The sequence below is a fragment of the Mauremys reevesii genome, linkage group 8, assembly GCF_016161935.1.
Source record: "Mauremys reevesii isolate NIE-2019 linkage group 8, ASM1616193v1, whole genome shotgun sequence".
Taxonomy (NCBI): domain Eukaryota; kingdom Metazoa; phylum Chordata; order Testudines; family Geoemydidae; genus Mauremys; species Mauremys reevesii.
This window is the reverse complement of record NC_052630.1, coordinates 84,595,986-84,833,109: the sequence shown is the minus strand read 5'-3', so window position 1 is coordinate 84,833,109 and position 237,124 is coordinate 84,595,986. Positions and strand designations below refer to the sequence as shown.

The 237,124-nt window shown below is 41.6% G+C and overlaps 4 protein-coding genes and 1 long non-coding RNA gene across 40 annotated transcripts; 4 read left to right on the top strand and 1 right to left on the bottom strand.

Annotated features, from left to right (window-relative positions):
• The first annotated feature begins 1,807 nt into the window (after window positions 1-1,807).
• NEXN (nexilin F-actin binding protein) lies at window positions 1,808-50,338 on the top strand. Of its 12 annotated transcripts, none has more exons than XM_039485925.1 (14): window positions 1,809-1,829; window positions 23,884-23,969; window positions 25,806-25,997; window positions 26,211-26,295; window positions 26,381-26,529; window positions 28,911-28,952; window positions 30,477-30,671; window positions 30,751-30,924; window positions 34,278-34,466; window positions 39,619-39,816; window positions 43,582-43,803; window positions 47,215-47,400; window positions 49,007-49,204; window positions 49,313-50,338. In XM_039485925.1, the coding sequence occupies exons 2-14, from the start codon at window positions 23,943-23,945 to the stop codon at window positions 49,409-49,411; spliced, it is 1,956 nt and encodes a 651-aa protein (XP_039341859.1). In that variant the 5' UTR covers window positions 1,809-1,829; window positions 23,884-23,942; the 3' UTR covers window positions 49,412-50,338. The 12 variants fall into 12 exon arrangements, with proteins under 12 accessions (XP_039341862.1, XP_039341864.1, XP_039341859.1 ...); XM_039485921.1 differs by having other exon boundaries at window positions 1,810-1,829; window positions 48,844-49,204; window positions 49,313-50,335; XM_039485927.1 differs by lacking the exon at window positions 1,809-1,829 and adding an exon at window positions 5,879-5,974 and having other exon boundaries at window positions 48,844-49,204; window positions 49,313-50,335.
• FUBP1 (far upstream element binding protein 1) lies at window positions 28,887-87,430 on the bottom strand. 16 transcript variants are annotated; one of them, XR_005583917.1, is made up of 24 exons: window positions 87,220-87,430; window positions 85,778-85,868; window positions 84,702-84,764; window positions 83,806-83,844; window positions 83,396-83,435; window positions 82,338-82,387; window positions 82,177-82,248; window positions 81,843-81,900; window positions 77,410-77,572; window positions 77,201-77,299; window positions 77,009-77,110; window positions 76,201-76,303; window positions 76,002-76,102; window positions 74,590-74,731; window positions 72,816-72,976; window positions 71,404-71,558; window positions 71,242-71,321; window positions 67,095-67,223; window positions 66,087-66,161; window positions 57,015-57,074; window positions 56,788-56,930; window positions 54,258-54,304; window positions 53,236-53,375; window positions 28,887-33,689 (listed from the first exon to the last, which is right to left on the bottom strand). XR_005583917.1 is itself a non-coding variant. In XM_039485937.1 (23 exons), the coding sequence occupies exons 1-23, from the start codon at window positions 87,331-87,333 to the stop codon at window positions 33,683-33,685; spliced, it is 2,094 nt and encodes a 697-aa protein (XP_039341871.1). In that variant the 5' UTR covers window positions 87,334-87,429; the 3' UTR covers window positions 28,887-33,682. The 16 variants fall into 16 exon arrangements, 12 of the variants coding, with proteins under 12 accessions (XP_039341871.1, XP_039341874.1, XP_039341870.1 ...); XR_005583919.1 differs by lacking the exon at window positions 53,236-53,375 and adding an exon at window positions 55,182-55,279 and having other exon boundaries at window positions 87,220-87,429; XR_005583918.1 differs by lacking the exon at window positions 28,887-33,689 and adding an exon at window positions 55,182-55,279 and having other exon boundaries at window positions 51,782-53,375; window positions 87,220-87,429.
• Window positions 87,431-87,592: 162 nt separating this feature from the next.
• On the top strand, window positions 87,593-130,034 carry DNAJB4 (DnaJ heat shock protein family (Hsp40) member B4). Of its 7 annotated transcripts, none has more exons than XM_039485960.1 (5): window positions 87,593-87,765; window positions 119,063-119,351; window positions 123,063-123,637; window positions 126,080-128,258; window positions 129,854-130,034. In XM_039485960.1, the coding sequence occupies exons 2-4, from the start codon at window positions 119,141-119,143 to the stop codon at window positions 126,311-126,313; spliced, it is 1,020 nt and encodes a 339-aa protein (XP_039341894.1). In that variant the 5' UTR covers window positions 87,593-87,765; window positions 119,063-119,140; the 3' UTR covers window positions 126,314-128,258; window positions 129,854-130,034. The 7 variants fall into 7 exon arrangements, with proteins under 7 accessions (XP_039341894.1, XP_039341889.1, XP_039341887.1 ...); XM_039485955.1 differs by having other exon boundaries at window positions 87,593-87,787; window positions 129,938-130,034; XM_039485953.1 differs by having other exon boundaries at window positions 87,593-87,787.
• Window positions 130,035-135,165: 5,131 nt separating this feature from the next.
• On the top strand, window positions 135,166-184,804 carry GIPC2 (GIPC PDZ domain containing family member 2). Of its 4 annotated transcripts, none has more exons than XM_039485963.1 (6): window positions 135,166-135,215; window positions 152,562-152,747; window positions 158,703-158,883; window positions 174,448-174,557; window positions 176,057-176,138; window positions 184,505-184,804. In XM_039485963.1, exons 1-6 carry the CDS (start codon window positions 135,177-135,179, stop codon window positions 184,654-184,656), a joined length of 750 nt encoding a protein of 249 aa, XP_039341897.1. In that variant the 5' UTR covers window positions 135,166-135,176; the 3' UTR covers window positions 184,657-184,804. The 4 variants fall into 4 exon arrangements, with proteins under 4 accessions (XP_039341897.1, XP_039341895.1, XP_039341899.1 ...); XM_039485961.1 differs by lacking the exon at window positions 135,166-135,215 and adding an exon at window positions 137,763-138,208; XM_039485965.1 differs by lacking the exon at window positions 135,166-135,215 and adding an exon at window positions 138,308-138,431.
• Window positions 184,805-225,258: 40,454 nt separating this feature from the next.
• LOC120370851 lies at window positions 225,259-229,397 on the top strand. Its single transcript, XR_005583992.1, has 2 exons — window positions 225,259-225,420; window positions 228,928-229,397. It is a non-coding gene; the product is annotated as an uncharacterized LOC120370851 (long non-coding RNA).
• The last annotated feature ends 7,727 nt before the right edge of the window (window positions 229,398-237,124 follow it).

The following is a 237,124-nucleotide window of genomic DNA, read 5'->3' as shown; positions in this document are numbered from 1 at the left end:
GTATTTCATTAAATATATTTCTGCTTCTATTGCAAAAACCAATCTCAAAATATTGGGTAAAATCCTGGATAAAGATAAAAATTCTGAATATAAGAAGGGTGTTGTTATTACTTGTGAATCTGTATGAAATGTCAACTGAAATATTGTTAAAACCAGAATTATATTTGATGTGTATATGTAATACAGATACCAAAAACTGTTGATGATCTGTCTTGTTTCAAGGCACATAAGCTGGCATCTCACAATATGTATTTTTTCCAAAGAGTATTTTCAGCTAGTGTGTGGAATCTTTCACCTTTCCTGTTTAGTTCAAAAGAAAGATGCTCATTTCCCTAGGCACACAGTTCCAGAAATTCACATTTTAACAATTTATTGTGATGTATAAAACTGAATTATACTGAATAATGAGATATTTAATTAAGAATCAAACTGGGAATGGAAGTATTAAGGAAACAGCATGCTCTACCCAGCAACCTCACCAGCTGGGATGATGTCAAAGGAAGCCCTGTCCATTTTCCTCCCTCCATTAGAACACTGCCACCTAACACTACTGATGGGGATGTGGAAATTAGTTTTTACAAAACCAAAGTTCAATAGAAATGTCTTCTTTTAAATTCTAATGGACCCAGTTTTTCCCACCCTACTAACAAATATGCCCCTATTGGTAGGTGCAACCCATTGTGCTTGTGCATAATATAAATGTAGAATTGACTGGAAACTGAATAGTCTATTTTATGAGAAAACTGCAGTTTGTATTTTAAAAAATGCAAAATAGAGAAAAATTAATGAAACAATTATTGTTAATATGCAGTGTTGCAGCCATGTTGGCCCCAGGATGAGAGGAAAAACAATATGAGTGAGATGAGACAAGCTTTTGAGCACCAGAGAGCTGAAGAAGACCTGAAGAGCTCCGTGGTACTCAAGAGCTTGTCTCTTTAACCAGCAGAAGTTTGTCCAATAAAAGATATTACTGCACCCACCTTGTTTCTCTCAATTATTTTTAAATCTAAAGTGGTGTAGAACAGGGGTTCTCAGGCTTCATTGCTCCATGACCCGCTTCTGACAACAAACATTACTACACGACCCCAGGATGGGGGAATGACGCCTGAGCCCTGTGGCCCTGTGGGGGCGGGGAGGAGGCAAAGCCAAAACCTGACCCTTCCCCCTCCCCCCCATGCAGAGGGCCCGTAACCTGAGCCCCGCCACACAGAGCTGAAGCCCTCAGACTTCAGCTTTGGCCCTGGGTGGCAGGGCTTCGGCCTTGGGACTCACAAAGTCTTAATGCCAGCCCTGGCAACCCCATTAAAAAGGGGTCCTGACCGACAGTTTGAGAACCACTGATGTAGAAAATAGATAAACATTAAATATATTAATTTTTAATCCTTTTAAACCTGTAGAAGCTGGTGGTAATCAGCATCCCGCAGAATTAGGATTAGGCTCTAAATCAGGTTCACATGTTTCCTGTTCTGATGTAGTCACCATCTTGTTTTTCAGCGAGATGGTCACCACTGTGTGCTTCAGATAGTATGTAGCAAGTAGTATTTATCATGTGACTTCCAATAAACTGTGCTGATGAAAATGGATACAAATTTGGAGAAAAGGAGTCAGTGTTCATGGATGCAGTTATTCTGGACTGTAATTTTTTTCTTTCTAGTTCATCCTGCAGCTGGCTGCTTCTATCACAGAAATTAAATCATTTGCATAGTTGCCTAGAAGAAAGTACATAAAGAAGATCGGTTGCTAACCAGCAACATATATCTGAAGTGCTTTCTACCTGTGCCTGCTATCCTGGGAAGCAGGAATGCCAAAGTTACACTTCAGCATTTATGGTATGTCTCCTACTTCACTACAGTAGTTTATATGTAGTGTTTCATAATGAAATATCAGAACTGAATATATTTGTTCAAACATGCTACTTTTGAATGCAACTTTCGATGCTAGTTGGAGCAAGTTACATGCAAAAGCCATATGGTACTGCTAAGGTCAGTCAAACATTAAACGATACAAGAATTATGATATTTATATTAGCTGTGATTTAGTTGAAATCTCACTTTTAATATGTTAATGATTATTCTACTTCACTTATGTAGTCTTTAGTTTTTACAAACTAAACATGTATCAACTCAAGTTGACTAATGGTAAGCATACTGGTGAACTGTCTACTGCCTAAATGAAATGGTTATATCAAATATAACAATTCAATGAAAACACTTTAGAAGAAAAATAATTCTCATTTTGAGTTATACAATGAATTTCCATATATAAAGCAAAACATTACTATATATTTGCTCTAACGCTCATTCATTATATGTAGTTGGACCAGCCTGATGCATATCTACTCCAATACTTCCTTACATATGTGTCTAAATTTTAATTAGGTTTTCCGGTAACGTGTGTACTTTAATATACCAATATTTTATTTGCAGCCAGCTTTGGCACCAATTAAACTTGTAGGTATGGGGGTTTTCTTCTCAAACTCTTTTTTAAATTTAAATATTTAAATGAAAAAGCAGGGAAGCAGAAACTATTAGGACATGTTTCATTTAGGTGCATTAATTTAAACTGAATTTTTTGTTTAATTCTACACATTAAACAATCCCCACACATGATTTTCAGCATGGTAAACTGATGATCTAGCAAAAGCCTAACAGAAAATTGGTGTCGTTTAGTCCCGTAGTTCAAAAGTTATTACTCCTTTTTCTATCAACCAAAACATAGGTGAAGAAAAGATCTAGACCTAGAATGACAAACATAGCCTGGAGGTAGGATCTAGACCATGTCATGAATGTAAGTGGCATGACAGACCTTCATAGACCTTGGAGTGTCTGATGGGGCTTAACCCCCAGCAGCTGCAAGGCAAGAGAAAGAACCCCAATTAGTCATGCTTTGCACCTGGGGGGTAATTAATAGGTCTGCTTCCTTTGGCCAGGAGGCAAGAAGAAGCTTGGTTGGAGAGTACCTGCAGAGGAGACAGGTCTCTCTAGCAGAGAGTAGCCCTGGTAAAGGGTTTAATAGCTAGGAAACAATGGAGGAAGAACGTAGGAGCAGGTTAGGTTCCTGCAGCGGAAGCCCTGAGGTAAAGTCAATAAGGGAACTACAATGAAGCTTCAGAGGGATGGAAGGATATTAGTTTGAAGACTTCTTTTGATTTTTATTTTATTTGTTTGTGGTAGCCTGGAAGAGGTTTAGACTTTTATGTGACATGGCTGGAGAGCCAAACCACTGAACATCAAGAGGGGATTTGGGGGAAGAAGTAGGCTGGGAGAAACCTCTGCAGGTCAAAGGAAGAGCTCAGTAGGGGGGCATTAGAGACGAGGCCACTTCAGTCAGAAATGAGATGGCACTTACGAGGTGAGGGTGCACTACTACAGAGTTCAGAGTAGCAGCCGTGGTAGTCTGTATCCGCAAAAAGAACAGGAGTACTTGTGGCACCTTAGACTACAGAGTGTAAGGCAATATCAGTGTATGGGCTTGGCTACACTTGCAAGTTGCAGCGCTGGTAGAGGCTTTCCAGCGCTGCAATTACACCCTGTCCACACTTGCAGGGCACAACCAGCGCTGCAACTCCCTGGCTGCAGCGCTGGCCGTACACCCAGGTCTGCTTGGGGTATAAGGGTTGCAGCGCTGGTTCTGCAGCGCTGGTCATCAACTGTGGACACTCACCAGCGCTGTTATTGGCCTCCAGGGTATAAGGAGTATCCCAGAATGCTTTTAACTAAATTATTCCCTTTGTTTTGTTATGCAGCCTCTCTTTGTTTTGTTGTCAATTCGGAGCTCCGAGCCCGGCACCGGCACCGGCACCGGGAGCTGCTTCAAACATAGCTCCTGTTTGCTGTCATTAATCTGTAACTACTGTCAACAATGAAATGAGATAACCCCTGCAGGGGTTGAGTGTTTGCTTTGCTTGAGAGAAACGGGGGAGGGGGCAGAGGGGGGAAAGAGTATGTTGGATGCAGGTTGTTTGCAGTTAACAGTAAGGGGGTGGGAAAATTTTCTGATTTTGCCCAGTGTCGGTTCCAAAAATCCACTCTCTCTCTCTCCCCCCCCCCCCGTCCCTGTCACACTGCCCCACACCCCCCTCTTTTGAAAAGCATGTTGCTGCCACTTGAATGCTGGGATAGCTGCCCATAATTCATCACTCCCAACAGCGCTGCAAATGCTACAAATGTGGCCACACTGCAGCGCTGGTAGCTGTGAGTGTGGCCACACACCAGCGCTGGCCCTGCACAGCTGGACGACCAGTGCTGCAACTACCAGCGCTGCAGATTTGTAAGTGTAGCCATACCCTATGTGAGAGTCTGAAGCAGTGACTGAGGTGTGAATGTTCCTGTCCTCTGTTAAGAGTTGACAACAATAAAATTAACAGCTAATGGGAAAAGGGATGGAAGTGAAGCCTTCAAGGGATGAGAATTGCAAGTTGCTGCAAGGAAAGAAAGCTGAAGGACAGAACAGAGAATGCATGCAAAGAAAAAGAGCAGAAACAGGTGGCCTAAAGGAAAGTGGGTTTTCTCACTGAATAATAACAGCACATGAATAAGTTATAAATAAGTGTAGTTACTACATAAACTATATTTTTCCCTTATACAAACCTTCCCTGACATTAGTGTCTAGATTGAGTAGTATATGAAGTTATGAATTTATATCCAGGACCATAAATTGATATGGAATCCAGTGATCTCCTCTCAGTTAGTTTGACACCCCCTCCTGCTCTAAGCCATCATACTTCAGGGGGAGGGATAGCTCAGTGGTTTGAGCATTGGCCTGCTAAACCCAGGGTTGCGAGTTCAAGCCTTGAGGGGGCCCCTTTAGGGATTTGGGGCAAAATCAGTACTTGGTCCTGTTACTGAAGGCAGGGGGGCTGGACTCAATGACCTTTCAAGGTCCCTTCCAGTTCTAGGAGATAGGATATCTCCATTAATTTAATTTAATTTGTTAGTAGAAAGGAGGAGCAAAGATGACTAATATTTTTTAAAGTTCTCAGATTCCACAGTGATGGGTACATTATAAATAGTTTTGTGGGGCAAAAAGCATCATTTTAACAACCTAAATAGATGGTACTTTCCCATCTAATTCTTGTAGACACCCAGACAGTACCCTATAACACAAGGTCACAGGACATTTTATTTTAACCCTCTCTTTCAAATTGCTCATAGCTATCTAAAAAGAAGTCAAGTTAAATCATCCCATCTTCATTTTAACCCAGAGACATTGGTTCAGCCACTTGAGTGAGGAAAGGATGAGGAATTTGTGTGTCCCTGCCTTGCTCACTTTTTTTTTCCTTTTTAAATCTCCAGAGAGTACAGTGATCATTGTGATCATTTAGTCTGACCTGTTATATAGCATAAGCTCTAGACCTTCCCCAAAATAATTCCTAGAGCAGATCTTCTAGAAAAACATCTGATCTTCATTTAAAATTCAATGATGGAGAATCCACCACAACCCTTGGTAAATTGTTCCACCAGTTAATTACTTTCAGTAATTAAAAAACTATGTCTTGTTTCCAGTCTGATGTTCAAACTGCCACCTGCACTATCATTTATTATTCCAAGGTGTATGCAACCAAGTCGAATCCACTGTACTAAGCCCAGTACAACAGATAACTCGTATTTAAGTTTTTAAGTTATATTTGTGTATCTAGCACAGAAACGTTCTTAATTTCCAGAGCAAGGAAGCTAGGGACCATCTGTTCCCTAAATGCCTGTTTTGGAATAATTTATATATACTTCATTAGGAAGCCAACTTAGTTCTATAGAGCTGGCACTGGCCGGACTCTTCCCCACTCCACCACAGTTAACTGTCACATACTATTATTAGCTGTCTGCTTTCATGGGCTCAATGCTATAAAATGCCCCAGGGCTTTAGGGCCTGAGGCCCAGAGCGCAGTTGCTCACAAAGCATACACCAGTGAGTGATCTCTGCGTGTCCTGGTGCAGAACTTTGTGTGGGAAGAGGCCCCTTGAAAGGCTTGCTGGGGGTGAGTATTTTCTGACTGCTTAGACGACACTAAGGTGATAGGTGCCTTCCAAATACCTGAGGCGCCCTGGGTATATCTACCTGCCACGGCCTCACCTCTGCCCAGCATGGCAGGTGCCACTTGGCCACGGCACGGTCTGTTTCGCTGCACTGGTCCCGTGCTTGTCTCACCTGCCAGGCTTCCTTGGGTCACCTCCCCTCCCCGCCTTCAAGAGGAGCCGGCCCGGGAACGCTTTGCTCCCGGGAGCCCCGGGTTATTTATAGCCGGTGGCGCTTCCAGCCCGAAATAACCGCCGCCGTGGCTGGGCGGGCTGGCCCCATGCGGCGCGGCCGGGGGCTTGGCTCTGCCCCAGGCGCGCTGAGTCGGACTGTGCCGGAGGGGAGGGGGCCGCGGCGGCAGCGGCAGCGTCGGGACAGCTGCAGCCGGGCCGGGCGCGCCTGGAATGCGGGCGCGGGCTGCGCACCAGGACTTTTATGGAAACTTGCAGAGCCGGAGGCAGCGGCGGCAGCCAAGGGGCGCTCAGCAGCAGCCACAGCCGCGCCGCCGCCGCTCTCCAGCCAGGCAGCCAGCCAGCCCTCGGGATTAGCGTGAGCCGGAGCCGCGGGCAGGACCCACAGGTAAGACGCTCCGCGGGGCGTAAAACTCCTCCAGAAAACTTCAGCGGGATCGGCGCGGCCCCCGCTCCGCGCAGCCAGGGCGCTGCTCTCCCAGCCCGGGCGCACGGCGCAGGGTTTTCCCCACCCAAACCATGCCCAGACCGACTCCTCTCCTCCCTGTGCCTCTGTCCCGTCCTGCGGCTCCCCCTTCTCCTCTCCGCCGCGGGGCCTGGCTCCGCTGCCCCCAGCCCGCCTCCCCTCCGCCGTGAGCCCCAGCTGGGGCTCCCCTTTCCCCTCTCCCGGGGCTCCCCCTGTCGCACCCTTGGCTGCGCCGTCCCCCAGTCCCCAGTAGAGCGTCAGCTATGGTGAGATATTAAGGCCAGAAGGCGGCACCCCGTCGTCCAGCCCGACTCCTGCGTATCACAGGCCACCCCCCGCACCCGCACCCTAAACGCAACACCTGAAACGCGGCCCAAGTGTTACACCCCCGCCTCGCGGGAGACCAGGTCCTTGCAGCCGCAGGCCCCCCGCAGCGGCAGGGAAATGAGTACATGCGATGCCTGTTTCGTTGTGGTTCAGGGGGACACCGCTGAGTTTTGTCATCTCGCTGCTGGGGCAGCCCCCAGCTTTCCCCTCTCCGGCTTTGAAGCCATTTCAGCTGCCCAGCAGCGCGCACACAGGGCTAGACAGCAGGAGAGCCTGTGTCAGACACTAGCTCAGCGTCGGGGGACGCCAGCTAGAACAGTGCAGGCCTGAGCTGTCGCTGTGACTGGACTGTTACCATACAGATGAGCGGCGCCTGGTCTGGGGGGGAGAAGTGAAGCAAATCTTATGCACTGGCCCATGTCTCCTCATCCACAGCTGTGTGTGGGGACCCTGGCCTTTCAGGAATTTAACCTATTCCTGTTGAATGACTTGGGTTAACCTGTGTTTTGGGGGTTGTTTTTTTTCTGACTCCCAGATGTCAGGCTAGAGTGAAAAGGAAATCTCTTAACACTTGCAGGTGTAGAACTGATTGGAGACTAGGGAGATGTCTACTGGAAATAAGATGCTGAGCTAAAAATAGTGCCAGGGTTAGTGGTGACAGAGTCCCTGGGTGAGGGGGTGGAAGAGCTGTCTACAGCCTATACCCCTAAATCTAACTCAGCAAACCAGCACTGCGCTTATTTGCTTATTTTTATAATTGTAGTCACTGCTGCTTGCGTCACTTTCACTAAATTTAATAAAAGGCACCTTTGGATAACATTACTATAGTCATAGCAAAAAAATGCTTTGCTGCCGTGCTCCAATAAAGCACTGTTTTAGCCACATGTCCCCTTCTCTATGCTTTATGCGCAGAAATAATTACTACCTATGTGACTTAACTCATTTTTTTAAAATAACAATAAATAATGAATGTGGGGAAATAGTTGGCCGGTGAAGAAGGGCTTTGTGATTAATAGCAAAATAACTTATGACATACAAATGAAGGATCAAGAGGGCCTACCTGGAAACAGTGATGAGTGAGACAGACAGACCAAAATGGTCTTTACTCCTTAAACCGTGACCCAGTTCAAATCAGCAGATAGTGTAACTTATTGGCCTGTAGAAAAAACTGACAAGTCATTTTAATGTTTTTTGTTAAATGCAATATGCCTGTTTAATAAAACTGTGATCTAGGCCAGTGTGAAGTGGTGGGGCATTTATAGCAACTTTTAACGTAAAATGATTACAGGTCTCAAACGCTGTAATGAGCTGTATTAGTATTAATTCAATAGTATTTCAAAATTTTCAGTTTTATGATGTTTGTCATCATAAAGGAGCCCAGGAAAGAAATATGAATGGAGTCAGTAATTTGGGCAGCTAATCTTTTTGCTAAAATTGTTATTTTGATTGAGTTGTTTAAAAATACTCTCTCTTTAGTAGAGCTGTGCGTGCGCAAGCCATTTCTTATGTCTGTCTCTCAGTAGTTGGAGTTCAATAAGGATGACAAAATAAATTCCTCCTTCCCTTCTGTTCTCATCCAAAATGTCTCTATAAGTTGCTTCCAAATGGTGCAATCTAATGTTAGATATATTTTCAGATAAAATAAATTTAATTATAGTTTTGTCTGCTTGGCTTTATTAAAAGTAATCTGAAAATGGAACATTTTATGAGTACATTTTACATTGCTTTCTTAAACGATCAGTGTCAAAATGTTTTTTTGTTGTAATTGAATTTTATGTTTGAGAATGTATTTTGCGGATGTCATTTGTTCAGACATTTCTTTTAATGGTAAGGGAGATCTCTTTTGCCAATTGAATAAATATATATTTGTAAGAAATACTGTTGATAAAAGGTAGAAGTATTTTGAAGATTTGACAATGAGGAATTGATCATTTACATCCTGGAAATTTACAAGTACATGGAAATATGTACTGGGCCCATAAAGTTTAAGATATCCATTTTCCTCAATGGAAGAAGCCACTATAGCCTACTGTGCTTAAACTCATCTCTAAGGATATCTTGCTGAACAGGAGAGAGTGCCATTTCCCAGCTGTTCCAATGTCTGAAGTAAATTGGAACCTAGGGCATGGTTACACTTACAGATGTAGAGTGCTGTGAGTTAAACCCACCATCATAGAGTGCAGTAGGGAAAGCCTTGCAGTCTGTCCACATTGACAGCTTCAAGTGCACTGCTGTGGCCACATTTGTGGTACTTGCAGCGGCATTAGGAACGGTGCATTATGGGCAGCTATCCCAGCATGCAAGTGACTGCAACGTGCTTTTCAAATGGGGGTGGAGTGTGACAGGGAGTGTGTTGTGTGTATGTGGGGGGGGGGGAGAGTGGGTTTTGTGGGGGCTGAGAGCATGTCAGCATGCTGTCTTGTAAGTTCTGACAGCAGCAGACCTCCCCCCCACTCCTGCCTCTCTCTCTCACTCACAGCATTCCACACTAATGGTTGCTTTGTCTCGGGGCAGATAAGCAGCCGGCTGTCAGAAATGGAGCTTTCAAAGGGCATATCCGCATTCTTGTTGCAATTGAAAACAAAGACAAGAGTGGCCACTTGACTTAAGAGGATTATGGGACATTTCCGGAGGCCGATCAGAGCGCAGTAATGCAACACCTCGTTCACACTGGCGCCATGCCGCTCCAGCCGGGGCACAGCAAATGTTATTCGACTCGCTGAGGTGGAGTACCAGCTGGTCTTTAGCCATGGAGTCAGAGCGCTGTACATGCCTTGCCAGTGTGGACGGGTAGTGAGCTATTGGGCCCGGGGCTCCTTTATTGCGCTGTAACTTCCAAGTGTAGCCAAGACCTTAGATGGGGAAAAAAAGATGGGTCAGATTCAGTCTAGGAAGACTGAAGTGATGGTTAGAAGCAGAGAAAAGCATTTCAAGGAAGTAGTAGGAGCTGCGACCTCAAGGTGTTATGCAGTCTCTCAGTCCTGTTGGCGTCAACTCTACTCCTGGACTATCCAACAGAAGCAGCAGCCAGAAATGCCTTTTATCTTTACTGAGGGTATGTCTACACTACGGGATTATTCCGATTGTACAGAAACCGGTTTTTTAAAACAGATTGTATAAAGTCGAGTGCACGCGGCCACACTAAGCACATTAATTCGGTGGTGTGCGTCCATGTACCGAGGCTAGCATCGATTTCCAGAGCGTTGCACTGTGGGTAGCTATCCCGTAGCTATCCCATAGTTCCCGCAGTCTCCCCCGCCCATTGGAATTCTGGGTTGAGATCCCAATGCATGATGGGGCAGAATCACGGGGTGATTCTGGGTAAATGTCGTCACTCAATCCTTCCTCCGTGAAAGCAACGGCAGACAATCATTTCGTGCCCTTTTTCACCTGGATTGCCCTGGCAGACGCCATAGCATGGCAACCATGGAGCCTGTTTTGCCTTTTGTCACTGTCACCGTATGTGTACTGGATGCTGCTGACAGAGGCGGTACTGCAGTGCTACACAGCAGCATTCATTTGCCTTTGCAAGGTAGCAGAGACAATTACCATCCCTATTGCACTGTCTGCCATGTAAATTGGCGATGAGATGATGGTTATCAGTCATTTTGCACCGTTTGCATTTGGAAATTGGCGATGACGGTTATCAATCCTTTTGTACCGTCTGCTGCTGTCATGGGTGCTCCTGGCTGGCCTCGCTGAGGTCGGCCGGAGGTGCATGGACAAAAATGGGAATGACTCCCTGGGTCATTCCCTTCTTTCTGTTTTGTCTAAAAATAGAGTCAGTCCTGCCTAGAATATGGGGCAAGTGTACTAGAGAACCAGAGAGCACAGCTGCTCCGTGTCAGAGCCCCAGAGATCCCGCAGAAATGATGAGCTGCATGCCATTCTAGGGGGTGTCCCTGCAACAACCCCACCCGTTGCTTCCCTCATCCCCCAATCCTCCTGGGCTACCGTGTCAGTGTCCCCCCATTTGTGTGATGAAGTAATAAAGAATGCAGGAATAAGAAACACTGACTTTTAGTGAGATAAAATGAGGGGGAGGCAGGCTCCAGCTGCTATGATAGTCCAGGCAGGACATTAAAGGGTGGGGGGGAGAGGAGCGCAGCCTCCCACTGCTATGATAGTCCAGGCAGTACAGAATCTTTTCTTTAGACATGAAAGGGGGGGGGGGGTGATGGAGCTCAGCCCCCAGTTGCTATGATGAGGACAGTTACCAATCCTTCTGTACCATCTGCCGGGAATGACCGGGAGTCATTCCTATTTTTACCCAGGCGCCCCCGGCCGACCTCACCGAGGCCAGCCAGGAGCACTCACGGGCTGATGATGACGATGGATAGCAGTCATATTGTACCGTCTGCCACCAGGAAGGGGATGCTGGTGTTCAGTGCTGCAGCACCCCATCTACCAGCAGCATGCAGTAGACATAGGGTGACATTGAAAAAAGGCGAGAAATGATTTTTTTCCCTTTTCTTTCGAGGGGGGCGAAGGGTGTAAATTGACAACATACACCCTGAAACACCCGGGAAAATGTTTTCGACCCTTCAGGCATTGGGAACTCAGCCAAGAATGCAAATGCTTTTCGGAGACTGCGGGGACTGTGGGATAGCTGGAGTCCTCAGTACCCCCTCCCTCCCTCCATGAGCATCCATTTGATTCTTTGGCTTTCCGTTACGCTTCTCACGCAGCACTGTGCTGAGTCCCTGCTGTGGCCTCTGTCTATCATAGCCTGGAGATTTTTTCAAATGCTTTGTCATTTTGTCTTCTGTAACGGAGCTCTGATAGAACAGATTTGTCTCCCCATACAGCAATCAGATCCAGTATCTCTCATACAGTCCATGCTGGAGCTCTTTTTGGATTTGGGACTGCATCGCCACCCGTGCTGATCAGAGCTCCACGCTGGGCAAACAGGAAACGAAATTCAAAAGTTCGCGGGGCTTTTCCTGTCTACCTGGCCAGTTCAGATTGCTTTCTAGATCGGTCACAATTGGTGCACTGTGGGATACCGCCCAGAGGCTAATACCATCGATTTGTGGCCACACTAACCCTAATCCGACATGGCAATACCGATTTCAGTGCTACTCCTCTCGTCGGGGAGGAGTACAGAAATCGGTTTAAAGAGCCCTTTATATCGATATAAAGGGCCTCATTGTGTGGACGGGTGCTGGGTTAAATCGGTTTAACGCTGCTAAATTCAGTTTAAATACGTAGTGTAGACCAGGCCTGAGCCAGGAGACTTCATCCTCTCCTTTCAAATGCAGGTGTAACTACAGAGATCTATCTATCATTTCCACCCTGGATTACTGCAGTGTGTTTTATCTGGACATGACCTTGGGGTCTATATGGAAACTGTATCTAGTTCAACAAGCAGTGCTCCACACTCTACCTTGGATCCTTGCCCTATATGATTCTGCATTTCAAGGTCCTAGTCTTTGTTTTTAAAACATCCTCTCAGCCTTCGTCAAACTGTCTCCATCACATCTGCTCCTCTATTCTGCTGCAGCATCTGTAATAATGTGGGATGTTGTAGTTTAGGGCTGAGCATGTTGCTTTCTCACTCAAGGAAATTTGCTACCACCAGAAATTAGGATGAGTCAGAGTCTTGCTACATAAGGCCCAGTGTAAGGTTACCCAAAGTATGCCTTTTCCCAGTAATATGGCAGATTCTCCCCCTCCCCCATACATTTTTCCTGGAACATAGACCTTAAGATCATTCCCCACTTTCTTAAACCCGGTGGGAACAAGAAGGCCGCTCTCTATCATACAGAAAAAAGATTATCCTAAGTTTGGACATAGTACTGAGATACTATGGTAATGGTGCTTATTCGAAATGTCTATCAGTATAAGCAAAGCAATTACAATAATCTAATTTACCATAATAATGTCTGCTAAGATTATTCCGCTATGATACTTTAGCTGTAACATAGTCGTGCATCTAACTTGGAGCTGTAATGTGAGCACCTTCACTTTATAAAACTGGATCTTTAAAGTTTAAAAGTTTGGGAAAAGAAGAATGAATATCATCTCTGTTCAGTGGTTTAATTACTGGTTGATATTCTAGACACACATCAATTTCATGTAATTTTGGGGGTAAATAGTTTCTCTTATGTAAAATATGCAAAAATATGAGTTGGTTTTGTGAACGAATGCAGAATAAGATTCTAGGGGCGAGATCCTAAGCTGATATCCAGTGTCAGCTCCATTGAAGTCAATGGAGCAATAGCAGTTTACACCAGCTGAGGTATGATGCTTTCAGTATCTGCTTTGTGCAGAGGCTAGTGGTAGTTTCAAACTAGGCCTTATTTTGCTATATTTTAAAAGATGTAGTTTGAGAAAGTTATAGTCAGGGTATAAGTAGGGCTCAAGTGATGAACAGTGAGCAGGGGAAATGCTCCTTTCTTTTGTCCTCTTCCCAGCTTCATTAAACTCAGTTTTTATTAAATATGTTAACTAGCTGTGCTTTCTTGTCCCTAAGAGCCTTGACCACAAGTAGTAAATTTCCAAGTCTCAAAAGATTGTTTTATAAGTAGGAAACCATCTTCTCTGTGGGTGGGTCATCAAAAGGAGACAGATGGTAAACGTAAGACTATGCTGTGAAAATACATGTTTATACTGTTGCCAGTAAGACAGTAGGTAAGCCTATTAGAAAGGGGAGTTATTGAGGAACTAGATACGTTGTTTTCAACCTAGCTTTCTATTCCTGTATCTGCTGAAAATAGCCCTTTATTTAGGGGTAGAGTAGAGGTGGACTAAGTCCCAAGTAGGTCTTCTCCATCTGTATCATCTATATGAGAATGTTCATTAGTCTATTGCTAAACATAAGTTTTCACAGTTTCAAACTAGTATAACTAAATTGCTTCAAAATAGGAAATAAGGACAGTTTTAATCTGCCTTAGGTCTTCTGTTAATGATAGACAACATATTTTAAAACAAAATCTAGAATAACTTTATTTGATGAAGGCTATGCAACAGCTTTTGTTCAGTTAAAGGACGGTGTAACTCTTACATAAGGGGATACATTATGTTTAAACAGACTTTTCAGCTTAAGAGTTGACAAGGAAGAATCAAATTTTTGCTGTCTTGTAACATCTTTCTGTATTTATTTTAATTTTGTCTGAATAGCAGTGATTTGTGTGTGTGTGTGTGTGTGTGAGAGAGAGAGAGAGAGAGAAGTGACCCAATTATAGCTGGTAAAGACATATCATATAGTCGGTTATTTCCCCTCCACCCCCATCTTAGAACCAGTAAGATAAGTAAATTGTGTTTTTTAAACAATCCTGCAGAGATTCAGATATTTTCCCATAGCAGCTAAACCAATAACATTACCTAACCTGTTTCCTAGTTTTACGTCTGTTACTGTTTTTGTAATAGTCATCAAGCACTATAGTTAAGATTTCATTTTTAGCCTATTGAGTAATAATTTTCTCCATTATATGCAGACAAGCCATTCTTATAATGGGGTTTCCTCTGCTCTGCAGCTCCAGGGTCCAGATCAGACCTGTCAATCACAGGATGGAGGTTTGGCTTCCCGTCCTGCAAAAACCCCTACGTAGACTGCTTATAAAGATTAAACATAATCTAAGAACTTTGATTAACAGTATTAAAACATTAGACTAATATTTCCTGAGATGTACCTTTACCCAGCTGAACTGAAATGTAACTTTAGATGTATATCAGTTAGAGAGGCGATGAGATGACAAGACTGACTAGTCCAAGAAGCAAAATAATCAGGTAACAAATTCATTTCTCCATCATATTCAGGTTTGTCATTCCAACTATGGGAATGCTATAGAAGGGAAACTCTATGGGAGGGCTCCAATAACCAAAAATATGTACAGAAAAGTTGGAACAGTATTGTGATATCAAGGAAGCAAACTTTCCCTGAAAACCTGAGATATGATTGTTATGCACAACCAAGTATACAATGAAGACACAGCACCCATTGATGGGGTAAAAATACACAATGCCTATGTACAGTAGGCCTCTGCCTTCCCAGAGAGTAAACCTTGCTTCTGTTACAAGGACTTGCTTTCACTGGGACAGGCTTCCTTCCAAAACTGGGATATATAACTGTGAGACTTTTAGAAGCAGTAATAGTTCCCCCTAGCCAAGGGAATTAGTGAAGGCACTCATAGCAAAATGCCCTCTTATTTAGAAGCAGCATAGCATACAGAGACTCTACTGGTCGATTCTTTCCTAGTGATAAGGCCAATCTGAAGGATCCTTCATCTAATATTGTTGCTCATGAAGGGTAGCTTACTTATGAGTAGGTCCAAGCAAAAACATATAAAGGGCTTGCTTATATAAACAGTTAGCATGCAGCAAGTTGGGGTGTAAATCTACCTCAAATTAGACCGGGGTCGGCAACCTTTCAGAAGTGCTGTGCCGAGTCTTCATTTATTCACTCTAATTTAAGATTTCGCGAGCCAGTAATACATTTTAACATTTTTAGAAGGTCTCTTTCTATAAGTCTATAATATATAACTAAACTATTGTTGTATGTAAAGTAAATAAGGTTTTTAAGACGTTTAAGAAGCTGCATTTAAAATTAAATTAAAATGCAGAGCCCCGCCGGACCGGTGGCCAGGACCCAGCCAGTGTGAGTGCCACTGAAAATCAGCTCGTGTGCTGCCTTTGGCACACATGCCATAGGTTGCCTATCCCTGGATTAGACTGTCACACATGGAGTGTCTGCATGGAGTCTGTTGCTGTGCATGAAAAGTTCCATAGTGCACTTTGATCTGCCCCACTTGGAAATGGTGAGGAAGTAGCTCTGTTCCTTCCTTTCTGAAAGATCCTAGAGGGTAGTATCAGACATCAAACAGTATTCAGTTTTGTCACTGTTTCTGTTCAAGGTATATAGGATGTTATTAGGAGTGCAACTGTGGGCTGAAATGTATTTAGCATGCAACAGATGTACTTCATACACCGCTACCTCAATATAACGCAACCCAATATAACACAAATTTGGATATAATGTGGTAAAGCAGTGCTCCGGGGGGGTGGGCTGCGCACTCCGGTGGATCAAAGCAAGTTCAATATAACACGGTTTCACCTATAACACGGTAAGATTTTTTGGCTCCCAAGGACAGCGTTATATCGAGGTAGAGGTGTATCTTCTGACATAGATGGTGGAGTATGATTTACCCAGCATCAAAAAGTAATTGCAGTAATTGGATTAGAGCCATCTAGCTGTGTGTGAAATTTAGATTAAGGGTAAAGTGATACTTATAGGTCAGGGAAGCAACTGGAAGAAATGGCACTAGAGTTGCTACCCATCTGGTTTTTACCTGGACAGTCCAGTTTTTGACTTCTGTGTCTGGGTGCCATTTAGGGTTGTCAGGTGCCCGGTTTACTGCTACTGCTACTTCAAGGGCACCTTACACTGCCTTCACAGACCGGGTCCTTGAGACAATCCAGCAAGTGAAGGGGGTGGGGCCCAAGGGAGAGGTGGAGCAGAGGCGGGATAAGGGGTGAGGCCTCAGGGTCTGATTCCCAGGAATTAGAAAGGTGGCAACCCTAAATGGTACTTATATCAGTGTCCCCACTTACAGAAGTATGCCTGCCATTTTTCAGGCTCACAACATGGAGTCTTATTGGATCTGCATCTGGATGGTCAAATAGTAGTAGTTGCCAACGGCGTTTTTCCAACATATTTTCTTAAGTAAGAAGATTGCAGACTTTCTGAATATGGACCTCACTGTGGTCAGCCATGCCTTTGTTAATGTAAAATTGAGGTGTTCAGCTAATGGTAGCTTCCCTAGACTCTCTCAAAATAGCCTTGAACATCTATAAGGCCCAAACTTAAAAGCATTTTTAAATATTAAAAAGCCTTAAATGGAGCTGAGGGTGGTACATAAATGTAATGTGCTACCTATGCCAAAATCTACATAGTAAGCAGTTGCATTCTGTACTAGCTGCAATTTCCAGAGTATTTTAAGGGGAAGTCACGTATAGAGTATATAACCAGTTACATGTATTAAGGCGGTGGGGAGTATGCAGTGATGAGCTGCCAAAATACTAACAACCGGTTCCCTCCTCCTCACCCCAGGAGGGGGGTCATGCCTCCCCCCCGCCGGGGGACTCCTGCCCCATCCAACCCCCCATGTTCCTTGACAGCCCCCGCCCCGAGATCCGTGCCCTATCCACCCCCTTCCCTGTCCCCTGACTGCCCCTTGCCACCCCATCCAACCCCTTCTCTCATTCTTGATGGCACCCAGGGACCCCTACCCCATCCAACCACCCCTTCTCTGTCCCCTGACTGTCCCTGGAATCCCTACCTCTAACTGCCCCCCACTGCCCTATCCAACCCCTGCTCCTTCCTGACTGCTCCCCCAGGACCCTTCCCCCGTTCAATCCCCCTGTTCCCTGCCCTCTGACTGCCCCAACACTAGTCCACCCACTGCAACTCCCCTGCCCTCTTCCAACACCCGCTCCCTGCTCCCTTACCCTGCTGCCTGGAGATGGGGGCCCAGCTGGGCTGGGGCTGGAGCCACCGGGCTGACGTCGGGCCGGACCCCGGGGGCCGGGGCAGGAACCGGAGCCGCGCCGGACCCGGGGCCAGACCCGGGCAGGAACCGAGCCGCCCGGCGGACCCGGGCCGACCCGGGGCCGGGCAGGAACCGGAGCCGCGCCGCCCGGCCGGACCCCGGGGCCGGACCCGGGGGCCGGGGGTGGAACCGGAGCCGCGCCGCGCGGCCGGCCCCGGGGGCCGGGGCAGGAACCGGAGCTGCGCCGCCCGGCGAGGTCGCGGCTGGACCCGGAGGCCAGGGCAGGAGCCGCGCCGCCCGGCCGAGCTCGCGGCAGGACCCGGGGGCCGGGGCAGGAGCCGCACTGCCCTGCCCGGCGATGTCGCAGCTGGACCCCGGGGGCCAGGAGCCCCGCCACGCCGCCCTGCCCCAGGGTCCCCCCGCGACCTCGCGGGGCGATGTGGCGCCTGGAGCCCTCCTCCCGCTGGTGCCCTCGCCCTCCGGCCTTGGCCCCAGCTCAAACTCACCTGCAGGAAGCCTCTGCTTTCTTCTCAGCCCTCCCAGGCTTCCTGAGCGAACAGCTGATTCGCGGGAAGCTGGGGAGGGGGAGGAGAAGCCAGAGGAGCGTTCAGAAGAGGAGGCGGAGTGAGGTGAGCTGGGGCCAGGGGAAGGGTAGGGAGCTGCTACAGCTTTTATTAAATTTAAAAGCCCTTTTGGAACTAGTTGTTCCTCCAGGAACAACCGGTTCTAAACGGGCTTCTAAATTTAATAACCGGTTCGTGCGAACCGCTGCGAACCGGCTGCAGCTCACCACTGGGAGTATGTCAGCTGACAGAAAAGTAGTGCCCTGTGCAAGGTCATCTTTGGAACCCTCTTCCTCCAGATCCTAGATTTGGTGACTTTCAGGATACACTGAAAGGTCCATCTGATTTCCAAAGATTTTGTAGGGCAAAGGAGAACAAAAGTTGAATAGTTTTGTCAATTTTTGAATCTTCTTAATGATTGTTTTACGTTTCTGTTAAATGCATGTGGTAAAACTGATTTAGCTGTATTTATTTATATTTTAAACATAACACATGAATGTGCTAGTTCCAAGGCTGCCAAATCAGAAACAAGGTTGGGGGCGGGGGTTTGATGTTTCTTTTCCTGACTTTCCCAGGTGGATCTTGGCTATCAAGATCCACCTGGAAAAATGGCTTTAACCAAACAGAACAGGCCATGCTTATCACAACAGGGTTGCTAGTTGAGGACACTAAGAAAACAGCATGAGATATACCCTAAAACAAATGCTCAAAGGGTAAACTGACACCTACTAAAGTTTGCAGGAATCCAGATACCACAAAAATGTTTGCAAGAAGCATCTAGAGTATTTCTAGACACAACAGAATTAGAACATGCTATCACCAACTTGCAGACAGGCAGTCCAAATGGAAACTACAGCTGATTTGAGTACTTTTTGTGTTTTTATTCAACAGTTCAAATAACTCTAACAAACTCATGCGCCTGCCTTTTATCAGTCCATGAGTAGGGTATTTGGTATTATTAATGTATCAACTTTCATTTGGGAAGGCTGATAAAAAATACTTGGTTTAAGATTGGTTACAGTTGGGTTCATTAGAGGTCGTGATCCTGTCAGAGGATATGTACCTAATGAACTGAAGTTGGTGGAAAGTTTTTTGCTTTTATAAACCACAGCAGAATCACTGTGCCTAATTACTCTCACACACTGTTGTTTCTTGCTGTTGTAACTACTGTGGTCTACAAGACCATCTGTTAGCATATCAGAATTCCATATTAGTCTAAGATATAGTAGCATCCGTAGGCATTTAAGGTTCCAGGATAATTTTTTTAAATGCTTTATATTGAAAACAAGTGGCTACTACTTTATGAAGCCATAAAGATCCACATTCATTATTAAAATAATTTATTAATGAGTAAAGAGATGAGTAGGGAGCTTACAGCCTACTTTAGTAGACCTTTGTTAATTAAAAGTCTTATTTCCATAGATTTTAAAATATCGATCACTGTAATAAATATATTTATATCCATCATCATCAAGAGCTGAGAAAGGACACTGGCCAGCTGAAACCAGCTGTTTCAAAAAACAGATTCAAGTGCCTGTGTTCCTAACACCATCTTCATTATTAAAAAAACACATTGAAGTCTAGATTGTTGTAGGAATTGTTCTACTTCTTGTTTTTCAGTCATTTCGGGCAATGAAAATAGACTAGCCAGGTTGACATTCTGCTTGCTTTAAATAGCATTGCAGTGTTATGTTGCTTACAAATACTGCAGAGAAATATTTACATTTATAAAACTATTTCCATTAATGATTTTAAGTTAAAAAGATAAAATATAGAATAATGTTTAAAAAATTTATATAACAAATTATAGCAGTTTCATGAAGAGAGGCTTCGGCCCCAATCCAGCAATGAGCTAAGCATAGGCAGACCCTTGGGCTGGAATTCATTGCAGGACTGAGGCCTTATTTTATAAGTCATTATATTGAAAAGCATGGTTTAAGAAAACAGCTAATGTGTAATGAAAAAATCAAATTGTACTATGCAATGATGAGTATTATGTGGCTTTAATCAAATAAACTTGACTTTCACAGATGCTACCCATAAGACCTAATGCTGCTTCAGGAAATAAGGAATTCACAAGAAAAAAAATTACTTCTGGTTATAGCCTCAACCGCCTATTTGGTCCCACATACAAAGTTTGAAAACTGTGATAACACATTCCTAGAGATATCTTTAAGTTTTTGCGGGAAAGGTAGTATTATTTGAAAACTCTGTAGATGAGGCCACTGATACAGAAAATGAATATGTATGAATGGTAGTCCTCAGAAACAGCCAAGCATGAGCAAATCACAGTTGGCACACGCACAGAGTAGTTTTACAGAATGTGACAACACAATTATAGATAGGAGCACTTAATGGTAAAACACCAGTCGAGATGCTTGATGTGGGTTTGAACAAAACTGAGCAAGGCTTATTGACTTTTAACCTTTATTCTACTACATATAATCACAGTTAGCTCATTCATAAACTACTTGGTTTGACCTCTAGATTAGGGACCACCACCATTTTTGGTCATGCCTTTTACTGGCATTGCACTTACGCTATCTTTAGCATTAGATTGTTTTGCTTGCTCCTGAGGTTTTTATCTCTGCTTATGTTAACTAGTGTGGCTTTTCATACTAGTAAAGAGTGCACAGATGTCAGTTTGCATTTCAACACCAAAGCTTTATATATGGTCTGTTGCAAAGGAAAAAAAAAACCCTCTCACTGAAGAGCCACAATGGAACAAATCTGTCTCTTTGTGTGTTTTTTTTTCTCACATTGACAAGTACAGTTGCTGTGGTCAGCAATTACACCTCACAGTTATGTGCACACTATATAAAAATGCTACAATTTGTTAGTGTGGTGGTGGGATATAGTCTTTTATATCTAGGTTATTGATTTATCCAGCCCAGATTGATAAGTACTTTTCTTCATTACCAAAAAGATTAGTGTGCTCTGTGGAAAAAAGGTAGCTTCATAGGTACTTGTTCATGTCCCTGAAACCATTACTACAGTTGGCAGTATCTGAAGAGAAATCAGTAATTGAAAGGACCCAGAGATAATCTTTCCTCCAAATACTATCTATACTTTTTAAATGCACCTGCCATAGAAGTTAGGCATCTTCCAGATAAAATCACTGTACTCCTTTCATTTGTGTGTGTTCCTAAGCCTCACTGACTATTCCAGAAATAACCATTCGGACTTCTTTCATCTTTGTCATTGTGGAAAGATTGTGTGAAAAATTGATCTGCTATCCGTTCTGGAGGTGTCTAGGTCAAGGACTGTACTGATTTCCAGCGGTAGCAAACTCTACAGATGAAGGTTGTTAACTTGGCAAGTCTTGGCCCTGGCCCCTGCGTGTTTCACTTCAGAAACCTCATTATTTTCATAATATACACTATTTATCTGTATGTGACCAATGATAATTAAATTGTCAGAATAAGGGAGATTAAGCACATTTTGTAATGTATTATCCATTATTTTTCATTTTGTTCACTTGAGCTAATTCACAATTTGAATGGAGTAACATATGAATATAGCTTGCTTTAAAATATGAAATGCTGTAATCTTTAAAGTGTGTTAGAGGTCTTAGCTCACACTCAGTTACCTGGTACAGCACTCTATCTTCCTAAGGTACTATTTCCAACCCTCTTTACGGTACTATATGAGCACCTCACTGTCTTTATCTTCACAACAGCCCTGGAAGACAGAAAGGTACTAATGTTCCCCTTTTACAGATGTGGAACTGAGACGCAAACCGACCGAGGCCCAGATCCTCAAAGTTACTTAAGCACCCAACTTCCATTTAAATCAGCAGTAGTTTGCCACCTAGGTACCTTTGAAAGATCTAGTCTGAAGTGACTTGCCCAGCGTCAAACAGTCAGGAAATCTATGCCAGAACAGGGAATTAAACCTGGGTGTCTCGAGATCCAGGCTAGCACCCTAACCACTGAACCATCCTTCTGTCCCATTAGTGATAATAATAAATACAATTATTAGGGCTGCCAAGTGATTAAACAAATTAACTGCATGATTGAACAGTAATTGAATACCATTTATTTAAATATTTTTGGATGTTTTCTACATTTTCAAATATATTGTATTCTGTGTTGTAATTGAAATCAAACTGTACAGTCCTCACTTTATATTTATTTTTATTACAAATTTATGCATGGTAAAAAACAAAATAAATAGTATTTTTCAATTCACCTAATACAAGTACTGTAGTGCAATCTCTTTATCATGAAAGTTGAACTTACAAATGTAGAATTATGTACAAAAAAAACTGCATTAAAAAATAAAACAAATTTTAGAGCCTGCAAGTCCACTCAGTCCTACTTCTTGTTCAGCCAATCGCTCAGACAAACAAGTTTGTTTACATTTGCAGGAGATAATGCTGCACATGTCTTGTTTACAGTGTCACCTGAAAGTGAGAACAGGCATTCTCATGGCACCGTTGTAGCCTGTGTCACAAGATATTTACATGCCAGATGCGCTAAAGATTCATATGTCCCTTCATTCTTCAGCGGCCATTCCAAGGGACACGCGTCCATGCTGATGATGGGTTCTGCTCAATAACAATCCAAAGCAGCTTTCTTTTTTGTTGGGTTGGGTTCTGTAGTTTCCGCATCAGAGTGTTGCTCTTTTAAGACTTCTGGGAGCATGCTCCACTCCTCATACCTCTCAGATTTTGAACAGCACTTCAGATTCTTAAACCTGGGGTTGAGTGCTGTAGCTATCTTTAGAAATTTCACATTGGTACCTTCTTTGTATTTTGTCAAATCTGCGGTGAAAGTGTTCTTAAAATGAACATGTGCTGAGTCATCATCCGAGACTGCTATAACATGAAATGTATGGCAGAATGCTGGTAAAACAGAGCAGGGGACATAGAATTCTCCCCGCTAGGAGTTCAATCACAAATTTAATAACAAATTTTTTTAACAAGCGTCATTAGCATGGAAGCATGTCCTCTGGAATGGTGGCCGAAGCATGATGGGGCATACGAATGTTTAGCATATCTGACACATAAATACCTTGCAATGCCAGCTACAAAAGTGCCATGCAAATGCCTGTTCTCACTTTCTGGTGACATTGTAAATAAGAAGAAGGCAGCATTATCTCCTGTAAATGTATACAAACTTGTTTGTCTTAATGATTGGCTGAATAAGAAGTAGGACTAAGTGGACTTGTAGGCTCTGAAGTTTTAAATTTTTTGTTTTTGAGTGTAGTTATGTAACAAAAAAAATTCTACATTTGTAAGTTACACTTTCACGACAGATTGCACCACAGTACTTGTATGAGGTGAATTGAAAAATACTATTTCTTTTATTTATAATTTTTACAGTGCAAATATTTATAATAAAAAATAATTTACAGTTTCATTTCAGTTACAACACAGAATATAATATATATGAAAATGTAGAAAAACATCCAAAATATTTAATAAATTTCAATTGGTATTCTAATGTTTAACAGTGCAATTAAAACTGCAATCAATCACGATTAATTTTTTATCGCAATTTTTTGTAGTTAATGTCAGTTAACTGTGATTAATCGACAGTTTATTTGTATTAATAATTGTCAGGGCTATCACATATAAGCTAAATATCATGATAATTTATGTAGGTGAATCCGTAACAAATGAAGTTCAAATAGTGAATTGTTGCCACTGCATTTCAGTACCATTGCATGCTCGGTACACATTCATATATCTTCACTCAGGAGGGCCAAATTAAGTTGTGGTGCACCAAGCTTAAATTTGGACTAATTTTTTTTCTACAAAGATAGTTGAAATTTTTACTAATGAGTGAGTCTTCTTAAGCTGGTAATAAATCTGCAGCAATTTCTTACAGGTAAAAATAGAAACCCAGATATCAGACGGGTCAGGTGCCAGATCACAGAACAACAAACCATGAATGACATTGTACAGAAGACTGAGGTATGTATCAAGTTTAAAATAATCAAAGTTCTGTAATAACTTACAAGTGATGCTGACAAAAGACAAGATTGATGCTTTATTTCAGACTGGTAAGCAGCAAATGGGTAAGAGCATAAGTTCTAGGGAAAGAATGGGAATGCACCCTGTATCTTAAGGCAACAGAGAAGCCCTTGAAAAGAACAGTTTGATTAAGGAATGTAAGATTATTATATTTACTGGAATATGTTAAAGGGGTTCTTGCTAGTATAGAAAAACTAGAATGCATTAAATATTAGCTTTTGTTGAAAGGCTGGAAGTGGATGTCTGAAGTGAGAATCACAAAATAGGAAACATAACATTGTTGAAAATTCAGAGGACAGAAAAAAAGGGAAAGAGGTGGGAGAACATAAGAATGGTCTGACCCAGAATGGCCAATCCTCCATCCATCCCAGTATCCTGTGTTCCAACAGTGTCTGGTGCCATATGCTTCAGAGGGAGTGAACAGAACAGGGGGATTTATTGAGTGATCCATCTCCTGTCCTCTTGTCCCAGGTTCTAACAGTCAAAGGTTTAGGGACACCTAGCCATTGATGGACCTATCCTCCATGAACATATCTAATTCTTTTTTGAACCCAGTTACACTTCTGGCCTTCACAACATCCAATGGCAATGAGTTCTATAGGTTGATGCTGCGTTGTGTGAACAAGTACTTCCTTATGCTTTTTTTAAACCTGATGCCTATTAATTGGATGATCCTTGGTTCATGTGTTATGTGAAGGAGTATATAACACTTCCTTATTCACTTTCCTACACCACTCATGATTCAAGATTAAGATTAAAATATTTTAATATCTTTAGAAAATGTTGGGATTAAGTTACTCAAACGATTTGTTTTAGCATCCTAGCTAGATAACTTAGTGATAGGAGTTAAAACAAGTATAACAGTGTGTGATGTACTCAAATAGGAAGCACATCAAATATGAAACAATGTTTTCAGTCAGTTTTTCAGCTGATTCAACCATACTCTGTTGGCAGTAAAGTGTAAAAGGAGACAGAACACTCAAATATTTGTAAGATGTGGGTATAATGTACTAACTGGAGCCAGCAGAAGCATACAGATGAGGAAAGTGTTAGCATAGAAACACCCATTAAAAATTCTTCAGCCATATAGACAATAGATCTCTGTTGGCCCAGGGAGCTTGGTCCTCAGCTGTCATGTGTAGCCACTGGATTGGTCAACCCCAATATTTAAGGAATCAGTTTTTGATGATGTGTTTAACTTTTAAATGGAAGAATTATATATATTTTTCTTTTAAAATGCCACCATGTGTAAAGATTCTACAGTGTATGGTGTAAAACATCTGTAACATAAGAAACCAAAGAAATATTAGACACTGTGATGCTAATACCCATGTCTTTGTACATACCTGAAATCTAAATCCCAGTCTTGCTTCTAGAGGCGGAATCAAGTATATATTTCTGTTTTCAGTGTGAGTATAATGCAACAATATAGAGATGTATATATATTTTTTTAAATTTCATATGTTATAAGAGTACATTCTCAAAATCCAGGGTTTAACTTCGTAGCCCTCCATTAAAATCAGTGGGATTCATACAGCTAAAGTCCAACAAAACTCAGTTTATTCCTTCATATGTATTACTTCATTACTTTAAAAAAAATGGTAAAGTATAGCTAAGATGCTTGGCAGACAGTAGCCAGTGGCACAAAAGTCATGATCACATATGTATTTTGTTTTAATAAATCTCATTCTGTCTAAACCAATCTATCATACAATTTCTCTCCATCTGTTTCAACTTTCTTTTCCTTATCTTTACTTCTTCTTTATCTTCACAAAGATTCTGCTTTCTTCATCTAAACCTGTACAAAAATCCTATGTGCCCAAACTTCACAAGGGTGATGTAAAGGATAAATTTGAAGCTATGCAGAAAGCAAGGGAAGAAAGAAATCAAAGGCGATCTAGAGATGAAAAGCAAAGAAGAAAAGAACAGTATGTTAGAGAGAGAGAATGGAACAGGAGAAAGCAGGAGGTTATTTTCTTTGCAAATATTTTTCATGTTTTGTAATATTCACTTGATCATAAGAATTAAAAATATTTTTGGAACTTTTCATTGTAATTCAAATAAGTGGACTCAACATCTAGTAGATAAACTATTTTTGAACCCTTTATATGATGATAATGAAATTTTGTCTTCAAATGCTTAAAGACAGTTCAATTCTAGTTTCTCTTTTTAATCAACTAGATGAAAGAACTGCTTGCTTCTGATGAAGAAGAAGAAGAAACAAAGTCTTCTAAAATAGAAAAAGCATATGTTCCAAAGCTGACAGGTAAGAGACTCAGTTTAAAAGTCCATGTAATTTGACAGTTGAAGATTTAGATCAAATTATTGAGTTTTGTATTGCACGTTCATAGGAACTGTTAAAGGCAAGTTTGCAGAAATGGAGAAGCAGAGACAAGAAGAAGAAAGAAAAAGAATGGAGGAGGAAAGAAAGCGCAGAATTGAACAAGATATGATTGAGAAAAAGAAAATTCAGAGAGAACTGGCAAAAAAAGCCCAGGAGGTATATTTATCTTGTTCTGAATATTAAGAAATAGAAAAAAAATCATACAAAATAAAAAAGGCTGACTAAGAGTTCAGCAGAGGATTTGGTCTTAGTTTCTTGAAGGTAGGTAGACTGTAGTCTAGGGGGGAAATGAGGAGTGTGGTGGGGGAGTTTTTAGGGTGTGTGGAGGGTTATTGCTCTTGTCAAACACTGAGCTTGAGTTACTAGCATTGATGAAAAAGATGAACAGAAAGTGGGAGAGAGAATGAACCAAACACAGATTTTGGTTTCATATGATTGGAAGTGATTCAAGGTTAAGTTGACTAAGTAAATTTTAAAACATTTGTTGTTACATACACACATTTTAGACAAGAGATGCTGATTTATGCTCAAGTTTATTACTGAAAATAGGTGTTTGTAAGATGCACAGTTGTAGACAAATTGTCCACTAAAGACTACTTAAAAGCGATGTTTCAATCAGTACCTTAGAGACTAACAAATTTATTTGAGCATAAGCTTTCGTGGGCTACAGCCCACTTCATCGGATGCATAGACTGAAACATATAGCAAGAAGATATTTATACATACAGAAAAAGTTGTGTTTTTTTTCCCCTCCCTCCTGCGGCTGATAGCTCATCTCAATTGATTGGACTCTTCAGGGCCAGCTCCAGACCCCAGCGCGCCAAGTGCGTGCTTGGGGTGGCATGCCGCGGGGGGCGCTCTGCCTGTCACCGGGAGGGCGGCAGGCGGCTCCGGTGGACCTCCCGCAGGCATGCCTGCGGCGGGTCCGCTGGTCCCACGGCTTCGGTGGACCTCCTGCAGACGTGCCTGCGGAGGGTCCGCTGGTCCCGCGGCTCCGGTGGACCTCCCGCAGGCATGCCTGCGGATACTCCACCGGAGCTGCGGGACCAGCGGACCCTCCGCAGGCACGTCTGCAGGAGGTCCACCGGAACCGCGGGACCGGCGACCGCCAGAGCGCCCCCCGCGGTGTGCCGCCGTGCTTGAGGCGGCGAAATTCCTAGAGCCGCCCCTGGGACTCTTACAGTTGGTATGGCTACTTCCACCTTTTCATGTTCTCTGTATGTATAAATATCTTCTTGCTGTATGTTCCAGTCTATGCATCCAATGAAGTGGGCTGTAGCCCATGAAAGCTTATGCTCAAATAAATTTGTTAGTCTCTAAGGTGCCAGCAGTACTCCTGTTCTTTTTGGGGATACAGACTAACATGGCTGCTACTCTGAAATACGCGTCTACCTCGATATAACACTGTCCTTGGGAGCCAAAAAATCTTACCGCGTTATAGGTGAAATCGTGTTATATTGAACTTGCTTTGATCCACCAGAGTGCGCAACCCTGCCCCCCCAGAGCACTGCTTTACCACGTTATATCCAAGTTGTTATATCAGTGGCGTTATATCAAGGTAGCAGTGTATATGAGTAGCTTCAATTCTTGCCAATGCCTACAAGCCTTATTTTATCTTTTTGAACTCTAAATTGGAGTGTCCCCTCATTCTGAAGTTCTTTCACGGAAGCAATTACCTGTGCGAGTAAGACTCTAAATGTCATAGTCCAGGACCATGAACAAATGGTTTGCTTAACCAAAAATATTAGCACTAAATCTTTTTCCTCCACACAGAAGAGGAAAGAGAACTCTTATTAGGGATAAATGTCCAACAAAGATTTAACTACTCATGTCCTACTGGGAGTAACATTACTAAGTTGTGAGCATTCTGCTGAAAGTTTAGCTCAATCTCTTTCAGTACCTGTTCTAGAGTTTATTTACTTTGAAAAGTAGGAGTACGGTATGTAAATTTGTACACTGGAAGGAAGTTATACTAATTTCAGACAGTAAAAATATATGGAAGCGAATGTCAAGAATATGAATATAGGAAAGAGGGCTTTCTCCCTATGCTCAGTCTCAAGGGAAGGACAAGGTCACTTTGATATGAAATTAGATGAGATTTTCTTTAGCTTTTCTTGCACAATTATAGAATGCATGTGGAAACAAATCTTTATCTACACTGTATTTACTAGTTTATCACTAAGATGCTAAATAAGATTACTATGCTATACCCAGGGTTTCAATTCTGTTTCTAGGATTACATAGCTAGTAAAGTAAGCTTTATCTAGTAAGCCTCAAGAACTGTTCCAACATTAATACTGCTGTATGTTAAAACATGACATACAACCTAGGCATTAAAATTTAATGTCAGGTTAAACTCATAGCTATCAAAAAGTATTCAGAATGGTATCCCTCTTTCCCTCCCACCCCAAAGATACATAAACTTAAATGCAACATACATATAATCACTGATGCACAAGTTAATTTTCCATTTTATATTTGAAAATCTAAGGCAAAGAACAAAAGTAACATAATTATGTGAAATTCTCATTTAATAGATTGATGACATAAACAATACAGGAACTGAATCAGCATCAGAGGTAATTGGACTTTTTTTTTCCCCTCAAAGAAACATTCACCCAATTTTTTATTCACTGCTTTATTATTTTAATAGGGGTTGGATAAATAAACAATACACTTAATTTTTCACTGAAATTCTGTAACAAGGCTAAAAAAGCCTGAGAAAAATATCTTGGCAATATATTTTGTGGCTATCTATCTATGAGGCCAATTTATTCTAGCTTTAAAACAAGTTTAAAGGTGAATGACTTACCAACCATTAAAGTCAGAATAAAAAAAATAACTAAGGCTTACATTTTCAAAGCCATGTAAAGGATTCTGATGCTCACAGGACATGGGCCTCTAAATGCACGAGTGGCTTTGAAAATCTAACCTTAAAAGCTCTTTGCCTTTTTTAATCTTGAAATTAAACAGGAATAGTGTCAAGCCTTTTTTTTTTTTAATGTTACAGTACAATCAAGATTTTTAGATTCGTTTAAAAAAATGTATATAATCACTTTAACGATGTTTTGATTTACATATTGCACTTCAGCTTGGAAAGTGTAGCTAAACTGGTTTGTTTGGTCAGTTTAACACACTGGCTTACATATGCTAGCACAATGTTGTTGTCTATGAGGTTCCAGCATTGTAAGAGGATGTTTAATTTTTTAAAAAGCTAGACACCAAAAACCCATTTTTCACTAAGGTGTCAAAACAAAGTGTAATCATCACACTTCTACTGAAGGTTTTTTTCTGTTTGTTTGTTTTTTTAAATCTAAATTTTGGGTCTAAATTACTAGACAGTCTCTTTAATGGTGATATTTTGTGTAAATCCACATCATAGAAGATATTTTTGCACATGAATTTGTATTGGACAATAGCTCAAATTCACTCAAGACAGCAATACATTTTATATACAAAAGAAGTCTGTAAATGTTTGAGTTGTCAGTGTTGCTCTAATCAGACATTTTGAAATGCTGCACAACTTCTGACACTTAAAAAAATTACTAAGGACTCAGTCCTAGATATCATGGAGCTTGAACATGCACATAGATGTAATAGATCCCAGACTTCTGCCCAAGTAAGACTGAAGGGACTGGCAGTTACTTCACATGCTATTTTTTAAACCACATATTTGTTTATGGAGAAAGAGAGAGTGTGAAAGCAAATTCCCTATTAGCTTGTTTCCAAATGGAGTATAGCACCTTAAAACTGAGGTGCATTTACAATTATGTCTGCAAAATGTCAGCAGCTTTTTTCCAATCAGCCATGAATATTGTAGATACGTTCAACTGTCAATGAAGATACTGTACGAGTTCTAGGAATGCTTGCTACCAGTCGCATTTCAATTTAAAATAAAATTCTCTTGATGCTCTTCAGTTGTCAGAAGAAAACTAATGGCTGTCAGTAGCACTGGAAAGTGAGTTTTGCTCTGGTCCCTACTTTTGGTCTCAATATAACTATGTTGGCAGTTTTGAGAAGCACAGGTAACAGTGGCAGCTGCATGTGGAAAGACTACTCCAAAAAGTCAATATTTATGGAAACAAATTTATTATTAACAACAGGAAGGTGATGATTCGTTGCTGGTGACAGTAGTGCCTGTCAAACCTAACAAAACACCTGGAAAGATTAAAATAAAATTTGAAGACCCAGGAAATGAGAGAGAACAAGAAGAAAAAAGAAAGCAAGAAGAAAAGAGCATAAGATATGAGGAACAAAAACGATCTCTCAAGGAAGCCAAGTGTCTTTCATTTGTCATGGTAAACAAATCACGAGAAATACTTGGGAAACACAGGTTTGATATTTAAACTGTATTTAACTTTCATTTTTGTTATCCAGGATGAAGATGAAGGCAGTGAAACAAATGAACCTCTTTCTCCTGGGAAACTGAAATTAACATTTGAAGAACTGGAAAGACAAAGACAAGAAAATCAAAGGAGGCAAGCAGAGGAGGAGGCAAGACAACGTTTGGAAGAGGAAAAACGTGCCTTTGAAGAAGCTAGACAACAAATGGTAAATGGATGCATTATTCATTTCTAGTTATGGATGCTTATTTGTGTAGAAAATACACTACATTCCTTCATGTATCTGAGGAACATCTGAATTGTTTCAAACTGTTAACCTCATGATTCTCATTTTTTAACAGTTGAGATTGAGACCTGACAGCATCATCAGTTTCAAAAATACTTTCTGCCCTAGATACTGTTCTAGATCAGTAGTTTTCAAACTTTTTTTCTGGTGAACCGGTGGAAGAAAGTTGTTGATGCCCGTGACCAAACGGATGGGGTGTGGGGGTGAGGGCTGTGGAGTGGGGCCAGGAATGAGGATTCAGGGTGTGGGAGGCGGGCTCAGGGCTGGGGAAGGGGGGTTGGGTGCACACTTACATCCTGTGGCTCCTAGTCAGTGGCGCAGATGGGGTGTAGAGGCAGGCTTCCTGCCTATCCTGGCACTGCGAACTGCGTTGTGCCCCGGAAGCGTCCAGAAGGTCCGGTTCCTAGGCGGAGGCACACAAGTAGCTCCATGTGGCTCTCGCCCACAGGCACCACCCCCCAGCTCCCATTGGCTGGGAACTGGCCAATGGGAGTCTAGAGCCAGTGCTCAGTGCAAGGGCAGTGCACAGAACCTCCGTGGCCCACTGCCTACGAGCCGGACCTGCTGGCCACTTCTGGGGCACAGTGCGGTGTCAGAAGAGGTAGGGACTACTAGTTTTTACTGGCCAGCTGCCAGGGTTCCTGGGTGCTGAGCAAAGCGACCCAGTGCCTTGCATTCTGTGACCCAGTACTGGGTCGTGACCCGAACTTTGAAAATCACTGTTCTAGATAGTGATTCATTTAAGTCTTGGCATAGTCAGTTAAACAAGCCACTGGTATGAGTGAAGCTTCCTTTTCTTAAAAACATGCTATCAATCATATTCATTCTTACAAAATGTATGCATCATAGGATACTCCAGTTCCATGTGTCAGTATGTTTTCATCTTTTTGGAACTGAAGCAATTGTATAAAAGTATGAACAGATTTTATCCTGTTCTTAAATTGACTCCAGTTCTTAGTTTTCAATTAATTAAATATTGATTGAACTTAAACTACTCCAGATGAATTTACCACATTTGTGGGTATCAGCATCCTTCTAGTGTTTTTAGTCACATGGCTAAACATTATTTAACAAATTTGGTGTTATCTACACTTTGTCTAGCTTCAGTGATACTTTGAGCATTGGAATAACCAGTATTTTCACACAAGAAAGCATTCCATGGCAATTGTCTGGAGCCATTTCTTATTAATCTCTTTTGTTTACCTACCATGTTTATATTCATCACTGAGGATTTCTCTCTGGAGTAGGAGAGAGAGGAGGGGAGGGGAAGGTTGGATCACTCTTTTTCTTTATAGGGGGTTTAAATAATACACTCTAGATTAAGCCTTGGAGAGATTTAGCCTAATATGTTGTCAGAAATAAAAAAAAAATCCTGTTCTCTCTCCCCTCAACTCCCACCTGATATGTCTCCATAATATAGCCTTTGCCCTAAAGATTTTTGTAAGCTAGGTTTATCTAAGATTCAGTAGACCTCTGTATAAATTAGGTACTATGGTCTATAGCAATAACAATTGTTTGAGTATTCGCATCAGGTACGTTGGATAGTTTAACTACATTTTCTTAATAATTTGCAACAAAATGAGACCACCTTTAGAAAATTCTGTATTTAAACATAGATTTTACTTCTGTGCATTCAGATGACTATTTATGCCATTGTTCTCCCACACAGAAGGTACACACTAGTATTTGCATTTGTGAATGGGGTTTTTATTTCAATGCACCATGCAAGATTTTATTTCTAGGAATTTAATAGACCACACACTTTTGGTAACTAAAAACAGCTTGATTATACTAGACTGTTCCTGGGCAGATTGTAACCATCTTGCACTTGATGTGGTGTTTGTATAGTAACAATTTTTAAAGATCCTAATTCAGCACAAAATTGTGGAAACACAGACACTCAGAAAATTGAAAGCCTGAAAATTTCCAAAACCAAATTGTTGGAGCCCAGCATCAGAATGCCTCCGAACTTGTGAGTGTGAGCATGGGGTCAAAATCCATATCTGATCTTGAATCCAAATTCTGTAGCTTAGGTCCAGCTCTGTTTTCCAGGTGCTTAACCTTTCCTCTTACTAACAACCCTGTACACCACAGCTCTCCAACATTATACTGTATTCTTCGTTTAGAAAGCCACAGTGCTTATCCTAAACAATACTTTGTTCCACCCCTTCACCCACATTCTGAAATACATAGTTTTAATATAAAAGTGACATTTGCAATTTTTTTTTAAAAGCTCTTATTGTGTTTCCCTTTCTACACACCCAACTTTAGTTGGTTATAAATTACCATTTTCCTCCCAATCACTTGCCTTTGTTGGTTGTACCTTTGCAGAGTTTTCTAAAGGGGATAATTCAGTTATTTCCTTCCATTTTCCCCCTTTCCATAGATATTCAGTAATTTAATCATTCTGAAAAGCTGATGTCCTATAATTTTCTCAACTCTGTGAGCAACAGCTCAATGCCATGATGCTTAGAATGTGCAGCAAACTTGAACAGTGATGCCATCATAGCTCATGGATTCATTCTCCCTGTAGACATACAGCAGTTGAAGGAATATTCATTCTTAGTTGCTTGTTTTCATTCTCAGTTGGAGTTTGCAAATCCCAGCCTTCTCCTTGCAGACAGTGTCTAATGGAGAAGGGCAACAATGAAGCACCTCATTTCCATTCATCAGTGATATTTCATTTTCTGGAGGAGGAACAGAAGCACCATTGTCAATTTGGGTCAAAAATAAAATGCTAATATATTGTAGTAGTTTATTTATAAAAATTCACAGTCCACTACTATATTATTTTGTAACAAATCAGAACTGAGGGAAAGCACTTCACATACAAATAGAGACACTACAGTCCAATGAATTTACATAGTATTTCTACTACAAATTAAAGGTCCATTAATTTCACATATCTGGAAAGGAACCTAACAGCATAATTCAAGATTCAGAGAGATGTTTTATTACTCAGATTTTCAGGATTGTTACCTAAACAGGCCTCAAAGGGGGTATGTCAAAATGATCCAGCCCTTAAAATGACTTTGGCTATTTAGTTCACCCCTTGCTTGTGTAGTATTGTTCTTGATTTATAAGCGTGTAGGGTTAAACTGTTCCTCAGAGAGAATTCAAGAAGTTATCCAGATTGTGCCTAAGTATCTAAAACTTTAAAGTATTTGGTGTGTGGGCTTTGAGATAGATTGCAGTTTTTACATTTCCTAGAGGGAGCTTTTCTTTCTTCCCACTGGCCCAAAAAGGGTAAAAACATTTTTAATTTTTTTTTAAAGGCAAATGAAGAGGAAGAAGATAAAGAAAATGAAAATTCTATTAAAGAATTCCGTCCTGGTAAACTCAAACTCAGCTTTGAGGAGTTAGAAAGACAGAGGAGAGAGGAAGAAAAGAGGAAAGCAGAAGAAGAAGCCAGAAGACGCATAGAAGAGGAGAAAAGGGCATTTGCTGAAGCAAGGAAGAGTATGGTAAGACATTTTGCTTAGCATTTAAGAGATTTTTCAGATCTGAATTCTGCCAGTAGGGTGCACTTCTGGATATGGCATTAGATCATATCTGCCTATTCAGTAGCATACATTTCAGCTGCTTCATTAACCCAACAAGTTATCAGAGAATGGACCATCTGGGTAGTTAAACTCAAGTTAGTAGCTTGCCCTAGGAAACATTCCTAATCATTTAAAATTACATCAAAAGTTACTGCTTGTAACCAGTATTACACTGTATTTGAAAACTTAAAAGAAAACCAAAGAATCAACATAATGAAAAATTATTTCTTTTCCTGGGGAATTTCTCTCCTACATGCTGCCATCTTCAAGACCACACACCAGTCATGATCCAACTGGCTGAAAACAAATATGCTCCCTTGAAATCCATCAATGTCTCTCTTTAACTAGGAAAATAAACGAGGGCAGAACTTGGTTAATATCTATGGCACCTCAATGAACAACTCGGGACAGAACTTGGCTTGCATAATCTTTTTAGTATGATGATTCACAAGCCAGGAAACAAAACAAAAAACAAAATTAAAAAATCAGGTTGAGATTATGATGCTGCAAGTTAGTTTAATTTAAAAAATGGGGGAGAAAAATTAGCCAACTTTGATCTGGACAATATTGAGCAATCATATAGATCCCCCTTTTTTTTAAAAAAAAAAATACTCTAATGTAGAATGACACTCAAATGTCAAGTGTATTTAGTTTTTACCCAGGAAATTTTCTTCATGCTGCCTCTCTGTGGAGGGCAGTACAGGAGGCTTAGTTCCAATTAAGTCACTGGAAAATTGTGTGGTTTTTTTTTTTAAACTAGACAATATTGGACTTTTGTGCAGATAAAGATATCCAGAGTTATTGTAAAAGATTACAAAAATTGTAACCCAGAGCTTCAGAAGGGATATACGCTTTCGTACTTCTTGGCATAAGCAACCTCTGACTGAGGTTAGGAACAAAGTTCTGTGTGAGCAACATATTCTAGAATATGCTTCATATGGGAGTATCTTACATCTTCTTCTGAAGCAGTTGCTGTTGGGCCATTGTGGGGAACAAGGTACTGGAAGAGATGTAAAACTGGTCTGGTCCAGAATGAGAATTTCATGTTCTCAAATTCAGGCTTAATGAGAAATACTTGTCAGACACAAACAACGCAAATTGTTTCATTCAGAATTCAAAAGCAACATCTCAGTGAATTAGGCCATGACCATTAGCATTAATAGCTTTGGCAAGAACAACGTTTTGTTAGCAATTGTAGTATTAACACTTCTCCTAGCATAAACAGGGATGAAAACTGTGTGATAGACCAGGGCCCTACCATCATCATAAGACAATCAGAGGAAATGTTAGGAAAATCCTGGTTTAGAAACTATGTGGTACTACTGCTTCAGCAGTAGTGTAGACAGGGCCTGTGATCTGTCCACAGCTCTAGGAAGGGACAAAAATGAGACGTTAAACCAGCAGATACAATAGATGAACTACGAATAGGGCTACAAAATGCTGTCATGATTTTTAAGAAAAGTCGGGTGGTTGCAGCCACTGCTTTGTAAAATCTCTTCTCTATTGTAATACAAGCTAGAACAGAGTGTGTTGCTTTTGCAAAGAAAACTTGGTGTCCACCTACACTTCCTGCTCTTTTACTAGCTCCAGCAATAGCAATGAGGTCATCAAAACTTCCTTCCCATGGGACAAGCAGGTGTCACTATTACAGTAATATCAATATTACATGTTTGGCAGTAGGAGGGAGGATCTGAAAATTGCTATCTCCCTCTCTCTCAGCCCCTCTCCCCCAAATATTTTTCTGATAGTTTAAAATTAACTTGGAAACTAGATGTACCTTAAGGTTGTTTTTTTTTCAGTATGAGTATGAACAATTACAAAATAACAAAACCCCCTCACCTTTAGTAAATTAAGTTAATTCCATAAGATATAACATAGATGACATGTCTGCATAGCAATAACCAAAGACATTTAAGATGTTTATGTATTCTGTTAATTTAGGATCCTAAAGTCAAAGTTCCTAAAAATTATCTTACCAGAGAGTTTGAAAGTTTTTTCCTCTCATCTTCCTGGCCTGAATTCAAGATTCCCCAGGAAGAGGAGATGACATTTAAAAAAACCTAAAGCAGCAGTGCAGGAGGGACAGTGACTCCTTATAGTATTTTAAATATTTGTGTAGTCATCAACTCTTTAGGAGAAACAGAAACTAAAATTTAGGTCTTGATAGGTTAAGCTGTCTTTTCCTAATAGGTTTCATACGTTCTCCTGCAGATCTTGTTCCACATTCTTCCCTAACAGCTGGCTCCCATTCCTTTGCTCAGATGGAATTTCTCCTTCACCCCATATTATTGAAGCATTATTTTAATATATTTTTTTAAAAAGGCGTTATTTTAAAGCTTTTGTCACCATCAAGTTAATCACCTTCAGCCTGGAACATTCATCTTGGATCACTCATTTTCTTTCAATTAAATTAGACTAGTACAAGGACGCTTTATACAGAGGGATCAAAACACGTTCTTCCTCACATAGTCACATTACAGGCCCAGTGAAACTTAGCTCCACCATACTGCATAGTATGGAGATTACAGAATATAAATATTCCCCAGTTCTGTATTTACAGAAGAGGCAAGGAGGGCATGGGCTCATGTAGCCATACAAACAGGACAGCTGGTAAGCTAAACACATTGGGGTAAAGTCATACCTAGTGCAATTTCACTTTTCATGTGGCTTTTACCAGGGATACAGTTGGCCCATTGTCTTCTCATGGGTCTATGTGTCTCCATTAAATTGGCAATCAGGGTGCTTCTTCAGAGCTGCAATTAGCACACTTCTCACTTCTGCACATGTACAGTCCATTGACTGATTTCTCATCCTTGCAGCTTCCGTTCACTTAGCTTCCCCAAGTCTTTCTGAAGTTGTGAAGAGATGAACTAATGCGTTGCCAGCAAAAGGGCTCCCACATTTCTTCTCTGGTTTAGATGTGGTTACCTTCTTTCAACCTGCAGATGTGCCATACAATCATGGTTCATATTCATCATTAAGTGAACTGATAAATGTTTTTTGAGATTGTTGGTTTATGGCTTGGTCTTTGCCTCCACCTTGTGCTGATGCAATTCATCTCAACTGACATAAGCTTGCCCTATGCAAGAGAATTGAAGAGCTGGGAGTGGGAGGAGCAGCTGAGCTGCTCATAGGGCAGTATCAAAGGATGTCTTTAACAGCCAGCAACAGCAGCTAGGGGAGAGGCAAGAGAAGTCCTGAAAGGGTCGGGGGTAAAATGAGGAAGTAGGGACAACGTAGTGCAACAAGAGAAAACAGGTGTGATTCCTGCAACAGTGAAAAGTACCAGATTCTACAGTGATGAGAACCATATGATTACAGGCGTGGCTAGCGAGATTACCTAACAAAATAAGCAAAAAATGCACAAATCCATTTTTTTAGTTTATGATGAGGCCGAAAGGTTTGTTTCGTAAAACAAAGATTTATGTCTCTGCTTGCTTTTAAACTTTTGATTTTTGGTGGAGCTGGGTCTAAGACATTATTTGTGAGCTTACACACCTTAAGGAAGGAAAGGTATTGGAATCTTTAACAAAGTCACACAACCTTACACTGGTGTCCATTAGGCTTTGGAAGCAAGTAGTGTTAAAAGCCACACAAGTGTTCAGCTTTGTCTCTTTAGATATCAGCTCTAATCCCACTAATTCTCTAATCACAAGTCTTCCAGGATAGACACAATTTTAATTTCTAGTGTCAAAAAATCAAGCAAATTTTCTTTTTGGACAGAAACCTTAACCTTTCATGCCATCCTAACGTATAAAAAGGCTTTTAAGTAATTTTTCCCCCTATGCACGTCACTAAGAAATTTGGAAGGGGTGAGGAAAGGAGCAAGAGGGGAAGGGAGAAAAGAAAATAGAGGATGAAAGGTGAATTATAAAAGACCACCTGCACTGTTCAAGGTTACCTGGGACACCCTACCATAGTGTATGACCATCTTTATAAAATTATGTCTAATTTGTGTCACACCTCAAAACAGCTTATGAAACTTAATTAAATGTTTTATTATTCTTTCAGATTTCTGAAGTGTAAACTTTAGTTACTCAGATCACAGGATAGGTGCCTATCTCAAATTAAACACAAAACATAAGCAAAGGACTGCTCATAAAACTCTGTCCACTTCATCTCACTTCCTCCTCAAGAAAGCTTTGCTGCATGCCTGAAAGATTAGAGTATCAGAGGGAAAATTTAAGAACAACACAACACAGAAACTGCCATACTGGGTCAGACCAAAGGTCCATCTAGCCCAGTATCCTGTCTTCCGATAGTAGGCAATGCCAGGTGCCCCAGAGGGAATGAACAGAACAGGCAATCATCAAGTGCTCCATTCCCTGTTGCCCATTCCCAACTTCTGGCTGTACATAGAAGTGTTCTGAAAATGCGGAAAGCACTGGATTTAAAAGTAAAAGAATAATTTAGTTTATAACCAAAAAACCCCACAAACCGTTGTTTAAGAACATGTTCTCCATTCTTTGTATGTTGTTTGTGTACATGCCAGTATGTTAACATAGATTAAAGAAAACTGAATACAAATACACAAAATTTGCTTAGAAATGGAGAATAAATATGGTTTGTATAGCATTGTTTATCTAAGAATGTAACTTTACATGATCTTCACAGTACTGTGACAATTATGCATGATTTATTCACCCTATTTTAACAACTGGGAAAATGAATTAGATGATAAGCAATTTGCCTGATCAGTTAGAACTGAAGCTTTCCTTGCTCCCATTCCTTTGCTCATATGGAATCTCTCCTTCACTCCATATTATTGAAGCATTATTTTAGTGGAAAAAGCAGCTTTATTTTAAAGTTTAGGATACACTTGTTTTGTTTCAATAAGTTCAAAATTTTACTTTTGTTAAATTGATTAAAAGTAAGTGGGAAAGATAGCACACTAACGCAAAATGCAAATGAATCAATGTTGTCTAGTCTTAGACATTAAAGCATGTCATCTTATTTCACTGTGAATTAGAGGTAGCAAAAGGTCCAATTATCACATCCTCAAATTTTGTATTCTAAATATAGCACAAGTACACAAATTGTATCAAAAGTGGCAACAGATAATTATTTTCAATAGGTACTGGATGATGAGACCCCAGAGATGTTTAAATCAGTTTCTCAAGAATCTCTTACACCAGGTAAACTGGAAATTAATTTTGAGGAGTTACTGAGACAAAAAATGGAAGAAGAAAAGAGACGCACAGAAGAAGAGCGCAGGCAAAAATTGGAAATGGAGAAGCAAGAATTTGAGCAGCTCAGACAAGAAATGGGAGAGGTTTGTATTCTCAAAAATAATTGAATGAAGTGTCCTACAGGGTTACCTCCCTGATAGCAAATAATGAATGGATCATTGCTTAAAATTCTAAAATTTGAAGATTTTAGGTATAGTCTTGTTGGTATTTTTTTTTTTTAAGTGTTGCCTAGAAAGAAGGGAATGGAAAAAGGAAAATGAATATCTAACACTTTAAAAAAATTGTTTTCCATTTGAAAACTTTTGTTCCCTTTTAAATTGCTTTGAATACAGATTAATACTCTTTGCCTTCCTCAACTGAGAACTCCAGCACCTTTAGACTTATAAAGCTGTCTACTTCCATAGTAGCTTCTGCAGGTTTCGCTATATCCTCTGCTGAAAAGCTGTTTTGTAAACTTCTTACAGCAATACTTGGAGAATCATATCTATAATCCTCCTATAGAACATAAGAACGGCCATACTGGGTCAGACCTAAGGTCCATCTAGCCCAGTATCCTGTCTACCGACAGTGGCCAATGCCAGGTGCCCCAGAGGGAGTGAACTTAACATTTAATGATCAAGTGATCTCTCTCTCCTGCCATCCATCTCCACCCTCTGACAAACAGACAGAGTCTAGGGACACCATTCCATACCCATCGTGGCTAATAGCCATTAATGGACTTAACCTCCATTAATTTATCCAGTTCTCTTTTAAATGCTGTTACAGTCCTAGCCTTCACAACCTCCTCAGGTAAGGAGTTCTACAAGGTGACTGTGCTAACGTACAAAAAGATAATTATTTCCTCCTTCTAGTGTTCATTTTACGATTTTGCCCTACTTGGTGTTTTTTCTTAAAGCTCCAGATCCTTGAGTGATGCGATTACATAAAAAAAATCTGTTTTAAAAAGTTTCTAGGCCTTCTGCTTGCAGAGAATAAATTGCAAATGCTAATAAACTAAAAGGTAAATTAAAATAACTCACAAATTATTTTTTAAAATCTGAATTATAAAATTAATCAAATGATTTTTGAATGCTTGAGGAGAGCAATAATTGGAGTTGGAACTACTGTCAAAACCTTCCAAAGTTAGCAAATGAGGAATATGCTGCTCATGCCTGGAGGATCCAAGGTGAGTAATAAGGGCTTTAGGATTTGAGATTTCCAAACATGTTCAGGATTGCATCTTAAACTAATTAGAGTGTACTATCAACACTGAAATGGGAGAGAAGAGGTAACTAGAAAAAACGTGAAGTGAGGGCAATGATTTAGTTCCAGTTCAAAATTATGTTATTGCTTGTTTTTTTTTCTATTTAAAATACCCTTCCAACATTTTTAAAGCAGTCAGAATATTCACAGTTTGCCTTTTGCTATTAAGTTGTACGCAGTTTAAATACATATAGTGTAACTTATCTGCACTGTGCTAAGAAATAGTTAAAGCATTACTTAAATTTTTTCTTTTTCAAAAGCAGCTTTATATTTTGGAGAGTAGGTTTGTTATGGCATATTGCATTCAGTGAGCATTGAACCTGTTAAGAATAAATTAGACTGTTGGTGAAGAATAGCATAGGGTAGCACGATATGTAGGAGTCTTACTCTATCTAGGTGGTCACCAGTTACAAGGCCACTAATTACTAAGAGTTGTTACTAGGGCTATCGATCAATCACATTTAACTCACACGATTACTTTTTTTGAGTTAATCATGATTTAAAAAATTCATCGTGATTAATCGCACTTTTAATCACACTGTTAAACAGAATACCAATTGAAATTTATTAAGCATTTTGGATGTTTTTGTACGTTTTCATATATATTGTATTCTGTATTGTAATTGAAATCAAAGTGTATATTTTTATATTTACACTGTAAAAATTATAAAATAAATAGTATTTTTCAATTCACCTCATACAAGTACTGTAGTGCAATCTCTGTCGTGAAAATGCAACTTACAAATGTAGATTTTTTGTTACATAACTGCACTCAAAACCAAAACAATGTAAAACTTCAGAGCCTACAAGTCCACTCGGTCCGACTTCTTGTCACCTGAAAAGTCCTACAATGTCACCTGAAAGTGAGAACAGGAATTTGCATGGCACTGTTGTAGCTGGCATTGCCAGGTATTTATGTGCCAGATACGCTAAACATTTGTATGCCCCTTCATGCTTCAGCCACTATTCAAGAGGACATGCTTCCATGCTGATGATGTTTTGTTAAAAAATACAGTGAGTTAATTACATTTGTGATTGAACTCTTTGGGGGAGAATTGTATTTTCCCTGCTCTTGTTTTACCCACATTCTGCCATATATTTCATGTTATAGCAGTCTCCAATGATGACCCAGTACATGTTCATTTTAAGAATGATTTCACTGCAGATTTGACAGAACACAGAGAAGGTAACAATGTGAGATTTCTAAAGACAGCTGCTGCACTCGACCCAAAGTTTAAGAATCTGAAGTACCTTCCAAAACCTGAGAGGGATGAGGTATGGAACATGCTTTCAGAAGTCTTAAAAGAGCAAGATTCCGATGTGGAAATTACAGAACCCAAACCACAAAAAAGAAAATCAGCCTTCTGCTGGTGACATCTGACTCAGATGATGAAAATGAACATGCATCACTCTGTACTGCTTTGGATTGTTATCGAGCAGAACCCGTCATCAGCGTGGACGCAAGTCCCCTGGAATGGTGGTTGAACCATGGACATATGAATCTTTAGTGCATCTGGCACCTAAATATCTTGTGACACTGACTATAACACTGCCATGAGAATGCCTGCTCACTTTCAGGTCACATTGTAAACAAGAAGCAGGCAGCATTATCTCCTGCAAATGTAAACAAATTTGTTTGTCTGAGCGATTGGCTGAATAAGAAGTAGGATCGAGTGGACTTGTAGACTCTAACATTTTACATTGTTTTATTTCTGAATGCAGTTTTTTTGTACGTAATTCTACATTTGTAAGTTCAACTTTCATGATCAAGAGATTGCACTACAGTACTTGTATTAAGTGAATTGAAAAATACTCGTTTTTTTACAGTGCAAATACTTGTAATAAAAATATAAAGTGAGCACTGTACAAGTTGTATTCTGTGTTGTAATTGAAATAAATATATTTGAAAATGTAGAAAACATCCAAAATATTTAAATAAATAGTATGCTATTAGTGCAATTAATTGTGATTAATTTTTTTAATCGCTTGACAGCTCTAGTTGTTACCCATGGTAATAGTTCATTGACCTGTGTGAAATAAGTTGGTGGTCTCTCATTCCCAGTGGGCAAAGGTCTATGCCAAAAAAATACTAGATTCCAGTCTCACCAGAAACACAAGACATGGAGACCGAATTATGCTTTTGCTCTTAGAGGAGTGAAGTACACTGGCAGAGTAGCATGAAGCATCTTGCAGTGCCACTGCCGTTTTGTGACAGAAGACTCTGCCTCCAGGACTATCTAGTTCTTATGCAATGCCATATCAATAAAGCACCCTTCATATGGACTGACTTCACAGAACAGTAACTTGAAGGGACTGTATGAAGAGGCAAGAGCCTTTTCAAACTAATAAAATTGGTTTAGAAGCAAATATAATTGGAGTATTTTTACCTTTTTTTTAAAAATGTGTACCTGTCTTGTATGCCTGGCACTTTAAAAGAAATGAAAAGTGAAGGTTCCTGCACTGGGGAATTAGATCTACCACCATCTTTTGATACCTTGGTTTCATTAGATTTAGGGAAAATGTAGCTAGTTACACTTAGCATTTTTTACACAAAAACAGTTTTCAAAATCAGGCAAACTTATACTTATGTTTTAATCTCTTAACAGGAGGAAGAAGAGGCTGAAACCTTTGAATTAAGCAGGGAATATGAAGAACTAATAAAGTTAAAAAGAAGTGGTTCTATTCAGGCAAAGAACTTAAAAAGCAAGTTTGAAAAAATTGGTAAATTGTCTGAAGAAGAAATACAGAAAAAAATTGAAGAGGAGCGAGCTAGAAGAAGAGCAGTGGACCAGGAAATAAAAGAGAGGGAAACTGAGAAATTTCATGAGGCAAGTTATTTTCAGTCAACAATTGCTAAAAATGTTGTCACATTAGTTTAGCTGTTGGAACAGGTCATTAGCGTCCTTTCATCCTCAGTAAGCTGCATTCGAGGTGCAAGAGTGAACTTGTCCAAAGCACCTCATGATCCTAAAGTGAACAATGCTGCCCTTCCAGCAGAGTTCCCTCCATCTCCATAGTAATCCCCCCTTACTCCCTGCTGTGGCCATCTGAGGAGGTCCCTCCTGGCCAAACCTTAGGGAACCAGCAGCCTCAATCTTCCCACCAACGTATTTTCTCTATATTTGCAAAGGTTTTAGTATGCATTTGCGCTTGGCTCCACATCCATTAAGTCCCCACACCATCTCTCACCATCCACTTATACTTCTCAATCTGCAGATCTGACATTTGTCTGGCAAATGGCTGATGTGTAGAACATCCATGTGTTTAAACATTGTGACAGATTTTAATCACTTCTCTCTATAAAACCTGCTTAAGATGTTTCCTTATTGTTTTTATTAAATCAGGTTTTTAATGTTATGGCTTGGGAGGAGGAGGAGGTCCCTGCCCAGGTTGCTCAGGGACTTGTGGGTTCAAGGAGTGGGTCCCTGCCTGGTTTTCTCAAGGTTCCCATTTGAGGAGTAGAGAGCAGGAGCCCTGTGGCCCAGGAGCAATCTTTTCCTTGAGGGCCCGTCGTAGGAAGAAGGCTGGGCAGATACTTTTTCAAAGGGGGAAGGAGGAGGAGGAGGAATTAGCTCTTTCCAGCTTGACACTTCCAACAGTCTAGGATCTGCTCCACATCCTATTCTCCCTTCCCCTTCTGTGACTAAGGTAGTGGCCCAACTTCCTGAACTCTTTCTCTCCTAGGAAAAACCAACTTTGGCACCTGAGCTCTCTCCCTGATATACAGTCCCATCCCCTCGGAGGAGCAGTAAGGAGATAGGAGGGGCAAAGAAGAGCATGGCCCCAAAGCTTCCAGGAGGGTCCCTTCTCTTCCCCTCACCCCCTTTGCAGCCACTGTGAAATGTTGCTTGAGAATTTAGTGAAGTCAGGAGGTCTGAGTCTCACCTTCAGCCCCTCAACCCAATCTCCAGTACTCTTTTTCCACACACCCCAAATTCCTTTGAGTGCCTTTATTCCCCCCCCCCCACTTACCTTGATTAAATAATTGAACCCCAATTCATTTAACATAATGGGTACTGGAACTAGGCCCCAAGCTGTGCAGTTCTGGAAGCTGCTGCAAAGTTGTGGCATAAAAACACCTCAGCAGACTCTGGCTTGGACAGTCCATATTACAGTTAGATACTGTTAAAATTAAAATATCTTTTAAAATAACAAATCTCAAGAAATTGTTTTCCTTCTCACCACATTCTATTTTGCCTTATCCTTTCTCGTTTTATTTTCCTTTCCCTTCTGTCTTTTCTTTTTAACCCTTGCTAAACAAGCTAATTTCCAGGTAATAAGAAAAAACAACCCCCAAAGTTAAGAGGAGCTGACACCTGGCAGACATATCTTTTTTTGATAGTAGACCTTCCCCTGCACATCCCAGAAATCCTCTTTACTATCATGTTCTGTCTTCCTCATCAGTTCCCACCTGCTTCCTGTTTGGGAAGAGGTGGCAGCAGGGGAGAGGTGGCAGCGGGGGAAGTCATATTGGAGAGGAGGCTAGAAATAAATTGGCAGCGTACAAAGTGACTTCGGGGAAGGCTACAGGTTAAAAAAAGAGCTAACAAGTTTTCAGTATGAAAAAGGAAACACTGAAGTATAACACCTTCGTAGTGAAGGGACAGTTGTGTTCTTTGTGTTAGTGGTACAGTACAGTTTAACCTATTTTTGCTTCTCTTTTTCTTAAAGGCTTTTTGCAGAAGGGAGAATCCCCCCCCCTCCCCCCCATTTTGGGGTAGGGACTGCTGTAGCAAATCTCTTAAGAGGAAAGAAAATCCCCACCAGTTTACTAGAACAAGCAGGGTGGGCTTTTTTTTTTTTTTAAATAGAAAAAGTTAGTGGTCAAAAGAAGCACAGGAAGCTTGGGAATAGTCAAGAAGGGTTTGGGTAGGCTTCCTGGTTAAGCTCCACCTAGAAAGGGGAAGGGCCACACCCAGTACATTGTCTCCCCCTCCCCGTTACTCAAACAAGAAATGACAAGTGCTTAAAGCAGGGTTTCTCAAAACAGGGGTCACCGCTTGTGTAGGGAAAGCCCCTGGTGGGCCAGGTTGTTTACCTGCCCTGTCCGCAGGTTTGGCTGATCGCAGCTCCCACTGGCCGCAGATCGCTGCTCTGGGCCAATGGGAGCTGCAAGACACGGTGCGGGCTGAGGGACTTACTGGCCGCCGCTTCCAGCAGCTCCCAGTGGCCCAGAGCAGCGATCGTCCGGACCAGGTAAACAAACCGGCCCGGCCCACCAGGGGCTTTCCCTACACAAGTGGCAACCCCTGTTTGAGAAACCCTGGCTTAATGGGTTGTTGTAACCCGTTTTTCTATTTTGTCTATTACTTTCTTTCTCTGCTCAAAGAAACTGTAGTGCACCACATATCACTATGTAGAGCCAGGCTAGCAGGCTGATGTATAGGATTTTACAAGTATACCACAATCCCGAACACCACACTCTAATTATTGAGGGGAAACAGCAGAGCAACTGGGTTATTATGTTATCATTTAGCTCATTTATGCGAAGCTTGGGGGGGGCACTATCTTCTTTCTCGGGCTCCCTTCCAGAAAATTTGACTTACATACACAAGAGCTAGTGTAATGATTAAATATTAATTATATGGGGCATAGTGCCCAGAACCTTGTGCTAGGTGCTGTACAAGGTATCTTGAAACTGACACTTGTAGGAATACCCACCCACTCAGCTACTATCTAGAAATAGTTATCACGGTAAAATCATGTGGCGATAAGGCAGAGCCAGGTTGCTGTTTGACATAACTAGCTGAGGTAAATCCCACCAGTTTGTAGGATTGTATACAGGTAACTAGTGCCCTATCTCCACTAGAAGTTTCTATTAAAATTAACTCAGAATAGGTATCACATTGTAAAGATTTTTTGTAATTTTTTTTTTTGCAGTGAAGACAACCTAGCATTTAAGAGTGTTTATAGTAGGGAGCCTGGCTTTTTAATTAATTTAGCATGTTTTAAAGCATTATTGCTTCAACTAAAGGTTCATAATGGTAAAGCTACCTAGTGAATATCTCACCCCTAAATCCCAGTCTAGACCAGCCTTCAGATGCTGTTGTGCTTATGGGGTTTTAACTGCTACAGCATTCTGGCTGGGTCATGCTGCCCCCAAGAAACAAGCAAAACGTGAACCCTTCAACTAAGCTAGCGTTTTTAGTGTTTATTGGTACAGTCTTCCGTCAGTATGATTAAAAGTAAAGTGCTAAACTTTATTACTTTACTAAATTTTTGTTCTTTAAACTGAAAAGGATGATGAAGTAGATGTGAAGCCTGCCAAGAAACCTGAAGCTCCATTTACTCATAAAGTAAACATGAAGGCTAGATTTGAGCAAATGGCAAAGGCAAGGGAAGAAGAGGAACAAAGAAGAATTGAGGAACAAAAATTACTACGTATGCAGTTTGAACAGAAGGAAATTGATGCTGCACTACAGAAGGTATGGAGGATTCAAAACGCCCTCTCCAGAAATGTTCAAGAGCCAAGAATTTTCTGTTAATCTAATATTAATGAAATGCATGTTTTAAGAGCTGGTTTGTTTCCAGTTAGTAACAACATTACTAGAATCATGAGAGTCTTGATACTGCAAAAATTTACCGAAACAGTTGAAATATCCAGTAAAATTGCTTTTGGAATTTGCAGATATTCCTGTTAATCGCAGTTAACTCAAGTGATTAACTCTAAGCACAGTTAGTCTGTTTTAATTGCACTGTTAAATAATAGGATACCAATTTACACTTATTATAAATATGTTGGATGTTTTTCTACATTTTCAAATATTTTTCAATTACAACACAATACAAAGTGTACAGTGCTCACTTTATATTATTGATTACAAATATTTGCACTGTAAAAAAAACCACTGTTGTAGCCAGTGCTGCAAGAGGGGTTCTCAAACTGGGAGTCAGAACCCCTCAGGGGGTCACAAGGTTATTACATAGGGGGTTGTGAGCTGTTAGCCTCCACCCCAAACTCCCTTTTGCCTCCAGCATTTATAATGGTGTTAAATATATATAAAAAAGTGTTTTTAATGTATAAGGGGGGATCACTCAGAGGCTTGCTGTTTGAAAGAGGTCATCAGTACAACAGTCTGAGAACCACTGTGCTAAACATTCATATGCCTCTTCATGCTTTGACTTGTAGATTGCACTATCTTTGGTTTAAATATTTGTACTAAATATAAAGTGAGCAGTGTATACTTTGTATTGTGTTATAATTGAAATCAATATTTGAAAATGTAGAAAAATATCCAAAAATATTTATAATTTAAAGTGGTATTCTATTATTTAACAGTGCAATTAAAACTATGACTAACAGCAATTAATTATTTTAATAGTTTAACAGCTCTAATACATACATAATGCTGTAGAGAAAGTGGATATGTTTTCCTTAAAACATTTGGCCAGTTCTCAAATAAGGAGAAAGCAACATACATTCTTATATTGTTCCCCAGATTCCACCTCTGCACCCCACCATATTAAGCTCAGTCTTCCCCAACTTTCCCATTATGCCTTTCTTGTTCAGTATCCAAATTGTGGTATTGATGCATAATCTGTTATTATCCAGTATGCTTGCGTTGGGAGTTGCCATCTCCTTTCCTTGCTTATATATACACACCTGCCCCTGGAAATTTCCACTGCTTGCATCCGAAGAAGTGGGTATTCACCCACGAAAGCTCATGCTGCAAAACATCTGTTAGTCTATAAGGTGCCACAGGATTCTTTGCTGCTTCTACAGAACCAGACTAACACGGCTACCCCTCTGATACTCAAAATTTTAGTTTTTTCTAACTTTCATATGGCCAAAGATTTACGAGGCATTGCAAACTATTCATGTTATAACAGTGTTTGAAATTCTCTAAATCAATGTATTTTTAACACAGAAAAGGGAAGAGGAGGAGGAAGAAGAGGGAAGTATTATAAATGGTTCTACTTATGAAGATGAAGAGAACCAAGCTCGGTCAGGAGCTCCATGGTTCAAGAAACCCCTAAAGAACGTATCAGTTGTAGACAGCGAGCCAGTAAGATTTACTGTTAAAATTACAGGAGAGCCAAAACCTGAAGTCACATGGTGGTTTGAAGGGGAAATGTTGCAGGACTCTGAGGACTATCAGTACATTGAAAGAGGAGAAACCTACTGCCTTTACTTACCAGAAACTTTCCCAGAAGATGAAGGAGAATATATGTGTAAAGCAGTCAACAGCAGAGGCACAGCAGCTAGCACCTGTATTCTCACCATTGAAAGTAAGAGTTAATGTTTTATCTTGTTTTGTTTGAGTGCCTAATTACTTTACACACCTTTCTTGTTACAAAGTCTATTCCATTTTTCTTGACTCTCCTTTTCTTTTCTAGCTGATGACTACTAATGCTCTACTTTTGCTGGAAACCTCCCTCAACTTTCTTACTGCATCCATCTCTTTTTCTGTGGTGGGGCCAATAAAAGGAAACTAGAAAGTGTCATTCCTATATCAGATAGGGATATCCTTTGTACTGCATGAGTGTTCAAGTTCTGTTACAATGTGAAATTTGGTATCAAAGGCACATTACACTAAAACGAGGACTGGTATGAAGAAGCCCAACTATAGAAAAAACTGAATTGTATTTGTGTTCCTACCTTTGAAGACCAATTATTCTGTAGTATAACAGTTAAATACATAATCTGGAAGTTCAGGAGGTAGGAATACATTCTGCATGAACACTACGTTTATAGCTGCTTTATTATGTCTCAGACTTAACAGGCAAAAGTGAATGTTTCTGGAATAAAAGTAATGTACTATTTTTAAACAATAAAAGGTTATGTAATGGTTTAAGCTTTTTGTTTAATAAAACATTTTCCTTTCAATCAGCTTTAATACTTATATTCAACATAGTAATGGGATGTGTAATTAGCCTATCATCACTAATACTGTAAATTCATCACTAAAGTTTTGTTAACTCTATTAGACTACCAAGACTTGCATTTGAAGGTTGTTTTCCCCCCCCACAACTTTACCAGTTACCCATGTTAAAATAGCATTTGGCATATTAAAACAAAATTTGCAGAAGGTACATTTGGGGATATATTGGGGTTGCACAGCAGCTACTTTCTCCACTTTCATCCTCACCTGGTTGCAATTTTTGTTACTGCATCTTAGTGTATGTTTGGTTTTGTAGTGAAAAGACAACAAAGCATTAATTCTCTTAGGGAAATCTACAAAGACAAATGATGTACCTGTCAGTGTCTCAAAACATCTTAAAATTGATTTTTGTTCAGATTATTCTGTCCAACTTTCATAGGACTTTTTTTTTTAATACACAAAGTACACATACTTCAGCTTTTTCTGAGGTTCAGCACTTATATTCCTCAACATAATACAATAAGCTAGAGGCTGTACCCAAATGAATTCTTATGGAAAAAATAAAACAATGATTGTTTGAGGTTTTAAGTTATATATTCTGGTTGTTGGTTCCATTTGTGTTTGTATTAGCTGCATATTTTTGAAACTTTTTTTCCTGGTTCTCAATGAACAATTACAATTAGATATATCCTGACAATTTTGCTGATCAGTTGCATGACAGTCTTCTGAATATGACAATTAGAAGATAAATTGTCAAATATGTCTTGCTTCATTTCATGTAGGTAGTGTTTCTTCACAAAATTATTAAACAATCAGTTTGTAAGCACCTACAGGATAATAGGGTGATAAGTAATACCCAACAGGGATTTGTCAAGAACACATCATGCCAAACCAACCTACTTCCTTCTCTGACAGGGTTTCTGGCCCAGTGGATAAAGGGAGAAGCAGTAAATGTGACATTTTAATTTCAGTAAGGCTTTTGACAGTCTCCAATGACATTCTCATAACCAAACTAGGGAAATGTGGACTAAATAGAATTACTATAAAATGGATACACAACTGGTTGAAAGATAATTATCTTTGAGCATAATCAATGGTTTGCTGTCAAATTAGATAAACATTTGGGATCCAGCAGGGGTATGTCTTGGGTCTGATACTATTCAATATTTTCATTAATGACTTGGATAATGGAGTGGAGAGTGCACTTATAAAAGCCAGGTGCAAAGTACTATATGTGGAAATAAAAATCCAAATCTATAAATACAAAGTGGCAAACAACTGGGCTAGGCAGTTGTATTCACTTTCTGATCCACTGTAGCCCCCATATCCTTTTCAGCAGTACAAGTCAACAACGTGATGCAGTTCCGAAAAAGGCAAATATTCTGAGGTGTTTTAACTGGAGTGTTTGTATGTAAGACAGCTTTTCCCACTCTTCTCAGCACTGGAACAGTGTCCCCCGTTTTGGGCATCATGCTTATTCCAGAGGAGAGCAACAAAAGTGATACCGAGGTTTAAAAAAACATGACTGATGAGGAAAGATTTAAAAAATGAGTATGTTTAGTTTTGAGAAAAGACAGTGATTAGCTGGTCTCCTTGTCATGGATTTATGGACAAGCTTAATCTGCTGCAAGGGTGGTATCAGGAAAACATTTCTAACTATAAGGATAATTAAGTTCTGGAGTAAATTATCAAGGGAGGGTGTGGAATCCCCATTACTGGAAGTTTAAGAACAGGTTAAACCAACACCTGTCAGCAACCGTCTAAGTATACTTGGTCTGACCCTACTACATGTGGTGACAAGGACTAGATGACCTCTCCAGGTCCCTTCCAGCCCTCCATTTCAATGTTTCTTGCATTAATTTATATAATACTGTGAAAATAATCACAAATGTATGTATTTTCCATCTGATGCGGACATGCGAAAGTCAAGATAAAGCCAGGAGGAAAGAAGGGAAAAAAGACAAACATCATTTTGTATTATCCATCATTTTACATTTATTGAGAAAACCATACAAAAAGGTTATACAGTTAATGTGTACCCATATTACATACAATGTCAATAATGCAAGCTCAAAACCACATTTTGTAAAGCATTCAATTTACCTCAAGTCCAAGCTGCATCTCCCTAAGACACTTCCCATCACAGTAGCCTTATAAAGCCAATCTTCTTTTTACACACGGGTAGTTTCTGTAGAGAACACTTTTCTCAGGACGAAAATGCATCTCACATGCATAAGAGAAATATGTGCATATACATGAGAGTTTTATAGGGTATTACTAGGGAAGAGGAAACCCTGTCAACTGTATGCTTACTGGACGGCCCAAATTTTGCCAATTTACAACATGCAAAGGAAACATAGAAAAGCTATTTCATGGGGGGGGAAAATAGTTTCTAGCATCCAATAAAACTGTTATGGAGGAAGATGAAATATTTCACGTAAGATAGGCTGTGCAATGAATAATAATACAACCTGCCTGGACACCAAAATACACTATGATACTTCCAAATGAAGGTTATCCTTCCAGCTGACGTATTTCATGGCATGTCTTACAGTATAAAGACTGAAGAAAGCGATCTGTAAATGCTTTTACTATATTAAACATTACACTTCCCCTACTTCCCTTTTAAAACTGCAGTACTCAACTTCCTATTTCATTTGCGAGGTTCTATCAAAATCAAGATACATTTATTTAACGTCCCATTTTGGAAAGTTCAGTTACTTTTCTACCAAATCACAAAAACAATCTTTGCTCAGAAATAAGATTCTAGTGATTTAATTATTTTCTGTCCTCTAAAAGAAATAGTTCGGAGACTGATTTAAATAATAACACTACACTTAGCATAAAACATGCCTATAAGTCCAGCAATAAGTGAGCAGAAAATCAGTATGCCACAAACACTAAACTGAAGCCATTATGACTTTCACACCCCATCATCAATCCAAATAACTGGCCTGTCTTTTCTATTTCCTCCCACTTCCTAAATTTACTCAAATTAAGATTTGAATTATTAAAATATTCACGTAACAGTGAAATAAAAAGCAGCATGTTTAAGGAAGTGAAATTGAAATCCCACCCCAGACAATAAATTCTTAGGATTTAAAACCCACTGGGGGTACATACCTAGTTCTCTTGTGAAAAATAAATGAGAGTTACATATCAAACTACAAGTAAACAAAAATGAAGTGGCTTGAGGGAATTAAGTGCAACTATTAATTTCAGAAGGTAAATATATCTAAGCTTGACTGCTTAGAAGAATATAAATTAAAATATATAGTTTAATATTAGCCACATAGTTTTTAAAACTAAACAGATTATTGAACATTTATGGTCAAGCAAACAGCACTTTAAAGAATGAGAAGTGATCAGACAGAAAAATTATACCCTACACCATTATGTATGGGATACATTTCAAATCTGTTGTTTTGCCAATTTTACCTTCTACATGGACCCCTTCTATGGTCCGTGCTCATCGGCTCACCAATGGCATACACTCAAAGGATTCCTCTTTATTGGTAGTAACTATCTCAGGACCTGATTTTATGAGCTATGATTTGGTGCTTGCAGCATCTTCAGCACTGTGTGTGAAAATGAAGGCAGTATTTTTGAATATTTTTCTTTGATATAGATATAAGCAGGACTTTTGAAAAAGGATCAGCACATTTTATATATTGAATAAACAAAAACTGATGAGATGCTGCTTTAACTAAAAAACTGTACCAGACCATCGAATAAAACAAACATTTTAAACTGGCAAAAGTATACAGCAATCCAGTGAAAGTATCAAAGAACAGAAAATACTGATTGCTATATAGATAATGAAAAGATTATTTGCCATACAGTTAACATTTCACTTGTGCACATGCTTTCTAGTAAGACATACTATTCTGCAAAACTTGTGTCAATTTTCCTACTATATCAGATGGATAAGCAAACTAGTTTATCTAAAAATTTCACTAATATTATGTTGTATAACTTCTTTAAAAAGTCAAGTTATCAGTTCCAGTGACAAGAGAAACACACAGTATTCTATTTAGCTTTTAGGGGTGGGGTGGGAATAATGACCTGCCAGTTATAAAAACATTTGTGAAGGCTGTTGAAGTTTCTAACCAAGTATTTCCTGCATCTTGGGGGGGGAAAAAAGTTTTGTTTTCCTTCGTTAAATTGTTACAATTCAGCTATTTGAGGAAAAAGTAACAAAAAATGACTTATTCAGATTAAGTTTAATTATTGCAGCAATCCACTCATCTTTTCTAAAAAATAAAGATACATATTTACCCAGAAATGTGAACGGTTGTTTAAACAACTGAGAGACTTTCCACTGAAATGGAACCATGAGTAACAGAATGCATTTGGGGAAATCAGCAGATTGCTTTTGAATACACAACCACAAAAATCTCACAGGGACAACATTAATGTACTGAAATATGTATTTATATACTTCCTTAGGTTGTGCTTACCTGTTGCTTTTTGCAGCAGAACCTAAGGTGGAAGGTCTGGGAAGGCACTGTGAAGTATAAATAATTGCACTGTTTGCAATTAATAAAGATTTTATACCTTAAAATGAATCAAAATCAACAGCCTCCATTTTGTGAATGATATAGAATCCAGTGAATTTAATTTTGTTCAGTTTAATTAGTAATAAATGCACCATTCTACTATAAGGTCATCTACAAAAGTATCATGCAAAATATCTTAACTATTAAACTTCATATCCTACCCTAAAGATTGCAATATCTTCCTAGCTGTTTGTTTCAAACTACTACTAAAATTCCTAATCTAAAAAGGGGTAAGATAGTTCCCTCCAGGTTCTACAAAACACAATAAAATACATTGCTAATTATCTGAATAATAAAACTACTTCAAATTTCAAGCCTCGAGTTTTACTTCTCTATGCAGCCACCTTAAAAATGTATTCTCAAAGCAACAAATGGTGCTCCAAAAAGATATGGCTAATACAGGCTTATAAAATGGTTTAACATATACCTGCATCACTACATGTCTGCAAACTAACTTAAGACAAAACAACTTCTGTCTGTCAAGCAGTTCCAATCACTTTCATATTAACAAGATATGCATATTTTCATAAACTAAATAATACAACCTTTGTCTCAGGAGCCCTAGTGAAAAATGTTGTATTACTTAGATAACACAAGATTTTCTTTAGCTATTGCTGAACATTTCAAGAATACTTACCCATAAAGCTCACATATAGATATATATATGCACACCTATGTTTCTGAATTAAGAAGCAGTTATGATTTCCTAAGATATTAGCACTGTATTCCAACATAATATTCACACAAGTATGGCATTTGCATTATGTGGAACATTGACAAACGATACTGTTGCAGTTCATCAATTTGTCATTCTGATGTACTTACAGTGCAATGCTCCTTGAAGGAACAATCAAGGATGATACACAGCACAGTCCTCCTCACCCCTATAGAGCTAGTTCTATACTGGCTGGATCAAACCTGCACTTCAACAGACAATGGCAAGACAGACTGTATTGCATGTAGTCTAATATATGCAAAGAGCCAATAAATATGCAAACAGCAAACAATGAATTTCAACAGAATATCAGATTTTCAGTATGAGCAGTAATGCAACAAAAAAAGTATATCAAATAATTTGATTCAACAACTGGTCTTGAGCATTTACACAACAGAACTTATCTGTACTGAAAGAAGTTCTCTGTCAACCACTCCCCCCTACCCCAAACAAAATATAAAGTTTCAATGTCAGATGCAATTCTGGTAACCAAGTTCACCTTTCTACACTGATTTTTTAAATGAACTACTGCAAACTGAATGCTTAGAACATTTAATTATAAAAGTAAAAACCTTTTATAACTAATCTGAAAAATGTTTAAAATAGTTATGCTGAAACAGTCAAGTAAGTATCAAATTAAAAACAGAAAGGTTAACTTATAGCAGCTGTACAGGTCTGAAACAGTGGTCATGTATAAAAAGGGAAATTTCACTGTTAATGCAATGGAAGTATGCCAAAAGATCACCTTTTTAAACACATGCAGTTTTTAATCAAATAGAAAGAAAATGAAGGTATCAAGATTACTGGTGCTAGACAGCAAAATACAATAAATGAAAGAGATCCTCCATCTACAACTATTCTGCAAAGGGGAAAACATGCCAATGACAGGTTTTTAAACTCATTCTAAGATTTCAGGGGGGAAAAAAAAAAATCTCATTTGGGTACATATACCTTAATTCAGCATTGCTAGTAAGTCCTAGAATTCTTGAAATACCCACATATCCAACTTACCGACACAGGAGGTTTCATATTATTTATTGTAAAGCACAAAACAGGCATTTTAAAAGTGAAAGTATACATTGAAAAAGTACATTTATATCACAAAGCATTGACCACATAATAATTGCAAATACATTTGCTGGAATGTGTACATCTACACTAATATACTAAAAACAAACCAATTTTCATTTCTACACAGAAATATTACCTCCTATCAGTAGTGATAGATATTTTGTACATTTTCAAAAACACTATTTTTAAACCAAACAAAATTAAGATCTTCATCAAGGCGTCTGCATCCATACATTTAACAAAGGTTTTTTCCCCCACACAATGAAGCAAATACTGTATTGTCCACTTCTTATTATTGGCCCTGTGCAGAAGAGATACATAAGAGATACACAAAAAGTTAAAGAAAATCCTTCAAATTGAGCTAACTCAGGAGTGAAGCCTTTAAGAAAGAAAAATTGGTTAATGTAAATGGTGGTGGCTTCTTGCATGATTTTCTAAACCCTGGGAGGAGAAAATTTTGTAATCAAAAGCACTGAACGTTCTGAAGAGATAGAGAACTCACGTTACCAGATAAAAGTCATTTACTAATTATTCTGAGTTATTTTGCTAGAAAAAAGGATGCACACTCCAACGGTAACAAAACAGGAGACATGCGCAAAAAATAAATAAATTTATAAACACAAAATAATTCATAAAACTTTATACCTGTGGTGCTGGAGGATGCTGTGGCATTCCCTGTGGACTTGTCTGGGCATAATATGCTGCTTGCTGTCTGTAGTATTCAGCCCATGCTGCACTGTAATCAGGCTGACCTGGTGGGGCCCCAGCGGGAGCTGGAACTGCTTGACCTAAAATAAATTAGGAGTGCATAACTTTGTTGCTGTAACAAAGACAAAGAAGCTCAAAATAATCTCATTTCTAGCAAACATTACCTTGCTTCTTGTAATATTCCTCCCAAGCCTTTGAATAATCTTGTGGCTGCCCTTGTTGACCTGAAAAACCCCCCACATTTTAATGTAAAAACTCCCGTGTACACTAAAATTATACATATATACAAAGACACAGGTATTCTGCCTCTCAGTTGATTTCAGGTCCACATTAAAAAAAATATTAAAAGATAGCATACATGTAAATATCAAGCAATTTACACAATGCTATTCTTCCTGTTGATATTAGAGAGCCACTTTTAACTCCCGGACACTACCATTTCAAATATGCTTAAATATCAACAATACTGATTTTACTACTTCCATGTGACCGAATTTGAGCACATCCTTTATGGAAAGCAGCGTGCAGGAGTCAGGAAGTTTGCACATGAACACTCAAATTTTGTCATTTAGACCTTGTATGTTAATACTTTTAAAAGCAAAAAATAAAAAGGATTCCTGCTGAAATGTGTGTTTTTTTGAGGGGGGTGTATGACACAAAAAATAACACTTTCTTTTCCAAGCATGCCCACTTGGATTTACTTGAATTGAATAACTGACAGTGTTTTCAGTTAAAATGCAGGTCAACGAGGGAGAGAAATTAAGTAGTCAGATTACAAAAAGTGATCTTGTTGCACAGGCTGCATTTACTAACACACTAGCTGTTAATTCATTAAATTTCAAGTTAATTGATTTGCTGTCTGAGCAAATAGAAATAAATCTCAAGATCTGTTTAACACTATTAGAGCTAAGCACTTCCATCAAAGAGCACATATTTTTATTAATATATTCCACAAAAGAAGACAATCCCCAAGATCCTCCTCTTTCCGCATCTCCAAATTTCAAGCTCTGTAATTTATTCAACACACACAATAATTGTCTGATTATAATTAAGAACTATTGCCTCATTCAACAGTGCTCAAAGTTGAAAGCAGAAGGCAACAAGGTACATGGAATACGCCAATAGCACAAGTTTTACTTTTTCCATCCAACAGGCAAGTTATTACTAAAAAAACCCCTAAACCCAATAATATTACTATTTGAAAGGAAGGTCAAGGATGCCCCTAACCTCTTCCTCCCTCACCCCTCTGAATTTAGAAACCCCCAACTCCTCCTATTATTACCACCACCTTTTTGCATGACAATGGGGCATCCCAAGAGCCACAACACTCCAAAGGTGCTTTTGCCAGCTGCCATTATAATGGAAACACATGACTACTGACAAAATACTAGCACACATTCAGGTAGAGTTTGAGGTGCTCAAGATGGCTGGTTGAGATAGCCAAGGACAAAGATTAACTGACTTGTCTTGATCTTCCAAAGACAAGTCTTTATATGCATACTGATACATTAAGATATGTCCTAATTTTTATAATCTTGGCTAATAAGGTGTGTACGGTTCCTAGATTTTTTTTTTTTTTTTTATTTTGGGAGACATGGAGAGAATAGAAAACTGCAAAAATAAAAAGAAAACACGTCAGTTCCTGCAACTCAAACTGATCCCTGCTCACTGTGGTCATACAAAGATTTTAAACAAACCTGGATCTTCTGAGGAAACAAATCAGCTAGAAACAGAGTAAAATAAGAAACAAAGGATTTACAAGAAGTACACCAGAATGAAAGACATCCCTTCTACTTTCCTTTTGTTTATTCCAATCCTCTTTTGCAAATGTAATGTGTAGGTCCCATGCAAAGGTCCAGTTCCTACATTTTGTAAATATGAGGTAGCCTGTTCTATCGCATGCAATAAACCTTCTTTTTTTTTTTTTAAGTTATATCCCAAAGCACTCTCCAACTCTTCCCTTCACATCTCCAGAAGCCCAGTCTTCTATTCCTAAACATGGCTCACTAAGACTCCTGACAGCTCCCTAGTGAACGCTTTCCATTCCCGTATCTCAACCTCCCGACACAACCTCTCTCTTATTAATAGCTCCCAGATGGAGGGATTCACACCTCTCGATAGCCAAGATTCCTCCCTGGCACAACACTGGAGCAAAATCAGCCAGTGTTCAGTTTATATACACTTGGATATTAAGTTTTCCTAAGGGTTAGTGATTTTTATCACTGTCGTATTACTGAGGTAAGGCCAGCACAGTTGATACCACTTAATCCTAGAAGAAAATTTTAAATTCTACTTTCTCTTGATCAAACTGTGTAGACAGATGGTAAAGCATCTCTTCTGTTCCTGATCAGGAAAACTTAAGTTATGACCCAAATGGAAATTTATGAGCTGAAGTCATGTAGTTTGTCATGTGCCATTTGCATTTACCCTCCTCCAACAGTGTGGTCAAAAGGTCTCAAATATCAATAGATACTTCTGGTGACTTCAATAGGAAATTTTCTTTCACAAACCCACTTTCAATTATAGCTAGAGATTTTGTATTAGACATGAGTCAAAGAAAAAAGTTAAAGTACGGTGCTGAAATGTGCAGTAATTGTATTGGTACCATGCGAAGGTTTCCAATTTTATAAATATGTGATAGAGCTGGCTGTTGTTTTACAAGTTATATCCCAAAGTACTTTCCAACTTCTTCCCTTCACATCTCCAGAAGCCCAGCTGGAAAAGGAAGGTTTTGAAGATTCTTTCTGTATCTAACCATCTGTTTTTATGGAGTGCAAAAACCTCACACGAAAACCAGTATCAAATTTGTTATCTGCTGATTTACTTTGTGGAAGAGGTCCAGAAAGGATCTGGGTTAGACTACTTTTCTTGCAAATTCCAGAGACAGCTCAAGCTTACTCTTTGGAATTACTCCTGGGAGAATTCTGTGCCACTACACAATGCAGAATTTTGCAGAAATTAATGGTGAGTGGGCAGAATTTCCATTTCCCCCCATAGAAATAGGCTGTAGAGATGTTGGCTACCAGTAGGAGCCGTTGGACCCGGCAGAGCCCAGCTCACAAATAGAAGACAAGCCCGAGGGGAGGGAGAGGGAACTGGAAAGTTTCCCTGGGCTCTAGGAGGGCAGGGTCTGTGAGTGTTAGGGGTGTGTGTGGGGAGGGGGGGGCAGAAAGACGTGCACCTGCAGCTAGCCTCGGGAGAGGGTGGGGTATGGGGTGTGAGTGTCTGGGTAGGGGTGGTGTGTGAGAGTGTCTGGTGTGCGAGAGTGCCAGGAAGGGCTCCACAGCTGGGCTCTGGGGGGAGGGGAGGAGAAGACGACGACAAAGAAGCAGGAACTGGGTTGTCGTAGGGGTTAACTATTCCTGGGGGAAATTTTGTTTGCAGAATTTTTAGTTTTTTGGCACAGAATTTCCCCAGGAATAATGGAATTCTGGGGCTTCACCACATCCCTCACTCAGGATGAGTCCTTCCAAAGCTGTACTGAAACACTAAAGTCTAATTAGCATACGGAAACTTTTTACCAGTAATGCTTTATTAGATCATATTACCTATATACACACATGCATCTTGAAGAGGCCACTGTAGAAGCATATGAAAGAAAACCTTTGCCTCCTAAGAGAGGAGGCAAAGTCCCAGAAAAGCAGTCAATTTTTTTATTCTTAACAATTACCTCTCCACCAGTTAAACATCTAGGCTGTAGTGAGCAATAAGGAAGGAGAGGAATTCCTTCCTTAAGTATTAGTAATAGTACTTGGGGACCTCTGAACAATGCTTCTGAACAGGAATTAAGGTCAAGCATTTTATAAACATGTTAATGGGTGACCAATTAGCACATTTTCTGATTCTTCTGTGGTGGCTGATGCTTTATCATCTGCCAAGATGTTACTGCTGAGCATTCTGAATGCTTTGATCCACTAAGACTTCTTATCTTTGAACCCCACTGATACAGAGTTTGACTATGAAAAATCTAGACATTTTCAGGCCCAGGTCCGTAAGGTAACAGAAAACAATTATAACATCCTGAACCAGAAGATTCTACAATGATAAAATCTAAGAATGCGTCTCATACCCAGAATGTGCAATGCTCTTTAGGGTGTTGAAGCTTTAAGTAAAACTAAAGAATGAACTCCCTTGATGTATGGAAAAAAGTTCCTTTGTAATTACTGATTCTGGGAATTATTCTGGAATAGTAAGTGATTGTCTTTGTGGAAAAAGTAATAAAGCTTGTGGCTTCTAAGAGCAGACACCCTTCTTGCTGACATGACTGCAACCCGGAATCATGATTATGTAAAGAAAATATATGGAATTTACATCTTGTGTCTCAGTGAATATGTTATGAAGACCGCAGATCGGCAGGAAGAGAAGACAGGTCTGACTGCTGGTTTGGATAGATGTACTACCCTATGGAATCTTGATCTATTTGCTTAATATTTCGATGATCTGTGCTTATAACACTATTTAATGCTGAGACAAAAAGAAACAGGTGGGAGATTTCAGACCAAAGAAATCCAGAACTACAGTTTCTGATTTCCTAGGATCTCTCTCCAAGCATCAGAAAGAATTCTGTCCACATTTGTGTGTAGGCAGAGAAGATGAAAGGGTAGAAGAGTTTTACTTCAGATGAACATCCCATCCTATTTAGGACTTGATGATCAGTGACCAAGCTGTCAGTCTCAGGTAGTCAAGATTGGGATTCTGCAGCAGGCTCTGCAACAGAGCATCCTAATTGGCGAGAAATTGAAATTAAGACCATTAGGATAATCCCAGTAGGTCCAATCTGTGTTAACAATGATTATACCTTCATCTTTTTAATTACTTCTCCTTACAGTGGAAGGGAGGGGGCCTTGGAAGCACACAAAGAAACCATTTAGGCCCTCTGTGAGCCAGAACATATCCCCAGTTAACCTTGGTCTGTTTCCTGTAACTCTCCATTCCAACTGGATGGAAATATACCTATATGGGGGTAGCTTGGCTCTTTGGATATTTGCTGGAGTACTTCTTCATTCAACCCATTCTAGGTTGTTTATCTGATGAAAACTTAGTCCATTTTTGTTTTTAGTGTCCTTTTATTTTGATCATCTTGATTGAAATAGGAGAATTCACGCTTAAGCATTTAGACTTGAGATTCTTTGCACCCACTCATTGATTTATATATGTAAAGATCACTGTGTTGCCTGACTGACAGAACAGCCAACCTGATTTCTCATCCCTAGGTAGCTGGTTCTATGGAAAAGGCTGGCCTCTTGACTGAAGGGAAGGTTCTATTATCACATGGACTTCCTGTTTCTACCAGCAGAGGGGCAATCATATTTTCCTCTGCATCTTGTTTGAATGGTTCTGGAACTCCTGAAACTCACATGCAGCCTTGCATTTATTCATGTGACCAGAAGACCTAGGAGCTGCAGGTAAGGATGGACTGGTGTTTCTCCACAACGTAATACCTTAGATCAGGGGTTGGCAACCTCTCAGAAGTGGTGTGCCAAGTCTTCATTTATTCACTCTAATTTAAAGTTTTGCATGCCAGTAATACATTTTAACTGTTTTAGAAGGTCTCTTTCTATAAGTCTATAATATATAACTGAACTATTGTTGTTTGTAAAGTAGGTAAGGTTTTAAAAATGTTTAAGAAGCTTCATTTAAAATTAAATTAAAATGCAAAGACCCCCGGACCGGTGGCCAGGACCCGGGCAGTGTGAGTGCCGCTGAAAATCAGCTCGCATGCCACCTTTGGCATGCATTCCATAGGTTGCCTGCCCCTGCCTTAAATCAGTGCCTGAATCTAGTCAAGCTTTTCTTATGTCAGGAACACACTGGCTCTCCTTGTATTTATCAACTGCTAAGCAACTATGTTGCCTAACAAGGGGTATATATGAGTTTCTACAGTCCAGAGTCTTGCTATCACCACTATTATTTTCGACAAAACTCTGGAGGCAGAGGATAGCCCAAACTGCAATACTTTGCACTGTCAGCAGCAGTTTGGTAGGTGAAATTGATGAACTGCTGATGGCAGTTAAGCTACTGCCAGGGTCCAGCAATATCAGGTCATATGCAGGAGATTCTGCTGCTATACTGGAAGAATGTCCTGTATTTTAATCTTCAGCTACCTGTTCAGTTTCGAGGTCTAGGATGATCTGGTCTGCACCTGATCTATTGCTTAATATGAAAATAGAGTAGACCAATGGGTATCTTTGGTCTTAAAAGGACAAGCTCTATTGCCCCAACTTGCAATAAATGTGTTATTCAGGATGGACTGATGTTTGTTACTCTTCAAGGTCTGAGACAGAAAGAGTGAAGAATGTGGAGGAGACAATTCCAAAGTATTCTTGCTATGCTCTCTAGTACCCACTGTCAGGGTCACGAGTCTGAAGAGCGCGGTATCTTGCCTCCTAGCCCTGGGCAGATGCAGACTCGCTTACAGCCGCATTGATGGTTTGGACTGAAGGAGGGAAAGTGCCCATTTCCTAATCTGGCTTTCTCCCTGGCATTTCATGCCCAAGCTTTATTCTTGAAATAAGATGGCATCATCTTTGATGTTCGTAGGAAAAGAACTTCTGCCATTGTATATGTGCTTGTAGTCCATTTTGACTATGCTGGAGTGGGTAGCAAGTAATTTGGTTTGTCCAAACTGTCACTTACCAGCTTTTCAAGCTTCTCCTCAAACAGCGTTCCACTTGAGAATTTTGAGATGGTGAATTTGCATAATGTAATTATCTGCAGTTCTGTGTTTAAGATGGAGTTGGTGGGTGTTTGGCCATGGAGTCTGCTGCCATGGCCCTTGCTGCTAACCTCATGAAAATCATGGACCCATCACTATGAATACAATAGCTAAAAATAAAACTTTCCTCATAACCAACTTAAAACTTATGGTTCTGGGGAGCGGTGGCAAGCATTTGCTCTCGTGAAACATGTAATTACCAGAGTAGCTCCTAGTACTACTGATGAAGCTTCCCAGAACCATAAGTTTTAAGTTGGTTATGAGGAAAGTTTTATTCTTCCTGCCAGGAATTACCATATGGTTTACAAGGGATGGTACAACTGCAACTATCGAGGAGGGAGCATTTGGGGTTTTGAAAGCTTACACAGCATAATGTCTTGCTGACAATCTCTTCCCCATGTCAGAGATCTCTCATTCCTCCTTTACAATCTCTTTGAAGAAAGAGAAGAGGAACTGCAAATTCTGACTGAATATTGAATATTTGCCCTTGGATCTAAATTGTTTATCCTCCATTTTGGATGGATCTCGATGGGGAAATCACCTTCCTTCCCGTTTACCTTGAACAGGTCTGTGGAGAAATGACCTCCCCTGGTTCTCTGGCTCAGGCTTATGAAGGTTTAAAGTCAAGAGTACCTCTTTCATGAGATTAACTACAGCTGGAGCTGGAGGGGAAAGATAAGGATCTGGAATGCTTCCCAACTACTGAATTCCAATTTGTTCTGCCCTTTTGGAATTTTTTGCCTTATCTTTTGAAGGGTGAATTTTTTTTTCCCCCATCTGAGAACTGGTCCCTTTTTCAGGACTTGCTCATGCTCTGAGCCCCTGTGCCCTTCTTCATCTGATATGCACTTAGAAAGGAAATGAAGGGAAAGGTCCCTGAAGGAGCCTAGACCCTCCTTCGGAGGGAAACCAAGTCAGAACAAATACCAGATTACTTGGCAGGACTGCAATTATCCCTTTAAGAATGTGAGAAGAGATTATAGAGCTTGTTGCCTTACGCATGGACTGGACCAGTGGGGAGGGAGTTAATGGGAAGAATCCATGAACAGCAAGGATTGACCTGACTGCAGATTCACAGGCATTAAACAGGATCTCAATAGGACTGACTCACCCTTGAAGAGAAGTCTGAGCTGTTCAGGGAAAGAATGGAAAAGCCCAACAAACCGTAAGAATCAGAACGGAGTTTTGGCAGAGTATTTTTAGGCTGGGAGAATTATGACAGAACTCCCCCTCCTGAGATGGAAGGCCTCTTACACGTTTCATCTACTCCATCTGGTCACGACTATCATGCTCAGGAAAAGAAGAAATAGAAGTAAAGGAGCCTGATAGATGATTTAATTTGGAGCACGATGCCCCTAAAAACTGCCCCTGGATGAGGACTGAAAAGAAGAGAAATACTGCTCACTGCTATTCCAAAGTCTGCTTTTTTAAACACAAGTACGGTAATGGAAAAAGTGAGAAATCAAAGCTGCTATTATTTGCATGGCCAGAGGCAGAAATTCTGGAGTATGCCTAAGGATAAGGCTGAGCCCCATGAACGAGATTATGTTCAAAATGGGAGAAAAGGTCATGACCCAGAAAAGTGAATTAGCACCTACTGGCAGGTCTGACACATCAGTGCCAAATATTCCTTCCTTATTCAAGGAAGGAAAAATAAGGAAATGACTGACAACTAAACAACAAAGTGAAACACATATCCCTTCAAAGAATCACAAGTTTCACTTTTATTTTTTTAAAAAGCTAGTCAAAGCGAAGAACAAGCACTATCTTTATGATTTAGTTTATAGCACTTAGGTGTTCAACAGCTAATAACAGATTTAAAAAATATGACATGCCATATAAAACCTATAGAAATGGCATTCATTTGTAGCAAGCTTTATTATAAAAAGCTAGAGTAAACAAAAGACAATAATAAAAATAAAAAGACGTAAGTGGTCATCTAAGAGCAAATGTTAAACAGATGAACTTCCAAACCAGGAAGACATACAACAGCTTTATAAAATGCACCTCGAATTTCCAGATTCCCAAAGGAAACAAAAGAATGATCTCCAAATATTGAAAGATTTTTAAAAATATGTATTTAAGTTGAAAAAGATTAAAAAATAATGCTACTTTTCCACTCAACAATTAAATACGGGATCTCTCATATATTACAGAGTAGTTTCTCGGAAATCATGTTTGCTTGGTTAAAAAAAACAAATCAAAAACACTTCTACATCTGGTTCCTCAACGCCAGTTAGGGAGTAAAAGAATTTAAGAAGAAATATACACTTTCCCTCCCCAAATGTGGAACATTGCCCATTGCTGATCACTAGCACAATGAAAAGATATCTTAAAATTTTAATTACAGTCAGATTTCCTGGCACAACGTGCTCAGTTACTACAATAGAAGAACCTACGCCAATTGACTGTGGTATTATACAGTTATATTTTTATTGCTAAAACTCTGCCAAATCAAATGTGAACACCATTTTCCCCTTACAAAAGATCTACTTTTTTAACAAACCAAAAATGAACATACCCATTTTTTTGTAGTACTCTTCCCAAGCTTTGGTGTAATCAACCTGCCCTGCTGGTGCTGGATTTGGTTGTTCTCCTGATTTACAGAAAGTAAAAATAAAATAATGCATGAATTAAGTTATATTTAAACAAAACTGTTGTATACCAACATTTCCAAGCATCCAGCTATTAATTTGAAACAAAAAATGGCTTAAATATTTACATATAATTTACCTATGAATGCAATTAATCTGCTACAACACACTATAAAAATAAGCTTATTTACTAGCCAATGCTAAAACAACAAAACTGTACACAATACTTAATATCAATATCTATAATAACTAATATCAAAACTTAATACTTTAAATTTCTCAAGAATGAAAAAAATCTAACTCTCACATGCTGTGCAAATGCCACTTGCAGTCTAAAATATTTTAGACCAGGTGCACACACGAAGTTGTACAGATATAAATCACGGTGTGATTTTATACTGATTTAGTTAAACTAGTATGACTTTGTGCTTGGACTCTCATATTGGTTTAAACCAGACATATCAATTGATTTTGCACCTGTAAATTTAAAAATCTACTTGCTTTACAAAATCAGACATAAAAATACACAAGTGTCACAGCACACTACTATGGAAAAAGTGCTTACTTTCTCATTTTATCTGTATGAAATTTTAGTTTCTACTGACTTCACTAGTGCTTTTTATGTAGCCAGTTGTAAAACTAGGCAAATATCTAGATGAGTTGATGTATCCCCCAGAAGACTTCTGCATACGTGTACCCCTGGTTGAGAACCACTATTTTAAACATTATTCCTAACACTCATGAACCTGAAGCAAAGCTGTAAGTTTATAGCTTTGGCACTAGAAGTAAAGGATTTTCGAACACAATAGGCTAATATGCAATAAATTAGCCCTTGTATGGGTGAACCCAACCAACAGTAATATAAAAGTCTAGGTGGGCTACTATTTTCCTTCAGCAATGAGCAGTTTTTCCTTGTAACAGATTGATCTGTGTACCTTGTCCATTAGTTTGGGTTGTAGGTGGTCCACCAGGAGGGGCTGCAGGTGGCGGCTGTGCTTGCTGCTGATAGTAGTGAGCATAATAAGCTGCCCATGCTGCTGAATTGGGATCTGTTCCTGGTTTACCTAAGAAATAAACCATCACTTGTAATATATTGTGTAAGCAGTAGGATTTGTAAAAAATTCTTACAGATCAAGTCTTTTTCTGGCATTCCTAATTTTTCTTCTGAGAAATCTTAATAAAATATTTAATATTTAAACATAGCTATATGTATATTGTAATTTCATTTTAACCCATTAAGATTAATATAACTAAATTCAGTTTAACACAAATACATTAAAAATGGAGATAATGAAAAAATTTCTGAGCTAAACTACATTAACCAAGTCAGCTTCGTTGTCATGTTTTCTTATTACAGCACACAATCTGTCGTGGGTGGGTGGGTGGGTGTGTGAGTATAGTAAATTACATATGTGCTGCAAAGTGTACTTTTGTACAATATTGCTGACTTATGGGTGTTTTAGAAGCCTAATTATAAAATGTACATTGTTAGAGGTGTGGTCCGGGAATTCAAAGATTTTTTTTTTTAATTTAAAATGTCCATAGCTCTGTAACATGGACATTTTTTGTTTTGTTCAATTAACGTAATTCAGAATTTCAACAAAAGTTTTCCCAATGTAACCTCACACTAACAGCATCATTTTGGGGTAAGTATGGATATAGTGAGATGGTTTTAGCAATGGAGTTTCATTCTTTTAAGTAAGATTTGGCATAGGTTTGCAATTAACCTATTTTCCCTGTTAAAAATTAATGACAGTTTGGAATATGCAACAAGTATCCCAAGATCCTGAATGTACATCCTTGCATAACTATGAATATCAGGCAATTTTACAGTTCAAGCTGTTAAAAAGTATAAACCATGTAACCACTGTTACACCTTCTACATATCTCATCATCTCTTTCCCTTCCATCCATTATTTTTAATTATAACTAGAGTCTCAAATGTCTTTGCTTCCAATCCCCTTGGTTCTCCCATTTATCCACATGCACCTTTTAGGAACAATTCACTCTTTCTGCTGAACAACATGAAGATAATTACAAAACCAGTTTACAAAAAGAAGGTTTCAGGCACATCAGGGACTGGTAAACTTCATGTGGCTCAGCAGAAAATGTGATGTGTGTTCTTGAAGCTTATGGATACTTGTATATGAACATGGATGGCTGATCAACAGAGTTGGAGGCAAAAAAAACTACAACTAGGATTCTCAAGTCAGAACTAAGCATATGGGAAAAGGATGATTGAAACTTCACCCACGGACAAAAACAGTGAGGGAGCAACACAAACTGAACAGATGGAGAGAATTAAATAGGTGCTCTGGAGAGAATTAATAGGATAGAGCAGAGGAGAAAAGAGAACCTAGAAAAGAAACAGAAAACAATGAAATATTACTACAAGAAAACGAAAGCCAAATACTGAAAACGCACACAACACTAAAACAGTACGTTCTAAATGTAAGAATTTTGAAGTTAAGTATTTTAAAACACTGGGCCAGATCTCAGGGAGAACATTTAAGACTTTTAGCTGGTCCCAAAGAACAATTGAGAGAGATTTAACTTTTTTTTGGAAGGTGTGGTGAAAGGGAAAGGGTTGCTGAAAGGGGGTAGTGTAGGAGCTGCTATGCCAGCCCTATTCCAGCACTAGGGGAATTCTTGTGTAGCCAGTTAGTTCGCTTTGAGGCTACAGAACAGAGCAAAACAAGGGATAGGATCTGGTCCATTGATTCCTACTTATTCTAAAACACTGATACTATAGTTCAGTTAATCAATTACAATATTTCAGTTTGATCCTATGATCTCTATGAAAGTACCAAGCTAACACCTTTACCATCCTAATGCCAACCCTAACTGTAATTTGAGTCACTCCTTGACTGAACAGTGAATGTTTACTGAGAGAATACAAACACCAAGTTCAAAGTTTGTCATTCTTTTGCTTCTGCACTCCCATGCAGTTCACAAATTAATTTACTGAACATTTGAATTGGGCTACCCATAGATGTAAACTGATTACAGTGCTCTCTAGTGTGTAACAGAAAAAGGATGAAATGAACTCTAGCCCCATCAAAGGAAACTGTCAGAGAAAAGTTACTTTGAATAACTCTGCTTTAAAGAACTGAAGATGGGCACATTTTATATGCATTACTACATCTGCATCTCCAGTGCTGTTACATATGTCAGAAAACTAGAATTTGAAGATGCTTGACTGAAAGACCAGTAAAATGAGCAAAAAGAACTGCTCACAGTAGAGATGGCCAAAAGTTCTCCATCATTAGAATTGCTGTGTCAGGACTAGAACTGGTCAGAAATTGACTGCCCCGCCAAAAATGTTGACTTCTGGTGAATAACTGAAAGGCCCCTTCCCCCTCTTTTTTTTGGTTTAAAACAAAATTTCAATTTGAAAATGCTGTAGTGGCTAATGGAATTTAAGGTTTGGGTGCCTCATGTCCCTATTATCTACAGTCCAGGCTCCTGGTTAGACTACATATCCCATATCTGCACCACAGTCCCCCTCCTGTTGATCCACACATCATAGGTGTCCCCAGCTGTAGTGTACCCCAGGATCTATAGTCCAGAAAGGGAATGAGAAACTAGGACCTTGTCTACACTAGAACTTACTTTGGTAAAACTTACGTCACTCGGGTATGAATAATCCACACCCCCACCCAACCTTAGCACCCGTTCAGATAGCGCTATGTTGGCAGAAGAGCTTCTCTTGCCAACTTCCCTTTATGGGAGGTGGAGAAATTAGGTCAACAGGAGAGCTCTCCCATCGGCTAAGAGCATTAACACCAGCAGCACAGCTGCATCAGTGCAGCTGCAATGCTGCAGCGCTTCTAGTGTAGATGTAGCTTGACACACCCATATAACAGCAGCATTTCAAATTGGAAGTTTTTCAATTTGCAGCCAAAACTGAAAAATATTCCCGTTTACTCACGCTTGGTTTTTCAATTGAAAGCTAGACTTTTTCCACCGAAGCAAATTTCTTTTCTAAAACATCCAATTTTCATTCAAAAATGGTTTTGAGAGAAAAATGTTCAACTAGCACTAGTTGGGATTATTGATGAATCTTTTGTACAATAGACAGTAGGAACAGAGCCTCAAAATCATATTCATGCTCTGCCAAAATGTAAATATTCTGCAAACAAACAACATGTGCCCAAGGTTAAAAAAAAGGCAATGCAAAACTGAAAATACTGCATTTATGATGTTTGCATTTGGAAGAGTAACACCATGAATATTTGCCTCCTATAAAAATCTATTTCTCAATACAATGATGATAAATAGAGACTGTGATTATTTTCAAAGTTTCTTCAGGTGAAGATTTCTAAAAAGAGAATGGACTTCAGAATATTATTATGAAAAAAATAATTAAGTACTGAGAATGAAATACTAGAACCTGATGATCTTTAACAACTTCAATTAAATTAGAATAGGAACTGAAAAGTTCTGAAGAATACCCACCCCTCAAAACAGGGAAGAGAAACATGGAAAGTTTAAGCCCCTTAAATTGCTCCAATTTCATCTGAATCACCACCACTTACTCAGAAAAAAAATTAGTTACAGCAGAAATAGTGAGAAACCATGTTCACTGATAAATTAGAAGGGACATTGGTCAAATGTAAAACTCCAAATCTATTTGTTGGAGAGGATCACAGAAGCATAACACCTCAGAGCAATGAATCTGACATAGTGGTCTCTCTGAAGAAAATGGGCACAAAGACAAAAGGCGAATTTAATAGGAAAAGAAAACTTCATTTCAACACCGTAAATAATCCTGATATCCAACTGACTAGGAAAACGGAAGTGAAATTGGGATGCATGCCCCCAATGTTATGCTTTCCCTAACAAGAAGAAAGCATAGTCCAGCTTTTTTTGGCAACTGATTTTCCACAGTTCACCACCAACACATGGTATATGTAGAACTGCACATTCAGAGTGGATATCAATGAAGTAGATTCCAAAGAGAAACAGCTTTTCAGGATTTACTCATACAAATAAAAACACACTTAAAAGCAGGCCATGTACAATCATGCACTGAATGTGTGCCTGAACACAACTTTTTGCAAAAAAGACTCAATTTCTTACCTGGATCTGGTGGATTTGGTGGCTGCCAGTGTGGATAGGCATTTCCCCACCCTTGTGGAGCATATGGGGCTGGAGGGCCACTGTAAAAGACAAAGAGCCACATGCAATGAAATCCAATTTGAGAATCACCTTTTGAAAAAAATAAGATAAAGTGTTACTTACTGAGGTGCGGGACCAGGAGGCCCTGGATTATAAGGAGCAGGATTATAAGGTCCCATAGGATTGCCAGGACCTGGTGGGCCAGGAGGTCCATGTGGGCCAGGAACAACACCATGGGGCCCATGAGGAACAGGTGGACCCAAAGGATTTACTGGACCCTATAACAGGAAAGAAGTGGGCGGGGGAAGAGTGACCCCCATGTTTTCACACACTGGAAACATAAGTCTGAATTCCAATAGAGGTTCATCTAAAAGGTTTCACCCGGGTGTTCTCTACTAAACTTTTCTTTCCAAGTGCTGATTCATTAGGAATTCTTTCCTAGCTAGCACTCCAATGCCTTCCTCCCATTGATTTGGTTCTCAAGGACCACACCCACCAACACCCACACTGTTTATGGGCAACCTCTCCTAATAACCAACAACAGTGGGTTTAAAATATCAAGATATTCAAAAAAATCTAAAAATACTTCATTATGTTGACCACCAGAAAGGTCTTTATGTTCATGTACAACTGATGATTTAGAGACAGTAATTAGACAATCACTGGCTTAAACTTTACTAATAGGATTAAAAAAAAGTCAGAGAATATGAATGTTCTGAATGAAGATATAAATCAAGTCATTCTTCATTTCAACCAGAGAATTCATTTAGAAAAATTAAAAGTTTTACTTTTAATCAAAGGATAGCATTTCAGTTCAATTCTCTGCAAAAAAAAAGAACATTACCAACTACGCATGAGCTATTCTGAGCATTGTATAAAAATCAATACAGTTTTTTTAGTCCAATTGCTCACTGTTTGCATACTTAGATACTCAATTACAAATTCAGATGCACAAAAACTGAAAATAAAATAAGTCAATAAGAAATTATAACTATGTGTAGGCAAACAAAAATGAATAGAAAAAGCAGCAAGACTACATTATGAGCCATGACTGAAACAGAAATCTACATGAAGAGAGTAAGAGGAGTTTGTAAAGATTTAAGTTAAGTGTTTAATGTAGCTCTTTTTTTTTTTAAACTTAATAGTTTAGTGGACCCAAATTGGTTTCCTAGGCTGTCAAATTCTTCATTATCCACTGCACAAGAACAGCAAAAACTGCAACCTGGAAAACGGTCATCCTATCGTCTTCCCATTTAATCCTTCACCTCTCAGACTACCATGAAAAGTGCAAATTAGTATGCGATTGTAAAATGAGACATGTAAACATAATCAGGTGCTGATTAACAACGGCTTTTAGTTACTACCAACCAATGAATAGCATTTGAATAAGCAACCTAGAAGAGGGAAGAAATAGAAAGCAGCTACAGCCATTCCGTTCAACTTCCTATATTCTCTCAATTGCATCTTGAAGCAATAAGGTATGAGTGTACCAGTGGGCCTTTACAGCAATTAAAAATGCCTCCCCGAATACTCACTCCAATCTTTTCTTCTATAAGTTGCCGAGCATAATCAATTTGCTGTGGTGTCCCACGGATGGTAAACAACTTCATGTTAGGATCTGCATTTGGTGGAGGATTTCTCTGAAGTTCTATTCTAGCCCCAGATTGCTGACTTATGCTTTTGATAGTTTCACCACCTGTAATCAAAACATCCACCTTTGATGGCAAGACATTCAACTTACATACTAAATAAGATATAGGCAAAAGCCATTTACAAAAAAGTAAGAAAACTACTGAATTACAGAGCTGATAACCTATCTATTCTTTTCAGTTACACAAGGTATACACAAAAAAAAAAAAAAAAAAAACTGTTTCCTTGGGTCTGACAGTAGGGACCCAGCCAAAAAATGAAAAACAGCACACACACCAAAAAGCAAACAAAACACTAGCCCCAAGGGAAGAGACTGCAAGACAATATCAGTATCTGAAAACCAGCTCAGTAAGGAAGTCACAGAATAGTGCTTTTCTTGCATATGCAGACCTGTCACTTATTTAAACTGTAACAAAGTATTCGACAGCAAGAGCCACAGATGTCTAAAATTATATACAGATATACACACTTCACAGAAGTGTTCAATAAGATAAATTATGCATATAGAAATCAGATTTTGTTAATTAAAAAAATACCAGAGGAAGGGAGAAAAAAGATTTAGTTGCGAGTTATGTAATACTAAGAACAAGATACAATACAGGGAAAAACAAAGAATGCACAAAAAGAAAGAACCTCAACTTGAATTTAAAAGGACACAATTTTAACTGACTAATGAAAAACCCACCTTCCAAATAATGTGCTTTAAAAAACAGACAGACCAAAAAAAAAAAAAAAACCCCCACAAGATTTTTTCCAGTCTGTTGAAGAGCACATACCTGAGCTCCTCTAGAGCAGTGCATGAATGGTGTCATCATATATTAGTATGGATGACAGAAAATGCAACTGACCAAACAGTGAAGTTAATTGTTGAACATGTGCTACCAACTGCGCACAAGTAAACTAACTGAAAAGAACATTTCCCTCTAGTCTCCTCCATTTGCACTAATTTCAGATGTTACTTAACACTAATAGCTACACAGTTTTCGGATGGGAGATGCAAGCTTGTGTCCATTTAAACCATGCACTAGTATACCAAGTCAAAAGATGAACTACAACAGATCAATAATTTGTAGTGTCTGAAAGACTCATTACAAATGAGTAAATAAAAAGACATAGGTAACAATCAAGAGTATATATCTCATTTGACAGTGTAGTGCCTCTTAAGTTTTAATTATAATATTTCTATAAATTGTGATATTTCTGTAAAGGTAAAAAAATCTTAGTAATGAGACAATTTTAGTAGATGTTTGCTGAAAAGTGCAGAGATTTCTTTTGTGACAATTACAGTATGTGAGATCAGGAAAGTCTAAATTAAGATCACACTGGATGAAGAAGAGTTACTTGCACTTGCACCAACTGGAAGAATGTAAAAGATAAACATTTCAGCCTTTAGTTTTAAAAACTTCAGACTTCTTGTTATATTTAAATAATCTTAGCAAGATGCACATTACTCTGGCTACCAGAAACAACCACTCTCTCCTAAAGAAAAAAGAAATTAGTGTTGCATTAATCAACATGGATACAATGTGATTACATTGTTAAACTAAACTGAAAAAAAATCAATGCACTTTTGCAAAGATTTCTGGCATAATTAATTACACAAAAATATTAAGTACTATGATTTCTAGTTAGAATATATTTTAATTTAAAATATATTGCCTTTTCCAATGATTAATCCAGTTTTTCCAGTGGGTACAATAAAATTAAATTCCTGTAATCCACCAGGAGGCCCCATGTTCCAGTTGCCTTGGCCTCTGCCCCTTCCACGACCACCAGGTCCGGGACCACCAGGATTACCAGCCTAATGGGGGAAAAGCTACAAGTTAGCACACACTATTAAAACTTACTGCCTCATTTACCACAATTAATTCATTAGTGACAACAGGTGACTCTAGAACAAAGCCCACTGCCAACTAACAAGTGTCAGATTAAAACATTTAAGAGGCTTTATTATTTGTATACACACACACACACACACCCCAGTAACGTATATAGTTAACATTTAGTTGAGTAAGGATTTTTCACTGAAGTGCTTTCACTCATTTTATGTTCCTGCTTCATTTCCAGATTACCCCAAGTTCTGTCATACCACAGGAGTCCAGTGGTCTTCCTCAAAAATCACTCTAAGGTGCAAAAGGAGGGAAGGAAGACCACATGACATCCAGTAGGTGGAAGTGAAGAGATGGGAGGGAAGGCAATAGTGGCTGGATATAAGGGACAGGGTTCAGAAAGGTATGCGGAAAAAAGCACATTCCAGTTTTGTGTGCGCACACATGCACATAAATAAGGGGGTAACTGTGCTGGCCTTCAGTGCCCTGGTCAGAAAAGTCTGCATAGGAAGCTTTTATGCTCCTGCATCTGATTTAGCACATAGCTCAAGCATATGCACTAAACATAGCTCCCCTTGAAGAGCTGAGCAGAAGGTAATGCACAACTGAAGCATGCAGTTAAAAAATACAGCAGCAATTGTGTGTTTAAAGAAGACAACCACATACAGTACCCTGAATTTCTGCAGCTGGGAGGGAGGTATTCACAGACAGAGAATATAAAAATGTTGAAATCACTCCTTTTGTCCCAACCCACATTTTTAAAAAAAATTAAAACTTTAAAAATAGTGTGGTAGGGCAAAAACCAGATTGATTTCACAGGGAAAAGGAGAGTTCCTCACAATACAGCAAAACATGATTGCCTGCCTATTTCAGAGTAATGGTGGGACTGTTAGCCAATGATTAGATAAAGGGTTAGTAACCACCACAAGATTATGATTGATTAAAAGCAGGTAGTGCACTAACAGACAACTGTCAACTCAATAAAAGTAGCTCTAGAATAGCCAGGACAAGACATTGCCATGGGCTTTAAACTGACTTTTTTTTAAAAAAGAGAAAGTAACCTCATTGACACTTAAGAAGTGCAAACAAGGATGTTTTATAATCCATGCTCAGTTTTCCACACAGAACCAAAAACTACCATTAAGTAAGGTTATTAAAATGGACAGACAGCCAACACATGGATTTTTCCTAACTCAGCTGAAATTTTATTTTTTGCACAAAATATTATTAATATTAGCTAACCTGGACACTTCGAAGGAGGTCTGTAATAATTTCTGCAGCATGTTGACATCTGTCTGGAGGTCCTGTAATTTGGGCTATTCTATCTGGAGTTGTCCCATCATCTGGAATAAGAATGTAATATTTAAATTAAGCCATGTTTTACTTAAAAATAAAGCTAAATTGATTAACATTTACACACACACACACCCCCTCCACTCACCTGGCTTAAACTGGATTCTAACACCAGCATCATTCTGTATCTTTTTTATCATCTCTCCATTTCTTCCAATTACAATACCAACAGCAAATCGTGGTATTGGGACCTTAAGAGAATACATCATCAATAAATATCTTGAAACAACAAATATTCCTACCAAAGACCACAATAAAAAGGAATACTGGAAAATTGAACTGGTCACCAACCATACCACCTCAGCCTGCAATCTTGTCAAATCTAAGCAACCATGGACTCATGATCCCAGCCAGTAAATGGATGGAATGGCCAAAAAAGGGGAAATAAATTCCAGATACCACAGATTGTGATAGAGGCATCACTTCAGCAGATGGCGGTTTTCCCCCAGCCAATGCCTGAAGAAGGTGTTAGGGGGCCTAGGATACCCGTGTCATCAAACAATAACTCCAACAGGAACCCTCACCACTCACGATCATTTACAATTCCATGACTTTTACAACAGCTAGGATTAAACACCTGTGTGCTGCCCAAATTCCAATTTGTGTAATTACATTCTTCACTCTATGGTTTTAACTAGACTTTTCTTCACTTCCTCTTAAAAGAATTAAAACACCTCCAAAGCAACAGAATCTGCTGTTCATTATTGCTGGCACAAGATGGCTGCTGCATTCCACAAAGAGGTAGTAGTAGTAGTACAGCGGTGAGCAAGTGATACCTACGTGCCATAACCACTTTGGGATACAGTTAAAGAGCTATTATTGGTATTAACTAGCTTTTAACATTATTAAACAGTCTCAAAGTACACCGCGAACAATAGATTTTCAACCATACGTACATCTATCCCTTCATTTCCTCCTATTCTTGACCCATATTCATTGCGCGCCTCTCTAAAGCCACTTTGATCACGAATCAACTCCAACACCATTTCCTTGGCTTGCTAAAGAAGAAAAAATGTATTTTAGAGTCTATAATTTTAAAATTGTTTTGATATACATAAAAAAGATAAAGCTGGAAACAAACTCCTTACTTGAACTTTGTACGGGTCTCCTGTAATCCTCAGAGGTTTGTCTGCACCAGTGTTCTGTGGCCCATCTTGAATCATGACCATTTTGACTCCTGCTCGTTCCTATTTGACAATATAAAACTGAATTTCCATGCAATTCCAAAGTCTGACCCCTCTCTCTCTCACACACACACACACACGCACCCCCACCCCTACCCATGTTTAAAACTTACCTGAAGTTGCTTAATGGTCTCTCCACCTTTTCCAATAACCAATCCTGCCTTACTAGCTGGAATCATAATTTCTTGGACAGCATTTCCTGGTCCATCACCATGATGAAAGCCAGGTGTAGGTCTTCCCTTTTCAACTATCTGGTCAAGCAGTCTCTTTGCAGACCTGTGAAGACAGACAGGACAGTTACTGCTAAATGTATTACAAACTGCGCATTGTTCCAGTTGGAAAAATTCATTTCACACAGACAAAAAGTTTCTTCATTACAATTTTAACTGACATTTGTATAATTTGATATCTATAAAAGATGTATTTCTCAAGTTCTACAGGATGCTTTCCCAGTTTAGCTTCTCTTAACATCTTTATGTGAGACTCCATGAAGATGAGCTCAGTGTGAACATGTGAATATGGTAGATTCACATCCTATTAAGAGTTCTAAGAAGAGTGAAACAACTGTACTGGTTTAGATGCCCAATTATATAATGTGAAATAAGAAAGTGAACTTAATGCCACATATCCAAGTCCCTGAAATTGTACTGATGAGACCTGTTTCCAGTCACTTTCTTCAGCTTCATGGTATTGAGCAGGTATTGTGGCTGATGCTTTTCTACTTTCTTCTTCTGTCTTGTCTGTTAAAGTCTCACATTTAGGTCCACCTGTTTTTCTTACTTGTTTACTAGTTGTCGTAGCAAAACTCTACATGATATTAAGTTTCTCCTGTTTCCTTCTTTTAATATCTCAATTTTAATTTAATTTTGACTAATACTGAAGGTGTTTCCTCCTTCTTCAGCACTAAAACAAGTTCTCAAACTATCCGATATGGTGGTGGCCGATAACCTTCTTCCAGCGAATTTTCAAGAAGTTCCACCAGACTTCTAGGTAGTTACCTTTTTTCCTTCTCCCCTGTAGAACTCTGACTTGAGTTACTTTTTCTAGCACCAGAATTTTCCACACTTTTCAATACCAGACAATAGGGCCTTCTACCACCATGCTACAGTAATTCTAGTTGCAACTAGGGGATAAGTTATTAGTTCCTTATGGCTTTTATAAGATGCAGAGTTTTCAGGACAATTTAATAAAAGCACACAGGGGTTATTAGACACCCTATCATCTTCCTTCTGAAATCTCCAACAGCTTTCCAAAATGTCAAATTTTTTGGGCACATTCACCATACAAGGAGAAATTCTCCTATTTTCATTACGTTCTCATTTGCCTGTCCCTGTTCCATTAATATGTGTTTGCAATTTAAAGTTTTCAATGTTTATCAATAGTCACTTCCATTTTTCTAGTACAATAAGGGTAGGTCTATACTCACCGTCCGGGTCGACGTGGTGAGTTCGACTTCTTGGAGTTCGAACTATTGCGTCTAATCAAGACGCGATAGTTCGAACTCCCCGCGCACTCCGGAACTCCACCACCGCGAACGGCGGTGGCAGAGTCGACCTTGGAGCCGCGGAGTTCGACCCCGCCGCGTCTGGACGGGTAAGTCAGTCGAACTAGGGTACTTTGAGTTCAACTATGCTATTCGCGTAGCTGAACTTGCGTACCCTAGTTCGACCCCCCCCCCCCCAGTGTAGACCAGGCCTAAGACACATTCCATCAATACCAACAAATTACAAAGAAACATTACTTTAAAAACTGCCTGAAATATATACAGTAGACCTGCAGTTATGAACATGTTACAAACTAACCAGTCAACCACACATCTCATTTTGAACCAGAAGTACATAAATTACAGGGGAGGAATAGCCCAGTGGTTTGAGCATTGGCCTGCTAAACCCAGGGCTGTGAGTTCAATCCTTGAGGGGACCATCTGGGGATTGGTCCTGCTTTGAGCAGGGGAGTTGGACTAGATGACCTCCTGAGGTCCCTCTCAACCCTGATATTCTATTCTATGATCAGGCAAAAAAACAAACAAAAAACAAAAACAAAAAAAACCCCCACAACAACAAAAAAACAAATACAGTACAGTACTGTGTTAAAACGTCAACTACTAAAACAAAAATAAAGGGAAAGCAGCATTTTTCTTCTGCATAGTAAAATTTCCAAGCTATATTAAGTCATTGTTCAGTTGGAAACTTTTGAAAGAACCACCATAACATTTTGTTCAGAGTTTCAAACATTTCAAAGTTACGAACAATCTCCATTCACGAGGTGTTCATAACTCCAAGGTTCTACTGTATGCCATGAACTATCTAAACAGGAAACAGACAATGTAACAATCAAACATAAAAATAAATTGAAAATTTCTACTTTTCCCTTTTGAAGGCATTTGGGAATCAGTTTATTTAGAAACTGAGGATAATTATTGCCTCACCATCTTACTATCACCAAAAACAGTCACTAAAACAAAATTTCACAACAGAAGTCTTTGAAAAAAATCCTCAACTCCTAGCTATTAAGATAACATACAGGCAAGAGTCAAAGGCCTAACCCAGGGGTAGGCAACCTATGGCATCTTTTCCAAGGTCCAGGCACCTAATTAGTGAAGCCAAGTCTGCACTGCTCCACTAATTAGGCGGGTCACCCTTCATTCTGTTGTGTGCGGCTGCCCAGGCACGCACCTTAGGTCTGGTCTACACTACTGGGGGGGGGGGGGGGTCGAAATAAGGTAGTACCTTACCCGTCCAGACGCGGCGGGGTCGAACTCCGCGGCTCCAAGGTCGACTCCGCCACCGCCATTCGCGGTGGTGGAGTTCCGGAGTCAACCGGAGCGCGTGGGGAGTTCGAACTATCGCGTCTTGATTAGACGCGATAGTTCGAACTCCGAGAAGTCGAACTCACCGCGTCGACCCGCGCGGTAAGTATGGACCTACCCTTAGAGGGAACTATCCACGGACCACCTGAATGGAGCTTGCAGATCACTGACAGTCTGTGGACCACAATTTGAGAACCTCTGCACTAGACTTTCCAGCATTCAACTAGAATATACTCTGCTGTGTAATTTCACAGACCAACCCACCACTGCACAGGATGGTGAAAATTCTCTCTGCTGATGCAAGTCTTCTATCAATGGGCACTATGTTGCTTTAGAAACAGGTCATCTAAACCATAAAGACAGTAAGGATTCAGACTAGGAGGCATCTAAACATTTCTGTCTCAGCTAAAAGCCTAAGTCTTGTGTACTGGAAAGCCTTGATTTACCAAGTACCACCATGATTACTCCCACCACTACTATATAATAGGAACACATTTATCTTCACACCATTGGGCCTGCTTTTAAAATCCTAAATGTTCTGACTGAACACCAACATATCCATGACTGTGCCGTGAGTAACTTCAAAGAAAAGAAACTAGGGTTTCTACTATTACTCCTCAATGGAGGAATTTCCACAGCCACCTGATTCCAGTTGCTTCTTTATCAATTTGTCTTCTGGCTAATAAGTGCTTATCCTATCGAGCCAGAATGAATCTAATCTTGTAACATTTTGTTGTGATCAACTGGTCTGCTAAAAAGCTATTCCTAAGCAGGCTAATTTGAGTGAAAGGCATAAGACCCTTTCAAAATTAAAAAAAGTAGATGTTCTAGGCCCCCCCCTTTATTTTTTTTAATCTATGTTTAATAAACGTTAATGTCTTTTCGCTTACTGACATATTGTAAACTAAATTACTTGGCAACAGATCAAATTCAAATTACTATTAACATTATGGCAGTAAGAAAAATAGTAAGGGAACTCAAATTTACAAATGTCTCCCAAGCCCTACTAATCATCAGAAACACCACATTTCAATATTAACTTTATCCAGAAAATTACATATCAACATAAAATCAAATGGCATGGTCACACCACCACTCTGACCCACTTTATACCCATGCTGAAACTAGTGTACAGATTGGTAATTACTAGCCAAAATTGGGCCAGCTGCATTGTTCAGTCAGATCAAATGTTTCATCCTTGATTTAATAATATCCTTAGGGTCTGATCCATCAGCACAGACCTGACTGCAAGAAAAGGGGCTACTTCATTTTAACAGTTGAATGGTTATATTCAGGCTCAGTACAATCCAATTCTTACTCTTAAGCATTTCTCTACATTATCTATTTAAATGTTCAGAGTTGTGGGAAATTATGCTCCTCTCTCCCCCCAAGACAACATGGGGTCAGAATAATTACTTAATGACCGTAAACGCTCAGATTCAAAGAACTGAAGCTTTATAACTGTTAAAACACAAACTGTCAATAGCACATGACAAGAGTATGCGAAGGAAATATCCTTAAATCAAATTCACTCAAACAGCATTTTTCTTATTTTGCCTATCTGTAAATTTTGATCATCAGTGAAAACACATTTTTGTCAATTTCTGTGTGCATTACAATCAATGTTTACCAATAAAAACTGAATCTTTTCAAGCCTAGTTATTGTCACCTCACTGTACAGGAGTCATGACATTTTTAGATCTAAAAATATTTTAAAGTATTAGACAATATACTTACTGAACAGATTCGGGTGTTCCAGTTAACATGCAAGATCTATCAGGCAGGCCACCGCTATCTATAAAGTTTGTAAAATGAAACAGATTTAACAATTCTGTTTAACTCGCAAGGAATCAGTGGCTAAGTAACTAGAAAAAAGTGTGTTGTGGGAAGTTTTAACACTTCACCAAACTAATAAAATGACAGTCTCAAGATTTAAGATTTTTTTGCACTTAAATTACTTGCATCTGTTCCCAGTTGTTAAAGGTGAGAATAAATTTAGTTGAAAAACCAATGATCAGTGTTCCAAACTTGTTACCACTAAATGTATATAACCTCAAAAGGAAATAATTACCAGGAGCAATTTGTATTTTGCATCCAGATTCTTGCTGTATGCGTGAAATCTGTTCTCCTCCTCTGCCAATTACTTGAGGGATAAAAACAAAGGATGTTACTAGCAACAACAACATTTGTTAAGAACTCCCTTATATTGTATATTGTATTTATATTACTTACTGAATCCAACCATTCCATCTGGAACTTTGTACTCCTCTGTCATTACAGACCTAAAAAAAGACAAAATATAACAAAAGATAACATATGTTTAGGAGACCACATTGGCTTAGAATTTAGAGAATATTTTTCATCTGTACAGAAAGACTGGCTGCCTTCCCCGCAATCACACCAAGGAGAAACATACTGTAACATTTTGGGGAAATGCCTTTCTGTGGGTGCATCTACTGCATCTAGTGACTTGAACGGGAGCCAAGTTTATGCAATTTTACTTCAGAAGTTTTGCCCATTTCAACCTGAAATTCTTCAGGTTAAATAGAGATTAAAAGCCAAAATGACAATCTGTAAACACAGAATACCAAACAGTAATATTAGAAGGCAAAAATGACATGCCTAATTAACATATAAAATTTAGATACTAGATTTATGTACTTCATAATAGATCAATTATTTCTGCTAAAAATCTGTTTGGTATGAAAAAGACCAGTATATTCCATGATTATTAAAATGTTGCTAGTTATGTAGCATTAGAAGTATGTTACAGATGTATAAAAATATAGGCCATTTCCAGAACAAAAAAATGCACATCAAGAATTAAAAGGGCATGTTGGCAGGTTGGTTAGTTTTGTGTTTTTGAGGCAGCAGAGGGAAGAAGCAAGATGAGAAGAATGCAGCATAAGTTATTGCATAAATAAGTTATGGCATAAATTTTGTTAACTCCAATATTTTTCCCCTTAAGAAATCTTTCCCTCTTGCTTTTAAAATAACCTTTTCCTTAAGACCAGATGCTCGACCCTATGGATCACACATCCCACATATGACATGATATCAAGTCCCCATGCAGTTCTAGATGTGGGATCGGACACTAATTCTATTACATACATTTCAAATATTTAGCTTATGCCTATTGTGACTAAATTGTAACAAGCATCACTTCACAATTGTGTTTCATTATTATGTTCAAACATTGTCTTTTTAGGAGAAATGTTTTGAAGTTGTTTCCTGGAAATGCACCAATTCTAAAAAGTAAGTGTAAACAAAATGTTAATTATGGCTCCTACCTTTGTTGCTGATGCATCGGGGGTAGCTGGGTTCCAAAAGCTACAAATAAAAAATATTTTTAAAGTTAAATTCACAAATAAAGGCAAAATTCTCTCACAATTAAGCCAGAAATTTCCCACTAGCTACTTCTGACAAAGCTGGGTTTTAAAAAAAGTTGCCAAGAAGAGGTATAAAAGTATAGCTGAAAAAGACAAACTGATTCTCAGTTCTGTTGCTAGTATATAATATTCCACAACTATCAAACTGTTCAAGAACAAGCCTATTTTACTTAAAGAAACTTGAGATATACGGGTCAAGTCACTGTGATCTCACTGGTTCAACATTACCTACCAGAATACTGCATCATACTCTTGCTCTGAAAATGTACACTTGTTTAGGTTTTATTTGCAATGAAATAAAAAATACTTACAGTCATTCTGAGGAGCAACTTTCTTAGCATCTGGTTGATCTGCAAAATTAAGATTTTTTTTATTTTTTGCCAAGAAACAAGAATCTTTTAAACTAATGGCTGTCCCATGAGTGTGAATCGTAACTTTTCCAGTGTATTTTTAGTCAAAGAATTTGTTTTGGTAATTTCAGGGAATAGATCTGAATAAAAAAGAAATATTATAAGTACGGTACTCGGTTAGTATACTTGAAAAGAAGTTAAGTATTTCCATTTGTCTATCCAGTGGTTTAAGAAAAGCATAGTTTTAGAAACATACTGTAGATTGGATATCCATAAACAGTCAATGAAACTTAGCTAAGATAAGCAACAACATTTAACTCTGCTCCTAATAACTCGCTTCTCAAGCTAATGATGCTTCTACAGTAAGAACTGAAGATAAAAGTCCACCAAAAATCAGTATGAAAATAAACAATGGCTTAAAAAAATTTCTGACAAGTGACCACAAATCTACATAGAATAATTTAAGAAGCAACAATAATCCCCTGCAATGCAATCTGAGTCTGAACTGTGGTATGAAATTCCTATCCAAATATCAAGCATTTCACAGCATAAAACTTCAAAAAAAAAAAAAAAAAGAAACAAAAAAGTAGATTCAAAGCAACTCTATCACTAACATAAAAAATCCTCTTTGTACAAATAAGCAAAATGAAAGGCACTGACAACCTATATCTGAAAAGACTACTTCAGATGTTTCCTTCCCCACCCCAAATTCAAAGTTGTGATGAACCATCATAATTTATGTGTAGCAAAAAGTCAGACACATAATCCAAGAAATATTTGTGTCATCCATTTCAAAAGATCCACTAGTTTATTTCACGTTTACATACTAAACACAGGTAATAAATAAAAATTCCTGCCTTTAAAAGGAGAGGGCATTCCCTCCCAGTGTGTTGTACTGCTCGGACTTGTCCAAGAGCCATCTACACATAAAATAAAAAGAATACATTACATACATCATCTGAAGCATCATTAGCTCATTTTTGTATATTAAAAACCTCACTATTAATAGAAAAACACTTTTATTAAGAATACAAGAACTCCTGGTCTGAAGCCTTAATTACATTCTGTAAACTGAGTCACAATCCTCTTAAAGGAAAAAAAAAGTCACAGCTCATATAGACCTAACAAAATATTTTCAACACCTCCAAATTCAGAAGTTTCTCTCCATAATTTAGTCAGGATTATGTGTGTATATTAAACATATCAAACCCTGTTAAGTTCACACTAGTAGTATAGTAAAAATCAGAAGACACGCCACACAATTCAGTAGCAAACTTTTCTGCAACGTAAAGTAAGTCAAAAAGTGGAAACTGCAACAAAAGTAGAGGAAATATTTACAGCATGATCTTATCAGGGTTCATGCGTGCTGTATGCTGAAGTTAGTAAAAGATTTAGCCAAGTAGAATTTTTATTTTCCCTGACTTTTTTTTTTTTTTTTTTTTTTTTAAAGTCCTATGCCTTTACAATGAAATGCATTAAAAATAGTTTACCAGATGCGGTACCTTCAATAATAAATCAGAGGTCAAACCAGCATAGGTTTGAAAGGTGACCACCTTCAACCTTAATAGGGAATAAAAGATTTCAACAACATATCTGCGTAAAGGTATCTTCTAAATTATTTATGTTTCACCTACCTTACCCATGGGTTTTCCTCTTAAAATTTACTGCATTGTGTCAGTACAAGAGGTCAGGCAATGGTCTAAGAATTGATTTACACAGACTTTAGATTTAAGACCTAAATAGCGCCACTGATTTCTAAACAAAAATCCCCATTAAAACCAAATTGGGAAAGTGTGTGGTGTTCTTTAAAGGGAGCACATGCCGGTACAATATGGATCTATACTATTGTTTCTGTGGAAAATTTAGGACCTTTTTGACACCGCTGCCATGAACAAAATGAATTATGGTAGTATACATATATTTGACAGCATACCTCCATCCTCAAGAGGTCTTTTTTGTCCTCCATAACCGTAATCATTTGAATTCATTGATGTCCCTCCATCACCTCCAATTTTTGCTGCAATCTAGATAAAAGTAAAAATAATTAAAACAAATATGAGATACTTTTTACCTTGCAGATCAGTCCTGATTTGCCCTAGTTTTACTGGAGGTTTAAAAAAAATACATATTAAAAACAATATACATCTCAATGATGAAAAAAGTCCCTCTTTGCATATCATCTTGGAGCATACTTGATCAAATTATCATTTTGCTTTAAGAAGGGCATTTAAAGAGCATTTTGCATTGTTACAGATTTCTCTTTACAAAAAGGAGGTTGTTGAACTCTTGAGGTTTCACCCATGGAGGAAGTAGAAGAGACTGCTGCATTTAGAAATGGCAGCACCATGTATTTTGCCACAAGATCTTTGAGATATTACATCTCATTAAAACACAATGAGTTCTCTCACAGAGAACCCAACTCCTAGCAAGATCACCTTAAATCTCAAAACTGCACTGACTTTCCCTTTATAAATATTGTATAAAGTTACATCTTGCTTGTTACCAAATGAAGTCTTATGTGCAGCCAACTGAAAAACGACGAATGTGCAAATCAAATTAAAAGTAAAACTAAAGGAGCGAGAGTACTCAACGGAAATTTGTAGTTTTAGCTCAGGACCAACGAACCCAACACTTTCAAACTAGTTTGAGCAGGTTACCAGGATACAAGACCGCCTCAGGTAACATAATAAATGGAACCGAACCCGAGCCTTTTAGAACCCGAGGTGGGATCCTCGTCGAAAACCTGCCACAAGCAGTTCCTTCTCCTTCGCCTCCCCAGCCAGCGCAGGGCGGTGACCCTGCGCTGCCTGGGATAAGGCGTTTGTAGTAACTAGCTGTGATTTCGCTCTTTGCTTCCCCCCCAAACGGCTCAGCGGGAAGGCCCGGGAAAAGTCGCCTCCCTAACCTCTCCCTTCACGGAGCTTGTGGGTACAGGGGGAGGTTACCGGGGATCGAGCAGAGGTGGGGACCCTCCCCCCCCATCCCATTGTGTGTTGAAGGGGCAAGGGCGCTGCGGGAGGCCCCCCCCCACCGTTGTGTGTGCTGGGGAGGCACAGGAATCCCTCCTCACTGCGTACACAGGGCGGGGAATGGGGAAGACACAAATAGCACCGCCGTCACCCCAACGTGCGCAGAAAACGAGGCCCCTGAAAGGGAAGCGGACCCAGCCTTACTCCAGCCCCCGCCCCAGAACAAACCCCTGAAGCCGCCCGATACGCTTCAAAGGATTTGCGTAGGACCCACCCTATTTGTCCCAGAATAGGTAGAGGGGAGATTCCGGTGCTGAGGATCAGAGGATGCCCTATCGGGAGCCGCTTCCAGGCCCCCGAGCCTGAGGGTCGGAGCTACCGATGGGCTGGTGCCCACATTACACACCTGCCTAGCCCGCTGCAGTGCGTCTTTAAAGGCATCGTTGACTCCCCCACCTCCGCCTCCTCCTCCTCCGGGCGCGCCCGAAGCAGGAGGGGGCACCGTGGAATAATCCGCCATAGCCGCTCCGCCGGCGCTTCCTGCCCTACTCGCTGCCTGCCAAGAAAGAAAGAAAATGGCGGCGGGCGGGAGCCTTTCACATTCCTGCGCGGCATCGTGCTCGGGGGAGGGGGGCAGGGAAGGAGAGGAAACCTCGCGAGACCTCTGGAAGGGAGGGATGGGATTTCGTGGAGGTTCACGTGGAAGAAGAGGAAATCTCGTGAGACTTCACTCTGAAAGCCGGTATATGTGTGGGGTCGAGGTTATATCTCCGGAGATGTCCTTCAGGGGGCACGGAAGAGGAAATCCTCAGAGGCGGGGAGATAAAGCTCGCGATAGTTCCTTTCTGGAACGGGATTTCAGAGGCTCCATCGTGTACGGGGAAAGGGGGGCTGGATATCACGCGATGACTTTTATCGGTTCGGGAGTTGGGAGATCGCGGAAGGGAAACAGGTGGATCTCGCGACCTTTGAAGGTTAATTTTCAGCGCGTGGAGCTACAGCCTCCGCTGGAGCGCGGTGGCTGCTGGGAGCTCGGTTGGCTCGCGACCTGCTAACGCTGACCGAGACTTCTGCGGCTTTGAGTGAGTCAGGGAGGGAGAGAGAAGCTCCGCGCGGGGCGAGCGGTTACTGCCATTCGCTGGGGTCTGAGCACCCCTCCCCTCCCCCCCGCTTGGGCGCTGGCCCCGTGCTGAGGGAGCTCGTTGCCTCCAGGGCACAGTCCCACCCCGGGGGTGAAATCCGGGGGCGCAGAGCTCCTGGCCCAGCACGGCTCTGGGGCGGCCCCCCGGGGCGTGCTGGGGTGGTGCCACTGGGGAGGAGAAGCATCGCCTGCCAGGTGACTGCCGCCCAAAGCTGATGCGGCGAAGCCGGTCAGCCCGCTGGGCTTGGGGCTTGCAGTGCCGCGGGGGGTGGCGGCTGCCGCGGCTTGTAAACCGGCGTTGTTGTGCAGCGTGGTCACGAGACAATATCCCCCCCCCCCCGTGTAACGCGATCAGGCTACGTAGAACTAGCGCTTTATTGCGACGGGAGGATGGATGGGGCGAGAGGTCTGCGGTGCCGCGCCGCAGCGCGGGCTGGGGAAACTGGCAGTGCCTCAGGAAACAGCCGCGTTTGTTGTTGTTAGCTGCTGCATGGTGATATGCAGAGCTGTTCTGACCGGCTCGGGATCCGAGACTTCTCCGCTTGGCATGCCAGCCAGGGGGGTGGGAGGGAACGAAAGCCTAAGTTCCTCTTCTGGGGTTTGTGACTCTTTCTCTAGTGTGGCTTCTCTTTTCAGCTAAATGCAACCTGGCTTTTTAAGATGTACCACCACTAAATTCTGTGTGCCCCTTGCCCTGGCACTTCACTGCTCTCATTCAGTCAGTACTACTTTCGATTCCTTTTTAGGATATTCATTTTTCAGGATGATTTGCTCTGTTGATTCTAGCATCTTCCTAACAAGCTTCAGCTCCTGAGGGAGATGGATCGTGGCTCCTGCTGCTTCTGTGCCCTGCAGTAGAAGATGGGAGGTTAAGCATGTCATCTGCCTTTTGGTGGCTGATGCTACCCCCCACCCCCCCTCACGGATCTGGTGGAGATATGCAAGAGGGCCTGGGCCTTCTGTGCTGGCCTTTTCTTTCCAGATCCGACCAACACTGATGCCTGCAGAGTGCTTTGGGATGAACTCATGACAGTCAGCAGGGGTGACCGGGAACAGCTGGAGCTGCCTCTCACTCTGGCCGAGTTCTCGGAAGCTCTCCGTCTCATGCCCACTAATAAATCCCTGGGCATGGACCATGGAATTTCTGCTGCATGTTCTGGGACATCCTCGACCTGGACCTTGCCACCATCTGGTCCGAATCATTGGAGAGCAGGGTCCTCCCCCTGTCATGCAGGTAAGCAGTGCTCGCCTTGCTGCCAAAGAAGGGGGACCTCTGCGATCTCCGGAACTGGCGTCCCATCTCGCTCCTAAGCACGAGCTGCTAGAATCATAGAATATCAGGGTTGGAAGGGACCTCAGGAGGTCATCTAGTCCAACCCCCTGCTCAAAGCAGGACCAATCCCCAACTAAATCATCCCAGCCAGGCCTTTGTCAAGCCTGACCTTAAAAACCTCTGAGGAAGGTGATTCCACCACCTCCCTAAGTAACCCATTCCAGTGCTTCACCACCCTCCTAGTGAAAAAGTTTTTCCTAATATCCAACCTAGACCTCCCCCACTGCAACTTGAGACCATTACTACTTGTTCTGTCATCTGGTACCACTGAGAACAGACTAGATCCATCCTCTTTGGAACCTCTTTTCAGGTAGTTGAACGCAGCTATCAAATCCCCCCTCATTCTTCTCTTCTGCAGACTAAACAATCCCTCAGCCTCTCCTCATAAGTCATGTGCTCCAGCCCCCTAATCATTTTTGTAGCCCTCCGCCAGACTCTTTCCAATTTTTTCACATCTTTCTTGTAGCGTGGGGCCCAAAACTGGACACAATACTCCAGATGAGGCCTCACCAATGTTGAATCGAGAGGAAGGATCACATCCCTCGATCTGCTGGCAATGCCCCTACTTATACAGCCCAAAATGCTGTTAGCCTTCTTGGCAACAAGGGTACACTGTTGACTCATATCCAACTTCTCATCCACTGTAACCCCTAGGTCCTCTTCAAGGTCATAGCAAAGGCCATCTCGCTGTGGTCCATCCTGACCAGACCTACACCATCCCGGGCCGTACCATCTTTGATAATCTTTACCTGGTCTGGGATCTCTTAGAGCTTGGGTGTAGGGATGATCTGTTGTTCACCCTCCTGTCGTTGGATCAGGAAAAGGCATTCGACCGTACAGACCACAGGTATCTCCTGGGCACTCTGCGGGCATTCGGCTTCAGGCCCCAGTTTATGGGGTTTCTCCAGGTGCTGTACGCTTTCGCAGAGTGTTTGGTCAGGGTCAACTGGGCCTTGACCGCACCTGTCAGCTTTGTGCAAGGAGTGTGGCAAGGCTGTCCACTGTTAGGTCAGCTGTATACTCTGGCTATTGAGCCCTTCCTCCATCTCTTTCATAAGAGGTTGATGGGGTTGGTGCTGCATGAGCCGGAGGTGCAGCTGTTCCTGGCAGCGTATTCCGATGACGTGCTTCTCATGGTCCAGGACCCGGACGACCTGGTGCGGGTAGAGGCTTGCCAAGCTGTTTATTCAGCAGCCTCCTCTGCCCAGGTCAGCTGGGTCAAGAGCTCTGGTCTGGTGGTCGGGGCCGGGTGGCAGGCAAGTTCCCTCCCACCCACGCTTCAGGCCATCAGGTGGAGCATGGGTCCGCTGCTCTATCTTGGCATTTACCTTTCTACCGCACATCTGTCTCTGCTGGAGAACTGGCAAGGTTTAGAGGGCAGGGTGACTGGGCGATTGCAGGGCTGAACAGGATTGCTGGTGATTAACCAACTGGTCCTGTCCATGCTCTGGCACCGACTCAACACCCTGTGCCCGACCCTGAGGTTCCTGGCCAATCTCCAGATGTTGGTTCTGGAGGTTTTTTTTGGCTAGAACTGCACTGGGTCTCTGCAGGGGTTCTCCATCTTCCCATGAAGAAGGGAGGACAGGGTCTGACGTGCATGCGCAAGCAGGTCCATGTCTTCCGCCTCCATGCCCTGCAGAGACTCTTTTATAGTGCAGGCGGCTCGGCATGGAGCATATTGGCTCGTGCCTTCCTCCTCCGCCTGCAAGGCCTCCAATATGACCGGCAGCTTTTTTTTTTTTTCTCTATCCAAGAAGTCTTCTGCGAGACCTCTCTGAGCTGCCAGTCCTCTATCAGGACCTCCTCTGGACCTGGAGGCTGAGGTTTCAGCAGCTAGGTCCGTGGCAGCCACTGAGAGGGTAGATCTCCTTGTGGAGGCACTGCTATGCAATCTTCAGCTCCGTGTGCAGGTGGCAGAGTCCCCTTTGGTGTGCCAGAGGTTGGTCCTGGTGGGAGTCACCAAGATTGGAAATCTCTTGGACTATGTCCTGGGGGGTTGGGTGGATCCCCTGGCACTCGGTCAGTGCATGGGGCTCTCCACCCTTAAAACCTCCCGGCACATTCTCCAGGAGGTGGAGGCAGCCCTGTCCTCTGAGGTTGGGGTTTTCTTTGAGCGGGTCCTGCAAGAGGGTGTACCCCGCCTGCCTCTCACTCCAGGCCCTCTGGATCTTTCCATTGGTCCCCTGGCCCGTGAGCCTTCCCAGCCTCCCCCTCCTCATACCCCAAGTTGGCTGCGCGTCTTGCAGCTGGTCTATTTCCGAACCGTGCCAAGAGACCATCTGTATGCGATCATGATGCACATGCTTCATTTCCCCACCCAAATGGTGGGACCTTTCACCTGTAGTGGAGGGTGGGGAACCCTGGTGGGCCAGCTTATATTCCATCTTAGTCCTGCGGCCTGCTGGGGATATCAGCTGGTGACTCCTACATGGAGCTGTGAGCACAGGCGTGTACTTGGCGCAGTTCACCTCTGTCCCTGAAGCCTGTCCCTTCTGTGGCATGAGGGAGATCCTGGCGCATGCATACCTTCAGTGTGCCAGGCTGCAGCCTCTCTTCCGGCTCCTCCAGAACCTCTTATTGAGGTTCTGGCTGAACTTTTCCCCACACTTGTTACTTTACGCACACCTGATCCAAAGATACGAAGTTGCGGGACCAGCTTGTCAACCTCCTCCTGGCCATGGCCAAGGTGGCCATTTGTAGCACCAGGGAGAAGAGGTTGGCAGAGGGAGACCCCTGCGACTGTGGGGCTGTCTTTTGGGGGGGAGTTATCCGCTTTCATATCTGGGCAGAGTTTCTCTGGGCAGCGTCTGCCGGCTCTCTCGATGCCTTTGAGGAGTAGTGGGCGCTGTCTGGGGTTCTCTGCTCAGTGTCCCCTTCTGGTTCCCTAGTTTTTGCCCTTTGACCCCCATGCCTGTTCCTGTTATTGCCTTTGTTGTCCCCTGAAGTTGGTTGGGTTCTCAGTCCAGTAGCTCTTCCCTAGGCTGGGGGAGGGGCTTTTAGCAGTGGGCGAGCTAGTGAGTGCTCAAAAGGACCAGGCTTCAGAGCCCACAGCCATTATTTTACTAACTTCTGTAGTGTCAGTATCTGTCTCTGGTATCCAGTTAATGCTGAAGTCGATAGTAAGCATCTGATAAAGTTTTTAAAAAGTGGATTTGTCATATCCTTGCTTACAAGGCTCTTTGAGCTTGTGTCAATTTGGAATGAGGTGGCACAAATGAAACCTATCTATTTAGTTATGTTTAACATAGACCTTTCTTAAAGTTCTCGAACCACAGCCAGGAACAAGCATTTTTGGCCAGAAACAATTGGCAATCAATTAACATGTTACAACATGACAAAAAGTCAGCTCTAGATGAAGCGGAAGGCCATAGAGTATGGCTAACTTGTTAGCCCTAGAAGCAGCAAAGAATCCTGTGGCACCTTATAGACTAACAGAAGTTTTGCAGCATGAGCTTTCGTGGGTGAATACCCACTTCTTCGGATGCAAGCAGTGGAAATTTCCAGGGACAGGTGTGTATATATAAGCAAGCAAGAAGCAAGCTAGAGATAACGAGGTTAGATCAATCAGGGAGGATGGGGCCCCATCCTCCCTGATTGATCTAACCTCGTTATCTCTAGCTTGCTTCTTGCTTGCTTATATATACACACCTGTCCCTGGAAATTTCCACTGCTTGCATCCGAAGAAGTGGGTATTCACCCACGAAAGCTCATGCTGCAAAACTTCTGTTAGTCTATAAGGTGCCACAGGATTCTTTGCTGCTTCTACAGAACCAGACTAACACGGCTACCCCTCTGATACTTGTTAGCCCTAATAGCTAGTAATATGAGAAAATAAGAGCAATACTTAAATTAGACCACTAAGGCCTTGGCTACACTTGCAAATTTGCAGCGCTGCAGCAGGGTGTGAAAACACACCCTCTCCAGCGCTGCAAATTGCGGCGCTGCAAAGCGCCAGTGTGGTCAAAGCCCCAGCGCTGGGAGCGCGGCTCCCAGCGCTGTACGTTATTCCCCACAGGGGGGTGGAGTACGGACAGCGCTGGGAGAGCTCTCTCCCAGCGCTGGCGCTTTGACTACACTTAGCGCTTCAAAGCGCTGCCGCGGCAGCGCTTTGAAGTGCAAGTGTAGCCAAAGCCTAAGTGTGTGTGTTTGGGGGAGGGGAGGAGAGGAACGTGCTATAGCTTACATCTGCTATGTCTGTGTCAGGAGATGGCCTACTGCTGTGTATTCTTCTGTTACTATATCATATATTTCCAATTTAAACTTAGGTTTAAGTAAATTCTATTTTTGCACATTGCCAACATGACATGTAAAACTGTTGTGCTTTTATTATTTAAGATGTTTTTAAAAAATACTGTTTTCATGTAATATGACTGGCTTTTTAATTTAATTAGGATCTATTGACTTGTATTGGTAATACATAAAGAGAGAACTGGAGTTGTTCCAGGAAAAAGAGAATTCCTTTTCCTATCTGTTTCTATTAATTGATTCTATCCCAGGAAGGTGAATGGAGATGTATTCCTATTCCATTGGCTTCCCCATTATAATCACCCTGAAATTAAAAGATTATGTATATAAAGTGGGCATTTTAAGATTGATTTTTGTGTTAGTTAAAAGCCTATTAAAGGCCTCAACGCTGTTTCCTGTTGCTTGTAATAAGTAAGCTTACTCAGAAATCTATTGGCAGTGTACAGATTGGAGTGTTTACCAAACAATGAAGGGTGACTAGTATGGCCTAACTAGCATGCTGGACTGGGACCTATTGGGTTCTATTCCTGACTGCCCCTGACCTGAGTAAACTTGGGCAAGTCATTCCCCTTCTCTGTCCCTCAGTTTCCCCATCTGTAAAATAGAGATATTGGTATTGTCTTCCTTTGTAAAGTGCTTTTTAGATTACTTATGAAAAGTGCTATATAAGACCTAGCTCTTATTAGAAGACTCTCAGGCAAATGTCACCACTGCCTATTATGTTTTGTTTTTTTTTCTTGATATATGCCTACACTGTAAATGTTTTTCAGATGGGATCCTTTATAACTGGTGTCAAGTTGCTTTAAAATTTTATAAGCCTCTTGCTGGCATTCTAGTTGGACACTTTAAGTTCTTATGTTGCTCTAATCATTTAGGACAGAAAGCAGTTTTCCTCTTTAAAAAAAAAAAAAAACTCACTCATTTCAGGTTTTTTTCCCCTTGTGTCTAGATCAGGGATGGGCAACTTTTTGGCCTGAGGGTCACATCTGGGAATAGAAATTGTATGGCGGAACATGAATGCTCACAAAATTGGGATTGGGGTATGGGAGGGGGTGAGGGTTCTGGCTGGTGGTGCGGGCTCCGAGGTGGGGCCAGAAATGAGTTCAGGGTGCAGCAGGGGGCTCCAGGCTGTAGTGGAGGAGTGGGGTGAGGGCTGCCGCTGGGGGTGCAGGCTTTGGGGTGGGTCTGGAGATGAGAAGTTTGGGGTGTGGGAGGGTGCTCTAGGCTGGGACCCGAGGGGTTTGGAAGGTGGGAGGGGGATCAGGGCTGGGGCAAGGGATTGGAGCACTAAGAGAGGCTCAGGGGTGAAGGCTCTGGGCGGCACTTACTTTAAGTGGCTCCTAGAAGCAGTGCTATGTCCCTTCTCCAGCTCCTATGCAGAGGCACAGCCAGGTGGTTCTGCACGCTGCCCTGTCCACAGGCACTTCCCCTACAGCTCCCGTTGGCTGCGGTTCCCAGCGTGCAGAGCGGAGCCCCCTAGCTGCTCCTACACGTGGGAGCCATGCCGCTGCTTCTAGGAGCTGCGTGAAGTGACCCTCAACCTTGCTCCCCTGCTGGAGCACCAGAGTGGGGTAAACCCCTGACCCCGCTCCCCAGCGGGAGCTTGACGGCTGGATTAAAACAGCTGGCAGGCCAGATCCGGCATGCAGGCCATAGTTTGCCCATCCCTTATCTCGATGCTCTGACTTGCATTTGGCGGTATAAGAATAGTCACTACCTGTATAAGGTTCTGAAATAGATATGGTATAAACATGTTACTGTCAACACATGAAACAAAAAAACGCATCGAAAAATGGTTATGCTATCATGCTTTCTTTTGGTACAAGAGAGTCTGTTTGTTACCTTCAGTGACTAACCCATTGACCAGGGCAAAAAGAGCTTCCCCACTTTGACCTACCAATGCACAATTTTGACCTGTGATAATCACCTCTAAAGAGGATACTGTCCTCGTTTCCACTTAGCTTTCCTTCCCTCAATACATGACACACACTACAGGCAAACAAACCAAAACAGCCTATTAAAATAATCATGTTAGTTCTACAGGCTGGGAAGGAAGAAAGACTATTGTTTCTAAATGCTAGGGAATATACAACTCTGATAGCAGTTCCCCTTCCCTATGTAACTTTCTGTTCAACAGTGTAAATCTTGGGAATATGCAGACATTAATATTGAACACATTCTGTATAGCAAAGTAATCCTTCTTGGAATGTGTAAGGTATGTACATAAGTTCAAAGAAGGAAATATGTTGTATTCAGAAATATGGAATAACACATTCTGGATTGAGCAATTTAATTTCCTTGCTTCCAGATATCTTTCTTCCTTGAAACCTCAGAGCATGAGAGGAGTGATGCCTAATTATCACACATAGAATTCATGCATACAGTGAGAGGCTCATTCGCAAGATGACTATCTCATATTTAAAGAAAGGGGGAAAGTCATTCCCCGCTTTGTTTTTGGCAGCTGAGTTCCCTGAAGTGATAACTAACATCTACAGTCCAAACAGCAGAATACTGGTAACTGTTCCTTTAAAAATCATTGCTTAGTTATTCCTTCAGTATTTTTAATGTACAAGTAGAGATGAGGAAAAAGATATAATGGTGAGAGTGAACTTTTTTGTTTGTGTGTATGTATGAATATGAGAATTTTAGCATTATAAGCTAGATTTGAAAGTTGACTTTCGGGTTAAAAAAATGCTGCTAATGTTCAAGACCTTTCCAGCTTGTAATTTTAAAACATGCCAAATTCTTTGCCTGGTAATCAGTTTCAAGTTGCTTTATAGGGATTTGTGGGGAGTTGACATTTATGACAGCAGAAGATGGCATATCTCATGTCAAGGAAAAGTTTTGCTCACAAGGGTCTTTTATTATTTTTTTAAGAAATTATTTTTTTTTGTTTAAATGACCTAGTGCAATTTACCTAGAAAGTCAGGAAGTACAGGATTTTTAATACTTCTAATTCTGAACTGCACAGACATTTGTGAATTGCTTACTGCACTTTTTTACACTCACGGAAGAGGAAATTCATGTAGATGATTTTAAAGATTCTTGATGAAGATAAATGGGAAGGGGACTAGATAGCAGAGAGGGAAAATTGGAAGAACAAAAAGGATTCTATTGTGATGACTGCTCTTATAATGCTATAGTTAAAGTTTTGTCAGCATTTCTCTTACAAAATCCTTATCCTGCTATAGAATTTTACTCTGGGCTAAAACATAACTGACTTAATACAAGGTTAGTCCATTTTTGGGTCCAATGCTACAAAATGTACAGATGCTTACAAAACTTCAGTGGGACTGCTCAGTTGAGGAATATGGGATGGATTTCATCCTTACTGCTTTTCTTTTGAATATCTGTAAAATTTTTATATCTGTGCTTGGAAGGTTTAGATTTTTTTTATCAGTGAATGTCAGTAAGTGTTGATTCACCATAAACACACAAACTAATTAAAAGTATTTCCATAAATGATCAAAATTTACAAAGTAAGAAAAATGCTGCTTGACAACTTGTTAATTTGATTTGAGGATATTTACTTTGTATATTTTGATGTGATGTGGACAATTTGTATTTTAACCATTATAAAGCTTTGAAGTTTTGAATCTCAACATCTACAGTTGTTAAATAATTGTCTGCCCTCCCAATTGCGTGACTCCTCCCTGTAATTTCTCACAACTGTGAAAATTTAAATAAAAAAATCTTAAATGCTTAAAAATAAACACCTATCAAAATCATCAACAAAATTCTGATAAGCTTAAATATATCTGTCTAATTTTTAATTTTTTTGAAAGTTTTACAAATACCTCACGTACTTCTAAAGCACTGCTCTTTATGGTAATACAAATAATAATAATGGAGACTAGTGTTGCAGCCCTAGTCATGGTCAAGACCCTATTGTACTATGCTCTGTATAGACTCAAAAAGATGGTCTTTGCCCCAAACAGCTTATTATCTGAGTATGAGATGATACAGCCACACAAGACTGTAAGAGTACAGTGAAACAATATGGGTCAGCATGGTAAGTAGTGGTCTCAGCACACCCACAGCCTAACAGTTGTCAAGTTTTTTTGTAGGCATCAAGGAAAAGAAGAGTTCTCAGGAAGATAATTAGTTAGGTTTTTTTGTGAATGTTTGCAGCATGCAAAAAAGCATGGAAGTGGTTGCTTGAAAGTGTTACACGTGGGCAAGGGGAACTGGCAGTATTGGTGGATAGGAGGCAGGAGTTGACAACGTGATAGTAAATCAGAAGATAGGGTGGGGATAGTGTGTGAAGGCTTTGAAAATGAAGACAAATAAATTATGCATGATGAGAGAGAGAGAGAGAACCAGTTGTCCTTTATAGTCCTGACTTCGAACATGAAATGCATGCTGAGTGATTTGCTGCATTGGCCTTAATACAGAATCCCTTCAATTAAAACCAACAGAGATTTAGGTGTGTCAGTTTTTCTTAGCTTGGAAGGGAGACTAGGCAAATGCATCTTCCCACTACAAGCATACAGGCCTGGTCTGAGGTAATGCCCTTCCCTGATACACAGGTGCTGACTTTCCACTGTTGGGGGGGACAGAGGGTGCTCAATGGCCGGCACTGCCCCCACTCCACCCCTTACTCCAAGGCCCTACCTCTGCCCCGCCTCTCCCCAGCTCCGACCTGCCTCTTCCTATTCCCCAGCGCACCATGTCCTTGCTCCTATCCCTCCCTCCCTCTGCCTCCTGCATGCCCTGAAATAGCTGTTTGCAGCAGGCAGGAGGGAGGGCGGGGGAGGCACTGATCAATGGGCCCACCGGCAGATGGCAAACATTGGGGAGGAAGGAGAGAGCTGATGTGGGACTGCTGGTGAGTGCTCAGCGCCCACCATTTTTTCCCTGTGGCTGCTCCAGCCCCGGAGCACCTATGTATCAGGGCATAGGTGCCAGCTCCATATGTACACACCTCATTAAGACCAAACTGTTACCTTTTCTCATGTGACAAGTAAGAGGCAAGAAAGACTATAGCCTGGCTGTGTGCCAGCTCAGCCCATCCCGAGGACAGTTGGTCCAGGGATGGAGAGATTTGTACCTTCTCTGATTATCTGCTCCACTCATCTATTTAGGTGGGGCTCATAATTTTTTTGTTTGTAACTTCTTTTTATCCAGCCATTGCTGGATGTTTGTCAGAGGTCTATTAAAAAGAACTGGTATATAAGGCTAGACCTGTATTATGTGTATGTAATTTTGGCAGCAGTGGGAAAGGGAGCAATAGGAAGGAAAGGATATGAGTTGAGATCTAAAAATCTCTAAACAAACACTGAACCTAGTCAATATTCATAATAAAGGACTCAAAATTCAGTCACCAGCCTGTAAGAACATGATTATGGCATGTTTAGATGAACTGGTAATGTGAAATATTTTATGGATTATGTGTTTTATTGAGGAAATGTAATAAATAACATGACAAAACATTTGTGTGTGTCTAAGAATATTTATTTTATCATGGTTCCTAGTTTTTGCCCTTCTCTGCCCTCCTTTAGATTTTTTTTTAATGCTATTAGTGGACAGCTCAATATTTACTGTAAGTGGAAACAAACATTTATTTATGGTAGCACCCAGAACCCCCATTTGTGATTGGGGACCATTGTGTTCAATAATGTAAAAACCTAGGTAAAAGGCAATTTCTGCCCAGAAGGGCCATGGTACAGGCTTAATATTTCAAAGTACAATAAAGCTAGTACATACAAAGGGGCAGAGAAAACAAACTGTAGGTACTTAAGAATGAGGATGACATTAGATTTGGAGGGAAGCTTTTTTTGACCAAAATAGTATAAGACAGCTGCCTCTTCACTGGTGCCTAATTCACATCTCACTAAAATGTCAGATCTCCCATATGTTATATAAGGATTGCTGTCAAGAGGGAGAAAACAAAATATAACTTTAATAAAACACCTCCTTGTTAAATGGGAAACCTGTGAATTGGCAAAATTCATGGATTTGATGGGGCATAAATCCCACTACTTGTTCTGGTGAAGGCAAATCCTGCTTTCTCCTCTGCTCCCAGTCCCCTGACTGCTCTGACCCCTCTCTCTCTCTCTCTCGTGTGTGTGTGTGTATGTATGTATGTGTATGTGTGTGTATATATATATATATATATATATATATATATATATATAATCACTTACACCCGCCAGCCGCCCCCCCAGGCCTCCCACGCTTATCCAACTCCTCCCTGACCGCTCCCCAGAACCTCTGCCCCATCCAACTGCTCCCTGTCTGCCCCCCTGGGACCTCCTGCCTCTTATCCAACCCCCTGGCCTCCTTACCATGCCATTCAGAGCAGCATGTCTGGCAGCCGCACTGCCCTGCCAGAGCCCGACGCGCTGCTCGACAGGAGCGCACAACCTTGCTACCCAGAGTGCTGCACGTGTGGTGGCATGGCTGCGGGGGAGAGGGGGCAGCAGAGGAAGGGCTGGGGGTTAGCCTCCCGGGCTGGGAGCTCTGGGGCCCGCAGGCCGTAGTTTTCCCACCTCTGCCCTAGAGTTTGCTGTCTCATGGGTTATTCCTTATGAGAGAATAATCTGTGCTTAACATATGAATGTAAGAAACGTGTACAATTGTGGAAATGTAGAACACTGTCTTTACTCCTAATTTTTTGTTTGCTCCTCATCACAGCTCTCTGTCCCTGTCACTCCAGTAGAACTAAAACGAAAGGTTTGAAAAATCACATGGTGATTACAAGCATGAAGCTTTCTAGCATAGGGGTCCCATGCAGAATTGAAGGTTTCATTGTGCAACTGCGGGGGAAGCCTTTTGCCTATCATGGCAAAGAAAATCTTCCAACCTTGAACCGCTATAATGCTGTCTTCTGAAATCTACAGAATGAGCTTCTGTACCTCTGCTGCTAATAGTTCAAGCTGCAGCAGACTGAAAGCTGATCAGAATTGTGTTCGTTTTCACTGTAGCTTTTCAAAACCCTGTAGACAGCAGTAAAACTGAGAAGAATTACATCTGTTTACTCTGCTGTTTGAGAAGAGCTGAGCAGCAGCAGCAAGGGCAGGAATTGGAGCTGTTCACTGAGACGGACTTTTGGGTTTAGGTCGGGGGGAGGAGAGGTAGAGCAGTGAAGAACTACCCACATCTCCCAGCAGCCAGGAGTCTGGGGGTGGGAAGAAGCAAGGGGGGATGAGGAGCAGGAGCATATTGCTTCTCTTGCAGCAACTGAAAAGGGAAGGCATTACCTTTAAATTTGTCTCATGCTAGCCCATGGTTAGTACATAAGACTGTCTCCAGGCAAAGTCCAGATACAGCACCCTGATAGGAACACCATCAAACTCTCACTTTTCCTCACAATTACAAAGGTAAGAGTGGCTTCTCATTTGGACATTCGATGGTGGGGTCCCCATCCTTCATATCTCTAGTTGGGGCTTCAAAAATTTTACTAGACACCTATGCGTGAGGGATGGGTGGCTGTATGTAAGACCATGCAGAGTTTTTCAACCCATGGGGCAAAATGGGGTTGCCAGAATGTGTCAAAGGGTTGCATGGGGATTGGGGGAAGGGGTGAGCATTGCAGAGCCTGCCCCAATCTCATCCGGTAGCGGTGGCTCCTACAGCTGTGGGGCTGGCTGGGCTCAGCTCCCTGCTATGCGCATTGAGACCTGGAGCATGGGTTTGCAGTGATGCAGCACTTCTCAGGTTCATCCCAGCTGCCTCTCTGTCATGACGGGGGGGGGGGGGGGGGCTAGCTGAGCCAAATTTGTGTGACTGGACAGTGACCTCATATACCAAGTTTCAATGCCACTCTTGGCCTGACCAGACCCCTGTTGTGGGGCTGGGCCACACCTCAGTGGCACTTTGACCTCGGAGGTCTCAAAGCTCAGAACAGGGAGCTAAGCCCTGTGGGATAGGAGCCATAGAAGCCCCACTATGGTACTTGTAGTGTATTTATTTAGAACTCAATAATTATGTTAATGTGTATTGTATATCATGTATAAGAAATATTTAGTAAGTCAGAAGTTTTTTGTGCTAAAGCTATTTACTGGGTTGAGACATGCCATCAAGGTTTACAGATGGGTCCTGAATGCCAAGAGGTTGAGAACCACTAAGATAGTGAGTAGAAGAGACTGATGGAAAGTAAGTTAAAGAATAGTAGTACGATGTAAGAAAAGAAAAAGTGGAGCGAAGGGTAAGGTCTAGCAAAAACAAGAGTGGTCTAGTAACTTTTTTTTTTAGGGTGGGTTTTTAAGTTTTTATTTATACACACACATCCTGAAAAAGGAGGATTATCTATATGTTGCAGTTAAATACAGTTCTCCATAAGCAGTATGTGTGGTTTGTTTTCTTTAAATTGTAGGGCGATGGCCTAAGATGTAGTAGGGGAAAGGAGTGTAATAGCATAAGTAAATCTTTCAAACCCAGCTAATGTGGATACTAGTGCTAGAACCGTGGTGATGTGGGGAAGGTAATAGGCATTTGAGCATCATACCACCAGTGTTCAGTGGCGGTATTTGCACATACACCATGAATCCAGCACTGTCACATTATTTACAGCTGTAGGCAATGAATGACTCTTGGTAAATTCTTCCAAAGGCTAATTACCCTCACTTAAAATGTTACAATTTATTTCCAGTCTGAGTTTGTCTACTTCAGCTTTCAGCCATTGTACCGTATTATGCCTTTGTCTGCTAGACTGAAGAGTTCATTATCAAATGTTTGTTCTCCTCTATAGAGAACAAAGGCAGTTAAAGGGTGATTTGATTACTTTCTCTTTAAGCTAAATAGATTGAGCTCCTTGAGTCTCTTACTATAAGGAATGTTTTCTAACCCTTTAATCATTGTTGTGGCTCTTCTTTGAACCCTCTCCAATTTAATAACATTTTTCTTGAATTGTGGACACCAGAACTGGACACAGTGTTCCATCAGCGGTCACACCAGTGCCAAAAAAAGAGGTAAATAATCTCTGTACTCCTACTCAAGCTCCTGTTTATGCATCTGAGGATTGCATGCATTCTTTTGGCCACAGTATCGTATTGAGAGTTATGGTCTGCTGATTATACAAACCCCTTTTGGAGTCACTGAATTACAGAATGGAGTCTCCCATCCTGTAAGTGTGACCTATGTTCTCGAAAGTAATAAGGCATCTTAAAGCCCTGGAATGCAGTCAGAACATTCAAAAAGTGAGCAACAACTTAATACATAATCTTCTAAACTGGACTTTGCTGTAATGCAGAAAGGATGAGTGATACCTAGGGCTATGGGTGTTTTTTTTTTCTTTTTGGTGAGCACATATAACTCCCATTACCATGATTCAAAGGGAGAATGGACCCCTTTGTTTCATGTTAAATCAGACAGACTTAAACTAACAATTAGATCAAACTATGACGTCTTTGTTTTTTTAATATAACTTGGTTCTTATTACATCTTACAGCAGTGACAGATCCCCACGTACTGAGCCTTGTAAACATAAAAATCTATCTGCATGAGTCATAGAACAGCATGTGGGTGGGATTTATTCAACGGCACTCTGGAAAAAATCTAATATGGATATGTGGGAACACCTCCTTTTGCTTACATAAAAAATAGTGATCACATGTGCAACAGCAGAAATTTGTGCTGTTCCTTATTTGGTAAAGTATTAATAGCATTCACTTTGTTCAATGCAATGGTAAAAATAAATAAAATAAAAGTTATAGCACTAAACCTGTCATCCCAAACAGATTAAGTTGTGGCTTAATTCTGAAAATATACTTTTCTTAGCAAAGAAAACTGAAAAATAAACTTACTCCTTCTGAAATTTTGCTAATTTTAATTCTGCTGAGAGCAAATGCAGAAAGCACTGACTAGCACCAAATGGAATGTAGAGGGGGAATGTGTAAGGATCTTCCCCCGCTCCACATAGCACCATAACTCTGATCAGCAACACATTGTGCTGTGTAGTTTTTTTTTCTCTCCAGACATTTTGTTTACTGATTGTTTTTTAATTCAGCCAAAAACAGTTGCACAAATGCCTTACAAAAAGAAACTGTATTTGTGAGTATGGTATTTAAGGTAAGAAAAATATGAAAAATAACATCTCATAAAATGAAAAGACAGCTTGTATGCTGATCCTGTGGAATTGAGCCCTAATTTCACAGCTGTTTCACATCCTATTGGTCAATAACATTTCTCAAGTTCATGCGTTTTTTTTTTTTAATTGTATGAATTTAGTGTTTGTGAAGGCTTCCAGATTGAGAGCCAGTGGGAGTGAAGTCCTCTCTTTGTGCACAGAACCTATATAGTATGAGCAGCAGCAGTGCAAGCTTCCCAATGCTGCCTTGTCAATGTGCCTAAACCCTGACCTGCAAAGTCAAGCTCTAGCCTACAGATGCATCAAATTAATGGCCTTCCTCTTTGTTGAGACTTACTGATTTATTGGCATCTTTTCTGATAAAGGAAGAGGGTTAAAAGGTTTGAGAAATGCCCACCTTCATTGCTAGGGGCCCTACCAAATTCGTGGCCATGAAAAACACGTCTTGGACAATGAAATCTGGTCTCTGCCCATGAAATCTCATCTTTTATGTGCTTTTACCTTATACTGTACATATTTCTCAAATTGGGGGTCTTGACCCAAAAGGGAGATGTAGGGAGTCTCAAGGTTATTTTAGGAGGTCATAGTATTACCACCCTTATTTCAGAGCTGGGTGGCATACCATACCATGCTATCCTTACTTCTGTAGTGCTGCTGGCAGCAGCTCTGCTGGCAGCGGCTTTGCCTTCAGAGCTGGGATCCCAGCCAGCAGCCACCACCACTCTCCAGCTGCTGAGCTCTGAAGGCAGCCAGCAGCAGCAGTGCAGAAGTAAGAGTAACAGTACCATAATCTCCTCTCCCCTCCTCCTTGCAACCCCTCTGTAAGTGTGCCTCAGTGGGTCACAACTGAGAATACCAAATTCAGGGCAAACTACTGAGAAATAGGGCAGATATACCCCAAAACTGGAGGTTATTCTCCCCTGAGATATACCAAACAAGCAACAAAAGTATACTTCTGTTTCACTATGCTGGGTAACAAGAAGTCATAAAAGCAGTTTCACTAGATATTCCAGTCCTTGTGTCACCACCAGAAACACTAGACTTAAAGATGGGTGGTTCTTTAAAACCAATCTAATCAAATAAAAGGTTCTGATATCTAAGGACCAGCCACCCATCCTGGTCAATATGTAACTCAGATCTTACCCCAAAATCAAGCTGTTGCCAGTCCTTTAGTATCTAAAAATCTAAAGGTTTATTTTTAAAAAAGAAAGACGGGTGAGAGTAAAATTTGGTTAAAGGAATCAAATACATACAATAATTGCAAAGTTCTTGTTTCAGGCTTGTAGCAGTGATGGAATAAACTGCTGGCTTAAGTCAAGTCTCTAGTTACTTCCAAATCATTGGAAGGTTCTCAGTCCATAGATTAGAATGCTCCCATTAGTATAAATTCATAGTCCAGAGGCTGAAGCAGGAAAGAGGCAAAATGGAGGTGTTTCCAGGGCCTTTTATAATTTCTATCATGTGGAGGAAAACCCATTGTTTCAAACAAAGCCCTCAGCACAGTTAGTAGAAAATTACAGGTAAAAGATGGGAGTTTGGAGTCACATGGGCGAGTCACCTGTTCATGCCTGATTTCACTTAGGGTATGGCTACACTTACAAATCTGTAGCGCTTGTAGTTGCAGCGCTGGTCGTCCAGCTGTGCAGGGCCAGCGCTGGTGTGTGGCCACACTCACAGCTACCAGCGCTGCAGTGTGGCTGCATTTGCAGCATTTGCAGCGCTGTTGGGAGTGATGAATTATGGGCAGCTATCCCAGCATTCAAGTGGCAGCAATGTGCTTTTCAAAAGAGGGGGGTGTGGGACAGTGTGACAGGGAGCGGGGGGGAGAGAGAGAGTGGATTTTTGGAACCGACACTGTGCAAAATCAGAAAATTTTCCCACCCCCTTACTGTTAACTGCAAACAGCCTGCATCCAACATACTCCCTTTCCCCCCTCTGCCCCTTCCCCCGTTTCTCTCAAGCAAAGCAAACACTCAACCCCTGTGAATGAGACAGGCAGGGGGTTATCTCATTTCATTGTTGACAGTAGTTACAGATTGATGACCGCAAACGGGAGCTGTGTTTGAAGCAGCTCCGGTGCACGGAGTTGACAACAAAACCCAACCCCTTATTCTTTAACTGCAAAAGCCTGCAGACCAGATAAGCAGCTGCCGACTCGCTTTCTCGCTGCTGGTCAAGCAAAAAGCAAACACTCAACCCCTGTGAATCACGCAGGGAGGAGAATACAGATTGATCACAGCATAAGCAGCTCCGGTAAAGCAGCTCCGGTAGCAACGGGAGTTCACAACAAAACAAAGAGAGGCTGCATAACAAAACAAAGGGAGTAATTTAGTTAAAAGCATTCTGGGATACATCCTTATACCCTGGAGGCCAATAACAGCGCTGGTGTGTGGCCACACTTGATGACCAGCGCTGGATCACCAGCACTGCAATCCTTATTCCCCATGCTGAGCCAGGTGTACGGCCAGCGCTGCAGCCAGGGAGTTGCAGCGCTGGATGTGCCCTGCAGGTGTGGACACTTACTAATTGCAGCACTGGAAAGCCTCCACCAGCGCTGCAACTTGCAAGTGTAGCCATACCCTTAGTCATAGCAGGAAGCCATTACTTATACTTCAGATAGAACATTCTCAGGAAAGTGTATTCAGTTTAGATGGGCATCTCCCTGGGTCTGTTGTGAGTTAAGTGTCCTTTTGATGGGCCACTCAATTTGAATAGTCCCTCCAAGATGTGCAGGCTGAATACCTCGTGGCGTTACCCCAGGAGCAAAACTTTGAAATCCACGTTTAGAGACAATACTCATAACTTCAAATACAAAAATGATACATACATACAAATAGCATAATCATAACCAGCAAATCATAACCTTTCCATAGACATCTTACATGCCACATTTTGTACAAGATTGGTTGCAAATATAGATCACTGGTTGCAACAATGATCTATATGGTTATATTTTAATCAGATAATGTCACACCCACCACAGCTCCTTTTTGGGTCAGGACCCCTACAATTACAACACTGAAATTTTAGATTTAAATAGCTGAAAGCATGAATTTTACTATTTTAAAAATCCTATGACTGAAATTGACCAAAATGGACCATGAATTTGATCACACTTACTACAGGACTTTTTGAAAAATCAGGAAACAGGGAATCATGGATTCACAGGGTCTGGTCTATGCCCCAGTCTTTAACTGGTCTAATGGGAGTACCTCTTTAGTATGCTGGATCCAGAGCTGGATTTACAATTATGCCAGTGGCTCCATGGAGCCAGGCCCATGCTCAGAAGGGGCACTGGCCTGCTCTGCTTGCACTGTGTCCTGAGAACCTGCCAGCCCGCTGGCTCCCCACCACCATCACTTGCTCCTCAGGCTGAGGGTTCCTCTCTGCCCCCTGGCCCCACCCTCCTGCTCCTCTCTGCCCCCTGGCTGGACCCCAGTGCACCTCCGGCTCCGGGCAGTCTCTGCTTCCCACCATCTGTGGGGCCCTGCCCATCTCCCTGAAGCTGAGCTGCCTGGGACTGGTGCAGAAGCCTGGCCAGTCTCAGCCAGGTGGAGGGGGATGACAAGGTGGGGGGCTTGGCTGGGCCCCTCCAGCAAGTGGGTCCTGAGAGAGCCTGGCCAGGACAGGCCCTGGCCTGGCTGATTGCACCACTCCCAAGGGACCGGAGTGATTCCTGGCCCCAGGACCAGCTCTTGCTGCGCTGCTGGCTCAACCTAGCAGACACAGTCACTTCCCAGCAGGGCTGGTGAGTGCGTCCGGGAGGCAGTGGCTGGAGAGTGGGTCTCTGGGGGGTGCTGGACGGTGAGGTGGTGGGGAAGGTGTGTGTGTGTTGGGACACTAAGGCATGGAGGTTATGTGGGAGGTGCTGGGCAGTTGTGGTTGGCAGGGCCATCATTAGGCATATGCAGCATATGCAGCCGTGTAGGGCACCCAAACATTTGGGGCACCACTGGGACAGCAAATAAGAGTGGGTCGGATCCTGCACACCCAGCGCACACTGCAGTCTCCTTAGGCAGGGGCCGTATTCATAGAGCCAAATGCACCGGTGCAGCACATTCTGCATGAGGGAGAGGGTATGGGGGTCTCTGCAGGGAACTGTGATTCTCCGCTGCCGTGAGGCGGGCCGGCGGCTTGGTATCCTTTGGTGCCTCATCCCTCCCCCCGGGCTGCAAGCCCAGGCTGCTGCAGCGTCTGCTGCATATGAAGCTCAGTGTGTCAGCATTGGGTGGGGGTTCTTCTGGGGGTTTGTGGGCAGGGGTGGTGGTTGTGCTCCAAATTGGGCATAGGGGCACCAGTTTAATAATACTGCATAGGGCCCCATAAATCCTAAGGACGGCCCTGGTGGTGGGGCTGTGGGAAGAGGGGTGCTGGGCAAGGGCGGTGGTGTGCAGGGTGCTGGGCATTTGGCGGGGGTGGGTTGGGGAAGGTGTTGGGCATAGCGGGTCCAGGAGGCCTCTGGCCATAGGGAATTGGGAGGGGGTTGTTCCGGTGTTGGCTGGGGGTGCTGTGGGGTGCAGCATGGGTCTGCCCCCCAAGGGGAATGGGCATGCTGGCAGCACAGGGCCAGGCGGGCCACTGTGCGTCTGGCAACTGCTGGTTTGTAAATAGTGCCCATGCCATGCCCATTGCCTCTGGCTGAGACCTCGCTCTGGGGACTGATGTCCCCGCGCCATGCTCCATTGTCTCCATGGGGGCCCACAAATATGTTTGGGGCCGGGCCCACAAAAGATTTATCTGGCCCTTGATCCCTGCTATTCCACACAGGTGGCCCCTCCAAGACTCCAAAACTGGGTCTTCAGGTTTCAGCAATTCTTGTCTCTCTCCATGGCTCCCTGTAGTCACTGTCTTAACGTATGCACAGTGTGTCTCAGGTGGCACGTGACTAGGATTCATCACTGAATTTGGTCTGCTGCTTGGATCATTAGCTTCCCTGTCCCAGGCTGAGTACTGATGGGGAGTGTGACATAAATGCTGATCTATGACCCGCACCTAGGGTGACCAGATGTCCCAATTTTATAGAGACAGTCCAATTTTGGGGTCTTTTTCTTATATAGGCTCCTAATACACATTTGCTGTCTGGTCAACCTATCCCCACCCCACCCTGCAGTGAGTCCAACTGAGCCAGATTCCTGCATTTTTCCACCCTTTCAGGGTGCAATGCTCTCAGTAAGTAGATACCAGACAGCCTTTTCAAAACAATGTAACAATTTTATTAGCTACCTGACATTAAAGGCTTGTCTACAGTATGCAGCCTTGTCGTTAAAAGTCAGCGTGTGTAAACGCTCTCTGTCGGTATTTTGTCGGCACTTTTGCCACAAAATACTTCCAGCCCCTCAAGCGGCGTTAGATTTGTCAGCAGGAGAGTGCTCACACTGCCACTTGTGTTGACAAAACTTTTGTCTTTCGTGGGGGGGCTTTTTTAAGTACCTGTGAAAGACAAAAGTTTTGTCGACAACGTTGCAGTGTAGACAAGCCCACAGAATCTGAAAGCCACCACAATTATTAAATCACGTGGGTGTGCATACTTGGTTCCTTGTGTCGGTGATGCGTGTCCTCACCAGGAGCACTTGTATCAACTTGTATTTTTCAGTGGGATGGTTCCTGGAGGCCAGTAACAGTGGACGCAAAGCTCACAGCAATGTTCAAATTACTCCCAGTCCCAAAGGATCGGTCACTTAATCCAGGATAATTGTATCTTAGATCTCGCACCAAAGACAATGCTTGTGACCAATCCTATAATAAACTATTTCAAGATTCCTTAACTGGGAAAAGGAGATAAGAGAGTTATTTACAAGGTTTAAAGTAAGTAAACCTATATACACATAAACGGATTCCAGACTTAAGTTTCAAGAAGTAATAGAAGCTTCTGTAATAAGCGAACTCTCTATGTCCTTTAGGGCTAACCCATGGCAAGCACTGGAGATCTTTTGCTTATGCTTAGTCATGGGTGGTTGGTATCGAAGGCCAGGGGAAGCTAAACCTCCTCTAACCAGGGCTGGCTTTAGGCCAATTCCACCAATTCCCCCGAATCGGGCCCCACGCCTAAGAGGGCCCCGCGCCCAGTGAGAATCTCTTCCCTGGCTAGAGGCACCTTTTTAATTTTTACTCACCTGGCGGCACTCCGGGTCTTCACCGACACTTCGGCGGTGGGTCCTTCGCTTGCTCTGGGTCTACAGCGGCACTTCAGTGGCGGGTCCTTCAGTGCCACCGAAGACCTGGAGCAAGTGAAGGACCCGCCACCGAAGTGCCGCCAAAGACTCGGAGCACCGCCTGGTGAGTACAAGCCCCATGTGTTTTTTACATTTTTTTTTAAATATATAGTCATCCCTGCTGGGGCCCCATCAAAACTGTTCAAATTGGGCCCCGCATTTCCTAAAGCCGGCCCTGCCTCTAACCCAGGCCGTGGCCCTGCCCAAGTCCACCCCGAGGAGGCCATGCCCTCTCGCTCCTTCTCCCCTGAAGCCAGCCGGTGGTCAATTCCAGCCCATGGCCTGGGGCTCAGGCCAGCATTATCTTCCGACAATCCTATCCCACCTCCAAAATACAACAGCACCCTTGCCCTAATAATTGGGCCTGCCAATTTTTACCCTAAGTGTGACAACTGAGTGAAAGTTCATAAGATGTCATAATAATCTATAATAATAAATGTTTGTTCATGGGAAGAGGTGCAAAAAGGAGACTGAAAAACGGAATTAGTCAAAATATAAAGGCCTATTGATATAATTTAAGGATGATGGTGAGATCACACATGGTAAACAAGAAGTGTGGGACCAGAAACTAATAGACCAAAATTGGTGTGTGAAAAATTAGGCCTAAATGATTAAGAAAATAATGAGGGCATGGGCTGTTCCACCCATCGCTCCCTTTTGGAGTTCTTTAAGAAAAGACTTCTGGGGGGGAATTAAGAAATTGTCTGACGACTACTGGCAGGGGAGAGGGGGGCAGGTGAAACAGAAGGTGACTGTGACTGCCACAACCACTGTGACTATCACAACCACAGTCTCCCGGGACCCCAGGCTGTACCATAGCATCGTTGGGCTTTCATCATCCTGATCCTTAGGGAGAGAGAGGAACCCAAATGATATTTCCACCTCCATCAGCTTCGGCTAAATCCTGAATACCACCTGGGATGTGAGACTGTTATTCCCCTTCGTATATCCTATTTCTTCTTTACTCTCTCTTTCTCTTTTTGCCTTCTCTCTATCAAGAGTCTGGCTTAGCTGGCCAAGACTATATTTTGCAACTTTGCTGTGAATATGTGACCAAACTGGCAGCAAAAAGCAATGCCCTAGACAGTTTGATGTTGGTACAAGTTTGCTAGGACTCAGAGTGTGCTATCCCTGTGTTTCTCCAGCAGTGTGGTAGCAAGTAAGAGTCAATACCAGACACAGAAACTGCATTTCTCCCTTTGCTGGTCTTTTCTCTCTCCTTTTTGGGTATGTTTGTCTTGTTTTGTCTTCTAGGAAATAGGATCAGACATTAAGAGCTCCAGCCCATTACAACTGACTTCATTTCTCCTAAAAAGATAGTTATTTATCACCTGAAAGAGTGACTGACGGGATTTTCTTCTAAAGACTCCAGCTGTTCTGGTATCCTGTTAAAACAAAGGCATTACTTGACATTTTACATTTCAAATGCTTTAATTGTTTCCCCTCCTTTTCTATATCTTTGGTAAAGGTTAAGAATTTTTTTTAGCGGTGTGTTTGCCACTGAGCAGGCAGAAGTCATTGTATTCCAAAAGCCTGAACCTTGTTTAAAACTCTTTAATGTTCAACAGTGATAGGGTCATGTTAACACCTTTGACTCTTTGGGCCCATTTATTCCATTGAAATTAATACAGCGCCCTTCAACAGTATGACTACTTTGCTTTCTTCCTACTCCTTTCCTGATTGCTCAAAAGAAGACGCACAATTTTACTATTTACTGAGGAACAGTATGCTTATTCCTTATTATTGTCAAGATTAAAACCAACTTTGTCTTCAGTAGTTGGAATCTGTTATCTTGGCTTAAGGCTATCTATATTTCTCCAGCTTCCCATTTAATTTTGCTAATGAACATATTCAATAATTGAGGAATATGGTGCTGTTGCATCTTAATGAGTTAGTCTAATTACATGTAAGGATGTTCTGACAGATGTAAAATATTTTAGGGGGGGTACTAGCTTTGTCACAAATCATTTTTTGCTTTATGAAAATATTAGAGTATTATTTGTCTTAGAGATCCATTGAATGACCAGGGGCGCATGTATTTTTGACAGGCTACTATCTTCCTTCTTAGCTGCTTCCAATATTGCATTTAGTTTCTAATTATACCAATAAAACCTTTCCCTCAATGGAAAAGTTCTTGCATGCATGACAGAGGACAGATATTGAGTTATAAAATTAAGGGCTTGCACAAAAGATTTTGCTGGTTAAGCAAAGTACACTTGATGACCATAAAACTTTCCAAGTTTATGTCTAAATTAAGCTGCTTATTTAAGGCAATTGATTCTTTAGATCTCTGAAAGATGTAGTGTAGGTGCAGTACAGTCTAGATATGTAGATAGGAAAGCCAAAATACTTGCAACATTTGCGAGCTATATTTCTCTCCACTAGTCCAGACTCATTACTCTTGACCACGTTTTATTTGGCAGACAATACACCTATACAATATACATCGGAAGCCGACCATATGTGGTAGCCTGTGTACCGTGCAGAGTACACTGCAGCCTCTGTTTCCTTGTGGCGTAGAGTGATGGTGTATAAAGGAATTGAAAATCCTAAAATAGACAGACGTACAGTCACTGGATAAAATGCTGGCTACTAGCCATCTAATAGTCACATGATACATCAAAATCTGAGGACTGCAGTGAAGATATTGTGCCTATGTGATGAAGAAATGGGAAAGAATAGTGACTAATCAGTGGTGCTCTGTTGGATTATAATTATTGTGCATGCTATCATTATTGGGTTATGTCTACACAGCAATGTAAGCCTGGGCTCCAAACCCGCCTTGTGTCCACATACCAATTGTGCTAACCTCAGGCTCAGACCCAGGATTCTAGGACCCTGCAGGGCTGGAGTATCCAAGCCTGTGTTAAGTTGGGACATAGGGTCCGAGCCCTGCTGCTTTCCTGTGTGCATGCAGCCCCAGCTTGACTCGACTTGGTCCCAGAAGTCCTCTGGATGTATCCCAGAGTTCCCAGTGGCAAAGGAGGAGCACAGCAACCAGAAGTGCCATTACTGTCTGGCCAAGTGCGCTCTGGTCCTCCTCGCTGCTGCACAGAACTTGCCCAGAGCAATAAGCAAAGCTGACAGACAGGAGGCAGCTCCTGGCTGCTGGGGTGGTACAGGTCATCCCACCCCCAGCTCTGCTGAGCAGGGAGCTCTGCCACTCCCCCTCCCCGCAGGGCATCCTCTTGATCTCACTCCACTCTCTGGCCCTTGCTCCCGGGCCCCCTGATCTCGCTGAGGCTGTGTGCGCTGTGAGGGCAGTGATTGGGATCCAGGCCCAGAACTTCCCCACAGTCTCCAGGGGATCCTTTATCCCTGCCTCGCAGGGTGCAGCAGGGGCAGGGGTAAGAGATCTCAGGGGCTGCTGGAGCACACTACACCCCAAGCCTTGGGGATGCATTTCACTGCTTTGTAGTTGGCAGCCGCTAAGCTGGGGATGTGACCTTCATTTTATGTCAAACTTCAAAACAAACAGAAATAAATTTAAAAAAACCCACACCAAAACACCTTCATTGAACATCCCATTTTAAAAGGTAAGATTTGCCACGTTTCATTTTAATATGACTGCCCTGGTGACGGATGTCCCAATTATCCTGAGAACAGGTGCGTATGGACATTTTCGTGCCAGTGGGACTCAGCCTAGAGCTGGAGAGCCCAATTCTCAGATTAGATGGTAGTTTCAGGATAAAGCCTTCTCAAACTGTAGTCATTCTATTGAGACAACCACCAAATGAGCTAATTATGTGCTCCTTATGGACACCTGAGTTCTATCAATACTGCCACAGTGAGAGAACAGGGCGCGCAATAGAGTTTTCCCACAGTGCACCACGTTCCTAGGGCTAGTGCGTCGACAGGGGGCGCTAGGCATTTTGGAATACGTTTACTTTCACTCTGGTCTGTGCACTGCAGTGTGGATGCCAGAGCCCTTGGTTAGAGCACAGGTCAGAAAATCCTTAACCTAGGGTTCAAATGCAGTGTACCCTAGGATTCCCTGACACAGATCAGCTGACTTGAGTCTCATTAATACTAGCCTTCCATTGCTGTGTAGACGTAGCCTTGGAGACACCTGCCTGCCTGGTATCTGGGCTACGGGAGCCGTGTGGTGCGGCTATCAGCAAGCATCACTTATATGTATCTGGAAAATACTGCTACTTGAGGCCAGAAGCATATGTAGGGGAACACATGGATAAAGATTTTTAGTCTTTGGGTATGTGTGTATATTCTCCAGGAATGTGACCTCCCCTCTCTGCCGCAAGGGGCTTGACTAAATTTCAGTGATGCCACTGACTGGTTGGCATATTGCATGCAGGAGCTATTGAAGCCAGCCTCTCTGCTGTGTAATGGGAGGAAGATGTGACATATGTTTGCCTTTCCTTTCTGTGTAGTTACAACTGCAAAGAGTAAGTCACCAGCTCTCTATGTGCAGCACAAGTTTTAGACCTGAAAGACATTGAGTTTGGAAAGTGGTGTTGCCCTCAACAAAATGTTGAGATTTTAATTCTATAGCCATGATCTCTTTTCCTCTCCCCCCCAGTATGAGAGCGCTTAGGGGATTTAACAAATTTTTTTTTAAAGGCTAGTATATAAAAGGTGTCATGAACTTGCTCAGCATGAACTCCTTGTATACACACTTATGTTAGACCGTGTAACCTATTTGGTACAATATTGCCAAAGGACAACTTCATAGACTTTTTGTTTTTCTTTGTTGGGTTTAGAATGATCATATGCAGCCCATTCATACCACCTCCATCAACCAGGATGTTCCGAAAAATGTAGACTGCTTAATTTTGAAGGGCTACTTTTCATTAGGCATGAGGCCCAGATTGGTAGTTTATCCTGTAACTGTTGTTTTTCACCCTGACAACCTGTGCCTTATATATGCCAATGCAGCAAAACCAAGCTTCATCGGTCTTATTGATAGCATTTGTTGTCATTTGTTCAATGTTTTCTAGACTAACTTTTGTTGCCAGTTTAGTTAGGAATTAGAATAACAGAAAACAATCACCCTCTGAACCTAAATTATTGTAACATGTTCCTGGATGTAGTTAAAACATTACCTAATGTACTGCCCGTGGAAACCTAAATGTAGAAAAAAACAACTCTGCCTTGCAATATAGGAAAATTCTATTCTGAACTAATCTAATGATGAAAATTCAGCATTAAAACTTATAGTTTGGCCTTTGTTGTGCCTACTCTTTGCAGCACAGTGCTTTGTTATGAGACCCCAGCACTACAAAAGTACAAATGTTTTAGTTTAGGACCATATATTCAGCTTAGCATCAATTTGGTTTTTTTTTTTTTGTTAGCTTGGAATCCTAGAACATTTCTAAAGATAACTTGACTGTAAATGGTGCGGGTGAGAGTATTTTTTTATTAATTTAAAACAAACAAAAACGAGTAAGCCATGCAGTGCATCAAAGACATTATGTAAATACTGTAGGTAAAATATAATGAAATGTAATCCCTCTCACCCACTCAAGGATCCTGGAACTAGATAGGAATGATACTAATAAAAAGGAGCTCTTGTTAAGGCCTGATCGTGTCTGCCAAGGCTCACTTGGAGAAGGACATGGTGGGGAAACAGTGATGGACCATAACTAGTTCTCTGTCTCTTGGGAGGTTGATGGCAGTTCCTTCTCCTCCAGCCGAGAGGATGACTGATGCTGGCAGTAAATAGGGTAGATTGAGCTGAACATATTGACTGCTCAATCTAGACTATTGCAGGTTCCAGTGATGCAAGCTAGTCCTGAGGGACAAAGAGGCAGATGGTTCCCAGTATCCTTGGATGTTCTCAGAACCAGGATCATAAGCAGAGCTGGTCAAAACTTTTTTTTATTTACCGTTTTTTAAATTTTATTTTATTTTTCCAAAACTGGAGTTTTGTCAAATGATTTTTATGTTAAAACCAGTTTTAATTTCTTTTACTTTCCCCTCCCTCCATGAAATTTGTTTCAATTCTAATTTTTTATTCCCCCCCCTCCACACACACACACAAAGTGTGAGAATTTGCGTGCCGCCTTAGGTTTTTCCTTTTTTTCCCCAAGAAAAAGGGGGAGCAGACAAAACAATATCAATGAGAAAGTAACACATAGTCACACTTTGACTTTCCTAGTTTGGAAAACAGAATGTTGAAAAATCTGTGTGAGAGGAAGGGATATCTCAGTGGTTTGAGCCTTGGCCTGCTAAACCCAGGGTTGTGAGTTCAATCCTTGAGGAGGCCACTTAGGGATCTGGGGCAAAAATTGGTCTTGCTAGTGAAGGCAGGGGGCTGGACTCAATGACCTTTTAAGGTCCCTTCCAGTTCTAGGAGATTGGTATATCTCCAATTATTATTATCTATTTTTCATCTTTTCTTTCTGTTTTCCACTGGTAAAAGTTGGAAAACTGTAAAGATGAGGAAATGTAAAGTTTTCCATATAGTTAATTTTTTTTATATGTTCCCACAGAAAAATTATTTCTCACCTGGAAACTTTGAATAAGAGCTTCCCCCCCCCCAAAAAAAATTCCTTTTCTGGCCAACTCTAACCATAACTGATAGGTCTGACTCATCTAAGAAGATCTATGGAGGAGATGCAGGTTCTGACGCATACCATCTAAACCTCTGATGTATACCATCTCTAAGTTGAGCATTGGTGTGTGGAAGTTCCCCACAGGTATTGCTGAGGGCACTGTAAAGCAGTCCAGTATTGACATTTGTAGAATAAGGACATCTGAACATAATAAAGTAGAAAGAGGAACAATTAATAAACACAATATAGGGAAAGCTATTTGCCCCTCATGTAGTTTTTAGCTATGACTAAAACTGGCCTTTCACTAGAACAAATATTAAAAAGAAATATTTTCCCTAAAATTACAGTAATCACTCTTAAATCTATTGCCTTTTTGACCAGATGGTTACAACTTCTTGATCTAATACCCAGCTAAGAGCCAAATGAGATCTTGAATACGCTGGCCTGCAGGCTATAACTTGATACCCACCCTTCTGCAGGGTCTGAGAAAGAGTTGAAAGTTAAAACTTTACATCAGTGATACTCAGATCTCAATGGTTCAGGAGCCAAATTTAGTAATCAGCAATACCCAAACAAGCCACAGTAGGGGAATTTATTGTTTCCTTTACCATAGTACTATACATTCATATTTAAGCAGTATGATGGGAAATATTTAGTTTATATAATTCTCACAGCAAAATGACTGACCAAATATCATTATTTTATCCACTACAATTGGTTAATAACATAGTAAAACTATCCTGATTGACTGGTTAATAATTAAATCACACAGTGTTTTAATATCGTGTGCTGCACAGAGCCGCAGGAGACACCTTAAAGAGCTACTTGCGGATCCAGAGCCTCACTCTGAGTATCCCTGCTTTATGTAAATCATCATACGAAGTGATTGGGTATCTATCCCAACTTTAACTTGTTTACTTATCAAAAATCAAATGGCTTTGTCTCAGAAGTCTCTATTAATTATTGTATTTTGCATCTTGTTGAAATCAGTTTCTACTGCTTATATTGTACAGTGTAACATATGGAAAGGAATGTGGCCAGTTTCTGCATGTGATGTTTTAAACTGGTAATGATCAAGTTACATCACTCTTATACTTTGTTGTGCTTACTACCCAACTGGCAATAAAGTAGTACTTTATCAGATTGACTCAGTCTGGAATCCTGTGTATTGCGGGAAATAGATTAATTTGGGGTTGTAATGAAATGAAATCAGGCTACTGAAAAGTTTCAGATTTTATTGTGAATTTGAAATGTCCTTTTAATCCCTACACAGAAGATCCAGTTTATTCTGGCAGTTTATCACTAGAACAGCTGTGCATTCTTACCTGGCATAAGAACCTACATAGATTAGAATGCACATCAGGAATTGAAATTCCCAACTCATTTTCCATAGGTGGTTTTATAACTGTCAGACAGCTAGGTTTTCAGTGCCTACTGACAAGGTCCGGATTCAGACCAATGACCTACAGCAGTGGTCACCAACCGGTTGTTCACGATCGACTGGTCGATCCTAGAGGATCTCCCAGTCAATCGTGATGTCCGGCGGCAGTGCAGTATGGCTGCCGCTAAGGCAGACTCGCTGCCTACCCCGGCCCCACACTGCTCCCGGAAGTTGCCATTGCAGCCCTGGGGGTCAAGGTCTCCCTCCATGTGCTGATCCTGCCTACAAGCACCACCCCCACAGCTTTCATTGGCCGGGAGAGCTGCGGGGGCGGTGCTTGCAGAGAGGGGCAGCGCCCGGAGCCATGTGCCTCCCCACCTGAGGGGCCATAGGGGCCCATTGGCCCCTTCCAGGAGCGATGGGGGCTGGCGTAGGCAGGGAGCCTGCCTTAGCCTTGCTGCACCCATCGCTGACCGGGAACCACTGGAGGTAAGTGCTGCCCGGCAGGAGGCCAAACCCCAAATCCCAGCCTTGAGTCTTCTCCCAGAGCCAGCACCCCAAAGCCCCTCCTGCACTCCAACCTCCAGCCCTGAGCTCCCTTCCGGAGCCAGCATCCCAAACTCCCTCCTGCACCTCAAGCCCCAGCCCTGACCCCCCTCCCAGAGCCAGCAGCCTGTACCCCCTCCTACACCCCAACACTTTGCCCCACCCTGGAGCCCCCTCCTGCACCCAAATTCCCTCCTAGAGCTTGCACCCCTCACCCTCCTCCTGCACCCCAACCCCCTGCCCTAGACTCAGCCCAGAGCCCCTTCTCACACTGTGAACCCCTCAGCCCCAGCCCAGAGCCCACACCCCCTCCCAAACTCCTGCCCCAGCCCAGTGAAAGTGAGTGAGGGTGGGGCAGAGTGAGTGACGGAGAGAAGGGAGAAGGAGTGAGGGGGCAGGGCTTTGGGGAAAGGGCAGGGCCTCAGGGAAGGGGCGGGGTAGACCCTGGGTTGCCCTTAGATTCAAAAAGTGATCTTGGATGTAAAAAGGTCAGAAACCACTGACCTACAGGTGCCGGGATCTGATCATAAGATACAGAGCTTATTTATCACTCAAAAGAGAAAAATGGAAATTGAACAGTTAATTGGAAGGCAGAGGAAACAGCTGTGCAGAGAATGTTTTGGCTTTGAGCAGTCTGGGAAATGACGTTCTGTAGCATTTGCTGTTCTAGAAAGAGCGGAGACACGTAGTATAAATGGGAGGACTCTGGAGAGGGCTGTCTCTCTACCAGTGTGTATATTTATCTATAAATGAGCAACAGGGGAGGGAATCAAATAAGGGTAAGCAGTCTATCCACTGCTCAGAGCACCAACTGCGTTGCTGATTTGTGCTATTTTCCCCCCCCAGTATCACTGCATTACTCAGACACAGGACACTGGTTTCTTCATATCGAGAGAAACTAAAATTAATCTAACAACACTCGGAATGGGAAAAGATTATTATTCAATTTTGGGAATTGAAAAAGGGGCTTCTGAAGAAGATATCAAAAAGGCTTACAGAAAACAAGCCCTTAAATGGCATCCGGATAAGAACAAATCACCCCACGCGGAGGAAAAATTCAAAGAGGTTGCAGAAGCCTATGAAGTGCTGAGTGATCCCAAAAAGAGAGACATTTATGATCAGTTTGGGGAGGAAGGTAAGTATTTCTCTTACTCAGTATCTATCTGTGCTACACCCTTAAAGTGGACACTTAGTTATGTTGAATGCCACAAGACAAGAAGAAAGTTTGTGTGTTTATCCATGACATGTACTGATTTGGACAATGATTGTTTTCTTATGGAGACTGATATATGGTAATTACAGAGATTTATATGTTAACAAATGTATATAATCATGTATAGTGTATCCTTCATAGTTTAGAACCATGCTTAATTCAATGTTCTTTATTTAAAAAAAGAATTAAAAAGATCCCAAATCCATGTTATAGAACTTTTTAAATGAAATTAATATTTGTCTGTGACCCATAAATAGCTGGATGCACTTTATTTATTTTTGCCTCTGCGCTTTTTGAGATAGCCATCAAAATGTTACATAGAGACAGAGCGCCTCTTTGAATAATATATCTCTAAAATTTTTCATAAAGGATAGTTTGCTTGTACAAAACAAGACAGGACAGTCCCTCTACTGAACGGGAGCCCAGGTGTCCAGTCCTTAGTTGGCCTTGGCTTCTTGCCCGTAGAGGAAAGTATTTGCCTGATGTCATAAAATACCAGAACAATTTTTTAGTTTAACTGTAAACAGTAATAACGTGCCAAAGGGATGAGGCCTCAGAAATGTTATATATAGCCTAAAATGATTACTTAAACAGGAAGCTCATTCTTTTTTTAATCATCAATTGCGATGGTGCCCCACCATTTCTAGGATTCAGCAGTTACCTTTTACATCCTTTTTGAGATGCCAGACTGGTTAAGCACTGCCCACAGAAACTAGGTAGGCTCATTTAATGGTTAACATTCATTTGGGGTCAGATTCTGATAATTTTACTCATGCTGAGTTGCACACTACTCCATCAGTAGTAGGGTGATCAGATGTCCCGATTTTATAGGGTCAGTCCCGATATTCAGGGCTTTTTCTTTTATAGGTGTCTATTACCCCCCCACACCTCTGTCCTGAATTTTCACACTTGCTATCTGGTCACCTTAATCAGTAGTCTCATTGACTAGTAGCACTAATTGTGAAGTAAAGTGCTATACAACAGTGGTTCTCAAACTAGGATCGCCGCTTCTTCAGGGAAAGCCCCTGGCAGGCCGTGCTGGTTTGTTTACCTGCCGCGTCCGCCGGTTCGGTTTGCCGCTCCAGGCTAATGGGGGCTGCGGGAAGTGGCGGCCAGTACGTCCCTTGGCCCGTGCTACATCCAGCAGCTCCCATTGGCCTGGAGCGGCGAACCGCGGCCAGTGGGAGCTGCGATCGGCCGAACCTGCGAACGCGGCAGGTAAACAAACCGGCCCGGCCCACCAGGGGCTTTCCCTGAACAAGCGGCGGCCCTAGTTTGAGAAGCACTGCTCTACAAGATATCTGGCCCTTTATCAACATGAGAACTTGATTTTTGTGGTGCTGTCATTGATCATTGCTTCTTTGCAAACTTCTGTAAATGAGGCAAATTCTATGGTCTCTTGTTCCACTGGGAAGTTAGAGAATTCTGGAACTACAAGTCTTTGCTGATGTTTCCACGGGTTCTCATGTCATTCCTAAGACTCTGATACCTGACCTGATTCTATTACTTGGGAATACTAAGGGCTCATCCTGCTCCTTTGGTACAAAGCCCAGATTTTTAAAGGTATTCAGTCATTGCTGCACTCAGCATTGTAATGCCCAATTCTCATTTTCAAAAGGGGTTTAAGCACTTGACTGTCAATGCGTTTTAGGCTCCTAAATTCCCAAACCCCTTTTGGAAATGAGCCTTGGGCTCCTAAATCAATTAGGCATTGCAGTGCAGTGCAGCAGTGCCTAAATAGCTGTAAAAATATTGCCCTTAATCTTTTGCCATATTGCCTTTCTCCCTTTAGCTCTGTTTGCTGTTCTTTCCTATATGCAAGTACTTAATCTACATCTTAGGTAATATTCATTCTATTCCAGTGCAGTAGCACTTCCTAACCCCCTCCTAAAAATATCATTAGTCAGATTCTCCTAAGAGTGGAGGGCAAGGCTTATAAAGCAGTGTAGCCTTTGGCAGTGTGGCATTGCATACCTGAAGCAGAGGCTCAAAGCATGTACTTCTGTTTATTTTAGGCATAATATTAACAAAAGTATTGACAAGTTCCTGCAGCTATGTGTCTGGAAATATCCCTTGTCGCCTGAGTGGCTGCCTAAGCTCTGTCATTGTTGTCCAGAATGTACGCAGTAGTTGTAAAGCTCTGTGATTGTTTTACAACCATGGAACCTGATGTACTTTCAGCAAAAACTATTCAGAATCTATTCTAGGAAGTATAATTCCACTAATCACATGACACAGTTTGTCATGCATTTGTTTGACAGTACCAGTACTTCAGTTAAAAAAAACAAACAAACCCTGAAAAATATTTAGAGTAGCATTTGCCATAGCAAAACTAGAGTTAAGATTGAGATGCCATTTCCATTCTAATTCCCCCTCTGCAGTTGTTCAGAACTTTATCAAAATATTCCTTTAGGGCTCAAACTTTTTGTGCTTGGTTTAATCCAAATTTGTTCAACTTTTTTAATTTGAGTAAAATCAGTTCAGTTATCCTGGAATTAAACAAATATGAAAAATCCATTCCTCATATCTGGATTAATTTTTTTGTTAACATGCATCCAACGAAGTGGGCATTCACCCACGAAAGCTCATGCTCCAATACGTCTGTTAGTCTATAAGGTGCCACAGGACTCTTTGCTGCTTTGTTAAAACTGGACACTTGTCTTGTTTTAGAGTCCTTTTTAGAGAAAGAAAAGCAATACATTTTTGTAGAAGATCAGTTCGGGGGTTTTGAATTTGTAAATAGTAAATGCTAAGGCCTATGGATTGCTGCTTTGTGCTATGCCATTGGTGGAAAGTGGCCCTAAAGCCAGCATTACATGGGAGGATCACCCCAGTATAGCTGTAGCGCCAATAGGGGAACTTCTACGCTGACTCTTTCTCTGATGCCAGAGTAGAGGGAGTGACTGGGCTCCCTTGTACTTAGCTGATATTTGGCTGCCATATTGACCTCTTGCCAACTGCCAATGGTCCAATAACATCCTTTCAGGCTGGTCTATCTTGTGCCAGGCAACTGACTTGGGTCCAGGATCAAGAGGATGCAAAGGCCACTTTTGCCCTCTGCCACAATTTTAGGGTAACTCACCCTTCTTGGTTCTTAAAGGTTTCACTCTCAGCCGTCACCTCTCCTGGGCAGAGACCCATGCCTCAGAAGGGAGTGGGGGTTTTAAGGACATCTCCCTGATCTATACTGTGATATCCTTAGCAAGCCAGTCTACCAAAAAGGCCATGGGGCCTGTGCTTTGCTTTTTCTCTGAGGGCTGTGACCAGTATTTGGCCTGCAATTACAAGTTACTACACAGCTTCTTCCAAGCAAGCACATTTATTCTTAAGGTAGAAGTATTATAGAGAAATCATATAAAAACATAAAAGAACCTACCCATGTGCTAAAAATCTTACCAGCGGTCACCCACCCCCAACTCAGCATAGGGTTCTTCTAGATGTTAGTCCTTCAAACTGTTTTTTCCCTCTTGTCACAATGTCAGATCAGTCTATAGAGCAGTAACAGGAACCAGTCCTTTCAGTATTTGTTTGTGACTCAAGACAAAACTGTATTTTACTCTTTATGTTGCTAATAAGTACCAGGATTGAAAACTAGTATGAACTTTCCTAACCTTGTCCAAATGTCCCAATTAGGGTTGAAAGGAGGAGCTGGAGGACCCGATGGACAGGGTGGCACCTTTCGATACTCTTTCCATGGTGACCCACATGCCACATTTGCAGCATTTTTTGGTGGTACAAATCCTTTTGAGATCTTCTTTGGGAGAAGAATGCCTGGTGGCAGAGACACCGAAGACATGGAAGTGGATGGAGATCCTTTTGGATCCTTCACTAGTTTTAGCATGAATGGATTTCCAAGAGAGAGGAATACAGTTGGTAGCCAGCCTCGTCGTAAACAAGATCCCCCGATTATCCATGAACTTAAAGTATCATTGGAAGAGATATATCATGGCTGCACAAAAAGGATGAGAATTTCCCGAAAAAGGCTGAACCCAGATGGTAGAAGTGTCCGAACAGAGGACAAAATCCTCACCATTGAGATCAAGAGAGGGTGGAAAGAAGGCACCAAAATCACTTTCCCAAAAGAAGGTGATGAAACACCCAACACTATCCCAGCCGATATTGTTTTTGTCATTAAAGACAAAAGTCACTCGCTCTTCAAGAGAGATGGTTCAAATATTATCTATCCTGTTAAAATCAGTTTGCGGGAGGTAAGTTTCTTGTTAGTTGATAGCGCAACTGAAATATAAAAACAAATTGTCTTAGCATGGTATTGTGGCTACACTGCAGAAAACATATCTATAGCAATTATCATAGTTCAGCACTCCAGTTCTCTAGCTAATACAATTTACTCAAACTAAATATAGTGCATAGTTACCTGTACCAGAATCATTGGCGTTTTTACTGGGGTCTGCATCATATGTTGTTAAGTTTTGTCTATGGCAGCATACAGGATGATCTGTGGGAAAGGAAAGTAGAACATATTTGCCATTTTCTAAGTTTTAGTACTAAGTACAATAGCTTTCTATATGTAAATGCAGGTTGGGTTGGAGTAATAATGAATGCATCCAATGTAATGGACTCCTTTCTGCTATGATATACCGTCCTTATCATTTCTGGAGTAGAAAGCATCTAGAACTCATGTCTAGAATATTTTCACAGCTCACCAGTGGAGCTTAATTTGGCAAACTTGCAAAATATCTTTCATGTCACACATTTCAGTGTGCTTTTAGAATACATAGAGATGGATTTCATGAGAATAAATTGTGAGCAGGTGTTGCTATGGAATTTATATGTGATGATAAAAATAAGTTCATAACATTTTTTTTAAATGCACTCCAAAGACCAAAGTAGTTTTGCTTTCAGAAGCAAAAATAAAGAATTGCAGAGTGTTTTCTTTAGTGTTTGAAGACAATTAAAGGAATTGATTCTCTCCAAAATGAATCAAGTCTGTATTTTTAAAAATGTAGCATTAAGGAATGGTGAGAATAAACTAATCTCAAGTAATGTGCAGAGGACATACAAAGAAAGTCTGCTTGTATTCTGAACATTCAAAAAAAAAAGAAAGAAAAAAAACTTTTTAAAATGATTTTTCATGAGATGAACCACATAATACAAGAGGAAAAGCAGTATGTAATGACAGGATGGGTAATGTAGTTTCTGCATAAATATCATAATTCTGCCACTGAGTCCAAATAACATTGAGTTTTGTCAGCACACATTAAGTACATAGAGTAGGTGGAAAAAAAAGCAATCCTTGCAGGCCAGAAGTCTAGTGATAAATGTATAAATATTTAGATAAAACAGGAGATTAGTGGGAATTATCTCTGCTAAAAACCAAAGTGCTTAGTTTGTTAAAGGTAAATCCAAGGTAAATCCTTGGTTTGTATTTTAGTGTTTGCTTTAATTTGAACATCACAAATGTGCATGTAAAAGGACACTGTGAAGATTGATAGCAGAGTGAGCAAATAATGGATTTTTTTGAGGGTTGGAGAGCAAACCAAAAAATCCAGGAGGGAAAAGAAAATCCCATTTGATTTAAAACCAAAACTTTTTTTTTTTTTAAATGTTCATTTTGAATTGACCAAAACATTGAGTCAGCCATTTCAGGTGGTTTTCCAACCCTACGTCCCCTGCTTTTTTTTTTTTTTTTTTTTTTTTTTAGTTGGCCAAATTTGAATTCAAAATACCATTTCAAAATGAAACATTTAAAATTGTTTGAGATTTTTTTTCTTGGCCAAAACTATGCATTGAATTCAATCCAAATTTGCAAACTGTTCTGATTTAAAACCAAAAACTTTTTTTTTTTTAATGTTCATTTGAATTGACCAAAACATTGAGTCAGCCATTTCAGGTGGTTTTCCAACCCTCCAACCCTACGTCCCCTGCTTTTCTTTTCTTTTTTTTTTTTTTAAGTTGGCCAAATTTGAATTCAAAATACCGTTTCAAAATGAAACATTTCAAATTGTTTGAGATTTTTTTTCTTGGCCAAAACTATGCATTGAGTTCAATCCAAATTTGCAAACTGTTTTGGGACACTGAAAAATGCATTTTTTTAACCTCCCCTCCATCTTAGCCAAAAAAAATTTGCCTCGCTCTATCGAAAAGGTTCAATTTAAATGTCAGATACTACACCTAAAATAATTTTAAAAAGCAAATTATGAGCAAAACAAGTGTTGCAAGAGTCTTTAAATAAATGTATACTCTATGTAACGCTAAGCACAGTAGAGCTAGGACTCTGAATTTCTAATGACAGCTGAGATGCTGCTTGTTTGGTACAGATTCATGAGCAGAAGACAGTGGGAATACTGAGCGCATTTGTTCTGTTTGTACCAATCACTGCGTTATCTGTTGATGTTTAGGATGCGGCACCAGGGAGTAAACCCTTTCATGACTGCTTCAGATGTCATTCTAGGGCACTGATAACTGGTTTGATATTGGAGATACATTGGTAATAAGGCAAGCATCCCCTTTTAAAGGGAGCAACATAAAATATTGTCTTTCAGTTTTGACAATTCTCTTCAGTTATGCAAAATAATCCATGTATTCACAATATCAGTTTTTTCTAATTCTGTAATCTGAAAATTCAGTTTTCAGTACAAAGAAGCTTTTGATGGTTGCCTCTTTCTCATGCTATGAACTATTTGTTTTAGGCTTTATGTGGCAGCTCGGTCACCGTGCCAACAATAGAAGGAAGAACCATACCTATGACAATAAATGAGGTTGTAAAGCCTGGGATGAGGAGAAGAATTATAGGATATGGGTTGCCATTTCCCAAAAATCCCGACCAACGTGGCGACTTAATTATAGAATTTGAAGTAAATTTCCCAGACAATATACCTCCAGCATCAAAAGAAGTACTTAGGAGAAATCTTCCTGTTTCATAAAGGAATGGACTGCGTTAACACTGTTTCAGCAGGACACTGAAAATGCAGAAGACTGGCAAATTCATGCTGTAAAAGTGCAATCTATATCCATTTGTGGAGTATTCATTTTCTTTTCGTGGGGTGGAGGGAGGGAATACTGTAATGCTGCATGAGAAGAGAATGGTTAAATACAAGTCACGCGAGTGACTCTTGCAGTAAAACATACAGGGAAAACCACTCACTGTATCTTACTTTAGATCTTCCTAATCAAAGAGTTTATTCAGTATTTTGCTTACATGTAAAATGTAGTCATTTCGCAAAAACTCAATGCACATATTTCTAATAAAGTACTTGAGCATCCAAGTACTTTATTTCATGTATCTCTAGATTATCTATGTGATGCTACCCACTAATATCAGAAATCAGAATTCATAGTAGAAATACACTCATGTAATATCCAGCTATTTGAAGAGACTAAAGCATTAAATGACACCATTTAGATATGAAGGCCCACATGCTACCTTCCATTTCACAAAGCAAAGGCTAGCTAAATCTGTTTGTAGAGCTTCTGAACCCACAAAAGAGGTGAGCCTTCTCCCAGCTGCCCCAGATTTTGTGAGGACTGTACTGAAGCATTAGGGGAGAACACATGGCTCTGGGGAAAGGAGTACAGGTATAGCCACTCTGTGACATGCTCCCTTCAGAAATCCACCTGGGGAATACTACTAATCGGTGCTAACACCCATTCCCTAGGGATGGATTTCAGTCCAACCATTGGCAGGACAACATGGTATCTTGGCTCCAGAAGGAGCTATGCTGTCATGGCTACCCATGGCTGCCCATGGAACGGTGTAAATAAAGGCGCTTGGCTTACACACACATTTCTAGATCATGCATAACTCAGGACATCTGTAGAGTTCAAGGGCTGAACCATCTACCACTTCCATAAGAGAGAAGGGACAAAGCCCAACTCCCAGCTAAAGGATTCTAAGGAAACTTTTTGGGCCTGATCTGAAGCTCATTTAAGCCAGTGGAAGTCTTTCCGTCAATTCAGTGAGCTTGGATATGTTCCTTTGTGAATAGAAACGTAAGTTACTTAGCACTTAAGGTGAAAAAACATATGTAGGGGAAGGAGAGAGCCTTCAGTAATTGAGTCTAGTATTATAACATGCTATAGGGCTGGTTCCCTTGGTTGCAGTATGGTTTTGGTCATATAATTGCCTTGCAGACTTACTTTCATAACTTAGGTTTTAAAAACATGCCACAGTGCTTTAATAATGACATTCTTAAGGGAAGATTTATTGTTCTTTATAAGAAGAAAATATTACTCTTATTTGCAGTCATTCTTTTACCTGTGGAAATCTACTAGTTACCTGCTCTGAGTAATTTTGGTTATAACAGGGTGTTTAGCAATGTCATAGAAATTATTTTCTGTAGAAAGGTGGATTGTGAGAGTTGGGGTTAATTTAGTTAGCCTTTTTTTAATGAGCCCTAGCACAAAAGAATCCCACTTCAATTTTTCAAAGCAACACATTCCTAGAAGATACTGTCAATTTTTTAACTACAGTTTCTCTTTCATACAGTTGACATATATGATCGTGTAAATCATATTCATTTGCAGTCCTGAACAAACAGGGAACCTGAACAGTTGCTGGAGTGAGACTAGAAAGGCAAAAAAAGTTTTAAAATTAATTGCTACCTACTGCTTATGCCTATTGTTATCCTTATATATTGTGTTTATGCTTTTAAAAGATTTCCAGTTTCAGTATGTTCTGTATGGCATTTCTCATGTGTTTTTTAATAAACTTGTTTTTAACTTTTTTTTATTTTTTGCCATAACCACATGCCATAATCTCTGTGAAGAGCAAATGAGGCTGAGCATTTGAAACCAAGTCTTGGAAACCCATAATCTAAGTAGCTACAATACTTAGAATAACTGCAGATATTTTTCAATATCCAACTTCAGGTAAGAGTAGCAGGCCTGAATTAGCAGAATTCCATAGTAGTTGGTAATAGTGTATGTTTACACATACAGAAAACTTAGTTCTTTTATTTCACCATTTCTGAATGTAGTGTAAAACTTGGAGCACAGAAAAAGCCGCCACATCATTCTGAAACATTTTACAGTTTTCTCTAGGGAGGGAATATTTTTTTCACAGAATGCAGTCAGCCTGTGGAACGCATTGCCACTACTGTTGGTGAGGAAGATGAGTTTAGCGGAATTCAAAAAGGAATTAGACACTTTGTATAGATAACAGATAAAACTTTCCAAAGTGACTAAGGACTAGATTTGTTAAGGGATTTAGGTGCCTAAACCTAATGGGATTTTCAAAAGCATCTAGATACCTCACTCCCATTGAAATCAATAGGAGTCAGGCACCTGGGCACTCGTGAAAATCCTACTAGGAACCTTGCTGCTGGTTTAGGCACTTAAGTCCTTTTTAAAAAATCTGGCCCTGAGTTCCATTTTTTTTTTCCAGAAGGGACTAAGGCCTAGTCTACACTTGAAAGTTAGATGGGTTTAACTGTCAGTCAGGGGTGTAAAAAGTTAAGCCAACCTAAGTCCCTTTGCAGACAGCAGTAGGTTGACAGAAGGATTCTACCATCTCTTGGGAAGGTGGATTACCTACATAAACCAATGGGAGGATTCTCCCTTTGGCATAGGTAGTATCTATGCTGAAGTGCTATAGTGGTGCAGCTATAAGTGTAGAGAAGCCCTTAGGTGCTTATGTCTCACTGAAAGTCAATAGGACTTAGGGCCAGATTCCTCAAGGAATTTAGGCACTTAAAGAGGCAGATAGGTGCCTAATTTGACCATGTTTGTACCACTGAAATTTTCAAAGCCAAAGCTCAGCTGACTCCTCAAACACCCTCACCCAACTGCTCAAGTCCTTTAGGTGCCTACATTTCTGCATAAGTGCTGCTGTGACCCTAAAGCTAACATGTTGCTTGGAGCCCTATCTAGAGACCCTAAAGCCGATTTTAAAACTAGGTACAGAAACATCTATCTCGGCAGCAGGGCCTGATCCCATAAGTGCACTTTGAACACATCTAAGACCTGGTACCAGTCAGACCCTGCAGAAGGAGGGCCAGATGTAGGCTACTAATAGGTGGAGTAACAGCACCTGCACAAAGGCAGCCAGGAGTTCAGGGTAATGTAGGGTGAGTGTGAGGGAGATACAGAGCATGAGCTAGAGGTAGGTAGACAGCCCATGCCTTAGAAGCTGAAAAAATCTCTAAGCTCAGCTGGTTTAGGTACTGAACTCTGGGAGAAGGTTCATGGCTGAAGATCCCTATCTCTAGCCCATCAGCCACATGTACCAGGTGAGTGGCTTAGATGCCTAAGCCCCTCTCCTAAGCTAACCAGGAGTGAAATGGTTAGGTGGCTCCGCACTCCCAGCTGCCTAGCTTCTGACAATCCCTTTAATGGGACTTGTCTACATGGGGGTTTTAAGCCAGATCAAATCAAGTTAATCCAGTCTGACCACATGTCCACACAATACAACCCATTACTTGCACTAACTCCACATTTATTGGGAACTCTTGAATTCTCTTGCAAAGTGGAATAGGTTTGCCTTATCAGAAGGTAAGCAGGAGGTTTCCAGAGAAGAGCTGCCCCTGAGCTAAGAACTTTTTGTGACTCAGGACCCTGATGACAGCCAACTGGAAAGCCAGCCCCAGTTCTGCCCTGATACAACAAACCCTGATTTCTGCTCTGCTTCAGCTGAGCCCGACTCCTAGCAAAAATTTACAATTTATTATTGTTGCAGATGTGAGCTAGGAGACCATGTCTCTCCGGCCTGCGATGTTACTTCAATATGGCACAGTTGCAGTCTGTACCATTGTTCTCCTTCACCTCGTCGTATGGTAGATTTGAAAACCAAAATCATTCATTTGTGCAAAATTCAACAGTTTATTGAGACGGTGCTTACAGGAAAATAAATTTGGTTAGTTTTCATGAGATATAACTGCCTGTTGCATGCCCAATGAAGGCACAAACAGTATTGCTCCGTGCTGAGGTACAAATGGCTGTGACTTTCATAGTATCTGACAATCTCTGTAAGTTCCTATCTATTTTTCTCTTCACTTCCCCTGTGTCTGCAGGGGAGATACAGCAGAACTTAGGACTGAAAAACAGCTTGATTTTGTTTCTCATGTTATAGGGATGCTCAGGCAGCCCACCCATCCCCCATATAGCTTGTAAGTCCCATCCACTCCTGCAGCGTTTCTGGGGGGACCATCCTGGTGAATAGCTTCACAACATATCTCCCTGATCTGCCCTTTGCCTTTTTGAATGAGACCATTTTCTGCCTCCTAGTGACCAGCCTCAGTGAAAGGTTATTGAGAGTGAGGACAGCCTAAAGGGACTGTAGAAGGAATTGCTATCCAGTTTGCCCCTTATTATCTCTGCCTTACACCTCTGACACCACAGTAGCACCTCCACCACACAAACAAAGCTGAAAAAATAAACCTGAAACATATAGCTCCAACCCCCCCGCCCCGATCCCTGACAGCATGAATGCAGATACAGTAGACTGAAATCCAAATGCACCCAGCACCTTCCATACACACAGACCCCTGACTGTTGCTGAATTTCCTGCAAGAATGGGAAGAGTTTCAGGGAGGTAAGGTCACATATACATAATACTAAAAGCTATCATGACTTGTCTGGGATGTGAACAATAAGCGACTTCTTTTTTTCCCTTAGTCTCACCACAGCACCAGTAACAGCCAGACCATCAAGGACAGGGCCTCTATCTACTGCTGACAGGCTGGGCAACCTGAGGGGGAGATAAAGGAAGATTCAGGACAAACTGTTTTCAGAACCTATGGCATTCACAGCGAAAAAGCTGGCTGGCTCAGGAAGACCCAGAGGGAGAAAGAAATGCAGCTCTCCCAGGAGATGGTGGCAGTGACCAAGGACAGCATGGCTGTGTCCAAAGATAGCATCACCATAGTGAAGGATAGCATGGAAAAAGGCAGATGTAGTGAGAGGGAACTCATGGGGATGGAGAAATGAATGAGGTGCAAGAGACCAGACATCAGGTTCGAGAGAGAGAGAGAGAGAGAGGGTGTGGGTGGGTGTGTGTGTGTGGGTGTGGTGGGGGGGAGGTAGGAAAAGGACACGGAAAAGCAGAAAAGCACTTAGTTTTATTTTAAGTTTTCATTGCATGATATATTTTATCCAGGTATAATTCCCCACCCACACCTCTTGCTAAAGTCTTGCAAGGCAGAGCCCTACTTTCATAGGTCTCACAAGATTTGTCAGAGCAGGGCTCCTCTTTTGTTGACCTTTGATTTAAACCAGGGGTCTCAAACTCAACTTAGCTTAGGGCCAGTGCCAGTCTTCAAATCCTCTCAGTGTTCCAGTAATGTCACTGAAGATGGTGTTCAGAAAAGAGAATGTTCATATTGTATTTTTTATTTTGAATTTCTTGTAAATAATAAAACTGTCATACAACTTTACACAATTCTTCGCCTGCCAGAGAGCTTTTAGTATTTGCCAGATACCTGGCAACGCTTCAGTTCTGTCAGTTTGTTGATGTTTGCCTCAGTGACTGAGCAGTTGAAACCTTCAGGATTGCAGCAGGGTGTGCATCAGTTGTGCTTGATATTTTGACTTGTTTATATTCATTGTGGAAAAAAGTGTTGCTGCCTCCATGGCTGACTCTGCCCAGCAACTAATGATGCTTCCTCCATGGCTGACTCTGCCCAGTGACTAGTGATGGTATCTCTGTTCCTCTCCCCCCAGCCAATGGGAGCTGCGGGGGGCAGCAGCTGCACCAGACATTGCCAGCAATGTGTCTGCCTGCGTCTCTCCTCCGTAGGCTGCAGTCAGGGCTGTCCTTACCCATATGCAAAGTATGCAGCTGCGTAGGGCACTGGGAAACTTGGGGCACCAAATTTCCTGGTGCCCTGCGCACCTGTGTGCTGCTCCAGCCCCTGCCCTGGCTCGTCCCCATGGCCCCACCCCGCTCTGCCCCAACTCTGCCTCCTCCTGCCCTTGCTCTGCTCCAGCCCTGCCCCCACTCCGCCCCCTTCCTTAAAGCCCCCCCCCGCCCCTTCCCTGCCCCAGCCCCAGCCCCGCCCCCACTCCCTGGCCTGAGGAGTGCAGCAGGGCCAGACCTGCACTCACAGGCAGTGGGAATTGCAGGGACCCAGCCCCAGCTGCGCTGCCGGTAAGTGCTGGGGGGTGGTCTCCCCCTACCCCCCAAGCCAGCCACCTCCCCCCACAGAGGCCTGGGGCCAGTCCCCCCCACCCCTGCGGAGGCCTGGGGCCCCACACCCCCACGTGGGTGCTGTGTAGGGCCCCAGAATAGCTAGGGATGGCCCTGGCCGCACTGGGGAGGTTCTTGGGCTGCAGATGGCCCACAGGCTGGAACTTTGAGACCCCTGATTTAAACTTTTGGTGCTCATAAAGTACAAACAACTTCCCTCCCTCACCTCAGTCAGTAAGAGGTAAGGATAAAAGTGTGTTCCAGTGGAGTCCTGCTAATTCCTTATAAAATATTACTTTACAAAAATTCCACCCCATTAAAAAACCCAAACATCACAATGTCTGGAAATGAACTGTTAAAAGATCTAGATTATTCTCCACAGCCATTTAATCCTTCTCCACTTCATCCCACCTGATCTACGTCACACCTCACACTTTATAACTTTGCCAATTTAACACTTGCAACAGTGTATGCAAAGATGAAAATACATCCCCAGGGGCCAGTTTCTGCTAGCTTTGCTCATGTCTTGAGTAGCACTTTATTTTTCAAGTACAGTAACTCTTCACTGAATGTTGTAGTTAGGTTCCTGAAAAATGCAACTTTAAGTGAAATGATGTTAAGCGAATCAAATTTCCCCATAAGAATTAAAGTAAATAGGGGGGATTAGGTTCCAGGGAATTTTTTTTTGCCAGACAAAAGACATTATATAAATTTTAAACAAGCAATTTAATACAGGTATTAAACAGGCTGGCAGCCCCATGCCCTCTCTCCACCTCCTGCCCACTGGCGGAACCCCCGGATCAGTGCCTTCCTTCTGCTCCCCCCCACCTCCTGCCCATGGCAATCAGCTGTCTTGCAGCATTCAGGAGGGAGGAGTGAGGACCTGGCGCGCAGCCTCCCCCCTTTCTCCCCTTCCTCCTGAACACCGCAAACCAGCTGATTGCTATGTAGAAGTTCCAGCTCAGACTTCAGCCCAAGCTCTGGGACCCTCCCACCTCGCAGAGTCCTAGAGCCTGGGTACCAGGACAAGCCCAGATATCTACACCACAATTAAAGAGCTTTGCAGGCCCAGTGCCGCAAGCCTGAATCAGCTGGCATGGGCTAGCCATGTGGTTTTAATTGCAGTGTAGACATACCCTTAGTGTTAGCCAGTTGCATCTATGTTCCAGAGCAGCAACCTGACATGCTTTTGCATGTGTAGAGCACCTTTCCTTTGATACGAGGTGCACTCATTCCCCTCTGATTGGCATTCCTCCTTCTGCCTGTGACAAAGCTCTGATACAAGCACCTCTAGGTCTTTGCTTTCTTGCTCCCCCAGTATTTTCAAGGTTTCCCAATAATTGCCTCTCTCTCACCTTTACCACCATCTCTCTGTGCACACTCATCATGACTGTGATTAATTTCATTTACACCTCTACCTCGATCTAACACAACCCGATATAACACCAATTCAGATATAACACGGTAAAGCAGTGCTCTGGAGGGACGGGGCTGCGCACTCCGGTGGATCAAAGCAAGTTCGATATAATATGGTTTCACCTATAAGGTGGTAAGTTTTTTTGGCTCCTGAGGACAGCGTTATATCGAGGTAGAGGTGTACTTTTGTCTTCAGTGCATATCCTGGTTCAAGGCTGCTCCTTTGACGCCCAGGGCCTTCAAGTTGTAGTATTCCTGAATGGCGCTTGAAGGGTATAGGAATGGACAGGTGTCGGAAAAACTGAAGAAGAGTGGAGGGATGGCTGGAGTGAGAATGTTTGAATAAGGAGGGAACTCTAGAGAGGAGCTGCCAGACACATTTAAGGCTACACATGCAAAATTTATCAAACAGCATTGCCAAATCATGAGCAGTGCATGCACATCACCCAAGTGATTTGGGAATGGTGTAGAGAAGGGCAGAAGGTTCCTATCAATTACGACTTTAGAACAGCTAATTACCAGCCTATAACTGGACTCAACTGAATTTTTCTAATTATTTCTCTTTCCAAACTCTTAAATTATAATTTGTTATAGAAAGTGTATTTTTATACAGAACAAGGAGGAGAATGTGAAATTATGGAAAGGGAAGGAGGATTAGTGTAATGGAACGAGGTGAGCAGTGAAAGAGAATTCAGTTAATATGCTAAATTCTGTGGTAATACAGTGCTTAGACATTCCTTGTATTGGATCTCAAGTATTAAAAAATGGACTAAAGAAAGGGAAGTTTAATAATCAGTGTAATTTCAAGGTTCCCATGCTTCAGATTGTCATAGTGGTTCAGATAAAAAAAAATCAAAAGGAATCCAAACGATATTTGTTTTTAAAAAAGATCAGCTTTACTTAGAAAGAAGAAAGGAAAAGAGGTGTCTGCCTCTGCACTTTCTGGTTTCGGTCAGGACTGGAAAGCGAAGTATTAAAATAGGGCTCTTGATTTATCTCATGGTATTTTTGATTACTGGGAAGTACTAGAAAATTAATGAGAACACTCAGTTTTGAAAGCAAAAGTTTCAAGAATAGATAGTGTACAGCTTGCTGAATGCTTATTTGAACAGAATCTCCAGTGAAATGTATTACATACTAATCAAGTAGGATCCAAATTGTTTCACTTTTTAAAAATCTGATAGAGTTGAACCTTTTCATTTTATAGTGCGTCAAAAATGTAAATCGCTCATGGACAAATTGGCCCCTACATGGGTTATTCCCCTGCAAAGGAGTGGAAACGCCATGAGGTATGAGTTGTAGAGTGTGATGTTGGCATACCAAGTGCCAGGTTATGCTAAAATACCCATGTCTCATTTGAATACTGACAAATACATAGCTGAAATAAGTCTGGCTCACCTGTGTGTTAGTATTGTTAAAATTGGTACTAGAATTATGTGTTTTAACTTTATGGACTGGTTGTAAGTTGCTACATGCATTAATCTCACAACATCTGTATGCCATAGTATAAAGTAATATTTGAGTGTTTTCACTGTAAGCTTCTGTAAGTGGAAATCATTAGACAGGAGAGAGACACTAGCTAGTGGAAAGTGCTGATCTCCACTGACAGGGAAGTCCCATCGACACCAGACAGACTAGAATGGAATATTAAAGAGGACAAAAGACTTTGTTGTTTACTCACCTCCGCCCACGAAGATGAGTCTTGCAAATGATTTTCTCCCATCAGCTGACTTTGCAGCTCAAAGCAGAATGGGAGAAGGGAATAAAACAAGGAGGAACCATATCTTTTTATGTTGCTTCGACTCTGGGGGACAAGGATTACTTGGTATAAGAAAAAGATCTCCAGTGCTTAGCCCTAAAGGACGTATACAGCTTGCTTATTATAGAAGCTTCTATTACTTTTTGAAACTTCAGACTGGAACTCATTTCTGTGTATATATGTTTACCTGCTTTAAACCTTGTAAATAACTCTTATTTCCTTTTCCTAGTTAATAAATCTTTAGTTAGTTTATTATAGAATTGGCTACAAGTGTTAGATTTCACACAAAAGACAAGTTACAACTGACCTGTGGTAAGTGACCAGTCCTTTGGGACTGGGAGTAACCTGAACATTGCTGTGATCTTTGGTGTAAGGGACCATCTATCACAAATGTAGGCTCACCTGGGTGGCAAGAGAGATCAGGGTATCCAAGGGGACTGTTTGTGATTCCATGTTAAGGCTGTTAGTGCTTGAGGAGTTTACACTTAATTGGTTGGTGAATTCTAAGTATATAGAACTCTCAACCAATTTGGGGTTTGTGCCCTGCTTCTTAACAGTCTCCCGGAGACTGGTACTCCTGCTCTTGAGCCATTGCAGGACAGCCCAGCACGGAGTTCCTGACTGAGCATGCCATCGGGGATTGTTGTTTGTTCCCATGGAATTGGCAAAGAATTTAGCACCAACAATATGTATCTCTTCTAAGATCTGCTACATCTGGATGTCATCTGTATAGAGATCCTGTGTAACCACTTCCTTATGTGCACCTGGCTATGGGCGCTGCCACTTCCCAGACATCCTGTTTTCCCTCAGGGGTGGGGAGGCAGGTGGTTACTGAGTGCTGGGGAAATTGGTGTAAGTTAATGCTGCCTCTCCACATTATCTTACACTGAAAATTCCTGTGGACTGTGGGATGCTGCTGCATGTGTTCCACTGTCGTGTACCCTTGGGACTAGAGTCCCTTACACCAGTGTAAATCAGGAGTAACTCCATTGAAGTTAGAGTTATTCTGGTGTAAATGAAAGAAAAACACTTTTTATACTGGAGAAATGTATAAAATCAATACTTTCTAGCACATTTATTGCACTCAACAAACCCATTGTATAAATAATGAAGGTTAACTTTTTGGCTTGGTAAAAATATTGGATAATATATTCTTAAATTATGTATAAATTTAAGGTTATAATTCCATTGTTGGTGAGGAACAGGTGCCATTAAGAAGCTTTTAAAGCTTCGCTTAAGAAGTTAGGGTTAGTGGCCTTTGAAAGAATTATAGCCACATTACATATAATTGCAGTTGAATTACTTTATATAAATGAGGGTTGGTAAGAATCCTTTTCTGTGCTATTTTTTGTCTTATGGTATCCTGGATACAGATCTATTTTGATCAATATTTAGTATCTTGCTTTTGAAATGGGAACCACAAGCACTTGGCTAAATGGCTTAATACACTGTACAGTTTAATCATGGCTTCAGCATGTAGGGATGGAAACCATCTTCATTATTACAAGCTATGGTCCATCCTTCAGCCACTGCAGAACTGTGATTATATTTTTTTGTACACTGACTATGTTTTAATGATGCAGTCTAGTTTTAAATATCCCAAGCAGAGAAGCTTTCATTGCTTCCTTTTGGAAACTTTAACAGATCTTTGACCGGCAGTCTTATTTATGAATGATATCTAGCATTCCTGTTCTCTTTCCTGATTTCATCCCCTTATTCTGAGTTCTCCTCCTATCAGCCACCCTCCATTCTTCCTATTTGTATCTGTGCTTTTCCTGCACATCTGTGTCCTCTACTGCAAATTACCTCTTGTAACTTGCTCCTCAGTGAAGGGGATACAGCGAGGGAGGGGGACAGGTATTCTGGCTCTGTCAATGAAAGATCACCATTGTCCCGAAGGTGGGGCAGAGCGCTGGCCCTTGCTGCACCCACCCCAAAGGTTCTTGTACCTGTGCCCGGAAGGCAGCGCATGGCTGGGAGCAGGAGCGGGTGCAGGGCCCTACAGCCCAGCCCTAACAACTTTATTCCGGCCCCGCGACAGGCGGGATTCCTTTAACCAGCCCCGGGCGCTGCGCCAGGCTGCTCCCTGCCGCGGGGCTCGCCCCGTGCCTGCCATTGGCCGGCGGGCGGCTGCCAGCACCTGGCGGCGGGGCTGGGTGTGCCGGCAGTCGGAGTGCGCGCCCGAGCGGGGGCAGAGTCCAGCCCGGCCGTGGGGAGGGGGCGCAGCCGGTTCCCCAGCCCGGGCAGGCCGCTGGGGCGTGCGCCATGCCTCTGCGGCTGCGGGGCAAGAAGAAGGGCAAGTCCAAGGAGACCCGCAAGCTGGTGGAGAGCGAGGAGGCGGCCGCGGCCCCCGGGGGAGGCGATGGGGCGGCCGCGCCGCCCGCCCCTGCCCAGCCCGGGGCCCGGCTGCTCTTCCACACGCAGCTGGCGCACGGGAGCCCCACCGGCCTCGTCGGGGGCTTCGCCAGCGTGCGGGAGCTGTACGAGCAGATCGGCCGGGCGTTCCGCATCCCCGCCGCCGAGGTGAGCGCCGGGCACTGCCCCCGCCAGCCCCTGGCTCGGGCAGCCCCGCCTGCCGCCGCGTGCGGGGGTCCGGTCCTGTTCCCCGCACGGCCTGGGGAGCGCAGCGCACCTGCCCCGGGGGAAGCTGCCCTGGCAGGGCGGCTCCTGCTGGCGGCAGGCGGAAAGGCGCGGCTCCCCGCGGGAGGGGGAGTTGCTTTACACCGGAGTCTGGCTTTGCCCTGAGGTAAGGAGCCGCTTTCGGCGCATCGCCGCGTGCGCTGGGGATAGGCGCAGGAAGGCGGGTTGTGCTAGTCCCGGCTCCAGCGGGCCCTGGCTTTCACCGTGGCAGTGCCGCTTGGAACACACGTTTCTGTTGCTCTCCCACGGGAACAACAGGCGCCCTGCGGGACGGTCAGTGCCACACGGGAGCGGCGTGCAAACGGCCTGACTCAGGATATTGTCACAATGGGACACACAGAGCAGCCTTTGCACAATTACTTTGCCTCTGAGGAAGTGGGTATTCACAGGACTCTGTTGCTTTTTACAGATCCAGACTAACAGGGCTACCCCTCTGATCCTTTGCTCAATGGAACCAATGGCCACCTTGTTTGAAATTGGCTGTTGTCTCTTGTTTAAATATATTTGAATGAAAGGAACATCAGGGGCTAGATATCCAGTCAGTTTAAAAATGAGTTCAGAGTGGCTTCAGGTAAAACAGCTGCTCCCGCCCTCCCCAGCTCCCTGCAAATTGTTGTGGTTTTACAGTCATTTTTCTGTTTTTCAAAATGTTTTTCCTTCTCCTGTTGCTGTTTCAAAAGACCCACAGAAACGGAGGAGACAGTGGACTGATTACATGGCCAGTGCTGTCAAGTGCAAATACAATTTGTTCTCTAATCACTTTGGCTGTATCTGCATTGGGGGAAAATGTATCACAGAACCATAGAATGGGAAGGGACCTCGAGAGGTCATCTAGTCCAGTCCCCTGCTCTTATGGCAGGACTAAGTATTATCTAGATCGGGGTGGGCAAACTTTTTGGCCCGAGGGCCACATCGTGGTTGCAAAACTGTATGGAGGGCCGGGTAGGGAAGTCTGTGCCTCCCCAAACAGCCTGCCCCCCGCCCCCTATCCACCCCCTCCCATTTCCTACCGCCTGACTGCCCCCTTCAGAACCCCCGACCCATCCAACCCCCCTGCTTCTTGTCCCCTGACCACCCTCACCTGGGATCTCCTGCTCCTAACTGCCCCGCAGGGACACCCTACACCCTAGCCAACTCCCCCTTCTCCCTGACTGCCCTGACCCCTATCCTATCCCTGACTGCCCTGACCCGCTCCTTGATAGGACCCCTGGGACTCCCATTCCTCTCCAACCCCCGCCCCCATTCCCCATCCCCTGACTGACCCCCCCCAAGAACCTCCACCCCATCCAACCACCCCCCTGCTCCCTGTCCCCTGACTACCCCCCTGGGACCCCACACTCCCTGCCCCCTAACCATGCCTGAGGCAGTCACACCACCGTGCTGCTTGGCAGGAGTGGCGGGCCAGAGCACAAGCGGCGTGGCACACTGAGGCTGTGGGGGAGGGGGACAGTCGGGGAGGGGCCGGGGGTTAGCCTCCCCAGGTGGGACTCAGGGACCAGGCAGGATGGTACCATGGGCCGTAGTTTGCCCACCTCTGATCTAGACCATCCCTGACAGGTGTTTGTCCAAACTGCTCTTAAAAATCCCCAATGATGCAGATTCCACAACCTCCCTAGGCAATTTATTCCAGTGCTAACCACCCTGACAGTTAGGAAGTTTTTCCTAATGTCCAACCTAAAACCTCCCTTGGTGCAATTTAAGCCCATTGCTTCCTGTCCTAGCCTCAGAGGTTAAGAACAACAATTTTTCTCCCTCCTTCTTGTAACAACCTTTTATGTACTTGAACTAACACATTGTAACTAGCATGGTGTTCAACACAATTTAGCACTTGTAAACTAAGGAAAACACATTTATTGGGCTCAGTTTTGTTAACTTGTATAGTAGGGAAGAATAATTCTTTTCGGAGCAGGAATTACTGGGCTACATGATCGTAGTGGTTCCTTCTGGCTTAAAAATCAGTGGATGTAAGTGACTACAAGATGCCAAGGTATGAAAAATTAGACCCACAATTTTTAACCTTAGCATTCCTTTAACTTCAAAATTATGGGGTAGTGAGGGAAAATGAAGGGAGCAGTGTAGGATGCTCCCTTTCCAGCCAAATAAACAATTAATTAAAAAGGCCAGCTATTAAGGCACATGAATAAAAGTTGTGGTAGGAAGGTCCACCCTTTCCTTAATAGAAACCCTCTTTGATCCCTTTTTAAGTCAAGTTTTAAAACTGATTTGTTTGGATTATGGTTACTTGTGTTTGTAAATGCATTGTTTTCATCTTAGCATGACAGTGACCCTATGCAACTGTTCCTTGATGTAGCTGCGGACACTTTACAACTTTAAATGTCAAACTAAAACAACGTGCAAATATTTTGAAATACTTAAGTTTGATTTTTACTTTTAAAATTTGGGGTTTTTTGTTTTATAAAGTATGATTGTGTCTTGTCACTATTGTCTGGTTCCTTTACTTCTAGTATAGTGGAAAGAAGAGTAGATTTTGATCTAGGAGACAGACCTAGCAGTGTTTCCTTTACTAACATCGTAGTAAATTATCACAAGGAGTGGCCATATTGTTGAAAACATACTTTACCCAGTCATTCAGTTTCATTTGGTAATTAAGAACTAACTACATTTTTCATTTCTCCCATGCACCAGTTGTCCTTTCCCATTTCTCTCTGATCCTCTGTTCCTCTTCCCCATTGATTCTCTATTCCCCTCAGTCTCCTACAAAACCATAGATTCTTAGAAATGCAGGGTTAGAAGGGAGCTCTAGAGGTCATCTTGTCCATTCCCTTGCACCGAGGCAGGACCAAATATACCTAGCTAGACCTCCCCTGACAGGTGTTTGTTTTACCTATTCTCTAATCCAATGATGGATTCCACAGCCTCCCTTGGAAATCTATTCAAGTATTTAACTATCCTTATAGTTAGGTATTAGGAAAAACTTTTTAACCTAAATCTCCTTTGCTGCAGATTACACCTATTACTTCTTATTTCACCTGCAGTGGACATGGAGAACAACTGATAACCATCCTCTTTATAATAACCCTTAACATAAGACTGTTATTAGGTTTCCCCCCTTGGTCATCTTTTCTCAAGACTAACCATGCCCAGTGGTTTTTAAACTTTTTCTCATAGGTCAGGTTTTCAAAACATTTTATCATTTTTGTTGCTTTCCTCTGGACTCTCTCCAATTTATCCACATCTTTACCAAAGTATGGTGCCCAGAAACGGACACAGTAGTCCCGCTGAGGCTTCACCAGTGCCAACTTCAGTGGAGTAATTTACTTCATGTCTCTTACATACAACACTCCTGTAAATACACCCCAGAACGATATTAACCTTTTTCACAGTTGCATCGTGTTGTTGGCTCATTTTCAGTTTGTGATTTACTATAGTCCCACATCCTTTTCAGCTGTACTACTCCCTATCTAGTTATTCTAGTAATGTCCAGCCTAAAACTTCCCTTGGTGCAATTTAAGCCCATTGCTTCCTGTCCTAGCCTCAGAGGTTAAGAACAACAATTTTATCCCTCCTTCTTGTAACAACCTTTTATGTACTTGAACTAACACATTGTAACTAGCATGGTGTTCAACACAATTTAGCACTTGTAAACTAAGGAAAACACATTTATTGGGCTCAGTTTTGTTAACTTGTATAGTAGGGAAGAATAATTCTGTGAATTTGTATCTGTGAATTTGATTTTTTTCCTTTCTAAGTGTAGTACAGTAGAACCTCAGAGTTATGAACTGACCAGTTCTGTACAACGGTGGGTGACCAAAATTGGACTCCAGCAGAGGCCTAGCCAGTGCTGTGTAGAGTGGTACTATCACCTCCTGTGACTTACATGATATGCCTCTGTTAATGCAACCCAAAATTACATTTGCCTTTTCAGCAACAGCATTGCAATGTTGACTTGTGTTGAGGTTGTGATCCACCACAACTCCCAGATCCTGCTCAGCTGTGCTGCTGCCAAGCCAATTATCCCCCATTCGGTATTTGTGTATCTGATTTTTCTTCCCTAAGTGCAGCACCTTACATTTATTTTTGTTGAATTTCATTTTGTTGTCTATAGTCCAGTTCTCCAATTTAGCAAGATCCCTTTTAATTTTAGCTCTGTCCTCTAAAGCAGTGGTTCCCAAACTTTAACAACTTGTGAACCCCTTTTACTAAAATGTCAAGTCTCACGAACCCCCTCCTAAAAATGAATATTTCCAGGGATTTTCTCCTTTACCTGAGTATAAATTATAAAAGCAGTGATCTTGGAAATATAAAATTAGTTTTTATGACACACTATTTATTATTATTTATTACAATATGAAAATGGCAACAGTCTTCTAAGATCTCACTTTCATAGATTGTATCACTTTGAATAAACCTGTTATAAGACAAGGCTCGTATGTTTCATCAAGGAGTATCAGATTTGAAACAGCATGAAGGTATTTAAGAAGCCAACTCAAAGAGTTCCTCTTACACAAGCATTCAGATCTTGAGCAGTCCGGGCAAACAACACATGTTACAACAAAGCTTAAACTTGTTCTTCATAATAATTTTAAAAACAATATTAGCTGCCTATTTAATTTTAAAAACAGCAAAAAATATCCACCTCCCTTTCCATTTCTTATAAGGAGTCTTGAAATTTAAATCTCCTCAGTGTGGTAGATATGTTTGCTTTGATCTGCTTAGCTCTTGGAAGTCCAGGGGCTCCAGGCTGCAGGCCCCGTGCTGGGGTCGCTAGGGACAGCTCTGTCCGCCATTAGGGAATTTTTTCCTGAGAACCCCCTGTAACATTTTGTGAACCTCCAGAGTTCACGAACTCCAGTTTGGGAACCACTGCTCTAAAGTGTTTGCAATTCCCTCCCTCCACCCTCCAGCTTTGTGTCTTTGCAAATTTAATTAGTATGCTCTCTATTCCTACAGCCATATCATTAATAAAGATATTAAATAACACTGGACCCATCTCCATCCAACTCCATCTCTCATTCTTGATGGCCCCCCAGGACCCCTGCCCCATCCAACCACCCCTTCTCCCTGTCCCCTGACTGCCCCCTGCTACCCTATCCAACACCCCCTCCTTCCTGATTCCCCCCCGGGACCCCTGCCCCCATTCAACCCCGTTTCTCCCCTCATCCACGCCCCCTTACTGCGCTGCCTGGAGCACTGGTGGCTGGCGGTGCTATGGCTGGCGGCGCTACATCGGCTGCCACCTGGCTGGAGCCAGGCCATGCCACCGCCACCACACAGCACAGAGACTGGGTCAGCCGGGCTCTGCAGCTGTGCTGCCCCAGGAGCTCACAGCCCCGCTGCCCAGAGCATTGCGCCAGTGGTGGAGCGAGTGAGCTAAGGCTGTGGGAGAGGGGGAACAGCGGGGGAGGGGCTAGGGTGAGCCTCCCAGGCCAGGAGCTCGGGGGCCAGGCAGGACGGTCCACGTTAGTTTGCCCACCTCTGCTCTAGGACCTTAGAGCAAGTGTATACATTCTTGACATACAGCGCAATGCCTTCTCCTTTATTTCCATACTTATCCTTCTGGAACAAGCCATATCCCTCAATGTTGGCCCTCCAATAATGGAAATTGTCCCAGCAAGTCTCTGTAACACCAGTTAAGTCATAAGTTTCTTCATATATCATGACTTCCACTTCATCCTGCTTGTTCCCCATACTCCTTGCATAGGTATACAGGCATCAAAGATATTTTGCAGACTTCCCTGTTGTTTTTCTTCTTGTGTCTTTACTTAAGTTGTGGTTTCTAGTCCCTTCTCCAGACTTCAGCCCTTTCCCCTTGTCTTCATTATTTGAGCCTAGATGCTCATGGGCCGGATTTTTGTCACTATCCCCCATAAGACCTTGTTTAAAACTGTCCTTATTGGGTTAGCCAGACAATGTCCACAGTTGCTCTTACCTGTATTCGATAGATGGAGTCCATTCCAGAACAGTAATTCTGTTTCTTGGGAAACAATCATTGATAAATGATAGGTTATTGTATTGTAAACAATGAGTCAGTCCCATATCTTGCGAAGTAACCAAAGTTTGCAGGTCTTAGCAAAAGCTGTGGTTAGACTCTGAAACAGGCTGTATAAAAATATATTGAGTTATATCTGCTGTGCTAGTGACAAAAATAGGGGCTTGACCATATAAGAAATTTGCACCAATCTAGTGTAAATTGGTTTAAAACAAGCTTGGGTAAACTGCTCTAAAACTCTGTGTAGAATCTCTTATTTCAGTTTGAAAGTTGCTTATTTCAGTTTAGCTTAAGTTGATAAGGAATTCACCCATGTATTTGTCCAGTTGCTTCAAGGAGGTGTTCCCAACCAATGAATAGGATTTCAGTCCATGTTCAACATAAGAAAGTTATGTACATCCTTTTGTGATGAGTGGGTGGAAATACTATTAGAATATAAATAATTGTTTCATGAACATGATTAAATGCTAATAACATTGTTTTTATTTCCTCTGCTTTGAATTTTTGGAAAAGCAAGAATTGTTTACTTTCCTGCATTTCCTGCAGGGCTTTGAAAGTAGTTTTCAGAACTTGAAATTGCCACTTACGTGCATATAATTGACCAATGCTGTGTTAACTTAAAACAGTGTCTATGTGTAAATAAAAATTCTAGCCAGTAAACTGGAAGAGATTTATGAGTTAGAAAAACAGAAAAAAGCAGCTCCAAGGATTCAGGGATACAGAGCTCAGGGACCCAGCAGTGAAAGGACTGACAAAGTAATTTAGTGTCTGAGAAAGCAGCGAAAATATTAATCCGGGAAGTCAGACAATTTCAGATGGAAAGACAGCAGGTGATTCCATATTAGTAGAAGGTACCAACATTGAGATGTGTTTGGGTTTTCATTGGAGGAACAAGCCAGCACCTGATTGGAGGGCAAAGGGGCACTGGAGTGAATGAGGGAACATTGTGGAGGATTGAGCCTTCTGGAAATGTGGGAAGTTTGGACATTTAAAATGGGATCGTCCATTGATTAAAACTGATATTCAACAGACTGGTGCAGAGAAGAGCACCACAAGCTGCCCATCTGTAAACTTGAAGCTACAGAGGTATTTGAATCCCCCCGTGGAAAGTGTTATCTATCTTCCCCAGAAGATGGGGGAGTATCATATGAGACCATATTTGATTCTGAGGCACAAATTTCCTTGTCTGTTTAGGCAGGTTTCACCTGTCCCAGTCATCCCGTCTCAGTTTGAGGGGCTCTGCTGGCATCTCTGACCCTCTTTCTGTCAGTGTGTATCTCGGAGTTCACAGGCAGTCTTTTATCCACTTGAAAAGTTCCTTTGTCTGACCTTGCATCCTGAACCTGGTCCAGACTGCTTTATGACTTTTCCAGAGGGGATCAAAGGTAGTCTTTAACAGTGGATTCCTTGTATTGTCCATTTGAGCACCAGGCGAGTAGGGTTGTTTACAGTCATTAACTTGTTTCCTGCAACCCAAAACTATCTAAGAGTGACTTAATCCTTAATAAGCAACACAATCCATCAACCCCATCCCCATATAGATATAAAATATAATTAATGCATATATCTTCCACATTTTTGCATGGGGAGTAAAATGTACACTGGAGCTGGAAAATATATTCCTGTATTCTGTTGGATTTATGCCACCAATGTGTGTAGGGGAACTGTGGCAGAGGTTGTAACAATCCCCTCAAGAATGGAAGTGTTAGTTCCAGCCCCAGTGACAGGAAAAGCAAATACTGATGGAGAGGACACTATGGATCCATCTGGTGATTTGCTGGTGGCATGCTCCCTTGGGACTACACAAAAAGGAGTGAGACTGGTATGGGTAGCTAATTTAGCAGCAGAAACTCAGATATTAAAACTTGGCACTAACCTGGGGAAGTTACTTCCTTGTTCTGGATATGAAGGAATAGCAAATGTCAAAAGTGATATTTCCTTTTGTAGGGCAGTGGTCAATATATTGGGCTCCCAGTTTGATGTAAAGATTGTGTTTACATAGTTTCGTTCTTTTGATTATGTTGTTGTTTGCTTTGTAGATGTAAAGGTGTGGAGGGGCACTGCAACAGCTGTAACATGCTGGCTGGGTGACTGGCACATCCACAGTTTCTAAAGGGTGTGGCTCCTCTCACATTTGAAGGACCCTGTTTCTCCATATCAGAAAGTAACTGTGAGAGGAAATTCCGAGCTGTGAGTGCTTCCTGCCATGGGGAAAGAGGGGAACTACTAGTAACACCATCTGCAGGAGGCAAGCTGCCTCTTTTCTCTCCCTCGGTAATAAATAAACAGGTTTCTGTTGTTTATTGAGTTTGTGCTTGTGTCAGTATTCCAGGGATTCTGCCTGCTTGTGCTAACCCGCCAATAAGCAGACTGAGTTTGCATAGCAGTAGGCTGTACTTCCATCGTTATGCTGTTTGACGTAAAGCTTGTTTGGTATCTGAGTTCTATTCCTGTCTCCATCAATGGCTTGCTGGGTGACCTCAGACAAGTCACTTCTGTGTCTCATTTTCCCACCTGTAAAATGGGGAATAATCCTGACCACTTTGGTAAAGTGCTCTAAGATCTACTGATGGAAGGTACTTTATGAGAGCTAGGTGTCCATTATTATTTTAAATATAAATTTTATATTATTGTGTGATACTTATATGATTATATTTTTGTATGATTGTGTCACTTAGGGGCAAATTTTGAAAAGCGTTGACTGATTTTGGTTGCATGTTGATGCATTTGCCTCATTTGGGATGGCCTGAACTTGTGATTAATGCTACACTACACTACCCTTTGCTCCCTATATATAACATAATAGCCTTTTCTTTTTCTTTTTCCCTTAGCAAACACCACCTCTGTACCCTTGGAATTACTGGGGTAGGGGATATTCCACAATAGGAAGACTGTCTATTTAATCTATATTTTATGCGCACCAGCCCACAGTGTTTTCTGGCCAAATAAAATTTCCTTCTGTTATGGGAGCTGTACAAGATAACACTCTTGGCAAAATAAGGATTCTGGATATCTGCTAATTTCTGTGGCAGTGTTGATTTAAAGTTGGCATGAAAGGGCACAGCATAGGTATGGTGGCTTGAAGATCAAATACTTTTTTTGTGAGCAAGAGCGGGAAAGAGCAGAAGTATGATGGGAAGGAGAGATCAGGAGAATAGATTATACATGGAAATACACATTTTTTTTCTTGATGAAAACATGTACAATATAGGAAAAACATTTTTGAGCTTGAATTAATTTTATGAGGGGTGTATGAAAAGTGTACTCTGGTGGCTATTGTTTAAGTACTAATACATTATTTTGATTAGACTTTTATATTAAAAGTATGAAAAACGGTAATGAAGCCTTTAACTTCTGCATTGGCAGTCCTCCAGAATGTAACAAATATAAGTATACTTTTAACTTGTAGATGCTGTAATAGTATAATATGTTGTGTAGATGTATCTTTAATATGTTACTTTGTATATTTAGTTGTCCTGACTAGAAGCAGTTATTCACTAAGAAAGGAGAGAGAATACAGGGTGATTCAGTTTTTATTTTTGACTGGCTGACGCTCTTTCAGGCTAGTATGGAACTGACGCATTTGTAGAAAGTTCTGCAGCCTTGTAGGCTGCAGTGAGAATGCCACCCAGATGAAGGCTAAATAAAGAAACTCTGGATCATGTTTCTAAATATCACATTTCTGCTCTGTTGCCAATTTTATCTGTTCAGAGGTGTGAAACAAGTTACTAGATGAGTGTCCATGTTTGACAAGGTGAAAACAAGGGCACTATATTTTTCTTAGATGCAAAAAATTGACAAAATAACATTTCTTGGAAGAGCAACATAATGGAAGAGCACTAAATCACAATTAAACTGATTGAGTCATTATCTAAATCGTGATACAAAGCTGGGAATTTACCATAAATCTTTGTAAAGGCATTTTGAATTGGGCTCCCTCAGGAAATAACATATTTGATGCTGATGGCTTAAAAAGAATGATTATGTGAAAGTAAAATGTAGGTGATGATGGTGGAGTGATAATTAACCAAAGAACGTTTAAGTTACCTAATAGAATAAAACTGAAGTGTGTTGGATGAATCTGTAATACTCAGTGGCTAGCTGATGTGCGACTTTCTGACTGGCTGCTAAAATAAGACATTAGAATGTAACGGTTGTTTGGCCTATGTGAAATGAGTTGGTGGCTTTAAACCAGTTCCTAATGATATAAAAGTTTCTAGAGCTGCAGAGAGGTGCTTAGGTTATAAATAAAAAAAATCAATGAATGATGTGCATAGGATGGAATAGACTGCAGTTTGTTCATTCTAAACTGTGAGAGTTCTGCAGTGCTTATGGGGTAAAAGCAGCAACCCTTCACCCCCTTTTTTTGTCATTAAACCAAGCAGATCAGACTCTAGTACAAAAAGACAACATGTCTGCTGGGTAGGATGGTGCCATTTTTATAAAGGCAGTTTTCAGAGTAAAACAGCATGTTAAGATCCAATTCATTTTTGTTCAAACTAAGGGCTGGTCTAGACTCAGAACTTACATCGACATAGCCACATCTCTGAGGGGTATGAAAAATCCGCACCTCTGAGAGAGACCGCTAACCCCCTGTCTAGAAAGTGTTAGGTTGATGGAAGAATTCTTCTGTCAAACTAGCTAGCACTTCTTGGGGAGGTGGATTATACCTACACTGATGGGAGAACCCCTCAGGCCTGCGTAGGTAATATCTACACTGAAGGTGCTACAGCAGCACAAATGCAGTGCTACGACTGTGCTGGTGTGTGTAGACATACCTTAAGACAAGCAGTAGCACTGCGGATTTCTGGATGCTTTCTTAATTTATAAATAGATTAAAAACACCTGCCTATAGGTATGTTTTCGAGAATGCTTTCAAGGCTATTCTTGCTACTATTGCTATCAAGGCAATTCCAAGATCATTTTTTGTTTCTCCCACTCACCACCTTAACACTATAATAAAATGCCTATTCAATGGTTAATGAGCCTTATCTCTACCTCGTAAACTGATTTAAAATTAGGAAATATATTCTTAAGATGTGAAGACAGAGGACTCATACCAGATGTTGCATAGGCTTTTCTTTAAGTCTGGGACTCCCAGTAATTAAATTCTTTATGCAGCCTGGCAGTATGTACCTTTCATTTTTTTGAGTTGATCTGAACTCATGCACAGCCTCAGTGCTGAGTAACAGGTTAGGCACCAGCTTCTGTTCTCACAATTTAATTTGGCTGATTTTACTAGAGTTATTCCTGATTTACACTGGTATAAGTGAAATCAAAACCACACCGACCCAAAGGGCTGCTACCAGATTTTTTCCAGGCACTTCAAAGTTGATGGGAGTGCAACAAGGGTGCTGAGTCAGGAGCTGACTCAATATCCTACTGTTACTTAAATTCCCCACCACTATAGATTAATTGGGATCTAATTAGAGGATCAATTAACCAGTGGTGCTATAATGAAGGGCTAATTAGAGGGGAGAGGCAACCTCAGCAGCAGGGAGCAAATAAATGGAGAGGAAGGAAGCCCTGGAGGAGGAGGAGGGAGCTGAGAGGCTGAAGAAAGGCAGAGGTGGCTGCTGTTAGTATTATATGTATGTATTGTATGAGGGAGGGGGGTAAGCCTGCTGGAACAGTATAAGGACACGTGTTGGGGGTGAAGGAGAACTAGAGTCGGTGTGCTGTTCTCTGTAAACTGTGGCATATTTCAATGACTGACTAAATAATCAATGCATGCTATGAATAAATGTGCATTCTTCTTTCCATGAAGAAACAAAGATAATTTTTCTGACTTTGCTACATTATGTATACTATTCTGCAGGCTGCTTGTTGTTAACACTCTGTTATGTATGTATGAAAACTAATTCAAGGCCCTTAATGTTGCTTCTCACAGCAAAAAGATTGCCCCGAAAATGTTTTGTTCAACAGTGTCTGTTTTGTTTGAGAAGAAAGCTAAAGGTCAGGTTTTATATGGTGGACAAGTTTCTGGAGAAACAACCCTCCACGCAGCCCCCAAAATACCCATCATAATTCTGACAAAGACTTGTTTACGATTTAATGTAGTGGTATTGCAGAAAAATCTTTCCTAGTTAGTTAGCACTGTTCAGCTCATTCTCCCACTGAGGTGTGGAACCTCTGTTTGCCTCAGTGGGAGTGGCTCTGCAAATGCTTATATCACTATTCAAACTAAAATATGTATTAATATTAGCAAAAGACAAAGGATCATGATTTTCTATCCACTTTTCTACTTTAAAGTAGTGTATGCTATTGGAAGCTGATGTTCAGATTGCTCTAGGGAACAAGAGGTAATGATTTTAAGCCATTGGTTCCCTCCAGAGTTACTCTGATTGGACACTGAATTCCTTCTGTCTACAGTTTCATTGGGGAGCACCATAAATACTCCCACCATTTGCACCACCCCCACAGACCACCGTGATATACAAAAAGACCTGTGGGAGGTGAAATGGACAGGGAGGTATTGAGAGTTCTGCTGGCAAAAGCTGTATTCTGAAATTGTCCGATTAGGGCATAAGAATTTTTTTGAAATTTTGTGCTGTAGTTGTGTAGAAGGATGTAAAAAAAATAGAGCATGGAGGGAATTCACCACCACCAACCCAGCATACACAATGTTCTGAACAGAAAACCACTTCCAGGAGGCAAACAGTTTGGGAATCTTACTACTTGGGCCTGCAATTTGGATTCTCCTCTCTCCTCTCCTGGTTGGTATGAGCTTTGACAGGGGAGCTGGCTTGATAGTGGAAACAGAGTGCGAAATAAGCAAGATATATGCTCAGGAAACCACTTCAAGCTGCTGCTGATCTCCCCAGATTCATTCACCATGGTCATGCCTCTGGGCCACATGGAGGTTAGCCTCTTAACAGAGATTAGGGAGAGGAAAGGTAGCTTGTGATGTTTCCCAGCAGTGCCTGGGCTTGCGAGATACCTTGCTATCAGTTGCCCTTAGCCTTGTCTGTACCTGCCAGGGGTCAGCTGTCCAACTCCCCTGGCTACTGGCAACACAAGCATTCCTCTCTAGGTCTTGCAGGTCCTGCTGCTTCTTGACAGGTTAGAGATCAGCACATTGCAACCGTCAAGCCATCCAAGCATCAACCTGGAATGTCCAGATTTGCTGGTTTAAAAGAAATAGCACAGCCCAGTTTACCAGTCAGACCTTAGGTCACCTCTCTGCTCAACACACAGCACTTAGATATGTTTATATTGAATTCTAGTATAAGTTTATGTAACAGAGTGTAGAGATTCAAGTAATAGCAAGTTAGAAGTATTGCAAACACATGGTTATATATAAAATAAAATCATAACACAGTCAAGAACCTAGTCTTAATTAATTAGATACTCTTATGTCTTGTAGAGTGTGGTTCAACCAAAGTCCTCATAGTAATTCACAGTCAGGCTTTGCTGTGATTCCCCTTTTCATGAAACATGCTGTCAGCTTGTTTCCTAGGTGAAGAACCCAATGTGTTCTTTTGCCTCCCAAGATATACAAGTCCTATCCTTTTGTCTTTATTCATAAACAGGATACCCCTCTGCTGCTTTGTTTATTCCTTTAGATTTTCTGTTTTAGATTTTGCAGCCTTTCAACTGGCACCTGGTTTAGTATGCAAATAGGCCTCCATTGTGAGGCAGACAATACACAAACGGCCAGATAGGGAGATAAGTGTCTATTACCTGCTCCCTGAAAGGGACCTGTCAGAGGCATGTCACCTCCTCGTGACCTGCCTTAACTCCAAGACCTTAAGAATGTAATTTTCAGTATAGATACATAACTTAAATATTCTCTGTACATACATAATTTTTTTCAATGATTATGATGAAAAGTGGACTACCGTGTCTTGGTAGGGACCTTACATGTCACTCTTTGATGAACTATTATGCATATATCTGACCCAGGAAATCCCTTTAAGACCCTGTGCAACACCTGTACCCTCTACCAGTTGGTACCAAGAGGTGTCTGGGTCTTACAGCTGTGAGCTAAGGTACTGGATAACATGTACCTTCTCCCCTGCACCCTGCTATTTCTTCTCTGCAGAATTTGAGCTATTTAGTACCTTTCTTGTCATATGAGTGGATGGGAATAGGGTCTTTAGTACTGATGGTTGGACAGAAAATGGGGGTCATCACTTAAGACCACAAAGGATTTTTTGCTCCAAACTCATGGGTAATTCAAATTCAGGAAAACAAAATTCTTTCCACCATTTATTTTCCTATCCTAATGGCTGATGTAATATTTTAAAACTCAAATGTAATTGATTTGTTTTTCCTTCTGTGTAGATCATATTTTGCACTTTGAATACGCACAAAATTGATATGGACAACCTCTTAGGAGGGCAGATTGGCCTTGAAGATTTCATATTTGCCCACATAAAGGGACCAAAAAAAGAAGTGGATGTTCTTAAATCAGAGGATTCTCTTGGGCTTACCATTACAGACAATGGAACGGGCTATGCCTTCATAAAGGTAAATTTTAACAGAATCTTTTATATCTAATGCTCTTAAGTTTTATGGTTTTAAGTAATCCTCTAGAACTGGAGCTCTTTTGATGACTGAACATTCACCACAATTAAAGAAAAGCAGCAGGCAATCCTGTGTTGAGAGAGCCCTTAGATTTTTAGTTATTACTCTATTTCTAACCTTTTCACTACTTTCTTAAGTTCTTGAGAAGTTGATGATAGAGCAACTGCTCACTCATGTGACAATGAAGTTATCCTAAATTTCTGTCACTCTTAAAGCCTGTCCCTTCCACTGCATTAAACTTGCCTTCATTGCACTGTCCCTCTTTATCCTGCTTCTGCAGTTATTCTACATGCATTAGCAAAGTTAATTGGAGTGCAGCTGTGAAGGGTGAAGAGTGGAAGATTGTCTAGAGAGAGATTTTTATGATCACTGGCTGTTCGGTTCAAAGCCTACAATGAATTTTGTAAAATATGAACACTGAATTCTCAACAAAACTTTGAATTTCCTAGTATCAACACTTGGACGCTTAAAATTCCTAGCACCTCCACTTCGCTCTTTTGGATGTATGCTGACAGATTCCCCCCCCCCAAATGTTTTAAGAAGAATGTTTTAAAGTTCCTCTCTTCCAGCACTCCTGGGAATGATACTCCGCTCTCTGCTTGGCTGGTAGCATGTGGAGAAAAGTGCCAATCACAGGGATTACTGCAGGCTGAGGGCAGATTGGAAAAAAAAAAGTGATAGTATTCTCCCATGCTCCACCAACTCTCTAAATCCTACTTGTTCGTGTCATAAAAATGAGCTGCTATTCACAGTAGATTGTGTAGATCTTCATAATACACCAACACCTTGTCTATAAGCAAAAGCTGTACCACTTTAACTGTACCAGTATAGTTAAAGCAGCACAACCCCCTTAGTTGCGTGCAGTTATACTGGTATGAATGTGGTTATATCAGGGTGCGTCTATACTTAAAACACTACATCGGCGCAGCTGCACTGCTGTAGTGCTTTAATGAAGATGTTCTACACCAACAGGAGAGAGCTCTACTGTCAGTGTAGTTAATCCACATCCCTGAGAAGTGGTAGCTATGTCAGTGGGAAAAGCTTTCCTGTTGCCATAGTGCTGTCTACATGGAGGGGCGGGGTGGTGGTGTTAAATCGGTATAACTATGTTGCTCAGGCGTGCGGATTTTTCACAGCCCTGAGTGATGTAGTTATATCAATATAGGTGTGGAATGTAGACCAGACTTCAGTATAGCTTATTTCTGTATGCTAGATTGTACAGGTATAAGTCTTGGCAGTCCATCGATCCAATGATGACAAATCTGTGCAGATCATCTATTGTTGGTCTCATGATGTGCCCTCTGATGACTGTACAAGCCAATTTTAGAGGTGCACATTTGGCTGCAGATGGTGCACGGGAAGTTCGCGGTCAGTGGGTTGTGCGCTGCTGGCGCTCTGTGACGTTGTTTGCGTGCCTCTTGTAGGAGACCGGCAGCGGTCTTCCTCAAAGGCGATGCAGGTATTCCTGACTGTTGCACGCCATTGTGTTCTGTCGCTGGCGGCGTCCTCAAGGTCCCTGGGTTTGATACTGCTATACTGCAGATTGGCTTTGATGGTGTCCTTGTAACGTTTCCATGGGCAACCTATATGCCGGATGCCCTGGGAGAGCTCACCATACAGAAGCTGGCGGGGGATTCTGTTCGCATCCATGCGGCTGACATGACCGGTCCAACGTAGCTGTGACTTCATGATCATCATTTCGATGCTTGTCATCTGGGCTCTCTCGAGGACCTCAAGATTGGGCACTTTGTCTTGCCAGCGGATCTTCATGATGTTGCGGAGGCAGCGAATGTGGAATGCTTCGAGCTGCTTGATGTGACGCCTATATAGTGTCCATGTTTCGCACCCGTATAAAAGAGATGAAAGAACAACAGCTCTGTACACAAGCAGTTTTGTTAACATCTGGATGTTGTGGTGGTTTAAAACTTTGACACACAGATAGCCAAGTGCCTGGCTTGCTTTGGATATTCGTGCGTTGATCTCATTATCCAGTGATCCATCACTGGATATGACACTACCCAGGTATTTAAAGTTCTCCACTCTACTTTAAGCTGAGTGCTGTCAATGGAGATACTTGGGACAGAAGCATTTGATACAGGTGCAGGTTGATGGAGAACTTCTGTCTTTCCGAGGCTGATAGTTAGTCCGAAAAGTTGCGAGGCCTCAACAAACTTGTTGATAATGTGCTGAAGATCATTTTCAGTGTGAGCCATGAGGGCACAGTTGTCGGCAAAGAGTGCCTCAAGAAGGAGTTTCTTCACTGTCTTAGTCTTTGCATTCAGGCGACGGAGGTCAAAAAGTGAACCATCGTGCCGGTATTTCAAATATATACCTTGATCCAGATCTTTCATTGCATGGTTGAGGTCACATGCAAAGAACAGGTTAAATAAGACAGGAGCAAGAACACATCCTTGTTTCACGCTGTTGGTGATGTTAAAGGGGGCTGATGTGGCTCCATCAGACAATACTTCGCCTGTCATGCTGTCATGAAAAAGGCATATAATCTGGACAGATTTTCTTGGGCAGCTAAGTCGTGTTAGAATCGTCCAAAGGGCTTCCCTGTTGATGGTATCAAACGCCTTTGTCAGATCTATGAAGACAGCATACAGGTGCATGTTCTGTTCAATGCACTTCTCTTGTATTTGTCTGACAGCAAACACCATGTTGACTGTGCTCCGGCCAGGTCGAAAACCTGTTATACTGGAACAAAAACTGCATGTAGACCACACCTTACAGCTCCGCTTTCTCTTGTTCTTTAAAAAGCACCAAAATGGCTAACAATGCTGACATTTAAATGTCAAAAGCTGATTATACTTCAGAGTTTAACACCCTATTGAGCTGAATGGTAGCAATTTTCACTGGACACAGCTATCATTTCAGGCTGTCTGCAGACTCAGGCAGACACTACTGCATCATTTTCCTTCATCTCACATTTGGAAGGTTTTCTTTGCAGCCTTGACAGCTAGATACTTATTTAAACAAAATTACAGTTTATATTCTGGAACTAGAGATAGCAGTCATCATAGAAAAGTGCAGTCTCACCAAACTGTTGCATATTGGCCTACTCTGGGACCTGGTTTTAGGAGGAGAGGATCCTCTGGTATTGGAAGAATATGAGCAGTGTTTGCAACACTATAAACCCAAGGAAGCTCTGTCCTGGGTTCATTACACTTCTGAAAAGTTATTTTTAGGGCTGTCAAGTGATTAAACAAATTCATTGCAATTAATCGCACCTTTGATAATAGAATACCATTTATTTAAATATTTTGGATGTTTTCTACATTTTAAAATATATTGATTTCAATTACAACACAGAATACAAAGTGTACAGTGCTCACTTTACATTTATTTTTGATTACAAGTATTTGCACTGTAAAAAAACCAAAAGAAATAGTATTTTTCAATTCACCTAATACAAGTGCTGTAGTGCAATCTCTTTATCATGAAAGCTGAACTTACAAATGTAGAATTATGTACATAAGAACGGCCATACTGGGTCAGAACAAAGGTCCATCTAGCCCAATATCCTGTATTCCAACAGTGGCCAATGCCAGGTGCCCCAGAGGGAATGAACAGAACAGGTAATCATCAAGTGATCCATTCCCTGTCTTCTGTTCCCAGCTTTTGCCAAACAGAGGGTAGGGACACCATCCCTGTCCATCATGGCTAATAGCCATTGATGGACCTATCCTCCATGAATTTATCTAGTTCTCTTTTGAACCCTGTTATAGTCTTGGCGTTCACAATTGCCTCTGGCAAAGAGTTTGTCTGTGCACTGTGTGAAGAAATACTTCCTTTTATTTGTTTTAAATCTGTTGCCTATTAATTTTATTTGGTGCCCCCCAGCTCTTGTGTTCTGAGGAGGAGTAAATAACACTTCCTTATTTACTTTCTCTACACCAGTCATGATTTTATAGACCTCTATCATATTTCCCCCTTAGTCATCTCTTTTCCAAGCTGAAAAGTCCTAGTTTTATTAATCTCTCCTCATACGGAAGCCGTTCCATACCCCTAATCAAGTCCATTCAGTCCTACTTCTTGTTCAGCCAATTGCTCAGACAAACAAATTTGTTTGCATTTGCAGGAGATAATGATTGTCCGCTTTTTGTTTACAATGTCATCTGAAAGTGAGAACAAGCGTTCTCATGGCACTATTGTAGCCAGAATCACAAGATATTTACAAGCCAGATGCGCTAAAGATTCGTATGTCCCTTCATGGTTCAACCACCATTCCAGGGGACATGCGTCCATGCTGATGATGGGCTCTGCTCGATAACAATCCAAAGCAGTGCAGACCAATGTGTTCATTTTCATTATCTGAGTCAGATGCCACCAGTAAAAGCTTAATTTTCTTTTTTGGTGGTTCTGGTTCTATAGTTTTCACATCGGAGTGTTGCTCTTCTAAGACTTCTGAAAGCATGCTCCACACCTCATCCCTCTCAGATTTTGGAAGACACTTCAGATTCTTAAACCTTGGGTCGAGTGTTGTATCTATCCTTAGAAATCTCACATTGGTACTTTCTTTGCGTTTTGTGAAATCTGGAGTGAAAGTGTTCTTAAACTGAACAACATGTGCTGGCTCATCATCTGAGACTGCAATAACTTGAAATATATGGCAGAATGTGGGTAAAACAGAACAGGGGACATACAATTCTCCCCCAAGTTGTTTAGTCACAAATTTAATTAATACATTTTTTTTTAACGAGCATCATCACCATGGAAGCATGTCCTCTGGAATGGTGGCCAAAGCATGAAGGGGCATACAAATGTTTAGCATATCTGGCATGTAAATACCTTGCAATGTCAACGACAAAAGTACCATGCAAATTCCTGTTCTCACTTTCTGGTGACGTTGCAAATAAGAAGAGGGCAGCATTATCTGCTGTAAATGTAAATTAGCTTGTTTGTCTTAACAATTGGCTGAACAAGAAGTAGGACTGAGTGGATTTGTAGGCTCTGAAGTTTTACATTGTTTTGTTTTTGGAGTGCAGTTATGTAACAAACAAATCTACATCTGTAAGTTGCACTTGAGATTTTTGACAAATATTTTCCACTGTTGCTAGCACCTGTTCAGCTCCACCTGTGGCAACAACAGTGGGGCCCCTAGTGTAGATAAAACTTCTGTGGCTGCCAGTGCTTTTAATACTATGTCATCTAATCAGTACAATAATAACAATCCCTGAGAAATTTTTAAATTGGAGTCAGCCATGATAGGAAGAATGGAGAAAGTGGGTAGGTGGAGAGACAGGTCTCCAAAAGGCAAAAGCTGTATCTTTCAGTACTCTTTGTTCCCAGTCAGATAGAAAGCTTTAGTGACAGTTTCATTATAAAGTAGAGACATAGTTGAATAAAGAGCTGTATTTAGGGGAATAACTTTTGTCATTAGAGCTTTTCCTTTCATTTGAACTGATTTAGTATTCCATTCAGGGGCGGCTCTAGACATTTCGCCGCCCCAAGCACGGCGGCATGCCGCGGGGGGCGCTATGCCGGCCGCCAGGAGGGCGGCAGGCAGCTCCGGTGGACCTCCCGCAGGCGTGCCTGCGGAGGGTCTGCTGGTCCCGTGGTCCACTGGACCCGTGGCTGTTTATAGTACAAAACCTTTTAATAATCCAACATCTACTTAAAGTTCAGTTTAATTTCTAAAGCAGATTCCAAAATGCATTTTATGCCACATCTAAATGCGATTTTATGTTAAATGCATATTAAATATTTTTGAATGCTTGTCAAGGCATGGTACATGAGAACCTCCTGTTCTGAATTCACTGTTGGAATAATAGGTGCAACTATATTGATATCATTAGAGTTTCACTCATCTGTAGCAGCAGTGAATTAGGTGCCACCTGTTTATTTTTCCACAATTTTGTTTCTAACTAATATAAATGCTTTTTTATCTGACAGCGTATTAAAGAAGACAGCCTTGTCGACCAAATCAAAATGATATGCGTGGGTGATCATATAGAATCTATAAATGGAAAAAATTTGGTGGGTTGTCGTCATTATGAAGTTGCCACCCTTTTAAAAGGACTGGAGAAGGGTCAGACATTTAAACTAACATTGATAGAGCCTATGAAAGCATTTGGTGAGTGACATGCATACTGTCCACCCCTTGTAACTGGAAATTGAAATACCATGCCTGCATTGTTTTGTTGTTTGTTTTTCAAACACAGTGAAATTTATCCTAGGTAACCTAGTTGCCTAGAGGAGTTGAGGTGTTTTGTTTTTAAAATATAGGAAAACAAAGTTGAACTGGAAATCTTGAGGGTACCTTAAGATGTTAAGACGCTACCTATGGGAGGTGGTCTTTTGCTCAAGTTTCACTATAACTATAGTTCAGTTTCATTTGACTTGTGAGCTATATTCATTTTCAGTTTTTATTTTCTTGCAAATTTCCTTGGGATTTATCAGTGTTTATTACAATGGGTGAAAATCAGTGCAAAAAATTGACTTGACAGTTTTCTAGGTAAATATCAGTGTTACTACTGGGGGAATGGAGAACAGAAAAATATGCAACAAATAAAGAAAAGTAAGAGTATTGGAAGTAAAGACAGTTTAATGCTGTGGTTTATTTCATGAACTGTACCTTAACACATGCACATCTTCCTCTGCATTGCCTAACTTTAATTGACAGCCTCGTATTAACACTTATGCTAATTTATTATTAACATAAACACATCTACCTAATGTATTGGATTTTCTTAACATAACCAGTATTTTCACATATTTGAGTGGTCTAAAATTCAGGTGAAAATTGTTTTTGTAAAATAATAGTTTTTGTAAAACCAAGGATTTTTGGGGGTAAAAATTAGTAAAAAACCCAAAAACACAGATTCTTTTCTATGTTTCATGTATAGTCATGGGTTTGAACAAGACACAATTGTAGTCTAGTGCTCTGTGTACATGTAGCGAGTGACTTTCTCTTGTGCCCCGGAGTGACCCTAAACTTAATCAAGTCAATGTGTGGGTCTCTGAGGCTATTTTTATTAAATGTAGGTTGCTTCCTTGATCTTCCTGAAAATGGAAGTCATAGAATCATAGGACTGGAAGCAACCTTGAGAGGTCATCTAGTCCAGTCCCCTGCACTCGTGGCAGGACTAAGTATTATCTAGACTGTCCCTGACAGGTGTTTGTCTAACCTGCTCTTAAAAATCTCCAATGACGGAGATTCCACAGCCTCCCTAGTAGGGTTGCCAACTTTCTAATCACACAAAGCCAAATATCCCTGCCTGCCCCCTTCCCCGCCCTATCCCCAAGGCCAGGCCCCTGCTCACTCCATCCCCCCTCCCTCCCTCACTTTCACCAGGCAGGGGGTTGTGGTGCGGGGTGTGTGAAGACTCTAGCTGGGGGTGCGGGCTCTGTGGTGGGGCTGGAGATGAGGGGCTTGGGGTGCAGGAGAGGGATCAGATTGGGGCAGAGGGTTGGTGTGTGTGTATGGGGGGGGATTTGGGCTGGGTGTACGGGCTCCAGGTGGGGCCAGAAATCAGAGATTCAGGGTGCAGGAAAGAGCTCTGGGCTGGGGAAAGGGGTTAGGGTACTGAGGAGGTGAGGACTCCAGCTGAGGGTGCAGGCTCTGGGGTGGGGCTGGGGTTGAAGGGTTTGAGGTGCAGGAGGGGGCTCTGGCCTGGGGTCAAGGCTTTTGGAGTGCAGGAGGGGGTGTGGACTCTGGCTGGGGGTGTAGGCTCTGGGGTGGGGCCTTGGATGAGGGGTTTGGAGTGCGGCGGGGGGGAAGCTCAGGGCTGGGGCAGGGTGTTGGAGGGATGCGGGGTGCAGGATCCGGGAGGGAATTTGGGTGTGGGAGGGGACTCTGGACTGGGGCGGGGGGTTGGGGTATGGAAGGGGGTTCGGAGTGCGGGGTCTAATCACCACCCAGGTCCAATCACCACCAACCTTCTTGGTGAAAATCGAAACAAAGAAGTCATTAAACACCTCTGCCATTTCCACATTTTCTGTTATTGTTTTTTCCCCTAACCTGTCCTTGGTCTTCCTTTTGCTTTTAATGTATTTGTAGAATGTTTTCTTTCTATCCTTTATGTCTCTAGCTAGTTTGATCTCGGTTTGTGCCTTCGCCTTTCTAATTTTTCCCCTACGTACTTGTGGTGTTTATATTCATCCTTTGTAATTTGACCTAGTTTCCACTTTTGTAGGACTTTTTAAAAATTTTTTAGATCATTGAAGATCTCCTGGTTAAGCCGGGGTGGTCTCTTGCCATACTTCGTATGGAATAGTTTGCTCTTTGCCCTTACTAATGTCTCTTTGAAAAACTGCCAACTGTCTTCAGTTGTTTTTCCTCTTAGACTTGCTTCCCATGGGATTTTACCTATCAACTCCCTGAGTTTGCTAAAGTCTGCTTTCTTGAAATCCATTGTCTTTATTTTGCTGTTCTCACTACTACCATTCCTTATAATCATGAACTCTACCATTTCATGATCAGTTTCACCCAAGCTGCCTTCCACTTTGAAATTCTCAACCAGTTCCTCCCTATTTGTCAGAATCAAATCTAGAACAGCGTCTCCCCTAATAGCTTTCTCTACCTTCTGAAATAAAAAATTGTCTCCAATACATTCCAAGAACTTGCTGGATAGTCTGTGCCCTGCTGTATTATTTTCCCGACAGATGTCTGAATAGTTGAAGTCCCCCAACACCACCAAGTCCTGTGCTTTGGATGCTTTTGTTAGTTGTTTAAAAAAAGCCTCATCCACCTCTTCTTCCTGGTTTGGTGGTCTGTAGTAGACCCCTACCATGACATCACCCTTGTTTTTTTACCGCTTGTATCCTTACTGAGAGACTTTCAACAAGTCTGTCTCCTGTTTCGATCTCAACCTCAGTCCAAGTATATACGTTTTTTATATATAAGGCAACACCTCCTCCATTTTTCCCTATGTGTCCTTCCTGAGAAAGCTGTACCCTTCTATACCATAATGAGTGAATGCTTCTTGCATTCAGCTCCTCTGAGCATTGTATCTGGAATGGCGAGTGCTTTCTGAAAGTTTGTCAGCAGTGCAGCTCACCGTAGGCTAGGTCACGTCAATCCCATCATGTGCTTGCCCCCAAACTCATCATCCTGCCCGTCCACCCTCCACCCCCCCCACACATGCAGAATGGGTAGCGGGGTTGTTTTACAGAACACACTGATGGTATCTACACACAGACTTTGTGATTCTTGCACTGGCTCAGGACTCCCCCCGTTACTCTTCCAGGTCCTTGGGAATGCAATATGGTTGAGCTGTGCTGTCATGGTTTCCATACTGACAACAGCCTTCGAGCCTATTTAAAAGGGTTAGGGTTCCGCAATGTATATGTTTGCTACAGAAAAGATAATAGAGGCAGAGACTGAGATTCTCTAATGTACCTGTTTACCTTGGTCTGCCTGTGTCCTGCTACCTCTCTGTGTGCATCTCTCACCCCATGGCAAGCATCTGTGGGATGTGAGGAAAGCATGTGACAATGCATCAAAGGCTATTAACCCATCTCTGCCCATGCAAGGAGGGAGCAGTGGCTCTTTATGAGAGAATTATTTATATCAATAATTATCTATGTATTATATTTTAACAAGCCATTGAAAATTAAACAGTATACATGTAGCTGAACATTTCAAAAAGGAAAAAATATTTTCTAGTTTTTATTTCCATCATTTTATTCAAGATTTTCCCATAAACTTTTCTATATGATATTTTTCCATAATAGTAAATAATTCAAAATAAAATGTTGACAGATCATTGATAACCATTGGCATATGCACCCTGAACTCTGGGTTCTCCACCACTACCTCCGATTTCAGCAGCAAGTTGAAATATTTGTTTTCTAAGTCATTGTAATCTGTGACCAATCTAGGAAGACTGTAATGCACCAGTGTGGACACTTGGTGTCAGAATAACTGCAGTAATTAGACAGAATGAAAGAAACTGGAAGTTTTTTTTTTTTTTTTAAGCTTGGTGCTACAGCATGGTAAGAGAGGTGGGGGTATTACCTCTAAAAATATGTATATATTTAACAAATATATATTTGTTAATATTGCACATATATTCTTAATAGTGATGCTAAGAATATAGAACATGTTGCAAATGGCAACATGGAAACAATTGATTTTGATATTCAAAATAATTAGTGCAATAGGGATGAGAAAAATCTTCTAGGATACTTCTTGCTCTAGACATGGGGATACTAGCAGATGTTGTTACTTGGAGAGGGCACACTTTCCCCTCCTCCTCTCAATATGTAAAAATGTTGTGTGTCCTATATAGATAATGTGTTTCTTTGAATTATTGTATTAGGAAATTAGTTTATGGAGGATTTTAAGGAGATATAAACCGCAAATGGAATTATATTCACCACAGCCCATTTGTTTCTGTTTTTTAAAAAAACATATAGCTCCAATATGTAGAAGAAATTGTGTCAACATAGCCTGAGTTCTTACCACGTGGAGCTAACCTGGAACTTTAGGCATATCCCTGAGCAAGGGGCAGTGTTTAAGCTGCATCACTCCAAGAATAGCTGCAGAAGGCATGGTGACTGGGAGTCACATCTCTGGCCTTGGCTTCACTTGTACTTTATACCGCAATAAAGCCTCCCAGAGCGCTCTACCTTACTCCCAATCCACACTGGCAAGGTATGTAGAGCGCTCTGGCTGGAGTGTTCCTGGTACTCCACCTCCACGAGAGGATTAACAGCTGTTCGTATTGGGTGAGACGCTGCTGCTCCAGCGTAAACGGGGAGTAAGGTTATTACGCACTGATTGACCTCCAGAAACTCCCCATAATCCTTTTAACTGAAGTGTCCTCTCATCTTTGTGTGAACTCTGGACGCGGAAGTGCCATTTTAAAGCTCCGTTTTGGTGGCTGCTTATAAAAAAAACAACACAGCTACTGTTTGCTTTGAATGAATGAGAGGCAGGCAGGGGGGCTCCGTTTGGAGTGCCGACATCTAATGTTTGCTTGAAGAGAGAGGCGGGAGGGCTGGGGTCCATTTCGGTTAGCGGCTGCTTATCTGGTCTATGAGAAAAAAACAAACAGCTGCTGTTTGCTTTCAGTGAGTGAGAGAAGGGTGGGGGAAGCAGGGGGGTTGGAACTTACAAGGCAGCAGGGGCGGCTCTAGGCACCAGCAAACCAAGCTGTTGCTGGGCGCGCCAAATCTAGGGCGCAGCAGGGGGCGGTGGACCTGCCGCCCAGTCATGCGGGGGAGGTCACGGGCCGGCCGCACGGACCTGCGCGCCGCAGGCATGACGGAGGGGAGGAGCCGCGCGGCTCGGCTGGACCTCCTCGCAGCAGGCAGCACGCGCAGCGCTCGCCGGCCTGGACGACCCGCGCCGCTGCTGTGCTGTGCTCGCGAGTCTGTCCGCCCGGGCCGTGGACCTGAGCGGGGAGCTCAACCGGAGGGGGAAGGCGAGGGGACCCGGCCCGGCGGAGGCGAGGCGGCGCGCTGCCTGGGCGCCCTGGGGGGCAGCCTTTTTTGCCGGCCCTCCTGCAGTGCTGACACGCTCTCAGCACCCCAAAAACCCACTCTCTCTCCCCCCACACTTCCTGTCACACTCCATCTCCCCCCATTTGAAAAGCACGTTGCAGCCACTTGAATGCTGGGATAGTTGCCCATAATGCACCACTCCCAATGCAGCTGCAAGTGCTACAAATATGGCCACGCCAGTGTGCTTTCAGCTCTCAGTGTGGACGGACTGGAGCGCTTTCCCTAGTGTGCTCTCCAAAGGCTGGTTTAACTTAAAGCGCTCTACAACTGCAAGTCCTGCTTATTCCTTACTCCCAGGGGATGAGAGAAGAATAATAATTTACCAGCTGCACCTCCTCTTCCCCTGCAAACACACACACCTTGGCTCAGTTATTCTGGCTAGTGAGTAGGGGTATGATGGACCCAAAAGGTTTGCTCATTTTCCCACCACTGTGCCCCCATTCTCCATCCAGGAGTGCTGCTCAGGAGAAGCAGTAAGGTAGGCAAACGGATAGCCTGAGTAAGAAAGGGGTTCTTGCTCTCCCTTGGGTAGGCATGTGATCTGCGTCAGAACCTAGCCCTCTATGAAATGTTTTGGCATCAACAGAAGCTAATTGGAGGAAGTACAGCACAATTTTTAAACTCTGAATAGTGATAGAATTAATAAAAAAGCCCTGTTCTGGCCAGTATAACTTAACAGGCAGTTTGGCCAAAATGTTGGGTGCCTGTTGCAAATGTACAATAACTATATATGTCAAATCATGAGTAAAGATACTACTGGTGGTAGAGCTAATGTAGGTGTATCCTTCGTCAGGAATGAGAATTTGAAATGTTTCTTGTTAAAGAGAATTTAACTTCCCCCTTGTTACTGCACCATGAGCACAAAAACTACACAGAGGGTTAAACAAATGTGAGTATTAGAGACTGTACAGCATCAGTTTATTAAAATGAGATAAAGTAAAATTAGTGTTTTGAAAAGTGAATTTTAAATTTGAAAAGAGGTAGAAATTCTCCTCACATAATCTGACTCTATAGACTAATAAAGCAACCAACTGGAACCCATCTGAATAAAATGAATGTAAAATACTAAAGATTCATCTTTTTAAAAGCAAGATTATTAAGAAAATGTCATGGACAGGGAATTCTTTTGAGGGGTAATTCTGGAAGGATAATGATCAATTTTAAAGGCGTTAGACTACAAAATTCCTGGGTACTATGACTCTACTTTTGCATTTGGAATTATATTTTAATTATATTACAACTTCTTACAATCCCATCCAATTCTGTATTTTTCCACTCTAGTTCCTCATATAATACAGTACATGAGTAATAGTGCTAAAGTGAATAATGCATCTCTTTAGGAACACTGGTCACTAATTTTATGAAGCAGTTTTCAAGACAATATGCAAATAGGCTGTTTTTCTTAAAATTAATAACCAAGTTGTTGTGTTTTCCCTATGCATGAGCATATAATAGCTTGGATGAAAAGTCAGGCATAAAGTGACAGTGTAACGCTCCCAATGGAAAGAATTAAAGTAATGCAGCTTATTAAAGTAATACAAGACTTTTTAAAAACTTCTGTAAAGAAGAGTAAAATACATTTTGGATTACTTTCTAGATAGACACCAATGCTTTTTTTTAAATTTTTTTTTAACTATATCTTATTATATTTTATTAGCTCAGTCATATGCTGAAATAATTTATCTTGAAACAGACAGATTTTTAATAACTGAAGAAAGGATTTCTTAGTAATAAGTGTGTGACCGGGGTCCTAGTGGGGGCCAACTATGGTCACTCAATTAGGGTGAACTGCAAAGAATGGGGTGGACAATCCCCATAAAGCTAGTGGATATTCCAATACCTAGATTTACCAAGCCAGTATACAACAGCTTCTTAATTATCTTACTAGTTATTCAGAAGTCCAACAACACAGTTCCTTTAAAGTGATCCAGCCTCAGGCTTGCATCCAGGTACATACATCAAATATGATGAAAAATTTTGTAAACCTTATTTCATCATATAAAAGAAAAGGTTCTGCCAATCCCAAAAGATTGGACACATTACCTCCCAGGTTAACAAATGTTTCAGATCTTACCCAAATACATGCTACAGCCAATTCTTAATAACTAAAATCTAAAGGTTTATAAAAAGAAAGAAAGGTGAGAGTTAAAATTGGTTAAAGGAATCGATTACAGTAATGGCAAAGTTCTTGGCTCAGGCTTACAGCAGTGATGGAATAAACTGCTGGTTTAAGTCAAGTCTCTGGAGTACATCCACAGCTTGGATGGGTCATTCAGTCCATCGTTCAGAGCTTCAGTTTGTAGCAAAGCTCCTCCAGAGGTAAGAAGCAGGATTGAAGACCAAATGGAGAAGATGCAGCTGCTTTTTATAGTCTTTTGCCATGCAGCCTGTGCTTCCTTTGTTCCAAACACAAGCTGCCCAGCACATGGCTTAGAAGCCTTAGAGTTCTGTCCATGGGCATGTCCCTGCATGCCTTGCTGAGTCATAAGGTGTATCTGCCTTCTCTCAATGAGTCAGTTGTATAGCTGATGGTCCTTAATGAGCCATCAAGCAGGCTAGGCAGTGCTAATGCCAAACTGTCTGGGGGTGTCACCCAGAAGCATAGCACAAGTTTGAAATACAGACATACATACATATCTATAACTCATAATACAAAGGTGATACAAACATTTAAACAAGATTATCACATCTGGCAAATTATAACCTTTTTTGCAGATATCTTACATGGCATATCTGGTTGATTACTTCATGGGTGTTATCCCAGGAGCAAACATTTGAAATCCAGGTATAGAGCCAATACTTACAACTGTAAATACAAAAATGATACATGCATACAGATAGCATAATCATAACCAGCAAATCTTAACCTTTTCATAGACATCTTACTCGACAACCTTTGTACAATATTTGCTGCAAATATATAACAGTGGTTGCAACAATTATCTATATGGTCATATTTTAATTAGATAACGTCACAAAGTGTTATCTGGAAATTGTGTAGTCTGATGCATCAACATTTATTCAGAATGTTTGTAAAATTATTTCTACAGTAATTAAAAAAAATTAAAATTCATTGTTCTGGATAGTTCAATCTCATTTGAAACAGTCATTTAATATTTTACAATGTGTAATATAAAGTTAGTGAATGGATTTGGTGTTCATGAAAGGTTCCGTGTGACAATTCTATATGCAGTTCAGACCTGTAAAACCCCTGCTATTCATTTCTGAGACTTTCTTAAATAGATTATGAGTTGTGGAAAAGTTTGTAGTATGCATAAATGAGGACTAGGAGTCAAAGTACCATTTTTACTTGTGACCTGAATGCTGTACTTAAGTTTCCAGAAGCAAAAGGCTAATGTAAGCCTACACTGCCACCTACTCTCAATATACAGTATTTATTTTGAGATTAGATAGCTACTGTATCTTCTCCTAACTTGGATTTCTAGCTAGTTCAGAGACAGTGTTTTTCTATTTTATTTTGTCATGAATATAGTATGTGCAGCATTGAACTAAGTACTGTACCTGTAATGAACTAATTTAACACAGAACTAATGCTGTGTATATATACTGTATCATATTTTGTGTGTGTATAGATATTCCCAAACAAAGAACCTTCATTAACTCAGAGTTAAGATTTGTCAAGTACATTTTCTTATAATATAAACATTAAAAAGCAAAGCTAATGTAACATTCATACCTGAAACAGTATTAGTCTATAAAGCATTAGTCTGCTACAATCATGGCACAGCTGCTCCAGTCTAGCAGCTGATAGCACATGGACAGACTGCAAGTGACTCTTAATTAACAGTTTAAAACAGACTCCACATGAATCAGGAGTAAAACAGAAGAACAACAAGACAGTGATAATGGGCCACAGTTTGGCAGTTCTGAATTTTAAGCTGCTGGGATACTTTTTCAGCATATTCTCCTAGCTCCCATCAAACAAAGGAATGAACTGGTGGATAGAGTATTTCCAGATTAAGAAGATAAGAAGTCCATTTTTGTACAATCAGCTCTGTGACACCCACATCAGTCAACAGATTAAGGCCAGTTCAGCTGCTTATGTGTTGACAGATCAGAACAATGCAACCAACCTTACAGATAAAATTCTATCCTAAGTGGCACTGCCACTGTGAGGCTGAGACATGCCACATCTAAGAGGCACGCGGCCCATCAGGGAATCCGCTGACGGGCTGGGATGGTTTGTTTACCTGCAGCGTCCACAGGTTCAGCCAATCGCAGCATCCACTGGCCATGGTTTGCTGTTGCAGGCCAATGGGGGTTGCGGGAACTGGTGTGGGCCGAGGGATGTGCTGGCCGCTGCTTCAAGTCACCCCCATTGACCTGGAATGGTGAACCGCAGCTAGTGGGAGCTGTGATTGGCCGAACCTGCGGATTCTGCTGGTAAACAAACCGTCCAGGTTCGCCAGCAGATTTCTGTAATGGGCCGTGTGTCAAAGGTTGCCAATCCCTGTTATAGATGGTCAGCTGGAGTTGGACTTGCAGATCAAAGATCAGTGAAAGGAGGCCAAAGACACTCCAAGAGACTGTGGAGTTTGCCACAGAACTTGCCTCTTTTCTTGCAATTATGCACCAGAAGAGGAAGCAGCTGCTAGTGAGGAAGATGGAAGCTGGTCACCATGAGTAGGGCCCTACCAAATTCACGGTACATTTTGGTCAATTTCACAGTCAGAGGATTTAAAAAATTGTAAATTTTATGATTTCAGATATTTAAATCTGAAATTTCACAGTGTTGTAATTGTAGAGGTCCTGACCCAAAAAGGAATTGGAGGGAGACGGGGTTTACAAGGTTAATTGTAAGGCGCTGCTGGTGACGGTGTTGCCCTCAGAGCTGGGCAACTGGAGAGCGGGGGCTGCTGGCCGGGAGCCCAGCTCTGAAGGCAGAGCCACCGCCAGTAGCAGAGCTGGGCCCTCAGTCATCAGCCTCAGTCAGCAGATCCGCCCAGCTCTGAAGGAAGCAGCGCAGAAGTAAGGGTGATATGGTATGGTATTGCAACCCTTATTTCTGCGCTGCTGCTGGCGGAGTGCTGCCTTCAGAGCTGGGCACCCAGCCAACAGCCGCCACTTCCCAGCTGCCTAGTTCTAAAGGCAGTGCAGAATTAAGGGTTGCAATACTCTGACCCCCCTGCAACTCCCTTTTGGATCAGGACCCCCAAATTGAGAAATGCTGGACTCCCCTGTGAAATCTGTATAGTATAGGGTAAAAGTACGCAAAAGGCCAGATTTCACGGTCCATTATGTGTTTTTTATGGCTGTGAATTTGATAGGGCCCATGAGTCCTGTAAGTATAGCTCTGTGTCTAATATGTATGATGAAAGAGGGGATTCTAATCTGGCTCAAGACTGTATTGAATGATTAGAACAGATGATAAATCTGGTCGGTAAAACAAAGGAAATTGGCAGAAATGCAAAAGTTAAAGGAAACAGTTCAGTTAAATGCTGGTACCATGACAAATCTGGCCACAAAAAGAAGGACTTCTATAAATTTAAGGCTGGCCAGGACAGACTGTTGAAGATGTCTAGTGAAAGCTTCTTTCTCTCAGTTTGGGAGATGGGGGAGCACTAAACTGAAGGTGGCCAATTTGAAACTGAACTCCAAGAAATGTGAATTATTTCAAAAAGAGGCAATGTATCTTGGGCACACAATTGGTGAGGAGGGAATTTCCACTGTCCCTCCTTCACCCCACCCACCAAAAGAGAACATAAGAACATAAGAACATGTGTGATGTAGCATTTTCAGAGTTGAATCAGGCTCTTAGCCTGTACATGTTTCAAAACCCCTTTCATACCTTTTCCTACCCTTTGTTCCCTGTCCTTTAACCAGTTCTCAATCACAGAAGGATCATTTATGGGTTTGCCAATATTGCAAAACCACTGCATAGGATGGGTGAGAAAGGGAAGCCACTTCAGTGGCCAGCAGAGTGTGATGTAGCATTTTCAGAGTTGAATCAGGCTCTTAGCCTGTACATGTTTCAAAACCCCTTTCATATTGGACACAGATGCTAGTGCTTTGGTTTGGGGGCAATATTGACACAAGAACTCCAGAGACTTGAGAGGGTGGTACCTTCTTGCTGCAGGAGTCTGAGTTTTGAGAGAAATTATTGCAACACCTAATAGGAACTCCAACCTCATTCTGTACATGTTGTAAGTTTGGAGATGCTTCTTCCTCACTATCAGCCTCAGTCGGTGCTTAATCTGTAATGAAGGAGGTGCCGGGGCTCAAGTAATTTTTTTACATTCATAACTAATGCAGCAATCCCAGAGGTGCTGGTTCTCTGAACTGCCAGGCCTAGAGGTGCCACGGCTCAGCCCTGGCACAAATTAAGCACTGGCCTCAGTTGTATAAAGTTTTTCAGTTGTATACTTTGTATACTCAGTTGTTTGCTTGCTTGGATATAACCTATAAGCAGCAGAATTGCATCATAGAGTAGGATTAAGGAAGAAAAGAATACTGACGATATGCTAAGCCTTTAAAACAAACTGCATCATAGCTGACTAAGCATTCCTAGCAGGAGCGGCTCTAGCTTTTTTGCTGCTCTAATCACGGCAGGCAGGCTGCCTTCGGTGGCTTGCCTGCGGGAGGTCCCCAGTCCCACGGATTCGGCGGCTTGCCTGCGGGAGGTCCGCTGGTTCCGCAGATTCGGTGGCAATTCAGCGGTGGGTACGCCGAAGCTGCGAGACTGACAGACCTCCTGCAGGCATGCCGCTGAAGGCAGCCTGACCACTTCAGGCCCTTGGAGCACTGGTGCCTGGAGCCACCACTGATTCCTGGGTTATATTCCAATGGTTAAATCTATAGAATGTTTTCATCACTATTTGTACGGGAGGAGGGTTACGGTCAGGACAGAGCATGCTTCCCTGCAATGGCTTTTTAGATTCAGGAGTGCTGAGGGACAGTTTGCTAGGTAGTTGGAGAACTGCAGTGCTATGATTTCACAAACACACGCAGGCCTGGCCATAAGCATGTTAATGCTGATGTCTTGTCCAGCTGGCCTTGTTGGGAGGCTAATTGCAAACACTGCCCCAAGCAGAAGAGCAAGGAGTTAGTTGCTCAGGAGGATGGGTGTGCTACTTTACTTCTAATTTGCAGAAGTGTCCGTGCTCCTGGCTCATCCTCTAGAACAATGGCGATGGGTGCCCCAGAATGGATCCCAGAGCAACTAAAATCTTCCCAAAGAGATGACCCTGTTATCAGGATAGCGTGTGATTGGAAAAATCAACTGGAAAGTTGATTTTAGCCACCCTGGACTGTACTGTCAACCAGACATGCCAAACCCGGGAAAAAAACACAGAAATTGGGCTTGGTTTTGGTTTAATTGGCTTGCGAGTTGTTTTTTGGCTTGTTGCTTGTTGTAGCTTGTTGCTTTTTTTTGATTGGCTCCCAGCAAGCAAGGGCAAGGGGCAAGCAGGGGTGCACAGCAGGCCCACCACAGTCCCAGACTGCACGCCGGGGGATCTAGTCACGTAGAGCATTGGGGTTCTTAGGGATTGGCTTGTTTTGGCCTTGTTTTGAAATAGGATTAGCTTGTTTTTTGCCTGATTGTGAAAGTTGGGGTGCTTATTTACCACGTGAAAGTTGGCAACTGTGGAGTCAGCTCATAATACCACAGTAAAAGCTTTCTGGACACAGTAGGAAAACTTGGAATTTAAAGATGACATATTGTATAGGAGCTGGCATAGGTGCTGGAACTAGGGATGCTGGGGTGTTGCCGTACCCTCTGGCTTGAAGTGGTTTCCATCATATACAGAGTTAACAGTTTGATTCTATGGCTCTCATTACCCCTGGGAGATGAGATAAACTATTGGGTGATGGATATAGGTACTAGCTATTTGTACCAGATACATTAGAAAAGGTGATTCTGAGGTTGTGTCATGATTTTAAAACTGGTGGACATTTTGGGGTTGCAGAAACCTTAGCTAAGGTCAGGGAGAATTTCTGTTGGGTAGAATGCAGGCTGGGTTTATAAAATTGGTGCAGGAAATACAATGCTTGCATTATAAAGAAGGGCCCCCTAAAACTGGGAGAGCTGCTTTGCAGCAGTATCTTGTGGGGTATCTGGTAATCAACAGTGGCTGGTAGCTATGGACCGCTTCACAGAATGGCCTGAGGCTTATCCAATAAGAAATCAAGAAGTTGTAATAGTATTAGGGGTCCTAGTGAATGAATTTTTACCAGATTTGGGGTCCTGGGTGAGTTTCACACAGATCAAGGGAAACTTTGAATCCAGTGTTTAAACAGATTTGTATGATTCTAAGGATCCACAAAATTCTCACACCACAGCACACCCAGAATCTAATGGGATGGTAGAAGGATGCAATAGGACTCTGTGGGGTTCAGCTGGCTACTTTGGTAGAGCAGTACCAAACAGAGTGGAACTAGCAAATATCCCATTCCTTTTGATAGTTTATAGGATAGCAGTCATTGAGTACCCTAAGATTTCTCATGTTTGGGCATAAGCTAAGGACAGCAGAAAATTTCTTGTATGGAGTTCCTGAAGAGGAACAAATGGATTGAAACCATTTGGACTATGTAAAAACCCAACAATCCAAAAATGAAAAAGTTCAAACCTTTGCTAGGGAAAAGTTGATAGCCTCTGATAAGATAAAAAGTTTGTATTATGTAAGTTCATATGGGGAAACTTTTAAAAAGAGGGGACCTGGTCTGGTTACACAATCCTAGAAGAAAGGAGGGTAGGAGCCCTAAATTGGATAAACCTCGGGAGGCACCCTATACAATAGTGGCCCAAATAAATAAAGTGGTGTACAGGAACCAGTTGGGTCCCAGGACTAAACATAGTTACCTATAAGGACCATTTGAGAAGATATCAGGGGAACAAAATTTCAGCTTGGCTGCTTCCTGAATCTGAGGTTATAGCTGTGGAAGGTAAGGCTGGAAAAGTTGTTACAGAGGTGAATGCCCCACTAAAACAAAATGTGCAGGGACTGTCTCAGTTTACAAATTCCACAAAAACAATCAGGGGCTGATTGAAAGGAAACCTGAGAAGAGAAAAGCCCCAAAGAGATCTGGGTGGGAATAAAATTCTTTTGGGGATGATGATGTGAAAACATCTTAATAGAAAACACTGTACATATGTAAATAATCAACCTTGTATAATTTTTAATTTATTTCTTTTCTTTCTGTTTGGGATGGGTTATTGGATATCGCCATTTTAGGCTTCACTGGGAAGATAACCTGAGCTGAGGGTGGGGGTGTTCCAAGCTGAGGAAGTCATGTTATGGGTTGAGTTAAAACGTCCTGGAGATTGATAGGTGTGAACTCGCCCTTCAGTTAACATAATTGTAAACACAAGCCCCCACCTAAGAAAAAGAAGTGTGTGAACGTGCCCAAGTGCTTTTCCCCCCTGGTAAGTGTGGAGGAGGAGGAGGGAAGGCAGAGCACAGAGAAATCAGAACAGAGGGTGACCTGGTGACCACAGTGTGGCCCTAGAAAAAACTTAGAATGAGATCCCTTGGGTCTGTTGGCGACAGAGGCTTGGAGCTATAAACTAAGAAACTGCTCCTTTTGTTCTTGATTCTGAGTTTGGAGAATTAGGACTTTGTACATAACAAGATTGCATCAAAGAAAATACCAGACTCCATCAATTTCTACTTCCAAATGGAACATCCCCAGGCCCTGAACTTTGACTAGCCTCTCAGGTCAAAAAGGGGCTAAAATGTAATCCTGGAAAAAAGCTAAACCTGTTGAGCAGGGATCTACCTCTTAGTGTGGACCACAATGCAGGATTGAAGTCCATGAGAATTCTGCCTGAGTAAAAACTGCATGATTTTTACCAATTCCCGATACTATTTAATGAATAATGATTTGCTCTAGAATAGAGAACTAAATGTATGCAAATATGCACAAACATAATAGAATGAACTATGCCTACATAGATTCATTTTTCAAAGGAGAGTCTTAATTTTGTTGCACAGTAATTTCTTTGTGCTTGTAAAGCATCTGAGTAGGATTCCACAAAGGCTGAGGGGTCCAGGGTAGTGACTCTTAATGCACAATTGGGGCCCAAGTTATATCTAAAATACTGTTGTTATAAATTCAAGTTGCTCTACATTTTACATAGACCTAAAAGCTGAAGCTACTGAGTCAGCTAAAGCATATTTATTTAATTCTAATTAAATGGTACATTTAACAGTTGTACTTTTGTTTTTAGAAATGATTGAACCAAGGTTAAAAAGTGGAACTCTATCAGAGGCTAAAATCTCCAAGGGAAGAGAAACACTTCGATTGAGATCCAAAGGTCCTGCCATTGTGGAGGAAGTGGTATGTTTACACTGGGGTAATAATTAGAGCATTTGAAACTTTTAGCATCTGTTAAATTTATGCAAAACATCAGATTTATCCTTCAGCAAAGTTTATGTGGCAAAAGCAGCACAGCAAAATCGCAGTGTTTCTAACTTTGTTAAATGTCACTAAAAGTTTGTTTAAAGCTACATTCAGTATTGATGTAAGAAATAAAAATAGTTGGTAATGGAACAAGGTGGCTTATTAGGATATGTGTAATATTTATAGAAATAAATTTAAAGCCAGGTTACTCAGATCAATGCTGTTAACTCTCGTGATTTTATTACAGGTCTCACACTATTTATTTCCCCTTCTCCCCACCGCCCTTTCCCCTTCTCCCCACCAGTTCTTGGAGCCATACGATTATGTGAGAATTTCAACTTGAATTTTAACAAAACAGTTTCTAAACCTGGTGGCTATGGAGAAAATCTAGAAAATATGAACCCCAACGGCTCAGAGTCCATAAGGCAAATAAAAAGTTTCCAAAATGTATTACTTAATAAACATTATTTTTTAAGATAATTGTGATTTTAATTTTAAGTCTGACTCATGATTTTAGAATGCTTGGAGTCTGCAATACAGATACTTATATATACTGTGCAAATATCTGACACTTGAAATCATTCAGAGATTAGATTGTTTTGTGTTTGTATGGCACCTAACACAACGAATAGGTCAATGAATAGGACTCCTCGGTGCTACAGGTGGTAGTAATATTAATAATAAGTTTCAGTAATAAATGTATCCGCATCCTTTATCTGGAGTTTATAGGAATATCAAATTATCTTTGACCAAGGAAACATCTTTCTGCATTAACCTTCTTTGCTTTCAGTTATTATAGCTTATTACGGATAACTCAAAACGTGAAAGATGGCTGCATCTTTTGGCATTTGTCAGGGAAGTGAAGGCATATCACATGTGTTTTCCAGCCATATAATAAGCTATCAATGGCACATCTTAGCCAAAAAGTAGGTGAGTGTCACACGGCTGGCCCTTTAAGAGGAGTCAGATGCTCTGCCTACTTGCAACAGGCTCTGCTGAAGGGAAGGAGCCAGCCCAGCTTTGCCTGGGGCTAGCTAACTGCCTAAGTAGCTGACTCTCCTTAAAGGGCCAGCTCTGTGACAGTGAATGACATGCTTCTCACTTCATTGATGTGCATGCCCAAAATGCTGAATCCCCCTGTCAGGTGGAGGGATCTGAAATGTATATCTTCTGTTCTACTTGTGCAAAGTCACCAGGAAGTCAGATGTTTCTCACTAACTGTATCGTACTGCTATTTCACCCTAGACTTCTTTGGCGTGGGGTGGGGGTGGAGGATAAATCTTAACTAAAACCCAAAACATTAAGATAGAAGATTTGCTTGCAATTTATTAAACAAAAAAAATGGAATAAATCAGATCCTAAATGCAAAATCTTGATTAATTTGGGTGTCTTATATGTTTAGGATTTAAACTCTTATGTGTTTTGTTTCCATAAAGCCCTCTGAAATTGAAGAAAAAGCAATAAAAAAAGTAGATGACCTTCTTGAAACGTACATGGGAATAAGAGATATTGAACTAGGTGAGTATTTAATTAATGTATTTAGCACTGCTATTTGATTAAATTGTATTCCTCTACTTTGTTGTTGTAATTAATCCTTATCTAATCCTCCCTCTTCTATGTAATGTGTATATGTAGTTGTGTGCATTATTGGATAGTGTGCATTGTTGCTCTGGTTTACATCCTTCAGTGGTCAAACATAAGTGTCAAGGGCCAGTGGTAAAAACCAGGCAGCAAAAACAGAGTTTTATCTTTGTTATGCTATTACACAGCTCTAAGCACCTAAGATTCCTTAGCTGTGGAAAGATTATCAGTTGTCACAAATCTCTTCAATCAATATGTACTTTCGTTTTCATATACTGACTATAAATGTGATAAGTTGCCCATGGAAATGAAATATGAGGAAAGGATTCATTCAACTAGGAATTTCACTCATTACTTATCCCAGATTAGCCGAAAATACAAATCACCACAAGTATGATAGTTATTCAACAGACAAATGATTAAAAGCTTTATCATTGACCCCCGCCCGCATTCTGTTCTGTTCTCCAGGGGCTTTTGATGTCAGATAATATTGCTATTCAATCTCCATTAAACTGATATCTTCCATAGTGTGATTGTGTTTAGAATGCAATGCTCCTAATTTTAATTCAGAGGTTTAAAAAAGAAATGATAAAGTAGCATCCATTATAAAAAATAATGGAGTAAAATAAGATCAAGCCATAATATTTGTCCAGTTAAGGATCTTGTACAGCGTAAAGTTTCAAGAATGACTAAGTACACAGAAATATCTAAATAGGTACAATGCTTTAAGCTCAGAGGCAATGCAATTTGGCCGATAGTGTTAGGGGAACATTTTCAAAGACACAAAGGGCCATTAGACTCCCACTGGCAATTATGCATGTAACTCATTTGTGCCTTTGAAAATCTGTCCCGTATACCATTTTACTAGAGTTCCACTCGGGTCGGGGCAGAATGTGTCTCAGAATTTGGAAACGCATTGCCCTTAACAATTTTAAGGGCACAATGGAAACTGAGCCAATAGACTTTGCTTCTTATTTAAAAACAAATGAGCCAGTGAAGGCCTCCACAAATGATTCTAACACTTGTGTGTGGTGCTGGTAAGTGAACGGAAACTGCTCTTTGATTGGTGGGGCAAGAGAGACTTCTCCCTGAACGATGACAATGAAGGCCACTTACAGGATCGCTCCTCTAAAGCTGAGGTCTGGGACACATGGGGCTATCTGGGACTCTTTCTTCTATCCTGGTGATGGTTGGATCATGGAAGACTGCTCCTGCTACCAAAGAGGACAGAAGAGGATGGGAAGCCTATGTCAATAGAACCCAATCCCAGAAGAGCTCTTCTGCTACTGATGGAAAGTTTATGACAAAAATGACTTCCTTTCCAACTTGGGATCATTTCTCCAGTGCTTATGGGAAATCACCCTGTCCTTCAGAGTCACTTATCTATTAGTATGTCTCAGGATGCTGTACTTGGTCCCTTCTTCTGCTCCTTTAGTACCCTCACCAGCACTTCAGGCAACCTCATCTGTCCTCTCTGCCTCTGTTCAGATTATTCCTAAATCTACTTTTCAATCCTTTACCTCCATCCCTCTCTCCAGTCTCATATCTTTAAACATCTCTGACATGTCTGTTGGGATGTGTCACCACTATCTCAACTCTGCCCAGAACTTCCATTCAGTTCTTCTTATCCTTCCACCACCTCTCTTCTTCATCGCAATTTACAGTTCTACTCTTCTTACTTTCTCCAAGGCTGGCAACCCTGTGGTCCTAGAATCATAGAAATGTTGGGCTGGAAGGAACCTCAAGAAGTCATCTAGTCCATCTCAGCCATCTCAGAATTAAGTACAACCTAGGCTGTTCTTGATAAGTATTTTTCTAACCTGATCTTAAAAACCTCCAATGGGATTTTACAACTTCCCTAGGTAACCTGTATCAGTGCTTAACTATCCTTATTGATAGAAAGTTTTTCCTATATCTAACCTAAATCTTCCTTGCTGCAAACTAAACTGATTACTTCTTGTCCTACCTTCAGTGGACATGGAGAACAATTGATCTTTATAACAACCTTTTACATATTTGAAGACTGTTATCATGTTCCTCCTCAGCCTTCTCTTCTCTAGACTGAACGTCCCCATTTCTTTCAACATGTCCTCACAGGACAAGTTTTCTAAAACTCATATAATTTGTGTTGCTGTCCCCTGGACTCTCTACAGTTTGGTCACATCTTTTTTAATATGTGGGGCCCAAAACTGGACACAGTACTCCAGCTGAGGCTTCAGCGGTGCTGAGCAGAGTGTAACAATTACCTCCTAATGTGTTACATATGCCACTCCTGTTAATACATTGCAGGGTGACATTTGCCTTTTTTACAATGGTATCACGCTGTTGACTCATTCCGTTTGTGATCCACTATAACCCAAGATTTTTTCTGCAGTATTACTGCCTTGCCAATTATTCCCCATTTTGTATTTGTGCATATGATTTTTTCCCCTCATAAGTGTAGTACTCTATCTCCTTCTCACATAATAGTGTCTCATTAACATCTTATCAGCAAAATCTCTACCCTCTTCAGTATCCCTGCTGCTAAAACCCTTCTCTGTACCTGGTCATCTCTCTCCTTGACTTTTGTATCTTTCTTTGAAGCCTCCCTGATTCTCACCTGCTCTCCCACCAATCTATCCAACATGACCGCGAAAGCCCTTTTCCTTTCCAACTGCTCTGAGTAGCATCACTCTCCTTTATTGACTTCACTTGCTTTCTGTCTGTTCTCCCATTAAACTGCCTTTTCCTAGGAATATTTGTTGTCCTCTTGTGTTTTTTGTCTTGTATATTCTATGCTGTAAGTTATTTGGAGTAGGGGATGTCTTTTCTGAGTACTGCAAACCCAGTGTATGTTTATGATGCAATATGACTGTTAGTTAATTATGAGGGAGAATAACAGGCATTTTGTAGGAAATGTCGGAGAAAAACTCAGTTCTCGCTTTTTTGTTTGGGTGCAGCAGAGTCAGATACTTTATTCTGTTTAGCAGCTACAACAGGGAGAGAGTGCACTAGGACATAGGGTCTCCCCTTCCTAGACAGGTATCTCAATAGGTAAACAATTACAACAAGCATTTATACTTTTGTTACAGACAATAATAAGCAACAGCTGCATTTTGTTTATACATAGGTCATCCTGATATCTTGTTTTTCTCACTTAAGAGACGCCAGTCTGTCTACACATTATCTACACAAGGTCAAAACAACTTCTCACACAGTTCTTTTCTGCTCGCCTCACACAATCCTCGCTTCTACAAATCTCGCGTTATTAGGGTTACAGTTAGCCTAACTCTGGCTAACAGAGACTGTCATGCACTAAGATCCCCTACAAATCCCTGTCAGTTCTTTCTCTACTTCCACAGAAAGAAAAGAGCAAGTGTGTCTAAAAACAGAATCTATGTGGTTTCTATTCCTCTCTTTGGTAGGTTGTGGCCCAGTTAAAATTGGCACCTGATTAAAAAGAAACAATAAAGAAACGGGTTTCTAGGGATTCTTTTAAATATTTTTGATGGTTTTAGGCATGTAGACAAAACCAAGGGATTCTAACCACCTGCAAAAGGCAGGGATGCACTCGAAAGGTATTGTCTGGAATGTCTCATTGGTATTAGAAAAGGGAATTATTTCTCTCTCTCTCTCTCTCTCTTTTTTTTTTTTTTTTTTTATGAAAGGCACAGGCCAGAACCACATAATGCTTGGATATTTTTGATGTGGGCAAATCACAGTGCATTATTCCCTGCTGAATAAAACTAGTTGATTCTGTTCAGACTCTTAAAGTACTTTTATTAAGTTGGACTTAGGTTGGTTTACAGGGTAGGACTTAGGTGGCAATAAAGCCTCCAAACAGTTAAGTGTGCAGTAAGTGCTAGCCTGGTGCTGTCTAGGAGTGAAAGTGCATAAAAGGTTGAATGAGAATGGCAGGCCGATCGGAAGACTCATAGCACATCAGAAGTATTATATGGTGTCAAAAGTGAAACTCAAAGGAAACTTCACCTCAGATGTTAAGTGTGAATGGGACTATATCAGAAAATAGGAAAAAGTGGGTAAAACATCAGAGTAGCTATGTGTCTATATATTCTAGCAGAGGTCACTATAGTTGACTTTTCAATAGACTTCCATTCTAACAGCCTGTTTTCAATCACTTATTATAACTTATTGAAACTCATGGTTTGGGCTGATATTTCCCAGGCTTGGCTTTTGCCTCAAGGTGACTTGTTTAGCAAAGTTTGAGGAAAAATGTCTCAGCCTTTTGAGTGTGAGGAGAATGGGGAATAAGCACACTTTCCCCCTTAGAATAAAATCCTTCCAACCTTGTACTGTGCAGCTATTATAAGAAGCAGTTGGGGTAAAAAGAGGAAACTGACACTGTCTGTGAACCAATAAGATTTACTTAAATAATTGACATGGAAATAGCTCTCCCTGACAAGTGCCTTTTTAATGTTTTGACAAACACTGGCTTGATTTGCTGTTTCAATTATCCATGGAAAATTGCACTCTGTAAACATCAGTACATACTTCATGGAGTTTTCTCACTAGGCCGTAAAGGACCTATCTAAAGAAAACTACATACTGTGAGTGCACACATGGCTAAATTAGTCTTACAGTGAAAATATAATGAAAGTACTCAGTGTTTGAGGAGCCCTTGTTTTATTTACTGCTAAGGTGTGCAGGGAATGAGGCAGGACTGAGCCTCACACATGCAAGAACCTTAGTGGGACTTGAGAAAATCAAGAAGGATTTGGTCCCACATCTTGCACTACCATTTAATATAACATAGTAAGGTAATTCAGCTCTACTGACACTAGAGGTCAGCCCCAAGCTATTGTGAAAGTAACACACCTACTACTAAAGTTATGATCATTCCTCTCACAAATTTCAGATTTCATAATATCAGATGTATCTGAGCAGAAGAAGTTGCTTTAATGAGAATAGTGCATGTAATGTACCACAGGGGGAACTGAAATGATCATTACCATTGAGGAAGCACTTTTATTACAACCTCCTGTTCTGAAAAATCTCACTGACTGGGCTGACATTTCTCGTGGGTGTTTCAGCTCTATGGTCATTTTTTAAAAAAAGTTTAGTTAAACCTCTAATTAGATATTTTTGAGATGCTATTTCTGCTCTTAGAATAACTCATTTGTTTTAATTGCACTTAGCAGCAATGTTTTGGTTTGTTCCCTCTTCCCCATGGAACCATGCAGTTTAAATAGGGCTAATAACCCCTGGGAGTCAGGGGGGAATCTCAACTAGCACTTTGAAAATCTCAGCTTTTTCAGTTCGCCAGGACTTATGCAAGGTTCCTTGGCTTTGATTTCCAGATTTTATGTTTGAGTTTCATGTTTGAATGCACATTCAAACTCAAAGTAAAATTCAGTCAAAACTACAGATTCAATGATTTTGAAGTTTACTCATAACTTGTCACATCTTCACATAAGTCAGCTCTGGTTTGCCAAAAGTTCATAAACATCAGTGAATTTGGGAGGAGTTTCACGTTAAGAAAACTTGAAACCAGGAGAAGCTCACATGGTTTTGATTAGACAGATTTACAGGCTCCAGTCCTGACTCAGAGGTAGAGATCCTCTGTTAGTGGTTTTATGCTTCTGTTACCTTGGTCAGACACTGTTGCATACGTTGTTTTACATCCCTCTAAGTGGAAAGTTTATAGGGGTTTTCAAATCCTTCCAAATGTGACAATAGTATTTTCTCTGTGGTGCTTGGGAAAACAGTGACTTGAGTATTGGATGGATCACAAAGTTTCAGTTAATATCAGCTGGCAATTTAAGAAAAAGACATGAGCCAGTAAAAGCAGAAATGTTTTTGAATTGATTTGATTCTAGGCTGTAATATTCTCCATTGTTGTGAATATGCCGTGAGGCTGTGGCATCTACACAAATATCTCAGTGAGCAAGCTGCATTCAAAGGCCATGTCCTTGGCTGTGCTGAGACTGCTTTGCATAGCTTTGCAAGCACCCAGCATCCCTAAAATTATCTCAGCCATCCACTGAAGGATTTTCCCTGACTAAGGGGTCCTTCGCTGCATAGGGCTGCTCTTGTGGCTCCTGTGCCGACACCCCTTCATCATCCTTGCAGCTGGTGCAGGCAGCATGGCCAAGGCATCCCTGGGCCTTGCCAATCTCCAACTGCTGTAACAGGTCCTTGAGGATATTGGTAGCGGGCTGGGCATAAAGTTAGAGCAGCCTTTGCTAATTGATCCTGGGTTCTAGACCAGTGCCCAGATGGTCCAGGATTGGGAGGGTACAAAGGACACCTTTGTGTCCCTCCCTCCTGAACTCTACCGATTACTCCTTGGCAGAAGCCGAGGACTGGGTCCAAAAACAATTACCATAAATGTATCCATTTCCAGTCTGAAATCTGTAACTCAATCACAATTTCTCATGCTCTGCTGTTTTGTGGAAGTAAATGCTGGCCCACATACATATACAGGGTTAATGCTGCTCTATTAGCAGAAGCAGCAAAGAATCCTGTGGCACCTTATAGACTAACAGACTGTCTGTTAGTCTATAAGGTGCCACAGGATTCTTTGCTGCTTCTACAGAACCAGACTAACACGGCTACCCCTCTATTAGCAGAGCTTCAGCAGTCTGCTCTGTGCCCTAGCAACCTTGTGTACTAGATGTCCTAGTTGTCTTAGATTACAATACAGTGCCTTTAAAGGGATGCATCATTCTATCCTTCTTCCAAGACTTTACAAATACACTAGGGCCTAATGCACATTTTTCTATAGTTTTGTTCTCATATCTGCCTTAATAGCACTATAGCTGTTTCCGTACAGCAGATCTTCCTTACTGATCTTGCCACAGTGTAATTCCAAAGGCTGTTTGTCTTCCTTTACTCTAAAATGATGTTAGAGACCTGCTTTTCAAAATTTCTAATGACAAAGAAGATTTTTTTCCCTCACTGGATCTTCATTTGCACCTGAAATCTTTCCATGTTTAATATCTTTTTACTATTCCCTTTTGTAAATTGATTAAGTTTATCCTATACATTCTTGAGGTTTTTTTTCCCAAGCACTTTGTAGCTGTTTTGAAAGTCTTTATTCTGCTTTGTGTGGCAGAAGCCCTCTGGTATCTTCTCTTTGGCTTGCAATTTTCTTATAATCAATTTTTGTGTATTCATCTTTCAAATGAGAGTATTTCAGATAATGCAGAGAGTTCTCTGTAGAGCTCAAAGCACTTTACAAACAAGGTAAGTATCATTATCCCCATTTTATGTGTGGGGAAACTAAGGCACAGAGAGGCGACATGAGTTATCAAAGGTCACCCAGAAGGCTGTTGGCCCAGTAGGGAAAGAACTTAGGTTTCTTGAGCCCCAGTCTAAGACCCTATCCACTGGGCCACACTACATCTCTGTCTCCTTCTGTATCCATTGCTTGGCCAACCTGGAGTGCTCTGCTCTCTGTTTTCTGCCTTTTACATAGCAGAGAGATTTACTTTTTCCTGTCCAGGGTTTGAATTTTTTCAGCCTAGAAAAGATAGTGTTTTCAGTGTTTTTTTTTCTTGTCATATTTACAATGTCTTTTCAAATGCTGGGCAAGCTGAGTATGCTCCTGATTGGGGTCTGATTCACCTTGACTTCTGCAAGTGTTTGGAAACCAGTCTGTCTTCAGTTGCATGCCTGTTGTGTACAGGTTGTACGCTGCTCTCTAGGCTCAGGTCCTATGAATTCTCCACTTCCACAGATCATCCAGTGTCCAACAGTGTGGCCATTTTAAGCTCTGGCTTGCTAAGAGCTGTTCTATGAAGCCCAGTTGATTAAACATGTTGCATATTTGCATCTTGATCTCACAATTAAAATAACTGAATTTATGATAAGTAGTTGGCATCACAATCTGGCATAAAAATTCTGATGTCCTGGAATAGACATTGTTATGAAGTGTTGTGCCACATTTTATCTGGTTCTTTAGCTCCAGACCTGGATTTACTTTCACAAGACACTACAGTTAGAAGTAAGGGTACTGAGTCTGTGCTGAGCAAGGAGAAATGAACCAGAACTAAACCGAACAAGATCAGGAAAAATTTGTCCCTAGGAATCCAGCCATGCTTTCCCACAAAGCAGAGCACTAGTGATTAAGGGGGAGATTTAGGAGCATGAATCCTGTTGACTCTCTTTTGGGACTTGTGCTCCTAAATCTTGTTTTTTAAAATGCATTTTAAAATCTCCCCTAAGCAGACTTTTCTCAGTGTTTAAAATATATTCTTTTGAAATGCTACAATGAGCATCTCATTTAACTGTAATTTTCTTTATAATCTTTCTTTATATCTGTGTTTATGGGCTGGTCATTTTTGTTTTTGTTTGTTTTTAAGCTGCAACAATGGTAGAAGCAGGAAGAGACAAGAACAATCCAGATGAATTTGCTGTTGCACTTGATGAAGCTCTTGGAGACTTTGCATTTCCAGATGAGTTTGTTTTTGATGTATGGGGAGCCATAGGTGATGCTAAACAAGGACGATTGTAATGAGAAATGTACAATTTATTAATCGCTGTTTGAAGATAAAATTGCTTTTAAACAATTATAGGATCAGAATTTCAATTTATTAATATGAATGATGGGCTGATGCTGTATATATTTGAAATATTCCTTTTGCAAAGTAGTATTTTCTGGATACGTGTTTTGAAAAATCTTGTATAGCGTCCAGGTGTGCTGAAAACGACACATTTAAAAACAAATATTTAATCTACTTTTATAAATTAATATATGGAACAGTTCCACGGTATCTGTTTAGTATTCCATTGATCTGGTATTTTTTTCTCTCACATGTGCAGTATATTAAAAGTATTTTGCAGCTCTCTGAAGTGATATTAGACATATATAATAAAGAGCTAGGGGTATTTTATCTTTTTTAAAGAAAAGCTTTATAAAACTTGATAATATGAAAAAGTACTCAGATGTGCTATAACTCAATAATCTTCTGTTTTAATTTGGTGTGTAATATAAGATGCCTAAGTACTACCGTGGTGGGTCTATTAGAAATGCATAGGACAGATTATATATCAGTCTCTGTCTGCCATATTGCTGCATCAAAGTCTTCTGGACAACAAAAGAACACACAAAAGCCAGCCGCACCTACTTACTTGCACACATACGTAATGGTAGGGATCTGGCATTGAATGCTATGGCATATGACAACTCATGTGCTTATTAGAGTTAAGCATGTGCTTGAGTGCTTTGCTGAATCAAGATCTTAGTTTCTACTGTTGTTTGTGTGGCTTTTTCATGAAACATGGGAGAGAGAGAAAAATTTAAAAACAAGAAAATGTGATTTGTAAAACCATAAAAAAAGTGGCAGCATGGATGCAAAGGCCAGGCTTAGAACCTCAAATTACTTCTAACTCATCTCTTTTAAATTGATTAGATTTCAAGTTGTCAGTGTCCTTTTAGAAAACCATGTTGTACATAAACACGTTTCTTTATCTCTTTTATATATCAGTAATAAAACCTATGATTATTAAAGGGGAAAGAACTTTTTAAAAAAAACCCATTTTATCTAGATTTACTCCCGTGTTTACTGTTTGTGTTCAATCCATTTCACTTTTGTTTATAATCAGTTTCATATTCAGGTTTTCAGTGTTGCAATGTTTGGATTTTATACAAGGCAGAAGGATCCTTTCAACTGTTTTTTCATTAGGTTTTGTTTTGTTTTCTGTTTGTTTTAAATTGTGGAAATATGTTGATCTTGGAATTTATAAAAGCTTGTTTTACATAATTTAAACATGGGCCAAATGATGGGTGAGAAGATCCCTTTACAACAAAACCGAAGAAAAAAGTGGGACCTTATCTGTGCAAGTGCTGTAGCTTTTCAGTGCTCTTTGATATGTGAACAAGCATATACAATAAATACTATTCCAAAAATAAAGTTTTCTAAATTTCTGTCTAGTTGTTGTTGTTTTCCCCTGTGAACAGTCAGCAGAAAAAGTTTTTCATTATCTTCCTGTGGCTGATTGAAATGGATGTAACAAGTGCTCACACATTTCATGCTAATTAAATGTTTCTAAAAATATGACACTTACAAAATGGCACAGCCTGTACTAGAACCTGAAAGGTGCTGTTTTGGGAACTGACTCATAGCTCTTGGTTGCTAAAGAGGTTGCTGAAGTAATGAAAATGGTATACTTGGTGTCCACGGAAATGGACACAGCTGCTTAACTAAGAAGACACACTTATTGGCTGCACTTTTTCATCCTGCATTTTATAAAAATGGTATCTTGTGTTCAGTATCTCAATAACATATACAATATAGGTAGCATAAATATCTGACTTAGTAGTTTGTTTCCATTTTTCATCCATACATCAATGTGACATCAAATGAAAATTGAGATACCTTATTATCTTGCAAAAACATCTAAAAAAGGGGGTAGGTAATTATTTTTCATGACTCTGTACTGATGGAGTTGGTAAAATAATGTGCCCTGACCAATGTGCTGTGCTGTACTAAATGATGAGAGGATTTCTTTAATTTCCTTTGAGAATAATTGCATGAGTGCAATAAGTCACAGTTCTTTTCAGAGGATGGACAACGTAAGAATCTTCAAAATTCATTTATAAATATCCTTTTAATTTAATACAGATACTGACTTGAGCAGAACTCTGGGCATCTACTCAGGGGTTTAGGGGCCTGAAGTGTCTTTGCATGCATGTGTGTTGAGGTGGCATTTGCTGGTGATCTGCAGAGAGCTGCCAGATTACATGTTGCAGGCTCCTCCTCCTCACTTTGGTGCTTTCTATTGCACCAAAAATGGTGTAAAATGCATACTTCATATAAACAATTGTTTGATTTGCTATGATTGGATGTTAAATGGAACGTGAGTGGTCCATAATATCTCTCCTTTAAGATGTGGTTCACATTATGGAAACAAAGTTAGAACCCCTGATTTAACTGAGCGAGTCAAAGGGTAATTCACAAAATTAAAAGCTAGAATTGCTCAAGATAGTTAAGCCCCAGGCAGACTGCGAAGAGCTACAAAAGGATCTCTCAAAACGGGGTGACTAGGCAACAAAATGGCAGATGAAATTCAATGTTGATAAATGCAAAGTAATGCACATTGGAAAACATAATCCAAATTATACATACAAAATGATGGGGTCTAGATTAGCTGTTACCACTCAAGAAAGAGATTTTTGGAGTCTTTGTGGATAGTTCTCTGAAAACATCCACTCAATGTGCAGCGGCAGTCAAAAAAGTGAACAGAATGTTGGGGATCATTAAGAAAGTGATAGATAATAAGACTGAAAATATCATGTTGCCTCTATATAAATCCATGGCAAGCCCACATCTTGAATACTGCATGCAGATGTAGTCACTCCATCTAAAAGAAGATATATTGGACTTGGAAAAGGTTCAGAAAAGGGCAACAAAAATGATTAGGCATATGGAATGGCTGCCACATGAGGAGAGATTAATAAGACTGGGACTTTTCAGTTTAGAAAAGAGATGACTAAGGCAGGATATGATATAGGTCTATAAAATCATGACTGGTGTGGAGAAAGTAAATTAGGAAGTGTTATTTACTCCTCATAACACAAGAGCTAGGGGTCACCAAATGAAATTAATAGGCAGCAGGTTTAAAACAAACATAAGGAAGTATTTTTTCACACAATGCACAGTAAATCTGTGGAACTCCTTGCCAGAGGATGTTGTGAAGGCCAAATCTATAACAGAGTTCAAAAAAGAACTAAAGTTCCTGGAGGATAGGTCCATCAATGGAGATTAGCCAGGATGGACAGGGATCATGTCCCTAACCTCTGTTTGCCAGAAGCTGGGAATGGGTGACGGGGTGGATCACTTGCAGAGACGGCTCCAGCGTTTTTGCCGCCCCAAGTGGCAGGGAAAAAAAAGCCACGATTGGCGGCACTTCAGCAGCAGCTCTACCGCCGCTGCTTCATTCTTCTGCGGCAATTCGGCGGCAGGTCCTTCCCTCCAAGAGGGGACCGAGGGACCCACCGCTGAATTGCCGCCGAAGACCCAGACGTGCTGCCCCTTTGCGTTGGCTGCCCCAAGCACCTGCTTGCTGCACTGGTGCCTGGAGCCGGCCCTGATCACTTGATGGTTACCTGTTCTGTTCATTCCCTCTGGGGAACCTGGCTTTGGGCACTGTTGGAAGACAGGATACTGGGCTAGATGGACCTTTGGTCTGACCCAGTATGCCTGTTCTTATGTTCTCTTACAGGTGTAATTCTAACAGAAGAATTCCGAAGCAACACACTAACTGCTATGGGGTTCCAACCTGCTCCCACTGAAGCTGATGGACTGACCTTACAGTGTACAAAATGCAGCAGACAAGGAATATCTTACACTTTTAAGGGAATGACTATTGTGATTTATGGCTGGACTTACTGCGGTACCTTTAGTACTCCAGATGTCATTTCAAAGACAGAGTTGGTGATTTTATAGGATTCATTATAGTGTAATTATGCAGGAGTTTGAGGATTTATAATTAGAGTCGTGGACAAAATCTTGAGAGAGTAGGCTATGCCTTCTGAAAAATATGAAATAAGATACACAGCTGCCTTAGGAACTGAAAGTAAATAAAAAGGATAATGAATAATCCCACCCACCACTTCTTAAAATCTACACACATAAGAGCTGTCCTCCCTGACTCAAACCATCAAGGATGAATGAATTGTGACAGAATACTAGGAATTTGGTTACATCAATGATCCCACATTCAGCATCACATAGCACCTGCAAGTTGGTGGACTGATGTGTCCTTTATAACACACACACACACACAAATTTCATTATCAGGTGGTGCTCAAACAGCTATCTGTATAGTCAGTACTTCTAAGGGCAGATGTAAAATGAACAAATCAAATCTGAAAGTTGCCCCTAGATTTGCTTCCTGGTCTGAATATTGCATACACCTCTAATTCTATGCATCACCTTCTACATCATATTGCATGCTCACTTGTTTTAGATATGCATATATCACAAAGGCTTTGAAAAACTAGTCCCTCATGCCTTAAATGGAAATATTGATCTTAAAGCCAACTCATGAGAGTAATTTCATAAAGGTGAAGCTGATAGACAAGGCTCTAAAAACAAAGGGGAAAAATAACAGCAGTGAAAGTAAACATTGTAAACAAATTAAAATCCTAGAACATTTAATTATTTCAAATAAGCCTATGATAAAAATATAATTTTTTTAATTGTAAGATGCTTGCTCTAATTATTTTAGGCTTTTGCTTGATTTCAAATTACATGCAATTTTGAATGGTAACAGCCCTAAATTTGAATTTTTATTCCAAGAAGCTCTGAATAATGTAGCAAAGAGTTTGGCCTTTGATGCCAATGGCACCAGAATTTCACCCCGAATATCAGCAATAATGATAGATATTTTTGTCCTAAATCTTTGATCAGTTAGCATACATCCTGCAATACTAAACTGTCCTTGGAGTAGAATGAGAGAGACAAGGTGGGTGAGATAATATCTTTTATTAGACCAAAGGCAGTTGATGAAAGAGACAAGTGTTCAAGCTCCACAGAGAAGAGCTTTGTGGAGTTTGAAAGCTTGTCCCTTGTCCAACAGAAGTTTGTGCAGCAAACAATACTTCCTCACCCACTTTGGAACTAGGATATGAGAGATACAACATGGTTACACCACCATCCAACTTGAAGTGGGGTGGTGAACAGCTGGATTCCACTCTGTGTCCGTCCAACGTGCAGTAAACTCAGTTAAAGGGAAGACTAGATTAAGACAACACAACTGTAGAAAAGGTAGCTCAATTTAATAGATGCACTCTCAACTTGGGTTTAAACTAAACAACCCAGAAATGGAGCCATGCAATGAACTGGAGAAACCTCCTCAAGCGCTTTTAAGCTGCTTTCTGTCCTACTTTTGTTGTGCATGCTCAGAAGTGGATTTTGAAACATTGCCTTATGGTTAGATTACCTGCTTAACTTGAATCCTTAATTATGCTAGTAGTACTGGGCTAGTATTTTTCCAAGAAGAATCCACCAGCAATTTTTGTAGCCGATGCATGAATTTGGCTTTTCAAATGATTTTTTCCAAGAACTAATTCAGATTTGGAGTCATCGTAAAGTTAATATGGTACTGCCTATTATTATTAGGCGGAAGAAAAGCAGAAAGAGGAGGATAAAACAGCTTCTCTGTTTTTCTATTTGGTGTATCTTTGTTCACTGAAAGAAAAATACAGCTATGCTATATGTGCTGTTTCTGGCACACTGTATTAACTAATTCAGCATTAGTTGATATAAAAATAGCAGTATAAAATCTAGACATGTCAGGCTTGTAGGTATAATGCAGATCCTCGTCAAGTGCATAGATTTAATTTTTTAAATTGTGTTCCGAGAGAGATTGCCATCTGCTATAGCCATGGATTTGCACAATATTTTGGATTGGTGCTAGCTATACTTTGGTCTAATTTGCAGTCAGTGCTGACCCTACAAACTACCAATGATGTCTGACTTTACAGATACAGTTTTGAAAAATTTTGCTTAAGATTTCAGAACTTTATGTCAACAATGTAATTAAATAGTACGGCTGGTGGAGGATAGAAATTCTGTTTCACGAAGGATTTTGAAATCTGGCTTAATTCCAAGTCAGAACAAACCCTAAAATTTTCAATATTCTCTACAAATTAAAAATTTTAAAAAAAACATTTTGGATCAATCAAAATGTTTTGTTTCAGCAAAACCAAAATGTTTCACCACATTCAGGGCATTTCCCAGACCAAGGAAGATACTTTGGTGATGATTGCAGGGTGATACAAGAAACAGGGCTGGAAGGCAGAAGAGGGCCTGGGGATGGGGAGAAGCTGGTGTAGGAACCCTAGGTGAGGCATCTGCCAGAAACCCCAGAGAGAAGAAATGTGTAGTTCGGAGGAGTCTGGGAGTGGAAGTGCACTGAGCATATGGGGGGTGGGTGGGAGAGTGCACATGTGGCAGAGGTATTGGGGGGAGAAGGGAGAGAGAAGAGGAAGGAGCACAAGGGTTGTGGAGAGATTCCATCGAACTCAACTGGACTTAGGCATGTGCTTAAAGTAAAAAACATTACTTAAGTGCTCAGTGCTGTTCTGAGCAGGATTGGACTTAGGCACATGCTTAACAGTTTTCCTGATCGAGGTCTGAGTTTGTCACACAGCATGCAGAATGCAGGAGCTGATGGCAGGGGGAACCACAGTAGATCAAATGAGGAAAGTCAGCTGCTGCTTCTGGAGATTTGTCCCTGTATCACTGCACTAATAAGAGAGAAACAACTGCTACTGGTCCACCTGACATGCCTTCTTTCTCTCCCCTCACCTTCTCTACCGCAAACACACCTACCATATTATACATGGGTGCTGGGGGTGCTGCCGCACCTCCTGCTTGAAATGGTTTCCATATACAGAGTCTATAGTTTGGTTGAATGGCCCAGCACCCCATCTATACAAAATGTTCCAACACCCCTGGCTATATAGACTGGCTGTAGTATAAGTGAATGACTAGAAATGGCAGGCAGTGTAAGACTGGCTGGATTCCTTTACTGCTAATCTCTACACTTTCAGTAATTTAGGTTTTTGAAAATATGACTTTCTTTTTTAAAAGGTGCTTCTTTATTTGCAATTATTTTTTTGGCTCCATGGGTTGAGAGGAGCAGGTTTTTTTTTAACTTTAAGCAAACCACAACCTCTTCCATTTATCTAGTGTTTCCTACTCGTTAGTCACTACTACCTATTTGTATATCAGGGTGAAATTTTCATGGAGTCAGAGAGGGAGTGAACAGGAGAGTTTTATGTACGGTAACTCCTCACTTAACGTTGTAGTTATATTCCTGAAAAATGCAACTTTAAGTGAAATGATGTTAAGCAAATCCAATTTCCCCATAAGAATGAATGGGGGTGGGGGAATTAGGTTCCAGGGGATTTTTTTTTTTGCCTTACCCCACACAGGCACAGCCCACTGGCACTGCAGACAATGAGGCAGGCAAGGAGGCTGAAGGTGCTGTAGGCTAAGAGAAGCATGTTGTGCAGCGGCAGCTTCCCCTACTCTGCAAGCACCAGGGGCGGGGGCTCAACCCTCAGCCCGCCCACTCCCTCCCTTCCCCCAAGCCCCCACCCTTAACCCGCCTCTTCTCCGCCCCTTCTCCCCCTTTACTCCACATGCCGCGTCCTCGCTCCTTCCCCCTTCCCTCCCCGTCTCCTGCCTGTGGCAATCAGCCGGCTTGCAGCGTTCAGGAGGCAGGAGGGAGTGGAGAGGAGGGAGGACTCGGCATGCAGGCCCCCCCCTCCCCTGCCTCCTGCCCACAGCAATCAGTTGGCTTGCGGCGTTCAGGAGGCAGGGGAAGGAGGGGGAGCCTGCATGCCGAGTCCTCCCTCCTCCCCCCTGAACGCCACAAGCCAGCTGATTGCCGCGGGCAGGAGGCAGGGGGAGGAGGAGGAAGGCACTGATCCGTGGGGTCTGCCGGCGGACGGGAGGCGCTGTGCAGGAGGGGGCGTAGGGGAGCTAATGGGGGGCTGCCAGCTGTGGACAAAGCAGGCAGCCAAACGATGTTATAGCAAAGCATTGCACAACTTTAAATGGAGCAAGTTCTGCAATTGAGCAGGGACGTAAGATCGAAACAACGTTAAGCGAGAGGACATTAAGTGGGGAGTTACTGTATTTTAGCTTATTATGACTTGTGTCTGTAATAAATAGTTTTTGCTCTTGATTATTAATTATGTTTTATATTGATCTTTTTTCTTCTTCCCTACCAGTAGGAATGGGTTGTTAAATGTCATATTCTAAATATTTCTTTGTTGAATGTGAGATATCTCAATGTACCTTCTTACTTTTAAATTGTTCATTAATTTCAGAGAAACTTTAATTGCAGAAATATATTGCTGCAGAAGGTTTATGCAGAGGCTAAGAATTTCACCTGCCTGCCAGGAGGGTGGCTGATTAGGTTAATTATTCCTTATTAAGTTCTATTATTTTTTAAATAAAGAAGTGAAATTGTGACTGGTCAGGGAGAGAATGTTTGTTTTGATGGAGTGTACCTTTAATGCTAAACAGATGATTACAGATAGTGTTTACACCCTAACAGATCTAGCAATGATCTGTTAAATGCCATTAAACAGATGATTACCGGTAGTAGAAGGAGAGTGGTTGGAATACTATTTTGATGAAGCTTTGAACAGGTTAAATAAGGGTGTCTTGTATCACTTTAGATGGAATATATGGGCCCAAAGAATCAACGGTGTTAACATAACCCAGTCACTGTTCAATGTTATACAGTTTTAAACTAGGTTTGGGGTGGTAATATATATTAAAGATACAGAAAAGAAGAAAAAAACAATTAAAGCATGTGAAATGTAAAGTATTAAATAAGGCTCTCATTAAACAACCTCTCTTGTTCCCTTTCCCCTTAGCAGAAGAGAGCCTTTAGAAGGGAAAAAAACCCTTGTTTGATATAGGGTTGCCAGGTGTCTGGTTTTTGACTGGAACACCGGGTCGAAAAGGGACTCTGGCAGCTCCAGTCAGCACCAGTGACCGGGCCGTTAAAAGTCCAGTTGGCAGTGCAGGCAGGCTCCCTACCCAGCTCCGTGCGGCTCCTAGAAGTGGTGACATGTCCCTACAGCTCCTAGGCATATGGGGGCTCTGCGCGTTGCCCCCGCCCTAAGCACTGGCTCTGCAGCTCCCATTGGCTGGGAACCGCAACCAATGGGAGTTGCGGGGGTGATGCCTGCGGGCAGGGGCAGCGCACGGAGCCAGAGGAATATGCTGGCCTTCCTGGGAGCCGCTTGAGTTAAGTGCTGCCCGCACCCCTCACCCCCTCTTGCACTTCAACCCCCTGCCCCAGTCCTGAGCCCCTTCTGCACTCTGAACCCCTCGGCCCCAGCCCGGAATCCCCTCCGGCACCCTAAATCCCTCATCCCTGGCCCCAGCCCGGAGCCTGAGCCCCCAGCTGAAGTCCTCACCTCCTACCCCAACCCCTTGCCCCATCCCAGAGCCCCCTCCTGCACTCCAACCCCCTGCCCCAGCCCTGAGCCCCCTCCTTCACTACAACCCCTCAGCCCCAGCTCAGGGCCCCCTCCTTCACTACAACCCCTCAGCCCCAGCTCAGACCCCCCTTCCACACCCTGAACCCCTCGTTTCTGGCCCCATCACAGAACCTTCACCCCCCCAGCCGGAGCCCTCACCCCCTCCTGCACCGCAACCCCCTGCTCCAGCCTGGTGAAAATGAGCAAGTGAGTGAGGGTGGGGTAGAGTGAGTGACAGAGGGAGGAGGGATGGAGTCAGCAGGGGCAGGGCCTCAGGAAAGGGGCATGGCCTCGAGGAAGGGATGGTGCAGGGGGTGGGCAAGGGTGTTTGGTTTTCTGTGATTAGAAAGTTGGCAACCCTAGTTTGGTAGCTAGATAGTATTAAAGATGGTAATAACTGTTCTGTCTGGAGAAAAGAGAAGTTAGTTGAGATAGACTGAAGCTGCTGCTGTTGTTAAAATCTGACCCTCCTTCCTTTCATGCAGTTTCTCTCTCTGATGTTGACTCTCATTTGCTGGAGAAACACAGGCACAGCATGTGGTCTTATCAGCCACTCTGAGACCTGGAAATCTTGTGCAAGCATCAGGCTTTTTAGGGCATTGCTTTTAGCTGCTTCCTTCTGGTCATAGGCTTACAGAAATGTTGCAAAATATATAGGCTTGGCCAGTTAAGCCAGACTCTTATTAGGCAAGAGGGTGGTTGGTATTCAGCTGGAACTAGTAGAGGTGGTGATGTCATGTGGGTCCCTCTCTCTGGCCCAGTCTGGCCACGACATCTCTCAGGATCAGGATAACAAAGGCACAGGGTTGCAGGAGATTGTGGGGGTGGCTGATATGATGGTGGAGTGCGGGGTCAAGCACCCCCCGGGAACTCAGAAAGTTGGCGTCTCTGCTTCCAACACATTAATTTTGCTCCTGTCTCACACGTTTCGTGTTTACTAGGCAGGATCTTAACACAGCCCTTGTGTTGTATCAATAAGCTTTTTTGCTTGGACTAATTCAGGCTTTTTGTCTCACTAAGGCTTGATCCAGCAAATGCTTGTACATGTGAGTAACTTTAATCACATAAGTAAACCTATTGAACTCCACGTAAGAGACTGATAGATGAATTGAGGCTTAATCTTTTATTAAGGTTGATTTATACATTTAAATAAAAAATTCTAACATATATTCAGGAAGTTTAAACATTCATAACTTTAAAAATACTTAAGTTTCTTTAAATGTCACTTGTTTTTCTTTCTTCAATTTCTAAGTGCAACAGTGTCAATTCCCTCTCATTTTTATTTTTTTTTACAGAACAGTTTTCCTTTGGAAAATGCTGTTTAGTTGAAACTGAAATGTCTTGTGGGAATGAATTAATTTTGACATTTTTATGGAAAAGTATCAGTGAATCAATTTGACGTTCTCATTTTGTATCAATAATGTTGAAACGTTAACATTTTGTTAATTTAATTTACATATTTATATCTTTATATTATTTATTTAATATTTTAAAATATTTTATATTGCTTTGATATAATTAAAATGAAAAAAAAATTACTTATTGAAACAAAATGTTTAAATGTGATTTAAACACAATGTTTTAAAATTGAAAATTTTCAGAATTTCCATTCCAAGAAAACTTTCAAAATTTTATTATTTGAAATAAAAACAAATTTTGAATGTCAAAACTTTCCATTTTCCAACCATCTCTTTTACATGTAATCCTAAATCTACTGCTACTTTGGAAAGAAATAAATTGTGAACCCTGGGAAATAATGTGTGTGCTTTTGGCCAGATGGCTTAGCAATTAACTAGTAAACATTATTTCCAGGTCTTTCTAGACAATCCATAATGGTAGACTTAAAACTTATTAAAGCTAATGTTTAAAAAAATTATATAATACACAGGTTGAGAAAAGAGTGTCTGTACATCTGCGTATAGTGCTAGATTATCCACAAATACAAAGTTTGTTTTTAAAAGTTATCTGATACATAGAGTACATAATCAGCAATAACCCAAATTTAGGTGAATAGATTTAACAATACAGTTTAGATATTAGAATCCAAATAGTAAACAAGGAAATAGACCAAGAAAGTCATGTCAGTGTTAGTTCCAGTGGCAAGAGGAAACATCCCAAACCCCCAATGAATGTTTTCCAGCTGGCAAGAACAAAATCAGTAAGGAACAAATTCTATTTGTAAAGTTATGACAGTGAATTATGATGCAAATTAAAAGGTTGACCATATCCTTTCAATATTAACAAAGTCAAGACAGTGCTTCATTACAGAGTTGGCATCTTCTTCTTCTGTCCATAAAGTAAACCATGGGAGAAATGAGGTGACCATTTAAAAACTCAAATAAAACAAAACATAGCGACAGCAAATGTGAGTAAATTTGGGGATCAAGGTGGAGTTAAGTGAGCTCTAGATAATATGACACCACTGGGGATGGTTTCTCAGTTCTTTCTTTTGGTAGATAGCCTATCCCTACAGTGCTAGCTTTCTCTCTTGGCAGATTTAACAGGTTAAATGTTTTGATCACACATTTCCTTTTTGTTTGAAAAAGTATGGGTGACAATGTATTCATCTATGTCACACTGAAAGGAAAACAGATTAACAGCAGAATTGTAATGAGATCATAACATAATGCGAATATATTGCTTTATTGGCCAGATAGTCAACTTGAGTAAATGGATGTTCAATAAATTCAGTGTAGCTATGTTCATTTACACCAGCTAAGAATTTGGATTAGTATATCCAAAACAGCTATCTCAGTCTATGATCCTGCATAGGCTTAATGACCTGGTACTAGGCATATACTTAAAATTAAATCTGTGCATATGTCTTTACAGGATCAGGACATTAGTTACTAGCTTATGCTGAGTTTTGGGCCCACAAGATGAGACAATTTCAAATTAACCACCAGAGATTGCCCACATATTTCAGTGAATGTGAACACTTCGAAAGAAATGTGAATTACAAACTGTGGACCAAAATTTTAAAGAGCTGTCTTGTTCAATTTCATTTGTCCACATTTTTGGGGATGCAATCTTTGATGCTTATTTTTTTTTCCAACTTAAAAAAATTCTTTCTCTGGAGAAGGATTGATTGAATCATCCTTGAATCAGACTATTTGGGATATGACTGAAGAACCAGGCAGCAGATTGGTTTTATTAGTAATATAAATTTATGCTAAACTCTCAGGGAACTGTTATAGCTAAAGCCGTGAAAGACTGCAGGCTCTGAGCGAATGGTAAACACAATATTTTATTGGGAAGAGGTTGCAAATATACTCAGCTGGGAAAATGATATTAAGGAGTTAGAACATAAGAACATAAGAAAGGCCGTACCGGGTCAGACCAAAGGTCCATCTAGCCCAGTATCTGTCTACCGACAGTGGCCAATGCCAGGTGCCCCTGAGGGAGTGAATCTAACAGGCAATGATCAAGTGATCTCTCTCCTGCCATCCATCTCCATCCTCTGACGAACAGAGGCTAGGGACACCATTCTTATCCATCCTGGCTAATAGCCATTTATGGACTTAGCCACCATGAATTTATCCAGTCCCCTTTTAAACATTGTTATAGTCCTAGCCTTCACAACCTCCTCAGGTAAGGAGTTCCACAAGTTGACTGTGCGCTGCGTGAAGAAGAACTTCCTTTTATTTGTTTTAAACCTGCTGCCTATTAATTTCATTTGGTGACCCCTAGTTCTTGTATTATGGGAATAAGTAAATAACTTTTCCTTATCCACTTTCTCAACATCACTCATGATTTTATATACCTCTATCATGTTTATTTTTTCCCCCATCTTAACTTATGGAATGAATCTGATAAGAAGAAAAGACATCAGGAATTTAGAACCTGCTGTATTTAGAAGGAATTTTTTCAATTATGCTTAGTTATTGGTGTTAATGTTCAGAGCTTGTGTTTGGGGGAGTGGAACTTCCCTACATCCAACATAGTATAACACAATGACTGACATCCAAGCCCCCCCTTGCAGCCGGGGAACCTCTGCCATGCCCCATCCCTGTCCCTGTTTTCCCCTTCAGGGCTCCTTTAAACAACCCCCAACCCCCACAGACCCTCTCATTAAGTCACAGCCCTTCAGGGGTCTAGTTTCTTTATTTACAAAGCTCCAAAAAGAAGCGAACACAAAATAAATCTTCCAGCCAGCTTTAAACTAGGCACAGCTTCTCCTCCCAGGGGTTCTGTCTCATCTGGGTCTTCTCCCCAAGCCTCAACACCCTTCTTTAGGGGCTGCTATAGAAGACCATCTTGTCATATGGCTTCACTCTACAGCAGGGGTCGGCAACCTCTGGCACGCGGCTTGCCAGGCTAAGCACCCTGGTGGGCTGGGCTAGTTTGTTTACCTGCCGCATCCACAGGTTCGGCCGATCGCGGCTCCCACTGGCCGCGGTTCACCGTCCCATAGACTCATAGACTTATAGACTTAAGGTGAGAAGGGACCATTATGATTATCTAGTCTGACCCCCTGCACAATGCAGGCCACAGAATCTCACCCACCCACTCCTGTAACAAATCCCTAACCTATGTCTGAGTTATTGAAGTCCTCAAATCGTGGTTTAAAGACCTCAAGGTGCAGAGAATCCTCCAGCAAGAGACCCATGCCCCACTCCAGGGCCTCTGCCAATCTTCCCTGGAGGAAAATTCCTTCCCGATGGGGGCTGTGGAAAGTGGTGCAGGCCCAGGGATGTGCTGTCCGCCGCTTCCCGCCGCGCCCATTGGCCTGGAGTGGCGAACCGCGGCCAGTGGGAGCTGCGATCGTCCAACCCTGCAGATGCAGCAGTTAAACAAACCGGCCCGGCTCGCCAGGGTAATTACCCTGGCGAGCCGCATACCAGAGGTTGCCAACCGCATGCCAGAGGTTGCCAACCCCTGCTGTACAGTTCCCCTTCTAGCTCTACCCTCGCTGAGAGTTCTCTGACCCTCTATAGCCCAGGTGCAGCTCCTTTATCTGTCTCAGCTGGGAGCACCTGCTCTGGCACAGAGGCGCTGCACCTATTATTAACCACAGAGTCCAGCCACCCAGTGACATGTAGATACCAAAACTTCAGGGGGGATTACTATGTTTCCCTTCTATTGGCTCATTTATATCACTTAAGCACGGTCTACTACATGTGGTGGTGCAGGCAGTATTGGAGCTTTGAGGTAAAGAAAGCTGGTTGCCTACTGTTGCATCCCTGTGTAGAATGTCACTGTATCCCTATGCACAGCTGGGAGCAATTCTGTCCTTCCCAGAATTCAGGGGCTGGAATCCAGTCTGCCCTGGGCCACGCAGAAGGGAGGCTATTAGAGCTGGCAGCATGTGGCCTTTTTGTTTTGTGTATGTATCAAGTATATAAGATAAGGGGCCTAAAAATGCACAGAATGTAGTGTCCATCTGTTAAGCAACAGACACTGCTGTGAACACATTGCATATTTTCTCCACTCTCTGCATGTTGCTGGGTCTTTATTTAATACAGAGTCTAGCTGAAGCTCTCTGTCCTGATGTGGAAAGCTCTTTGTGGGATTGAACCTTACCGGAGAGATCCTCTACTCCTGTATTTTAATACTTGAAGGCATGTGTCTAATCCCCACAGTGATAGGTACAAGAGAAACTGGTAAATAAATGAATTGGGTAGAATCAGTACAGGCCAAGTCTACATTTTTTATATTGCCACAAAAAGATGAGTATCAGTATAATAGCTATGCTGGAATCTCATTAGAATGCACAAATACAATGCATAGTAAAACGATCTGGCTTAATAATATAAAAGAATAATTTTTATAGAGTTGTTGCAAATTATCAATTTTTATTTTATTAATTATATAGTAGGTCTGAAATGTGATAGAACAATCTGCAGGCTTCCCATTTTATGACTGCCAGGTGGCATGTGTGGTAGTCGGCCTGACAGCTCTGCCTTATGGCTAGATGATTGCATTTTTATTTTGTAAAATATTGGCTTGAGAAATGAAATTGTGAAAAGTGCTGTTTTTGCTAAGAGACAAGATAATGTGTCTAGAAAGGTTCTTATTGTTGCTCCTTTGGTTTGCCAGTATTTGGGGCCTTCCAGGTTTGTTTCCATTAGGAGGAGAAATTGATGTGATGTCAGGTATATTGGTGCAATCCTGTTTACTTACAAAGAATGTAAACAGAGGCTTGTACCCCTGAATGCTGCAGGAGCTAACAGCTGGCAGTGTCCTGCTCACAGCTTTCAAGCCTGCCTGTCCAGGGAGTGCTGTGCCCCAAGACGCCCTGTCTCTCTGCTCCCTCTCAGGGTATGTCTACACTGCAATTAAAACCCCGGGCCTGGTCCATGACACCTGACTTGGGCACTCAGGGCTCAGGCTAAGGGGCTGTTTAATTGGTCTGTAGACGTTTGGGCTCTGGCTGGAGCCCGGGATCTAGGACCTTGTGAGATGGGAGGGTCCCAGAGCTCGGACTGCAGCTCAATCCCAAATATCTACACAGCAATTTTTCAGCCCTGGAGTCTTAGCCCAAGTCATCTGTGTACATGTACCCTGTGGGTATGTCTATGCTGCAATAAAAGACCTGCAGCATGGCTGTAGCTCATCCAACTCAATTGACATTGGCTCTAAGACGCAGTGTAGATATACCCCATGTTTGCAATCGGGGAACCCCTCAGCCCACACAGGTTAGCAGCTGATCTGGCTAACTCGCTGCATGAAGTTCTTTCCATTCGGCCTGAAAGAAAGCTTTAACCAGGTCTGTGATCCTCTATAGATCAAAGACTCACTTGGTGGCAGCCATTAACATCTTCCATCACAACACCATCAGCTGCAAACATCACAGTCATCTCAGCATATGAAAGCATTCTTGAGCCAAATGGAATCCTCTCAGGTAAGCAGGGTGCCTGGAAAGGGTCCCATTGAATCTTCCTGCTCATCGTCACTTCAGATAAATAACACTGAGGCCATGTGTTCACTACTATAGCAGCACAGCTATAGGGCCATAGCTATGCCAGCAGAACCCTGTAGTGTAGAGGCAGCCTACAGTAACAGAAGGGATTTTCCATTGCAGTAGGAAAACCACCTCCCTGAGGAATGGTAACTAGGTTGTCAGAAGCATGCAAGCTCTGGGGGTTAGGTTGGCACAGCGATGGCACTCAGGAGTGTGTACTTTTCACACTCCTTAATGTTGTAACTATGTTGACCTACATTTTAAGTAGTAGTGTACAGAAACCGGCTAGGGCCTAGGGAGGAACCAAGAGACATTTTATGGGAAAGTGAGACTAGTATGGGATGGACTGTGTTAAATTTGGAACTTGACTCATTTAAATGAGAGCAACACTAGCTAAGAGTCAACAACAAACTCTCTTTGTGCTGAATTGCTTTACTGCAGAAAGACATGAAGTCGCTGATATTTGGAGTCTATTGTGTAAATAGAGCAATGTGGAACATTTAGATTAAAGGAGCTGATTACACCATCTCAATTTTCTCCATTTCTCCACTGGGTCCTAGTGCTGCTCCATCCCTCTAGACCTCTGACCTGGATCCTCTGCTTTGACAATTTAAGAAAGATAGTCTAGGGTCCTGTAGCAGGGTGGTTACCCTGCTGCTGCCCTAAAGGGCTTAAACCAGCCCTAGGAGGGGGCGGTGGCTGGAGAAAGCAGCTCTAAAAGGCTGGGCTGATTGGGGGAAGTGGCTGCAGCTGGGGCCACGCCCCAAACAGACTCAGCTGGCTCTATAAAGGCAGAGAAGCCAGGGGTAGACAAAAGTCTCCCTCTGCCTGTAGAGAGAGAAGGGCCTGGCTGCAGGGAGCTAGAGACAGGGTGCCTGAGTGGAGCAGGGTTGGGGAAAGGCAGAGGAACTGGGGAGCTCCAGCCTGGAAAGCCCCAGGCTGTGGCCTAGGATTGGGCTAATAGGTACTGGGGGTTGCAGAGGGCAGTCCACGGGTAGCCACAGGAAGCAGGTCCAAACCCCTTTGCCAGTGATGAGTGGCTTATACTGCAGTCTGCCCCAGGGAACGGGGGCTGGATGGAGACTGGGCAGTAGCCAAAACTGAAGCAAAGTGGGGATAGTGGGTTGGTGGTTCCCCAGGGAGGGGAGACCCAGATTGGTGGGGTACTGCCAGGGAGCAGCACCCCAGTTAAAGGGGCACCGGGGTCCAGGGAGGAACACGGGGGCTAGAGGACAGGCAGATCATGGGCCTGCAGAGGGTGCTCTGGAGCTGGAATGAGCTAATTCCCAGAAGTCACCAGCAGGAGGTGCCACAGGGGTGGGTCTGATTGTCTACAGGTCCATATGGCATTTGGTTAGGAGATCAGCTAGTCTGGGAGTGGAGATGGAACAATAAAATTTGGTTTTACTGGAATGATTTCAGACACAATTCCTACAACTTTTCAAATTCTTCAGTTATAAACTCCACAAATCCTATCATGGAAAAAACCTGTAGTAGAGCCAAAAAATGGAGCTGAATCAGAGCGAGTGTTTCTCCAGTAAGGACTCTGTGGTAACTGGACCATCAGAAAAACAAAACCAAAAAACCCCAAACAACTCAAACAAAAACCACAGCCTTCTTTACAGTTCAAAATAATTAACTCTCAGAACACCAGAAACATCTATTTTTAAAAATCAACCGGAACTCTTGGTGCCCCTCTGTAGAGAAATGGGCAGTAATACATACAGAATACAGCTTTTACAACACCCTCGAGTGGGAGCCAAATGGACAATTCTCTAGTGCATTAAATGAGTCAATTAAAACAATATTTTGCTTTTATTATGGCCATTCATCATGATTTAGTTAAGGGAAACAAAAGCAAAACAAAAAGCAATTGATGGTGTTAAGTGAGCATAAAAGTGCAATAAGAAGTGATTTCCCCCTCTCTCACAGCACTTCACGTTATGGAACCGAAGCATGTTGCCTTTTCTTGGCACAACAATGATTCTTTTTTATTTTATGTAAAGCATTAGTACCTACAAACCCCAACTGATATCGGGACCCCATTGTGCAAGGCACTGGGATAAACCTACACTGAGTGTCTGTCCTGAAGAATTTACAATCTAAATAGACAAGAAAGGCACACTATGGACAAAGGGGATGCAACATATTGATCCCCGAACGCGCACCCGTCGACTCCGGAACTCCACCAGGGTGAGCGGCGGAAGTGGAGTCGATGGGGGAACCGTGGTCGTTGATCCCGTGCCGTGAGGATGGGAGGTAAGTCGAAATAAGATACATCAACTTCACTACACTATTCCCGTAGCTGAAGTTGCGTATCTTACATCGCCCCCCTCAGTGTAGACCAGGCCTTGGATTCCCAACTCCCATTCACTTGTTCAGGGTCACACAGGTAATCTGGAGTAGAGTTGGATATTGAGAGTCCTAGGAATACCAGTCTGGTGTCTTAACCACAAGGCTATCCTTCCTCCCCAGTCTGTGTATTCATGTCCTGTTAGTCTCTGTAAATGATTAGAAACATAATATTACATTTGCTTACAAATATATAAGTACTAGGAAATGAGCTCTGTTCTGTCAGAGATTACAGAGATATGGGTAAAATAATTTCTCTTTGAGAACCCAAAACTATATATGTCTCTTTGTCAAATTTTTCTCAGTTCTATTTTACAGAAAATTACTTCCAGCCAGTTTCACTGAGTAATTATCTCTCCATTATAGTTATGTGGTGTGAGATTTGAAAAGATCACCTTGCTCAGTCACATATTGTAATATGTATGGCTATTGAGTAGTTAACACGGTAACAGGTAATTCCTGTTTGTGTCTTAATTTGCGACTTAAAATATTCCTCTGAATCACATGGAAACTCAAACCTGTCGGCATTAATGTCATCTCATTAGAACCGATCCTGCAGCTCTTGCTCAGAGAGAACTCAGACCTCATTTGGCCTCATTTGTTCTTAACTCACCTCTCAGCCTTCATTCTCTAACTCCCCACCCCGTTCTTTGGTTTCCTTTTTCCATAGGAGAAATGCTTAGCAGCCACTCGGATTTGTTCAAAAAGAAAGAGACAAATAACATTACTAAAAGTTACTGAAAAATAAAACTTTAGGAGTTCAGTAGACTGAGGCTGTTGAAGAAACAAAGTCCAAAATGGCCTTCGTAAACAGGCCCAGTGTATCTGCTTCCTCTCTCGTACATGTAAAGGTGCTCCCTATAGCCTGTCATTCTTCTTGTTTGTGCTCTTCCTTGATGAGTCCTATATCATCCGTTAGTGTCCATGCTCATGGAAGTGGAACTTGTGCACCTCCTGTGATACTTCAGGGTCTACTTCAAATGTAGCTGATGAAAATGTAAATGTCTAATACTTCATTTTTTTAAAAAATCACCTCCCCCCCACCTTCTGCTGCATTTGGAAATTCCAAAATGGATGTGGCTCCAGCCCTCATGTGAGCAAGTAACAATTTCAACAGCGAATAGCAAGAAGATTGCACAACCTCTATACTTACACTGACCAGAGCACTGGGGAGCAGGGGGAAAGTGGGTCTGAGGGAGGTGGGGATAAGGTGTTAGATATTCATGAATCAAAATGATGTGTACGTAGCCACATTTAGGATTTTCAGTTATTCCCAGATCCAGACAGGAGTACTGTCTACTCAAGTGTGCTTAAGAGCTACATTTTATTGGGACTGAGAGCAGGGGCAGCCATGAGGACCAGCCACTGATAGAAACGGTTCCGTAGCTTTGAAGAAAGCCAAATCTCTCACAGCCAGCTTTTAAAGCCTTATGATTTCTGCTGGTCACATAGATCTGGCAAACAGTGCCTGCTCCCTTCATCCGATTGTGTTCAGAGTAACAAAACACTGTACCCATTCTACAGGAGTTTCAGTGCTCTCTTCTCATAAGTCACACCCATGCCCTTGCAGGATCAAAGACTTACTGAGCTCCGTAAACCAACAGGAGAGTGGAAAGAGGACAGTAGTGACCTCTGTAACAACCATTTGGTGTTTTTCTTTTTAAATTAAAATCTTTATTGGCCCGGTACCTGTACATAAATGAAAATGGAGAAAATCTGGCAAAATTGTCATATAGTAGAGAAGTGCAGATTCATGCTGTTTGGAAAATAAGCAATATTCTTCATTTGTCCTTTAAAGCAAGATTTTGAAAGATTAGTGAATATTCAAAAGGGCAGTTGTTGCTGACATTATCCTAAACACTTCTGTGCATAAATTGGTTACATTTTTAAATGTTTTGCTAATTCATTGAAAGGATGCATTATTGTAGGAGCCCAGAGGGGTTGGGTAGTCGGGCTTGTAATAAATCAATAATAATGCACAAGATAGGGTAATTTGAGATAAACATGATTTCTCCATAATTACCAGTTAGGAATGTGTCTTAAACAGAACAAAGCTTGGTGAAGTGTAAATGCTTGCTTACAATGAAGCACTCTTTTTTGTTTAAAAGTAAATGAAATCCTCATCCAGTATGCCAGTCAGTTTTCCTACCTTATCTTTGCATACCAAAGAAAACTCTAAATAATTGCAATCTTTTAAAAAAACATTTGTAGGCTACATATTGGAAGAGATCTTAAAAAGTATTATAAACCTGGTACAATTCATCTTAACATTAATCGTTCCCTAAAGGAGGTCATCAATTTAAGATCAGCATGGAAAATGTAAATTCAACACTCATAACTAAGCAATAGAAATATAACTGTCATGATACTCTCCATATCAGTTTGGAATAGGGGTCCTTATGCCCTGAATGGGGCTTGAGAATGCTTATGGATGAAATACAACAGAAAAAGGTTGAAGCAGTAAGGCCATGTTGTCCCGTTTACACTTTGGTGTTAATAAATTTCTGGAAATGTTAATGCTTTGAACACTGGCAGTGCTGACTACTGGTATGCTGACAGCATATGTTATTTGTAGTATGAAACAGAAGACTCAGGGCCCAGACTACTATAATTTGGGCTATAAAGGAATATATTTTCCTATTTTATGATTTTTCATCCTTATGATGTGCTGACTTTGTATGAATTTGTTATCATGGCCAAAGAAAATTAAAAAAAAAAAAATCTAGGAAACCCATGGTATTCTTTACCAGGTAAAGAATACACCTACAAGATCTTCACCAAGCATTCTCAAAACTACGATATCCGCATGAGGAAATAAGGAAACAAATCAACAGAGCCAGACGTGTACCCAGAAGCCTCCTGCTGCAAGACAAACCCAAGAAAGAAACCAACAGAATTCCACTGGCTATCACCTACCGTCCTCAGTTAAAACCTCTCCAACGCATCATCAGTGACCTACAACCCATCCTGGACAAGGATCCCTCGCTTTCACAGGCTTTGGGAGGCAGGCCAGTCCTCGACAACAGACAACCCGCCAAACTTAAGCATATTCTCACCAGTAACCACACACCGCACCATAGTAACTCTAACTCAGGAACCAATCCATGCAACAAACCTTGATGCCAAGTCTGCTCACATATTTACACCAGCGACACCACCACAGGACCTAACCAGATCAGCCACAACATCACCAGTTCATTCACCTGCACATCCACCAATGTAATATACGCCATCATATGCCAGCAATGCCCCTCTGCTATGTACATCGGCCAAACTGGACAGTCTCTAAGGAAAAGGATAAATGGACACAAGTCAGATATTAGGAATGGCAATATACAAAAACCTGTATGAGAACACTTCAACCTCCCTGGCCACACAATAGCAGATTTAAAGGTAGCCATCCTGCAGCAAAAAAAACTTCAGGACAAGACTCCAAAGAGAAACTGCTGAGCTTCAGTTCATTTGCAAATTTGACACCATCAGCTCAGGATTAAACAAAGACTGTGAATGGCTAGCCAACTATAAAAGCAGTTTCTCCTCCTTTGGTGTTCACACCTCAGCTGCTAGAAGAGGGCCTCATCCTCTCTGATTGAATTAACCTCATTATCTCTAGACTGATTCTTGCCTGCATATTTACACCTGCCTCTGGAAATTTCCACCACATGCGTCTGACAAAGTGGGTATTCACCCATGAAAGCTTATGCTCTAATACGTCTGTTAGTCTGTAAGGTGCCACAGGACTCTTCGTTGCTTTTTACAGATCCAGACTAACACGGCTACCCCTCTGATACTTTACCAGGTTCTTCTTTCTTAGGGTCTCTACAGCCTTTGGTGTCAAAGCTGAGCGTAAAGGATTGACATCTCTTTCTAGTACATAAGCTAGGCACCAGGAAAGTAGATAATGCTAGTGGTTTCAAATTCATTTGATTCCTTGAACAGAAGAGGAGTAGGGATAGTAGGACAAGAAAGGAAAAGTGGGAGGAAAGGAAGGCTGGGAAGAAGGGCTGAATGACTGTTGCTCCATAGCATTTTCCTCAGTGACTGTATCTTATAAGCAAGCAATAACTGATAAGCAGCCCTTCCTATTGGTTTCACCTGCCTGTTGTCCTTGCCTCAGATAATCACCTCCTCACCTTCAGCTGGAGATCATCTGGTAAAGTGAGCACATGGATTAAAAAAAAAAAAGATTTTGCCCAGGGATTATGCTCTGAGAAGAAGCACCTTCTATCCCAGCCGCGGCAGACAGATGATAGGTTTCTTATACTGGCTCTCATAGGGTGAGTTCTCTGTTATACTGTTCTTTAGCTGGTAAATTTGGTCCTCTGGTAAGAAAATAAATATCTGGTACATTTTTCAAGTGCTTTTTGCAGGGTAATTTTTACTGGTAAGCAGATGGTTAGTTTGTCTTGGAGCTGATTTTGGATCCTAGACTAACTAGAATCACCATATGTTCTCCCCTACCCTATCCCATAGGATAATTTCTTGGTATGTTTTTTCCATCTATCTTTTCTTCATGAAAAATAACCTGAAAGTCCAAGAGCTTTATTATTATTGAAACGCTGTAGAATAATGAGCTCATAGCTGTGGAATTTTAAATCACCAGGATTCTAAATTTCTTTAGTTAATGATGGATTCGTGTGATATGGGCCCATGCACAGTTACCTGATTCTACTGCAGTAGTTTCCCTGCAGATTTCACTGGAGAATGGCTATTAAAGAGGTTGGCTTCTCACAGCCAGTCTGGGTTATGCTATGGGGGTTTGGGGTGTGGCGTCACACCTGGGGGTACCAGGGTTGCCCTCCTTTGTGAATCATTCATGGCAACGACTGATTCCCAGCTATAGGATCCCGGGATTAATTTATAGATCTTTTTGACAGTTCTTGTTTAGAAAATGCTCTGGACAGGTACTTTGAGAACATCCATATGAGCGGAGATTAAAAAAGATTGGAGACTGTTGATTTTAGAAAAGAGACAACTAAGAGGGGTATATGATAGAAGTCTATAAAATCATGAAAGGTGTGGAGAAAGTGAATAAGAAAGTGTTATTTACCCCTTCACATAACACAAGAATGAGGGGTCACCCAATGAAATTAATAGGCAGCAGGTTTGAAACAAATCAAAGGAAATACTTCTTCACACAATGCACAGTCAGCCTGTGGAACTCATTGCCAAGGGATCCTGTGAAGGCCAAAAGTATAACTGGGTTCAAAAAAGAATTAGATAAGTTCATGAAGGACAGGTCCGTCCATGACTATTAGCCAAGATGGTCTGGGACGCAGCCTCTTGCTCTAGCTGTCCCTAAACCTCTGACTGCCAGAAGCTGGGACTGGATGACAGGGGATGGATCACTCGATTCTTGCCTCGTTCTGTTCATTCCCTCTGAAGCATCTGGCACCAGCCACTGTCTTAAGACAGGATACTGAGCTAGATGGACCACTGGTCTGACCCAGTATGGCGATTATGTTCTGAAGAACTATGCTGTAGAGAGGTAGGAAGAAAATTCAAATTAATTGCTATGATTTTGGGTAATATGGATTTACCATTTAGTAAATTCCTGGAAATCTGTCTCTTATATCATCCAGTGAATCTATATTTTGATATAAATTACATTAAATTGCATTATTTGATTAAATATTAAATGAATTAACATTGATCATTTTACCTGATTTCTTTTTAAATGTATGGATTGTTCTGAACCATCTTCCTAGCAAGTTTGGAGATTTTGAATCTAATAACTATTGCATTAGAAGAGGTCACTGCAGTCACTAAATATGATCTGAATGTTGATCCATCCCAGATTATCTTAATTGTCCATTGTTATCTCCAAAAGCTTTTTGTCTGAATTCAGTTTTAGTTGCCAAGTTTTCAAAGATTACAAATTTAGACAATCTCTAAACAAGATGAGATTTTTAACCTTCCCTTTTATACCTATGTGGGCTGATAAAGTAATTCTATTCACTTTCAATGAGGTGTTCCAAATGTTTATTCTTTTGTGTCCATGTTTTTGATGTGGACATGCAGTACAGTAGGCTAAATTCCATTATTTTCTCTAGTGTTATATACATGAATGAATACTTTTCAGATCTTTGGGTGAATATAATATTTCTACGATATGTAGGAGAATCTATATTTGTAATCTGCTGCTCCATTTTTTTACCTGGGAAAAACTGTCTCCTTTGGAGAGCCATAATTTCATGGGTTAATTCTCTGAAATGGCTTCAGTTCTTTTTCAGAAGGCGCCCAGAAGGTTACCTATGGACTTCCATCCTTCTTGCCCAGCCTTATGTCATATCTCTGGGCATCCACAAGGACAGGCTGTAAAACAGCATGAATTCCAATGTGAACAATATGCAGATGACACCCAGGCCTACACCTTCTTGCCAACAGATGCACACAACATAATTTCCCAGCTAGGAGACATCCTAGCTGTCTTCCTAGGAGACATCAGCACCTGGATTAAAAGCAGTTGGATGAAACAAAATTTGGGCAAGGGATCAATGATACTGGTGGGGAGAAAGAAGCTCTTCAAAGAATTTGTCTTCACAGTAACACAACCTTTTTATGCTGAAGTCTTTTTTCTGCAGTCTTTAGGCCCCCTCTTCTCACCAATAATAGTCACAGAAATAGCTATGGCTGTAAAAAATGTTCTTTTCTGAGTTCATCTGGAGATGCTGTGACTGTCTTCTTGTGTCAGACACAGACTTCAGAATTTCAGCAATGCAGACCACCAAAAGCTTATTTCATTACTCTGGTCTCTTCAGGGCCTATCCATAGCTTCAGCTGTAATCCTCCCTTCATGGGAGTGCCTGGTGCTAGCTGTTGGACTGCCTCAGTCTCCAATATTATGTGTCTATTCATGGCAGCTGTGTTCCACTGGAACAAGGAATTGTCCACCAAAAAAGTGAAGCTAGCATGTGCTGGAGACAGAGCTTTCTCAGAATCTAGCCCATAGTTGTGGAAATCATTCCTGGACCACACTAGAAGGACAAAGGCTCTAACCTCCTTCCAAATAAAATATAAATGCACCTCATTGACCTAGTGCTCCTATAATAACTTTACATGCAAAAGGAAACAAAGATACAGTGTGGTCCAGGGAATAGGTACAGTTTGGGACTCTGGAGACTTTGCTTCTCTTCCTGGTAGTGCCATTGAGCTGCTGTGTGATCTTGGACAAGTCACTTCACCTTTCTGTGCCTGTTTGCTCTTCCCACTTTGTTGAGTTAAAATGTAAGATCTCTGTGATAGGGAGTGTCATGGTGTATGTATAGTGCCTAGAACAATGAGGCACTGATCTCAGCTGGGAACCCTACATGCTACAGTAATAGAAATAGGAAAAAGTCCCTGAACCTGGGATGAAGAGAGAAATCTTAGCTCCTCCATGTGTTTCTGCTAAAATGTGCTCAGGTATTACAGTGATGTGCATGTATAAGAACATAAGCAGATAGATAATGAGATAAATGTGTAAGCAACAGTGTAATTTGATATTGTGGTAAGGAATGGTGTCCCTAGACTCTGTTTGTCAGAGGGTAGAGATGGATGGCAGGAAAGAGATCACTTGATCATTACCTGTTAGGTTCACTCCCTCTGGGGCACCTGGCATTGGCCACTGTCGGTAGACAGGATACTGGGCTAGATGGACCTTTGGTCTGACTCAGTACGGCCATTCTTATGTTCTTATATGTTTTCAAGTTTTCTACATGGTTGGCCTTGCAATTTGCTGTATTACCATTTTTTAAATTTACTATGCAAAGTACAATGTTGGGGTGCCTAGTGGAAGCATCTGTACACAATAATTAAATTGCAATGTTGACCTCATTTTAACTGCCCTTATTCTTCCCCAGAGGATAAGATGCTGATCCTGTTCCTAGGTCTTTCTTAATCTGCCTTTCAGGTTCCAATTATACCTTACTGTTTTGTCTACTTCTTTGCTGAATTTAATTCCCAAGCAGACTGTGTGTTTTTTTGACACCTGTTTCCATTCTGTAAATAAGGCAGAGGAGTGTGAGCTGGAAAATTACACTTATTTCTGATACCATTTTCAGCATTATTGTAGCTGGTAAATGCCCAAATCCTGAGATGCGCCAAAGAAGAATTATTGACCCCTTCACTACCAAGTGCAGCTGCTTTAGTTTCTGTGCCAAACCAAATGTGGGAGAGGTATGCGTCTGAATGTCAATCTTGGCCCAAGCATGAATCTGTGTATATGCAGCAGCATTCAGCTAGCTAGTATTATCAGTGACTGAATACCATGTAGATTGGATCCTTTACATTGCAGATTAGGAAATGCAGCATTTGTTGAGGGAAGACTTTAATTTTGATGGATGATGTTAATTTATAATCCTTACAATTGACTGCATAAAGTACTTTTTTAGTAGATCTCAAAGTACTTTATGAAGGTAGATAAGCAGTATTATTCCCCATTCTACAGGTAACTGAGGCACAACAGAGAGGTTAAGTGCACACAGTAAATCAGAGGCACAGTTAGGAGTGGAACTCAGGTCTTCTATCTCCCAGCTTTATTGTCAATTTAGTAGACCACAACAGTGATTTCACTCCAAATTCCTATATATGTTGCCACAAACAGGAAACCAAGGCAAGAGGTGTATATATATATATAATGACAACAGTGTGGATGTTGGTAGGTCAATATGGATACAAATGACCAATTTGTTGTCTTTGAGGACACCTATGTATATAGGATAGATTTGTGACATCAATTTAGAAAGGTAACTAAAATGCAAGATGTGGTTATGTAATATAATTTATCTGAAATGCAAAGATGGAGCTGCTTATAGAGTAGTAAGGATCTGCAGTATGATAGGCTCTGTGGACCAGATTCAACTAAGAACTATATCAGAAGTTCTCTTGCAGTAAGCATTTGTGAGAATCTTCTGCAACCAGAGACTGAGATAAAAAAATCACTGACAGATGCCCCCCCTCCAAAGGCAGCATTCTAAAGATATTAAAAAATCAAATACACAAATAACAATAAGAAAAATATGGTGTGGAAAAAGAACAGTTCGGCCAAGTGCGTGGGGGAAAAAACACTTACAATTAGTAGCAGAACTGGATAAGATGAACAAAGGAAACTGCTGGACAGGAATGAGCTATTTTAGTATGGTAAAGAGAAATATTCAGGAGAAAGTGGTGTGTGTGTGGTGGTTTTTTTTATTTAAGATATGCATTGAAAGAGCTAAACATCTAAAGAAGCAAAATTTAAGGTACAATATCTAGAAAAAAAGGTAGATTCTTCTGTTAATGGATGATTTAGTTGATTTAGTTGGGTTTGGTCCTGCTTTGAGCAGGGGGTTGGACTAGATGACCTCCTGAGGTCCCTTCCAACCCTGAGATTCTATGAGTCTATGAACTAGAATAATACAGGAATACTATCGAGGAGCCAGTAAGTGGAAGTAAATGCATTTAATAGATTTTATGATCAGAAAATTCTGGCCTCTTGCATATACATACCATAGCTTCTAACCCAATAATTCCTGCATCTATCCCATAGCTCGAGCTATCCCATATCTTTTAGAAAGATACCCCTTTTGATTTAAAGACTTCAGGCGATGGAGAATCCACCACGTCCTCAGGTAAGTTGTTCCAATAGTTAATTCCCCTCACCGTTAAAAATACATACCTTAGTGCTAGTCTGACTCTATATACATTCAGGTTCCAACCACTGGATCTTGTTATACTTTTTTTTCCTGCAATATTAAAGAGCCATTGACTATCAGAAATCTCTTCCTCATCTAGTTACTTATAAGCAGCAGGTGAAAACGAAGAGGCATAAGCCAAATCATATTTTACGTAAGAAGAAAAAAAGATTAAAGAACAGGCTATTGAATGAAAAGAAAAAGGAGAGATGATTAAGAAGCAAAAATTGAAACAATAACAATATGCCATGCAGAGAGAGAGAGAGTTATCAAACAAACCTTGTGACAAAGGTTTGGAAAAGGTGACTGCAGCCATCAATGTATTTTATAGGATATGGAGCTAACTTAAAGGCAGAAATCTGGAAAAAGAGCATTTAATTGCAGCATTCTGAACAGAGCTAGTACTTAGAGCAGCTGAAAAAAATAGAAGATTCTTCACCTGAAAGAACTTAAGGGTGCTGAGAAACTGCAGCAAATGCTAAACAGAATAAACTGGAAGGAGAGAGGCTTCTTAGAAGAGAAATGGAGCACAGAGAGAATTCTCTGTAGTTTTTATAGATATGTTGGGAAAGTCTTCTACTGGCTCAAATGTAAGTATCTAGTTGTTCTTAAATATTTATGGACAAGCTTGTGAATATGTAAATGAGTGAAATCCATTATTCAAGATTTAAAGCTTTGACTTTTAATACAGCATAGAAAAATGTTAATAGTTAAGAATTGTACATTAAAAGGGTCTCAGTTGAAGAATATTTAGTGTGGTAGTCATGCTCAGAGCATTGTGGAATCATTACCTTTTTAGAGTGGTGCTTAATAAATAGAGGAAGTAAGGCGTAATAGTTCCTAAAGCAAGATGAAGGCCACTCCTGGGGCAAAGTGTGAATGAATCACATCAGCAGTGTCTTAAAAGGCATGGAGAGTTCTCTGGAGTGCAGGCTGTTTGGGAGACAGCTCCCTGCACCTTCCCTTTTAGGAGCCCAGGGAATACCTCAGGATTTCTTACGTTGGGAAAAACTGAAAGGTCCAGTAATTGTGGGATAGTGTATGTGTTTAATAAAGGATTCTTTAAATTATTTGCAGTGTTGCTGTAGCTGGATTTGTCACAGGATATGAGAGAGACAAGGTAGGAAAGGCCTGTAGAAGAGTTCTGTGGAGCTCAAAAGCTTGTTTCTTTCACCAACAGAAAATGGTCCAATAAAAGATATTATCACACCCATCTTGTCTCTTTAAATTGTTACCGAGCTGCTGGTGTGATTCCAGCATGGGCAGAATAAACCGTCAGGGAAAACAAAACAAAACAAAACCAAAAATAAACATTGGTAGTTAGCAAGGTCTTCTAGAAAAGTAAAAGAAAAGAAGTTAACGAATGGGGAAATCCTGGCCTGCTGCTTACATAAGACAGAAGAAGAAGACAAGATTTAAAAATAAGTATATACATTCATAATGTATAAAGAGATAAATGTTCTTATAGCTTGGCATGGAAGAGCAGGAAGTGGTATATAACGGCATAGGTATTTCAGGGAACTATTACCTGTTTGTCATTTCAGATGTGATTCAATATTAATATAACCATGTGCAGCAGGTATTGTAGGCAAGGAAGGCAATGCCTCCACAAACAGCCTAGGGTGGCCCCGCCCATGCTTCACCAGGCCCCCTTCTGCCTGCTGCTCCCTTCTGTGGCCGAGCGGTTGGGGCAGGCAGGCTGGGGCCCCTGGTGCGCAAGACCATGCCACAGGCCACCCGGCCTCCTGGCACTGAGACCACGCTGGGGCTGGGGGTGGGGGAGGGGGCAGTGGCCGTGGTGTGCTCCGGGCTCCAGTGAGGGAGCAGAAGGGGCGGGTACTTGGACAGAGGGGGAGGGGCCAATGGCTAGCCTCCCCCAAGGGCGCGTTCACCTGCCACCCATGAGTATAACAATCCATCTATGTATTCATCACTTAGTTCGGACTGCATCTCTCAAGGTGCTTAAAGTATGATGGAAGCCCAAGATAATTATATTTACAATGGGTAGAAGTCATAGATTCAAGGGATGACTTGGAAAGAGCTCTTTCTGTGACCAGATTTAACTTGTATGGACTACTTGCATTCCTTATATTTGATAGAGATGTATCAATGTGTTTCCTTGTGTAATGCCAGCAACAAATTTTGGTATAGTAATACTTGTTTTACCAATATAATATCAGTGCTAGGGATAGTGGAGGTGAATAACTAAATTATTCTGTAAATGGAAATTGCATGTTATGGTATTCAGTTTTAACTTGTTGACTGGGAAATATGTAGACAAATATCTCACATGTGTTATGTAAATGATAATTATAATAATTTAGGAACAGTTTACTAGATGCCCAAAAAGCCACAGTCCCACAATTGAGGAAAAAGGCTATGTTGATTAAAAAACCAACATGGTTTAGAGGGGAAGCGAAGGCATCTATAAAAAATAAACAAATGGAAGAAAGGAGAAGTTGATAGTAATGAATATAAATCAGAAGCTAGAAATTGTAGAAAATTGATAAGGGATGCAAAGGGACACAAGAAGAAATCTATGTCCAGCAGGGTTAAACACAATAGGAAGGAATTTTTAAAATTTATTAGGAGCAAAAAGGTACTGGTCCATTATTAGACAAAAATGGTAGAATTATTAATAATAATGAAAAAGTATCAAGTATCAGAGGAGTAGCCGTGTTAGTCTGCATCCATGAAAACAATGAGGAGTCCGGGCCAATTTAAAGACTAACAGATTTATTTGGGCATAAGCTTTTGTGGGTAAAAAAACCCACTTCTTCAGATGCATGAAGTGAAAATTACAGATACAGGCATAAATATATATTGGCACATGAAGACAAGGGAGTTACCTTACAAGTGGAGAACCAATGTTGAAGGCCAATTCAGTCAGGGTGGATGTGGTCCACACCCAATAATTGATGAGGAGGTGTCAATACCAAGAGAGGGAAAATTGCTTTTGCAGTGAGCCAGCCACTCCCAGTCCCTATTCAAGCCAAATTGATGGTGTTAAGTTTGCAAATGAATTGTAACTCTGCAGTTTCTCTTTGAAGTTTGTTTTTTCAAGTGTTTTTTGTTGAAGAATGGCTACATTTAAATCTGTTATTAAATGTCCAGGGAGATTTAAGTGTTCTTCTACTTGCTTTTGTATGTTACCATTTCTGATGTCTGATTTGTGTCCATTTATCCTTTTACGTAGAGACTGTCTGGTTTGGCCAATGTACATGGCAGAGGGGCATTGCTGGCACATGATGGCATATACCACACATATTCCCTCTCTTGGTATTGACACCTCCTTATCAATTATTGGGAGTGGACCACATCCACTCTGACTGAATTGGCCTTCAACATTGGTTCTCCACTTTGATTAGAAAACTAGAACGATATAAAATTAACATGGCATAAATTAAATGGATGAAAACCCGACTAATTCATAGGTCTCAAAATGTGATTGTAAATGGGGAATCATCATTGAGTGGGTGTGTTTTCAGTGGGGTCCTGCAGGGTCTGGCTCTTGGTCCTAAGCTATTTAACATTTTTATCAATGACCTGGAAGAAAACATAAAACTATCACCACTGATAAAGTTTGCAGATGACCCAAAAAATGGGGGAGTGGTAAATAATAAAGACTGGTCACTGATACAGAATGATCTGGATTGGTAAATCGGGTGCAAGCAAACAATATGCATTTTAATACGACTAAGTATAAATGTATACATCTAGGAACAAAGAATGTAGGCCATACTTATAGGATGGGGGACTCTTTTTGAGGAAGCAGTGACTGAAAAAGGTTGGGGGTTGTGATAGATAATGAGCTGAACATGAGCTTTCAATGTGATGCTGTGGCCAAAAGAACCACTGCAATCCTGGGATGCGTGAAAGGGGAATCTTAAGATGGTTCTTTTACCTCTATATTTGACACTTGTGGAAGTACTGATGGAATACTGTGTCCTATTCTGGTGCCCACAATTGAAGAAGGATGTTGATAAATTGGAGAGTTCAAAGTAGAGCCATGAGAATGATTAAAGGATTAGAAAACATGCGTTACAGTGATAGACTCAAAGAGATCAATCTATTTAGTTTAATAAAGAGAAGGTTAAGGAGGGGACATGATTACAGTCTATAAATCCTATATGGGAAACAAATATTTAATAATGGGTTCTTTAATCTAGCAGATAAAGATATAACATGATCCAGTGACTGGAAGTTGAAGCTAGACAAATTCAGATTGGAAATAAAGTGGAATTTCTTAACATATCAGAGTAATTAACCACTAGATTAATTAACAAGAGTAATTAGCCAAGGGTCATGGTGGATTCTCCATCTGTGACTATTGTTAAATCAAAATTGGAGGCTTTTCTAAGAGAGAAGCTCTGGGAATTATTTTGGGGAAGTTCTATGACTTGTGTTCGGTGGTCAGAGTAGATGTTCAGAATAGTCCCTTCTGCCCTTGGAATCTATGAATCAACGTTTGAAAACTGAAAATTAGTAAACGTATTTTGAAAAACATCTCCATAATTTGGACAATTGTTAGAAAGACTTTTGATATGGGATGTTAGTGGCTAGGTGTTGCATTTTTTAACTATTGCTTACTATCCTTAAGGCAACATCACAGATTACCCATAGATTTCAGTCTAGTGTACATAGAATATTAAGTAGTACTTTTCTTTCCAACTTCTCACATCATTGCCGTCACTTAGTTTCTAGAGCAGCAACATTCTTTCTCTCTCTTTCTGTACATATTTAAAATACATTTTAAAAAATTAAAATACTGTTAGTTTTGAAGTTTGGTATCAATCTATTTGCTTATAAGAAACAGAAATCATTATGTCCACTAAACAATAATGTTAACAGATTACAATAATGGCATGTTTTTCTTTTGTATAGTGAATGGAGTGACTGAGCTTTGTTTTTAGGTACAGAGACAAAAAATAAAATAAATCTTTCTTTCTCCATAGTGCTGTTGTTATAACCTTTTGAATACATTGTAAATGTCATTTTTCAATGTGGTAGTAACATCTGTAATCAGCCCAAATATAAAATTTTTCAGTGTAGTGTTTTAAATAATTTCCAGGGACAGATTTGAATGTGATATTGAATTTAAAACAGCTTCTCTGTCTAATTTTGATCAGGCATCCTGTTATATAAGCTTTACATAAGCACATTTTTATTTGCATTACAATTCAACGCTTATAAATGTTAAATAGCCCTTCTTCATTCAAAGTGAAACCCAGGCGGCCTATTTCCATGTGGTAAATGTCAACACAAAGACACTTTCTCACCAGCCTGACCTTTTTCTACAACTTCTTTCCAAATAATTCATTACTGTTACAGTTACTTTTAACCTGCATTTAGTATTACTTTTATTTCTCCATATTTGTTACTGCTTTCACCTTTGTTGACCAATTTTGCTATGGATTAATCCAATTCCTCTTGATGCATTGAGTATCTCTCCACAGTATGCCTGTTCAGTTGTCCTCACGGCTTTATTTTTTGCTCTTGGATACAATAGCTCTTCAGCATATTATTAATTGTTGTTGTTTGCATTCTAGTAGTACATAGAGGCCCCAGCTGAGATGCAGGTCCTGTTGTGCTAGGTGAAATACATACACATAGTTAGAATGAGTCTCTGCTGCAAAAAATGTTGTAATTTAACGACAGCAGACAAAAGATGGGAGGAAATATTAACTCATCTTACAGAGGTGGAAGTGAGTTACATAGAGATTAAGTGCTTTGTACAATGCACACAGGGAGTCTGTCAGAGATGTCCTGAGTCCCAATTATTTTTCCTTTCTAACAGAAATTTTCAATATATATTTAACTGGAAAAAAAATTATGCTGTCTTGCTGTTTTAGGGCAATCTTCACTTACAAATCAGCTGCCTGGAACCATATTTTAGATTGCCTCTACTCCGTCAAACAAGCAGTTATCCCACAGACAAGAATTATAAGAAATTGAAAATGAATTTAGTAATTGCCTTTTCCTCGTTATTGCCACATAACTGTCTGAGATGTATGTGCAATATTCAGGGCTGGTTCCAGGCACCAGCATTCCAAGCTGGTGCTTGGGGCGGCAATCTGCAAGGGGCGGCAGTCCCTGTTGTTTTGCCCCCCAAGCAGCGGCCGAATTGCCGCCGCGGAAAGCGGGAGCAGTCCATGTGCCCTTAGGGCGGCAGGCGCATTTCCGCGGTGAGGGCAATTCAGCAGCAGCTTCTATGTTTAGCTGTCCGTGGCGGCTTCAGCTAAACATAGAAGCTGCCACCGAATTGCTGCCGCCGTGGAAACGCGCCTGCCGCCCTAAGAGCACACGGACTGGCCCCGCCATTTGCGGCGGCAATTCGGTGCGCTGCTTGGGGCGGCGAAAACTGTAGAGCCGGCCCTTGCAATATTAGATATATTATAAGATGTTAGGGTCTTTAACTAATACTTTATTTTTTACTTTTATTTTTTTCACTTGTAAGTGTAATGTACTCATAGAAATTGAGGGATTAAGGTCACAATTTTTTTTCATTGTGAAAACTGAGGTCATAGCTTGAAAAAGATTCAGAAGCTCTGCATTAAATTGATATATTTATGTCTGCTAAGAAATGGACAATATAATCATGAAAAGTACCAGACTAACCACTGAATAATTTTAAGATTATCAATAATAAAGAACTGTTCACTGGAGAATTGGTGAGGGAGACTAGGCTTTGGAAGGTAGTCAGAAGAAATGAAAAAGAGCCATAAAACTAGCTGGAAAAGAAGAAAATTAATGAGAGAGACTCAAAAGTATGTTCAAAAGCAAGTCTTCTAACTGCTTATCAATTCTATTTTAGTTCACACATGTAAATTCACAAACGATAAACCTGATTCAGATCTAAATGACACCGGTGTAAATCAGGGGTAACTCCACTGTAGCCAATGGAGTTACACAAGTATAAAATGAGTGTGTGGTCAGAATCAGGCCCAACAGATTTTATTTAACCAAATTTTTTGTATTCCCGCACAGAAAATTTGGTTAAATAAAAGAGAATGTTGTAAAAATGCATATCCAACGCTGCCATTTGATATTGTTTTTCCATAGATATGTATTTAATTTTTTGTACTATGTACCTTTTTGCATCATGTAATTACAAGTTACATTTATCATGTCAGTTTTCTGTGGTCAGATGCTGTCTGTGCAATAGTAAAAAACATAGTGATTCCACTATCTAGATGGTCATCAGTTGATGACAGCTTGACAGCTTGCATTGAAAATATCTCCCAAAAGTTTGAGTCCTGAAATAATAAGCTAGATGTGATGTTAAATTCTTTCACTACTAGTTAACCACCTCAAATGAGACTATTGCTATTTTAATATGAAGAGTGTGATTATAAGCAAACAAGAATATTGTGCCTTTTTGGCTAGGCATTTATCTGGCCCCATCACTTAATTTTGAGCATGCAACACCAATGCGAGGTGGGGAAGTATTATAATCTCTTTTTACACTGTGGCAACTGAGACCCAGAAGGGCAGGTCCTCAGCTGCTAATAGGAGGGATTAATATAGCTCTGCTTAAAACTCTAGTATCAGTGTTATACACCAACATAGTGTGTTGGCTTTTGATGTGGTATATAAAAGGTAAAATAGTAGTAATATTAACAGCCCAGAAAATGAGTTACAAAATCTTGCCACTAAAATCTACAAAAATATTTCCTAACATCCCATATAACACTTGCTAAGCAGAAGTCTTTACCTGGCCACATTATGATGATACAAAATGATTTTGTAACAGATACAAAGTGTTCATCTGCAGATAAATCCAAAGACATAAACTCCTAGATTCAACTGCTATAAACATTTATGTTCACATGTGGAAACTTGAACTATTATCTAAGGCCTGGTCTACACTGGGGGGCCGGGGGGGGGGGGGTTGTTCGAACTAAGGTACGCAAGTTCAGCTACGCGAATAGCGTAGCTGAACTCAAAGTACCTTAGTTCGAAGTACTTACCCATCCTCACGGCGCGGGATCGAAGTCTGCGGCTCCCCCGTTGACTCCGCCACCGCTGTTCGCGGTGGTGGAGTTCTGGAGTCGACGGGAGCATGTTCGGAGTTCGATATATCGTGTCTAGATGAGACGCGATATATCGAACTCCGAGAAGTCGATCGCTATGCGCCGACCCGGGCGGGTAGTATGGACGTACCCCAAGTAAACTGCCAGAGAAGATGCCATTCCGAGCAAGACTGAAGTTCACCAGAATTTGTTTTACTAGATTTCTTTATCTGCCACCTTCCTGACATGATCACCACACTAACAATTGGTTAACACTGTTATAGTACTAACTAGATCAGGAATCGGCAACCTTTGGCATGTGGCTTGCCAGGGTAAGCACCCTGGCAAGCCGGGCCAGTTTGTTTACCTGCTGTGTCCACAGGTTCAGCCGATCGTGGCTCCCACTGGCTGCAGTTCGCCGTCCCAGGCCAATGGGGGCTACGGGCAGGGCCAGTGCAACCACTAGGCAGACTAGTTGGCAGCCTAGGGTGCCAAGTGGTTGGGGGGCACCAAAAACGGTGCCCTCCCAATTTTTTTTAAACAGTGGAGCACAAGGCTGCTTCTGCTCCCCGCCTCCCGGCTCCAGAGGGGCCGCCCGCAGCGCGGCCAGTCCCTCTCCCCGGGGGAACAGCCGGCAGCAGAGCGGGGAAGGGGAGAGTCTAGTTCTAGCAGCTGCACCTTTTTTCCTGTGCCGTGGGCCGAGCCGGGCTCCTTGCCGCCCCCGAGGCTCTCAGCAGTGACGGCGGCAGCAGGCTCGGGTGCGGGGGGTCTGGCTGCCTGTGCCACCGCTGAGAGCCCCAGGGGCGGGGGGGAGCCCGGCTCGGCCTGCGGCGCAGGGAAGAAGGTGCAGCTGTGCCCTGCTCTTCGGGCGGAGAAGCTGGGTGTCTACTCCGCCTGCAAGGTATCTAACCGGGGAGCCGCATGGGCCCACAGAGCGCCGGGGGGTGGGCAGGTCCAGTCCCTGGCCTGGGGAATGGTGTATATGGGAGCAACCCGGGCACCCCTCCCTCAGCCAGTGCCACTCCCTCCAACACCCACCGACCAGTTACCTTCTCTCCTGTGTACCCCCCACCCTGACAACCCACCCTGTCCTGCCACTTTTGCCTCAGCAACCCCCCGAGCCAGCCACAGTCACCTTCACCCGTGCATCAGCCTCGGGGCCCTGCCCCCCCGCCTGCCATCTCCCTCCTGCCCACTCCTCCCTTGTGCAAACCCCTCCCTGCCACCTTCACCCTGATGCAACAACCCTGGGCACAGACACCCCCCCCGCCTGCCAGCCCCTTGCAACAACCCCCTCCTGCTCACTTCTCCCTTGTGCCACTCCCTCCCTGCCACTGCACCCCCTGCAATGAGGCCTTTTTGCCCCTGCCATTACACCCCCGCCCCCTCCACCTCTTGGCCACCTCCACCCCCTGGAACAATCCCATGCACCCCCCTCTCTGCCAGCTTCACCCCCTGGAAGAGTCCCCATATGACCCCCCTCTTTGCAGCCCCCCAGGTGCCCCTTGCACTTTGTGAACATCTGGGCCCTTGGGGGGAACTTGGTCATAGGAAGGTGGGGGCTGGACATCGGAGTGGGGGTGCAAGGTGGAAGTTTTGCCTAGGGTGCAAAATATCCTTGCACCGGCTCTTGCTATGGGAAGCAGCGTGGGCTGAGGGATGTGCTGGCTGCTGCTTCCTGGAGCCCCCATTGGCCTGGAGCAGCGAACCGCGGCCAGTGGGAGGTAAACAAACCGGCCCGGCCCACCATGGTGCTTACTCTGGCTGGCCGCGGGCCAAAGGTTGCCGATCCCTGAACTAGATTGAAATGTTAACTCTTCATTATCATCAGCAAAATAGTGAAACCATATTCATGAATTATAAAATTTAGCAATCACACAGATTTATAAAATAGTAAATGTCTCAAACCTTGAGACCTGGATCACAAATCAAACGAAGCAACAAAGAATCCTGTGGCACCTTATAGACTAACAGACGTTTTGCAGCATGAGCTTTCGTGGGTGAATACCCACTTCTTCGGATGCCGTAGTTAAGTTAATCACCTCAGAGTGAAGAAACTGTCTTGCATCCGAAGAAGTGGGTATTCACCCATGAAAGCTCATGCTGCAAAACGTCTGTTAGTCTATAAGGTGCCACAGGATTCTTTGTTGCTTTTACAGATCCAGACTAACACGGCTACCCCTCTGATACAAATCAAACGAATTGAAACTAAATTTACTCTAAAAAAAATTAACAAAGGCTGATCTAAAAAATATGGTTTGAAATCAGTCCAAATCTATTCCAGACAGGCCCACCCCAGGCTGCCAAGAAGATCAAAAGGAAATCAAGGAGAGCTGAGAAGTGTGAAGAAAAACAGCAAGGTAGCCTGAAATGTTTCAAACAGGATCAATTGAGTTAGGTGGGCACATAAATGAATCTGAATCATCTTCAAACATTGGGTATAAAGAGTAAATTACAAGTTTGGCCGTAGTTAAGTTAATCACCTCAGAGTGAAGAAACTTTAAATTAAAGAGGGTTACAGCCTGTTAAAATTGTTCAGAGTAATTCCAAACTCAGGAGAGTCTAAATAGTACCACAATAGGTTTAAAAACAGGCAAATATTCTTTCAATTACTATTTTGGAATAAAATAAAGGAAACATGTTATGGGTTTTAAACATTGCACTATCTCAGTGACAGCCAGTAAAGATACTTGTGCCAACATATGGAATTCTCATCTGAGCTACTCAATAGGATCTTTGCAATGAAACTTCAGAAGGCGTTGCGGATAGAGTTCTCTCTAGCTTTCCATGAAAGTTACAGAGAAATCATTGCCCACCATCTTAGGTGGGATAAAAGTCTGTAAATGGTCACTCTGGATTAGAGATTCAAAGTCCATTAATGTTATGAAAGAGCACAGCAAGACAGAACACTAGCTAAAGGTGTACAAAGTTCAAGTACCTCTATATTCCAGTTCTCAAAAAGCCGTTAATGTTGTTATTCTTCATTTGGATTCAAAACACTAGTTTTGAACTTCAATTTTCCTCAGCCTTAAAAGGTTCCGAGGGGAATAACAGGAAATGTTCTGTACCAAGGTTTTCAAATGGCTCTTTTCATTCATGATAAACATTTGCATTTCCCATGTGTAACTTTGTGTGCTACCTTCTAACTGTTCACAAATGGAATGTCTCATTGGCTAGCTTTGCTCTATGAGAAAAGCAAAACCTTCATCCAACAAGAGCAAATACAGCAGAAGTGTTGACTAGCTGTCTCTAATAAAAAAAACCACACAAACCACTATGATAAATGGCTGCTTAATAGCTGTGAATGCATCAGATAAGAGTTTAGTCTAAAGAAACACTTTACTGTTCTTTTTAATTCAAATTTTGATTGTTGTGACAAATAGACCTAAAAATGGAGGAGTGGAAAGATAAGAATGTAATGTGAGAAAAGTCATAAATATACAATTAATATACTATGCTGAAAGCATCTGTAATGATATTTTCTGGATACAGGGAAAGAACATGCATGAAACTAAAACTTCAGTGGAATTTTACCTGATCTACACCAGTGTGAGAGGCGAATCAGGCCCATTAAACCTAATTGCATTCTGTTATACTGTAGAACTCTGAAAAGAACTCTCTGTTCATGAGACATTCTAATAATCTGGTTTAATTTCTAAAACACTGCCAGTTATTACCATGTCTTCTTCATCAGATGCTTCTTTCTGAAAATTCCAGCTCCTTATTTTTCCTTAACTTGCTTTAATTGTCATCTATTTCTTTTCATTTTTAGAATTTATTTTTGAGTTTGTTTCATTAGCTACAATGCAAGTCGATAACAAAAGAAGCAATTTCAGTGCAGTACTCAGATTATTGGTATTGTTCCAGGTAATTTATAGAGACACCCTACGGGTTCTGTATTTCAAGTTGTAGTGAGTTTTCCACTAAAAGTAGAGTGTGATTCAGCAGGATACAGAGATCATTACACATGTGGAATATTTCAAGAAGGTAGAACTTTCTTTTTCTAGATTTATTTTTATATACTGTGATGGGGCAGAGGGTCCCCATGCTGGCGCTGCAGGGGTTAACTCTTCCTTCCTGGCAGAGGAAGCCCTGCCCCAGAAGCCCTGTTGGGCATGCTCCAGCTGGAGACTAGGTATAAAAGCCTGCAAAGCTGCTCAGTCTGGGCTGACCACTGGGGGAGAAGGATGCACACAGCTAGCTCCTGAGGAGGGACAGCCAATGCTCCAGGATCCAGTCTATCCAGCATGCACCCTGTGTCCCAGATGGAGGACCTGAGAGAGGGGAACAGACTGGAGGACCCCCCCCCCCCAACCCCAGAGTGGAGATTATGGTGTTGAGGGTAGGAAGTGACCCAGGGGAACTTCAGGGACAAGCTGTGTTAAAGCAGCACTGATGCTTGGTGTGTTGTGGGTGGATCCCCACTGAGCCAAGGGCAAGGGATATCCTGCCACTAGGAGAACCCTGGGTTGGGACCTGGTGGAGAGGGTGAGCCCTGATCCCCCTACTCCTCTGGCCATTAGGTGACACTTCCCTGCCTTAGAGGAGGAAAGATGGACTCTGGCTGTTGGGCCATGCTGCCCTGACTTTTGGGGTGAGTTAGATGGACTCTGGCTGTTGGGCTGTGCTGCCCTGAGACTTGGGGCAAGTGTGGGGGAACTGGCCATTAGGCCCCATCGGGATGCCCTTAAAGAGGGCAGGCTTGGAAACTTGAGAGGTGAGGCTCTGGCACAAAGGGGTGTTGCGGTGCAAGACCCGTCACAAATGCTTTAAAGCCTTATTGATATCACTGCATTAAAAAAATTGAGCTTCACCCATAGTTTCTAATGTTTTCCCAGGTTTCTGTAGTATAACAATTTAAAAAAGCATAAACTTGAAAAGCTCCCAAAAGAGCATTTTTTTTAAAGTTGCTGAGCTTCTTCACAATAGCTGTTTTATTCTTCATCATGAAGACTGAAAGAACACTGTATCCTTGTGAGACCAAGAGGTTGCCAGAGGGTAAGGCTGCCTCTGTAGTGGAGCCAAATTACTCCACTACTTGGGCAACTGTTGGATGTCATCCAGGCTAATTATCTAGGGCCTTCTCCAAGTCTCTTTCTTGATTCCAAATATTGTTGCTTCTGCCTCCATAATATTTCTAAGATTTATCCTGTTCTCTGTATCCCTACAGTTAAAACTCACCCAGGCCCTCCTCAATCTCCCACCTTGATTACTTTCCAGCCTTCTGAATCACCCCTTCCAATCTAATCAGAGCAATGCTGCTAAGATCATCTTCCTGACTGATCCCTCGGTCCATTTCACCTGCTCTCTGAAATCCTCCATTAGCTCTTCCTCTGTCACCACATCAAGCTCAAGCTGCTTGTCTTCATTTTAAAAGGCCTGTAACAGGGTGCTGGCTAGAAGAAACATGCCAGGTCACTGTTAGCCCTGTTCCAGAAGAAGGGTAGTAGTTGAGCTGGCTGAGGGGCCACACCCTAATTACCAGAGTGTATCCACCTGCAGGCCTGGGTAGCCAGCCTGCCCTATAAAGCTGGCTAAGAGACAGGAAGCAGGGGAGACAGGAAAGGGAGGAGCGTGGGCTCTAGATCCTTGCTGGCTGGGAAGTTAGCAGTCTCCCAGAGTGTTGGTCTCTGTAAATAATAAGGTGGTGGGAACGGACACAGAATAAAAGGACTTGGGTGCTGCACTTCAGCTGGTCTCTGACTGCATTTGTGGAGGGGCTGGGAGAAGGCACCGCTACAAGGCCCTTCATAGCTCTGGCCCTCCACACTTGTCTCCTCTTGTTTCTTATTACGTTGCCCCTTTCCCTCTGCTATGCCAGTGTTGACAGGTCTCGTTTTTCCATTTTGTTTCTCACACAAATGTCTCTGTATTCTTCCATGCTGCCCTTTACACAAGGCATATCTCTCTGTTGTGAGAACTGGATTTGATATAATCTACAGTCATCTTGTGCATTTAACACCCTCTGGCCCAACCACTAATCTGGCAGTGATGACACCACAGAGTCAGGAGAAAAATCTGGCCTTGCTTGGACAGATAAAAACAGCTGCAAACTGCAGTGTTTTTGACTAGGATAGATAAATGAAAGGACAGATTCCCAAGAGTGGGGTGGGGGTGGGAATGTGGAAAACTGATCTTGATTCTGATTGTTTGTGTAAGGTGTGTTTTTTCTGGAGCTGCTTCACTGATAAGAAGCATAATGAATTGGCTGCTGTTAAGGAAATTTGTTAGCCTGTTCGGGGCTATTATGAGTTATGTGCTTTGTCCCAGCAAAATCAATAAAGAGTTTAGTTAGTGTGCTTTGGAGCAGTCCAAGGAAGCTTTTCTTATGGCAAGGAGCTGGCACCTAAACTCTCCAGCGGCTGGTCAGAAGGAGGGCCCCTGGAAGCCTGGTTGCTCATCACTCAAAACCATCTCAGACTTTGGGTAAATATAAATGTTTGGGATGCTCTGAACCTACTGCTACTGCATGTATGTGTGTTTGAAACCTTATAGAAGCAGTAGCCAAATTGTGGCTCCTTTATTGTTAAAGTGCAGCTTGCAAACCCCCTATGTCACCCCCCTTTCTCCCTCTACCAGACTGGGAGAGGGGAGCTCAGGACCTCTGCTTTGCAGTAGGGAGGTGGGGTAGGGGCTTCTGTCCGTCAGGGAGGGGATCTAGGGGCTTCAGCTCTGCAGGGTGCACTGCTGGGGCTTGGGACATCAGCAGGAGTGGAGCTGAAGCCCTGAGCCCCAGGTCCCGGCAGCAGGTGTACCCCAGCTCTCAAACTTCTGAAGACTTTTTATATGCGGCTCAGAGGGCCAGTAAGTTTGGCCACCCCTGTCTTATAGAAATAGTTTTTGGTACAAACAAGAATGGTTTTACCTATGTCCCCATTGATTTATTCCTGACACTGCGTAGAAAGAAATGGTTATGTTACAGCTTTGGGTTCGGAAAACCCTGGATAATACTCCCACTTTTGGAAAAAATTACTTGCCAAATGGCAAAGCTCTTAAGATTGTTTTGCAATAACTAGAGATCATCAGAATTTTCTATCATGTACTGCAGCAGCGGCTCCAGACACCAGTGCTCCAAGCATGTGCCTGGGGGTGCCCTGTCGGTCCCCGTGAGGGCAACAGTCAGGCAGCCTTCGGCGGCTTGCCTGCGGGAGGTCTGCCGGTCCCGTGGATTCAGTGGCAATTCCTGCCTGATGTGCTTGGGGCGGCAAAAAAGCTAGAGCCACCCCTGATGTACTGACTGGAGGAATGAGTTATGCTAAAATATCCAAAGTCCAGTCCAGTCTTACACTGAAACTGTTTAGAGTTTTTGGTACAATATTTAGTTTTCTCTTGGTGTTGTCCATAATGGACAGAGAAGTCCTCCTTAGTTGAGTTTTTGTCTGTCCTAACTAGGCATCAGATATACCTCCTGGGCACAGCAGCTCCAACCATGTAAAATAAGGGCTATTGATCCAGTTTTCTGTGCCTTATCTGATATAATATAGACACCAAATCTATAGCAACACTGCTTTTCTCAGGCCTCTTATTCCATTAACTGGCTATGTTTCACTGACTTATAGAGACTACCAGTTGAGTTAAAATTGTTCAAAAAGGCAGTTCTTACAAGAATTTAATTTGCTGCTGCCTATCTGTACTATTTCAGCTGGACAATTTGTTATAAAATAGCTGGAGAGTTTCCTACATGCACATACTACAAGTATGCACTATTTGAAGTTTTTGGCAATGAAGAACTTTATCACATTATTATTTCTATATTTACACAGCATTTCATTCCTTCTGAAAATAAACATTAAACAAGTAATGGCCTGCCACTGAATCTCAGCCATGTTTGTTTTTCCTTCCCCCACAGTTCCTACTTACCTTTGAGGATGTAAAATATTGGAGGGGGCCTTCATTTCACTATGCTATTCCTGGAAGTACTACTTTTAGAAGGCGATGAAATATAGTATGGAACAGAATCAGTGAACTGGCACTTTTGAGGCCATTACTTCAACAGCAACAAAGAATGGTGGATGGCTCAAAGAATGATAGACCTCCATTCTATTTAATCCCTCCTCTTTTTTCACCCCCCCCATACTAGTCCCCTCCTCTCCCTATTCAGGTATGTCGTCTTATTACTGTTACCCCTTCCCCCATGTTATATCTATGTAGTATTGTCAAAGCTGCAGGAGAAGACAAGTTGTATAGTTGCATAATTCCATTGTAGAGCCTGTGAAGCATGAAGTATTTGGAAACATATATAAGCTGTAAGTCATTTGCCTTTTTGCACTTTTCCTTGTCTGTTTCTTCATGAAAACCAATAAAAAATTAATCACAAAATGGTGGAATCTGCTTTCTTGGCAACTAGCTTGGCAGGCATGACCACCATCCATGTGTTTAGGAGCACCTGAAGTTTGCTGGGCTTGTTTGACCCAACTGTAAGTAGAAACAAATGACTGTCATGGAAATGAAATGAGCAAAGAAGGTGAACTAAAGAAAAGTTACCAGGCATTAGAAACAAACATGGAATACAGGATGATTAAAAGCCATATTAAAATGGTTAATTTGTTCACAAATTGAGCAGATGGGTTTCAGTTATCACCTCCCCCCCTTCCGTCCCCCCATTGGAGATTTAGCTTTTATTTTAGCTAGTTTATGGCCTATGTTTTCATTACCATGATGAAAGTCTGACATTTTTGCAAATTAATCTTTGTTTCAAACTTCATGCCTTTGAGGGCAAGAGTTTTGAACACAAGTGGAACTTGAAGTCCTAAATGGATAAAACTGAAATTAGACACTGTTCAGAGCAGTCTGTGGACTTATCCTCAGTATTATAGATTACCTGCCGTATCGGCAGGTAGCGATCGATTTATCGGGGATCAATATATCGCATCTCACCTAGACGCGATATATCGATCCCTGAACACACTCCCCATCGACTCCAACTCCACCAGAGCGAGCGGCGGTAGCGGAGTTGACGGGGGAGCCACGGATGTTGATCCCGCACGGTGAGGATGGAAGGTAAGTCGGAATAAGATACTTCAACTTCAGCATTCCTGTAGCTGAAGTTGCATCTCTTACATCTACCCTCTCCCCCTAGTGTAGACCAGGCCTGAGCAAGAGCTTCAACTGCTTTCATACAAAGTCCAAAATGCCAAGATTAGAATGATCAGATTGGAGAATACACATGCTCTGGGTATATGCCTTGTTTGGGGGCTCAGAAAAGACCAGGACTCCACCAAATAGAAATGATTTTGAGAACAAAGTGAAATTTAGGAGTCACAAATTAGCAGGAGATCCTGGAAAAAATTGTTTTGAAATCGATACTTTTTTGTGTGTGGACTGAATATGGCAACTCTGCCAGTTGCTAAATCTCATCCCTGAACTTCTTCAGCTGCTGTTCCCTAACAGATTTCTCATAATATTTCTTGTCTGTCTTACTCTGATCTGGTTGGAATTTCTACAAAAATAACCTTTCTCACTCTATTTTTGTAGACCTGTTTCTAGATGGACCCAGGAAATAGAGGTGCAGTGAACAACTTCAGCAACAAAAGTTAACAAAGTTTTTTTTTTTCAAACCTAAAAACCCTTTTAATTTTAATTTGGGTGAAAGATCTTATTTTATCTGCTGAATTGAATCAGTTATCCTTAATTACAAAACATGCCATGTTGGTCAGAGAAGTGGTCTATCTAGCTCAGTATCCTGTCTCCAACACTTGCCAGAACCTGATACTTCAGTGAAAGATGCAAGAAATTGCCCATACTGGGCAATTATGGAATAACTTGGCCTGAGAAGTTTCTGTCTAGTTCCTGTCAGTTAGTGGTCACATACCTGGAGGGTCTGATCCAAATCCAACTGAAATCAGAGAAAATATTTCATTGGATTCAATGTGCTTTGAATCAGGCAGGAGGGTGTATATCCTTTCTGAATTTTTCTTTTGTTCTGTCTGTTACAGTGGATGTTCTCCTTATTCATATACATGTCTTCTCCTTTTTGAATCCTTCTGAGCTCCTGGTCTCAATGGGTATGTCTACAGTGCAATAAAACTACGGCAGCACCAAGTCTCAGAGTCTGGGTCAATTGACTCAGGCTTGTGCGGCTTGGGTTGCAGGGCTAAAATTTGCAGTGTAGGCATTTGAGCTCAGGTTGGAGCCCAGACTTTGAGCCCCACACCCTTTCACAGGGTTTCAGAACCAAGGCTCCAGCCTAAGCCTGAATGACTACGCTTCAATTTTTAGCCCTGCAGACCAAGTCCTGTGAGACAGAGTACGTTGACCTAGGTCAGCTGCAGCCGTCTACACTACAGGTCTTTTATTGCAGTGTAAGTGTACCCAATGAATTCACTTGTGTCAATTACTCATGCAGGCTAATTATGCAGTACATAAAGATCTCCTTTTATCAGTTTTTAATATGTTGACCTTCAGTTTAATTGAATGACTCCTTTTTATTCTTGTATTATGAGAGGATAAATGAGTACCTGATTTACTTTCTCTGTCTTATGTCTTTCTTTATGTACCTCCATCATGACCCGTCTTAACTAGTTTCTAAATTAAATCTTCTCAGTCTTTTAGGTCCCTCCTGACATAGATAGCCTGCCATGCCTCTGCTCATTTTCAATGCTCTATTTGTCTGAGGAATTCTTTTGAGACAGGTGGACCAGAATGGAACAAAGTATTTCAGGTGATGGCCTACAACTGATTTTCACTTAATGGCATTAGAATATTTTGACTATTTTTTTTTATCCCATTCCTTATGCATACCAACTTTTTTTTATCATTGATGCACAATGGATTTTCTTGCACAAAATAAAAGCAATACTCAACTTGTAAAAATGAAGAGCAAAAAAAGTACAAATCCAAAAGGTCTGATGTCAAAAGAAGGGGAACAGAGGATCCCCTCTTGCTTAATTAAAAACTAAGCAAAGTTTTTAATTAAGCTGTCACTGGTGCCTCCCAGATCTTTTCCTCTAAGTCAGGGATCAGGAACCTTTGCCCTGTGACCCACCAGGGTAAGCCCCCTGGCAGGCGGGATGGTTTGTTTACCTGCCAGGTCCACAGGTTTGGCTGATCATGGCTCCCATTGGATGCGTTTCGCTGTCCCAGGCCAATGGGGATTGTGGGAAGTGGTGCAGGCTGAGGGATGTGCTGGCCGCTGCTTCCCGCAGCCCTAATTAACCTGGAGCAGCGAACCACAGCCAGTGGGAGCTGTGATCGGCTGAACCTGCAGACATGGCAGGTAAACAAACTGGCCCCATCCACCAGGGTGCTTACCCTGGTGAGCTGCGTGCCAAAGGTTGCTGATCCTTGCTCTAAGCAGTTATAGTTAATTTAGAACCCTACAGTAGTTCAAATTGTTCTTGCCAATGTGCATTTCCTTGCATTTATCTGCACTGAATTTCATCTGCATTTATGATGCTCATTCACTTAGCTGTTTTTAGATTTCTATGTGCTTGACCTGCTTTTATTTTGGTCTGACAAATGTTTTGTCACTCTATTTCAGGGGTAGGCAACCTATGGCACATGTGCCAAAGGTGGCACACGATCTGATTTTCAGTGGCACTCACACTGCCCAGGTCCTGGCCACCGGTCTGGGGGATTCTGCATTTTAATTTTAAATGAAACTTCTAAACATTTTGAAACCTTATTTACTTTACATACAACAATAGTTTAGTGATATATTATAGACTTCTAGAAAGAGACCTTCTAAAAAGGTTACTGGCACATGAAACCTTAAATTAGAGTGAATAAATGAAGACTCAGCACACCACTTCTGAAATGTTACCGACCCCTGCTCTATTTTGTGTGTGTGTGTGTGTGTGTGATCGATCTTTAATCTAGCTAATGCAGTGGAAAATAGCAGTGAAGGTGCAGCAGCAAACCTGGAACTCTGGGTATGTACTAGTGTTTCTAGCCTACACTGTGGCCCGTGCTGCCATGGCTTCACTGCTATTTTTAGTCACTATAGCTAGATTGAGCTAGTACAAGTATATCTACCCGAGCTGCAATCATACCTCCAAGTGCAGAGTAAATATACCTCATTTACACTACACCATTCTGGCAGAGGGGTTAAAACTGGCTGTAAAAGTAATTAAAAATCAAGGCCACATCTGGTGTGGTGTTGTCTTGGGGAAAACCTAATAAAAGAACAAAACCTACAATACTGTCTTAAAAAGGTAGAGAGATTCTTTCAAATAACCTAGCACCTCTCAAAGCTACTGTCGGCTTGTTTTTCAGCCAGGCTCCTGTTACCCTTTTGTGAAGGATCCTCTGTTCCCCTTCTTTTGACATCAGACCTTTTGGATTTGTACTTTTTTTGCTCTTCATTTTTACAAGTTGAGTATTGCTTTTATTATGTGCAAGAAAATTTCCATTCTAGTTAGTCAGCCACCTGGCACTCACCACTGGGTGCAGTTTTTGAACTATTTATTTGACATTGGACAGGACAGCATTCTGCCTAAGGGTCTACTGAGCTACAATAGAAAAGAATCTCAGGGTAAGTCTCTGGATTCCTCCAACCCCTGCAGTGGCACTTTCCTATAGTTAGTCTTCAGGAGACATCCATGATCAGTAATCCTAATCTATTTGTCAGGTAACATTATGACGTTAACCAAGCTGCTCTACACTGCTTGGGTAATGCTCTGTTAATGAGGTTATCACATTTTCTTATAACTTTGGCTGTATCCACTCCAGCTGGTGGTGTGATGCTTCCAGTATTTGCAACAATACCCCTTTGGGCACCAGAAAATGACTGTTCTACAGAAAGGCAATAATGACTGATATTGGACTGAATATTTTAAACTGACATAAAATACTAGGGTTGGAAGGGACCTCAGGAGGTCATCTAGTCCAACCCCCTGCTCAAAGCAGAACTAATTCCCAGACAGATTTTTACCTCAGTTCCCTAAATGGCCCCCTCAAGAATTGAACTCTCAACCCTGGGTTTAGAAGGCTAATGCTCAAAACACTGAGCTCTCCCTTCCCTCCCCCCTCCAATTTTAAACTAATATCAAGACAGACTTAAAATAATGCAGTTCCTTAATTGAATTTTAGTTCTCTTTGCAGGGGCTGTAAATTCTATGGGGTACTGTGCCTGCTCATCTCGTGGTCCTGTAGATCTTCTTCTAGAACCTTCCCCAGTCTCCTTCCCTTTAGCAGTATATAACTCTGGCTGCAGAGTCATAGGGCCAGACCTAGCAGGTGTGCAAATATTTTGTACCTAAATAACTTCTGATGAGCAGAGGGGAAAAATTTGTAAGGAGCTGTGAGATGTCACGGTAAAGGGGGTGAGGCAAACTTGCCACAAGGAACAGGGGGGAGTGTTGTAGGAGGATTGAAAGCCTTTTCATATCTACTGCTCTCTGAATGAGCGCCTTCATTTCAATGATATTTCAGCTAGTCAGGTTTATTATTTTTTAGCTAGAACTTGGCAAAAAAAAAGTGTTGAAACCATGGCAAGTTTATTTTTGTTCATTACTCTAACATCTTGAAATTATTTTTGGTATAAAAAATTGCTTTCAGAATTAGTGCTTTTAACCAAGTTTCAGACTGCTGGGGTTTGGAATGCTTCTGCAATTAGCCCCTGCAAATGTAAGTTATAACAGAACGTTAATGCAACCTAACCAAGCTTATTGGGCTAATTAAGCAATTAAACATGAATGGCTGATCAGCAAGGGCATGTTCTTCTTGCTGACTGGGCATTTTTGGCGATGCCGTATTTGTCTATCTCTACAGAGATAAAAAATCACCAGCTGTATCATGAAATCAGCTCATTTACATAGTAATGGTCATAGCTTCTATTACTCCCTTCCTGCATTCCGCTACGTCTACACTTTTGTATTTTCTGTATTCTGACCCCTGTGTGTCTTTAGAGCAGCCTCAGGGCTGCTCCAAGTTGCGCTGGCTTGTAATGGGCCCTGAGCAGCTAGTATGCCAATGGAAAATAGTTGGAGAGCCAGGAGTGTTCTCTTCTGCAATAGACACCCAACCAGCATGTTCCCCTGCAGCTCTATAGTGCCCAGGGAACACCCCATTGGCATAAAGATGCTGGGGCCTACTGCAGAATTTGGTCCTAAATAAGAATACATAATATGTAAATAATGGTGATGGTAGTGGGGCATGTAGAAGGAAAAGTGGGGTAGCTAAATCAATAGTGGTAAATAAGTAATTTAGGGTGACCAGCTGTCCTGATTTTATAGGGACTGTCCTGATTTTTGGGTCTTTTTCTTATATAGGCTCTTATTACCTCCCCACCTCCTGTCCCAATTTTTCACACTTGCTGTCTGGTCACCCTAAATTAAATAAGTAGTCTAACTCTTTCCTCTGCCATTGTAATCAGTGGGATAAACTAACATTTGGATAGAAAAAAACCTCTCTCCTTAGTTTCCTGTGCAGTGATTGATTAAGCCTGACAGCTATAGAACTAGGGTTCTCCCCTCAGCCCCTACAGTGGTTGCCAGCAGGACTCGGAGTGAACTCAGAGAAGTGCCATGTCTGCTACTCCCAGACCTGAAGAAGAGCTCTGTGTAAGCTTGAAAGCTTCTCTCTTATCAATAGAAGTTGGTCCAATAAAATATATTACCTCACCCACCAAGTCTCTCTAATTGCCCAACCATCTTTACACTTTGGATGCTGGGCTGCTGGAACTGATGGCAGGCACTCCACTCTGCTGCTTTGCAGCCCCCTACAGGAGTGTGCACTACATGCTTTGGGGCACTCAATCTGCTGCCTTGTATAGCTCCTTTGGGCCTGCTTCTGCTCTCATTTACAGAGGTGTAATTTGAGGAGCAGAAGTGAATTGGTGTGAATGTAAAACCGGTGTAAGCCCAGAAACAGACTCTTCATCTGAAAGAGCCACCGGCTGCTCTGAATGGTGCATAATATTTGTCTTTTTTCCCATATTGGCAGTACTGCAATAGCAGATCCTACCACTGACTGTAATGGAATTTTCAATACATAACTATGGTGTGTAATGGAGTGTATAGAACACTGAAGCTTAAAGTGTTGGAGAGTTATTTGCTAGGGAAGGAAAGTTAGGTTTTCTTCTTTTTTCTCATACTCTTGATTTACTGATCTGACGTGTCCTAGCTCAGCTTTTAGAAGTGACAGCAAAACTTCAGAGACTTCATTACCCATGGAGTTCTACTGAGCCAGGCAGCTGAGCAGTTATATTTCAGAGGAACACTAACTTTTTTTGATTTGCCTTTTCTTGCTTGGCCCCCTAGTAGACCAGAACCTGGCAGTTGGTAGACCCTTCTTGAAGTTTAATTTTTCACCTGTAAATCTTAAATATAACAGCATTTAACTGGTCCTATTTCACCCTTTATAAGTGAAAAAACTGATCTCAGAATGATGGATGGGAGTAGGAAAGTTAATGTGCTTCTCTGAGACTGCCCTGCCTCAACTCCATTAGCCCTGGCTTCTGATTTGTGCAGCACTTTCTGGTCAGTGGGGCCATCCTCCATTGTAAATCCTAATGCACCAGCTATTTAATACTCTCCCATCTTTCTCATCTTGTTTTATTCTCTGGCTTATAGAAGATGGTAGTGTCCCAGACAGACACAAAGCATTGTTCGAAATGCAACTGAATTCAAGGGTGCATAGGGGAAGGAATGGACATCCAAAATCTAAACTAACAAATGAAGTAGAGATTATTTAGGAGGGGCTACTGTATTATCAGAAAACCCATTTAGTTGGAATGAAAAGCACTTATTAAAACTGTTTGCCATCTGATGCCTCAAACCTGTCACTCTTCTGACAAAAGGGAAGAGAAATACTGGAAGCCAATTATGCTGTTCTGTGTCTGCTCTGAACCATGCTGGGAAGGCAGCTGTCTCTCTTAAAAGCAGGAAAATAGTACTGTAGTTCTTTCAAAAGTGATCTAGAAAAGGTCTATAATAGCCATCTAAGATCATGCTCACATAGTCCTTATAATAGATCAGGGGTCGGCAACCTTTCAGAAGTGGTGTGCCGAGTCTTCATTTGTTCACTCTAATTTAAGGTTTCGCGTGCCAGGAATACATTTAAACGTTTTTAGAAGGTCTCTTTCTATAAGTCTATAATATATAACT

Excerpts from the sequence above, each read along its gene's own strand:
- NEXN (XM_039485921.1), top strand. The coding sequence starts at position 23,943 with ATGAATGACATTGTACAGAAGACTGAG. Across the intron at positions 30,672-30,750 it reads AGTGTCTTTCATTTGTCATG|GATGAAGATGAAGGCAGTGA; the intron begins GTAAACAAATCA and ends TTTGTTATCCAG. Across the intron at positions 39,817-43,581 it reads TCAGACAAGAAATGGGAGAG|GAGGAAGAAGAGGCTGAAAC; the intron begins GTTTGTATTCTC and ends ATCTCTTAACAG.
- FUBP1 (XM_039485936.1), bottom strand. The coding sequence starts at position 87,333 with ATGGCGGATTATTCCACGGTGCCCCCTCCTGCTTCGGGCGCGCCCGGA. Across the intron at positions 81,901-82,176 it reads CAAAATACAAATTGCTCCTG|ATAGCGGTGGCCTGCCTGAT; the intron begins GTAATTATTTCC and ends CAAACTTTATAG. Across the intron at positions 77,111-77,200 it reads GAGACCCGTACAAAGTTCAA|CAAGCCAAGGAAATGGTGTT; the intron begins GTAAGGAGTTTG and ends TTTCTTCTTTAG.
- DNAJB4 (XM_039485956.1), top strand. The coding sequence starts at position 95,939 with ATGACTATCTCATATTTAAAGAAAGGGGGAAAGTCATTCCCCGCTTTG. Across the intron at positions 96,050-119,062 it reads GTCCAAACAGCAGAATACTG|TATCACTGCATTACTCAGAC; the intron begins GTAACTGTTCCT and ends TTCCCCCCCCAG. Across the intron at positions 119,352-123,062 it reads TGATCAGTTTGGGGAGGAAG|GGTTGAAAGGAGGAGCTGGA; the intron begins GTAAGTATTTCT and ends TGTCCCAATTAG.
- GIPC2 (XM_039485961.1), top strand. The coding sequence starts at position 137,951 with ATGCCTCTGCGGCTGCGGGGCAAGAAGAAGGGCAAGTCCAAGGAGACC. Across the intron at positions 158,884-174,447 it reads AGAGCCTATGAAAGCATTTG|AAATGATTGAACCAAGGTTA; the intron begins GTGAGTGACATG and ends TTTTGTTTTTAG. Across the intron at positions 176,139-184,504 it reads AATAAGAGATATTGAACTAG|CTGCAACAATGGTAGAAGCA; the intron begins GTGAGTATTTAA and ends TTTGTTTTTAAG.